This window comes from Furipterus horrens, unplaced genomic scaffold (genome assembly GCF_987537825.1).
Source record: "Furipterus horrens unplaced genomic scaffold, mFurHor1.1.pri manual_scaffold_13, whole genome shotgun sequence".
Classification (NCBI taxonomy): domain Eukaryota; kingdom Metazoa; phylum Chordata; class Mammalia; order Chiroptera; family Furipteridae; genus Furipterus; species Furipterus horrens.
The window spans coordinates 28,367,981-28,654,015 of record NW_028327183.1 but is presented as its reverse complement, the minus strand read 5'-3'; the positions used below and the strand labels follow the sequence as shown (position 1 = coordinate 28,654,015).

General features: G+C 53.8%; 1 protein-coding gene and 1 long non-coding RNA gene across 2 annotated transcripts; one reads left to right on the top strand and one right to left on the bottom strand.

Moving 5' to 3' along the window:
* Positions 1 to 87,518: 87,518 nt before the first annotated feature.
* Positions 87,519 to 276,488, bottom strand: LOC149994316 (uncharacterized). The gene is made up of 5 exons (XM_090259023.1): positions 274,200 to 276,488; positions 122,953 to 123,133; positions 94,522 to 94,673; positions 89,715 to 89,795; positions 87,519 to 87,650 (listed from the first exon to the last, which is right to left on the bottom strand). The coding sequence occupies exons 1-5, from the start codon at positions 276,486 to 276,488 to the stop codon at positions 87,519 to 87,521; spliced, it is 2,835 nt and encodes a 944-aa protein (XP_090115149.1).
* Positions 276,489 to 277,011: 523 nt separating this feature from the next.
* Positions 277,012 to 280,517, top strand: LOC149994315 (uncharacterized). The gene is made up of 3 exons (XR_016507723.1): positions 277,012 to 277,206; positions 278,671 to 278,721; positions 280,419 to 280,517. It is a non-coding gene; the product is annotated as an uncharacterized LOC149994315 (long non-coding RNA).
* The last annotated feature ends 5,518 nt before the right edge of the window (positions 280,518 to 286,035 follow it).

The following is a 286,035-nucleotide window of genomic DNA, read 5'->3' as shown; positions in this document are numbered from 1 at the left end:
CCCCCTTATGATTACAAGTCTGGCCCCAGGCTTCCCAGACTAGGAATGTGAACAGGTTGGAACCATAACAACATACCTGGCATCTTGGCCCTTGTTAGCAAACCACGTGACACAGCCCCGCCCCACCCGCCCTGCCCGGTTCTCTGCCCCAGACCATGTCCACCACCCAACTTCCAGCCCCTCCCATCCAGGACATAAGGCTGTCTCAAAGAGGTGCCCCCAAGCAGCCTCAGCACTCTCAGGGTATCCCCCTGAGCCCCACCTAACAACTCTCACAGTGCTTCTGATGTGCCAGAAGCATCTTTAAAGAAGGTCAGCACATTCTGAGTTTCACAAGCAGCCCTCATTTCTGGATGGGCACACAGGGGCCCAGCAAGGCTAAGTTGCTTTCCTGAAGCCACACAGTCAGCAAAAGGCCCAACTGCGATCGGATTCCAGGTGTATCTGGTCTCGAGGTCTGAGCGCTAATCCTGCCTCCTGCTCCTGTGTCACTCCTCTGCTGACCAAGGGGCAAAGACTTACCAGCCCCCTGACCCACAGCCAGAGAAGGTAGGCCACTTGCAGGCTGTGTTGCTGTCAAAAGGCCAAGGAGGCTTGAAAAGCGGGTGCCCCACCCCTGGGGAAATGGCCCAGAATGTGGCAGAGAACCAGGAGGGTCACGGCTTCTTGTGGGTCTCCCATTCTAAGCACTCAGGTGTGAGGGGAGCAGTGTCACCCTCAAAAACCCCCAGGGACCTTGTCACTGGGCAGAGAAACCGACTCAGTAGCCTGGCCCCCTGCCCTTGGCAAGCAGCGCCTCAGAAGCATGACTGCAGGCTCAGTTTGCGGCTGTTGACACCCAGCCTCTGGTCCCACAGGCCCACCATCCCTACCGCTGCCTGTCCCCTCCCTGGCCGGGAACCGATGAGTGGGGAGGTGGCCAGCCTCTCCCCTGGGGGTAGATGGCACTGAGCTGGGTGAACGTTTGAATTTCTCCGCTCTCCCATTGTCCAGGGAGCCTGTGGCGTGATGTCTGGAACCCATGGAAGGTCCTTGGGCACAGGCAGCCAATAGTGAGGGGCCCCATTCCCTGGAATGACATCAGCCCCAGCCCCCAAGGTTGGCAGCCGAAGAAGGAGTAAGAGACAGCTTCTGGTCCCCCCAGCCCTGCTTCCTTCTCCAGCCCCCACTCTGGCTCCTTAATCAGTCCCTGGAAACTCTCCCGACCACTCCTCCCAACCCAGAGGCTATTTCATCAGACAGTCAGTCAACAAATATTTACCCAGCACCTGCCTGAGTGTACAAAGGGTGGAGATGGGGTTTTAACAAAAGCGGAAGACAGAGCTGTGCTAGAGGTGGGAACACACACACGTGCACACGATGGTCCTCCATGGTGCAAATCCTCCCTTCCCACTTGATAGCTGTCCCTCTGGGTGTCTCAGCTCCCCATCTGCAGGGTGGGATAATCATCCACCCGTGAGCTGACACACAATGCCTGGGTGGAGAGTACTCGGGACGGTGCCTGCCCAGAGTCAGTACCCCAGGACCTCCACCTACTGCCCAAGAGACACCACACTGACACACAGTGGAGGGGCCCAGAGGGTGGCAGTGAGTCCTGTAGACTGAGGAGGCCAGGAAGTGGGAGTCATGGTGACCCAAGCAGGAAGATGGGCAGGGACTAGCCAGGCCCAGGGAGGAGGGAGGGCTGCACCCGTGGGGTGTGGGAAGAGGTGGGCCTGGGGCTGTGCTCATCTTTCACACCTGTTGACACTGAAGGGCACCCCAGGTGGGGAAGGCCAGCCCCATCATTTTCTCTTTTGCTGCTGGCTGATCTTAACGGCAGGAGAAAAGAGAGGATTAATGGATGAGCCACTTCCTGGCAAATCCCACAATTCACCCTGGGGCCTGGGGCGGGGGGTGGGGGGCGAGGAGATGCTAGTTCCTACAGCATCTACTAAGGGGGCTGCAGGTTGCCTGGTGAAATCCTTACAGCTGTCACCCTCCCAGTACCAGCTCAGTCATCCCTTCCCAAATGGGGAAACTGAGCCTCAGAGAGGTAGAGGCCCCCCAGCTGGCAATGCCCGTCTGGGTTCCAAATACCCTCTCCCCACGAGGGATCGTGGAAATTTTCAGAGGCCCTGGAGAGACTCTACGGGCAGGGCGCCAAGGGCCCACTCCTCTGCCACTTTCACTGGCTAGAAGATGCCACTCATTTCTGCGAGCTGTGCCCGGTTTCTCGTTGGCACACACAGGCACGGGAACACTTGGCATCGCCAGGGCTCTCATTAGCAGAGGATCTTAAAACAGTATGTGGAAACCCTTCAAGACCCCCTGGGCTGAGCGCCAGCACGCTCGCTCCGGATTTTATGGGGTGAGAACACTGAAACAGAGAGGGTGGCCCCTGGCCAGGTCCCTGCCCCCAACGCACATCCTTCCTTCTCCTTCGCGGGTGGGGACGGAAGCCCCTGCCTGCCTGCTGAGATGCAGAGGAACAGGGAGGCTGCAAACACACATTCTCCAATGCAATGGAAGGAAACCTGAGTAGGAAGAGGGCTGGAGGGACACAACTGCATAGAAGAAGAAACTGAGGTCCCAACCATGCTCAGAACTAGTTTGCAGCAGGACAAGCTGGACCTAGAACTCAGGCCTCTCAATGCCCAGCTCTGGGCAGGATTCTGCACCTGGCAGGAGGGTAGGTCCAGGAGTATCCAGGGAGGCTAGGCCAGAAGGACAGCTTAGGACCCAGAGGCTGGAGGCTTGGGATCCAATCCTGGCTGAGTCACTTACTTTGGGCTCTACTTCCAAGGCGAGCTCGGGGTGAAGTGTAGGAGCAGGGTTGTTCTTCAGATTTAACTAAGTCTAGACAGAAAACCAGTTTCTAGGCCTGGGCCAGTGGCCTCTGCCCTGTGCCCTGGAACCCCAGTAAGCATCACTGGGCTGCACTCAGCAGTCTGAGGGTCAGAAGCCTCCTGGTACTGGTGAAGGTAGAAGGGCAGCCCCAGATCAGTTTCTGCTGCAACGGTGGTAATACTGGAGGCCTTCCTGAAGACCCCAGACTAACTCCCCAAGCCTCCCAGCCCCTGGAGCAAATACCTTTTGGTCAGTCTCTCTGCCAGCCACTGCCCAGAGGTGCTAGGCCGCCTTAAGGGGCTAGGCTCCCCTCTGCTCTCAGGATCTGCAGCAGAAACAATGCCTTGCTCCCCTTTCCCTCCACTATCCCAGAGCGCCCACCCATCTTACCCACAGAGCCCCTCCTTCTGTCCCCTTGGGGGTCCCTATCTCCCTAGCACCAGAAAGGCCAGAGCACAAAGCATGTGGGTCTCAAGGGACACTTTCTCCAGTCCAGAGGGCACAAGGAACAGATCCTCCCCATTCCTGACCCACAACCAGGCTTCTAGAACCCCAGACCACCTGTCTCAGGGAGGATGGGGAGCACTTGGGGCACTTCAGTCATGCATGAGAGTGACAAAAGTGATAACAATGAAAAGGTCAAAGCGGCAAACATTTACAGAGGCCTGGAGCCCACCCCATCCTGGACTCTTGACATGGGTCTCATCTAGCCCTCCCAACATCCCTGTGAGGTCATTGCTTTATTATTCCAATTGCTCAGAGGGGAAACTGAGGCCCACAAAAAAGGAAACGGTCTGCAGTCACACACAGTAAGGGAGGGGCTGAGAGCTGCAACCAGGCAGGCCAGCCCTACGGCAGGGAGACCAGCCTCCGGAGCGGCACTGCTCAGCGCGGTGGCCCCCAACCATGTGCGGACGCTCCCGTTTAAATCGATTAGCAATAAATGACATCCCAAGTCCTCCGTTGCACAAGTCGTATTTTAAGTGATCAATAACCACACATGGCTGGTGGCCGCTGTACTGCATGGTGCAGGCTGAGAACAGTCCATCATCACAGAAAGGTGTAAGGGCTCTTCCAGGGAGTCAGGGAGGGAGAACAGAGCTGCATGGGGGCTCGTGCCTGAGCTTCCAGTCTCCCTCATCCTGGCTTCTGGTGGGAAGCAGGAATTATTTCCTGAGGGCCTGCGTGACCCATCCTGGTGCAGATACCACGTTGGTATCCTCACAACCACACGGTGTGCCTTTATGGATTAAGGAGTGTCGGAAATGACTGATGGACAGACAGACTGGGCAGGGAAGACCCTCCAGCAAGCTGGGAGCATCTCAGGTGGGTGGGGCAACAGGTCCTTTGTCCTTTTTATACCATGTGGGCTCTGAACACAGTCCAACCCCCAAGAGTGATTCCTGCACACCAAGCAACTGAAGACGAGATCATACACACCAGGTGCCGGCTTTGTGACGACTCTGAACCTCATCCCTCCATGGTGCATCACCTCCACGTTACAGCAGGGGAAACTGAGTCTCAGGGCCTGAGGCAGAGATGGGACTGGAACCTGAACATGGCCACCCTGGAGCTTTCCTGTGAAGCCTGGTGTTGGCTCCCAGCTGTGCGACCTCAGCCAAGCCCCTTCCCCTCTCTCTGCCTGGTGTATGTAATGAGATGATATGGACAAAGGTACACAGCACCATCCTGGCCATGCGGTCCGTGTCTCGTTGCCAGTTTTCCATGGTTCCTTCCATGACCCACTACTGTGACCAGCCCTATACCATCCATGGGGAGCATCGCCATTGCTCAGCAACCCCCGCCATGCCCTCTCCCAGACCCTCAAACCCCATGAGAACGAAACCCATCGGTCACTCCCAAAGCCCCCCTTGCACACGCCAGGGCAGCTGCCCTGGGGTCGCCCTGGACCAGGAAACACAGATGCCCAGGTGGCGAGAGTCAGCAGGGCCTAGATGTGGCCTCTGCAGAGGAGAGATAACCCGGCTGGCGTGCATGCTGTGCCTGGCTCCAGCTAATAGCACCCGACAGTGCACTGCAGGCTGGGAGCCCTGTCTCTGGCATCCCACGCAGGGGATGGTGGCGGGAAGTGACAGGGAGGCAGAGCGGAGAGACAGGCCCTCACAAAGAGTGCGTCCGCTGTAAGCGGAGATAAACCTTGGGAGGAGAAAGAAGCGCTAAATCAGTTGTTGAGCAGATGTACCACATGCTGACAGGGCAAACGGGCGGCCTTTCACGGCCACGCAGCTTTCACCCGCTTTCACCCGTCCTTATTCACGGGGGAGCCAGTCCTTTATCTCCCGCGCAGGATGTGAGGCCACGAGGCAGACACTTGCTCCTGCCTGCACGGGGCTCCCTCGGAAAATATTAATATGTAAATGTCACTCTCCAAAGACCAGAAATGAAATGGAATGACGGACTGGAAGATGCTCTGCTGGCAAGATTAAAAAAAAGAAAGCAAGCAAGCAAGCTGCTTAGGACTGGAGGGGAGAGAGCCGGCTTAGGAGAAAAGGGCTATTGAGGGAGCACATTTTTTTTGGGGGGGGCGGGTCGCATATCAGCGATTTCCTTTCTCCAGCCAAATAGCTGCAGTGAAAGGCCTGAGAGCGGGTTGGGGTGGGGGTGGGGGTCCTGGGCTGCAGCCCGATGTGAAGATGTCTTTACCTGGTTCCACAACAAATAGCAGAGATGCTGCTGTGTACTGGGGCTTCCATGCTGTGCCCAGGAATGAATCTTCTGGAAGTGTTTATGCACATGAGCTTCCAGTCACTGCCAGCCCTAGAGCCCCATTTCACAGGTGAGGAAGCCGTGGCACAGGGGGGTTAAGTGGCTGAGCCAAAGCATCAAGCCCACTACTGTCTCCAGGCCTCAGGGGGCTCTGCTTCCTCCTGCCTCCCAGGAGTAAGCATATGACGGGACCTGCGCCAGCAAGGCTCATGTGCAACTGTCTGTCTGCAGGCAGGGACCTCAGCTTTTGCTCTGAGGACGTTCTGGCAGGAGGGAGGGGCCTGAGTGAAGACAGGTGATGCCCACGGGGCAGCCACCCACAGGGCTGGCATCCTTTGCCCAAAGCCCTGTGGCCTTCCTTCCCAGCCATACCTGCCTCCAGATGCCGGGCATTTCTTCTCTGCATCCAGTCCTGATTGCCCCCACCTCCTATCCCATATGCTGAATGGTAAGAAAGCTGGGCCAGGAGTGGCGTCCTGGGAGCTGGGTGGGGGACACCCACTAGCCACGGAACCAGAAGGGTGGCAAGTTTGCTTAAGGTCTTGACGAAAGAGATGGGAGGAAATTAGCCCTCCTCCCAATGCTTTGGGGGTATCTAGAAGACCTGCCCATATATGCTGGGGGTGCCCATGGGACCCACCTGACTAGATTATCAGAGCCCAGCTCTGCACAGCCAGCCACAGGGCATCCTGGAAGAACATGGGGACATCCTTGGCCCCCTGCCTGCTCAGGTACTCCCCCCCTACACAGCAAATACCACCCTGAGCCCTGAGAAAAGGCAAGGGTGAGCTGGACGCAGCCTGGCCCTTCCTGCTGAGGCTGCTGCCCTCCTCTCTACCTCCACCCCGCCTGCCAGCTGCCAGAGCTCAGCAGCAGGCCCTAGGGTGACCCCAGGCCACAAGCTAACAGGAGCAGTTGTATTTCTACAACGCCAGCTCGCTGCTACTTAACCCTGTCAAGCAGGAGTCTACAGAAGGCCTGTAAGAGGAGCTGCAGGAGGAAGTGTGGGCTGAGACCAGGCAGCCTATGTCTCCCTGGGCACCCCCCAGGCTGGTGTGCAGGGCCCTGGGGACAAGAATAGGCACAAGGCAGAGGTGGGCAGCACCTGCAGATGGTAACTATGACTTCAGGAAGCTGGAATGCTGTTTGGGGAACATCAAGGTTCATTCTTCAATGGGAGGCGCCCTGGGAGCAGGAGGGAGAAGTGTGCACACACATAAGCACACACGTACAAGTGCTCACACACATGAATGCAGATATACACACGTGCAAATACACGTGTGTGCACACACATGTACACTCAGACACATACATACCAGACACACCCACGCTCATACACACAGATACACGTGTGCACACATACATGTACTCACACATACAGACAAATGTGCATGCATATGGGTACCCACACACAAATACGTGTATACGCATACATACACACATTCCTGCCAAAGCTCTGACTCACCAACCCTGACCTTGCTCCCAGGATCTCTGCAAGCCCCAGGGCAGACACAGGCATTGAGGGGAGGGGGACAGGAGGGCATGGGGAATGGAGCAACTGCTTGGGGTGGGTGCTGGGGACTCTGGAACCTCAGGAGGGGAGCAAATGCTCACAGCCAGACCTTGTGGTTTGGCCTTGAGAAAGCTCCATCCTGTGATGGATTCTGGCAACGGGGCCCTTCCCAGGAACAATGGACTGGAGTCTCTTGAGCTCTGCGGGCGCCTGTGTGTGAGAAATGGGGCTTGGCAACCTCTTAGGGGACTGCGCCAAACCTCCGGCGGGGCGCTGCTCCCAGCAGGGCCAGGCCGAGGGGCTGCAAAGCCAGGCCTGCCCACCTCTGTCCTGGCCTGGCTGCCCTCTTCCCTCCTCCAAAAGCTAAACTGGGGTGGGGGAAGGTTAAAGGGCAGGGGTCACCCTGGGGGCAGGATTCACAGAGCACAACGGAGGGAAGGGGGCTCCCATGAAGTGGGGAATGGGAGTAGCAGTTGGGTCTGTTCTTAAGGAAGCCATAGGGGCTCCTGGCCAGAGTGGTGGCCTGGGTGGGGGGAGGGGGGGAAGGGGTGAAGAGGAGAGGGGGATCCGGGGCGAGAGAAGGGAGGCAGAGGGAGGGGAGGAAGCAGCGAAGAGGAGGAGAGGAAGAGAACAGGGGCGGGGCCGGGTGGGCAGAGGATCCTGGGAGGAGGTGTCAGGAGCAGCGGCCCTGAGCCCCTCCTTCCTTGGGGACCACAGGTCTCCAGGGATCTTGATAGCCCTGGCCATACCCTCCCTGGAATCACCTTTGGACCTGGAGGATCTTTTGTTTTTAGGGAGCCCCCAGGGATTCCAAAGTGTGTAGGTTCTCAAAGTGGGGTTCCCACACACCAGCATCACCTGGGAGCAAAAATGCAGGTTCAGGTTCTGGGCCCTCCCCAAGCCCTGTGTTTTACCTTGCTATCTGGGGGGGGGGGGTGGCTAAGCCCAGGAGAGGCCAGGTCCACGCCCCTGCCCCCCACCCCGCCTGGGAGGTGCACCCTGGGGGCCTCCAAGAGCAAGCAGTGGACAGTCCCAGGGCAGGATCGCTGGGGGAGCATGCAGGGAAGGAAGGTCCTCTGCTTCCCGGAGGACGAGTGAGGCTGCCGTGCCCCCAAGTCCTTCCAGAAGCCAGGCAGACAAGAGGAAGAGTCGTGCCCTGAAGGGAGGCAGGGGGACACCTGGGGATAAGTTCAGGATGAGGAGCAGGAGAGGGAGGGGAAAAGAGAACAGGTTTAGAGGGATGCTGTGGCTTTGCCCTGAGAAAGCAGACAGGCCAGTGTACAGAGGTGCTGCAAAGGTTTCCAGAGGTCCCCAAGGTGACCCCCAGGCCAAATGCTGGGATTTAGGGTCAGAAGGGTGGGATGGACTTTCTGAAGGCCCAGGCCAGCAACCTGCCCAACTGTCCCCATGCTTGAAGGGGACAGGTGAGATTGGCGTCCCTCTGTCCTCCACTCTCCTGCAAGACTTGCAATTAAATTAGCATTCAGTCTCTGCCAGCATCACACAGCTAATCAGCCCCCACCCGCCCAGTCCCGGGTGATGGGAGCACTTTGATATCAGGCTGGACTCTAATGCGTGCGGTGTGAGGGACCCTAATTTATTACGCACTGGTAATTGATGTTTATATAAAGTAGCTCTTACAGCTACTCAAAGTAGGAGATGAAAAGCAATCAATCAGCCATTTGCCTCAAAAGAGAGGGAGAAAACACCACACATATCAAAAGCAATCCCCCCAAAATACTGAGAAGGGGCTGGATTAGCACATTGGCTCTTTGAAGCTTGTGGTTCCAACCACAGAGACAAATGGCGATGGTAAGGATGTGGGGAAATCGTCACCAGGCTGCCTGTGGCCCTCGGCCCCTGGAGAGGGGTGGGTCTAGATCCCTCCTGGAAGACCCAGGCTTCAGGGCTGGACAATGCCCTGTGGCCCGACAGCCTTCCCTCTGCCACCTGGCCCTATCACCTGCTCTGAATCCTTCCTAGTCACCCGTTCTGTTCCCTCTGGGCCACAGAAATGTGACTCAAGGCCCAAGCCTGGTTTTGAGAGGGCCCTGCTGAGCTCCAGGGTGACCCCAGCGCTGAATGAGACCCTCCTGCATCCTTGCTTCAGGGCTGAGTTGATCCTCACAGTGGGGCTGAGCCAGGTTTGGGGCACGAGGGACAGAGCTTCCTATGGATGCCTCGCATCCGGGTGCATTCTCTCCCCTCCTCCCCCATCCCCATACCACGTCCACCCTCTCCACCACCCCGCCCCCAGCTTCAGTCCCCACAGAGACCCCGACTCAGCCGTTGGGGAAGGGTGATGTCCACACCCCCGCCCTGCTATTGGAGCTCATCTTTACATTGGATTCAGTTGTGCCAGGCACCGCATTAGCTTCCTGTGGCCGCCACAACAAATGATCCCGGACTTGGGGGGCCAACACAATGGTTCTGGAGGCCAGACATTGGAAATCAGTGTCACCGGGGTGAAGTCAAGGTGTGGGCAGGGCCGTGCTCCCTATGGAGGCTCCAGTGGAGGGTTCTTCCCCAACTCCTCCAGCTCCCAGTGGCTGCAGGTGCTCCCTGGCTCACGAACACAGTCTGCCTCTGTCGTCACGTGGCCTCCACCTGTGTCTCAGATCTCTCTCTTGCCTCTCTCTTACGAGGACACTTGTGATTGCAGTTAGGGCCCATCTGGATAACCCAGGTGCTCCCATCCCACAATCCTTCACCCAATCACATCTGGCAAAACCCCTCTCCCACATCAGGGCGCATCCACAGGTTGCTGGCATTAGGACAGGGACATGCTCTGGGGGCCACTTTCCAGCCTACCACACATACGGAGGGGAAATCAAGCCAAGTTCCCGCCTCTTTACGTCCAGCAAAGACGGCCATGGAAGCTAGTCACTCGTCCAGCTGCTCCTTCATCTGTCTGAGCCCAGGTGCAGTTCTGGGCGCTTGGGACACAGCAGTAAAGAGATCAGAGCCCCCGTTTTCACAGAGCTCACACGTATATGTGATTAAAGAGCGATCAATACAGAGGGAAGCCACAATAAAGCCAGGAGAGGAATTCGGCATTAACCGTCCACACGCTGGACCTCATGGAGCAGCTGACTTTTGAATAAAGGCCTGAAGGAGCCAGGAGCGTGCGCAGTGGAGACCTCGGGGAGAACATTTCAGACAGGACAGCAGGAGCAGTGGCCCAGAGCCTGGGCGTGTGCCTGGAAGGTTCACAGAACAGCAGGAGGCAGCAGGGCTGCAGTGAAGCAGATGAAGGGGGTCAGAGGTGGGTGCAGGAGGGAGTAGGAGGCTTTGAGGGGGTGCTTTGACTTTTGCTTCTGTGGAAAGCTGTGGGAGAGTGCCTACACCTGGGGTTCCCTGTCCCTAAGGCTGTGTCCCCCAACCCCCGCCATCTAGCATTTTCTTCCAGCAGTGAACAACAGAGGCAGTTCCCAGCCCTTACCAAGGATCCGGCTTCAGGCACGAAGCAAGGGCCACGAACTGTGGTGCCTGTGCCCCGTCTAGGCGGGCTGTGCAAGCTATGGTCGTGCGCGCATGTGTACACACACACACACACACACACACACAACTGGGGCACTGGTTCTGGGATGGTTCTGTGCCTGCCGGAGCTGCAACTCCATTAAGAATTTATCATCCCAGAGGGAAGAAGTCTTTAGCTCTGGGTCTCCTATGGTGGGGTCCTCAGCAATAGCAAAACTTTGCTTCTGGGAATAAAATGGAAATTCAGGCCCTGGAGTATAATGAAAAGCCAGCTCACTGGCATCTCCCTCTGAGCAGGGCTGAGCAGCCCCTTAATGACAGGAGAGCTGGAGGGGGGGGGGGGCAGTGGGAGCCCCAGGGGGAACCCAGCACAAGCACACAAGATGGTGGCCACACTGGAGGCGCTCCGTGCCCCCCCTCCCCTGGGCCCCACCTGCTCAGCGCTGCCTGGCCTAATAAACCCTCTCTCTTTGGAGTCACATTCGATGCAGTTCCAACAGGGAGCCATACGTCACCAAATCCAGCAAAAATTTGTGCTAAATTGAATCAATCCATCTTGGAAATGGCTCTTGTCAGGTTCTGTCAGAGAGACCGTCTGCAGGGGACGGAGAGATCAGGAGGGCAATCTGGATGTGGGGGCTGGGGGGCTCGAATCTTAACACCTCAAAGCCTCCTGCAGTCTGTGGGTGGGGGAAGGAGGGGCGCACTCACTGGCATCCTTGTGAAGCAGGCTCACCGCACGCTGTGTGTGTGCAGGGGGCACAGACAGGTGGCAGAGGCGGCAGGCTAGCCGTGGGCCTCCACCCCCCGCAGCATGGCCAGTCTGCCATTGTTCCACCTTAGATGGAGCCCTCTTGTTTCTCAATTCAGTGGCATTCCAGTTACCAGGTGCCCGCTCAACACCAGGTAAGTTGGTGTCAGGGTACAAAACCAGCCAAGTGGGTCTCAGACCCAGCTGCAGGACTCAGAGTCTGGGAGCAGGCAGGGACTGGAGCCCAGGAAGGCGGCCCCTTCCAGGAGGTGCATGAGGCTGCAATGGCCTGGAGAGGCCCTTGGCCTCCTCCTTGGTGACCTGGGTCTCCCCCGTTCACCGTGTTTCTGAGCATCGAGCCCTACCTCTGGAGCTCTGGGCTCCTGAGATGAACACAACATGGGGTCCCCCAGCCGGCCACTGCCCTGCAGTTCTGAGTGAGGTCCAGGCGGTCTCGGGAGCTGTTTCAGAAGCATGTCTCATGGCCTTCAGAGTCCTACCAGCACCAGCTCCCCAGAACCAGAACTCCCCATGTTCCTTCCCAATGTCCAGCTTTCCAGTCTATCCACGGCACAGATCCAACCTGTTAGCTGGCTCCCACCACGTGGGCAGGCCACGTCCCCCAGCTCTTGAAAAGCCCTGCTAGTTCCAGCCTCCCCCGCCCCCTCCCTCCCGCCCTGTGAGCCTTCTCTTCTCCCTGCTCCCTGCTGTGGCCATCTTCCCCCAACTCCAATCCCTATCACCAGATCTAATGCATTCCAACCAGCTAGCACTCAGCGTGTGCCTGTCCCATCCACACTGCGAGTGCCAGCTCCCTGAGGCCACAGACCCAACACACACACAATATTCCCCAAAGGATGCGATACAAGGCAGGGCATGGAGACGTTTATGAACCATTCTGAATGTCAAGTTCAGGGTTGCCAGGATGCAGGTAAAAGACAAAAAGCACTATGAAGTGCCTGTGAATTTCATTGAGGATAAAAAGCCAAGAAATCACCTTGCCTCAGCACAACAAGTTTACAGGGTCACCTCTTTGCTTCGGGCCTGTGTTTATGGGTAACTGTTGCCATGTGTCTGGGAAACAGCTGCCGGAGGACTCAGCGGTCAATCCCACCCCAAGGCACGCCCAGGTAACGGCCAAGGGAACAGCTGGACCACGTCTCCTCCCACAGGCAGCCCACCTGCAAAGCCTCCAGGTGGCTGGTCTACCAGCTTGAGCTGTCTCTGCTTCTCCCGATCTTGCCCCTGGTGGTACTGGAATGGAGCAGCGATTAGGCAGAAGCCACCTAGAATATGTCACTTTGGAACATCACCAGTTCTAAAAAATTACCTCATGGGATGAGAAATTAAGGCAGTGACTACCCACAGGAACTTCTGGGAGCTGATCAGGCTGTTTCTTATCTCGGTGCTGGTTACACAGTGATTTCAGCTTGTAAACACACACAAGGGGTATGCTTCTATATACTTTTCTGATGGCTACCATACTTCAAAGGCAATTGAAAAAAATGGCGCCTGTCATCAGCTGAACTGTGTTCCCTAAAACCCATATGTGGAAGTCCTAACCCCCAGGACCTCCGAATGTGGCTGTATCTGGAGATTGGGCCTTTAAAGGGGTGATTAAGTTAAATGAGGCCATCAGGGGGACTCTGATTCAATCAAGGAGAGAAGCCTCAGAAGGAGCCAGCCCGGCGGAGACCTTGCTCTCAGACTTCCAGCCTCCAGAGCTGTGAGAGAATAAACCTCTGTTGGTTAAGCCGACTGCTCCGTGGAACTTTGCTATGGCAGCCCTGGCCAAGTGTACAGCAGCCATTTACCGGCAGTAGCTCTGTGGTCCCCCCTGGGGAGCCCCGCCACACCCAGCGGCCTTCACACCCCCAGCCCAGCAGCCTCAGAAGCAGGGGAAGAGAGATGGTCACGGCTTGGCTTCTGGAGTTGTTTTCCCTCAGAGTCACCACAACCCCCAACTCAATTTCCAAACCGGATACCAAGTAAGTGGAATGCGGAGGCCAGAGATCTACAGAGGGATTTATTAGCAGGCAGAGGAAGACAAAAGCAATCTCGCCTGACACAAATATAGATGAATACGTGTATAGGAAACCCACAGACTGGCAAATTAAAACGTGGTTTGGGCTGGCGAGCGTCGAGGACGCCGGCTGATGGATCTTCCCAGCCAGACAGCCAGGCCAACCAAATATGTCACCACAACACGCTCTTGCAAAACTGCAACCCCCACGCATGCACCCCCTAGGGAAGGAAGAAGAAGAGCCTCCTCCCTCATCCAGCTGGGCTGTGGATCCCAAGTTTGGGGGACAGTGTGCATGCAGATCTGGTCTGTGACACTGGAGGAAACGGGGCACTGGCCCAGGGCACGTGGGGAGGGCGGGAAACAAGAAGGTGCGGGTGCAAGGCTTCTGCTGCTCCCCTCACTGGGCTGTCAGGCTCCGGGGAGCACAGCCACGTCTGCCTGCCTCTCCCAGCAAGTAGCAGGAGTTCTCAGAACAGCTGATGAATGAATGAATGATACGCTGCCTGAAGAGCTTCGCACAGTGCCAGGCACATGGCCAATGAACATTAGCTGTCATTATCAGTATTACTGCACCACTACCACCTCCCCAGGTTCAAAACTGCATTGACATCAATCATTCCCACCTACGAGAAAACACCCAGCCCCTGAGAACAGTGCTCCAGGATTTTCCCACCTGGGCCAACCTTCTGATCCATTCTTTCCTCCCCACTCTACGCTGGCCACTCGAGGAGTCTCCCTGATGCCCGATAAGCCCTGCCCTTTGCACTCCCTCCTTTGCTGGTCTTGTCCCCTTTTCCTGGAATACCCTTCCTTCCTTCCTCTGGTGAGTCCCACCTTCTCCCTCTGGGCTGAGCGCAGACCCTAGCCACCTGCAAAGCCTTCCCTCCATGTCCACACAGAGGGGCTGCTTCCTCCCCTGTGTCCCCACAGAGCTGTGGCTAGTTAATACACAAAAAATAATAAAATGATATAAAATGAAAAATTTAGTTCCTGGGTCACACTGGCCACATCTCAAATGCTCAGGAGCCACAGGTGGTTCATGCTGAGCCCAGACACCCAAGACCCCACGCGTGGACCCCATGCGCTAACTACATCCCCTGCTGCACGTCAGAGTGGCAGTCCCATCACCAGAAGTGTGACAACGCACTTCATGGCTAGGGCTGGGCTTCACCTTGCACTCTGGGAAACCAGGCCTCCAGGGCCTCAGAAAGCCTTTCCAAATCTGGCTTCATAATTGCACAAGAAGAGGGAAAAGAAGGGCATCATGCTTGAACGCACATGGCCAAACAGGTTTTACAAACTGTCAAGTGCAGTTCTACCACCCACCCTTACAGCACCCAAGCTTTGAGGGTGGCCCCAGCAGGAAGGATCTAAGTCCCTTCCCACTGAGCTGCCCTTTGCTGAGCTGGGTGTCTGCCCTGCCCACCATCCCCTTCAGTCCAGGGGTTGGCACACAGGAGGTCTCCCAAGCCCTCCTGCCCCATTGGGAACAATGTCAACCATGGTCTGGGAGATGTGCGCAGGCAGCGTAGTGGAAGGCAGGGGGCTGCTGTGAACGAAGGAGGCAGGGCTTTCTGCGGGGTCAGCAGCCCAGGCTCCCTTTTGAGACCACCATCACACCTGACCCTGCCTCTTAATGAAGGGACGGAGAAGGTGACCATCCATCTTGCGTGCTGCGGGTCCTAATAAGTGTCATCGAATTCCCCAAACTGCCTGCTTTCTGTCCCTGGCATAATATGTTATTTACCTGCAGCTAATACGTTCGTGGGTAATGATAGTCTTGTATCAAATGACGGCCGTTTGGCTCCTGACAGTTTTAAAGACCAGTCTCGGGGACACTACAGTTTCTAATTACAGGGTCTGTCACCTGCGAGGTTCAGTTCAACACCACTCCTCCCGCGGGTGACACTTCTGTCCAGATAGGAAATTTAAGCTCAGCCGCGACAGTTAAGGTTAAAAATACTGCTCAGTATGAGGCAAGGGATCATAATTTGGGTCGCTGCCTTGTTTAATTAATTGGACTGCGGCAATCTGCACTTTGTGGGCTGTAATTACAGGCAGGGCGAGAGGCCCCGTCCCCCCTCGCCGTGTCTTACAGCTGTAATTTCACGGGGGCTCTGACCTGGCTTGGAGCAGGGGCCCGCACTAGTGCATGAGCAGCCACCACACGGGTGAGCAGGGCAGGTGAGCGGCGGGCCGGCGCAGGGGCAGCCAGAGGCCAGGCGGCCAGGCAGCAGGCACCACCGCCCTTGCCCTTTCCTGCTGAGGGCTGCCTCCCCTGGGGTCACCCTGGCAGGCAATGTGGTGACAAAAATGAGTGGCACACGGATGTCAGAGAAAGCCACAGGGAATAGAATCCTGGTTCCAGAAATGTGCGGCTCCTTGGTCAGTGGTTTCTATGCCTTGCTGTTCTGCCAGGCCAGCTCTGAACACAGGGCTCTGCTCATCCTGTCCTCCCTGCCATGATGACCTCCTCCCCGCCCCCCACCCAAGCCAATGCTGTGACTACCTTCCCCCGAGGCCAACACAGCCTCTGGCCCATCCTTGTTCAGGTGCCAGCTCAGTCCTTCCGTCCGGGGGGCACTTTCCCTGACCTTTCTACCCCATCGCCCAGCTGATCGCGCAGCCCAGCCCTGCATCCTCCCTTTTCCCTCTGATAAGCCTCATCACCACCTCAGGCCACGTCCCAGTGTGCGTCTTAGCTTGAGTTCCATCTTCCAGGAGGACTCGGGCCTGACCTGTTTGGAATGAGTGGTTCGTTATCACTCCACTTCCTGGTCTCGGTCCCCCAGAGCCACCTCCTCTCTCTGTACCAGGCTGATCTTGTTTAAGCTTCAAGGAGACCCCCATGGACAGACAGGCTGGATGTGGCCCTTCCCTGCTTCACAAACACCCCAGGTATGTGACTTTGTTGTGGGCAAGGGGCGTCCTCACCTCTGACCATTTAGCATGCCTTTCCCAACTTATTTTAGCGTCCGAGGCTTACACATGACTTTGACAACAGAGGACACACAGCACAGCGGGTAGGCTGAAAACCAGACTACAAGCTGACACCTCGGCCCTGGTTGGCCCCAGTGCCAATGGACTGCGTGGAAGGCCCGTGTCCCTCAGACCCTCTGCCTCAGCAGCTGCAGCAGTCAACAACAGGGGGTGTGGGGCCAGGCGGCTCTCTGCTTGGATGTCAAGTGACATAATCCAGTTTTCCTCATCTGTAAAATGGGAAAAATCCTACTTCCTCCTGCAGGAGGTGGCTGTAGGAGCAATGAACTGAAACATGTGAAGTGCTTGGGAAACACAGACCAGATGACGCTCCTGGTTCCCTTGCCCCAGGAAGTCAGAAAGGGTCAGGCTGACCTCTGGGGTGGCTGCCAAGGTCCAGGTTGATGATGCATACATATTCAGGTCCTTGTGACCACAGGGCATAAGACTTCAGTGTGGCTTTTTTGAATACCAGCCCTCAGCCCCCAAGCCCACATGTCTATCTGCCCCTCTGGCTGCCCCAGCCTCGGGGCAAGGGTCTCAGTTTACCCTGCTGTGGGCTGCCTTCCCTCAGGCTCAGTGTCTGCAGGGTACACATCCCCTTCCTGCTGTCCCCCACTGAGCCCTCTCCCACTTCAGTCCTTTCCCCACCTCCTGGGATCTTCCTGCCTGAGAGGACGCCCCGCTGAGCTTCCTGTGATGAGTGTGGCGCATTCCCTCGGCCCGCGGTTGATTTTTATGAACCCTGAACGGGGCCTGTGCCAGGTGGTCCCCGCACTGAACATCAGTCCCCTTCCCCCCGCCCCCACTTCCCTCTTACCCACCCCCAGCCCTCAGAGGAGAGAGCTTTGCCAGGGCCAGATAGACATTCAGAAATAAAACTACTCATCTGAAGGACCCTAATCTCCAAAGGCAGGAGGAGGGAGCACCAGGTTGGGGACAGGGTCCCATTCCCACCCACAGGCAGGGGGCACTGCTTAAGTCAGCAGGCAGCCCGCCTCAAGGCCCTCACCCAAAAGGGGAGTGGTGGGCTGAATGTGTCCCCCCAAAATATGCTGAGGCTCGCATCCCAGTACCTCTGAATGTGTCTTGTTTGGAAATAAGGCCTTTGCAGGTGTGATTAAGATGTGAGCTGAGAAGAGGTGGGCTCTTACTCCCGTGGGACTAGGGTTCTTATAAGTGGGGGAGAAGAGACAGACAGACACATACAGGGAGAAGGCCATGTGACAACAGACACAGGGACTGGAGGGACGTGGTCACAAACCAAGGAACACCAAGGATGGCAGTCCACCACCAGGAGCTGGAAGAGGCAGGAAGGATTCTCCTAGAGCAGCGGTTCTCAACCTGTAGGTCACGACCCCTTTGGGGGGTCAAACGACCCTTTCACAGGGGTTGCCTAAGACCATCGGAAAACACATATAATTACATATTGTTTATGTGATTAATCACTATGCTTTAATTATGTTCAGTTTGTAACAGTGAAAATACATCCTGCATATCAGATATTCACATTACGATTCATAACAGTAGCAAAATTACAGTTATGAAGTAGCAACGAAAATAATTTTATGGTTGGGGGTCACCACAACATGAGGAACTGTATTAAAGGGTCGCGGCATTAGGAAGGGTGAGAACCACTGTCCTAGAGGCTTCAGAGGGAGCGCGGCCCTGCTGGCCCCTTGATCTCAGACATCTGCCTCCAGGGCTGCGAGAGAGCAGATTTCTGTTGTTCAAGCCCCCAGCTCTGGCGCTGGGTTATGTAGCCCAGGACACCCATACAGGAACACAGGAGGAGGACTGGCATGCCAGACTCAGGTGACCCCTGTGGGGTGGCCAAATCCATCACTGCCACACAGCGCCCTCCTCCTGGGCCCTCGGAGACCCGGGGGGTGGGGACAAACGCGCCTGTTTATTAAGAATCGAAGGCTGGGCTGCTCGCATCTCAGAGGAGAGCTGCGTTTGAAGTGCTGAATGATTTATTTTAGCCAATTACTGGTGCACTTCCCCTTCCAAGGACCCCACGTAATTGATTGAAACCTATTGAAAACAAATTAGCCAGCACCAGGATGCAAAGATCTGTTTATCACTTCTCTGGAGGTTTTCAGGGAACCCATGTGAACTACAAAACACATTCCAGTTTGTTTTTCTCTTCTCCAGAAAGACAGAAGGAGGAAAAAGAACCCACCTTTTCTAGGCTTCAAAAAACCGCCCCTGTGCACCCGGCAGCCTGTGGTTTTCCATTCCCACGTGGAGTCCTGGAATTATTGTCTTGGTGCCCGAATACTCTGCCTTGCTAGGGTCAGCACCCACAGCTGGGTATTTTCAAGGCAGCAACACCGCATCTTCATCTACTGTTTCCTTATTTGTTTGTTTGTTTGTTTGACTTCTTTAGGATAAACCCCAGCATGGAATTTCTGGGATCCGAGTGAAAGAGAAGCTCCACGTATCTGCCTACAACCTGCCATTTGCTTTTCCAAAAGGGGCTCTTCCCATGAAGGGCCTGCGGCCAGGCTCCAGCTGCCAGTCCCTCTCAGCGCTATCGCTTTACATTTGGAGGGCTGAGTTAGCAGGTAACAAATGAGACCAGGGTAGGGGGGGAGGTGGCTTTAAAGGTATGTTTGGGTGAACTTTATTTTAATTGTGGCAAAGTACATGTAACAAAATTTACCACCATAACCATTTTTAAGGTTATAGTTCAGTGGTATTATTATAAACATACTCACATTAAACTGCACTTAAAAAAGCATTTTCCAACCTGCGTGACGATCGCTCTGTGACGGATGGCTGGCACGTTCTCACTGATGCCAGTTCTGAATGTCCTGCCTTTGGCTTACCCCACCTTCGCCTTGTCCCCCTCACCTGCCCAGGCCTACCTCTCAGGAGCTACAGCCCAACATGTCCCAGGCCCACTTGTACACGGGCTCAAATCAAAAAGGGGGCTTCCTTCCCTGCTCAAAGCCCTGTAGTGCCTCCCTCCACCTATCCCATCAGGCCTCAACTCCTTCTAGAAAAGCCTGTCCTCCCCTCTCCACCAAGTACAGGTCACTCCTGACTCCCCAGACCTGTCCACCGGCCCCCTCATGTCAAGCTTCCAGTTGCTCAAGCTCATGCCAGTGTTCTCTCTCCCTGCCCTTGTAATACCTGCCACTCCCCGCCCTGTCACCCAAGAAAGGGGCATGCACTAACCACACTGACCCTCTGCCATGCAGGTGGCTGGATCAGATGGCTGCCCCTTCAGCTGGAACTAAAATGAGGCATGACCAGGGCCCTTGTGCACCCCTGGCCAGCTGCATGGCCTCCCTCTCCTGGATTGCCCCAAACCGAAGAGGGCCACGGCTCTTGACCCTACCGGGACTTCCGCCACCACTGCCATTGCTGCAAGGCTCCCACTGCTATTTCTGTAACACCTGGCAGCTGTCAGCAGGAACAGTCAGGCTGAAAACATAAAGGGCTTGGAAGTGTCCCACAGGGCATCTTGCCCAGCTGGGTGGCCTCCCCTGCCTTGGGCGATCTCCTGATCATCACCAGGTGCAAGGGCTGGCAGGGGTGCAACCATCTGGTGAACCCACACCCCTGCCCCTCAGGCTCACACCCATGTGTGTACGTGTAATGTGTATGTGCACGTGTGTGCCTGCATGTGTGCATGTACATGTATGTGCACGTGTGCGTGTATAGGTGCATGCACACACACCTGCATGGGCATGCTGGGGTTGCAGAAGAGGAAACATGGACAACAGCCTAGCGGGTTGGTGTGGCAGAAGTGAGGTCAGTGCTGTGTGATAGCTGGTAGGGCCCCAGGAGGGGAATCACTGTGCAGGGTAAACAGGGTGAGTGGGCATTGTGACCCCCACCACGGCCAAGATATCCAACAGCTCTCCCCTCCTCCATTGCCTGGCACAGCCCCTGCCCTTGTGTCCCTTTGTTTCTGACACAAGACACCCCTGACGCCCCCGCCCCCCGCTGATGTGTGGCAATCCTGAGCTGCAGAGACACACGGCAGTCAGGAGCATGAGTGCCAGAGCATGGGTACCTGGCTCCCCCACCTCCCAGCTGTGAGGCTTTGGACAAAAGTGATATAAGCTCCCTGGGCCTTAGTTTCCCCATCTGAATAATGGGGGTAACCAGAGCACCGCCCTCACAGGGAGGACTAAAAAGGTCGCCACACTGGCGCCGAGACCATGCTGGCACCAGGCAAGCATCGCTAGAGAACGGGGCGCGCTATTCCCAGACTCCCCTGCCCTGCCACCTTGAGCTAAACCCTAGCTGTGCACCGTGTCCACGTGCCAACCCCAGAGCCTGGGACTAGGACCTTATTTAGTGACTGGGCCTTTGTGGCTGTGATTAAGATGCTAGTTAAGTGGAGGTGCCAGGCACTGGACTGAAGAATTTATGCATATGATCTTGTTTGTTCTAATCATCCACCCCCCCACTGGAGAGCTCTACAGCCCCATTTGACAGATGAGGAAACTGAGGTCCAGGGAAGAGGCCTCTGGCTCAAGTCATGCAGCTTCAGCAACAGACATTCCAGAGTCCCTGCCACAACACGTTTCTGACACGAACCACAGGAGGCAGATGAGGAAGGGGGTTTAACACCAGGACCACACTCACAACCTACACGCTTAGCAGGTCCAGGCGGGTCCCCTATGCTAGGCCCACAGGCGATGCTAAGTGACAGCTTCAGGGGAGCTAGAAAGGTCCAGACACGCGGTGGGTGGGCCGTGAAAACACTCTGCCACAAGGACAATCCTGAATCCCCAGCCAGCTGGGTGACAACCATGGTGAGGGACGTTTCCCAGCCCCTGCATCCCCAGCCGGCCTAGCGACAAACAGGGCGACAGACATTCCCAGCTGTGCGGCCAGCGGAGACGGTGCACATCAGCCTCTCTTTGCTCCTGCCCCACCCCTCCTGCAGCCAGCCACTCACACACCCTCCAGGGAGCCTGGCCTTGAATTAGAGGTTCAGAATCCTTCAAACACTCTGGCACTGCTATTTGCCCTGACAGCATGGTCCCAGCTCTCCTCCAAAATAAGTCAATTTTTCCCCAATTCCATCTCTGCCCTGGACCTGCACAAATTGCCCAGTGCGTCATCCCCCTCCCCAACCCGCAGCCGCTGCCTTGCAGAGCCCAGGGCCAGCCTGCCCAACCCAGAGTCGTCCCCCCCCCACCCCCAACTCCCCAGGGCCTGGTAATGGCTCTCTCTCTCTCTCTGGAAGCTGCCCTAGGTATTTATTGCTGTGCTCTCTGTGAAGTCTCATCCCTGGCACTGTCGGTCCCTGTGGCGCCCGGCGTCAGCGGTGCAAACACCATCACTCACGCGGCATAAACCTGTTGTAGCAAATCCTGGCCTGGGCCTTCAAGAGGCGCCCATCACTCATCCCAGCGATGGCACTCGGAGGCGGGGGTGGCGGGAGATGGATGGTTCTGGGAATTACCGCTGGCTGCAAAGTGGGGACCTTTCACCTCTGGGGAGCGGGGTCAAGTCACTGTCATTGTGGGCCCAGCCCCCAGGGAAATGAAGCAGCAGACTCCTGCTCTGGGCCATGCCCCCACTCCCCACCCCCACCCCCCCACCTATACACAAGCTTGGGGCCATAGACACACAGGGATTCAGCTCTGGCCTCCAGAAGATCAATCCATTTGCCGGGGCCACCGATGCTGTCTGCGTCAAGTGCTGTCTGTGGCTCTTGACAAATGAGGAATCTGGGACTCGGGGACCTTGGAAGAATTACTCCAGGTCTCTGGGCTCCTGGAACCTTCCCAGCAGGACAAGCTGCCCCTGTAGGGTCACAGACTCAGCCTCCCCTCCCCCAGCCTCCCAAAGGCCTTGATTAGGTCTTAACACCTTCTCACCAATTTAAAGATGTCAAAGCACAGTCTCATTTGAGTCTCAAAACCCACTGGAACAGTCATCTGAGAGCAAAGCCTCTAGAAATCCTGAGGGTCTGAGCAACTTACCACGGGTCACGTGGCCAGGACCAGGACAGTGGCCTGGACCCCAGCTCCAGTGTTCTCTTCTCACTGATGGTGCCCTCTGCCTCAGACCACATGGGGCAGAGTCTCCCTAATTAGCCTGATGATGGCTAACAGCTTTTGGGAACACAGACCACTATCATACCTGGTCTCTTCCCTCTCTCCGCCAACAGGACCACAGATCACCGGAGTGGCCACACAGTGATGCAAAGTCCAGTGTGATCATAGCCAGGAGGAAGGCTGCCGGCCTGACCTGGACACAACCACACCAGGCTGAGCTTCTCCACCACCTCCCCGTTTTCCGGCAGACAATGCAGAACGCCCGGGCGGGGTGGGGCCTGGGCACTGGGCCCTGCACCTCCTCAACCACCAGCGCTGTTTCCCTGTCGTCAAATGAAAGAGTCTTGCATGGTGAGCCCTAACGGCCTTTCAGCACTCTGAGTCTATAATGTGACCTTCCCCCAAATTCATGTCCTCCCAGAACCTCAGAACATGACCTTATTTGGAAATAGGCTCCTTTCGGATGTAATGACAGCAGTCCCTCTCTATATCGCAGTTCACTTATTGCGGCCTCACTGTAGCACGGGATTTTTTAAAATGTTATATTTAATTATTTATTGTGGATTTTTCGCCATATCGCGGGATTTTGCGGTACTGTATATGTATGTTGTTAAAGTTACGTAGGTTTAAGAGTGTAGAATATGTTTAAGAACATAAGTAGTGTTTATAAAAGTGTGGAGAAGGTTAGTAAGGGAGTGGGAAAGGTTAATAAGGGGCTGGGAACGGATTATAAGTGTGTGGGGAGGGTTTATAAAGCCTTAAATATATATATAAATACTAAAATAAATGTAAGGTTCCTACTTCGCGGGTTTTCACCTATCGTGGAGGGGTCTGGAATGTAATGCCCGTGATAAGTGTGGGAATCCTGTAGTTAGGATGAGGTCCCACTGGATGAGGGAGGGCCCTTAATCCAATATGCCGGGTGTCCTTATAAAAAGATGGCCCTGCGACAGAAGCAGAAACCACAGCGATGCAAGCCAAGGAACACCAAGGGTTGCCAACACCCATGAGAAGCTGGGAGCAGCAAAGAAGGATCCTCTTCCTAGAGCCTTCGAAGAAAGCACAGCCCTGCTGCCACCTTGCTTTCAAACTTCTGGCCTCCAGAACTGTGAGAAAATATCTGGTTTGGGGTAATTTGCTCCAACAGCCCTAGGAAACCAACAGAAACTAAAACCTCAAACCGTGTTTGCTGGGAATATGCTGAGGGAAGGGCTGCCTCAGGGCCTTTTCACGTGCTGTCCCAGCTCACTGGAGCTCTCTCCCTCGATATCACAGGGCTCATTTGCTTCAGGCCTCTGCTCAAAGTCAACTCTACACAGGCCTCCCCTGCTCACCCCATTGACAGTAGCCCCTGACTCTCTTATCCCCTGACCTGGCTGCATTTTTCTTCTTAATGCATCATATTGTCAGTGTTTCCTGTCTCTCTCTCTCTCTCCCTCTCTCTTCCTCTCTCTCTCTCTCTCACACACACAACACACACACAGACACACACCATAAGCTCCTCCAGGGTAGGTAGGCATCTACCTTTATCCTTGCTGTGTCCCCAATTCAGGTGCAGAGCCTGGCACACAGCATGTGTGCTGGCACACAGCACGTGCTCAATAAACACTTGGAGGATAAACAAATGCAATCTGGGTCCAGGACCAGGCCAGGAAACTGCAGGAAATGCATTTTGAGGTCACATGTCATAATCCTGGAGGGGCAAATTCCTCCAGGATAAAAGATGCCTGAGTGAGCTTCCCCTCTGTGGCAGCCTGGCAGGTTGTAGAGAGCATGGTATCTGGAAAGTACCAGGGCTCAAATCCAGCTCTGCCACTTCTGAGCTGTGCAACCTTAGGAAAGTTGCTCAACCTCTCTGGGCCTCAGTTCTCAGTCTGTAAAATGGAGCTATAAAAGTACTTGCCTTATGCAATTGTGCATATTACAAGAGTTAAGAGGGGTGAGGCCCTGAGAATAGGACAGCATTTCCTAAGCATCAGGCACGCATTTACTGACCCTGTCGTGTTGAGGGATTCCTGGGAAAGGCCAGTGAAGTGAGACGGAGGTGGATCGATCTGAGAGGCAGGACTTGAATGGGAGGCATCCACTATATTCAGTGGGTGGGGGCTTGCTGGGTCGGGGAAAACCCTTTGAAGTGCCGGCCAAAGACAGGGCTGAAGAGACCCCTGCACAGGCTGATCTGAGCAGCTCCCAGGGAGGAGCAAACTTGTTGAAGAGTCAGACTCAGTTTATTTATGGATTAAATATACTTGTCATCAAGATCCCAGAGTTCCCCAAGCCCATCTGACCCCAGTGGCCTCAGAGGGGAGTGTGGCACTGGGTAGCCAGTGGTAGCCAGCTCTCCAGGCCTGGCTGCCTGCCGAGGGATCAGCTCCTCAACACATCAGTGGTGCCCAGCAAACAGGAAGATGCCCCAGCCCTGTTGGGCTATGCAGAGCAGTCTCTGAGACCCACGTGGGGACAGAGGCAGGGTGATAGAAGGCACCTGTTGTCTACGTGGGCCACAGGCCACAGCCACTGCCGAGCTGGCAGACACAGCCAGGGACTTCGTCCCTCAAGTAACAGATACTGTCCAGGCTGCATGTAGCCAGGCCCTGATTGTGGCCCCCACACAGGCTCTCTGCCCCTGCTCAGCCCACGCATGGAGCGGAAGCCGGCACCACACTGCCCCAACTAGGAAACCCCATTCTGTCTTTTCCTCCCCTCCCCCCTCACTAGGTCTCCCTCCCCTCCTCCCTCGGCACAGCAGTCACACCTGTGACACAGCCCATGCCCTCGCCTGCTCCATGTTGCTGGCCTGCTCCCCTTTGTCTGGCGCCCAGCCTTCGTTCTGCCATTCCCTCTGCCTGGAGCACCTTTCCCCTGACAAGTGCTTCTTAGCTCAGTCCCCGACAGCCTGCAAATCACAGATCAAAGCTACCTTCCTGGCCCACTCTCTTCTAAAACTGCCAGGCAGCCCCCTCTCCCTCAGCACTCACATCTGCCAACACCCCCCATCTTCTGTTGGTGTGCTGGTCTAGAGTCTGGCCCGAGGGCACAGATTGCTACCTGTGTGGTTCCGAAGGCTCCTGGGTGCTCCACAAGTACCTGGTAGGGAACACATGGATCGTGGGTCCCTTCTCCTGGCCCCAGGGAGAGACCCAGAGGAGACCTTGATCAATGCCCACTGCCCAGTCTTCTAGAAGGGGAGGGCTCAGGGAAGCACCAGGAAGGGGAAGCTGCAGCAGAAGTGGCTGAAAAAGCTCTTTCCAGCTGCACAAATGCTGCTCCTGGAATGATGGGGGCACGTGGAGCCCAGTTGCTCCCCTTCCTCCTGGCACCCACAGGAGCCTCCTGGGGCAGGGCTGTGGGTATCCATGAGGATGGAGGGAGGAGGAGAGAAGCCTGCCCTGTGGTTAGGGTCTGGGGTGCAGGCCCTGCCCCCCACAAGAGTGGGCAGGCCCAGGCAGGAGCTAATGGCTGCACCCATCCAGCAGACTTGGCCGGCATTAATTTGACCATATATACACACGCTAATCAGCTGTAACCGTGGCACCCAGCTCAATTCAAATTGATTTACTGAGCCTGGAAATGGATACAAATGTGATTAAAGGCTTTTTATTTTACATAGGTTCTCTATAAAATGATTTAAATCAATTGCCCGGCAGGCCCCACGCTATTACTGCACAGAGCCTCCTCTTATATTGATGGATACAGTGCTCTGAGCTAGAGCTGGGGTGTCAGCAAAACTCTCCTGACCAGCCAGCCCTGGGATCAAAGTCGGGGCAGCCGCAGCATCTGCTGGTCGTGGACCCACCTCCACTCAGGGTGCCCCTCTGCAGCAGCCAGGTTGGCCTGGTACCCTCAAGAGGGGAGCAAGGGCTGGTGGGGGAGGTGAGTAGGCCAGGGAGCAGGCTGGTGTCTCCATGGCAATAGCCTCAGCACCATCTCCCAGCCCACCTGCCTCCTGTCCATGAAGACTAGCTCTGGACATTTCATGGGCCCAGCCCAGAACCTGGGAGGTCAAGTTCATAATCTAGGCCTCTTAAGGGGAGGGCTGGAATGGATGCTTCTGCAGACCTCATCTGCCCCACCCCATGGCCCCTTTTCACAGATGAGGGAACTGAGGCAAAGGGCTAGGAGTTAATAAACAGAGTCTCAGACAGAACGGTCACAGTTGGAGGAGATTCCAGGTCCCCTGGCTCCTAGGCTACCCACTTCTTCCATCAGAGCCTTGCCACCACGAGTGAACACCTCAAGGGTGCTGAAGGGTTTCCAGCACATGGTCTCGTACAGCTAACATGGAAGTACAAGGTGTTCCTGGAGCTCCAGCCTGTGGGAGTGCTCAGCACCGAGCCAGGGGCACAGCCCAACACCCAGCACGGGGACACCAGGAGATGTCCAGTAGGCCAAGGACTGCTCAGTGCCACCATGCCCTCTGTGTACTGCCAGGGGTCACAGACGGGGGGCTTCAAAGCACAGAAATTCATTCTTTCACATTCTGGAAGCCAGAAGTCTGAAACTGGCTGCATTCTCTCTGGACACTCTAGGGGAGGATCCTTTCGGCCTCTTTCAGCTCCTGGGGGCTCCAGGTATCTCTTGGCCTGTGGCCGCATCACCCCAATCTCTGCCTCCATCTTCACATGGCCTCTCCCCCTTGTCTGTGCCTCTCCTCTTCTTACAGGACCACAGTCGTTAGATTTAGGGCCCACCCTACTCCAACATGAAATCTTGCCTTGATTACATCTGCAAAGACCCTATTTACAAATAAGGTCATGTTCTGAGGCTCTGGGTGGATGTGAATTTTGTGGGAACACGCTTCACCCCAGGACAGATGGGTCTGAGCCACCACACTGGGGATATAGCTGAGAAGGGTTCATCCTTTTCTTTTCTTTCCTTTCTTTTTTCTTTTTCTTTTTTATTTTTAGAGGGAGGCAAGGGAGGGAGAAAGAGAGGGAGAGAAACATCAATGTGAGAGAGAAGCACTGATAGTTGCCTTTCATAGGGGCCCCCAACAGGGACCCAACCTGCACCCCAGGCATGTGCCCTGACTGGAAATTGAACCCACGACCTTTTGGTTTCTTGGGATGACGCTTAACCCACTAAGCCAACCGGCCAAAACGGGTCCATCCTTTCCTAAAGGAGGCACAGGGTCAGTCAGCAACTGAACAAGAGAAGCAAGCTGGATTCCTGCAAGGTACCTGCTCCTTGGAGAGGTGATGTGTCACCCCTGTCTCTGCCTGGGGGCTTCTGCAGCCTGTTCTGAGCACCTGCAGAGCGGGGATGGGATCTCCATCCATGAGACACCTGCAGGTAGGCTCCTTTGGCGGCTAGGATCCGCCCACTGAAAATCAAGGGGAGCAGGGGAAAAGGGCCTCCAGCTTCCTCCTGGCAGGGCCCTTATTCAGAGCAATCCCATCAGCCCTGTTCAAAAGCCCAAGACAGGTGTGGAGCGACTGGGGGCAGCAACGCGCAGCTTCGTTTCAGCTCCAGAGCTATGCTGCCGGGTGCAGTGGATGCTAGCCACAGGAAGTGATTGAAATTCAAAATTAAACTAATTAATTTAAAATTCCATTCCTCAGTCTCATGAGCCACATGTATCTAGTGGCTACCGCACAGGACAGGAAAGATATAGATAGAACACTTCCCACCATCACAGAAAATTCTACTGGATTCCCACTCTGGACTGATTTTTCATTGTGTGTTTTGTACCATGGGCAGAAAGAATTAACGCAAAAAAAGAGCAATCATTAAAAATATAAAAGTATACACAGCTGTTGATTTCCCATCACACCAAATCTGACCCTGGGGGGCTTTCGAAGTCAGGAGTCTTCTGCTGCCTCACCCTCTCCCGGTCACTGACCTAACAGTGCAAACTCTCCAGGGTCCAGCCCCTGTCCCGGCTCCACCACCTCTCCCCAATCCTGCCTAATTCTTGCCCTTGCTTAATTCTCTGGTCTGCTCAAGTTTCTCCCAGAGGTCCCACATGGCCCTCCTCCCTGGTTTCAAACAATTCATCCTCTGTCTCCACCTCCCAAACTCCCAGACATCCTTCAAAACCCCAGTCCAATTTCAAGATCTCTGGGTAACCTGCTCCTACAGCATCTTGTACTTCTCTCATGGCATTTTCCACCATGAACTTGAGTTGCTTATGCCTCTGTCCTACCCTGCCCGGATATGAGCATTTTTGGAACCAAACTAGTCTGTTTAATATCTGGCAGGGAGCAGGGAGTCTGGGCCATTGGAGGAATGAGCCAGAATTTTCTCTCTAGACCCTGAGTTTCCTAAAGCTTAACATGCTGCTAGAGCCCTGTAGATGGTGACAGGTTTCAGCTGCATGAATGAATGAAAGAGTGACCAAGACCAGGGGCTTGGTCTTTTCTTTCTCCATACTCTGAGCACACATGTAAGCACACAGTAGGAGCTTCATAACTGAAGCTGAATAAAGTGGAGAAAAGATTGCAAGAGAATGAGAATACTATTCTGAAAACAATAGCTGGAAGGACCATGAAGGCAATGAGGTAGACAGGGGCCTGTGTCTTCCAAGAGGGCAGACATCCCTAGGAAGCCCCCTCAATTTCTCCATTTTCCCCCTGCCTCCTTGCCGCTGCAGAGGCAGGGTGGCCACCTCATGGGTCACAGTGAGGCTGGGCGCTGGCTGCCTGGATGATTTAAAGTCCTTCTTCCAGGCTCCCCTTGCCTGCCCCTGCCAGACGCCTCTACGGCCCAGCTGACTCTGCTGCTTGACCCCTCATTGCTGCTGCTCCTGCTGGTCTGCAGAAAGCCCAGAGGAGTGACAGGTGACACAGAGGGACATCAGTGACGGGTCACTGAAGCCCAGGCAGCCCTTTGTGAGGCCCTCCCTCTCTCCTAACAAAACCCGTTTCTCTCCTCAGAACACTTCTGACGCCCCATCTGGGGGTTTCTATAATAACCAACTCTTGAGTTCTCCACACTGTCTGGAGCTGGCCCACGGCCCACGGGTCAAAGGCTCAGTCCCATGAGACTGCCCCCACTTCAGACACCAAGCACAAACCCCGGGTCTCCTTACTCCTGCCCGACTGGCTACAAATCAGGGGTTTCTATGACCCCTTCTCGGGTTCAACAACCTGCTAGAAAAGCTCACAGAACTCAGGAAATACTTTCCTTATGTGTATCGGTTTATTATAAAGGACACAACCCAGAAACTGTGTAGGCCAGTTACTGACTCAATCTCCAGTCCCCCTCCCCTCCCTGGAGGACAGGGCTTTGGGGCTGAAATTTCTAAGCTTCTAATCACAGATCACAGTCTTTCTGGTGACCAGTCCCCATCCTAAAGCCACCCAGAAGCCCACCCAGCAGCGTCTAATTAGGACAAGGACAACCCTAACCCTGAGGAAATTCCAAGGGTTTTAGGAGCTCAAGGTCAGGAACCAGGGGCAGACACCAAATATGCATTCCTTATTATATCACAGCAGCCTCCTCTCCCCAGGCCACGGCCCCGGCCTCCGAGAGCCCAGCTCCTGGCTTCTGTTCTATTCAAGGCTGCATGGCCAGGGATTTCCTTGTGGACTCAGGGCCAAGCTGCTTCTGTTCAAATCCTGGACTGCCATTCCCAGCTGTGTGACCTGGGCAAGTTGCCTAGCTTCTCTGTGCTTCAGTTTCCTGTCTGTCACACAGATGAGAATGGAAGGCATCACGCGATTGCCCTGAGATTTAAATGAGCTCCTGTTGCCCTGGCCCTTGGTAAGCGTTTATTAAATCAACTCACCCGGGCTACAAATACGGAGAGCACAAGGACCCGCAGGCATCTCAGGCATGGCCCGTCACAGCTGGGACAAACGCTCTAGTCCCCAGAACTCAGGTCTGCAAAGATGGCACTTAAAAAAATTTCTCTGCATCCACATGAGACTCAGTGGCGCCAGGGAACAGTAGGAAGGTAAACGTAGTAAGGCAAGGCAGACTCAGCCATTCTGGGTTGAAAACTAGGTCTGAGTTAACATGGAACTTCCCTGCAGGGCAGAGGTGGGGATGTGAATGTACTGTTAACACCCAGGTTCATGGGGGGTGTGGCAACTTGAGCTCTCCCTCCCTGCTGTCTTTCCCTTTCCTGTGGACGGTGAGCAACATCTGGAACCTTCTGGAGCCTCTGGTCCTGTCCTTTCCAGTGTTGGAATGCCCTGGGGGCAAACTACCAGGCAGACCCTTTGGGCCCCTGGGGTGCCTACCTCAAATGAAACAGATATCTCCACCTCTCTTTCAAAGTGGAATTGGCACTAGGCATGAAGCAACCACATGAGAAACTGGTAAAAAAAGAATTCTAATTTAGCCTTAACTCTGTGGCCTATGCCTAGCAACACCCAGACTTATTCCAACACATGCATACTGGGCAGCCAGGAGCAAAGGCTGTAGGGCGGGGAGCTTGAGGGCTCCCTCTCAAGTCGGGAACTGAGGAATGAGCCCCAAGTTAGAAGGGGTGGTGCCCTAGCTGGTGTGGCTCAGTGGGCCTGCAGACTGAAAGGTCACTGGTTCAATTCTCGCTCAGGGCACAGGCCTGGGTTGTGTGTCAGGTCCCCAGTTGGGGGCATGCAAGAGGCAAGAAATCAATGTTTCTCTCCCTCTCTTTCTCCCTCCTTCCCCTTCTATTTAAAAATAAATAAAATCTTAAATAAAAAAGAAAAGAAGGGGCAACAATCTGGGGGTGATGAACAGGGCACTCCTGGAGGAGGTGGTGTGGAGACAGGGCAAGAGGGCACAACCTGACTGTGACAGTGGTGGAAACAGCCCCTGAAGAGGCTCTGGAGAGGGGTCTGTGCTTGAGGGTAGGAGGGGAGAGGGGGGGACAGGAGGGCAAGAGGCTCCCTGCAAACACCCAGGGAGCACTCCACACCAAGGCCGCTGGCCACAGGGAGCCACGGAAGGTTTCACACAGAGGCAAGGCCACATAAGCTTGGAATCGTGAGATGCTAAGTTGGGAGAAATGCCATCCCCCTGAATCGAGCAGCCAATGCTCAAGGGCAACCGTGACCCCACACCACGCAGACGCGGCAAAAAAACGGGGGTTGTGCCTCCCTGGGGGGCTTCCCAGGACTCCTGGGCCCGAGTATGCATGAATGTGAGGGAGCAGACGTGTGGGAGTGAGCACGTGCGTGTTTCTGGGTGAGCACGTATGTCTGCGAGACGGAGGTGAACTGTGTGAAAATGGACATGTCGGCTGAGGGTGGGGATGTGAGAGTAGGAGTGCGAGCGAGCGTGAGTATGAACGTGCGTGCAGTGCGTGTGTAAGCACAGGTGAGTGTGTGAATGTGGGAGCGTATGTGAGAATGTACACTCTGCGTGGGTGTGTGAGGGGGTGTGCATGACCTTTGTGTACTGTAAGTACGCAGGTACACATGGTGTGTGTGAAAATGGGAGAAAGCGGGAGTGTGTGCCAGAGAAAGAGAGGGGCTGTGATGTGGGTCCGGGTGTAAGTAAACCCTGGCTGGGTGCCACGCGCTCTGAGGCAGCACCCCCCACCCCCCGCTCTGATTGTTTTCCCGTCTGTAATGCTGGGCTGCGACACCTCCCTAGCCGGCTTCACGGCAAGGACATGGGCTGTCCAAGTGAGGTGGGCCCCCCGATCCAGGCCCAGGGTAGGCACTGAGCAAAGGGGCTGTTTGTTCTCCTTTCCAGGAGTTGTTTGAGGGGCAGAAGGGGCAAGCAGCTCCTGGGACCCCCAGGCCCCTCAGACAGGCTGGGCAGGGCTCAGGTAGCTAGGAGAGGCAGGGCAGGGGTGGGGGCATGGAGGGCAGCTCCCCCTGGGCTGCTGCCCCCCTGGGGAGGCTGGCATCAGGCTCCAAATTACAGGAACAATTAGGTGCACTGATGCACAGCCAGCCGCCTAGGCGCCACCTCAAGAGTGACAAGCCGGCCCGGCGGGCTGCGCGTGGCTTTAATCCCGGGAAGGCTCTCGAGTGTTAATGGTGCAAGCAGGCTCATTAGCTGTAATCCATCTGTCCTTAATGCGGCGGCTGTGTGGGGCTGCAGTAGGAAGGATGCCCTCCCAGGGACTGCAGGCAGGCACCGCACTCAGAGGGGCCGGGCCTCACTCCCTCCTCCCCTGCTCTGAAAAGTGAAATGACGGCAGGGTCAGAGGGCAGAACTCCCGGCTTCCCAGATTTGAGGCCTGTGCCAAGGCTGAACCTGGAGCCTGGCCGCATCCTGCTGTGTGACTGTAGGCAAGTTGGTTGCCCTCTCTGGGCCTATGCTGTCAGCTGGGAAAAAGCAGGGCTAAAATGGAAGCCTCTAGGGCACAGGAAACCACAAGTGGGTGGCCCTGAGGTGGCCCTCCACTTGTCTGGGAAGATGTGATGGGGTGAATGCTGACCAGAATATTTCAGAGAGTTCTCTGACAACTATAAATCCTGCCTTTGTCTGTGGTGGCAGGAGTGGCCCTACCACAGCATCTGGGCAGCGGGTGACCTGGCCCAGGGCCGAGGACAGGTGTAAGGAATCAAGATTGAATGTGGACTGAGCAGTAGATGCCCCAGGTTCAATTCAAATGCATCTGTGCCCAGGGCAGCTGCAGGTACCCTAGACTCCAGGGGAGGGTACAGAGTGGGCAGCACTCCCCCCTCCCTGCCACACACTGTCATCAAAGGGATGCCCAGAGAGCCAAGGAGAGCAGGAGAGCTGGCTGCAGAGAAAAGGGGGGCTTGGGGATCTAGGAAGCTGTGGGTTGGAGTCCCAACTGTGCGGTGTAACGTGAGAGAATTATTTGGCCTCTCTGTGCTTCCGTTTCCCCATCTGTAAACCTGGGGAAGTAACAGCCTCCCCTGCGGGTTACTAGGGAAATACGACAAGCATCATGCAAAAAGCCACCTACCTAACAGGTCAGTATTGGGGAAGCGGCGCGGTCAACTGTCCCCATCGATATACTGTATCCCTTCCCTGGCTTCTGCCGTGTTGTGATTTCCACCACATCTATACCCCGTGTTATTTATGATACTTACCATTCCTTCCAATCAACCAGTTGTTTTTGCTTCTGGAGGGATAATTCACATAAACTAATTAAAACAACAACAACACCACCATATCCAGAAGGAAGCAGGCATCACCAGCAGAAATGGAAGTGCATCCCCTCATGCCAAGTCCTCCCGGATCCACAGCCCGGCAACCACTCTCTTGTTCAAAGGGACAAGCAAAGTCTGGAGAGGACTGCAGGCACAAGCCCCTCCTGGCCTCTCTGGCTGCAGGGCCAGAAGGATCAGAGGGACACTACAGTTCAGTATGATTCAAGGTGATGTTCCCATAGGACACAGAATGGTCTCGAGTGCCCCATGAAACCGCCCTCACGGCAATTCCACTGTAAGTGACCTCTGTAAATGACACAGCACAGCCCCACTGTGGCTTTGGAAGTGGGGCCACCTCTCCCCCTTGCAGGAAAGAAAACAGAACCAGCTTCGCCAAGCCCAGATCACTGGAATCCAGGCCCATGCTCTGCCTCTGAACCACCCCAGCCTTAGTTTCCCAATCTGGGACTTGGGGGCACTCCATCTGTCCCTGTCCTGAAGGGTGTTGAGGGATTTCAACCAGCACACAGCTCTGAAAGCTGCTTCTGTTTGTGGGAGAAGGGACTGCCAGCAGCAGAGTCTGTGCCTGAGGTGACAGCCCAGGAGCCAGCTGGCTGCGGCCGGGAGGACGCTGCGCCGAGGCCTGCTGTCTCCCCGAAGTTCTTCAATTATTCAAACAATAACCGCACCCTTATTTAAAGTCTAGTCTTGCATTCGTTGCATCCGGCGGCACGCACCAGAGCCTGCTGGTAGATTTACGCGGGAGAGGCTCCCTCTCACAAAGTCAATTAATTAAGCAAACACTTTGCCAGCAGGTTCTCAGGTGTGCAGCAGTGAGGCCCGCTGGTCTCAGCCTGCCGCCTCTGGGACACTCGATCCCACAGGGCCTGCCCAGTGGGTGGGGAGGGTGGCTGGTGGAAGAGAAAGGGCACAGGAACTACTGGTCATGGGGCACCTACTGCGTGTCAGGCCTGGGCTGGGCCCACGGGCACTGCGTGGGCTCTCCCAGCCCCCTCCCCTTGAATTTACAAATGGGGACACTGAGGCACAGAGTTAACTCACCCAAGGTTAAAGGTCACAAAGAGGGGATTTAACTCCAGACATTCCCCTCCACCCATACGCTGTTTTCACTCTCCCCTTACCCACCAAGGCAGTAACAACGGCAGCTACTATATAGCATGTGCAAGTGTCTGGCATTGAATAGATGAGGCCCATCCATGTAACACGATTTTCATATCAGCCCCACAGGTAAGAACCACTGTTATCCACATTTGATAGAGAGGAAAACAGAGGCAAAGAATAACTGAGTGACTTGCACAAGGTTGCTCAAGAGGTAAGTGTGGGGCTGGGGATTTGAACCCAGGCTGTCAGCCTTTCTGGATATCCACATGCTCATCACCTTGCCAGGCCCTTCCTCCAGGAGGCACATGCATATGCTCTCGTTCTCTCACTTGGCAGAACTGAGTACCACCCTGGGGGCCCACCAGAAAAATGCATCTGATAGGCAGAAGGTTCTGGAATATTCTGGCAGATTCTGGTGGGTTCTGGCACTGGACCACTCACATCTCATCTATCTACTGCTCTTCTCTGGATAACAGCAGCAGCCAGCACAGGAGAGCACTTAGCTTACTAAGGCCTTTTGCAACCATTTGAGTCTCTGACTGAATATGACAACTAGGAATGTTATCTGTAATAGCAGCTCCATTTTATGGGTGGGGAAGTGAAATCCAGAGGTGAGATGACAGGCCGGCTGGCCAGTCTCCAAGGGGCACAGTCGAGGACCAGGTCTACAGACACCACACCAGGGAGCCTGGAGAAGAAGGGCAAGCCTGTCTTGCAGAGATGGCTAAGGGGGCGGACAGAGGAGGAAGGCTGAGTTGGCCCCAGCTCTGTCACTTCCCAGCTGCTCACCTCAGGAAGACACAAGCGATGGCTCTAGGCCTCAGTTCCCCATCTGTAAAATGGGTGTGAAAGCAGAAGTGTCTCCTCGTTCTGGTTGTTGTGAGAGTAAGAAGTCAATGCAAAGGGATATGTGTAGCGCAGGGCCACCCTTTCTACATCTCTTCTGGACTTCTTACAACACCTCCTGAAGTACTGGCACAGAGCAGTTGTCCTATACAATGCATGACTTACTCTAGCAGCACAGTTAGTGGCATCAAGGTAAAAGGAGGTTCCTAGGCCCTGTCTGTACCAGATCATCTCAGCTTCTGGAAGCGGACCACACCAAGCACTTCCGGCAAACAGGCGTTGTTTGTTCAAGCCTTGGCAGGTGTATAGGACAGAGGAATTCAGCTCAGCTAAAACACCTTGATCTACTCGTTACTTGGAAGGAAGAGGAGTCCATATACAAAGGAATAACTTCCATTTCTCGATTGGGGTTTCTTTTACCTGGAGGGCCCTTTTAACAGCTCCTCTTCCATCTGGAAAACTCCTACACACCCTTCAAAACCCTTTTCAAACATCACACTCCTCTGTCCCTGACCGAGTTTACCACTGCCTCTTCTGTGTCATCTCTGAGCCTGATGCAGTTCTCCCAGTGCAAAAACCACTGACCATGAGCCAGACACTGTGCTAGACACTCAATGTCGTTTATCTCCGTTCATCATTCAAAAAGGGAGGTGCCATTTATCCCCATTTCATGGATAAGGAAACTAAGGCACAGAGTGCTTGAGCCATGTCCCCAGACTGCACAGCTGGCCAGTGGCAGAGCCTGGACTTGAACCTTGGAAGTCTGGCTCCAGCCTCAGGGAGGTCTGACTGTTTCAGGCAGAGCTGGTGTCAGGACTGGCTGGCATTGGTGGAACGGCAAGGGGAAACACTGACACTCAAGGCAGGAAGCCACATGGCCCAGGGAGGGAGCAAGGGCAAGCTACAGAATAAAACTGAAATCTGAGCAAAGGCAGCACACACTGCCGGGAAGGGGGGCACAGTGGGGGCATGGCAGACCTGTGGTTTCTGTGCACGCCGCTCCCTGGGGGACCCGCCTGTGCTGGCTCAGCTCGGCACCCAGCTGCTTGGGGTGATTATTATTTCAGGAGCAGAGGGAGGTGGGGAGGGCTCTGGCTCTTCAGCTGAAACATCAGGAAGGGGGTGCTAGGGTGTCAAACAGGAAAATCGCACTGAGGGGCCCTGGGACCCCTGGCAGCACCAGCCATCCAATCTGGCCCCCACCCTTTCCGGGGAGCCTTGGCTGTCCCCACCGCCTGCCACACCTGCTGGAAAGTGACACTCCTGAGTGGATGGTCCTGCTGTGTCTCCGGGGAGGGCAACTGACACCAACGTGGAGCAGGAGCAGGCAGACGGGCTCCTGAACTGCTTTAGGCGGCTGGGGATTGGGGGGTGTGTGCTGGGCCTATCAGGGGTGCCAGTCCCAAGAAGGTGGGCTCAGGAATGGGGGGCAGCAGTTGGGCTCCCCAGGGACCTGTGAGCAGGCAAGTGGGGCAAGGATGGAGGCTTATGGAGGTGCAGACCTCCCCTGGTAAGAAACTCAGATACAGAAGGCTCTGAAAGACAGTCTTGCCTCACCCAGTGGGGCCCCACATTACCCGCTCACGCCATCCAAACATCTGCCTCTTCCCCATGCAGCATTGGTGTCAGGGTTCGGGTAGTAAACTCTGCAGCCAAACTGCCCAAGCGCTACTCCCAGCCCTGACGCTTACACCCAGGGACCATGGGTATGTGACTTGGCTTCTCTGTGCCTCAGTTCCTCATCTATCATGTAGGAGTAGTACCAGTCTGCACTTCATCGGGTGTTGTGAGAGTTCAGAACTTGGAACCGAGGGGTCAGGGCTGCCCAGGAACACAGGAGACACCGGACAAGTACCACCCATCACTGCATCATTTCCACGGCACCATCCCAGGCACCCTGTGGCCCTCTGAGTTTCGGGTCCTCCAATTTAGAAACAGGGTCTGGAGAGCTGCATGGAGAAACCGAAGCCTGATGCTGCGGCCACAAGCAAGGACACCTGGGCCTCAGTTTCCCCCCTGTGCACTGGGCATGGTCATAGCTCTACCCTAGTGGCTGAGGCCACTGTGAAAGGGCTCAGGCCAGCCTCAGGCACATAGTGTCATGAGAAATATTCACTCTGCCACGACGATGGACAACCACAGCTGCCCCCCACTGTCCTCAGTCTCCCCTAGGGTCAACAGGAAGTCAACCGAGTGGGGAGGGGTAGTGAGTGAATTAAAAACCTGGAGGCCCAGAGAACCGAAAACACATGTCTATACAAAACTTATTCAAGTTCCTACAGCACTATTCACAATAACCCAAACATGTCCACTGACGGATGAATGGATAAAAAAAATACAGGATCTATCCATATACTGAAATATTACTCAGCCAAGAAAAGGAGGGAGGGAAGCTTGAATACTTGTTCAGTAAAAGAAGCCAGTCACACATGGTCACAAACTGCATGATTCCATTTACATGAAATGTCCAGAATGGGTGAATCCATAGAGACAGAAAGTAGATTAGTGGTTGCCAAAGGCTAGGAGGGGTGGGGAGTGACGGCTAATGGGTACAGGGTTCCTTTTCAGGGTGATAAAAATGTACTGGGATGAGAAAGTGGTGATGGTTGCACAATTCTGCAAATATACTAAAAACTGTTGACTTGTACATTTTAAACGGGTGAATTGCATGGTATGTGAACTACATCTCAAACTGCTTAAAAACCCTTGAAGCCTATTCTGTGCCCTGTGAATCACTCCTGGGGGCCCAGGAGGCTGGTGGCGTGCCCAAGGACAGAGGGTGAGCCTCACAGAGGTGCCCTCTTACGGACAGCCTGGCCAGGGTGGAAGACAGGCGCTGGCCAGGAGGGTACGCTCACAAGCAGGTGGTATGTGCCGGAAGGTCTCTCAGGGTTTTAGTTTTAGCTAAAGTTAGGAAACACGGAAAGCAGAAAATTTAGGTGGACTCTTCACTGAGCACCTCCTACATACATGTTCAAGGTACCAGGGACAGGCTTCTTGCCCTGGTGCAGCCCAGTTCAGCAGGAAAACGCACAGAATCAAGAAGTCACATGATTACATCTGAATAAAGCGGGACCAGAAAATGGGTCAGAAAACACTCAATTGGAAGGAAAAGCTGGGGTCAGCTAGGAACAGCATTACAGAAAGTAGGAACAGCATGTGCAAAGGTCATGAGGTAGATGGGAAGGTAAGGAACTAAAAACAGCTGGCAAGGCTGGACCCAGGAAACAAAAGGCAAAAGTAGTGGCTGTGAGGACCTATGTCTGGGATGATGGAAATCTCCTTCCTTCATTCTGTACCCCAAACACTTAAGACGTCCTCACCAGGCCATGACAATGTGGGGTTTCAAGCATAAAGTGCTGCCCCAGTTTTGTACACTGCCCACCTCATCTGGGACTGTCAGAGGCATGTGTGAGAGGGAAGGATTAGAAGGGACAAGGAGACCTCACCAACCCCTACGCATTAGCAATTCTCTGAATGTCATTCTAGTCTTCATGCGGTCCCTCCAAACTGCCAAGGCGCCTGCCATGCTCTTAGACAGGAACCTTCACAGGCCTCAAGAAGAATTATTTCCCATGGGGCTCCCACCTCCTCTTCCCTCGATGCCCCATGTCCCTCATCAGAGAGCCTCCTGCCTGGGACCACAGCCCCAAGCACCAGGCACGGGCTCCTGTGGCCACAGTGATGCGACTCGGTGCCCCAGCGGCTGTATTTACAAGCCCTAATTGCCCGGCACTGCAGACAGACGTGCTACAAAGACACCATCTTCTTCTGAAGGCTAGGCTGGTGTGATTACAGGGAATCACTCCTCGGCATAATTACGGGCTCTGAGACGGAAGTCTGTCTTCCCCTCAGTTTGGCCAAGTTGAAAGGACTGGACCCTGTGCTCCTGCCCTTGCCTGGTTCAGGACACCTTTCTGCTTCCCGAGGGGCAGCTGGGGCCCAGCCTCCAGGGTTTGGGTGTAGCCAGACACAGTCACCCCCTTGGAAGGAACAGCCCCTGAAGCAGCCCGTGGGCCTGCCGTGTATGGTCTGGTGACAGCCTCTGCCCTGGGAAAGGGCCACTTTGTGGCCCCTCCGGTGCTGGTTAAAGATTTAGAATACGCTTGTCCACACTGTTGTCTACACTCGCATTTCCCTGGGGACTGGCTTGTTGGGGAGCACCGGGGGAGAGAGACAGAAAAGTTGGAATTCTGTCCATGAGGGCGGAGAAGAGAGGGGTTAGCAGGAAGTGGGGACAAAGTGGGTCAATGAATCAATTAATCCATCAGGATGTTATTACAAGTCACAATTTATTGTCCCTGGGCCGCATTAGCTGTGGCATGGGGGATGTGGGGTCACCCGACTAAATCAAGAAATAAACTAGAGTTGACTGGAGAACAGAGCCGAGAGGGAGACACCAAGGGCTGAGCCTCGAAGCCATTGGCACAACGGGCTATGTCCAATAAATGAGAGGTGATAGGGACTGGAGGATGGAGCGTGAACAACAACATTCATTTTGGAAACTGGCACAAGGAATTCAAGGCTCCTGCTCCCCCAGCCCTCCCAGGGGCCCTGGAGGGGCTCAGCTTCCAGGCAGCAGGCAGCTGGGGTGGGGGGAGAAGTGGAAAGGTGGGAAAGAGGGGGACAAGCAGAGGGAAAGGAGGGGCCAGAGGGGTGAGGAAGAGGAAGAGGAAGAGAGAAGGGAAGGGAAAAGGAGGGGAGTGAGGAGGGAGAGGGGCCCAGTGAGGAAAGGGAATGAGGGGGGCGGAGCGGGGGGGGGGTGGTGATGAAGTGTTCTTGGGGGAGGGAAGCGCTCTCCCCGAGGCCAGGTTAAGCCATCAGCACGAGGCACTCAGGTTTAATTGTGGGAAATGCTGCAGAGAGAGAAATGAAATGTGACTCTCTGCCCGGCTGGCACAGCCCCTCAGGCACCCCAGCGCTTGGGGTCCCCCTCCCGCCTCCCCCTCTGGACCTCCAGCTGTTCTCCTTGCTCCCAGGAACAACAGCTGCCAATGTGGCGGGGTGGGGAGGAGGGCAGAGGGAGGAGCCGGGGCGGGCTGTTTGGGAAGAAGACAACTGGAAACCCATCACAGAAGAGGCTGCGCGGGGTGGGAGGGGGCGCTGCGATGCCTGCTCTTTCCCAGATGAGAGCCTCTTGTCCCCTTCTCGGCCCCCTTCACTGAGCCTGGCCCCAGCACCTCTCGCCTGGACTAGCGCAGTAGCTAACTTGCTGGTCCCCCATGCTCCATCCTCCATGAGGCACCAGAGAACCCCGTGAGAAGGGAAGTGCGCTGGTCTCTGCCCCAGACCTCCCTGAGCTCCCACCTCGCTCCCCGCGAAGGCCACATCCTCAGCACCATGGCAACATGCTGCTGTTCCTCCACCCCACTGCCCCCACCCAGGACTTTCCTCGCTGTTCCGTGAACACATCAGACACACTCCCCACTGAGACATGTTCCCCACTCAGGACTCTGCCGCAGAGGCTCTCCTGCCTGGAGCTCTCTCCCCCAGGCACCAGCTTGACCTTGTCACTTCTCAAAGAGGTCTTCAGTGTCCCCCCAGAATGGTGGGCTGAACGGTGGCCCCCAAAAGATACGTCTATGTCCTAACCCTTGGAACCTGTGAATGGGACCTTTGGAAAAACGGGCTTTGTAGACATTAAGAATGTTGAAAGAAGAGCCTCTTAGATTACCCAGGTGGGCACGAAATCCAACAAGTGTCCTGATAAGAGGAGAAGACACACAGAGAAGGCCCTGGGAAGACGGGGCAGCGAGCTGGGCCCGCAGGCCAGGGAAGGCCAGCAGCCACCAAAGCTGGAAGAGGCAAGGAAGGGATCTTCCCTGGAGCCGCCGCTGGGATCTCAGACGCCTGGTCTGCAGAACTGCGAGAACAAATGTTATTTGGGCCCCAGTTGGTGGCGCTTTGTTAATAATCCTCCAGCTTCATCGGGCAGCGTCCCCGCTATCCCGTCACCCTGCCACAACTTGGATCCCATGGCCCTGTACATTTAGACGATGCCACAGTTGAACAGCACGTTGCTTTGATAACTTCCTGCCTAGAACACAAGCTCCTGACCCAGGACTGCACCAGCCCCGCTGACCTACAGCCATGGGGGGCGGGGTTGGAGGGGGTATCCAGTTGGCCCTGTCTGGGAGCCCTTTCCCAACACACCAGGCACACTGAGTCACCACAGGGGCATAAGGTGGGCAGGGGCTCCGGAACCCAGGACAGGTAGGCAGCACTTCCTTTGCCTCGGTTCAGTCAGAAGCTCCCCAAAGTCATCTCACCAGTGTCATGAGATGGCCAACAGCTTTGGGGACCTTGTCCTTCACCTTCAGGCGATTTCAGAGGCCTGGCAAGGCTCCTGATCCAAAGAGGAGTTCAAATGTTTCTCGGGCAGGTGAATTCTCAGAAGTCTCTCTCTCCTCTTCAATCCCAGTGTGACAGCCTGGCCATTTTTGAACCAATATGTTCCTGAGCCTGCAGGAGGACGTCAGGGCTGCCCGGTCCCACCCTGGGGCCCGGTCCTCCCTGTCCAGTGTGGATGTGGCCACGTGCTCCCCGCCCCATCTCAGACATCAACAGCGAGCCTCAGCAGTGGCCCCGAGAGGATGTCCTTCCACCTCCTCTGGTTTGGTTTGACCTTCTCCAAGAATCTTGGACAAAGAACACGCTCAACCAAAGTCAGCAAGGAAAAAAAAAGTGCCAGTTCCACTGCTGGAAGGCGGTGTATTAGCGCCCTGGGGCCGCTGTAACAACTCCCGCACGCGGGGGCCCTGACCTACAGACATGCACCCTTCACAGGTCCGAAGGCTGGAAGCCTGAGATTTCAGTGGGAGAGGGCCGTGCTCCCTGCAAAGGCGCTAGGGGGCTGTGTTCCAGGCTTCTCCACCAGCTCCTGGTGTTGCCAGCAGCCCTTGGCTTGTAGATGCATCACCCCAACCTTGGCCTCCATGTTCACATAGCATTCTCTCTGAACGTCTGCCTTTCACTGTATATCTGACCCCAGTCACTGGATTAGGGCCCACTGTACCCAGTATGACCTCATCTTAACCCTGTTTCCAAATATGGTACCAGGTTTAGACCTTGAATATATGTTTTGGGGGACATAATTCAACCCACAATAGGTGGCAACCAAATACCAAGTGGCATGTGCAGCTGTGGCTGCTGTCTGGAACCCAAATCCTATAGTGGAGGCCATCCCAGGTAGAGGAAGTGGCTGCAAATGTGCCCTTGAACTTCTGGAAGCACTAGCATGGGCAGGCTCATGGAGGGTCCCAACTTCCTGACTCAGGTTCCAGGTCTGTGAAGTGGGTTTGCTGATATCCACCTCTCCAAATGGGCACCGAGGGGAGGGTTGTCAACAGCGGGGCTATGCCAGCACCTTCGCTCCAGGTCAAACAAGGTCTTAAACCTCAGCACACAGCCACTTCCTCCCACAGAACCCACCTGGCCACCCCCAGGCTGGCTGGACCACGCTACTCTGTTCTGTCTGCAGCTCATCCATCACCCTGCCCTCCACTGAAGCATCACTGTACTGGGTTCAATAGTGTCCCCCAACCTCACATCCACCCAGAACCTCAGAACATGACCTTATTTGGAAATAGGTCTTTGCAGATATGAGGCTGTCCTGGGTTAGGATGGCCCCCAATCCAATTACTGGTGTCCTCACAAGAAGAGGGGTTTGGGGCAGAGAGAGAGAGAAAATGGCATGCGGAGACAAAGCCACACAGGGAGAGGCCACGTGAAGACGGAGCAGACACTGAACTGATGCTGCCACAGCCAAGGGACACCTGGAGCCACCAGAAGCCAGAGAGGCAGGAAGGCACCTCCCCTTGGTCTTTTGGAGGGAGCAAGGCCCAGCCTAGATCTGACTTCAGACCCCTGGCCTCCAGAGCTGTGAGGTCAAATTGCTGTTGTTTTAAGCTCCCAGTTTGCGGTAATTTGTTACGGCAGCCACAGGAAACTCATGCACTTACATTAAGCCGGTGGTTCTCAGCTAGACTCATTTTGTCCCCCAGAGGACACTGGACAGTGTCCGGAGGCATTTTTGACTGTTACAACAGGGACGATTTACTGGCATTTAGTGGGTGGAAGCCAGGGATGCTACTGAATGTCCTACAATGCACAGAAGGCCCCGCCACAAAGGACCCAGCCCCGAATGTTAATAGTGTCTAGGTGGCTTAAGTTGTAATCACCCATTTGAAGCTTTCTCCCCTAATCTAAGTGACAAAGGGGACAAACTTTTCATCCTGAGCCATCAAGGCCCATCCTGGGATCCAGCCACATGGGGAAATGTAATAAATGTGGGCTGACTGAACGGCCTGAGATGCGAGCACGTGGTAGGAAGTTAACAAATGCTGCCTCCTTCGTTTTTAATCTGTGGCCTCCGGAGTGCCCACTGCTGAAAGGTGGTGGCCTTTGGTAGCCGAAGAACCACATAATCAGCAGCTGAAGGCTCCGGCCATTCCTTCACCAGATGTGCTGAGAACCCGGCTGGGGGTGGGGTGCTGTCCTGTAGGGATCTGTAAAACGAGGGGGTTGGGCTGAGAAGGCCCAGGGCGGGCAGGTGAGGACCTCGGATGAGGGTCACCGTCACCCACGGAGGGAACAGGGAGCGCCTGGCTCTGGGCTCCAGCAGGAAGCCTGCAGCTGCCCCCCCTCTACTGCCCCTCTCCCCCAAGCATCAAGCTTCAGTGGGCTTGTATGTCTGCCAGATGGCAACGTGCTATGTGTCAGGAGATAATCGCTATTAAAAATTCACTGGGTTTTATTTTATCTTTTTATTTTTTTCGGTTCCGTTTGGGCTCTCTGCTTCCTTAAAGAAGCGACCAAACTGCCATCCGTTACACTGTTTTAATTGTCTCTAATTAAAAGAAACATTGACTGGGTCACTGGGGTTTCTTCACTCTGGTGGTGGGGGTGGGCGTATCAGGGGCTCCCCCTTCACCTCCCGCAGCCTAATGGCTGCTGGCCTCCCAGGGCACCCACACAGTCATCTGTAACTGCTTTTCTGCCCAGGGGACTCAGCTTCTGTCCAATGGGGGTCACTGGTGTGATGACCTTAGCACCCCAAGAGGTACCAAAGAACATCCAGAGGTCAGCAGGGGAAGGCAGCATTTGGAGCACCCCAGGCTGGGTGCAAAAGGTCTATGCCATAGCTCAGACCCCCAGTAGCAACTGCACCTGGGAAAGAGGCTCAGATCCCAGCTCTGCCCTGTCTGCCGGGCCTCGGGCAAGCCCAGACCTGCTCCAGGCCTCAGTATGTCTTGTGGCTACTCACGAGTTAGGTAGCAGAAGGGCTCCCCACTCCAGAGGTCTGGCCTGCATGTGCAGGGGTCTCAGGTCAGCAGAGGGTGTGATTCGGTGCCCACTCATTCCAACTCGTTCTGGGTGCTGAGAATACAGCGGGAACAGACCAGCGTGCATGTGTTGCCGACCTTCTAGAGGAGGGTGGGAGGTGATAAACTGAATGTGAACAGACTCAAGCTTTGGCACTCTGTGAGCCTCACCAGGAGCGAGACCAAGGAGGGCCTCAGGGCAGAGGGAGAGGCAGATCAGACTGGGAATGAGCCGGAGTGACGCATCCCCGGGGCTCCCTCAATGTTGACAGAGGCCATGGTGAGGACAGGGTCCTGGGCACCTCACTACCAGGCCATGCTGACTCCTCTCTCTACCTCATCCCCAACCTTTGCACATCCCTATCCTGCAGATAGGTGAGAGCTCAGGTGGCTACTGAGGGCAAGGGCTGGACTTCTGCTGTGCTCATTTCAGACTGCAGGGTTCTTTCTTCCATCAGACCAGCTTACCTTTCCCACCTGAACTGGAAATCAAAGGTGTAGAGTGAAGTCCCAGCCTCCCATGGCGGTGGGACACAGGTCCCCAAAGCCACGTGTTCCTTGGCTTTCAGCCGCATCCCTCCAACTGCTGCCTCTGTCTTCATGTGGCCTCTCCCTGTGTCTGTGTGTTCTTTTCTTAAAAGGAAACCAGGCACTGTGTTCAGAGCCCATCCTACTCCATCCAGGTTGATATCATCTCAAGATCCTTAATTTCCACATAAGATCACATTCTGAGGTTTATTTAAGTGGACACGAATTTTGGGGAACACCATTCACCCCAGTACAGATGATCTACAATGTCACCAGCATTGGTAATACAAGCATTACCCCATTTTTCTTCCAGAGCTCATATGCTTAGGCATCAGTAGATGAGAAAAGACAGTCACTCTTGCCAACTCCGTTCTCAGTGACAATGTGGCAGGGAGGGAGTCAGGAGCAGAGAAGTGAGCATCGACAGGGTCCCCCCACAGGCTCAGAAGGGCCTCCAGCCTTCTAGGTGGCTTAACTCATTGGCCTCCAGGTCCGAGGGGTCGCTGAGCCTGTGACACACTGTGGACCCTGAGAGAAGCCGGCCCAGCCCCTCCTCATTGAACTAGGGAAGAGAGGCCCCAAGAAAAAGAGGTCACACATTTGCTTCTGGATCCTTCACTATCCCTCCAGGGCATTTCTCCAGGCTTGTATTCCAAGGATCCCTGAACAGGGACACATCAGAGACCCATAGGTGAGAAGTAATCTGCCAACAATCTCGTCAAGGATTTCCAGGTGACGGTGGCACTTAAAAGGCCGGGGATAGTTAGAGCAGAAAGACAGAGAAGGCTTTAAAGGCCACAGAAAACAAGGCGGCGGACAGAGAGGAACTCCTGACATGAGAGCAGGTGGGTCTATGACCCCAGGCCCTTCCACCCCCAGTCCACATGCTCTCCTCTGCGCCCCCCACCCCCACCCCGCTCAGTTGCTCTAGATGCAAAAAATTTCTCAGGGACCCAGCCCTGAGGACAGCTGTTTATTAGGTAGGATCTGTGTTCCAAGCATTGTTTACATGTATTAGGTTGGGGTTCTGAGGCATGTCCACAGATTCTTTGACCCTCTGCCCATCTGGAGATGAAGTCTTCATCCCCTGTCATTGAACCTGAGGGGATCCAGGGGTGGGGTGATCTCTGAGGAAGAGTGGAGGAGGGGACAGGAGAGGGGAGACCGAGCAGCCTCCTCTGACTGCAGCCTCACGAGACTCTGAGAAGAACTGTGAGCTGCATCCCCAGGTTCATGAGCAAACTAAGTGCTTGTTATTGTTGTAAGCCACTGTGTTGGCGGGGGTGGGGGGGTGGGGGGGTGGTGGTGGTGGTGGTGGTAGGGGGGGCGGTTATTACGCAGCAGTAGCTCCCTGGAACAAAATAGGTACTATTAGTACTTGCTCTTTTGCAGGTGAAAAACTGAGGCACAGAGAGGTTAAGTGTCTTGCTTAAGGGCACACGGCCAATAAGAGGCAGATCCAGGATGCAAACCCAGGCCATCTGGCTCCAGACCAGTGCTCCTCACTGCTGGACCAGGTAATAATGGAGCCACAGGTGCCTCATGCTAACTGGCAAGGGTCCGGGTACGCCCGCCCGGCTGTTGAGCCCGGGACCTCATGAGTAAACCACCTGCTTAGTCACACTTCTTAATGTGTCTCTTTCTCCCTGGCCTAGGATCTCTAGAGGCAGCGCCCCTGCCTCCCCATCAAATAAACCAAAACATTCGCAAACCTGGAAGTGGCCTGTCTGGCTTACTTACTGAAAGACGCAAGCACACAGTATGCCACCCTCCTTGCCTCCCGCCAGGAGTCTTCCTTGCTGGCAGAGGCGACACCACCTGACGCTCCCTGAAGGGTTTACAAACACCGTCCCCCCACCCCCACCCCAGGGCTGCTGACCTGGATTGGATGGACCAGCTCAGCTGCCAGGGTTCGACATTACGGCGCTTTGAGGCCAAGAAATCTCAGGAGAGGGGCCTAGTGTGGGCCATGGGTTCCAGACAGCGCCCTCCCCCCCCTCTGGGTGCTCCTCAGGACCCTGCTTCAGGAATCACCCAACAACCAAGGCTGTGTTCCAGCTGCCCAAGTGTCCCAGCCCCACACACAGTGACAGCACCCTGTCAAAGTGCAGAGTGGCTGGCAGCTGAGTCACCCAGACCTGGCTTCAGGGGCAATCCACCCCACATCCTTCCAACAACTAACCATGTCGTCCCCCCAGAGTGCCCTGTTCTAACATTCTCCACAGCTGGCCAGAGGTGAGCCTGGCCTCCTGGCCTCGAGGAGGGGGCTGTCAGGGCTGGAGCGTCACCACCCAGGGCACTTGGAAACAATGTGAAGGCATCCCTAAGGGTCCACAATGATTTTGGATGTTAGTCCAATATTTGTCAGAGCCTAGTGCCCACTGGATGTGGAGAAACACTGGTCTGGTTAGAAAAATGGTACCCCTCTAGCTATGCAACAAGCATTTATTGGGCACCTACTGCATACTCAATACCTTGGGAGATCCTGAGATGAGAATGAAAAGGATATTTTCTCATAGAATTTCTGTCTGATAGGAGAAACTAGGTGTGAAGGTATGGATTCCACCTAGGAAAAAAGAATACTAGCCACAAGGATAGGAGGCAGCAGAAGAGATGGCTTATGGCAGGGCAGAATCTGGAAGGCTTCTCAAAAGAGTTAGCCTTTAAGCTAGGCCTTGAGGTATAGGCAGACTGCTGATGGAAGCCAGAAGGGCTTTCCAGGTGGGAGAGAGGATAGTGGCAGTTGGCATTTATTAACCTAGCAGTGTGCAGACACAACTTTTACCCTGACTGGTGCATTCATTCTTAGGAGGGCAGAACCACAATCCTCATGCTATAGGTGAAGACTGTGGCACAGAGAGGTTAGGTCACCTACCTCAAGTCACAAAGCAATGGGGAGGTAGGAGAAGGGTAGGAGCTGTGGGTCTGGCACTCTTCCCAGTCCTTCTGTGTGCCTCCTTAGTAGCTAAGGCACTGAACAGGAATGGCCAGCCATGGCAAGGACAACACATGGGAGTCAGCTGGCTAGAGGGCTGGGGGAGGAGCCTGTACTTCTCACCAAATAGCTGCATCCTGCAGGCAGAGTGGGGCCATCCTAGATGGCCACAGAGTGGAGACCAGATCTCTCTGGAGCTGGAGGAAGGGGCACCCGGTGGCCATGGCTGGCTGGCCAGGGACATGCCCCTGGTGTGGGACTGCCCAGGCTCCCTCCCTGCCTCACTATGTGACCCTGAGTAGTGAGTTGAACCTCTCTGTGCCTCAGTTTCCTTACCTACAAAAAACAGGGGGCACAAAGCCAGCATCTTTCTCCTGAAGCTGCCATGAGACCTGAGGTGTGACCATGAGCAAAGGACGGTGCCTATGCATAGTGAGTCTTCACTTATGTCTGCAAGGGGCTCCTTGGAGACCCCAACCAGCTGATCTAGCTTTTCACACAGGTTCCTTTGGCCAGCTTCCTCCTCCTTGCCCCTTGCACTGGGCTCTGGGAACAGAGTGAGGCCCTTCCATCTCCAAGGAAGTCGCTTTCCACGGTTTGGAAAGAAGTCTCAGATTTCACTACAGAGCACTGTGGACCAATGACATGACCCCCTGGGCAGATGGTGGTGCACAACCTCAAGACTGTCCTCTGCACACACCCTGGGAAACTGAGGTTCTGAGATAACTCATGACTTGGCCAAGGGCACACAGATGGTGAAGAGCATTATGGGACAGTCAAAGTCTCACAGGGCGGGGCCTTCCACTGTCCCCCTCCCCCAGCCCCTAGAGGACAGGAGATCAGAGGAAGCCAGCAGAGGGGAGTAACAATCAAACACCTGAATAAGAGGGAGTTTTGTAGGTTCATTTAGTGGAAAGGAAAGGAGCCTCCCCTTCCTCTAAGCTGCCGCCCCCACCCCGGCCCCCCAGGAGAATGCTGGAAACCACCTAAGCTGACATCTGATGGATGGGGATTTGTTTTAAGCTCTTTCTACCCACTGGTCTATAATCATCAACTGTTCATGACCTCTCCACAAGCAACTGTTCCCCCCTTGAGTTTTCAAAAGGCAAAAAGCTTTAAAAGCTGCAGTTCAAACAGGCAGAGAGCCATACACTGAAAGATGCAGGGCTGGAAGGGAGGGGAGGCAGGGAGGAGGGGCAGGGAGACCCCAGCAGCCCGGGGGGAGGGGCGGGGACGGGAGCAAGAGCAGCTCCCTGGGGCCAGGTGGGTTCCACCAGCCACTCCCCTCCCCGCAAACTGGTCTCCCTAGAAGAGAAGGCCAACCTGGAGGTCAAGATGCCCAAGCTTCCATGGAAGGGGGGCTGTGCTGATGCCATCACCCACCCACCCCCTACATGGGTGACTAGAATCACCCTGAAAAAACCTGGGGAACCTGAGCTACTGTTCACTTTGCTCTTCCCCGCATCGTTCCCTCCACCCGCCCCCACCCCCAGCCAAGAACTCAGGGGCCCCTGCCCTGCCCAATGCCACCTTGACACCCTCAGCTTGCAGGGGTATCCCTGGGCCTCAGAGTCCTGCTAAACCCTCTCAGACAGGGACTGCCCACAGCAGGCTCTGTGACACTTCTTATCCTCTGTCACAAGGAGGTGACATCGAGGAGGTCACCACCTTGATACAGTGACAAAGTTCTTCCATGCAGAGGGCTACAGGGGCCCATGGAGAGCCAGCACAGCTTGGGAAGGGGGCAGGTGGTGGCGAGAGACAGTTTAAGCCACATATCACACCCCTGGTCCTCTCCTATGTGTGAGCAAAGAGGAAGAAGAAACCCCCTTCCCCAATTTTTGCTCCTGCATCCTGGCCCCCTGGTTTTCTGCTGACACAAAGGGGCCAGCCAGGGTTGACACTCCCAGCACAGCTTGCTAACTAACCATGATAAGGAGAGCCCCTGGACAGCAGCAAGACCGGTACAGGCTGGCCACCTCTTCTGGACAAAATCTGAAGGTGATTCTCCACACTTCTCATCTGCCAGCCCCTGGACGTGCCCCAGGCGCGGCCAGACAGGCGGGCAGATGGAGCTTTTCTACTTTAAAAAATAAATCGATTGGCTTCTTTTCTGAGTTGACAGGATGAGACGGCGGCGCGCCGGGGGACCACGTGCATGACCTGGAGGTAATCCTGGGTCTGCCTGCCAGGCGGGGTGGCGCAGTGCCCCAGAAAGTTCCATCCTGAGCCCTCCCAGTCTCCCTCTCCCCAGGCGTCGAGTCCAGCACTTACTGAGGTTCAGGAGCAGAGACGACCAGGTCTTCATGCCGAGCATGCTGTGCTGCCCCCGCTGCCCGCGGGGACCCACGGGACTCTAGGAGGGTCTTCCAGGCACAGCCAGCGGTGGGGACGTCCAAGTGCACAGTGCGCTCTTGCAGCCCACTGCTTGCCTGGGGCTGGGAATCCAGGGAGGTGCCAGGGAGGTCGCAGGGCAGCCGGGGGACCAGGGGGTGAAACCCCGCGACACCTGGTGGGGGGACGGTCAGGAGCAGCCGAGGGCGTACGCTCCGTTGTGCGCCTTGAGCCCTGCCCGCTGCGCCCCCACGCGCCTTCTGCAGGGACCTGGGGGAAGTGCTGGGAAGCCTGGAGGGCCTGAGCAGCCTCTCACACCGCCCCTAGGAGCGCCCCGCGTCCCCTGGCTCGAGGCTTCACGCACCGCCAGCCGTGGCTGCGCAGCCGCCTCGCAGCAACCATCTTATTACCTTCCCGCTCGGCGGGGCCGCGCGCCTCCTCCCCGCCGCCCTCCCGCGCGCAGTGCCCCCGCCGTTCTCCTCCCCCCACTCCTCGGCGCCCCGCCCGCGGCCCGGGCAGCCCCCGCTCCCCTGCACTTGATAACGCGCTTGTCAAGACTGCTGAGTTGTTCCTGACCTCTCCCCCGCCGCTGCTAATTAAGGCTCCGCCGTGACAGTTCAAGTGCCGAGCATCAAGTTTGCAGAACCAAAGCCTCTAATTGGGGCCGCTTTTCATTTCTCCATCCCGCGGGCTGGGGCTCCCCAGACCTGGGCACTGGCGCATTTTTCTTTTGTATTTTTCATCAAGGAGGAGGAGAAGGAGGGGGACGGGCACTAGGAGAAGAGGGCAGGCAAACAACCAAAAGGCTTGGGTGTGGGGAGCTGAGAAGCCAGGTAGGGGGGGCCGCCCCAATAGCCAGCCAGCGGCTACAGGACATCTCCCTAGGAGCCTACCTGACATGTCTCCTAACCCAGGGGTCTTTGAACTCCCTGCCTTAGGGCAGCAAGGACTTGAGCCCCACTCATAGGAGACTGCAGGGGGACTCCCTGTCCCCTCCCTTCGCCTTCCCCTCCCCCATCAGGGGGTGTGGCAGGGAGGGGCAGCCCCAATCCTGTGAGCTGGGGGTGGAGGGTGCTTGTAGCCCACAGTGCCAATAACCCTGCAGATGTCTGTGGTGATGGCAGCCTTGCTGAGCCCCATCCTGGGTGGAGGTGTCTCTCTTCTTACACCCCAGCTCCTTCTCGGGGCTGCCGGCCTCTCCTTTCCAGATAAGTGCTGGCCAGCATCGAGGCTCTTAGTGACTCTTCAAGCTGCCTTTCTCCTCCAACGCCTACTAAATCAAGCCCGCGCTGAGAACCACCGGCTGGGAGGAGAAGAGAAGGCGGGGCCGGGCTGCTGGCGGGTTCCACAGAGCTGGCGGAGGGGATGGGGGGTGCTGGGATAAAGTCACAGGGGAGGAGAAGGTGGGGGAGGTGAGCAGAGGCCCAGCCCTGGGGAGGGAAGAAGAGCTGGGTGGGGTGGGGGGGAGGAAACCCAGCAGGAGGTACTTAAGGTCCCAGCCAGCCTGGCTAGCCAGGCCTCTCAGCTCAGAATCCTGGAGCCTCAAGCTGCTAGGGGCTTATGGAAATCCGGCGGCCTTTCCCACACTTGCCAGAGTCTGAGAATTCCAGGTGATTCTAATTAAATTGGGGCACGTTGTTCTGGAGCCACCGCCCAGGTGATTCTTATGATGTCTCAAGTTTGAGAAGCAGTCCTCCGGGCGGGGGGTGGGGGTGGGGCTCAAAGGCTGCCTCTTATTAAAACCACCTGGGGCAGTTTAACCCCCCTCCCCAGGCTGTCAGGGCCAAACCCAGAGCCATGACCTCACACCTCTGGGCACCAACCCAGGCAGCATCAATATTTTCTAAAGTGCTTAGGGGATTCCTCTGTGGAGCCGGGGCACAGGGCCATTGTTCCAAGTCAGTGGTTCTCAGTGAGGAGGGGGGTGGTTCTGACCCCCAGAGCATAACTGGCAAGGTCTACAGATATTTTTGGCTGTCACAACAGGGGTGATGGCGCTACTGGCATCTAGTGGGTGGAGGCCAGGGATGACGCTCAACACCCTGCAATGCATAGGACAGCCCTCATCACAAGGAATCATCGAGTCCCTCGTCAGTAGTACCCAGGTGGAGGAACCTAGGCTAAGCCAGGCCCAGGCCCAGGCAGAGGACCTTGGAAACACTATGCTAAGGGAGCCCAGCTCACAGCTTGCCTCCAGCGTGCTCTGGGCTGGCAGTGTCTGGGTAGATTGCCTCCTCGATCTGAGCTGAAATCTTGGTACTTCCCCTCCTTGGGCCAAGCCCTGCCCCATCTGTCATTAGGCCTTAGGTACTTAGAGCCTACTTGCAAGGTCCCCTGAGTCTGCTCTGCTCCAGCAGAATCTCACCCCATCCCCACCCCACCCCTGATTTCCTCAACTCATTCCCTGTCAGTCCTGGGTTCTGGAATGTTCTTCGGGTTGTCAACATACTTATTAAAATTCAGGCCCATAGGACCACGGCTGCGCGTGTGTGTGCTCCACCTTTGCCACCTCCCTCCCATCTCTTAATGCCTCTGGAGAGCTCACTGATGGCTCCTGCCCTGCTTGAAGCAGCCAAGGTCTCGTTCACCTCCTATGAAGTCAAGTTTCCCAGCCCCTGCTTGTCAGTTTGCTTTTGAAACTAAGTGCTGGACTTTATATTACCTACACTCCATTTTATTAAGGGGTTTTCCCCCCCACTGTCCAGCAGATTAGCAAACAACTCAGTTCCACATCCAAAGAGTCAGGTGTCCCTCCCATGGACATGGGTATCGGCGTGAGGGTAGCTCTCTCATCTTTGCTGGACATGCCAATCACCTGGGAAGTTTTAAAAATACCAGGCTCAGGCCCCACTCCTAACCAGCCAAATCAGCATCTCTGGGGATGGGGCCAACACACCAGTATTTCTAGAATACAGTATTTCTAGAATATAGGTGGTCTTAATGTGTAGCTGGAGCTGAGAACAGCTGTGGTAAGGATAGGAACACATGGTCTTCCCAGGCCAGCCCCTATGACCTTGAACGCACTTGGTATTTCAGGCTAGAGTGGCCATAGGGGAATATTTTATCTGGTCCAGGGACATGGGCTGGGAGGGAGCCTGTTTGGGCAGAAGTCCCTGCAGTGCCAGCAGCACCTCTCCACCCTCACCTTGCTGATGGCAAGAGGGGTGCCTTGATTATTCCATGCAGAGCAGGCATGGGGAAAGCCAGCATGGGGAGGCCAGGAATTCAGTGAAGGTATATCCTGTGGGGTCCTGGGGGCCCCTCCTCTTTAACCCACAGGAAGCGAGCTGATCCCAGGGCCCTGTGGGGTCTGCTGCTGGGTGGGAACGCTCTGAGAAATTGTTGGGAACAGAGAAAGCTAAGCCAGAAGTGGGAGACAGAAGTGGAGACTCAAACCCAACTGGCTGTTAACTGCGTGAGCTTGGGTGACATGCCCAACTGCCCTGGGCTTCAGCACCCTCATCTGTAAAGCAGAGGCTGGACACATGCAGCTCAACATTGTCTTAACAATGGCTTGCTCAAGGTCACACTAACTTGCCGGGCCTCGGTTTTCTCACCTATACAATGTGCACACTTGGCTAAATGATCTCTTAGAGGCCTTCACACGTACACCTCCCCTTGGCATGAGTTAACAGATCCCAGTCACGCTCCACTAAGCACATGAGCAAAAGACATCAAACAGGGCAGTAGAGATGAGCACCCTGGTCTCCCCAGGGTGAAAGGACAGCTGGGTGGTGTTGGGTTTGTGCTCTGAGCCACTAGCAGCCAACTGGGCGTGGTGGCCTCAGGAGCCAACAGTCAGTCACTGCACAAGCGCACCCACATGAAATGGTCAATGGGAGCTGAAACCCAGCCCTCACTCTGCCCATCAACACACAACTGGGCTTGGGCTACATCTGTCCGGAGGAGGAAGCACCATCGGATTTGCACAGAGGACCTGCGTGGGCTGGTGGTAGCTCTGCTAAGGAAGGCCTGCTGCTTCCCAAATCCTGCCCTCCTAGGTTTAAATCCCTTCCCTAGGATAGGCTTCCCTCCCCCTCCGATAGCACAGACCGGAAATACAACCTCCCAGGAAGGATACATTCTGAAAACCATGCAAAGGGGTAAATGATTGACACGCACCTGGTCCTGGGTGCAAGCACAGACAGGACCCAGGAGGGCACCAGGGCTGGTGTCTGGAGTGGGCAGGGCTGTCACCCTGTGTATATTCTACCTGCCCCCTGACTTGGCCCTCGTGTCACACTTGCAGGGTGAGTGAGCACAGGCACCATCAGAAACCACCAAGCTAGCAGAACAGCTATGGTGTCACATAAAGCAAGGAAATGGAATTTTCTAGAGTCTCTCAGGGCCTGAGATCAAAGGACTAAAAATGACACAGACAACTCTGGATGCCACCATGCTCTGGAGACCAGAAGCGGAAAGTGCAGCCTCAGTTTCCTCGTCTATACAATGGAGTCAGCAGTACTCCCCTCCATCACGGGAGGAATGGGGCGATGTCTAGAAGAGGCTCAGACCGGGGCCCACTCACTGCATACTGACTTCTTCATAAACATTGGTTGCTATTGTTGTTGTTCCTGGGCAACCAGGGGGCAGCACCAAGCCCTGGGTCATGTTCTCAGTGCTCAGGTGTTTCTGCCAGCTCCCGCAGCCCCCGTGCCTGTCCCCCTGCCCAGCCATGCTGACACTGAGGAATCAGCCTCATTCCTGGGGCTTGAGGACCTCTCTGGACTGCTCACTCCTGATGGTAGGGAAGCCCACATGCAGGCAGCTGGGGGCCATAGGAGGGAGCCCACCCCTCATCCTGTTCCCCACTTGCCAAAAGCTATCAGCTGCCAGCTCCTGGGACAATGACACGTTTCATTGCAGGGAAGGAGACAGCAAGGTCTGCTGTGCTGACCCTTTAAAGGACAGGAGAGAAACCCAAGATGACCTATATCCTCATCCAGGTCAGAGGCAGACTCCCTGCAATAGCCACCAAATTCCTGAGATTTGGGGCCAGGCCAGCAGTGGCAGTCCAGGCCCCTCAGGGGAGGCCACCCCCGCCCCCAGCTTCCTGACTCCCAATGGAGATTACACTCTCCTGTCTCCTCCTCCCACCCCTTGTCCTGCCTGCTCTGGGGTCCTGAACTTTTTCAGATAAGCCTGACAGGGCATCTCTCCTTCTCTTCCCATCCCTATCCCAGGCGCTCCTGGGCAAAGGCAGCTGCCCTTTCTTTTGGGGTCAGAGACAAGCAGGGGAGGAAGGAGCCCTTAGGCTCACCGACTAAGCCATCCTGGGCTGGCTGCCAGCCGGGGACATGGATTTCTGAGGCTCATTCATTAGAAGATGTCTTGGAGCCCAACCGGTGAAGTTTTCTGGAGAGGAGGCTGCAGACACACCTGGCCAATCAGCTCCTTTGGGCACCACCTTGCAGGAAGTGGTTCACTGTGACTGAGCAGGGAAAGGCCTGTTTCTGTCCTCACGTGGTGAACGGTGGAATGGCGTCTTTAGGAAACACAGCTTGCTCTGTGGTCTCCCCTGGGGAAGGGCCAGATCTCCTCCTACAGGGCCTGGGTTCCCACCACAGCCTCCTAGCAGGTGCTCACCTGCTCAATGTTCCCTGCCTGAAATGCTAGATTCATCCTTTAAATGCCACTTAGCTGCCTTGAGTCTTTTCACACCACACACACACAAGGCAGAAAAGCAACCCTCTCCTCCCTGTCCTCAGGGTCCTTGGGGATTTGCAGTGGGTCCTGGTCCCCACCACACTGGCTTTGTGCCCTGCAGGAGGTACGGGAAGTTTGGAAATTCTAGAGCATCAACTGGGAGGGCCTGCTCCGGAACCAGCTCTATGGGTTGGTCCTACGTCTGAGCCTTTCCTCTCGCTGAGCCCGCCTCCTGGAATGCCCTCACTCCACGACTCCACCTCACCCAGTCCCCATGCCTCCAGTTCCATCGCTCCCCAAAACCAGACTAAGAGCATGCTGACGGCAGACTCCCTTTGCAGCACACACCCAACACACCATGGGTCTGGCACACGAGTCTCCTACAATACTGTCCTGCTTCGGTGACCCTCTCAGTTCACTCAGTCAGGCTCCGGCCTCCTCTGAACCAGGCCTGGGCGAGCTGAGGCTCAAATGCCAGCTCAGTGACTTAACAACGGTGACTCCCCAGGCAAGTCCTAAGCCTCTCTGAGCCTCAGGTTCCTCATCTGGACAATGGGGACACTTCAAGCACCTCCTCGCAGAGTTACAGTGAGGATGACACGCGTTCCTACGTGCTCGTAAGGCGCATAGAGCAGGCGTGTGTGCACCAGGCCCTGGCAGGGGATGGGGAGCAGGCACCAGCTGATGTGAGGGTTTCCAGGCTCAGTCCGAGGGGCCTGAGGCAGCTGTGGAGAGGCTCTGAGGGGCAGGAGGGCTTTGGAGAGGAGTACCAAGTAGGTGGGGTCAGCCAGACTGGCAGTCAGGGGGTGCCTTCCCAGATTGGGGTGGTGTGCAACCTCATCTGTAGATGAGGAAATGAGGCATGGGGAGGGAAGAGGACTGAGCAGCGTCACTCACACAAAAAGCTCAGGACCCCCTGCCAGGCACAGCTCCCTCTGAGCCCAGCCTTGGGGGCTGGCTCCTGGGGTGAGAAACATAAGCCAACCCCAGACTTCAGCAGCTGGGGCTCCTGGAGCCATCCTCTGCCCCAAGGTCGCCACCTGATGGGACCTGCCCCACCTCCACTCATGACTTCACCCTAATTAAAGGGGCCACCCTCTCGCCTGAGCTTGGGGCCCAGCTCTCACCAAGCAACCCCCATGGCCCCTGTCGCTCCAGAGCTGGCTCACGGCCCACTTGCAGCCTCTCCTTTCCCAATTAATCATCATTATCAAACACCTGGCGCTTATGTGCTGTGTGCTGTGTGCTCAGGGCTGAGCCTTCATGTGTGCGTGTTTGCTCACAGAGTGATCTGCACTGCCTCTGGGGGAGGGGGTGTGGAAAAGGAAGGGGCACAGAGGGATGCACAAGCTGCCCAAGGTCCCCAGGGTCCTGGGTAGTTTTACTGCAGAGCTCCCCAAAACAGCTTCCCTTCACTCCCCCATCAACTGTGCTGATGCCAAGACCCAAAACCTTCACCCAGTGCAAGAACCAGAAGCGCTATATTGTTGTTGGTAACCCACTGCCCCCACTGAACAGAGGGGGACCCAGGCCCCAGAGGTCTGTGCCTCACCTGAGGGCCTGGGTCTTTGTCTCTGCTGGTCTGCCCAGCCATGAGTCCACAGTGTCGGACCACCTCTTGGGGGGTGGGGGTATGAAGCCCAAAACACACAGACAAGAGAGATAATTGTTGCCAAAATCCACTCCCAGAGAAGGCCACGTTCTCCAGCCAAGACCCCTAGTACCCACAGGGTGGGGGTGGAGGCACCCAGCAGCCCCCAGCCCCCATGCAGGAGTCTGCACCCGCTCAGCACCGACAGAATGCCCGGCGGAAAGGAGGCACTCAATAAATGTTTGTTAAAATAAATGGGGGAGAGAAACCGCCAACATGCTGCCCCGAAAAGATACCTGGAGTCCTGCCTACCAGATGTTTCTCTCTGGCAATGTCTATACTGAGGGTCCCCATGCTCAGCGCCTTCTCCAAGATTCCATGAGCTGTGAGGAGGAGGAACCCCCAGGAGCCCGGGTGAATCCAGGGAAGAAGGCAGCACCCAATCTGGGCTTTCACCTGGAAGAGCTTTGAAAAATCCCAATGGCCTGGCCATTGTCCCAAATCAACCACATCAGAACCCGGGGTGGGGGGGGGTCGGTAGTGGGAAAGGGGGTGCTGGCACCAGCATTTGTAAAGTCTCCCTGTGGCTCGCTGAGCTCTGGGTGGGAGAGTTGGAGGCTGGAGTGGGCTCACCACCCCACGGTAATTACCCCGGCCCCAGCGTGTCCCAGCTCGTGATAGTTGGGTAAATAAATAAACAACCACCCCAGCAGGGCCCGCAAGCACCACCAAATTAGGGATGCAGAGTCAGACAGCTTGCCTCTCAAGACATAATCGGTTTAATTGCAGGGCCATGGCGCAGGCCAGGGTGGCAGACTGCTTCTGCACTCCCATCCGTTTTATTAAAATCCAATTATTTGCACTGGCCACGGGTCTCCTGTAGGGACAAAGAGGCATTTCCAACCAAGGTCAGACCTGACACTGGGAGATGAGTCCCTGGGGCGGGGACACTTCTTGCTTCCAGCACAGGGGACCTGTCTTTCTGGGAACCAGAAAGGGGAGGAGGGGCCTCTCAGGTATCGGGGCCTGTAGGGTGGGGGCTGGCAGCATGGCCCTGGGCTTCCGTGACGCCCTTGGTCAGGAAGGATAATAATGCCATGGACTACATGACAGCTTTGTGTTGCTGCTGTGGACGGAACATTTGTGCCCCCTCAAATTCAAGTGTTAAAGCCCTAACCGCCAGTGCAATGGTATTTGGAGGTGGGGCCTTTGGGAGGTAATTTGGCTTAGATGAGGTCATGAGGGTGAGGCCCTATGATGGGATCAGTGCTCTTATGGGAGGGGAGACACGAGAATGGTCCCTTTGCAAGTGCATGAAGTCCCATGAGGACAAAACGAGAGGGCAGCTGTCTGTAAGTCAGGAAGCCGGCCCTCTCCAGACACGGAACCTGCCAGCACCCTGATCTCGTACAGCCTCCAAAATTGGGAGAAATAAACATCTGTTGTTTTAAGCCCTCCAGTCTGTGCTATTGTGTTACAGCAGCCTGAGACAGCTGTGGAAGAATTAAAACACACAAAGTAAATGCCCGATGTCCACTGATGGGCAAATGGACAAACCAACTGTGGCGGATCCACATGACGGACCATCACAGGCACCCAAGATAGGAACACCAAGTGGATGGGTTGCAACGGCGTACTAAGAGAAGGAAGCCAGGCACGAGAGTCTTCGTACTGAATGCTTCCACCTCTGTGACATTCTAGCAAAGACAAAGCTACAGGGGCAGAGAACAGATCTGTGGTTCCAGGGGCCAGGGAATGCCTGTAAGGGAATATGTACCACAAAATTTTCCAGGTTAGGGGAAAAGTTTTGTATCTTGATTGTGGTGGTGGTCTTATCACGGTACACATTGGTGAAAACTCACCAAACAGTATACTTAAAAAGGGTGAAGTCCCCACCCACAACTGCTACTCTCTGCCACCTCCTTAAAGTCACTCAGCAGTCACTGAGTGAATCTGCTGGACAGAAAACAAGGCAATTGGGTTTCATAAGTCTTGTTCCCCGAAGACAGAGGAAGCGTCACCACTGGGCCACCAATGTGGCTCAGTTGGTGGCAGCATTGGCCCATAAACAGAAAGGTCGCAGGTTCGATTCCCAGTCAGGGCACATGCCTGGGCTGTGGGTTCAGTCCCCAGTTAGGGTGCATAAGAGAGGCAACTGACCGATGTTTCTCTCCCCCCACCACCACTTCCCTCTCTCTAAAATCAACAAGCATGTCCTCGGGTGAGGATAAAAATAAAGAGGGTGAATATTATTGCATAAGTTATATCTTGATAAACCTGATTTAAAAAAAAACAAAACAAAACTAAGAAGCCTAAGATAGAGCTGGCCACAAAGAGAGGGGTGGCTGGGTGCAGCTGTGCAGTTCAGATGCTATACTCAGGGGCTGGAGGGAGAAGGCCACTGGGGCTGAGATCCTGCCCTCCCTCAGTGGATCAAGCTGGGAGCCCTGGTGAGCAGGGTGGCAGGAAGGGGACTACCGGTAATTGGTCTGCCAGAGGTAGCACACCTTTTTGTATTTCCACAATCTTATCATTGTTATTGTTGTCATAATCAAATTTTTCTAAGTGGCTCTTCAAATCCAACCCTACATTTTACAGGAGGCAGGATCAGAGAAGTCAAACCATCTCTCCAAGGTCACACTGCAGCAATGCAAAGCCAGGCATACTGGGCCCAGAGTCCCCACCCACAACTGCTACTCTCTGCCACCTCCTTAAAGTCACTCAGCAGTCACTGAGTGAATCTGCTGGACAGAAAACAAGGCAATTGGGTTTCATAAGTCTTGTTCCCCGAAGACAGAGGAAGCGTCACCACTGGGCTCACATTTCCAATCAATCTTACTTGGCAAACATTCCTCCTGTCATCTGGGCCTTATGGAAACTGGCTTCTCAGGTGACCCTGAAGCCAAAGGTGACTTGATGGGGCCTGATCTGGAACCCTGGCTCCCCACCCACCCAACCTCATGCTGCCACCCTGCAGCAGGCTGCTGGCCCAGCGGGGGCCCTGAGGTCTCCCCGCCACCGCTGGCTTTGTTGTTCCAGGCTCTTCCAGGCCAGCACCATCCAGAAACGGCGGTTGGGCTGGGAACAGCTGCCTGGCGCCTTCTGAATGCCTCAGATGCTGAGCGCGGGCAGGAGCCCCGAGCCAAACGGCTGCCACTAGGTGAATGAGGCCTGCCATTGGAGTCACAAAGACCAATTAAAACGAGGGGAAAAACAGCCTTCCCCTCTCCCAGAGCACCCCGGCCAGCTGCTCCCCGCTCCCACCTCGCCAGCCCCACGGGGCCGGGGGCTTGGTTTCCAGCTTGCTCCCTCCTGCCCGGGCCACCTGCCTCTGACAGCAGCAATATTGCTGCCCGCCTCCTAAGCCTCTGCTCTGGCGGGCGAGGGCTGAGGGGCGGAGGCACCAGGGAGGCAAACAGCTCCTGGATTTTCAACTCAATTGCTGGGAGGAGAGATGAGAAATTGTCTTTCTGACCCAAAACCGGAGTTCACAGCTGCACTTCATTACGGATTTCTCCAGGAGGCCCTGGGAGAGGCACAGCTAGGCAAGGGCTCACCTGTTAACAGCAGCTGCGCCTCCTCTTTCATAAGCACGTTGGTGGTTTCCTGCCCAGGGTAGCTGGGGCAGGGGGTGTGGGCGACCCAGGGCAGGCTGCCAGCAGTGCCCCCAAACCCTCCCCCCTCCCCATGTTCCCCCTGCCAGTGTGCATTACCCTGGGGGTTAGAGGGAGGAAGAAGTGCCAGATAAGTGAGCAGGAAGGAGAGGAAATGGGCCAGAGGTCCGGACCTCGCTCTTTTAGAAGGTACTAGAAGGCAAGGGGCACATCTTCCCCTTGGGGTCCCACCTCCTTTTCCTGGGTCCCATGTCCACTTCACTGGGATAACATGCACATGTGTCAGGTGCCTGGAGCATCGCCAAGTACACAGTAGATGTTCAATAAGTGCTCTCTCCCTTCCTCCCTTGCAGTTGGCCTCTCCATACTTCTGAAATGCCGCTGTTCAATAGCTGACAGTTATTTAAAGAGCACAGGCTCCTGAGGACCAGGGGTTCTCCCCCCTGCCTGGCTGTACATTAGCGTCATCTGGAGAGCTATGGAAAGATCCAGAAGCCTGCTGCAGCAACCCTGAGGCTGGGCCCAGGTGTACTGCGTGGTGATGCTGAGACACTCAGCCTTGGATCTTTCTTCTGTGGCCCCTGATGTCTGCACACCCTTGTCCAAAGCAGGTAATGGGCAAGGGACCACTGAAGGAGCCCAGAGCCAGCTACGGAAGGCAGAGGAGAGCCAGGCTTGAGTCAGCCCTCGCCGGCCACCAGGATGCTCAGCCCTTCCCTGCGGGCTGGGCTTCTCTCTCTCTCTCAATAAGATTTGCACTCACGTCTCCAACGCTGAGCCAGAGCAGGCCCCAAGGAATTGGAAGCTGCTCGAGTTCCCCCACCAGGAGAGAGCACGTTGTCCCGGCAGTGAGAGCTGTGTGATGCCAGGCCACTCACTTAACTTCTCTGGAACTTTGCCGACAAGGCTGGGTACTGGCTGGGCACAGATGGCCTCAAAGCTGTGCCCGGGAAGGCACTCACACCTCAAATCCTGTCTCATTTCTTATCCCATGCATTTCCTGAGCTCTTCATGGACTGAGGGGAAATGGGGTTTCAATTCAGTCTCTGCCCCTTGATACCTACATGATGTGAGCCCTGCAAAGCCTCCGTCACCTCACAGATAAGGAAACTAAGGCTCAAAGAGGTTGGCTAACCTATACCACAGTGCACAGGAAGCCGAATGGAACAGAGCTGGGCCACCACCGGCTGTGCCTTTGCTCCTTCCTTGTTCACACATTTCTCAGGCTGAGCACAGGAGGTTCCTCTACTATACAGGCTGAGAACAAACCAGGGGCTGTCTAGAGAGGCCCCTGCCATGCCCCAGCTGTCCCTTTTGCTCTTTGAACTCCTGCCTGACTCCCTTCTTCAGGACTTGTCATCTCAGGGTCCAAAGGAGGAGCGACAACCCCCACCACGAGCCAACATTGACTTGTGCCTACTAGGCACCAGGCATGGGTCCGGGAGCTCGGAGTGCATCATCTCATTTAAGCCTCTCAACAAGGCTATGAGGTAGTTCTGTTATTACCCCTCCCTGACTGAGTGGGAAACCGAAGCACAGAACACTGCAGCTGCTGCCCGTGGTGCCGGTGAAGAGCCCGGCCGGCTGGCTCCTGCGCGCCCACCTTTACCCAATGAGAGAAGGGATAAACAGGGGCCTTGGCGTCCCAGGAGAGCCCACATCCTCCCAGGAATGGGGCCCCTCTCACCCCACACAGCTCCCTGCTCAGCGGGATGCCCGGGCCAGGCCAGGCCAGGCTCTCCGGAAGCAATAATGCTAGCAATGATGATGATGGTGGTGGCTTGGATACCAGCAGCTAATATTTACATAACGCTCACCGTATGCAAGCCAGGCACAGTTCCAAAGGCTGCGTACACAGCCATTACTCATGGAACCTCCCCAGCTTGTGCAGTAAAAGCCATCATTTGCCCATTTCACAGATGGGGTGCCCGCAGCAGAGGCTAGGTAGCCTGCCCAAGACACACGGCCATTGGGTGTCAGCCTGGATGTGCAGCCATCGACCTGACCCCAGGGGGCTGAAAGCCCCACGGGGGCGGAGTGGTGGGAGCAGGCCAGTGCCCCCAGCAGGGGGAGGGAGAACTCGCCCACCGGCCAGGAGAGGGCTGCTGCTGGCGCTCTCCCCGAGAGGCCAGGCCTTGCAAGGGAAGCAGAAATCTGTCGTTAACACAGTGCCAAACCCAAAGTGGCTGCTCCCGAACTGCAATCCAATAAAAGTGCGACTTGTCTATTTATCATCCTTGGGGCTTTTTATCACAGTGCAGATGGCTGCTACCTTTGGAAGGCTCAGCAGCTCGCTGCCAGCCGCCCGCCACGCAAAGCTTAGCTCAACAGAATCTGGGCTTGCACCTGTGAGGGGACATGTGAGGCAGCAACCAGCACGCAGGGTCCTCTGTCTCCCCCCGCCGTGCTCACGTCCTCCCCCCTGTGTGCGGCTGATGGAGCAGGTAGCACATTCCCACCTCCGCAGTGCCAGCAGCAGGGCCAGCTGCACCTGGTGTCGAGCTCCTAATTACCCCAGTGGCAGGTGCTCCTGGGAAGGAAGAGGCAGCAGCAAGAAGCCCCTCTGGGGAGTCGAGGGGGCATTGGGGGCTGTCTGCATACATGGTACCCCATGCCCAGTGCCAGGCAGCTTGAAACAAGGGGCCCCATGGGGCACCGCTGGAGATCCAGGCTGAAAGATAAAGGCTGAGAAGATCAAAGGCAAGAAGTGAAGAAAAGTCAGTAACCATGCAGCCGGCCTCCCAGAGAGCGTGTGGTGGGGGAAGCCCGAGGAATTAAAGCTGACTCAAGATCTCTGGAGGCCAAGATGTGCTGCTGGGAAGCAGGAGGCACAGCTGGGCCCCTGAGACAAGGTCCCAGAGAGAAAGCACAGAAGAGGGGTGTGGTAGGATCCCAGGCGGCAGTGAACCCCTCTGAGCCTCCATTCCACACCTAAAACCTAGGCCTCAGCATCCATGTGGAGGCTGGGTTAGTGGAAGAGTAAGGGAGTGTCCAGCTCAACGCTGAACAAGAGGTCAGGCCTGAGGCCAGGCGCTGCTTCCAGTCCCTCCCAGCTGCTACAGGTTTGCATCCAGAGGAGGCAGCTTTTCTATTAACACAGAGCCCTAGCTATAGTGTGACATGTGGGTGTGTGTGGGTGTGTGTGTGTGCGTGCACTGAAGGATTCTCTCCACCCAGCAGAGGGCCTGGGGATGTGGGGAACCAGAGCACAGCAAGCCACAACCTTTGCCCTCTCAGCCATAGTGTTTTCAGGAAATAGAACACCCCCGCCCCCGCCCAGGTTTCCTGGCTGTTCTGGTCCACTCCTCAAATAAACCAGACTGGGCAACTGTGAAAACAAATGGCCTTCTGTATCACATACCTTGGGGATACAGCTGGAGGAGGGGCTGATCTGGAAAAGGCATCAAGCATCTTTCTTGCCACCTCTTCAGTCTCCCATACAGGACTTGAGGCTCCAGTCATCCCAGAGGAAGCTTTCCAGCTCCTGAGATGTGCCCTTCAGGTCAGCTGGAATGCCCCTCCCTGGCCTCGGAACCCTCTTGCCACCTTTCAAGGCCTTACTTCATTGTAGGAGTTCTGGGCCTGCTGCCAAAGTTATTTCTGGTCGCTACAAAGTGCTACAAGTGAGCACCATCACCTCTTAAGCAGAGGGGGAAGCTGCAGCTCAGAGAGGTCAAGGAACTTGGGCAAGGTCACCCAACCTGACACTTTCCCGCTGTCTTCCAAATGCTAGGGTTCCTATTATCTTGGCCACTCCTATGAGGAGAAAAGTGACGGTGATCTATGTTCGGTGCCTCACCTTCCCAGTGAGATTATAAACAAGTGCCATGCCTCTCCTGGAGATTTGCCTCTAGATTTGTACTTTTTGTAATAATGCTTAAGATTTTGCCCACAATAATAATAGCTAACACTTATAAATGCTCCCATGGCTAGAGCCAGATCTAAGCACATTACATACATTTCCTCACTTGATTCCCCCCAACAACACTAAAAAGAAGGTATTATTGCTATTTTTATTTCACAGATGGAAGAACAGCATAGAGAGGTGAAGCAACTGACCCCAGGTCACGCAGCTAGAACCAGCACTGGAACCTGTGGTCAAGGGCCCCAGGCCACACTCTTGACCATGTGCAGCACTGCGAGGCTCTCACGGGCCTGTTTTCAGTATAGTCTGGTCACGGTTGCAAGTCGGGGACAACAGGATCTGAGATTTCCAGCCTCCATCTTCAGCTTTCTCATGGTGGAGGGGGGGATGGGTAATATCAAGCTATTTGTCACCTGAGGGTTCATTCAAGCAGGGGACCACCCCAGGAGACCTGTCCTTGGCCCCCAGAGACTGAAGCTCCGCTTCCCTCACCCTAAACAGGAAACTGCCTGTGGTGGCATCAGATTTTCTCAGTGGGCAGAGTGGAGATGGCCAGGGGCCACATGTGGCAGGCAGCAGCATGCTGAGAAGGGAATGGAGGCTAAATGGGGTTGGATGGTGTACCCCCAAATTCACACCCCCCTGGAACCTCAGAATGGGACCTTATTTGGAAATAGGGTCTTGCTAGCCAGCACTATTCGGTCCTTACAAGAAGAGGAAAGGACACAGAGACACAGACACAGGGAAAAGGCCATGTGAGGACAGAGGCAGAGACTGGAGTGGTGCAGCCTTGGAGCCGGCTGGGAGCTGAAAGAGGCAGGAAGGCTCCTCCCCTAGAGCTCTGAGAAGGAGCCAGTGCTGCCCACACCTTGACCTTTGGACTTCTGGCCTCCAGAACTGAGAGAGAAGACATTTCCGTTGTTTTAAGCCACCAAGTTTGTAATATTTTAGGTCAGGGCAGACACCACCCAGGCAAGGGGTAGAGTGCTAGGACTCCTCGTGGGTACCGTCTGGGTTCAAGGCAGGTATGACATCTAGAACAGACATGTCACAACCCTCTCCTGACCAGAAACTCCTGGATGACCCCTTGACACCAGACACTGCACACTGCCTCCCTCAGTTTACCTCTGCTATTGGGTTCAACCTCCTGCTTCCCAAGCTATTAGCAGCTCCTCTCTGGCCTAGGAGCCCCTCATACTGCCCTTCGTGCATTCATTCAACAAACGTTTATCAACCATCTACTGAGCACCTCATGCTCTTCCAGATGCTGGGGAAACCGCAGGGAATTTGATAAAGTGCCTGCCTGTGTGGAGCTGACGCTGAGACAGAGAGCTATGTGGTAAACAGGCAGAAGAGTAATACCGTTTCAGTGACCAAAGACTGCCATGGGGAAACGAAGCCAGTTGGGGAGGGGGCTGGGGAGCACAGAATGGCTGTTTTAAGGAGGGCTAGTCAGCAGAGGCCTCCCTGGGGAGATGATATTTGAGCTGAGGCCTGAGACACAGGAGGGACTGAATCCTCCACAGAGCTTGTAGAAGAGAGCACCAGGCCACTGGAACAGCATGTGCAAAGGCCCGAGAAAGAATGAGTTCTGTGTTGGAGGTCCAGCAAGGCAGTGGTTCTGCAGCAGGGGCTCCACACGTGCGGTGGGGATGCAGCTGGATAGAGCTACCAGGGGCCAGAGCACACAAGGCCTTTAAGCATCATCAGGAGCTGGGATTTTATTCCAGACCAAAACCCAGCAGAGGTTTAACTAAACCCTAATGGCCTAGGGTAACTATGTAGCCCAGACTTGTCCCCAGTCATCCAATCATTTATTCATTCATTCATTCATTCACTTATTCAACAAACATTTCCTGTGTCAGGCACTACGCCAGGTGTTGGGGACATGCTGGTCAACAATATGTGGGAAGTCCACTTGCTGGGGGCTTACATTCTAAGGAGCAAGAGAGATAATGAGGGATTAACTGATAAATATGGCAAAGCGAGGGGGCAGGATGGGGAGAGAGGCCGGTTTTCTGGGGATGGATTTTGCTGGGGGAGAGTGTGGGGCGCGAGCCAATTGTCCAGAAGGAGAAAGAATCAGCTCTGAAGCCTAAAGGGAGGGATCTACCTCCAGTGGGCTGGTGACCCTTGAAGGGCAGAGCCATCTGTGGGTGAGCAAGTGTGTGTGTGTGTGTGTATGTATCTGTGTGTGTGTATGTATCTGTGCATGTGCATGAGCTTGCGTATACATACCTGTGTGTATGGGTCTCTGTTCATGTGTCTGTGTAAACTGTGTGTACAAGTGTCTTGGGGATGCATGCATGTCTGTGTGTATGTGTGTGCATGTGTATGCATGTCTGTGGATCTCTGCACATGCATATGTGTATGCACATGAGTCTGTGCTTGTAGTTAGACACTTTTCACCAGGCAAGTCTGGACCTGAAGGCTCTTTGGAGGCCCATCCCCCAATGACACAGGTCCAGAATTACAAAGTGCTTCAGGGTCGCACCTGGTGTATGTGCATGTGTATGTGCACACGCGTGCATGTGAGAGAGCGTGCCTGCAAGTGCCTCTGAACAAAGCCCACCCTCTACCTCTCAGGCCCACCACCATCTGTCTGCAGACCTCCCTCTGCTCAGCCATTTGAACCAGTGGGGGGCACCCCCACCTTCCAGGCTGGGAGAGCCAGATGGCAGGAATCAAGGCCCCATCTTGCCCAAGGGAGGCCATGCCGGGGCTGTTACCCCTCCCCCGAGCCCCCAGCCACCTGGGTCACAGGGCAGGCGACCACCCTCATCCTTGGCGCCTCCTGGCTGTCCTGACCCCTGTCCATGGGCCCCACAGCCACTGGCCTTTGGCTGCAACCCCATAAATCACAGCCCAGGTCAGGGCCAGTGAGGGAGCAGGACTGGGGAGGGCATGGCCCTGCGGCCCACAGACAGAGTGGCTGCCAATGACCCCTGACAGCCCTGGCCAAGGGCTTCCAGAGGCCAGCAGAGAGGTCGAAAGGGTCCAGTGTTGCCTTGGGCCTCTGGGTGATTCCCCACCTTGTAGGGAGGGCCCCTCTAATCATGGGGCCTTGGATGACAGGCTCAAGCCAACACCTGCCCGGGTGGCCCATGGGGACAGAGAGCAGAGGCCGCCCTGGGTGGCCCTCGGCAGCTGCCTGCACTGGCCGGCTGATTCCCAGGTCTGCATCTCTGCACACCGGGGAGCGTGGGCACAGCTCAGTGACCTCAGCCCTCTGTGTCTCCACAGTGGTGTTATACGAGAGGCTCTGAGAATCCTGGTGGCAGTTATCATGTCCTTTAGAAGCCGTGGCTGGACACAAAGGCTGTGGAACCCACGGCTTGGTGTGAATTCTTCCTAGCTGTGAGAGGTTGGGCAAATGACTCAATGGCTCCAGGTCTTGGTTTCCCCATCTGTAAAAGGAGATAATAGCACCTCCCTCCTGGGTTCCTGTGAGAAGTAAATGGGGCAGTGTCACTCAGTTGGGCCTCAGTGGACAGCAGCTGTTATTTCCTAACTGTTCAGAACCTGGAGTGGGCCCTGAGGGTGCCCATAGAACAGGTAAAGGCACACCCCCTTCTTCTGCCACCCTGGAGACCATTGCCCCCCACTCCCTCACTTTATTGGTGAGGAGGAGGGAGGATCCTGAAAAAATATGAACAGGTGATCCTTCAGGGGCCCTCAGGCTGGGCTTGGAGCCCCTCATGTCAGGTGTGTTGATTCATTTACTCACTAATTCATTCATTCACTCACATACTTATTCCACTAACTTTACAAAGTGCCCACTATGTGTGAGGTGCCCTGTGGAGAATGCAGAAATTAAGGGCGTGTCAAATAGGAGGCAGAGCCAAAACCATAGGCTCCTACTCAGGCAGACACTCAGAAAGAGAGGTGAGCAGCCCTGAGAATGCTGAGAACAGATACCCCTCCCCTCCCAGGCCTGGGACTATTTCCTGGGAGCAATCATTGTGATAAGTCTTAAGTAATACTAAAAGTACTAAGAGTAGGTATTATTTATTGCATCCAGCGTTTTACACCCATAACTTAACATCACAAAATCCTATGATGTGAGGCAGGTGCTATTATGATCTAGGAAACTGAAGGCTCAGAGAGGTTCATCCACTTGCCCAAGACCACACAGCTAAGGGGTCAGAGGAGGATTTGAATCCACTGAAGGCCAGTCGCTAAACAAAACCATGCTGGACACCTCCCTACCCCCACCCCCACTGCCAATTCCTTGACACCTGACATTTGGAAGGGAAATCAAGAGCATTTACTTCACAGGCAGGAAAACTGAGACCAGGCAAGAGGAAGGGACAGACTGAAGTGACAGGCAGTTAATAGCAGCGCTGGCACTGAGACTCAGATCCCTTCCAGGGCTCTGATCCTGGACACCTTGGGGCTCCCCTCCCGCTCCCCTTCCGGACCCCTTCCTGGGGAGAGCCTAACGGGCTGTGCAGTCATGTAGCTTCGCCTCCCCTGGGCGTGTGGGTGCCCACTCTCTAGATGACATGATTTCATATTTCTCCTCCCTGGCCCGTCACGGCAGCCTCGCGGTCCCGCAGGAGGCCTGCTCTAGGCCACATCAGGCTTTCTAGAAACCAAAACGAGGCGGGTAAAAAAGCCTTTCCAGGAGGCCAGTTCTCGTATTTACATGTAAAAAGTCTCCTCCCCGCCCCTCCTCCACTTCCTCTGGGGGCGGGGGATTATTTGGAGGGCCCGCTGGGGGCTTGGGTGACCCGGGGCGCCTCCTCAGGGAGTGGGGCGGAGGTGTCCGCGGGAGAGATCAGATGGCCGCGAAGGGGTGGGGGTGGGGGGCTGCGGGGGACGGCGAGCCTGCCTCGCGCCCCCGCCTTGGGAAATTTCATGGGTGTGGTAATATGTGGGACCGGCCGGCTGCGCCCGTCCCACCCCCGCCCCCACCATCTGCTCCAGGGCCAAAAGTCGCCGGGGAAGGTTGTGGGGGGCAGTGCTGCAAGCTCCTCTGCGCCGACCTCGGCGTTAACCTCCCCTCCCACCCCCACTTTTTAAAAGCAGATGTCTCCTATTGATGAGCTCAAGGTTTGCTCCATCCCGCCCCCACCGACCCGGGCCGCCCGCTGCAGCGGGGGAGAGGGAGGGGGATCAGGGAGGGAAAGGAGGCGGGGAGGGAGGGCTGGGGGAGCAGGGCGGAGAACCTAGCCCCGCTCACTCTCAGGCCTGTGAGTTCTCTCTCCAACCCCAGGAAGAGCGCAGCGTGGGGTCCCAGCCCGGGAACCAGGCCCCTGGCCAGCGGGGCCCCTGCCAGGCAGCCGTCACGCCCCCTTGGGCGGGCGGACCGGGAGGCCGGCGCCCACGGGCCCTCTGGGGTTTGGGCCCTGTCCAGCTGGCCGGGCTTGGGGCTGGAACTGGCTCCTGGGGACTCCCCGGGAGGGAGGTCAGATCCTTCCCGCTCCGGGCTGCTAAGACCCATGCCTTAACCCCCTCGGCCCAGACTTTCATTTCTTACCCGAATGTAAGAAGGGAGGCCACCTCTAATGGGGACCGTGGCTTTGGCCCAGTGGCTCCCCATTCTAGACCAGGAACTGCCCCGTAAACATGAGAGGTTAACCCCCACCCCCACCCCACCCCAGCTGCTGGCTTTGATGCCACCATTTCAAAGCAAGCTGGAGCTGTAAGTACTACTTAAGGGAGAGGGCAGGCTGACAAAATCGCTCTCAAGTGTCAATGACTTAGCTGGTGCCTAATCCAAAACTCAGGTCTACTACGTTTGGACTGGGCCAACTATCAGCTGTGTGGCCTGAGGCCAGTGTCTTGAGGTCTCTGGTCAGTTTCCCTATCTGCAAGACCAGGATAAGGAAACTCTTGCAGAACTGATGTATGCTGACCCCCTCATGGAATGCTTTCAGAAGCACCAGGAGGAAGGGGAGAGGAGTTAAAGAGCAGAGAAGGCACAGAAGTTCAAACAACCCCTATTAACTCAGGGACCTGTGAGGGGTCCAGCAGCCCCTGACCTAGGCCCCCTGCCCCTCGCTGGAAGGCTGCATGGGTTGGGGGAACCAACAGAGCTTAAATCAATTTCCAAAGCACTTCCCTGGGATCAGGACTCAGGAACACCAGACCCTTCCTGTCTATGGGGCAGCGGGGGGGGGGAAACCAAGGGCTTGGGCATTGGAGCCCACATCTGGTGATGGAATATGGGTGGCCCTGTCCCACTGGCTGACCTTTGAGTGTGTACACACGTGTACACACACACGCACACACACAGCTGATCCACCCCTGCCCTGGGTCTCAGCTTCCTGTGTGGGGGAAGTGGGGCCCAGAGCACCCACTTGCAGTGAGAGTCCTTACAGGGTGCATGGCCCCTGATGAAACCTCAGTCAGGCCTCAGTGCACAGATGAGGAAACTGAGGCATCTACAGAAGGAGACAGAGCTGAGTGGCACATTCAGGAGAGGAAATTTCACGGCTGCCCTCATTATCAGACTACCCTATAGTATCTCCCCCCCCCCCCCATATATGCCAACACCCTCAGATTACTCCTCAAGACTTCCTGAAGGGGAAGGGTTTGGGATTGGGGCAATGGGAAAGCACCTCATTCCTTCCCCTTCCACAAAACTCATCCCAGAAGTTAGGTGCTAAGCACCTATTGTGGGGGCTTTGACAGATCTAGGGCACCAACCTGGTACACGCAGGACTCCTGGGATTTCAACTGCAGTGGTGGGGATCGGGGGTGGTTGCGGCGGTGATGGGGAAAGGTCTGCACTCTAGGGCAGAGGACCCGGACCAGGCCCACCCTGGGAGACTGATGGGTAGGGTATGCCTCCTACCACTGAGCATACCCACCCTGCTGCCAGCCTGACCAGAACAGGGGATAGGGACCAGAAGGTGGGACTGGCCACAAAATTTGCAAACTGAAAATGCAGGGTCCCTTGTTCAAAAAGTATTGAGTGTTCAGATGACACCAGAGTGTGAAACCAAGCGTGGGGCCCTGGGTGACTGCACAGATCACAGGACTGTGAAGCCCCTCTGCTGTGGGGTCAGGGAGGAGGGAGTGAGGCACAAGCCACCTGGCAGTACAGGCAGAAATGGGTCAGCATAGCTCCTAGCCATTCTTACATTCTGGCTTTGATGCTCCTGTGTTGCTTTGGGCAAACAACTCAACCTCTCTGTGCCTCCGTTTCCTCATCTATAAAATGCAGATAATAGCCCCTTCCTCACTGGATTATTGGGGAAATTAAAGGAGTTGCATAGACATATAAAGAGCTGGAACACAGTAAACATGAGAAGGATGTTATTAATTTTTATCATTATAATCTTGTTATTATTATCGGCCCCACATTGGTGACCTGGATCACACCCTGGATGATGCTCGTGTACTAGAGGGGGTCACTGGTGTTCTTTGGAAGCCATATTATGTTATAGGAATGAGGCCAGGGCTCCCAACTCTGCTGCTAATAAACCCCATGACTGTGGCAAGTCCCTTCCCATCTCTGAATCTCAGTTTGTTCCTTGGTACGTGAGGGGTTGGGCCACAGTCCTTCAAACTGCCATTGTAGAGCTTCTTCTCAGGCTCATCCTTTTACCAGGGATATGAGGAATCATGGCTGTCCTTCCCCTGACAGTGGCAAAGACTTCTTTCCTTCCATTTACTCATCTAACCATACTCCATCCATCCATCCATCCATCCATCCATCCATCCACCTATCCATCCAAAATATATTCATCCAACAACCACTGATCCACCCAATCATTCATCCATCCACTGTCCAACTCCACTACCTACGTACATGTAACCAACCATCCCAGTTCATTCACCCAATTCCATGCAAGTATCCATCCATCCAACATGTACCCAATCATCTACTCATCCATTTATTTGACATCCACCCACCCAGCCTTCATCTGGTCATAGATATCAGTGCCAAGCAAATGGGCCCCAGAACCTGTCAGGAATCTACAGCGGTTGGACAGTGAAAACCGTGGGGGTGGCCAGCGATCATGGTCAATAGTGTACACTGGCTTCTCTTTCTGAGGCTGGCAGAGGGCAGGGCAGGTGTCTTGGGGGTCAGAATAAAAAAGGGATCCAAGGACTAAGCTCTGTTGTGCTTTTATGTCCGGTGAGCTGACTCAAGTGATCTCACTTCCCTCCTGAGCCTCACTGTCTTTGCCTTTAAAATGGCCATAAAAGCTGCCTCATTAGGGTTTCATGCAGACAAAAAGAAAATGGCATAAACCAAGCCAGAGAATGGATCTAACCAAAGGCAGGCTGGGTTATTTGCTCACATCTCATAGTTCACTGTTGATAACAATACCAACCTAGAGTTCCCCAGGACCTTCGGGTACCCTTCCAGTTTCTCCAGAAGAGCCTCTGGGGATTTATCAGCATTCCAGGGTAAACCTGGAGAAAGGCATGATTAAAAACAGAGACCCTCCACCCATACAGTGTGACTGCTCTAGACCTCGAGACACCAGGCTCAATTTGCACTAGCCGGACAGACCTGGGTGCAAATCCCTGCTCCCTCACCAACTATGTGCCTGGGACACACTGCTTACAGGGTCCCAGCCTCGGTTTCCTCACATATCACTTAGAGGCGTTTCAGGCTTGTTGGAAGCATTGCAGAGACAGCCTCTAAGACACCTGACACATGACTGTCCGTCAACAAATGTCTGTTCTCATTAGAAATGAGGGCAGAGTATAGATGCTGGTAACCATGGAAATGCATGAAGGTGCGCTTACAATAGCAAAGGTGGTGTGCAATATAGCCCCACAAATGATACCTGCCACAATATACCACAATGTCCATGACATATAACGTACGTGCACAATGTGTACACAGGTACGGCATACGTACATGTGGGCAAGGCCTGGAAGGGAACACGCAAACATGAAAACAACCATGTGGAGCGGCTGTGTTCTGAAACATGCAGCTCAGGTGCTCAGGCACCTGGAAGGCAGAGAAAAGCAGTGAGGAAGCCAAGACTGCCTAAATTTCAAGTTGCTCCTCACCTTTCTCCCACCCAGTCTCCACCTGCCTGGGGTGCGGACGCCACCAAGAATTCCTACCTCAACTGGGCAGGCCTCACTTCAATACAGACCCGAATTGTGATTTCAGGTGTGTCCTCAGTTCCCTAAAACCACCTGCTGGAAGGGGGCGGCCATGGACAGGCAGCTGCCCCCTGCCCACCCCCACCCGGGTGTGCCGGTGTCGGCCAAGGGCAGAGCGCTCTGGAAGCACAGCAATCTATCCTGCATGCTCACAACCTGATCTTGTGACACTCTGAGGGCTTTATTAATAGCCCATTAGGGGATAATTCGTGCATGTTGATGAGAAATCATCTAGTGGTAGTTTATGGGGGAGGAAGGTTGTAGGGCGAGTTGGGGGGCGTGGAGAAGGGGGGTGTCACCTCCAATTCACTTCCCAGCACCTGCCCAGGTGACAACAGTGGCAGAGCCCACTGAGCTGGCGTGTGCAGCGTGTCTGCGATGCGCCCTCCTGACAACCCCGCCATCATTAATCTTGATGAATTTTCTGCTGAGTATACTTCCAGGGCTTTCAAACCGCTCGCTAATTGCAATTAATCACTTACCGAAACAGATGTCAGGAACAATGGGATTGGGAAAGCTGGAGGCTTGATAAAGCTGTCAGGAGAGGGTGCGTGGGTAGCTGGGGGGCTTCGGGGGCCTCAGGCACCCTCTGGGCTCTTGTGCTTAGGGTGCCAGGTGACCCACTCCTGCCAGCTGGACTCAGAGTAGAGCAGGGACGGGATAGCAGGACCATTCTAAGATGGCCCAAGGCAGGTTCCACAGTCACGGCCCGGTGTCAGAGGAGAGCCAGGATGACTGCACCACACCCAGAGGCCAGTTTGCAGCCCTGATCCCCAAAGAGTCAGACCTGGGAGTAGCAGGCACTTGGACCACAGAAGTAAGCTCTGCCAACGTGGCCTGCAAACGCCGCTGGGGTTTTGTGTGTTTTTCGCCCTGCGGTAACGTAAGAATGGTATATTCACATTAGTTGCCAACATTTAAAAATCAGATTTGACAGAGAAATCTGGACTTTTGGCTTCTCTTGAAAAACAAGGATTTTGCCATACGCCACCATGCAGCAAAGACTGGCTGGGTCTGAGCAAGCCGCCCCATTCCCTCAAGGACAATACCGAATGCTGGAATCCGCTAAAGATCCTTCCATGAAAACATAGGTGGCTCCCATCCTTCTTTGGTTTCTGTGCCTTCTTCACAAGGTGACCCTTGTCGGGCTAGACGGAGAGGCTGTGCACAGTCACACCCCTGCAGCCTTCGGCATTCGGATACTGGACACCAGAAACCTGCTGGATGCAGCAGGGATTTGCAACCGTAGCTGCCTAGGACTATTGCCTGAGAGGAGCTTTTAAAAATCCTCACGCCCCAGTGCCCTCTGAGGGGCTGGGATGTTTTGTCAGTAGTTCTTAAAGTGGATCTCCAAGCACCAGCATTTCTGGGGAGCTTGTTGGAAACGCAGGTTCTCAGGCTCTGTTGCCAGAGACCAGGGCTGGGGAGGCAGTCTGTGTCTGGGGGATTCCTTAGGGCATGCTGATGCTGGTCAGGCTTGAGACCTTGACCTAGGTGGGGGTCACACAGATGTTCCCTTAAGATGCACGCCCCTGACTACTGCACCTCCATGAGGTCACTGCTCATAGGCAGGGAGGAGATGCTGTAGCCTCACTGCTCTGTTTCCCAGGTGAGCAAACTGGAGCTCCAAGGTCACTCAACAATAAGGAGTGTCAGGATTCAAACCAAGGTCTGGGGGGCACACCACAGCCCATGTTCTGCCTCGCCCTCCTCAGCCTCTTCTTAAAGTATGTGAGAGTGCTGGTGGATCTCTGAGTCACGAGAAGTGGGCGAAAGCAGGGTTAATCGCACACTTCCAGTGACTGCAAATGCCTGCAGCCAAGAGGGTATTTCCTGTGGTTTATTTCTCCATCCATCCACCCTCCCTCCATCTATCCTTCCATTCATCATCGTCTATCCACTCATCCAGCCAGCCATTCATTTCCCACAGTCCTTAGAGACTGTTGGGGAAGAGTGTAGATTTTGGAGCAGGAATGTCTAAAGTTCGAATCCGGCCATCCACTGACTGACGGAGCGATTGTGGGTAGGCAGGCAACATCCCCTTTCTGTGCATCGGTTTCCTTATCTATACAAACGGACAAATCTGTAAGGTACCAGCTCCGGGGCATGGCAGTACAGGAAGTGCAGATTCCTACTTGCCTCTCACTTGCTGTGGGTTCTTGCCCAAGATAAGAGTTACTTTACTTCTCAGCCTCAACCTCCCCATCTATAATCTGGGAACAAAAGTGTTCCTTCCTAGTGTTAAGGGGTTAGGTAGAGAAGATTGTGCAGCACAGTTGGATAAATGGGGGCTGAGTGAGTTTAGGAAGGTGGGAAGGGCAGGCTGGCCAGGCTAGCCTTGTAAGGTGGGGTGGGGGTAGCAGTGTAGGGGTGACAGGTGGTATCTGCAGTTCAGTATCTCTTGGGGTGTGCTGTGCCCCTCCACCCTCTCCCCTCCACCGTCCCCCCCACCCTCCCCGCAGTTCCATGGCCCTTCACCCCCAAGAGGTTTGCTTTGGCTCATGAGCATTATCCTAGTGGTTCCTCCATGCCCGCACCCCACCCCCACCCTGACCTTCCTGCCCCATAGGGGTCATTGTTTCTAGTTCTGTTTTTTTCCCACACTCCCAGCTCCAGCCGGGAAACACCCCCGCCTCCCAGGCCTGGCTCCCAGCTCCTTGGGTCCCTCCTCTGCTAAGCACGTGGCTTCTAGCAATGCCCCTCCCCCCTGGTCCTGGGTGCTGCTGCTCTCCTCAGGTCCTACCTGTTAACCTGTATGTCCCTCTGCTGCCTCCTGGTCTTCTAACACCTGTTTCACCGACACCCTGTATTAAATCCTCTCTGTTGAAATACCTCATGTGGTTTCTCGTTTTTGGCTGGCCCCTAACTGAGACAGCACGGAACAGGCAGCTGTTCAACAGCTGTGACAACGCAGGAGCAGCCAGGGACACAGGGCACTGCCAAGTCACCTCCCCAAAATGCTGAGGAAGGGCCAATTGGAGCCCTGGGCACAGCCAGGGTTCCCTGGCCCAGGCCAGCCCCTGGGTGTTCTGCCCGCCGGACCCGCTACTGCCCCGCTGTCCTCTGGGACGCAAGCCCTGCTCTAGCTGCCCGTACGTGAGGCAAAAGCTCTGCCTGCACCCTGAGGAGGCCCTGAAACGTGTTAAAATAAATATTCTGCAAATATGATGTTCCATATGTATGACTTCGTGGGGTGATGATTTTCCTACTGATCGCTGTAAGTGACAGCTGTGCGGGGAGCGCTGGAAACACGGGCTTGGGCAGCCCTTGCTGTGCCACAAGGCGGGGTGGCAAGGGGGGCGCCAAGGCACGGGAGCATCTGGCGACTCCGCACGCTCAAGGAGCCCAACGCCTGTCAGTGCTCAGTGCAGGCACATTAGCGATTCCGAGGGACGGTTGGAGCAGGTGTTCCCAAGCAGTCTGTTCGTGATAATTACTTTTAGATTGTTATAAAGTATTTAAGCAAGATCCTGGAGGGCTGGGAGAGAAGGGAGATGGGTAGAGGCTGGGCGGTGGGCTGCTCCCACCCCCACGCTGAGGCCAGCCTCCAGGGTTTGCAGAGGTGGGCACGGGCCGGACACGTGACACAGGCGAGTCCTACTGCTGGTGGGCCAATGAGAGGCTTGTACCAACTAGTCCAGTCAGACCAGTTGTTAGAACATGAACATTTTTCCCTCCTGCAGCCCCAGACCCCAGCAGGCTGCTTCCAGAAGGCCTGGGCTCTCTAGGAAACCCTCAGCCTCCCCATGACCATAAGGAAAGGAAGGGGCATGGCAGAAGAGGTGAAATATCCTGACAATCAACCCTGGTGTTGCATCTCAGCCCTCAATGTCTGAGCAAGAACAGAGCAGTGGAGCTGGCATGATGAGGGTGGGGCTGAGGTCCCCTGCCCCAGCCCCATGCTGAGAACACACAGAGATGCTCCAGTCCTCCCTGAATGAATGCGTGAGTGAATGAATGGGTAAATGGGGCACAAGAGCTGTCTTTCGGGCTCGTTCTAGAAACCTCAGAATTTTCATTGGAACAAACAGCAGCTCTAAACAGTATGCTAGTGCCCGGGCTGCAGGGTGCTGGGTGCTGGCGAGAGGAAGCTCTGATCTCACCAGATGATCCTCAGGTCAACCCGCGAAGGTGGGGAGCAAGTACCAGGACTAACAGCCCCACCAGGGGCTCAGGGGACCCCCCCCCTCCAGAAACCTGACAACACTGAGGTTGTAGGGGCCTTTGCCCTGTGAGCTGGGGAAGAGCTGTGCAGGCAGAAGGAACGCTGGGCAATGGTGGGTGGAGGTTGGACCGACAGATTGACAGACGCACACAGCACAGTTCCATCAGCTTGGCAGAGGGAGGATGTTGCCCCCCACCTCCACCGCCCCTTCCGGCACCCTGACCCCTGGCCTAATCTACTTTCTCTTTTGCTCACAGCCTCACAACCCTGGCGTGTCACAGAATTCACAGTTCTGGGCATGGACTGTGTGCAGAGCATAGCACTTCACCCCAGGAGTGTGCCAAAGCCCCAGACCAACTGGATGAGCTTGGATGAGAACCCCTGCAGGTCGGGCTTTGTCTGGAGAGATTTCAGAAGTGCTCCTGGGTGTAAGGCACAGCGGCAGGTGACCACACTGCAGCAGCAGTAGCCCAAGCCAGAAGCCTCTGGGAAGGGGTGGAGGCCCACAGGGTGTCCCCAGAGGGGCCTTACCCCAGCGCCTGGCCTATGGGATTGGGGTTGGAGAGTGGGCAAGGAAGAAAGCCTGCTGCTCAGAAAGGATGTCCATACAGGGTTGGAAACAGCTTCCCAGCTTGGTTGGGCCATTTACCCCCTCCCTGCACAGAAGGGTCCCTTTTGACCATTTCCAGTCCAAAGAGTGAGCAGAGGGGACATCACTTCTCAGGGATGGGTCAAGTGATTCAGATTCTTGCTCCTGAGTAACTGACTCTGCCCGCTTGCCCGCTGTGGTGTTTGCCCAGGAGGCACCTTGGGCCAGCCACACCTGAATGCCCTCTCGGGAGGGGATCAGAGGACTGGGGGCTGGGAGCAGGGGTGCTTGCAGCTGCTATTTAAAATCCAGGCAAGTTCAATATTGGCTCGGTGGTTTGTGCCATCTGCTGCCAAGATAAAGCGGCGGGGCAGTGAGCAGGGTGCCCTGCCCCACCCGACCCACTGGAGCCCAGAGTGGCCGGGCCTGGTTAATGAGTAGCCAGCAGCCTCCAGCAGCCCCTCCTCCAAAGCCTGCTTGACAGAGTCCAGCAAGGCCAATTCAGGGCAGCGGTGCTGTGCTGTGCTCCAGCTATGGGGAACCTGATAGGCACCTTCCCACCCGCTCAGCAAAGAAAGCCGGAGCCCTGAATGCCTCAAGGCCCTGCAAGACCTGCCCACTCCTCCTGGCCTCACCTGCCTCCCCTCCATCCCGGCTCCAGCCCCAGGGTCTTTGCATCTGCAGTGCCTCTACCCAATGTCACCTGCGAGCACAGCTCCCACTTGTGCCATCCGTCCCCTCCCTCAGAGTCACTGTTTCCATAGACCTCCTCACACCCCACCTGGCATCGCCTATTAATTTGTACACATGTTTATTTTCTATCCATGCTCCTCCCTGAGGACAGGGTCCTTGTCTGCCTTTTCTTTTCTTTTTTTGGCCAGATCAGTGCCAGGCGCAGAATGGCTGCTCAGTAAACACTTGTGCCACAGGCCCGGACTCCCAGACCAGTGCTCCCCCTGCCCCCTCCTTCCTCAGCGCCCCCTCCCACCTCCACCTCCCAAGCCTCCCCCAACCACCAGGCCTCCTGGGGAGGAAGCTGATATCCCTCATTTAGTGGCTCAGTGGGGGCACCCCCAGCTCCTTCCCCCGCAGAGCCTCTTACTGTCAGTCTTGCCAGGAGGGGAGCCTCCGTGGTGGTGCGTGCAGTGTAGGAGGATCCTGACAGCCACCCCAGCAGAATTCATCTTTTATTCATGCCGATAATGTAAACGGTATTGTGTCTGGAGCAAAGTCACTTAACCCATTAGAAGAAGCCGGTGCTGCATCACAGCCCCGGATGGGGGAGGTAGGGGCCGAGGCGGGGCGACCTGGCCCTCAGATGCACCCTGGGGGACAGCTGGGCTCAGGGGTCCACAGATGGGCTCCCTGAGTTCCAGGCCCAGCTTCCCCAGGCCGGGTTAACCCCATAGATAGGAAGGGTCTGTTCTGAGCTTTTCCCAAGACCACACTGGAAGGGCTCCCCGCCGGAGGTATTCAGCAAGGAAGCCTTGGGATGATGATGAAATGCCTGCCTGGTGGGTGCCCTGGGGACTCTGAGTCATGTGAGGAAAGAAAGAGAGCAGGGCCTGGACCAGAGAAAGCCTTCCGCGAATGTTACCCGTTATTGGTTCTTTTAGAAAAAAAAAACCCTTGGGTCACGTCCCCAGGAGGCCATTCTCCAAGGAAATAGTGAAGATGGAAATACAGCTAACTCCTCTCCCTCCACCTCTGGGGAAGCAGGGAGGATAAAAAGTGATGCTTGGTAACATAAACGGAAACCATCCACAAGGGGAGGTCTCCAGAAAGAACAGCAGATGGTTCAGGACACCTGCCTTCTCTCTGCCCAGTCAGAAAGCAGATGGCCAACTGTTTGTTGAATGAATAAATGACCTCTCTGGGGGCCCCGTTTGAGACCCGGCTCTATACCCTACTATCTCTGTGACCTGGGCCTGTGAGCCTCCTTGGGCTCAGGGTTGCCAGCCATGCATTGAGAAGATGCACACCCTGATCCCAGGCTTTGCCGGGTGAGGATTAAATGAGATACTACAGAGAGGGCATCACAGGGGACTCAGAACCTCAGCTGGCAATGCATCCTTGATCCGGGTCCTGCTCCTCTCTGTGCCTGAGAATGCTTCTTATTGAACAAGTGGTGTGGGGCTGGTATCCTACTTGTTAAGCTTTTTTGTGTGGTGCAGCTCCTAGGTCTGGATGAGACAGGGAATTGGGGTGACCCCGCACAAAGCGGACACGTGGCAAGATGCCCTGGGGCTTCTATCCCCCCACAATCTGGGGCCAGTGCCAGAGGGACTCCCAGGCACATCCATGCTTCTGCCTGCACCCCCAACTTTCCAGCTTCCCTTCCAGGTTTTCTCTGTTTCACAAACACTATTATAGGGCTCAGTGTTTGTCAGGTGCTGTTGTACTCTACATATGTCTACCCTAATCTTCCCAAGGACCCCTGAAGTAGATACTGTTATTATTCCTACTCTACAGAGGAGGAAACTGAGGCCCCGAGAATCAGGGGACACAACCACGGCCCAGGCAGGAGATCACAGGTGCCAGTCTGGGACAGGGGCAACGGGCTTCCAAAACTGCCCCCTGCAGGGTAGGCTGTATAGCAGTGGCACCCCCCTGTGGAGGCCCATGACATTGCAGCCCTGAGCCTCTGGCCTGGATTCTCTCACGCTTTCTGGGAAGCCTGATAGAAGGCCCTAATCCCCCGCTCAGGGTGACAAGAAGCCACCTGCCTCTTGCTCCCCTTATCCTCTGGTCAGCGCTGACTGATCACAGGAGAGCAGACATGGCTGAGACCTGGGGGACAGGCGGGTGTCCCTGGTCAGTGGGGACTCATTTGCTTCCATCACCGGGGACTCCTATGTGTCAGCGGTAGAGGCATAGCTGGGTAGGACAGGCAGAGCGCACGGGCCCAGGTGGAGCCAGAGCACCAGGGGCAGCCTCAGCCTAGGAACCACCTGGGGCTCTCGGCAGCAGTGGAACACGTCCCCGCCCTGATGTCTGCTCAGGTAAACTGAGGGGGAGGATGACACTGGGTGCGACTCAAAACCTGCCTGGCCTTGAATGAGTTTCCTGTGACTGTTGTAACAAAGTCCCATAAACTGGGTGACTTACAAAACCAGGAATTTATTCTCTCACAGCCTGCAGGCGAGAAGTCCAAGGTCAAGGCTGGGCAAGGCCACTCTTGCTGGAGGCTCAGGGGCAAAACCCCTCCTGCCTCTTGCAGCTCCTGGGAGCTGTCAGCAACCCTGGTCCCTTCACCTGGCCTTCCTACAGGCACGCCAATCCTGGATTTAAGGCCCACCCTAACCCAGTATCACCTCATCTTAACTACGTACATCAACAAAGACCCTATTTCCAATTGAAGTTGCATTCTGAGGTTCCAGGCGGACATGCATCCTGGGGGTACACTGTCTAGCCAAGCACAACCCATGTTCAGCAACGACTCAGGCCCCAGTCTGGCCTCCGGCTCAGCACCAAGGACCTTGCCTGAGCTGGCCCCTGTGGAGTTGTCTGCATCCTGCCACTGGCACCTCATCTTCTGCCCCAGCTGCACCCCCACATTCACGCTGTTTCAGTCTCTAAGACTTTACCTACCCGCATTGTTCCTGCTGTCTGGAATGCCTTTCTCTAGTTTCCCATGGAGAGAACTCCCTGGGCCTTCAAAACCCAGCTCAAGCGTCACCATTCTTAGGAAGTCCTCTCTGAATTCAGGTTGGATTTGCTACCCCCAGGCTCCCTGCTAATTTCAGCCACTGTGACGCGTGGTGCTAATTTCAGCCACTGTGACGAGCATGCTGTTTAGTGTCTGCCGAGGTGACTGTCAGACTCCTCCGGATACTGGGACCGCAGGGGACTCATCTTGTTTAGGTCAACATTCCAGCCCCTCACACGGGCCTGGGCATGTCACCAGCTCGTGAGAACTGCTGGCAGAAGGAATGACTGAACAGTCCTCACTGGGTCTCAGAGGGCCCTTCCCAGGGAAGACCTGTCCCTGACTGTCCTCTGTCCTGCTCAGTGCTCCACGACTCTGGCCTTTGAAGAGCCCTGGCCTCACATCACAGCACCTAGGAGCCCTCAGCAGCCTGCAGGGGCCCCACCCAGATCAGTTCCATCTGGATCTCTGGGGGCGGGGCCTGGGCATCAGAGTTGTTTTAGATTCCCAGGGTGGCCTCAACAAGCATTCAAGGCTGAGAAGCCCTGCTCCACAGCCAAGGGAAAGCCTGGGGGATTCTTAAACTCTGACCCCCACTTGAGATGGGGTTTCCTAATGTGTCCACAGCACGCACCCTCTATGTTTAGTGTGAATCCTCCATCAGGGCAGGGCTGCACACCCTTGCTGCTGTCCCTGCAGTGACCACACCTGTACCCCCGATTTCCAGCACACTCCAGGACTCAGTGCTCCCCAACCACCGCTTACATCCAAGGTGTCTCCCCCAGGCCCCCAGCTTCACATACCATCTGTGCGTCGAGGACACCTGCATTTATAGCTCCAGACTCAAATACCAACTGCCAATTGGATCTCCACTTGGGTGTCTAACAGCATCTCTTATCTTGGCCAGAATGGAGCTCTCCCTCCTCCATTACCTTTCCTTCTGGCAACACTATCCTTCCAGTTGCTCAAGTCAAACAACTTGGAGATTTCTTAAGCCTTCTTTCTCTCATATTCCACCTCCAATCTGCCAGCAAATCCTGACAACTCTACATTCCAAATGTACCCTGAATCCAGTCCCTCCAAAGCTACTACTCTGGCCCAGAAACTATCATGGTCTTGCCTTGATTGTTCCAACAGTCTCCTAAAATGGTCCCCTGCTCTATCCTTGCCACTTTAGTCTGTTCCCCACACAGCGGCCAGGGGCGGAGAGTCAGTGGCCTGGAAGGAATGATGCTGGGGCTCTCTATCCTCTCAGTTCTGGAACCATGTCCTCTTGGTGATACCTGTCCCCAACATCTCACAGATAATGGTGACTCCTTTGTGTTGGGAGGCTGGAACAGTCAGAGAGGGCTTCCTGGAGGAACTGCCAAGTACTGATCTGGATGGGGAGCCAGGAGGGTCAGTCCACCACAGACAAAGAACCAGACCTGAGAGGAGCAAGCAGCATGCTGAGAAGGGCAGAGGGCGAGTGACATAATCTGCTTCTGAGGCAGCAGTTCATCAAAAGCACAGCTGGGAGAGCCCTGGGGCCCCTAGCTTGCAACTCTGAATTTCTCAGCCCCAGCTCTATAACTTGACTCTTAACCTGCTTCATAGCAGTCCAAAGACTCCTGTTCAGCACATTTCTAGCAGCCCTTCCCCACCCTGGCTTCCTGTGGCCTGGTGACTCTTAGTGGTCACCTGGAAACTTGTTAAAAATGCAGACTCTCTAACTCCACCCAGACTCACTGAGTCAGAAAGACTGTGGTGGGTACAGCAATCAGGATGTTAATCCATCCCCCAGCAGGTGCTGAAGATGGTGGCATTTGAGAATCCCTGATGTAGCCTGTGGGAACATTGCAAATATCAGGGGCGCAGAGCCCCATTCATTCCCACTGGACTTGAGATTCAGCCTTCTAGGAGTGTCACCTGAGTGTACAAAAATGAGAGCAGCCTGGGCCACCCAAGGGGGGACAGAGCTGACAAACCCACACAGGGAGCCGCTCCAAGGCTGGATTCCTGCAGCTGTTCAGACACACCCGTGCCAGCCCTTCTAGAACCAGAGAAGGTTCGCACTGAAGAAGTCAGAAAACCTGTCCTTTTGTAGATGAGAACATGGGGGTCAAGAGAGTCAAAATCACAGCAGTGGCAAGCGACGGAGCTGGAGCATGCACTCGGGCCACCTGACGCTTAGTTGAGTGGTCCACTGGGGCCATATACCCACGGGGGAAAGTTAACAATGTCTGAAGACCTTTTTGGTTGTCACAGCTGGGGAGGTAGCCAGGGATGCGGCTCGACATCCAACAGTGCACAGGACCCCAACCCCCAAGGAAAGATCCGGCCCCAAATGTCCCAACACTGGGTTGCAAAGCCCGGGGCTACTATAGGTTCTTGGGCCTCCAAGCCAGCTCAGGACCGGAAATCAGTGACCCCATAGAAGTGTCTATGCCAGGAGCCCTCAACTGCCTGCCTAGCTCCTAGCAAGAAGACCCACATGGCTGCTAAACCATACAGTAAGCCTGGTGGCACCCTGCAGGTCAGGGGGGCGCTTCACATCACCACCATCAACCTGGGACCTCTGCAGAGCAAGTGGGCACATGCGTCCTCCTGACATGGCAGCTGACCGAGCCCTCTTCATGGAAGGTGCTGGACCCAAAGTCTAGCCCTAACTTCCCACCTGCTCAGAGGTAGGCGAGCCTGAACCCACTGCTCCCACGCCATCACACCATTTGCTCCCTCTCAGGGCTCCAAACAGAGAACCCACAGAGAAGAATCACACATTCAACCTTGAGAAATTAGGCGGCCCCTCCCAGCTCCAGGCTCCAAGCCCCCTCCCTCTTTTCTGCTGGCGAACACTGGTTCCAAGAGCGGTTCATATTTAATAACGCAATTTATATTCCACTCTCAACATAAACTATTGTAAAGGCGCTCTAATGTAAAAATACATCTGGCTTGTCAATAGTTTATCTTCTAGATCTGCATCTAAATCCCTGGGTCTTTTTGACTTATGGCTGCACCACTGTCTAATGAATAAAAAGGTGCAAATTATAGGCCCGGCTTTAATGCTCATCATAAAATTAGACGATAGTTGCAAAAGCTGCATTCTCCTGCCCACAGTGCAGCGATGGCGAGCCATAAATAAAGTGTATTTAATGTATCCCAGAGCTGTGCAAACCCAGGAAACAGTGTGTTATTGCTTGGCCTTCGATGGGTCCGCCACAAGTTCAATGAAGTGATAACGGATCCATCATGTGAATTTATGTTAACTGTCTCCTCGCAAAGCCATGGCCTCAACACTGTAAATAGCCTACAATCCTTCTAGCAGGCCTGCCTGCCAATAAAACTGTCACTGCCAGGCTGGCAGCAGGCACCTTCAGGACAGGGGAACGAGCCGCCGAGCTCTGGAGGCCGGCAGGGCGCTCCTCCCATCTTCCCCAGCTCTTCTGCTGGTCCTTCAACTGCAAAGGAAATGAATCTTCTTCCAGACAGCAGACCCCAATGGTGGGGTCAACAGCAGTGGGGCAGCATCTCTGCGGTGTTTGTTACTATGCAGATCCCCAGGCCTGGCCCTGCGTGCTGGGTCAGCACCTCTGGGGCTAGGGCCAGGGTCCCAGCTCCTCACTGAAGTGTGACAGCTGCTAAGTGTCACAGTGGGTTGGCAGGGCACATGGAAACACAGGGCTTTGAAATGAGAACCAGCACTGTGACCCCACGGTCAGCCATGAGACAAACAGAGCAGCAGGAGCTGGGAGGCGTGTACCTTGTGGGTTTCCGGTGGCAGCAGCAGCATGGAACCTTCCAGAAGCCAGGCCTTTCATGAGCAGAATTCTGACATCATACGTGTATGTCAAAGGTTCAGCTTTGTAACCTGCACCTGCACAAAAGGCAGGGCTGCCTTCATGGGTGTGTGGCACAGGGTCTGGGGCAGGCTGAATAATGGCCCCCAAAGACATCCCTGTCCTAACCCCGGAACTGGTGAATATGTTACCTTATATGTTGAAAAGTTAAAAATAAAAAAAAGGAGCATTCGCAGGTGTGATGAAGCTAAAAATCTGAGTTAGGAGGATTAGCCTGGATTATCCAGGTGTAATCACATGTATCTTTATAAGAGGGAGGCATTTTCCCCCAGCAATGGGTTTTATTTGACGTACTCAAGCTTAAATTTCTCAATTAAAAAAAAAAAAAAAAGGTGGCAGAGGGGACTTGGACACACACAGGGGAGAGGCCATGTGAAGATGAAGGCGGAAGACATGTGAAGATGCTGCCCTTAAAGACAGGCGTGATGTAGCCACAAGCCAAGGAACAGTGGCAGCCCCAGATGCTGGAGAGACCAGAACAGATCTCCTCAGACCCTTGAAGGAAGCTGGAGGGCCCTGATTTCAGCCCAGTGATACTAACTCTGGATCTGGCCTCCAGAATTGTGAGAAAATAGATGTCTGTTGTTTTAAGCCACCGAGTTTGTGGTCATTTGTTATGGCAGCCCCAGGACACTCTTTTGAGACCTCATGTTCCAAAGGGTCTAATGCTTGAAATTTAATGCTCTGTGCTCACCGCCTTAAAAGTCTTAACAACGTTACCTTTGGATTTGTGTCTTGTAAGTGAGGTCCACTGGGACAACAGTATGCACTGGGCTTGAAGCCTCAGCTCAGCGGTGGTCCTGTCTCCCACTCCCTCTCTGCTCTCCCAAACCCAGCCCTCCTCTTAGAGCAGCAAAAAGGTTGATGGTGGGCATGGGGAGGCTCACATTCTGTCATAACCTCCACCGCTGGTTCCCTCCACCACTCCACGCAGGGACCCAGCACATCCTGGGGCAGAGGCTGTGATCCCCTGGGAGTGACCGCTCCTCCGTGGCCTGGGGCGGCAGGCCCGTGGGAAGGCAACATTGATTTTCATCCTGCACTGGGATCAGCAAGTGAGGGAACCGAGCCTGACAATCAGAGTTCCAGCCAACGGAGTGGTGTTCCGGATACCCTGGGCAGCTTTCTTAGGAGTGTCCCTGGACTGCTCCCGGGGCCAGCCCCCAGAGAGCTCCTGGGCCTGTGGAGGCAGAAAGGGGCTGCCCAGCACACAGAGCCGGGCCTGGGGCCATGCTTTCAAAAATGAGGATGAATCCCTTCCCCTGCTCTGCCCTGTACCCAGTGCAGCCGGCTCCTGAATACCCCTCCCTATGGAAGGCAAGGGGAAGCACCCCAACCTTAAATGTGCTCAGACAGTCACTGTTCCTTAGGTAACAGCCCCTCCCATCTCTGTTGATTCCCTGTGTGGACTTTCTGTGGAAACACTGATAATCTTACCCTTCCCTTGACCACAAGATATATGCATGAGCACTACAAACCGAACACTTCGTCCTTGTCACGCCCAGTGGTGGGGCAGCTTTGACAGAGTCCCCATGCCCCCGCCTCCTGGTGTTCGTGCCCCTTCAGCATAGAGTGGGCCTAGGGACTGGCCTCTCATGAACAGAAAGTGGCAAAATGATGGAATGTCACTACTGAGGTTAGGTTACAAAGACCACGACTTCTGTCTTGCACGCCCTCTCTTGCTAGCGCATGTTCTCCTGCCTTCTTGGCCTGCTCACTTGAATAAAGCTGCCACGTGGGAGAGGGCCACGTGGCAAGAAAGCAAGGGTGGCCTCTAGCCAACATCCAGCAGGGGACTGAGGCCCTGGTTCCAACTGAATACTGCCAATAACTGTTGAGTGAGCTGGGAAGTGGTCCTTCCCTGGTGAGCCTTCAGAGGAGACCGCTGCCCTGCCAATCCCCGGACCACAGCGTGTAAGGGCTCCTGAAGTAGGAGACCCCATAGAGCTCTATACAGATTCCTAACTTGCAGAAACTGTGAGGTAATAAATGCTGTTTGGAGCCATTAACTTTGGTGTCATTTGTTACGTAGCAATTTACAGCTAGTACACCCAGCCAGATGTTCCCAGGGACACCTCCTTTGGGAAGCACTGTCCTGTGGTTTCAGAGCTCACCCTCAGCTTAGCTTACAGGGCCTCTGTCTCCTCGCCCACATGCCCATCTCCTGCCTCAGCTCTTGCAGGCTCAGCCTGGCACCCGCTCTCAGTCAACCATGACTGTCCCAGGCAGCGTTCTCACCTGGGAGGCTGGCCTCTCACCTCTGGGACCAGGCCCACTCCTTCTAGGCCCACTCCTGTCTCCCCTTCATAACCTACTTCTCTACTTGATACCCACCCTGGACCACTCAGCATCTCTGGGTTCAGCTGGGAAAACACCACGGCCCTGATGACAGGCCACTTCCCGGCCTCAGTGCCCACTGGCTTGCTTCACTTCCCTACCAGGCAGCAATGAAAGAGTTCTTCTTAACCAAACCAAGGCCAGACCCTGGAGGGCACCACCTATGTGCTAGAAGCTGGGCTTACAGATAAATGGCACAGGATTCTTGTCTTCTCTGGGCTCATAGTCTCAGATTTGGGGACTAGGGACTGTGAGAAGATGGCCACACACTCAACATGTCTGGGCTCCAGTTTTGAGAAACGCAGCACGGAGCACTCACTGTTGTCCCCAGAGGGGACATCTGTGCCGATGTGACTGCACGCAGACACAGGCTCTGAGTGCCCGGAAATGCTTGTTGACAGGGTGGTTGTTTGGTAACCGGAATATGCTCATGTAATTTATACTTAGACGGTCATAAATGTGGAGAGCACCAAGTTTAAAAGTTCAGGTAGAGAAGTGGAAGTTAGATTGAGAAACACGGCTTTAACAATAGGTATAAGCCGTTTAGATCCAGCAGTACGTGCTACATGCTAAAGCCCAGAATGTTAAGGATGCTCCAGGGGAAAGCACTCGGTTGGGACTTAGTGTCTACAAACGGGACTGGGGAGTGTGAGACACCCAGACCAGGGCCTGCTCACGGGGCCTGAACCATCTGCAGCTGCCACTTCCAGGCCCTTGACAATTTAAAGATAAAAGGACAGGCCAAGCGCAATAAATGCGTGGGAGGCATGCCCTGCCCCTCGACCATGCGTGCAGTGCCCTGTGTATACAGTAGGTGTGTGGTAAACACTCGTCAGTAATCAGAGCCTCTCGCATGCTCTCCAGCACCCGCCTCCGGGTGCTCCCATTGCCCTTTCTCTCATCCTACCTTGGTGGTCCCGTCCCATCGAACTGTGGCCATAGCTATGACCACTGAGCGAAAGGCCTGGGCAAGCAGCACCTTGGCCACCTGCCCGTGGAAGGGGCACCACTTTCAGGACTGGTTATAGCCTCCCAACCGAGAGCCCATGCCAGCCAGGTAGGGCTCCTGCTTCTGGGCCAGCTCCTTCACCTGCGCCTGACTCCCGGGGCGGGGGGGTGGCACACAAAGGAACGCAACCGTGTACCCCCTTGGAGTCAATAAAGCAAATGGACCCCTTTCCGACTGGGGCAGCAGCATCTTTCATTCTCCCCGCCCAGTGCCCCACCTACTCCACCCCAATCCAATGGTCCTAGGGACGCCCTAATAATAGCAATACTAAATCCTCAAGGCCAATTCTGCTCCATTTCTATAAATAATGCAGAATCTTTTTATTTACTGACAGGTTGTAAAAGTATCAGGCAGAATAATGTGAAATCAGGAGCTGCTGAATAATGCATGACACCCGTTTTGCTCCCTCTCCTGCTTGGGTGGGGCCCCACTGGGTCCCCCAGCGGCTGTGCCCACCTGGCTGGAGCTCAGAAAACTGAAGCTCCTGAGCCCTGGGTTCTCCTCCTCCCCATTCAGATGGTCACTGTTTGGACTCCACATGGAGATCTTGGGGTCAGTCTCTGGTGCCACCTGGGGCACAGGGTCTCTAGATTTGCACCCTCACTGATTTGGTTACTCACACCAGGCCTCAGGCCCTCCCTCCTCACACACAGAGGTCTGCATGGTCCAAGCTAGGTCTCTGCTACACCCCCTTCCAAGCACACGGACAGACACACAATCACACACAGACACACATACAGACACACAGAGACATATACCATCACACACAAATACACAACCACACACATAATCGCATAAGATATACGGCCATATAACAGACACACATAAATATACACAGTACACACACAACTATACACAAAGACATGTGCTCACCCACGGATATACCCATCACACACAGTCACACACAGACACAATCACAAAAGATACACAACCACACAGGCACACAGAGACATACACAGCCACATACAGACATATAACTAGGCACACAATCATACAAGGTACATAACCACATAAACAAAGGCACATATGTACACAATCACATATACACAGCTACACAGAGACAAATGCATACACACATAGACACACACAATCACAGACATACAACCATCACAGACACAATCCACAGACACAAGATACATAACCACAGACACACACACACACACACCCCTTATTTTTCCATATCTTTTAAAAAAATCCTCATCCAAGGACACGCTTACTGATTTTAGAAAGAGGGGAAGTGAGGGAGGGAGAGAGGGGAAGAACCACTGATGTGAGACAGAAACATCGATGGTTGTTTCTCATACGTGCCCCGACCAGGGACTGAACCCAAAACCTAGGCATGTGCCCTGACCAGGAATTGAACTCAGTTTGTGAGACAGCATTCCAACCAACTGAGCCACACTGGCCAGGGCTTATTTTCCCATGTCTTTGATGATCTCGAAACCTCAGCAGAGTGGAGAGGGCTGGTGGAAACTTTGGTGGATCATTCTGTATTTTTTCTTAACTTTTGAAGAACTAGTATTAATTATTCAAGGTGCTGGCTTGGTTACAAGAGCACGGTTGTTAACAGTCAGTGGCTCAATGTGGCCATAACAGGGTTTGCCCTGGGCCTGCTCAGAGGCTGCCACCTGCAACAGTATGACTTAGCACGGTCTGTGTTTGCTGCTCCTGGGCAAAGCCCTCCAGAGCTGGACCAGGGGTGGGCCTGTGGGCCAGATTCCAGTGAGCAGGGGTGAGGGGAGAGCTTCCCGCCTGCAGGGGCTAATCTAGGAGTTTTGCACATAGTCCTTATTTGTTTCTTTTCCAAACACATTAGAATGTGCGCCCCATAAGGGTGGGGGTTTTGTTTCATTGACTGATGTGTCCCCTGTGTCCAGAGCAGCACCGGGCACATAGTAGGTGCTCAGTAAACATGCCCTGACCCAGCCTGGCTGCCTCCAAGTCTCCACGTCCTGACTTGGGAGGGACAGAGCTCCCATGTCTCTGCCTGCGTCCCTCCACTTACTCAGCAGCAGGAGCCTGTTCTTCATGCGTAGTAACTCATTTAATCCTCACGACCGCCCCCATTTTGCAGATGAGGACACTAAGGCACAGAGAGGCGACACCAGTTCTGAAACACTGGCTCCAGGGTGCTCTCGAGTGCCGAGTGTGGGTGGGGGCTTTTGCCAGGGTGCACATGGAATCACCCTAAAGCTTGAAAATGCACCAATGCCTGGGACCTGCCACCCTGAGACTCTGAAAAACTGGTCTGAGGGGTGGGGCCTTGGGAATTTGTAAAGGTTATTCTAAGGGGTGGCCCAGCTCCTGGAAACCTCATGTCTCCTTCTGTGAGAACTTCAGGGGAGGAACCCAGGGGAAATGCCTGAATTAAAATCAGATCAGGTGTGACAATGACCAAGGAGTGAAGCTGACGGTGTCCTTGAGCGGACAGGTCGGCTGCTTGGCCAGCAGGTGGTGCCGCCCACGCTGCCAGGAGCTCTGGGGAGCCCTGGGGGCTGAGTCAGAAGCTAGGCTCCCTGCCTGGAAGGTGACTTTGGAACCTCGTGAGTTCAGATGTGACAGTTTCAGAATCTCAGAGGAGCCCTCTGTCTCCAAAATTAGACCCTCCACAAACCCGGCCACCAGAGGCTCCCAGCAGGGTGGTGCAAGGAGACACCCGCACCATGCGCCCTCCTGTGGGGCAGACGCGCACTCTCGTGAGACTTGCTGTGCGGCTCTGGGTCCAGCCCGCTGCCTTTCTGAGCCACTATTTACTTCCCTGCATGAGAAAAGAGAGAAAAACCTTCACTTTGCTACAGGGCTGAGAAGGCATTTGAACCCCTGAACCAGTGTGTGAGAAACCAAGCCTTACCCCTCCTCCTCCTCCTAGCAGGACTTCACAGGGACACAGGGAGCTGTGAGGCCTTGGGGTGTTGGCTTCTCCCCTTTATATCCAGCCCACACCTTCCCTGCATCCCCTCCCCCACTGCTCAGCCAGCTGGAGAGGGAGCCTCGTCTCTCCACGTTCTTGTCCCTTTCTCTACTCTCTCTCATCTGATATTCTCAAGCCTTGTGGGGTCACAAGCTCCCTGGAGAGGGCACCCCATCTCCAGCACAGACAGGAAATGAGCACCCTCCAAGGCAGCAGTCCAGTGCTAAAGCGTTCCAGATGTGGCCTCCTCGGAAGCTTCCCGTGATTCCAGGCCCCAGTGACCTCCAAGGGGTCCCCGCTCCATGTGGGCAGTCCTCTGGAGAACCAGGAAATGGCCTGGACGCCCTGAATTGCTCACAGCCCCTGCTTTCCAAACTGGGGAGAGGAGGAAGCTGCCCGGGCCCTGGGCCAACTGATTTCCTCAGCCGGTGCCCAGCAGTGGGCAGCCGCCCCAGGCAGCAGCCTGGCATCGGGAGGCACTGGCAGACCGCAGGGCTGCAGAGACACAGTGGGGTGGCTCCTCCCATACCAGGCTGGACGGAGGTGGTGGAGAGGGAGGAAAACTGATCGGAAGTGTTTTGGCATCACAGTTACAGCAAATCTGCCCCGTTCTGGCGTTCAGGCCAGGGCCTGTCTACGTGAGGGCCTTCCTGTCCCTTCAACACAAGCTACATCCGCCCACTCCCAGACAACCCCCCACCCCCACTCCGCTGCCTGCACCTGAGCTGGCCCAGAAGAGGCTGTGCTTTCCCCGCAGGCTTGGGGGTGCCGGGGGGCATGAGGGGTGGATGTACTTCTAACTCATCTTCTCACAGGATCAAAGTGGGTTTTCCACCATGGAACGTGGACTATGGGTGAGCACAGACCATGGCTGGGAACAGTTCCCCAGATCAGAGAGGATGTGAGAGAACATTCTAGAGGGAGGAAGCCCAGGGGCGAAAGGAGGGAAAGCCCCAGAGTACATCCGCGCTCAGTGGACACAGGGAGCCAGAGGGCAGCGCCGCCTTGGGCAGGGGTTCTCGCCATTCTGGGGCGACCCCAGGTCCTGCAGGACGCTCCCAAGCACCCCTTCTGCAGGGCCTGGGCGTCTGTGGTTTTCCTTTCTCTGCTGGTCTATTCTGGGCTTGCTCTGCTCCCGGCCAGGCTGGGAAGGGGGATGAGGCCTGGGGAGGGCGGTGAGTGGCCAGGAGGGAGCCGGAGGAGGCAGGCGGCAGATGATTTAGGAGCTGTTCTGGGCGGTCCCTGGGGAGTGTGGGCGGGGGAGGGCAGAGGTGACAGATGGAAGGAACATTTATTAAGGGGGGGTCGAAAGATGTGAAGGGTTTTCTGAGAAGCCCTGGTGAGAAGGGAGGCTTGGAGCTGCTGTGGTGAGGGCTGGGCATGGTGCCAGGCCCAAAGCAAGGGCTGCAGAGCTGGGCTCTGGTCACCGGGAGGATGTCTCCAGCCAGTGAACACGCCAGCCTGGGTCCAGCCCAGACAGCCTGCAGGCTCTGAAATGCTCTTTCGCGATTGTGCTCCACCCTTGGGCCGACAGACTCACTCTCTGACCTTGGCTTGCCCACCTGTAAAATGGGAAGACTCATGCCACCTTTCTCGTGTGGAAGAACCTGGTGCACAGTAGGGATGTGATAATCTCAGTTTCTTCCTTTCCTTTCTGAGCCTGGCATTCAGGGCATGCTCCAACTTGCCCCACACCCTTCCTTCCTGCTCATTGCCCTCCTTGCCGTGGCCAGAACCTCCAGCCTCGCTTTTTCATGGTATCCAAGCTCACATTCCCCAACTGAGAATGCCCACCTGCTTTCCTCCGCTGGCTAATTCACACATGTATCCTTTAAGTCCCAACTTGAGCACCACCTCCTCTAGGGAGCCTTCCAGCCTGCCTCTATTTGAGCCTCCAGAGTGCTCAGGCCAGAGCCCACACTGAACCAGGCGCTGGTGCCCATAACCTGGGGCCAGCACAAAGGGTGTTTTAGGAGCCTAGGGAAGGCTGGATTTCTGGAGGTGGTGGGAAACAGGATGAGAAAGGTTTAGTTTGCTGCAGGAAAAGAGATGCAGGGGGTGGGGGAGGGAGGGGAGGAAAGTAGCTAAGACAAACCCAGCAAACCACAAAGGGAGCACAGAAGAAGGTCCCAAGGGCAGACCCCTCTCAACGGCTATCCCAAGGACCCCCCAAATCATCGGATTAAAGGTGAAGCTCAAAGCCCGATCGTCCTCTTCATGTTAACATGAAGAAGGCAAGTCTGCACCCTCCGCGGGTACTTGAGAATCCTCTCTCTACACCCACCAAATTAGAGCCGTGTCCAGCGGGTGCAGGAACCCCAGCAGGAATTAAACTTTAATGAGCGCCAATGGCTTTGCCCTACTTTGTGAGCACCAGGCCCACATTTATGAACATTTAATTCCTCAGGCCTTGACCTCTTTCCTTTCCTCTCCTGCCGCCTCCCCTCACTGGCTCCCATACTCACAGATGTTCGTGGGCATCAGGTAGGGTGGGAACCTTCCTGGCCCACCTGACAACTGCCCCCGCTTGGCAGTGACTAAATATTCATTCTCCCAGGAGGAAAGCAAAACTCAACCATTAACCCAGAGCCAGCAGCCAGCAAATAGGACTGTCAGCCTGATGCAAGGGACAGGGGCATTTCATTAATCCCTTTACTCCCAGGAAGAGTAGCAGAAGCATGGGGAGGGCCACTGGTGGGGAGGGGTGGGAGGCACATTTCACTGCTTTTTACAGATGAGTGGCCCCTATTTACCACCAGGACTCACCAAGCCCAGCATACACCCTCCCATGTGGCCTGAGTCAGGACTACAGGGCCCAGGGTGGGCAGCCAAGCCCCTGCTGCCCCCTGTCGGCAATGAGGGCCACCTGCAAGGGTGGAGGGATGGGTGTGGGGGGGAGGCAACTACGAACTTCTTGGCTCAGGCACAGTCACGGGGTGGAGGGACGGCCTGGTTCTGGACCGGAAGCCCTAAAAAGATCAGAGCCCTGGAGTCGATTGCTATCTCATGGGTATGGTCCCGAGGTCTCTGTGGGACTGCAAATCACACTGCAGCCTGAAGAAAACTGTTCCGGAAGATTCCAGACCTGTCTCAGCCAGTGACAGATGGCCCTTTAGGCCTCAGGAGTCATCTCTGCAAGACGATGTTAACAAAACTCACTCCCAGCTGCTTCAGCAGTTCTTCAGCTCCAAGATGGAGCGAGTCGATTCTGTCAGCGCTTAATTAAGCACCTACTGTGTGCCAGGGACTGTGACACCAACATAACTGCTGGTGGGGTTCCAGAGGGTGATGTGTCAATCACAGACATCCAGCCACTGGTGCAGGCCAGTGCCTGCCCTCTGCACCTGAGCAGCCGGGGGCCCTCGGACACGGCTGGAGCTTACATGTTCATCCTTCAGTTGGAGGCAGCTGCAGCGTGTCAGCCGGGCCGGTTAGAGACAATGACCACAGGCTCTGTGCCGGCAGCAGCGGCAGCAAGGTCTGACTAGACCATCTAGCTGACCCTCTCCCCTCTGACCAGGCAGGAAGCCAAGCCCAAGGAGGCAGGAGGGGAGGAGAGAAGCCCAGGCTCTGCCAGTCCCACCAGGATTCAGCTGTTCAGAGAGACACGTGGTCCCCTCTGAGTGCATAAGGGGTTCCCAGCCCAGCCAGCATCAGCCAGATGGGACACAGTCACCCCTTCTGGCCTCAGGCTCTGTCCCCAGGATGTTTGCAGTCTTCCCAGAGGCAGTGCTCCCCAGTGGCTAAGGAGGCTTGGGCTCTAGTTCCTTCCACCACTTTTTGGCTATCTTGCTGGGCCTTAGTTTTCTCATCTGTGAACTGGAGACAGTGGAAGGACCTAAATCTTAATAAGATTGCTAGATAAAATACAGGCTGCCCAGTGAAATTTAAATTTCAGACAAACAATGAATACATTTTAAAATATAATAGCTATAGGAAGATTTAACTCATATAACAAATAATTCACCTAAAGTATACAAGTCAATATTTTGTAGTATATTCATAGACTATACTGTCACCACAATCAATTTTAGAAAATATTCATCATTCCAAAAAGAAACCCCATCCCCATTAGCAGTCACTTTCATACCCCTCCCCCCACCACCCAGCCCCTGGCAATAAATTCATTTTTAGGATAAGTATACCCCATGTATTTATATGGGCCATTCTCGTACAAGAATGTATTTGCTGTTGATCTGAAGCTGAAATTTAACTGTACCTTTTGTTTTTGTTTTCTAAATCTGGCAGCCCCCCCCCCCCCCAGGACGCTGTAAGCCTTAAATGAGTTAACTGCCTCACACAGGGTCAATGCTATGAGTGTTGTTTCATTATTATTTGTATTGTCTTAATTTGGGTACCCCCAGAAGCAGAGCCTGAGACCAGGATTCAAATACAAGAAGTTTATTTGGAACTTCCAGGAAGTGAGGGAGTGGAGCAGTGGGACTGGGCAAAGAGGAAAGTCAGCAAGGGGGCCATGTTGAGTGGCCCTGCTGGGGACCCTCGAAGAGAAGTGTCCTTGAGAAGGACAAGGATGGGGTCTTTGTCCAGCAACACCTCTCCTTCTTGGGCAGAAGTTGCTCCTGGGATATCAGTCTCCTGTCCTGAGTAGGGGCACAGTCAGTTAACACTGAAGCACTGAGACCCAGAAGCTGGGGGGCGGGGTATGGAACTCTCTAAACTTTGGGTTAGATGGAGGAGATGCTGGCAGCACCCCAACATCTACTCTACTGACCTGGGGCAAGTGTACTTGGAGGAATAGTGTCCCTTCCAAATTCATGTCTACCTGGAACCTGTGAATGTGACCTCACAGAGACACAGGGCCTCTGCAGATATAATCAAGTTAAAATGAATCATGCTGGATTAGGGTGTATTCTAATGCCTGGTATCCTTATAAGAAGGGGAAATTTGGGCCCTGGCTGGTGTGGCTCAGTGGAATGAGTCTGGCCTGAGAACTTGAAAGGTTGCCGGTTCGACTCCCAGTCAGGGCACACACCTGGGTTGTGGGCCAGGTCCCTAATTGGGGGTGTGCAAGAGGCAACCAATTGATGTTTCTCTCCTTCTTTTTCTCCCTCCCTCCCCCTGTCTCTAAAAAATAAATAAAATCTTTTTAAAAAGGGAGAGGAAATTTGGATACAGACACACACAGGAAAGATGGTCAGATGAAAGCAGAGGCAGGGACTGGAGAGATGTGGCCACAAGCCAAGGACCGCCAAGCAGTGCCGGAAACCACCAGGAGCTGGAAGAGGCAGGAAGGATACTCCCCTAGAGCCTTCAGAGGCAGCGTGGCCCTGCTGACACTTTGATCTTGGGCCTCTGACCTCTAGGACTGGGAGAGGATAAATGTCTGTTGTTCTAAGCTGCCCAGTTTGTGGCCCTTTGTCACGGCAACCCCAGGACACTCCTACCACAAGTCACTTTATCTCCCTGTCTTGGTTTCTTCAACTGACAAAAGGGTTAAAAATGCCTATTACAGAGGGTGGCTGTGGGTAAAAAGCCTTTATAAAGCCTAAAGTGTTCAGCGCGGTGCCCAGAACGTACTCAGCCCTGTGCAGGGTCGGTTACGACGACTGCGGCTGTGTGGGTTTGCTTGTTCTGTCCCTGCCCCTCTGGAGTGTGCTAGGCTGACAGCCGGGGGGGCCTGGAGAGCTGACAGCATCAAACCAGTTAAGCAGCCCCAGCCGGGGAGGCTGGCGCCCTTGTTCTGTCAACTCCAGGGGCGCCAGCGGCGGGCTGTGAAGGCTCTGTAATAAAGTGGACCGCTATCAATTCCCTGTGGGGCCCGACTCTCCGCCTGGCCCAGCCCAGAGCTTAGCATTCTGCCAGCATCTAGCATCTCGAGAGTGCAGACACAAAATGTAATGTCATAACATTCGCAGTCCAATAACCTTTGCTTCAGGAGACAGCTCTGGCTGTCATAGGAGCCTGGAGGTAAATATTTCAACAGGCAGAGGCCCGCGCGGGGGCTCCAGGCCAGGCTCCCTGAGGCGGCCGGGAGGGGACAGGCACCGCAGGGGAACACTGGTGTCAAACTTCAACCCGTTAAAAATACACGCACAGTAAATCCAAGGCAAGTAAGCAGGAGAGGCTGAAGCCAGGATAAAATATGAGCAGATATAAAGCCAGACACCTTTATTGTTCTGAAATGTCTTCCAACAAGTTATGGGACCACAGCTTGACCCTAACCTATCATATTGTTATATGATGGGACACAAAGCTCGCTCTTGGAATTAGGACTCAAAGAGGGCTCACTGCCCTCACCAGGCTGTGACCTGGCCTGCCTGCCTGGGTGCAGGTCTCCCTCACTCTGCAGGAATCTGATCCTGACTTTGCTGCCTGAAAGCAAAGGATCCTCTGTCCCCACACTTTGCTGGGCCTTCCCCATGGTCACTTGAATGGTGTGTCTGTGACCTCACAAAGTTACAGTCACTCAGTGTTTATTGAGCATCTACTATGCACCAGCAATGGTCACAGATTCTGTGGACACAGAAGTACCTGTAAGAGCACAGACTTCCCAGCTTGATCTAAGGGTGGATCTCAGTGCACCCCAAGCACAGCCGCTGGCATTTTATTCCCTCCGTCCCTTTGCAGGCTCCTGCAGTGCCTCTGTTTCCTTGTAGGTAAAACAGACAAAGAGCCTGACTCTTTGGGGTTTTTATGAGACTTCAGCCCCCCAATCCACACAAAGTGCTCAGCTTGGGCCTACCCACCCCATAGTTGCTTGCGAGTGATGCCCCTGTCTGGGCCTCAGTTTGCTCCTCTGTAAAATGGGGCAATAGAAGCACATATCCTACAGCGTTGTGAGGATTCCATGGTTAATACAAGCGGAGGCATCAGCAGGAAGGGTTCGATGACTGGTCAGGATCATTCTCACTTACACAGAAGAGGGAAACTTGGAGGCTCGGCCAGCAGAGTAGGCCATCCTCCTCCCTGTTTTAGGGTCTCGAGGACAGTGACAGATGGTGGGTGGGGTGGAGGAAGAAAAGCAGACATGATCACGGGAAGGAGCTCTGAGCAGATCTGACACCACCTGCATGCAAATCTGATGCAAATGCGAATGACACCCCATCCCCCACCTTACAGCCTGGTATGACCCCCACGGCTTCCTACGGAAGTTCTGCTCAACCAGACAGCTTTGAGGAGGCAAGACAAGCCCTGACTGGTGCCGGGTGGCTGGGAGGCCTCCAGGACTGAGTTCCCTTTCTTGATCAGTAGCGGCCATTTGAAGGTTCAGAGAGACCTTGATGTTGCAGAGCTTTCCTCCCCCTTGTAGGATTCATGACACCCCTGTGACCTTGCCTGGAGGTGCTTCATCTGACCCATCTTCTCACCACCCTGTCATAACCCGACCTCCCACAGGGAGCCACCAGCTGCCCCCACTGACCCTCATCAACGGGCAGAGCTGGCTCCTGGAAGGCGAAGAAGCCCAGATGCTGCCCGCCTGCCTTTCACCTTGTCTTCCTTCTTCCACCCACCCACCCAGCATCCAAATATCCTTCTTTCATCCAAATATCCATTCAAATACCAACCCTTCCCGTATCTTTCTATCCACCCATCCATCCTTCCATTCCCCCACCTGTGCAGCCAATAAGAATTTATTCATCACCAGAGCCTGTCCCATGTTTTGGGGACACAACACACTAGCGAACTAAAGATATATACAAGCTCTCACAATGCGTATGTTCTCACTCAGGGAGATTAAAACAACACACAAATGGAAATCAATGAACAAGACAATTTTGGATAATTAGTGTCAAGTATGAGGAAGAAAGCAAATCACGGAGATATGAGCGTGAGTGATTCGGTCGGGGAGGCAGGCAGATCAGGTGACCCAGAAAGGCCTCACAGAGGAGGCGATGTTTGAGCTGAGGCCTGAGGGTGGAGGAGCCAATTACGCAAAGTTCCAGGAAAAGGGCATTCCAGGTAAAGGGAACAGCAAGTGCAAAGGCCCCCAGGCAGAACCAGGAGAGATGGGGCCACAGGAGGTCATGAGGGTGGGGCTGGGGAGGAGAAAGGGAGAATTCTGGGAAACTGGCAGGTGTGGGACTCAGCAAGGGTCTGGAGCTGACATGAGAGGACCCTGCGTGGGATGCTGAGTGCGGCCCTGGTGGACCCAGAACCTCTGTGCCTCAATTTCCCCACATGACGGTCTGTCATTGCAGGGCCAAGAGGAATATTTGGCTCATGGTAACTGGCCCAGAGCCCCAACAGCCCAGTCTTCTGACCAGGAGGCCCACTTTTCTCCCTCTGGCTCCACACAAGTGCTAACTGGTCCTGGCTGAAGCCAAGAGCACCATCCATCCACTGTAGGGCCAGAAGGAAGCCCTCAGGCTCACCCAGCAGGCGGCTGGCTCCTCAGGCCCCCACAGTGAGGGAAGGAGGCAGGGTGACCTGTCAGCCAGGCTTGGAAAGATGGGACAGGCCAGTCATTCCACTCTTGGGTATCCATTTCTGGACACCTAACAGGCAGGAGCGACCATGATGGGAGCTGTGGCCCTTCCCAAAGCCCACTGGCTGAAGCTGGCAGGTGGGCTGCCTGAAGGGATTCTAGAAATATTGCTCTGGTCCCCAAAATCCCATGGGGATGATGTCTGTTAACAAGAACCCCAGCAGAAGGTTCTGGAAGAAGCTTCCCAGGAGGATGGTATGGGGTGGGTGGGGGAGCTATTTCCAGCCCCAGTCACACAGAGCACTGACTCCGTGAAGCCAATAATCCTCTCATTGCCATTTTATGAATGGAGAAACAGGCTCAGAGAGGGTAAGCATCTCCCAGAGGGTCACATAGCTGGGATCAGAGCTGATGCCATAAACCTGAGATGCTGCTGCTGATGGCAATAACAGGTCTCACTTCCACAGTGCTAGTTACTCGATGTGGTTTTTAAGCATGTCATGTTTACAACTTGTTTCACCTTCACAGAACTCCATTCGTTATTATCCCATTTTACATATGAAAAACTGAGGCAAGAGAGCCTAAGGGGCATGTCCACTTATGTAGCAGGTAAGATGGTGGGGCTGGGTTTTGAATCAGGCAGGGTGAGGCTTCTGCCCCCCTTTAGAATCAGCTGCCCTACCGCTGAGGGGCAGGAGGGCTGTAAATGCGGGGTTGTCTGCTGCAATTTCAGGTCTCCACTGCTGAGCTGAACAGGGACAAGGGGGCATGTGGAGAATTCTACCTAAACAGGGTGGGAGGTGGGGGTGGTCTCTGAGCTGGTGTCCCGTCAACCCTGACTTACCACAGAAAGACCTTGACCAAAGGGCCAGCTGTCATGTGGTCACTGGGAGCCCCAGACAGGCCTGCACAGTGACATCTGCTCTGTGTGCCCTCAGGGCACGGGCATTTGCCCCCCTCGGTTAGGAAGAACTCTCCTCCCCCACGGAGGGTGAGCCAACCCTGAAAATCTCCCATGGCCCTCTGCTACCCTCACCCAAGTTCAGGGCCGTGGCAGGCCCTAGCTGGAACTGGAGCCATCCTGGCCCGGGGGTCACCAGCAGTCATTTTTAATGGCTGCACTCGTCTGTCCAGCTCTGTCTCCACAAGGGAGTGATCTATGACCCCATTACCACCGAGGCCTCTGAAGGCTCCACGATGGATGACCAGCTGCCTTGGGAGAGCGGGGAGGCGAAAACACACGCAGGTGACAAATGAACTTCATCAGACTCCCCGGGTCTCATTATCATCCATCAGCAGCCAGCCCAAGCCAGGGAGGAGGGTGGCCACTTGCCAGGCGAAGGGGCTGTGGACAACCCCCTCCTCTGCTGGGTCTACCTGAGCCATAGCTCTCTGCTCTGCCTCCTTCCTTGCTCCACAGGGACCTGGAGAAGGAGCCAAGGACCAGGGGTGGGGGCAGGAAGCAAGCGTCTCCCCTGGGCCCTGGCTGAGCTGCGGTGAGTCTCTGGCCAGGCACCCGGGCGGTGGACTCAGACACAGGGAGATGCTCTCCCCTCCGCCCGGCTCCTGGCCTCAGACAAGCAGTTACTGGCCGGCAGCAACCCACCTCAAAACACCTGCCGAGGTTGCTCTGCCCTGCTGGGCCCAGCACATGACAAAGGACCTCTTCGGCAAGAACGGGCTTGTCTCTCATCTGGCAGAGCAACCTAGGGCCTGGGGCAGGTGACAGGGAGTCAGCAAGACCTTTAGACGAGGAAGCAGTTCTGCAGGCTGGGCAGGGTGGGTGGGGTGGGGTGGGGTGGGGACAGGTGCCCAGCAGGTCCCCTCCAAAAGCCAACCTCCCACCCTCCACTGGTCACTTGCCAAAGAGCCCCCAGGGTACAGCAAAGGCACAGGAGCCTAGGACAGGCCTGCTCTGTGTTCCCTGCAGGCCCCACCCCTGTGGGACCAGTTTCAAGTCACTGCACTCCTCCATGAATGCGCGTGTCCCCTCGGGAGGGCTTGGCCTTCATTAGCCGGAGCTTGTCAAGGTCCCGGTAGATGACAGCTGCAGGGCATCCAGACTGTTCCACCCACATGCCCGACCTCTGCGGGCTAAGCTGCTGCCGGCACAGGCCCCAACTCACGCAAGAAGCAAAAGCGAGACCCCGGGGGCAGGGGGACAGGGAAGCAAAATCTTTTCTCATGATAATATTCCAGACCACTTGATCAGTGGCCACCCTCTGCAGGCCCCATGCTGAGCTACCAGCAGGAGCGTGTGAGCCTCCTGCTGAGGCTGTGGGATGGGTGCTAATGTTAGTTCTGGTTTATAGGTGTGGAAATGAAAGATCAGAGAGGTTGAGAGGATGGTCTGGAGCCACACACAGAAAGTAGACAACAAAGCTGGCAGGGTAGCCAGCATCCCCACACTTGTCCACTACATTTTGGGGCCACAGCGAGGGTCTCCAAACTGAGTGCAGCCCTTCAAAGAACAAAGACTGGCACCTCACTTTGTCCTCGCAGAGGGGGTCTCGGCCAGTGTGAGGCACATTCCTCCTCTCAAAGGGGGTCTCTGGGCCCCCAAATCAGCGTGCCTAGACTATTGGTCCCCATGGTCACACCCTACCCTTCCTGGAGCTGGTCCCCATTTAGGAAGGGAGGTGACGTTGACTGCTCCTTAGCAGAGTGCAGAGTTCAGGGAACGGTGCTTTGTGAAGCTGCTTTGGAAAAGAAAGGCTCCCAAAGTGGAGGGACTGTTGGCGTTAAATGGATTCTAAGGGGACAACCAACCGGGATCTGAACCAAAGCCGAGGGTGGCAGCCAAGCTCTGCGGGGAACAGCCAAGGATTGAAGAAAACAGCCTCTGGGCCAAGGACACAGTTCTGTGGGCCCCATGCCGTGAGCCTAGGGACCAGCGGTCCACTCCTACGGCAGCCTCTGCTGGTAAGAGGTAGGTGGGGTCCTTCCACCCCGGTTAGATGACTTTGCCCTCGTGGGGGTTCCCTTTAATGGCAGACACCTACGACCTCAGCCCCACCCTTAAGACCCTGCTGCTGTAGCCTCCCAGGCTCCGCTCCCTTCCCCAAGCAGACAGACTCCTACAAAGCAATTAGAAGGAAGTATGAATAGTCAACTGTGGGCAGCTACTAAGGAAACTCACTGTCACCCAGGCTAGTCGAGGGAAGAGTATGTGTCAGAGAGGGATACCACATGAGTGTGTGTGCCCACACCAGGCCCCGGAGGTAATGGTGAAGGGCCCCATGACAACCCCAGGCTGGATGGTGGGAGATCTGTCCCGGCTCCCAGATGGGTCTATGTGGAGAAGGGCGTCTAAGATTTCTGCTCTCATTCGGAAGCACTTTGAAACTGCTCTGCATCTGTGCTCAAAGACAGGACAGCCCCGGGCCCTGACCTTCCCACTTACCCAGAGTCCAGGGGTTGGCTCTCCAGCCCATGGGGTCTGACCATTGGGAGATTTAGGGGTCACTGCATGTCCTCTCAGACACTAGTGCACATGGCGGGGGCCTCAGGGCTGATCAGCCTTGGAAGGGGAGTAAACCCTGTCCCTGAGAGTTCAAGACTATAAAGGGGCTGGCCCCCACTCCACCCAGGGCTGCGGAGAAAGGAAGGGCCCGGATTGCCAAGATAAGGCCGGACTCGCAGTGACCGGGGACAGAGCAACAGGCAGCAGAGATAAGCCATGGGAGCCGCCTGTGGCCCCCGGGCCCTGCGGCTGTGTGTGGCCGGGAGATAACATTTCAGGGGTGGCCTCAGCTGGGGCCCAGGGCCGCGCGATTGATGCACAGTGGACAAGCCACCCACCCGCCCCCAAGAGAGAGGGTCAGCAGAAAGCAGGGGCCCTACGGAAGTCCAGGAGACCTGGAGAGGGGAGCTGGCCTAGCGCTCACACACTGTCATGTATTCCTGGGCCGTGGGCGACCTCCCTCGGGCACCCTGGGGAGGTGTACGTTTGGCCTGCCCACAGGTCAGAGAGATGCTCCCAGGCTGCTGTCAGGCCACTGGACCTGACAATAAGAGGTACCCACCTCCAGCTTCCTCTGAGATAACAAGACTCTCTAAAAACAGACACAGCGGCCTCAGGTTTACCCAGCAGCCTCTCGAGGGGTGGTTAGCACAAGCAAGTCCTCCTGGGCCTGGCGAGTGTTCTGGGCCTTGTGGCCCTGATAAGTGGTCACAGAGCTGCCAGCCTCAGTTCAGCGTTAGCAAGAGCTGCCAGGTTCAAATCCTGGTCCTCTAACTGCCAAACCTCAATTTCCTCATCTATAAAATGGGCTACTGCCATCTACCTCTTAGGGATGTCCTGAACACTAAATTGCACCTAGTAAGAGCTTTATATATCCTTATTAAATTAAATTAATTGTATGACCTAGCAGATTCCACTCCTAAACATATGCGCAAAAGAACTGGAAACAGGTGTTCAAAGTCAAACTTGTACATGAATATTCACAGTAGCATTATTCACAAGAGCCAAAAGGTGGAAATGGCCCAAATGTCCATTATGGAAGAAAGTTATGAAATGCAGTCCATCTATTCAATGGAATATTATTCAGTCATGAAAAAGAATGAAGCACTGATTCACATGAATGAACCTTAAAAACATGATATCAAGTGAAAGGAGACAGGTACAAAAGACTACATAGTATAAGTTCCATTTACGTGAAGTGTCCAGAAAAGGCAAATCCGTGCAGACAGAGTAGATTAGGGCCTGGGGGAGGGTAAGCGTGAAATGACTGTTAATGGTTACGGGGGTCTCCTTCTGGAGTGCTAAACATGTTTGTTTGTTTGTTTTCCTGGGAATCGAACCCCCAACATTTTGGTGTATGGGACAAAGCTCCAACCAGCTAAACCCCATGGGCCAGGGCATGATGAAAATGTTTTTGAACTAGATAGTCGCTATGGCTGCACAACATTCTGAATGTACTTAATGCCACTGAATTGTTTATTTCAAAAAGGGGCAGTTTTCTGTCATGTGAATTTTACCTCCATTAAACATATTAAGTAAACATGTCTTACAAGGACTTTACCAGACAACCAACATGTTCCCACACTCATCTGAAAAGTTACAGGTCCCCAAATAAAAGGCAAAGAATGGGAGGAGTGTCTCCCACCCGGAAGCAGGACAGTGTCCCCGCTGGAGGGGCAGGGGAGGGCAGGTTTTCAAGCTGGAGGGATGGCTCAGGGGCTGATGACGCAGACAACCCCTGCCCCCCAGTGAGTATTTCTTGGGTCTAATTAGATCTGGGACCACACCAAATGAAGCCAATTTGTTAACTGTGTTTATGTCAGGATTTCGAATTGCTACCATCTAATGCAGAGCATAGACCAAATGTTTAAGATCTGATACCTAACCTGATCATGATGAGGAGCTGTGGAGATGGGGAGCATCCCCCAGATTGGAGTGGCCAAGAGAGATAGGGGCACCTGGGCCGTGGGGAAGAGAATCGGTCACCTCACCCCCCCCCACTTCCCCCCACCTCTATTTTGCTAGTGACCTTGACCAAGCTCCTTGGATTTAGAGCCATGGGGGCTGACCCAGGGGCTCAGGAAAGAGATGGGGGTGTTTTAGTGTCTCCACTGTCAGATGAAGCCCTGGCCTTCCCCACCCCGTAACCATCTCCCTCTGTTTCTAAAAAGACCTTCACCAGCTTCCTTTGCATCTTGAAACCCTTCAAGTCACAGCACCATCTTTTCTCCTCCAGGATGCCCTCCTGAGCTGCCTCAGTGGTGTGTCCTTACCCCTCAGGGTGCTCAGCTGGACTTTAAGATGCCTGAGGACGAGACCCCTACTGTGGTTCAGGGATATGGTAACCTTCCATGTTAGAACTGCCTGGCCAGTTCTGTGGTCCTTACGATCCATCTGGATGTTTGGGCAATGACAGTGCTCCGACTTCCCAAGGCCACACACCCGCTGTTCTTCTGTCTTGGGTTTGGAAAACAAGCCCCTTGCCCACCATGCCTGGTGGGGTTGGGGCACCCAATAGGTGTGGATAGGGCAGGAAGGCCAACGGGCCAGCCCAGTCTCGAGTGCCATTCCCTGGACCCTGCAAAGGTCTTAGCTCTAGGGAGGAGCAGCAGGAAGACAACCAAAGCAGCCCACTTCCCTTGCTTCCTGGGTCACGGCCACGGGACTCTGGCCAGGCAAGGGTCAGTAAGCAGAGGGCACATGTGCCTGGGTGGAGGGACTCCAGGCCCCCTCATGGCCCTGCTGGTGGTCTGGCAGCCCTCCAGGAAGCAGGGCTAGACCCAGTAGCCTGAGGGGAGGGAGAAACATGAAATGCCCCCTAGAAAGGGGGCTGCTCATTTCAGCAAGACCTGGGCTGATCCATAAGAACCAGAAGGCCTGAAACTGACCATCCCTGGAAGCACCTACTATGTTCTGGGAGCAGCATACTCAATCTCTTCAGGAGTAAGGTGTGGGTAACGATCAATAATCGGTAAGAGAAAAGGGGAGAAGAAGCTCTTAGTTTTCTTATTCTCTGATCCATCTGTGCATTCATTCCTATTGGAAGAGCTTCCTCTGTGCTGGGCACTGTCCTAGGTGCTGGGAGCAGGAACAGGCAGACACACTCACCATCTTGGAGCTGCCCAGCCAGTGGGGACAGCAGATGAGAAGCAAGGAAAATCTGTGAAATATGCTACTAGATGGTGACCTGTGTCCACGACATCCCAAAGGAAGGATTGGGATGTGGCATGGAGGAGTTGAATGTTTTAGAAAAGGTAGTCAGGGAAGCTTGCAGAGAGTATGACTTCACCTACAGATCTGAGGTGGGCCTGTGGCTCTCTGGGGAGCAGCCAGCCACAGGTCCAGGGCCTGGGGGACATGCCTGAGCACGGAGGGGCACGTGGTCTCCTGCGAGGCCCGGATGGATAGGGGGCTTGTCCAGGGCTGCCAGCCAATACATATGAGAGCTGGGGCTGGAGTCCAGATGTTTTATTCTCTAGTCGTCTTTGACTGCTTGCACTGGTTGGGGATGGTCTAATTCTGCTACCCCCGCCATGGGTTTAGCAGAAGGTCTCCCTGAGGGGAGACGATGGCAGAGGCACGAAGGTAGCCATCCCAGAACACCCAGAGACCCAGGGTGTGCTTAAGGTCACAGGGCACAAAGATTGTCCAGACCTTCGTCCCCTGGCCTCTAAGGTGGGTTAATAAGTCGGCCTGCCTCATTGGGAGCAGGGGGAGGATTCAACAAGTAAATCTGTGCAAAGCATGGAGGGGAAGGCCTCTGTTCAGTAAGCGCTCAGTACACGTGAGTTGTTCTTACAACTGGGGAGAGCTGGGGACCCCCTGGCCCTCAGGGGGCTGTCAGGGAGGCTTGGAAGCCGTCCCATGACTCACGGCTCATGGCCCTGAAATGGGCTTCTCGACTTTGAGCCCCACCCGCCACCCACCCTGCCGCCACACACACGCCCATCCTCCAGACACAGATGAGGGCCTTGGCTGCTCCCAAAAAGGCCAGCCCAAAGGTGGTTGGAGTGGATGTGCAGCCAGGTAGAAGGCACAAAGTTCCCCGAGGCAGGGAATGTGACAGAGTCTGAGATGAGAGCCTGGAAATTTGACCCTTCCTGGCCACCCCCAGACCCCACTACAGAGGAAGAGGCCACATCAGGGCCAGGAGGATGTGTCCAAGCCCCCACTGGCCTCCTTTCCATCCAAGCTCCCTCCCCTGGCCTCCAGGAGATGGGCTGACGTTCCTAGGGAAATCTACCAAACCACATGTGTTCCCAGGCCTGCTGGGGCACAGATGACCAGGCTGATAAGGCCTCTCCTGGGGACAGGGCTGTCTGCAGAAGGCCCAAGATAAGGCTGAGGAGCCCCCACAGAGGCTGTGGTTTCCTCGCACAGAAGCTTCAGCACAATCTCCACGGGGTGGGGGCATGGGGGGGCACATCTCTCCCTCAGTTCCCAGGAAATGAGAGAGGGAGTCCCCTCCCTGCAACCCTGCAGGTGTTTTATGAATCAGAACCGTGTGGGTACCAGGCCTCCCTACCCCCACCCACAGGGGACAAAGGAAGTGAGCCCCAACCCTGTGCCTGCCAGGACCTCCAAGTGTTAGAGGAAGGGAAGCCAGCAGTTTCTACCCAGGAACTGCAGAAAACTGGCATCTTCCCCGCTCCAAGTGTTCTCCATCATTACCTCACTTAATCCATCTACAACCCTCAACTTCTCAGAGGAGGAAACGAAGGCACAGAGAGATTAGGTAATTGGCCCAGTGTCACACAGTGAGGAGAGGTTTCGATTGGTGTTAATTCCCAGGCTCTGTTTGGCCCACAGCCCACAGGTGAGCTCTTGAGTTAAGACTTTATATCTTGGCAAGGGGGGGGGGGGCAGGAGGCAAAGGGAGGGATGGGGTGGGGGGCAGGGAGGCATGGTACCCACACAGTTCTGATGCTACCTAGATGCCCGTGGTAAATGGGGTGCACAAGATGTTCTGAGATGCACAGATGTCCACCTGACCTCTGAGGGACAGACATGGCTTCCTGCAACCCCACCAACCCCACACCACGTGCGGCCCACCATGGGCACCCCATCTTCCGCAGTCATCCACACACATCACCCCACCAACATTCCAGGCCTATGATCAAAGGTAACCAGAATTCCAGATCCAAAATCAAAACATGGTTGGTGGCAGAGATGGGACGGAGGCCCTGGGCCACTGCACAGTTCCACCCAAATGGGCCCCTGCGACTGTGCCATGCACGGCCTGTGATGGCAGGGCAGTCCGGAAACCCAGTGGGACCCCCAGCGCTGGTGATGGCGGCCATGTAGGAGGTGTGCTGATGACCTGCATCACCTTGGACACAACCTCTTTCCCCAGAACAGAGAGGGGCAGCTCCCCCTCCAAAAGACTCCTCCTTGCTATCCTGCTCTGCCCTTCACAGTGCACCCCTCACCCAGCCTCAGCTCTCCACCCAGCAGGACCCCCACTCACATCTTGTGCTGTGGGGGCACCTGTGGCTTGGCAGAACCTGGTGCCGAGGGAGGAAGGCTCAGACATCTGCTGCCCCTCCCCCAGTCCTGGGCACACCTCCAGTTCCTGGCTCCCGTGGTGACAGCCTGCCTCCCACAGCTCCAAGAACAGAGCCGGGCTGTGTTCACGTGTCCCTGCCGAGACCACAGGGTGGGCGGGTGGGAGCAGAGCCACCACCCCACATCGCCAGGCCACAGGCTCTGTCTGTGCCCAAACCTGCCATTAGGGAGAGGCAAGGCGTCCAGACCAGCCCACCCAGCCACTGAAATCAGCCCAGACCAGCCCCAGGGGGCCAGGATGGCCTCCAAGGTGGAGGGAAAGGGCTGGTGGCTGAAGGGCAGGACTACAGCAGCGGCACTCATAACTGCTCAGCGTTCCCAACACTAGTGAGGACGGAAATCCTTGGGCATCCCCATTCTACAGATGGGGAAACTGAGGCTCGGAGAGGGTGCACAGAGCTGCCTGAACGGCCTGGTTCCTGAGACTGTGCTATCAGCCATCTCTCCATGTTCTGCCTCCTGGGGGCGGAAGGAGAGAAGCCAGAGAGAATATACGAGCTCTGTGGTGGGAGAAGGGCACCCGGGGGCGCAGGGGCTGGAGGGCAGCTGCTCAGGTGGAAGGATGCGGCGGGGAGGCTGGCCCCGAGTGTAGAGGTTGGTGCCTGGTGGTCCTAGGTCCCCAGGTGTATACCTGGAAAAAGCCCCCCACTTTCCTGAGCCTCAGTGTGCTTATCTATAAAACAGACTAATGGCTTGAGAGCTGGCTTGCACTAGGTGCTTAATAAATGCTTCTTCCCTTCCTGTACCCCACTGGGTGAGGAGGAGAAAAGGTCAGAAGGTCAGAGGTGGTAGAGCGTGGCATTTTCTGGTGGTTTCTGAGCATAGTGGTTCTGGATAATGGGGTTCTGTCTCAACTTGGTGGCCTGCCTCCTGCTCTGGGCCTGGCAAGGGCCAAATATCGTCCCCCCTGGTCCAGTCAAGGTCCTGAGATTCCTGTGTTTCTTCTCACCTGGGCTATGGGTGATCCAGTCAGTGACATTGGTACCCAAATGCTCCCAGACAAAGACAGCAATGATGGGGACAGTGAGAGCCAGGGTACTGACAGTTCACACGGCTGAGCTGGGCTTCCTGAGGCACTCACGCCCCCGACCCACTTCATCCTCATAGCCCGGGCCAGCGAAGCTATGGCAGGAAGTGGTCCAGACAGGTTAGGCGGCTTGTCCAGGTCACACAGCTCCAAATGCCAGGGCCAGGGCTCCAACCCAGGTCAGTCAGGTCCACAGCCCCACTTTTCATGCCATACCTGGGCAGTAGGTGGTGTCTAGGATGGCCTCTCAGCCCCCATGAGAGAGTGTGGAGCCACTGTCATTGAGGGGAAGGAGCAGAGTCTGGCCCTTGTCCACTGAACTGTCTCGGCCCCACAGAAGACAGGAGCCTTCTTTCTGCCTCTGGTGAGGGGGGATTGGGGTTCTGAAAGCTGCTCTCAGGGGCCTCTTCCTCCACAACCCCCACGGAACCAGCAGGTCACATGTGTCATGTCTGTGCCCCTCCCACCATACAGGGATGGTGGGCCTGGCAGGCTGCCAAAGCCACTGTCTGCTTACTAATTCCCTCGGCTCAAAGCCACAGGGGCCACCTCACCTGCTGCGCCGGCGAGAGGTGCACACCGACACGCACAGAACCACACACAGAGACACGAGGAATCACTCACGCACACCGACACATGGAGAGACACAAACAGGCAGTCCCCAGGGAGACAGGGTAAGGAGCCGCTGACTCAGAAACCCACTTGACCTGTCTGTCCTGAGATGCCGGAAGGGAAGGTGAGAGGGAGGCCTGGCAGGCAGTACCCGGTCCTGCAGAGAGTCTGGCCCTGTCATGACAGTGGGTGACCATGGGGGGCCATGGAGAAAAAAGCATAGTCACACCTGTCCTGGTGCCAGTGGGCCAGTCTCCAGGCCTGCGTGGGAAGAAAGGAGACACAGCATTCATTCATTCTTCATTCACGCCTGCACCCACCCACCCTGCATCCATCCTCCATTATCCATCCACCCACCTATCCTAGAAGTGTTTGATGAGCACCCTCTGTGCACAGACCCTCTTCTAGGCAGAAGTCAGCACTTCAGAGACCCATTTGACACCACTCTGGTCCTGAAAGGATGGAGCCAACGCCAGGACACTTACCAGCGACAAGGATGCTGTGGTTGAACATTTGCTTTGCACACGGCCTCACTTAACCCTCACAGTGACCCTATCGGCAGCTGCTCCCAGCAGCCCCACTTTACAGATGAGGAAACTAAGGCTCTACTAGAAAGGAGCAGATGCGAGCTTTTAATTTTTCTGTTCCCTGCTTTCCCCTTCCTACTTTTGCCTGTTTTGTTTGACAAGAAAGGGATATAACCAGAGAAGCAACATCCAAATAGCTAATGATTGTGTTATAAGCTGGGCAACTGTATGTCCTGATTTGCCAGAGACAGACCCAGTGTTCACCTAACATTCCCATATAATAAATAATAGCACATCTTATGCTCTCAAACATGCCCCAGTTTAGAGCTAGTTGAAGTCAAGGAAGAGCTATGGAAAAGACATCATATTGAAGTAGAGGAAGAAAAGGGAGGTCCTGGGCAATCACAGAAGGCTTCCTGGAGGAGGCAGGGCTGAGCTACACTTGGAGTAAGGGAGACACCACCCACCAAGGCCCTGTGCCGATAACCCAGGCCAGTGCTCAGCTTTAAGATGGTCTGGATATTAGAAAGTGGAGGCATGGGTATCAGGCAGTTTGGGAAGTGGGGCCTTGGGCTACCAGCGATGTAGGCAAGCAGGTGGGGCCAGGCTGGCCAGCCAAGAGAGCGATGAAGATGCTGGATGTGGGTCTGTGCCTGAGTGATGGGAACAGAGAGCCCCTGATGGTCCCTGGCTGCTCTCTCGGCACCCATGAGGCAGGTGAGACCCGGTGGTGCTGCCCCAGCACCCTCTGGTGGACAAGGTGCCCCACCTCCAGACACCATGGGTGCCTCATTGCCTGGTACCTGCTTGTCCTGGCAGGTCTGGGATTGTCCTCATTACTGGCAGAGGACCAGGGGCCTGGAAAGTCACACTCCACTGTCCTTCCAGCTAAAGTCATGCTATGGTTCTGGAACCTTCTGAGCTTCTCAAAGTTTAGGAAACATTTTCCTAAATGGGGCTGGACTTCTGCAATTGAGGATACATTTTATCCTGCATGGTGGTTCAGGATGCCAGCTCTGTGCCACACTTTGCATCCCAGGTCTGCCACTCAACCGACCAGCCCCATGACCATTGGCACGCACGTCGCCTGACCTCTCTGGGCCTCAGTCTTCTCATCTGGGACATGGTGGAAGGAAAGAACAGCATCTACCTCACTGGCTATTGTGAGGATACAGGGAACCGGCGCCTGCTGAGTGCGGCAGGGCCTTGGTATACAGGAGGTGCTTGCTGAACGCCAGCTGCTACAGCCCTTCTTGCTGCGCAGATGAGGTGCACGGAGGAGGAGAGACTTGGGTCTGAGACACAGAAGGGAGATTTCCCTACCCAACCTCTGCCCCTGCTTGACTGCTACTGGGGACCTCACAGTTGGCCTGCTAGTGACAATGGGCAGGGCAGAGTGCTCCTACTCCCAGCATGTCCCTCCTTAATCAGATTAAACTCATGCCCAGGAGTGGAGGATCAGACCAGAGCCTAGGCCTCCCCGCTCCCAGCCCAGGTGCCTGCATGTCACCTGTGTTGACCAAGAAGCTGCTTGTGACGGAAGGAAGGGGAATGTAGAGAAGCCCCTGCACCCTACCTGGTATAGAAACGAGAAGCTCCATGGCTTTGGTGTCACTCGTGCCACCCACGCCTGCGCCCTCCAAGACTGAGTCCCACCACACATGTCCTCGGCCTTCACCTGCTCCTGACCTCCTGATCTATCTACCTGGCTCCTCTCCAGGCCCCTCCTGCTATTTTCTTCCACTTCCAGAAGCAGGAGAGGGCTTGGGAGATGGGTCATCCAGGTTCTAGACCCTGCTCTGTCCCTGGTGTCTGGGCAGCCCCTGGTAGGAGAACTCCCTCCCCTGTGCCTCAGTTTCCCTTTATGTAGGAAAGGAGTATGGATTCAGTGACCTCTGTAGGCTACCTGGCTCCCAGGGAGCTACCTCTGCCCTATGCCCCTGGCGACAGGGATGATGGCAGGTGCCCAGTGCCAGGCCCCATGCCACCCTGTGTTCTGTAACAGCGCAGCAGGAAGAAGAAGCTGCCCATGCCAGGGGCATGGGAAATATGGCCAGAGAGGGTCCCCGAGGGCTGTGAGGCTTGCTGCCAGGCCTCGATAGGTTGCTATGCTCCTTAGGGTCCCCCTGGGCTCAAACTGGGGCACATGGGGACATTATATCTGTCCCCTGGGCCATGTTCATGTTCCACACACACACTGCGGTGCCCTTGCAGCCAGGACATGCACCCCTCACCAAGTCACAGCTCAGTACTCTAATCCCCCATCTCTGCTTCTGGAGGTCTGGGCCTTGTCCCAGAACCCATAACCCCCTCCACTGCCGGGTGACATGGGGCCATCCCGGGGAACTCACCCGGCAGGAGCATTTTCCACGAGGGACTCTTCTGGTCCATAAGACCCAACCGTCCTGGCCCCTGGCCCCCTGGTCTGGCCTGGCTGCCTTGGAGCAGCTCCCTTCAGCCTGGGGAGGGATGAGGGGGTGGCACAGCAGCTGGAGGAGCCAAGAAAGACTCTCTCAGGTCTGCCGTTCAGGTTCAAGAGCAAACTCCTGAGAAGTCAGTTGAGAGAGAGAGAGAGAGAGCCTGCAGGGGAGAGCAAGCCGCAGCACAACCACGCGGGCGGACAGCAGGCCCTCCTCCTGCCCCCCAGCCTCCACCCGCTGGCACACACCCCTGAGCTGCAGACGGGAGCCCAAGGGCTGCGGAGGGTGGCGGGAGCTGGGAGCTGCACGGCCACTTCCTGCTTTCCCTGCAAACCCTGGCCTGTACTTCTCCTAGCAGGACCTAGTGGCTCAAGGTGCTTACTGCATGTGGGAGAACTGCTGTGCCCTGGGGAGCAGAAAGGACCCCAGATCCCAAGGGGGTTCTCACAGTGTGAGCTCCCCAAAGGGCACCCTTGTTCATCCATATAATCATTCAACAGTCTATTCTGAGCACCTGCTCTACACTGGGCACCATCCCATAGGTGCTACCATGCACCCCAAGCAGTAGGAGCAGCAGGAGAGGGTGCGGGCTTCATGCTCCGGGTGCCCTGTGGGAGGGGCGGCTGTAACAGCAAAGAGAAGGCAGGGACAATGCTGGGCCTGAGGAGGGGTCAGGCACTGTTGGAAAGAAGGGGCTGAGGAGCAGGCAGAGGCAGGGAGGGATCACAGGCTGAGGGAGATTCCAGGGAAACCTGGCTGGGACCTGTGGTGCCTGGTGCCCTCCATGGGAGGAGATCCCGTGGGCAACTGGGAGAGGGGAGGAAGGAAAGTAGAGGAGGGAAGAAGCCTACTATCATTGGGGCCTCCCTGAGAGGCCTCCTCTCTGCCTACAGGGGTCCAGAGACCCAATTCAAGTGCTGCCTCCTCCCCAGAGCCCTCCCAGCCACACTGCACTTTCTCTGCCACTCTGTCCCTTGTGAGAGCCCATCTTGGCATATTTGAGGGCAAAGGAGCTGGGCATGCCCTGGGGGTGGGGAGCACGGGAACACGGCTCAGCAGCATTATGGTGCAGGCTGGGTGTGCAGTGTGCCTGCAGGGAGGACCACAGGCTGCTTCTCTGGGGTGAGTATCCCTTCCCCTAGAGCCAGGGTGGGTGAGGGCATTGGGGTAGGGGCTGAGGCTTTGGCCCTGTTCCCAGTGCTTTGTTTCACCACCTGCTGGACAAACGCCGAACTGCACCTGGGACTTCCTGGGGTCGGGGAGCATCCAGCTCCTCCTAGGACAACCCCAGCCAGGGCGGCATAGGGAACCTCATCCCTGTTCTAAATGCATTGGTTAGTAACTGAGGTCATCCTCACAGCCACAACCTGTGAGAAAAGTTCCATGATCCTCCCCACATGCAGAGGAGTAAACTGACTCAGAGTGGCCCAGAGTGCACCTTTGGGGGCTGAACCGGGTTAAATCAGGCCTTTTCCGGCGGCATGGCCATGAGGCTTGAGGGTCAACCCTGGCAAAGAGCCTACAGCTGTACCTGGCTCAGTGCCAGCACTCAATGAATTCCTACTTCCCAGTGCGGTCCTCCCCACCTTGCCTGTTCCTCTGTCATGAGCATCAGGCTGCACAGGGCCAGCTCAGCCCCGCAGAATGACTAATAACAGCCTCCCAAGACATCCACATCCAAACTTCTGTAACCTGTGAATGTGTCATTTTACATGGCAAAGGGAACTTTGCAGCTGTGATAAAGTTATGGACACTGAGATGGGAAGTTATTCTGGATTAGCTGGGTGGACCCAATGCAGTCCCAAGGGTCCTTATAAGCAGGAGGCAGGAGGGGGCTGTAGGAAGCGTGATGATCAAAGTAAGAGGTTGGAGTGATGCGGGGCCGTGAGCCAAGGAATGCAGGTGGCCTCTAGAAGATGGAAAAGGAAGGAAATGGATTCTCCTCTTGAGCCTCCAGAAGGAACACAGCCCTGGCCACACCTTAATTTTAGTTCGGCGAGACCCATGTTAGACCTCTGACTTCCAGACTATAAGGTAATAAACTTGTATTGCTTTAAGCCACCAAGTTCATGATGGTTTGTTAGAACAGCCATAGGAAACTAATACAACTAAGAAAAAATTGTTGCCAGACTCATAGGACCTGACATATAGCAGTTGCTCAATAAATGCTCTTCTCTAAGTATGTGATTCAGGAATCTCAAAGATTCTCCTCAGAGTCATTGAAGTCCGGGGTGGTGGGAAGCAGGGAGGACCAACCATTCACGGCAGACCTTGAAGTGTCCTTGACCCCAGTATGGTCACACTGAAACTTTGGGACCTTGGGGAAAGGCAGGCAGCCCGTAGTCACTAGAATTTTGTATTTTAAAGCAGGGCCCTGGAAAGAAAAGGAAAGGAAGGTTCTGAAATAAAGTAAGGACCTGCTTGGAACATCAGCCCTCATGGCCCAGGGAATTGAGGAAGACAAACGCCTTCTTTGCTTATAAGAATCTTATTTCCATTTTCCCTCCCCATGCCATCCTGTCCCCCAGTAACAGCTGACTGGAAAACTTATGTTCACTCAACAAGCATCTACCGAGCAGCTATTATGTGCACCGTGCCAGGCAATGGAGAGATAAAGAGGCCAGTAAGATACAGTCCCTATCTTCATGGAGATGGCAAGTGTGCTGAGCACAGGCTGCTTCAGGACCTTTGCACTTGCTTGTCCCTCGGCCTGGGACTCTCTGCACAGCAGCATCTCCTCAGCAAGGCCTTCTGTGACCACCTTGTCTAAAGTCATAGCCATCATGTCTCCATGTCTCCTATCCTACTTTCCTCCATGGCACTTGTCACCACCTGATATCACACATTAACTCGCTTATTCGTGAGTTATTTGCCTTTCTCTTAAATGAAAGTTCTTGAGTGCAGGATTTTGTGTCTGACTTGTGCACCGCTGTGCCTCCCCCCGATCCTCCGCAATGTCTAACATAGTCTTTGGCACACTGTAGGTGCTCAGTAGATATCTGTGAGCAAATGCACACATGAACGGCAGTGTGGAGGTGAAGACAGACGTGTGAATGGGCAATCATAACTTCGCTGGCTTGGAATCACGGTGAAGATCCAAGCAAAAGGCACTGGGAGAGATGCCCGATTTTCAAGTGGTTTCTGCTCTCAATTAGAAGGTCATGGGTGAAAGTTGGTGAGTATTACAAATGATGCTCCGCAAGCCAGTGAAACCCATATGGTGCCAAACTGTGACAGCCCAGGCCTCCAAGGGCCAGCTGATCAGCTTGAACCCCATCAAGGGGAAAGCAGGTCGGCGGGTAGGTACAGACCACAGCCAGGTGGTACACAGGTGGGCCACAAGTGCAGTTACTCTTGGAGGGTGGTCTGTGCCTGGGTACAGGCCTGCGGCACCCAACGCTGAGCCCCAGAACAGTCATGCCTACAGCTCAGTTGACCACTTCTTTTCCACTGAAAATCTTGACCACAAACTTATTGGGAAAGAAATTGTAAACTCCAGGGCAAATGGACCCTTTTAACAGCAATTTTGCCAGGGATAAAGAGCTGCTTTTATCTTGGTGCCATTGGGAACTGCGTTTAAGTCAGTGCTCAGGTTATCGGTTTATGAAGTTGCCCAAGTTAAATTCTTTCTTAATTCATGGAACTCTGAGCCCTTCAGACAGACACACTAAGTCACACACTCACCAAGGGGACCAGCTGAAAGCAGCCAGACCTGGGTAAGCAGGAGCAGTAATAAACAGCAAGCGGCGGGAAGGGTCTTCAAGGCCCCGCACCAGAGAGGAGCCCAGCCCTGTAAGTCCCCACTAAAGATTCAAAGAGGCTTCTGGGGAAAGATCTACTTGCAAGTAAAGAGCCTCCTAGGCTGCCCAGGCTCCTAAACCTCCTGCCCCGACTTGCAAGCTCTGAGCTCCCCAATGTCACAAGAAGTTCCCAGGAAGATAAACACAGCGCCAGGCCAGCTGGAGAGGACACTGACTTTGGATCCCAGCTCAGCTGGAGATGCACAAGGGGAGAGAGAGGGGTAAAAGGAGAAGGGAGGCACTCATGCTGCATAAGGCGCCTCCCCATTCAAGCTGGGAAGAGGGGGGGCTTACCCACAGGGCTGGAGAAGCTGCAGCCAAACCTGGCCGCCTGTGCCCTCTGAGCAGCTGCCGCCTGGCAGCGGGGGCAGAAATCCTCCAGCGCCTTCACCCAAGCACTCAGCACCAGCACCCGCTCCAAGTGAGGCCTGCCAAGGACTTCTCAGGGCCTGAGCCAAGAACTCAAGTGGAGGCCCTGCCTTCCTGGCCAATGAGGCCCAACCCTGGCCCGCTGGAAGCCTATTTGCCCAACAAAGAGACAAAAGCCTTTGTGAGTCCAGGACTTCCGGTGGTCACCAGCTCTCGGCTGTTCACATGTGCCAGGCACTGTGCTAAGCACTGCACATGGATCAACTCTTGGATCCTCTCAACTGGGGGGAACCAAGACACGCAAAGGTTGTCTAATAATAAAAACTTGGGAGGAGCAGAGGCAGGATTTGAACTCAGGGAGTAAGAGTCTGTATCTGCACGCTTGAAGACACCCACACCCTAATTATACACCCAACAAACACACATTTAAACACATGACTAGAGAGGAAAGGAGGAGGAAAATGAAGGAGGCCCAGGGCAGATGTCGGCTGCTATAAACATTCCACATCCAGGCCCCAGGAACATGGCTGTAACTGGAGACTCGCTTTAAGCCTGCTTTTCTGTGAACCAACCCCAACCTCATCAGGCGGTGTGCGACTTCCACTATCTCAGTTAATAAAGATATTATAAGTCACTTTGGAATCTGTTCCGTAGCTCAGAAAGGACATCAAGGGCCCACGTGGCACAACTATGGGACCACCACTCAGCTAAGCAGCATGGTAGCCCCTGATGGCCTCGTAGGGAGCAAGTTTACAGAGACCACAACAAAGAGTGGCCCCCCCCGGAGTGGTGCCACGTGCAACCTGCACAGCTTTGTACGGCAGCCCTGAGTGCCTCCGTGGTGTTTGTCCGCAGTCACCAAGGCGATGCTACAAGGGAGATTTCACTTATAACATGCCTACTCGGAACAGCTAAGTTTGGGACTTTCCTGAACCTTGCAGAAGTTCCATGGCTTGGAATCAGCAGTGCTGAGACTTGAAAACTTGAACCTAGGTCTCTGACAGCAAGCCACGTCCTTGCTCACCCCCACATGCTGCTGCTTCTCCCCCAAGGAGGTGGTGACAGCACGAAGACAATTGTTCAGGAAAGCCTGTTCCCATCGGCTGGTGATGAATTAGGGGTGTCCTCTCGCTGGATTTTATACCGCATGCAAGTGACACATGAGAAATGGATCTTCCTTTGACTAAAGGCTTAAGAATATTGCGAAGAGCTGAGCTGGGGGCTTGCTGTCAACCTCAAGAGAAGGATGCCTCATGGCACGATTTCGGTTGCACCCTTTTCCCACCGGCTGGAGACCTGTGGTCAGTCCAAGGCTCGTGCCTTGCCTGCCAGTCCCCCGCAGCCCTGAAGCTACACTCCTGCAGCCAGCAAGTGACCACACCCCAGGGGGGCAACTCTGAAAGGTTCGCCCAGAACCACACAGCCTCTGCTTTGCAAGTTGGAATGTGTGTGTCACCGGGGTTCCTGGTGTGACCCCTTCCTTTCCATGACAAACACTGCTGTACCCACATATCAGACAGTTATGGGGGTCTGGGGGGTCAGAAATGGACTACAATGCGTAGTTATGTCCCAAGGCAATAGATGCATACCCCCGACCTCTCCCTACCCGTCTCGAAAAGGCCCAGCCCCAGCCTGCAGTGGGGTGGAAGCCATCAGTGTGGGTCGTAGGAGGAACAGTGGGGACAGTAGAGAGGGGTTAAGAGCTCTGGAGAGAGAGGGCGACAGGGCTGCGTGTGTGTGTGTATATAAGAGAGTTGTGGTGCCTGTGTACGCATGTGTGTCTGTGTGTATCTGCGTGTTTGTGCAGCTATTCTTGTGTGTGGTGCATTTGCTGGGTCCGTCCCTGGTGTCCCTGAGCTAGTGTGTGCCCACGTGTCTGAATGTGCTTGCCCCCTACACCCACCCCACCGCCCAGCTGGCAGAGCAGAGCTGGCCCGGGGGCTGCGCCTGTCCACCGGATGAGAGGTGGCAGGTGTGTAATAAACCATTAGTCACTGTCATGTTTCTGAGCAGCAGCGGCCTCCCCAAGAGGGGCCTGACAGCAGGATGGAGCTCCTGGCGGGTCTCTGGCTGTGAAGCTGCACCACCCCCCTCCAGGCAGGGCTGCAGCCTGATGGGGAGCAGCTGGCAGACGTGGGCCTTGGGCCCTGGCCCTGCCCCAGGCAGCCCCAGGGCAGGGGGCTGGGCCTTATGTGTGCCAGCCCAGGGAGGGGTAGGTAGAGTCCCAGGGGGTCATGGTTTTGCAAGATATTACCCAGAGCTGAGGGGCAGCTGGGATGGAGAAGGCAGCTCAGGGTAACCACCTTGGGTATGCTCTATGCTGCCTGGAGGAGGTGCCAGCTGGGTAACTAGGAATTATAAATAACAACAGTGCCGACACCAGCTAGCACTTAGGGGCATTCAGGGTGCTTGGACCTGCACTGAATGCTCTTCATGTCCTGATCAATTTAATTCTCTCACCTGCCCTGTCACCCAGGCACTTGTGCTAGCCTTTATTCCCACTTCTCAGATAAGGAAACTGAAGCATGGAATGGGAGAAGACACTTGTCCAAGGCTCTGAGTGTTCTGGGGAGCTGAGGGGAATGGCTCCTTCAAAAGCATCCATGCCCACCACCTGCAGCGCCCCTTGCTGCCTGACCACCCCATCCCCTTCTGCCCATAAGCCCCTGGTCAGTAGGGTCTGTCCCCAGCGAGGCCCAGCCCCTTCCCTGGCCGGGTCCACATCACAGAGAGAAAGAGGTGCGTACTGGGGTAGCCCTGGAGATGGATGTCCCAGATGTAAGTCCAGACACGAGGGCAGGGCCGGCCAGCTGCCTCAGTGCCCCCCTCCTCCCACCTGCTGGCCTGTCACCTCCCAATTCTGGCCCATCTCTCGAATAAGCAGAGCTTTCAGGCAGCTGCCCCCAGTGGGCCACCATAGAGATAGGCAGGCTGGGGAGCTGGGGACTCAGTCCTCCCAGGGGGCAGTGACAAGGTAGGACACACACACAGGAACCCGCTCTGAGGGGTCTTGTTGACAGAAATATGGCCCAAGGGACCCTCCCAGGTAAGAACACAGGTGTCCACCACATGCCAAAGTCCAGCTAAAGGGCCCGACCTGGGACCCACTCACGGCGCCCAGCCCAGGGTCCACAGGCCCCACAATCAATGCCTCAGATCCACACTCACAGGCCCAGCAGCCAAGCTGGGAGCCGGCCTCTGTCACTAGGGAACTGAGGGTGGCTGGTGGTGCTGAGGTGGGCTGCTGGGGGGGGGGGTGAAATGCCCACCCCAGAAACCAGTGGACCTTATTTTCCTTAAGCCAAACGTCCTTATGCCCTCCGGCCCAGCTGAGGTTAATGCCCATGAGAGATGTGGGCCAGGACACGGCACGTGCACAACAGGAAAACTCAGATATGGTCTCTGTGCCACCGGCGAGAGTGGGCACGGATGGCGGCAAGCAGTACAACAGAGGAACAGTACATGGCAGTGAAAAAGGACGTGCTGTGGCAGCCATGGCAATAGCCCAAATGCCCCTTGCAATGCCGAGTGAGGGGAGCCTGCCCCTGTGACACAGAGCCCAAGCCACCAGGACAGAGAGGATGTTTAGGCAAACACGGGCACTACGGAAAAACCAAACGTGAGGTGCTGCTTCCGTCTGGGGGGCGGGGCAGGATGCGGGAGCATCGGGGTCAGTGGACTGCCTAGTGTCTGGGCTGGGTTTAGGATTCATGGGCATCCATTACATTAATTCTTAAAATAAATGAGTGCACACAATAGAACATAGAGATAAATAAATACGATACAACAAACAAAGGTAGTCTGAGAATCAAGGATGAGAGGGTCCAGAAGCAGGGATTCTGATTAAACCACTACTTGGTTTTATCCCTGAGAAGCATTAAAAAAAAAAAAAAAATCCAAACTCAAGTATGGGAGACTCCGCCTCCAGGCTCTCAGCCAGAATGTGGTGCTCACAGGGTGGAACTCTGAGCCCCAACTGGCTTTGGGACCCCCCTTCTTGCCAGGGCTGGCATGATCCACTCTGGGTCCTAGAGATACAAAAGAGCTGGTGTCTACCTGTGCCTGTGAGGTCTGGTCCGGCCCCGTCCTGGCTGCTCTGCTGACACCGGGCTGGCCCTAGCTCCTGGGCAGTCTTGGGGCCTCTGAGCAGGCTCTCTGCTGGGGTACCCAGCCAGGGCTCAGGCTCCCAGGCAGGAGGGTGGGTGGCTGTCGGTGCCTCGAGAGATGCAGAGGTGACCTGGAATGACAGGAGGGTAGACATGGTTAGTCTTGGCCACGCCTGCCTGGAGGTGCCCACTGGGCCTCTGGACACCTTCCTCTCCCACGATGGCATGGCCTTTGTGGTCAGGGACTCAGCTTGGCTGGCGGGGGGCAGTGGAGAATTGGTGCCCAGCTAAGCCAATGCAAGTATCTTCCTCTCCCAGCAAACCCTGCCCAGGAACACCAGGCTGGTCTCTGGACACTGGGGTTCCATCCACAGGCCCCATCACTAGCCGAGCCCACTCAGCTCTCATGGAAGCTGGTAATTACTATCTATTAGTTGGTTATAACTATAAACGTAAACCTAGCTACTACTCAGTTCACCCAGCAGGGTAGTCATCCTGTCACCCCCCCCCCCCTTTTTTGTATTTCTTAAATTGTGGTGAAATATACATAACCTGAAATATACCATCTTGACCATTTTTAAGTGTGCAGTTCAGTGGCATCAAGTCCACTCCCTATGTGCAGCCATTACCCTCATCCGTCTCCAGAACGTCCTCTTTATTCCAATTGGAAACTCTGTTCCTGTTGAACACTAACTCCCTGTTTCCCTCCCTCAGCCCCTGGCAACCACTGTTCCACTTTCTGTCTTATTGACTTTGACTATCTTGATCGCTCCATCCTGTTTTTACATCTGGGGAAACTGAGGTTCAGAGAGGGGTGGCAGAAGCCTGAGGACACCAAGATCGGGTGAGCCCAGGTCAATAGGGCTTCAGATTCTGGGCTCTCCCCTCCATCTTCAGACCCTGGGCAGGAGGAGGTGAGCTGCACCTCTGTGTGGGCTTCAGGGCCTGCATAACCAACTGTGGCTACCTGGGGACGGGTCCCGAGGACTGGCACCCCCCACTTCCTGATTAGGAGCTCCAGGGCCAGCATGGCTGTAGAAAAGCAACTTCATGTTGGTCCAGTTTTGTTTTGTTTTTCCCCAGAGATTAGTGCTATAAAACCAAAGTGTCTAAGAGAGATGGATGGCTCAGAATTCCTAGGGTGAGCACAGGCTCCACCAGCCCTATGTGTGAGAGACGGATAAATTTACCGTTTGTTTCCGGGAATGCTTTAAATTATGGGATCCATATGGTGACACAGCCCAGACCACAGCCCCCGCAAATCCCACAGGCGTGCTGGTGGCTTAGGCTGGAGCCAGGAGAAGGCGGCACCTTGGCCCGGCCCATGTCATTCATTCAGTCACTGGCTTGCTCGGGACTGGGGTGGGGGACATCAGCAAGGCAGGGACCCTGGAACCCCACACAGATCTCCCCTTGGAAGGTTTCAGCTGCTCTTGCAACTGTGCCCTAATTGTCTCGGAAAACTGCCAGGCGCAGGGCCGCTATGTTCGCCATTAGTCATCAGACAACCCAGTCAGCCAGCTCCAGGGGCTCCTGGGATTCGAACCCAAGCAGTTGGGAGAAAACTTGGCTGTTAAAAAGCAATTGGGGGCAGGAGGTTCACAGCTTTTAATTAGAGAACAGCAGATGGAAAGAGAATACTATTGGGCAAGAAGGGGTGCAGATGACGAGCTTTAGAGTGAAAGAACTCCACAAGAGCCAGGGGAATCCAGGCAGGCTTCCTGGAGAAGGCTGAATTTGAACTAGGTCTTCAAGGGGAGCAGCATTTGAAAGGGAGAGGGGATAGGAAGGACAAGAAATTCAAACACACATTCCTGTGGGGGCCAGGAAGGTAAACCATAAGCCAGGCACTGGGTGGAAGAAAATGCCAGGGCGGCCCTGCTCAGCACCAGTGGGGGTTGTATAGAGGGACTCAAGCCCTATCTTGCCAGATCTGATTTTTCAAAAGGAAACTGGGAATCCATTTTTAAAAGCTGTACTCTCATGATTATTAAGTGTTGGCAACTAATCAAAAACATGTTAAGAGTACTGTGTGACCCCTCCTATACTGTTGGCATGATCATAAAACGGTGTGGAATGGCCTGGAAATTCTTCAAAAGGTCAAAGATAGAGTTATCATATGAACTCCACAATTCCACTTCCAGGTAGATATACAAGAGAACCAAAAATGTATGTCCATGTAAAAACTTGAATGTTCATAGCAGCCCTCAGTCACACAGGCAAATGAAGTCTACCAATAACCAGAATGAATTTGCAGGTCGGTCCTTCCCCAGTCTAGCAGTTGTGAGTCAGCCCAGCTGACACCTTGACTTGCAGCCTCTGAGGCCCTGAGCAGAGGACCCAGCTGATTCGTGTGATGATAAATGCATCGTAAGCTGTTGAATTTGTAGTCGTTTGTTACACAGCAGTAGATAACTGATACAACCAGAAAAGCTCTAGAATAGTACGCACCCAGCTACAAATGATCCTAGCACATTGTGTGCCAAGAGATGTATGTCAGAAACACAGGGGGCTGACGCCAGTCCCTCCTCTGATCTAGCTCTTCCCACCAGTCAGTATTAATGGATGGGTGAGGCTTCCAGACACACGTGGTGCCATGAATATGGGTTATCTCACACTAGCCTCATCTTAGATGGAGGCAAAGGTTCTCTGACCATCAGAGGAGGCAGAGAGCTGCCTCTCTGCACCCTTCAAAGCTGTATTTACAAGTCCTCACTAATAAAAAGCAGGCCCTTGAACCAACACATTCATTGTACCTTCTTTCTACCAGAGCCACGAGTTCCAGGCTCGGGGTCGGCCTTAATTTAAAGTCCTATTAGGACCAGGCTTGGGATATCCCGATGCCCGAAAGCGGCAGCATCTCAGGGCTCATGGACCCCACAGAATGAGCGGGGTAAACACTATTGTTTCCTTTATACCTGTCTCTGGACTGGGGCCACTATATTTAAAGCATTAGTCCGTTAATGAGGAAAAGCCAAAGCGGGGGGTGAGGGATTCCAGCAGCCCACCACTGGATAGCCTAAAGAGCTCTCAGAGTGTTAGGCTTTTTCCAGGAAATAAGTGGTCTCTGAGACCAACTCCGGGGTGGGGGTGGAGTGGGAGAGAAGGCAGACACCACACCCTGCTCCGAAGGGGACAACCATGTTGGTTTCAGCGCACGGTTTGGTTTTATTAACTGCATTAGTCCATGAGATCCCAACATCTGAGAACCTCTGCTCTATTGTTTTTTTAACAGTTTCACTGAGATATAATTCACATACCATACAATTCATTCATTTAAAGTGTACGATTCAATGGCTTTTCCTATATTCGTGGAGTTGTGTAACCATGACCAGAATCCGTGTTTGAACACTTCCATCCCCCAAGAAGAAACCGTGCACCCAACAGCAGTCCCTGTCCACAGTCCCTGTCCACCGCCCCTCCCCAGCCCTGGCGCCCGCGATCTCCTCTCTGTCTCTGCCAGTCCTAGATGTTTCATATCAGTGGAATCCTACAGTATGTGGTCCTTTGTGTCTGGCTTCTTTCATTCAGCATCATGTCTCCCAGGCTCATCTGTGTTGTAATGTGTAAGCCATACATTTTTAAAGCCAAGGGAAGTTTCAGTTTGAGGGGCCATAGCAGCCCAGAGGCTGCTGGATGGAAGGCTCAGGGCTTCCCTCTCTAGCAGCCTCTGCGGCAGGGGCTGGTGGCTATTATCAGAGCCTGTTTCCTGCTCCCTCCTGGGTACCCAGCAGCAGGTCCCTTTCTCCAGCTGGGGGATCTTAGCAAACTGACTTAATGTCGCTCAGCCTCAGTGTCCCCTTCTGCAAAATAGGAGTGCTAGATAACACAGTGACTGCCTACCTTCCAAAGGGATGATGGAAGGAACTAGGTGAGTTATTTCTGTTCAAGCACTTGGCTCAAGAAACAGCAGCTGGTGTCGTGATCTGGCAGCATAAGCATTAGGAACAAGAGGCAAAGTGGCACAGTGGCTGGGGGCCCCAAAAGGCCTGAAGGGGTACATGTTGGGGAAGTCTTGACAGCTTTGGCCTTGTGCAGTTTCAGCCCCAGCTGGCAGGGCCGCCTTCTAGGCCTTCTTGCCAGCTGCTGGCCTGAAGCTCCAAGGCAGCCCAGGGGTCTCCTGAAGTCAGGGTGATAGGATCTGTGGTATGTGCTCCCCTATTTTTCCCAATGACCCTGAATCGTCTCTTTTTTTCCAAGTAAGCTCAAGATGTACTCCAGGAAGCTGGCCATACCCATCTTGAGCAGAGGAGACCTGGGACTGAGACCCGACCAGGAATAATAGGCAAGTCCTGACTGCTCTGACCTCAGTCAGAGGTCAGAGCTTACCTCTGGGAAATGGGCTAGTAATGCCTACCCTGGATATATTGAGCACCTACCCTGTGCCAGTTGCTCACTGAGTACCGGACATCAGCAGTCCATTTTATCCTCCCAACAACCCTACCTTAACTGCCACTTTGTAGAGGAGGAAACTGAGGCACAGAGAATTCAAGTCAGCTGCCCAAGCTCACCCAGCTGGTCAAAGCCAGAGCCGAAGATCCAGGCCAGTGTTTTGTCCTCTCTCAAATGCCTAGACCCCACAGTGTGGATATGACAGGGAACAGACTATAGGAGACAGAAAAAGAGATGCCAGCACCCCAAATGCACAAAAGAACACAGCATCACCTTCCTTTTGCCCCGAAGAAAAATCACGCACTGGCAGGAAGTCAAGTTCAGGGAGAAAAGCCACCTCCCTCCCAAATATCAATGGCCAGGTGCGTGCCTTGGCTGGAAGGCAGGGTAGGCACGGCGAGGAGTCCCTCCTGGGCTGGCTGAAGACCTCTGCCACCTGCCAGGGACATACAGATCACAGGTCTGCTGCCATCTGCCTGGAAAGGAAATAGGGGACATAGGCCAGCCCTGCCATGGGGGTCCCTCCTCCCCCTTCCCTGGCTCCCACTGGAGCCCACCCACAAAGACAGAGTGCTCAACAAGCTCTGGTGGGATTTCCTATTCTGCGCTATAAGCTAGTGCGTCAGAGGCCAAAAAACAGTATTTTACGCCCCTTAATTCCTTGTAACAGCTCGGTAATGGCAAGCAAAGAACTCCAAATAACTGCAATAAAGGGACTTATAAGGCTCTGGGTCAGGGGAAGATGGAGCTGCCGAATGCAGAGTCCCTGATAAGCAGACAACTAAGGGTTATTAAATGTTTGGCGCAGACCAGGCATAATTGGGAAGTTATTAGATATGGAATACACACAGCACCCAGTAAATGAGTAATCAGGGACTAATTAAGCTTGTGCGACACAGCAGATCATGCTAGAGAGGCTGGTGGCTGCCACATCTGTGACAGCAATTAGGGGCACTCCGGCTGCAGCGCTTGGTGGGGGGCGGGGGGGCGATCATAGGCTTGAGTCGATGGGACTCATCCCCACCCAAGCTCCCCCAGGTGTTCCCACCTCTTATGGGCCAGGCTCATCGAGCCTGGGGGACAACAGGAGCTTAAGTGGACACAGGAGCCAGGACTTGGAAAAATAAATGAAGGCTTTGTCTCTGGCTTCAAGACTGGGCAGGTGATGACTCATTGTAGCCACCCCAGGGGCAGAAACAGTCATTACTGTCCACCTGGATGATCTGAACAGTGTGCACACAGAACCAGTTCCTGGAGCTTTGCAATGGTTCTCTCAGATAGGCCAGGTGGGGAGTATGAGCAACCCACTTTATAGATGGAGAAACAGAGGTTAAGAGGACAGAAAGTGGACAGAGGTCACCCAGCCCGGTTCCCCTTCCAGCAGGCACAGGGTACCTCCCCTGGGCTGTCCAAGCAAGAGGATGACACTGGTGTCTCTCAGGAGGGTGGCAGCCAAGCCCAGTCGAGAAAAAGGGGACAGGGGCAGTTATGTGGCCAATGGAAGAGCGCACAGATGACTGCCTGGGCTCCAAGTGGGGTGGTCTTTGGCAAGCTTTTTGGTGTCTCTGAGCCTCAGCTTCCTCGTCTGTAAAAGAGTCATGCCCACAGTGCCGGGTGGTCAGGAGAATGCCTGGTTTAGAACTCGCGCAGCCCAGCACAGGCCTGGCACCTAGGAAGCCCGTGAATGTATCTGTTAAAGAAAGAGAGGGGAAGCCCAGCCCCACCTGCCACAGAGAGAACCAAGAAGTCCTGATTCAAGACATTGTGGCTGACAAGGCAGAAGAGCCTCTGGGTTTGGCTGATTCTGGGGGGTCCTTTCCAAGCCAGAGTGGAAGGGTCATGATCCTAAAACAGGAGGAGGCTGGGGGGCAAAAATGATTGGGGCTTTCAATAGTCACAGCTATACATGGATAGCACCTACTAAGTGCCAAGCCCGAGGCCAATCTTTGCAGGCATCAGCCCATGAAGCATCAGACAGCCCTGGAGTCTGTCTGTTAGGCCCCATTATACAGATGAGGTCTGTCTGTTAGGCTCCATTATATAGATGAGGCACCTGAAGCACAGAAAGGATAAGCCATGGCAATGTTCGGCCCACTCTGTGGGATGGGCAGGTGGGGCACGATGTGTCCGAGATTCATTGCAATGGGTTTGTGGCTACTAGCATTCGGAGCCTCGGGAGAGCCACCTGGGCAGGTCTGGCGGGGAAGCTCGGGGCCACAGGGAGGCTGGCAGGATATCTGGCAGCAGGCAGACCAGTAGAAGCTGGTGAGAGGCAGGCATGCCCAGCTTCTGCTGCTTTTGTGGCTGAAGGACACATTCGAGAAGGCATGACCCCTGGTCCCCTCTCTCAAGGGAAGCCTTTATGGCGGCCAATTGTTCCCCAAAAGTCCCGGGACAGTGCAGGGGGCTGTGACGGAGTTCACTGTTTTAAGGGGTAAGAGTACATCATCACGGCTGTCAAGCAACAGAGCACGTGGGTGCCGCTGGGAAATCAGCTCAGGCCCCGGGTGGAGGGAGACGGAGGCCGCAGAGTCCTTGGCATCAGCCTCCAGGGCCACCTTCTGGAGGCCAGCAGGGGGAGCTAGACTGGTCTCAGGCCAATCACTTGCCAGACTCTACTGGGGTTCCTCTCTCCCATCCCGGCTGCTGCCTGCTGTACCTACTGATCTCCCCACCCCACTTCCCAGGGAGAGAGCCTCCCACCAGTCTCTGGGCACACAGCCTGCCCGCTCCACCCCCAACCATGCCGGGGCCTGGTGATTTTCTAAAACACCACACTTAACCTACCGACTCTGAGTAAAATCCTTTACCAAAGTTCTGACCCCTCAGTGTGGCATCCAAGAGCCACTTAATTTGGCCCAGCCTAGTTTTTCACACATCTGTCAAACCTCCTACCCATCTACCCCACCAACCACACATCCACCCACCCAGCCATCTGTCTGCCTGTCCAACTGTTCATATGTCCATCCATCCATCCAATCATCTATCCACCCACCCACCCACCCAACTCTCTGTCCATCCGTCCATCCATCCACCCATCCATTCATCCGTCCATCCGTCCAACCAATAAACATTTACCAAACACCTATTACGTGCCAAGCACTGCTCCTGGGATACAGCAGCAAATAAAAGTTAAAAATTCCTGCCCTTAAGGAGCTGATGTTCAAGTTGGGGGAGACAGACAATAAAGAAATACATATTCACATGTCAAATGGTAGGAAGTACCAAAACGACAAACAGAAGGGGTAAGGAGGAGGGTGGGTGGGTGCAGTTAGAACTTTCCACAGGCTGGCCACATTGAGAAGGGGACATTTCTGCAGAGACTTGAGGGGAACAAGGCAGCTAGCCGTGGAGACAGGACTCTGGGGGCGGGTGTTCCAGCAGGCACGATGGCTCTGAGGCAGGAGCTTGTTTGCAAACTTGTTCTGAAAAGGCCAAGTAGTATTTTCAGCTTTGTGCACCAAACAGTCTCTGTTGACCCAACTTTGCCACTGTCGCACCAAAGCAGTCTTAAACAACATGAAAATGAAAAATGTGTGGCTGTTCTAATAAAACTTATGGACACAGCAATTACAGTTTCACATAATTTTCACATGTTGGGAAATATTGTTCCTCCTTTCTTTTTTTTTTTTTTTTTGCCACCATTTAAAAATGTGAAAACCTTTCTTAGTTCATGGGCAGTTACGAACACAGGCTTCAGTTTGCTGATCCCTGTTCCAGAAGCAACCTGGAGGTCTGTGCAGCTGCAGGGCTGTCTGCGGAAGGAGGGGAGCAGGGCCTGACTCAGAACAGAGGCAAGGCTGGGAGAAAGGGAGGGTGGAGGAGCTGCTGCACAGACACCCACTGCTTTACCTGAATCCGATGATGCACCTGGAGAGACTGCAGAAGGTGCCCACGTGTGTCTGTACCACAGAGTTCATTACCTTCAGTTCTCTCCTCCGGGCATCCTGTAGGGGCAGGGGCCAAAGGCGGACAGTGGCTGGCCTGGATTAAATCCCAGCCCCATGTCTATGAGCTGGGTGCTGAAGGCAACTGAGCCTACCTTTCTGGGCCTTGACTTCCCCATCTGTAAAATGGTGAGGACGCCCTGGGCAGGCTGAGGCTTGGTTCAGGGTTCTGCATGCAAGCCACATGGGGGTCTGTTCACAAGCTACTGTCAATGCACCCAAGCCCCCTGCCCACTCCACAATGCCCTGCGCCTCTCTTCTGCCTGAAATGTCACCTCTAATTCTCTCCCCTGTACTCCACCTCCAGCTCCCCTCCTAAGCAGAGCTGGACTCTTTCCCAGACCACCTTCACTAGAGCCCTCATCCTAGTGCCACCGATTTAGGAACTAGAAGTCTGCCTCCCCAGACTGTTACCCCCCCCCCACCCCTGATGGCACCTGTAACCCCAGACATGGTACAGTGTTCCCAACAGAGCAGATGGGGGAGATATCTGAGTTACAGAAGGAATTGTGTGAAGGGCTGGGGTAACAGTGTTTTTGGCATAGGGAACGGTCGGTCTATGCAAAGGCCCTGAGGCAAGACTGTGCCTGGTATATTTGAGAAAAAGCAAAGAGGCCTGTGTGGCTGGATAAGAGCAAGGGAAGCAACGGGGTCACATTTCAGAGGGGTCTGTGGACCCCTGTAAGGACTCTGGCTCTCATTTTAAGTGAGACAGGAGCCTGGAGGGTCTCAGCCAGGAGAAACGTGATCTGATCTTTGTTTTTGTTTTAATTTTAACTTTTTATCGTAAGATGCTTACAGAGTCACATGCAGTTGTAAGAAATAATATAGAAAGGTCCCAAGTACCCTTCACTCAGTTTCCTCCAGTGCTAACATCTTACAAAACTATAGCACAATGTCACCAGCAGATATCGTCACTGATGGCTCACAGATTATCTTACGCAGATTTCCCCAGTTTGACCTTCCTGGTCCGTGTGCATATTTAATCCTCTGCAGTGTTATAACTGCTGTAGGTTCCCACATCCATCACGACAGCCGCGGTATAGGAAGTTCCATCACCAGCATCCCTCTGACACTCTTTGGTAAGCATAACTACCTCCCTCCTGCCCCCGACCCCAAGCCTGGCAACCACGCATCTGTTTTCCATTTCTCTAACTTTCTCACTTCAAGCATGTTATATAAATGCAATCACACAGCATGTAACCCTCTGGGACTGCCTGTGTCCACTCAGCATGGTTCCCAGGAGCTTTGCTCAGGTTCTAGGGCATAGCAGTAGTTCATAGTAGTCCACAGCGTGGCTGTACTACAGCCTGGTGGCCCATTCGCCTGACCAGGTAGAGGGAAGCCATCCCACAAGTTCATCTTCTTCCTTTGCCCCCAGCCCAGCCCTGTCCCTGTCCCTCCTTGTGTCTTCAGAGTCTGCACCTAGCTTTACCTGCTAGCTACCCATTCAGGGCCTGCACCCTCCATTTGTGAATTGATGCCCTGTTCATCAGTCACAATGCTTCCCCTACCCACCTGCCCTCTGGTATGACCTCCTTTGATGTCTCTAGCTGGGGAGGTCAGGCAGCTTATTAACAGTAACCATCATGACATGCTTCACATCCAAATGTGGATCAGAGAGGTTTAGCAACCTGCCAAACACCACACAGCTGAGAGATGGGCAGAAGCCTGTCCTGGTGGGCTTAAATTATCGCAAAGACAGATTCCAAGAAGAGAGCAAGAGCCAGGGATGGGGTGGGCGGGGGGCTCTGCCCTGGGCTCAGTGGGGGCTCAGCTTGACCCTGTGCCTCCACCAAAGGGGCCTTGCCCGCTGCAGGTGAACATGACATAATTACTGTGGAAAGAACTGCGCCATCTCACCCAGGGCAGTCAGTTTATCAAGCGCTGACAGTGCATTAGCTAAGTGATCACTAGACTATTAATTTTTTCCCCAGCCCTTGCCAGGGGTATTACAGTGAAAAATGGCAGCTTAACCGCAGGGAAATTTTTCAGGGTGACAAAAATAAAAATAGCTCTAATTGAAGTTGATAGAAATTATACCCTTTAAAAACACACGTCGGGGTGCACTGGCTATAATGTAAATTAACGCTGGGGCACGGTTTCTGTCACAGGATCGTGAAAACATGGTGACAGCCATAGCAAACAGCCTCATGGGGCGTCACATCTGCCTGGTTGCCACTTGTCTGGGCCTGGCAGTGTCAGAGAGGCGGCAGGGGCAGGTGGAGGCCATTGCCCACCAGCCTGCAGACACAACCTTGCCTGCTCACCCACCGCCCTGCAAAGGGACAGTGGGCCCTTCTTGAGCCCACCCTGGGGAGTGTGGGTGTGTCCTGGCTGTCCTCCAGGCCCAGGGGGCAGAGGTCCTTGGACCCTTAACGAGCCAAGTTACTTACTGTCCCAGCCACCAGCTGCCATCGCCAGGCCCTGTGTCCTAAAGCCAGGTGCTGACTTGAAACTTACACATCAGAACATGTGAAATATTTTCAGGTCCCAGAAAACTTAGACAGATTCTGACATTCTGGCACACAGTGGTGAATCATCTTTCTGTAACCAAAGAGGCTTCCATTCAGCATACGAAAAAGTAATAAATATAATGGCAATAACACGAATAAACACAGGATCGCATCTGCGCTGTGCTCTGCACTGTTGTAAGTACTCTCGCATATTTTAATTCACTTAGTCCTCACAACAGCCCGTGAGGCAGACACTGTCATTATCATCCTCATCCTGTGGACCAGGAAAATCATATGGAGGCCCAGAGAGGTGTATAACCTGCCTGGGGGACCACTGGGAACAGTCTCCGAGCCACCCTGCCTGAGAGCCTGTGAGCCTCGTGTAAGGACGAGCCCCTAACCTGACGACTCACAGTTGAGGACCCTGCTCAAACGCACCATGTACTGCTATCTCAGGGGCTGATTCTGCACACTTACATTTATTTCTTTAAAGATTTTATTTATTTATTTTTAGAGAGGGGGAGGGAGGGAGGGAATAAAAGAGGGAGAAAAACACGGATGTGAAAAAGAAACATCGATCAGTTGCCTCTTGCACGCCCTTAGCCGGGGACCTGGGCTGCAACCCAGGCATGTGACCTTACCAGGAATCCAACCAGTGACCTCTTGGTTTGCAGGAGGACACCCAACCCACTGAGCCACACCGGTCGGGGCTTACATTTATTTTTGAATGATCTGTACAGTTCATTTCCATTTGGACTACATCCTTACCTATTGAGATTGACAAATCACCTAAATTCCCTAAAGCTCCCCAGTCTGAGCACAAAGATGTGCTGGGGTGTGTGTCAAAGAACAAAACAGGCCTAGGAATTAACTTTAGAATATTTATCAGGCCTCTGCCCTGTGCAAGGCACTGTTCTGGGTGCTGGGGATTCAGCAGTGAGCAAGATGGGGAAAGTTCCAGGCTGCTGCCCCTGACATTTCAGTTGGAGGAAGACAGACAGTAGCACATCCCGCTCATTCCGGGTCCACAAGAAACACGACAGTCATCAAAAATGAAAATCCGAACACAAGCTCACAGTGTAAAGACACAATTCCAAAATCTAAGAATCTGACTGGCAAAGAATAAAGGGAAAGATCAGAAAGAATCTCTCCTTCTTTCCTCTCTCTCTCCCTCTCTCCCCACTCCACCCACCCAGCACACATCCAGGGAAAGAAATCTAATCATGGAAGAAACAGCAATTTTTGTGGCTTTTCACTGCTGTCTTCCCTGAAAAGATCTGAAAGGGATAATTAACTGGAGTGAGCCCGACTGAGGTAGAAGGAGAGAAGTAAGAGCAGGATCTTCTAGAAAGGCCAAGTCTTGCCAGGGCCTGGTCAGCTCTGCTGGGCATTTGTTCATAAAAATCACGAGCAAGCAGATCCGTGGCTGGGCAAAGACATGTGTGCCTCTCACAAGAGGAAAAAGACACCTCAGGATGGAAATGACGGGCCAGCCAGCTTGGCATTGGTACCCAGGGAGACTCTAGAACAAATTGTTGGGGAGAAAATCGATTGCAATCACATAAAATAGCACAAGATTTACTAAATGGCTACTGGCCTGGCTCCGGGAGGGGGAAACCACACCAGAGCCAGCTAAGTCCCTCCGGTGAGAGAGCAGTGCTCCAGGAGCACGCACCCAAGGTCACCTACATGATCCCGCACGGCACTAGCTCTGCCTGTCATGACAGCCACCGGGTTCAGGCCTGGGCCATCGGGGGGCACAGATGCCAGCTGTGACCTCATGTAAACACCTGCCCGACTGCTACACCTGAGGACGCTAACAGGATGCGCTGCCATGTGCTAGGCCAAGTTCTGCACATCACCTCATTTCATTCTCAAGCAACAAGGTCAGTGATCAAAAGGACATTGAGAACAGCCCCCTCTCTAAGCTTGCCTGGCATCAGACACTGACTCCTTCACTATGAGCTGTGTGGCCACAGCAAGTTACTAAACCTCTCTGAGCCCCAGCTTCCTCAGCTGTAAAATGACCATAATGACACAGGAAAAAACAAAAACGACACATGCGCCTAGAACACCGCCTGACCCTAGGGGCAGCTCATTTTTATTTCTCCTTATAGCAACCCCTTACAACAGCAATTCTCAACCTTTTTCATCTCATGGCACACATGAATTAATTACTAAAATTCTGTAGCACACCAAAATATATATATTTTTGTCAATCTGAGAAAAAAATAGGTATGGTTTTGATTCACTCACACCAGACGGCCATTGTTGTGTTGGCTGTTGTCATGTTTCAGTTGGACAATCTAAGGCAAAAGAGATCAGTGCCCCTGGCTACATGGTCAGGCACTGCATGTTTTAAAAAGCCCTGCAGCACACCAATGTGTCGCGCGGGACACTGGGTGAAAATTGCTGCCTTAAGATAATTACTTAATGTCACTTGATGTATGTGCTGAGCATCGTTGAAACGCTTTACAAATATTAACTTGGTTGATTCTCCTAACATGTCTTGGAGGTAAATTCTCCTACTCAACACCCATTTTATGGATGAGAAGACTGAGGCCCAGAGGCTCCAGGTCACACAGCCTGCTCTGCACCCAGATGCAGTCATGCTGTCATCCTCAGCATGTACTGTTAACCTCCACGCAAAACTGTCCGCCGGAACAGCCCAGGAAGTTGTGAGGGTGCAGAGGGCACCCCCACCGTACAAAGGAGGCTAAGCAACTTAATACAAAGAGCTGGTTAGAGGTAATGCAGATCTAGACCGAGGTATGTCTGCAGACTGGGAGGGGCAAAGATCGAATAGTACAATGATCAGAAAGCAAAATAAGGTGAGCATAAAGTGGAGAGGGGGAGATAGGAGTGGGTGAGTCCACCTTTTCCCAAAAAGAGAGGCAGAGAGAGAGAAGGAGAGAAGGAGAGGGGAGCGAGGGGGGAGAGCAAGCATGTGAGAGCCTGGAAGTAGGTGCTTCCAGGAGCAGAAAGGGACCCTCCCTCTGTCCTGCGTCCATTTTCCAGATCTGTAGTCTAACACTGAGTTTCTTTTGATCACTATGAAAAAGAACCACCACTTGCACCTGAAGAGGGGCAAACCGGGTCTGGCGTGCCACGGACGGCAGAGACAGGCTGGGTGGGATGGAGGAGGAGCCGCGTTGTTTGTGGGTCCTCCATCTCATTGCAAAGATGAATGAGAGCTTGGGGAGGGTTCCATCACCACCAAACCTCAGAGGTGGGAAGAATCTGAAATGTCATCTGCCTCATGTTTCTCAAACTCTGGGATGTGTCCCACACGAGAGCAATTTTTTTAAAAAATTGATGACAGCGGAAGGGCGGGAGGGAAGGGGAGAGAGAGTGAAAGAGAGAGGGAGAGAGAGAGGGAGGGAGAGGGAGGGAGAGAGAGAGACAGAGAGACATCGATTTGTTGTTCCAATTATTTGTGAATTCATTGGTTGCTTCTTGTATGTGCCCTGACCAGGGATTGAACCCAAAACCTTGTCAGGATGATGCTCTAACCAACTGAGCTACCTGGACAGGGCTGAGAACAATTTTTAAAAAGGGAAGTGGAACAGAGTAAAAAATACTGAAGTGCATCACATGTAGTGAAAATATCACTTTGTGAAATTGCTGTTTCGGTTACTGAATGTATGTCATTACTGCCTCAGACCTAAGCACCCAGGACCCCTTCCCCAGGGCCTGTATTTAGAAGCCCTCCCCAATGTGTTCCCAAAGGCAAAGAGTCTGTGGGGCTAAAGGCCACCCCCGACACCCTGCCTCTGCTCTCAGCCTATGGCCGCTGTTCCAGGACCCAGGGCTCCCTGCTAGCATGCCCAAGTCTATGTCCAGAGCCATGCAAACCTCCCTCCAGTCCGTCCTTCTGAGAGATTGATGTCTGCTAGAAAGCCCATGCAGAACGTGGCCAAGGACACTATATCCGAAGCGTGGGCTGGGTGTCCACATCAGTGAAGCCCTGTGTGATGGCCGTGCAAGAAGAGAAGAAACGGGCACAAGTCTCCATTTATGCCATATCCCCAACCCCTCAGATGCTCAGGCAGACCTGGGTGTGTGTACATATGTGAGAACACATGCAAGTGTGTGTGCATGCCTGTGCCCGTGTGCATGTTTGTGTGCACACACACACATGGGTGGCACGTGTGCTTCCATGTGTGACCATGAGCATGTACCTTGTGCAGATGTGTGTGGCTGCGTGTGTGCACATGTATGCAATCCTGTGTGCACATGTGATGTGTGGTTTATGCGTATGTTTAAGCATATGGGTGTGCATGTGTGAATGCATGCTGTCGTGCGCGTGTGTGTACATGCATGTGCATGCTGAGTTGTGAGGCTCTGCCCTTGTTCAGTAGCTCACAGTTGGAGAGGAAAGTCCAGTCCATGCCATTCACCAAGACAGTGGGTGGTCTGATTCCACGGTATCTCTAATCTCCCCAGAGGAGCTTCCTTAATGTCAGTACCTGAGAAACTCTGTCTTCCAAGTCTGATGCTCAGACCGGGAGCTCCCTGAGCAAACCCTTGCCAACCCTCTGGCTCAGAGCCAGGCTTCATGAACATTTATTGAATGAATAATCAAGGGAAGGAGCAAAGGCTCAAAAATCCAGCAGCAAAGTCCCAAACACCACAGAGTTACACACAGCAGGGGAAGAGTTAATGGGTTTTGTCAAAGAACCTGGTGGTCACCAAGGCCTGAGGCACAGCCCAGATACTCCCAGAAGGATCCCAGCCCACATTCCAGCCAGGGCCAGACCCCATGCCCAATTCTGTCACAGCCCCGGGACACTGGGGTCCCAGGAACGCCTGGATCTCACCAGGGCTCTTTCCTAGTGCAGCTCAGGACAAGGGGCACAAGGCAGCCCAGGCCGCCACTGCTGGAACTCACCTCCCCCACCGCCCGCACCATCCAGCCGGGGCGCATCCTGGGGGCTCCCAAGGGAGCCCTGAGGTGAGCAGGAAAGTTCACACAGATGTTCACCAGGCGTGAGGGTGAAGGCAGGCCATACCTGTCCCTGGCAGCCACCTTCCCCAAGGCCCCGTGCAAGGCCTGTGCTTTCCTTGCGCCTCAGTGCGCCCACTCGACAATGGGCATGTCTTTCCTTTCTTCCCCTCTCTCTCTCATCTGTTGTTATTACTGTTGCTGTTGTTGCCACAGAGCACAGGACCACCACCCCACATCAGTGATGGGGGCTCCGTGAATCCAAATCCGCGAAGGGGGAAACCTGCAGAGGGATGCTGCTGCCTAGAGGGCAGCTCAGCCTAACACACACATTTTAAATTTAGATACCTGATGCGGCTGGAAGATCCAGGGGCCCTAAAGCACCCACAGCCTCCCCTTGGCACCGAAGTGCACTAAGAGGGGCGCTAGAGGATGAACACGCTGCTCACAGAAATAATATGGGGGCACTAAGGGGACGCATATGCCACCCACAGAATGAGGCCCAGCCACCACAAGGAGGCTTGCAGGTGGCTGTGGAGGGAGGAACGTGACGAGCTTTGAGCAACACAGAGCCAGGTTTCCAGGTGGCAGTTGTGTTTGCCCAAAGGGGCGCCTCCTCCTATGACTGCAGAGCCACTCCACAAACTAGTGGTGGCCCTGGGTGAGTGTCCCGAGAGAGAGGACCAGGGGGACCTTGTGTCCCTGTTGATCTGCTTACAGCACGATGGCATCTCATGCCAGCCCTGTGAGCAAAGGGCTAATGGCTCCAGTTTACAGATGGGGATGCTGAGCTGGAGAGGAAGGCGGTCACCAAGGTCCCCTGGCTGGGGAAGCGGGGAGAGGAGCCAGGCACCCAGCCTGAACCGTGTGGCCTCCTGTCCCTGGTGATGCTCCCCCGCCCCCCACAGCCACCCAGCCCCTTCAGGAGTCTGACAGGGCCTTCCCTGAGCAGTGCAACCAGCCTCTACCGCCCCCGCCTGCGGCTGAGAGGCCCAGGAGGGCGTAGGCTCAGCCAGGCTGTGAGCCTGCCAAGGTGCCACCGGCTGGCTCCTGGCTAATGACTCATTTTTGCACGATCAAAGGCCTCGTTTATTACAAAGTAGATTGGACTTGCCTACTTGGCTCCCTCGGAAGCAATGCTAAGACAGTCCGGCCCTCCGCCTCTAAGGCCGGCCCTCCAACAGCCCCGGCCATACAGAGCCAGGTTCTAGCAGCAAGCCAGAACTGGACCAGCTCAGGGGATGGGGTCATGTTTACCCGGTGCCCCGCTACTGGGCTCAGGCAGGGCTGGCTCTCCCGTGAGGGGTTCTACGGCCCCAATTAAGGCTTCCCATTGAGTAGCCCACCCCATGCTGAGGGTCCCCGGGGGCCGACACCCTGCCCCTGTACCTCAGAGCTCAGCCTGCAGTCAACATGCCAGGTGAGGCTGGTGCTATGGCTCAGCCTCCAAGGATGAGCAGGACTCTGAGGGACAGAGACAGGACGAAGAGAAGCTGAAATGGCGAAGGCTCGCCAGGTGTGGAAAAACAAGGACGGTGGACGAAGCCTCCCAAGGGGCTATGGGCAACAGGCAGTGACCAGCGGCCCCAGTGCGGCTCTTGCCACCATCTAAGCCCTGCTCCAAAATGTGGATAAATGTGGCTCCCATTTTCCAGATGGTAAAACTGAGGCCATGAGGCCCAGGGCCACCTCAATGGTGAACAGCTGCTCCAGCTCAGAAACCCTGCTCTTGACTCCCTGCTAGATTCCTGTTAAGCCTCTGAGCCTGCCAGCAGTGAGGAGCCAAGGAGGGGCACGGAGGACTGCCAGTATTGCCTCTGGGGAGGGAGAGACCTGGAGGTCAGGGAGCAGCCTCATCAGTGATGGGGAAGGCCCAGCGAAAGGGATGAGGGGACTGAACAGAAGGAACTGGACCCTGGGCGACTCAGAGGCCTGGTGCCCGCACCCTGGAGGAGAGAAGATGCAGTCCAACACCCAAAGCTGACCCCCTTAGATGGGTGTTCTGCAAGGGTTGTCGACAGGGGTGACATCTGGTCTCATCTGGAGACATTTTTGGTTGCCTCAACTGGGTGTGCTATTGGCATCCAGAGGGCGATGCACAGGACAGCAACACCCCCGAAAATAATCCGAACCCAAATGTCAATAGTGCAGACCACTGGGAAGGGCAGGGGAGACGACAGGGGAGGGACGTTTCTGAGGCTGGGAGCACCCAGAAAGGCACAGGCAGGAGGAGGCAGAATCAGGGGTTTCCATGTAGGAAAACACACCTAAATACAGTGTGTGGGGGTGAAAATCACACCTCCCCGCCCTACTGTTCAAATTCAGAACGGCAGGGGGAGGAAATGTGTGCAACAGCCAGAACACACCTTGGCCCTGTTTTTTTTTACCGAGGACCGTGAAGGGGTGGGGGGAGGAGGGGAGGACCGGAGAGGAGAGAAGGTACAAACGGGGGAGGAAGAGGCTTTGATCATAATAATCAAGGGCTCTGGCTCTGGAACCCCGCAGAGCCGGCTGCGAATCCCTCTGTGTGACCTTGGGCAAGTTACCTCCCCTCTCTGAGCCTGTGCTGTTGCCTTCTGGACAGTGGGGCCAACAATGATCCTTATTTTGTAAGGTTACTGGAAAGCTGTATGAGCCAAGAAGTATCAGGTGCCCAGAGTGTGTTCTACATCTGATCTCATGGGTTGTATCATTATTTGGAAAGGGGAAAGGGAACAGTTACACACAGGGGTCGATAAACCCTGAATCAAGGCACAGGGGCTGAGATTTGATGCAGCAGCCCCACCTCGTGGCCAGTAGGGACAAGGCCCTAGAAGACAGCGTGCAGCGGCGTTGTCTTCCCACCTCCGGCTATATAAGCCCTGTGTGGTGCCTGCCCCACTGGCCTGATGTGACTGAGAGTCAGGGCCCCTCACCCTGTGCCCAAGGCTGCCCCTCAGGATGCTTGTCCAGAAGAGGGGCCCTGTGGTCCTCGTCAGACTCCCAGAGCCCGGATCAGAGCAGCTAAGAGATGCTCAGGTGTAGCCAAACAGTCCTGCCCCTTGAGGCTCCATGTCAAGGCAGTAAGCACCAGACGGGTATAGAATTGCCATAAAGGTGACTCAGGTGTACACAGTCCTTTCATCCAGATGTCCCAGGGCATGACACACACGCTCATTAACTGTCTCAGGCATCCACTTAAGAGGAGGAGGAGGTCCCAGCCCCACACTTTCTGTGCTACACCTTGGTCTGGGCCTTACATCCTCAAGCAAGCTGCAAAGGTCAGAGGGCTTCCCTGTTATCCACATGAGAAAGTTGAGCTCAGAAAGGTTAGGTTTCTTGCCCAAAGTCACACAGCAGGGTATGATCTTGGTCTCTCTAATTCACAATCTGGTTGGTTGGATTAACTCTTGCCCCATTAACAGCTCCTTTGTGCCTCAGGCTATCTATGCAGCCAGACAGGAATGATTCCTACACGCACTGCAACTCCCTGGACTGGTCTCAGCATGGGGAAGGTCTGGCCTCCCACTTGGCCACTCATATTTGTCGAAGGGAGGCTGGAGGAGTCAGAGAGAGGGTGCAGAATTTGGGATCAAGCAGGTGTCATTTAAAAGCATTTTCAATTAGGAAAGATTTCAAGTGTACAGAAGAAAATATAGCAACCACACTGGTACCCACCTCCTGCTGTGTCCCTCGCACCCTGCCCCATCCCAGATCTAGTAGAGATGAACACTATTTTGCAGGCAGCGTACCCCACGAGAGCTCTGAGAGCCCAGCAGGCACTTGAGAAGTGACCTGTGCAAAGCACCTCCCATCTGACCAGGGCAAATCCGGTGGCTGCTATAACAAATGACCATAAACTTAGTGCCTTTGAACACCAATTCATTCTCTTACAGTTCTAGAGAACAGAAGTCTAACACAGGGCTCACTGGGCTAAAATCAAGGTGTGGGCAGGTTCCTTCTGCATCTCTAGGGGAATCCATTTCCTTATCTTTTCTAGCTCCCAAAGGTGCCTGCATTCCCTGGCTCACGGCCCCTTCCTCGAACCATTCCAGCCTCTTACTTCTGTCATCACAGGTCCTACTTCCTTTACTGTAGTTCCCCCCATTCCCCTCTACTCTCTCTTACAAAAATCCTGTGATGATATTGGTCCCACCCTGATAATCCAGGATCATCTCCTCATCTCTAGGTCCTTAACTTAATTACACCTGCCAAGCTCCTTTTGCCACATAAGGTCACATAGGCACAGGCTCTGTGGACTAGAACATGGACCTCTTGGGGACCAGTATTCAGCCGGGCACAGCAGGCATTTAATAAACATGGTTTTGTTCCTGGTCTTTCCTCCTCCTCCCCATCATAGGAAGAACACGTGGACCATGAGGAGCCCACCAAAGAGACACAGAGCACTGGCAGGTGCAGGTGAATTTAAAGGAGTAACAGCTCAGGGGCCGGAGGTCCAGGCTCAGGGTTCGAGTTAAGCTTGTTGGAGAAAAGGATATTGCACCTGCTTTTCATGCCCATGGGATGTGCCCACAATGGGGTGGGGGTGTCTGTCTGCTCTGCCCATGAGGGATGCTCTGCCCTGGTTCTCCCTGCACCCCGGCCTCCCCGCCCCCAGCTCTCCTTCCCAGGCAGCCTGGAGTTACTGTTTTAATGAGTTCCTTGCCCTCTAATTAGCAGGTGCGGCTTTGAAAGGAAGCGCCTGGTGTTTACCTTGAGCGGAGCCTTTAATAACCAAACCCAAGGAATGGCGGGCTGGCTCCCTCCTAATCCCCATCTGAACGGCAGTGCTTAATGAGCCTTGGCACCAGCGAACCTTCTCCTGCCCTCTCCCAGGCGCCCCGCAGCGCCCCAGGGGCTCCTTACTGAGCAGCTTCATCCCTGCCAGGAGACACCCCAGCAGCCCAGCAGAGACTGGGGGGAGGCCAGCTTGTGTCCTGGTTGGGTGACATCCCCCATGTCAGTGGGGCACTCTGGCTCTGGGTAACATTTACCAGCACCCACTGGGAGCCCAGGTTCTTTTGAGGAGGCTTCACCTGTCCAAGGGGCTGACACCTCACTCCAACCCCATGTCATCCTCACGTCACCCCCAGAGGGGGCTCAGGGGAGCTGAGCCCTGTATATACAGGGACCTGGGTGCTTTGTAGGTACCTTCTGCATTAATTTCACACACAACAGCCCTAAGAGGCAGGCAGTGTTAATCCCCATTTTATAGATGTGAAAACCAAGGTTGCTGGAGAGTAAAAGGTGGTACTGGCACTCCAATTAGGACTGTGGCTCTTTCTGCAGAACCCAGGGAGCTGGGGGAGGAGCGGGGGCAGAGAGCAGAGTTTAAATGTTAAAAACAGTGATGTCACCTGAGCCTCTGGCCCCACTGGGGGTTAAGGCAATGACCCCCCGTTAGCCCACCACTGAATGCCCGCCCCACTGGAGGGGTCCCGCTTTGGAGGGCCATCAGCCACCCTCCTGTGGATCCAGCAGTCTCCTGCTGCAAGGCTGGGGGCAGGAGGTCTGCACGGTATCCTCTGTCCCTATGCACACAATTAGCTGTGGGAGGCCTGGGGTGAAGCTGGGGCTCCAGAAGGAGCAGCCAGCTGCGGGGCTGGGTGGCAGGCCTTCTAAATCACAGGAGAGGAAGAGCCCACAAGAACAGAGGAGAGGGGAAGATGGGGGACGGACACAGGGACCCAGGCCCATCATCTCTCTCCAAGTCCCTCCCCAGTGCACACTCTGTAGGGATCAGAAAGGGGCCTGTGCTCTGAGAAAGAAAATTCTAAAACATGAGGTTTTTTGTTTGTTTCCTTTTAAAATAAATGGATCTGCCTCTGGGTTGCTGGAGGAAGGCAGAGACGCCTCCTACCCCATTTCGTGCTGTAGTTACCTCCCCCTCTGGCCTCATGAATAGCCCGCCAGTCTGCCAGGGGAGCATGAAAGGCGTTCGGAGTGTTTAGGCGGGAGAGAAGAGGCCTCCGCTGGCTTCCTTTGTTGGGAAAGGCCCCCGCCAGGCCTTCATCCGGCTCAGGCACTCTTCCTGCAGCCACAGACGCACATCCCAAAGGGACGCAGGAAGCCAGGCCCACGTCCCTCCTGGGACTGGGGGTCCATCCAGGCCAGTCCCGCGGCGTCTCTGTTTGGAAGAGCATGGGGTCTACCAAGCCCCCTGAGCTCTACTGCCCGATGTCCCTTGGTCTGGCAGAACCCTCGCTACCCGGCATGGGTCAGGCAAGGGCAGAGGCTGAGCACTGATTAAGCATTTACTGCATGCAGCACTGTGAGGTCAACATGGGAGGGAGATGCTGGAGATCTGAGTGGCCTTCTGGGACATGGCTGAGATGCCAGCTGGATTCAGGAGTGGCCAGGGATCTGTGCCAGGCATTTGGGGGACCGAGTGGGGCACAAGGAGAAAGCTGGCTCAGCCCCTCCTCTTTAGGAATCTGCGATTAAGCAGGAAAGATGGTATCCTTCTGATTAACCTTATATGTAGCAGAGAGAGAACCTGTGACCTGGAGAATTCACATTCTCCTCAGGGCCTCAGTTTTCCCCATCTGTAAAATGGGGTGCTTGTGGCGGGGCGTGGGGGGCGCACAGGAGTGTAGGAACCCATCCAGCCCTGGTCCTTTATGTTGCAAGAATAGCTTCTATTCTCCAAAATGGCCACAACAGTATTTCCCATCCTACATGCTCTTCCAGAACCTTTTCATTTTCTTCCCTTCCCTTAAACATGGGACCCAGGGGTGGTCTTTGTGACAACCCCATGATGGAGTATAGGGGACGGGGCAGGTGTGAGGGGACTAAAGGAGGCTTAGTCGTGAAGGCGATACACTTCTGCCTGGCTCTTTCTCTTGGGACATTTGGTTTTGAGGGCCAGCCACTGTGCTGTGACAGACCCCAGGCTACGCGGGGCGCGGGGGACGGGGAGCCTCATGGCTGAGCTTCCTGCTGCTAGCCTGCCCCAACCTGCCAGCCTGCCCGTGTGTCATCTTGGAGGTGGGCCCTCAGCTCTAGTTAAGAGTGGAGCAGAGAGGAGCCCTCCCTGCCCAGCCTCACCCAGACTGTATATTTGTGAGCAAAAGCCATGCTTGTTGCTGTTCTTTGCTCACTGCTGAGTTTGGGGTGCCTGGTCACATAGCACTAGCACATACCAGGTACCCACAAATACTGGCCAAAGATTGGTTCTCAAGCACTAGTTGAAGTTCACACAGTAAGTAGTTTCTAAGTGCCAGGCACTGTTCTAAGCACTGAAAACTCAGTTTCATCCTAATAGTATTCATGCTTATTTTATAGATGAGAAAACTGAGGCACAGAGAGGTTAAATAACGAGCCTGGGGTTACACAGCCAGGAAGTGGTAGAGCTGGTACTCAAATTCTCTCAGGGGCTCCAGAGTCTTCCTCACCCTTAGCCTTTTGGCTTTACTGCCCCTTCCCTGGTGGTTGTGATGGTCCCAAGTCCTGAAAAAGCCAGAAGGGCCCTACTTCCAGAAAACTGTGTTCTTTCCCTTGAAAGCTGTTGTCAAATTCAACCTTTCAGGCCTTTTTTCTGTCTCCATGTAAATGTATTTTTAAATCACTTTTTTAAGTTGTCCTTTATCAGACCACAGAACCCAGTTCTGGGGTAGAAAAGCATGATCATGATAGAGAACTCTGAGGGACAATCATGAGACCCAGAGTCAAAGAGGCGTGGGACACAAAGATAGAAAGCCTGCAGTCCAGGCCCCAAGCAATGCCCTCGCCACGAAGCCTTTCTAAAAACCTGAGATATAATTCACACATCATAAAACGCACCACTTGGAAGTGTACAACTCAGAGCCCGGTACAACTTGACCACCTCCTTGGAGTCTAACTTGCACAAGTTCTGGCCCGCCAGTGCCCGCCCCGCCCTGCCCCCACCCCACCTTTCACCCTAAGGGCAGTCAAGTACACAGCAGACCCAATCCCTTATCCCATGGTCTGCAGCAACCATTAGAAGGTTCCAGAAATGCCATGCCTTTGGCACTGAACACCGTCTCCCACTCACTTTGTGTTCTGGCAGAAAAAAGCCTGCCAGACAGACCACCTGACTTCGTTTGGGGTTCAGAGACGGTGGTCCTTAGTGTTCCAGGCCTACCTGACTCTGGCTCCCAAGCTCTGTGAGGTTCCATCTGCGCCATGAACCACAAATGCTTACAGCCAACAGGCAGCGGCGCCCTGTTCTGTTTTCTCTTTCAACAGCTTTGTTGGGAGGCAGGAGATGCTGGGGCCGCAAGTGTAAGCTTTCACCTTGGAGCAACCTGTGCTCTGAGGGGTCCCTCGCCAGCAGTGTCCCCAGCATCATCTGAACCCCCTCGCCAGCAGTGACCCCAGCATCATCTGAACCCCCTCGCCAGCAGTGACCCCAGCATCATCTGAACCCCCTCGCCAGCAGTGACCCCAGCATCATCTGAACCTTGGTTTCCTCAAATGTGAAACGGAGCCACAGCACTTCCCGTGCAGAGCCATCTGCGGGCTGAGAGCAACGTCCCAAGAGCACCATAGCTCGGTGCCGGGACCCAGCAGACCCCCATAAATGCTAGCTGTTGGCACAGCAGCAATATAAACAGTCCACTGGTCACTGCATGGGGCAAGTTCATGTCTGATTAGGTTTATGTATTTATTTTTCTTTGCAGTAGGGTTTGGAAGTGCAAACAGTGTGGCCACCGGTTACAATGTTTCCAGAAGTCTCAGGGAGTTCCTCCACCACTCTGGGTGGGCTGCTCCCCTGCCCCTGCTCCCCCAGCTTTGCGGTGCTGACCCATCCAGTGCTCTGAGACCAGGGATGGCAGAGGACGCTCTGTTTCCTGGAACGTGTGTCACATGAGACTGAGCTGGCCTCTGGCGGACAGTGATGTTGAACTTGGAAACTGACGCTGTGCTCTGGGAGGCTGGGAGGGTCCACCCAACCTGCCCTTCTGACCTATAAGTTGCTGGGTGCAGAGCCCCGGGCGCCTTCCCACGCAAGCCTACTGCCAGCCCTGAGCAACGGTCACCTGAGGCTGCTCGAGGAGGGAGGAGCTGCGGTCAGGCTTGGTGTGGGGACCCCGCCCTGGTGCCAGAGAGCCGGATTCCAGGTCTGGCTCTACCCATCTGGTTCAGGGACCTTAGGTGTGTCCCTGACCCCTCCCAGAGCCGCACTGTCATCATCTGTAAAATGGGGTTGTTATCCTAGACTGAAGATTCAATTGGCTGCAGGCAGTAGAATTTTTCCCCCCACTTTCCTTTCAAATAAGAAATACATAAAAAAAGAATAAGCTCAGGCATAAGGGTAAGGAGCATGGAGTTGATCTCTTTGCTTCCCACTTCCTCTCCTCCCTGTCCTGTGGCCCCCAAGACCCCTCTGTTCAAAAACTCATTATGTTAGGGACACCATGGTACTCTGTAAAGCCTGAACCCTTGAACTATATGCGCATTCCTTGAGGCTACAGGTTATCTGAGCACCTACCATGTGCCAGGAACTGTTCTAAGAGCTAGGATACAGCTGTGAACAAGACAGACACGGTCCCTAGGCTTCCAGACTCCTAAAGGCAGTAAGATTTCTATGATATATGATATAAGTAATGTGATATGTATGAAACATACGACATGCAGGGGTAAGTAGCATGAAGGAAGCTAAAGTCACATACAGAGGTTCAAGAGTGATGGAATGCGTTATTTTGGGCGGGACCATTGGGAGAGACTCCTGAGGGAAGTGAGGACAGGAGTTCTGAGTGCCTTCCAGGCGGGGGAACCGGCAGGTGCAAAGGCCTGAGGTGCTTTGGAGGCGTGGCAAGAAGGCATGTGCGGCTGCGGCAGCCAGGAAGAGTGGGAAGAAAGGAGGCAGGAGAGTGAGCTAAGGGGTCCAATCACACTTCGACAGGCTAAATGTACTGGGTTGAATAGCGTCCTCCCCAATTCCTGATCCCCCTGGAACCTCAAGATGTCACCTTATTTGGAAATAGGGTCTTCGCAGACATAATTCGTTAACATAAGGTCACACTGGATTAGGGTAGTCCCTAAATCCTGTAAAAATGTCTTTATAAGAAGAGGACACAGAGACACCAAGGAGAGGCCAGGTAGAGGCAGAGGCAGAGGCTGGAGGAACGTGGCCACAGGCCAAGGATCACCACAACCCCCAGGAGCAGGAAGAGGCAGGAGGGACCCTCCCCTAGAGCCTCCAGAGGGAGCTCGGCCCTCCTGGCACCTTGACTTTGGACTTCTGGCCTCCAAGACTGTGAGAGGAGAGGTTTCTGTTGTTTAAGCCCCCCACCCCCACCCCATTTGTGCAGCCTCAGGACACTCAGACACCCAGGGGAGGACTTGGGTTTCATTCAGCATGAGACAGGGGCCCACATGGACTTTGAGTGGGAACATGGCATGACCGGACTGGCATTTTAAAGGGTCGTGTTGTGTTACAGTGCCCACTACACCAGCCTCATAGCCTCAGAGGAAGCTAATAGGTACAACATTCTGGGGGAGAAAAAGAAAAACTGCTCACAGTCTGTGGTCACCTAAGAGGCACATGTCTGCTAAGCCAACCACGTCCCAAGGGCCTGCTCCCTCTGTGGGAGGGTGACGGGGTCATGCCCAGGTGGGGCCACAGCCTCCCACCGACCCTCTACCTCGGCCCCTCCGGAGGCCCCCAGCCCCAGCAACAGCAGCAGAATGGATTCTCTGGCCCTGAATGGTTCTCCCTGCTGCCTTATTTAAAGTCTCCCAGACAAAATTTCTCCTCTGAAAATTTGGAGCCTGTCATTACCCATCTGAGAACCTGTAATCTTTTTTATAAAGGAACATAGCCCCGAAGGAGAAATGAGTCAGCTGGGTAGCGTCAGCTACACACTTTGAAAGGAGACAGGGATGGAGGGAAGGTCAGCCAGTGACCCAACAAGCATTTATTAAGCACCTTCTGTTTGCCAGGCACTTTGCTAGGTGTTCCCACAAATGCAGCTGTAATTCGGTTTGATACTATTTTACTAAATGTATACAGTTTGTGAAAAGCCCTTCAAGGAAGGTGAAAAAAAAAAGAATACCATCAAAAGCCCGCCCGGAATAACTGGGTGCAAGGCAGAATGTGCAAATACCTCAAGACAGGGCTCTAAGAGGGCACAGGGAAGGTTAGGAAAAAATGGAGTGAAATAGCATTGGGTCTGGAATTCACGGCCCCTGTGAACTTTGTGTTTTGGGTGGCGCCTCAGCTTGCTCATCTGTGACATGGTGGTGATAATGGCTGCCTGAGACCTTGCAGGGTAATCACCAAACTCTAATGGGACGTGGCTGGGGGGTTCATCCTAGAGTGACCTCATCAGCCCAAAGTGCAACACCCCAGCTGGATTGAGGGAGGGGGGAGAACACACAACGAGGTCATCTGAGAGCCTGCCCTCCCCCTCCATCCCACCTTGGCCCTGCCGGCTCCTTAAGAACACTGCCGACTTACGAGAGGCTCATGGCTGTTGCTTAGGGACGCTTGAGATTGCTGAGCCATTGCACAGGTGACAATATTAAGGCTTGAGGTCAACATCACGGCTGAGCCAATAGCTAAGGCGGCCCAAGAACTGACAGTCCTCCTCCTCCCTGCCCCGTTTCCTGGCACCAGCTCTAGGTGGTTATGGGGGAGGGAGGAACTGAAAAGCCACATCCTCATTGACGGTTTGCCGGACGGGCTTGGTGTGGTTGTGCCAACAGCACCACCGCTACTGACCCTGATGACAGCCTCCACTCTGCGTGTGCCCGCCACTGCCCTGAGCGCTTCCACGTACCACGCACTCAGTCCCATTAGAGAGTACTGTCATCCCCACCCGACAGGTGAGAAAACTCAGGCCCAGGGCGGCTCAATGATTCCTCTTCCAGGGGCAGCCAAGCCCCAAAGAGAGATGCCTTAGTCTAAAAAGAGCCCCCTTCTTCCTTCTTGCAAAGGGCTGGCCCTCCTAAGGGGACTGGTGGTGAGGGAGGTGAGTGCCCTGCCCCGAAGGGCCCTGCATGCAGGTCCCTGCCCCCCACCACTGGAAGGCCTCTGTGCAGCCCCTCGCCTGCCCTGTTCAAACCTCACCCTGTCCCACTGCCAGACCTTTGCAGCTGCTGTTCTCCTTGTTTGGCATGTCAACCTTTCTCTTTCCCAGCTTTCTAGAACATTCTCAGTTCTTTTGAGGCCTGGCTCAGGCATTATCTTCCTCAGAAATCCCAGTCCTAAGCTGATATTCAAACCCTTCATAACTGGTGAGACAGGGCTTTTGTCTTAGTGTGGGCTCCCCAGAGGCCGGCCCTGAGATAAGGATTGGAGTGGAAGCCATTAATCTGGGAGGGACCAGATACTGGGGTGGGAAGTGAGACAGGAAGCAAAGGACCCAGGGTGGGGTGCTCTGCTGCTCATCAGGCAGATTGTGGGCGACTGCGGCTCAGTCTCACTGCAGGGGGGTGAGGGGTCTGTGTAGATCAGGCTGTTTCACCTGAGTGGGAGGAGGTAGGAGGGTTTGCCCTGCACCTCCTGCAGGCTGCTGGCTGAGGGGCTGCTCCTGGGACACTGGTCCCCAGCACCGTTGGTCAGAGAAGGCACAGAAAGCCCTCAGGGTGGGAAACATCAGGTGGGAAATGGGGGCAGGCCCAGGGGAGACCAAGGGATGTCTACCACCTACAGGTGCTAACCAACCAGAAACAAGGCCTGCTGTGAGGTGTGTGAGCTCGGCTTCACAGGTGGTCCCACTAGACCAAGGGCCAGTCCTGCTCCCATGCTATCCTTGGAGCACAATACCTGTGCGGCACACAGTAGGCGCTCAGTAAATGCTCATGGGTAAGTCAACATAGCAGATGGTGCCAGAGACCTTGCTGCATGGTAAGAATAAATGTAGCCTCTGTCTTAGGCCCCAGGAAAGAGTGGAAGCCTGCGACGGGCAGGGCGCCTCAGCGTGCCCCACAGGGCCTGCCCTGCGCCCTGTGAAAGCAGGGTCCCCACATCAGCACCAGGATGCCACTTAGGGGACTCCTGCTGTGATTACCGTTGACTCAAGTGGCAGCTCATTCAATATTTAGACTCCGTGAAGCCTTCCCATGCCTCGCTGGGCTGCAGCCAAGTCAGATTGGGTTACCTGAGTACAACAGGCGTTCACACCTGCCCAGGTTCAGCTCTGCATACCCCACATTCCTGATGAGAGAACAGACCATCCTGCCAAGAGGATGCCACCTCCCGCCTCCCAAGACACGCAGGGAAACAAGCCATGGCGCCATTATGGCTGGTCACACCCCCAAAGTCCCTCAAGGTCAGGATGGGGAATGGCACATCGGGGATTCCCAACCATCTCAATCTGTTGCAAAGACCACTAGTTAATTCCGTGGTCCCTCTACTGAGGACACTTGCTGTCCTTGCAGGTGACCTGGTCTATGGAAAGACCCTGGGCACAGACCTACCACTGCCCCTTGGCCAGTGGTCATGAGCACATCCCTTCACCTCTAAGCAGCTCCCTCCAAGGTAGGGGATGAGATCCGATCAACACTGAGATTGTGCTTTTCAGGTGCTCATTGCCTGGGAAGAGAGAAAGTGCCCAGGCCAGGAGTCAGGAGGTGTGGGTCCAAGAGCTGCTCATCCAAAACAGTGGTCAAAGGCCACACGTGGTTATGGAGCCCTCAAAATATACCCTGTGTTAAATGAGTTGTGTAAGTGGAGACACCAGGTTTTAAAGATTTGCTAGGAAAAAAAAGAGCATCTCACTAAGAACTTAGTATACTGATTAAAAAATGAAATGCAGTATTTTGGATATGTTGGGTTAAAGAAAATATATTAAAATTAACTTCACCTGTTTTTACTTGTTTCTTCCAGTTTTACTGAGATATAATTGACATACAACATTGTATTAAAGTGTACAACATAATGATTTGGCATATGTATACATTGTGAAATAATTACCACACTAAGTTCAGTTAACATCCATCACCTCACATAGTTACAAATGTTTTTTCCTTGCGATGAGACTGTTTTTACTTAAAAAAAAAAAAAGATTCTATTTATTTATTTTTAGAGAGAGAGGAAGGGAGAGAGAAAGAGAGGGAGAGAAACATCAATGTGTGGTTGCCTCTCGTGCGCCCCCAACCGGGGACCTGGCCAGAAACCCAGGCATGTGCCCTGACTGGGAATCAAACTGGAAGCCAGTGCCCAATCCACTGAGCCACAGCAGCCAGGGCAGTTTTTACTTTTTCTTAATGTGGCTACTAGGAAGTGTAAGATTGCATATGGGACTGGCATTGTACTTTTACTGCACAGTGGCCCTGCTCCAGAAGCTAACTGGCTGCTATGGAGTTTCCGGGAAGTCACATGGCCCTTTGGAAGCCAGCAGAGAGATCGGATGCTCCCCTCTGGCCTTAATGCCAACATTTTTTAGTATAAGTTTGTGCCATGTGCTATTTCAGTTCCATCCAGCACTGAAATAGTCTGGGCTCTGTGACTGACTAGCTGTCAAGTAAATGAGGAAACCAGTATCTCCTGTAAGAAAATAGCAACTAACCTAAGACCCCCTCCAACCCCTGCACATTCCCTGCTGTGCTTCAGGGTGGGCTGCACTCTCCAAGTAAGCCTGACTCTGCAAACAGCCTCCAACCACGACACACACACAGGAGAGGTCTCAGCAGAACTGAGGCTGCGAGATGCCCAGAGAGCAGGGCCTGACTGCTGCTGTCATCCCGACGCTCCTGCTCTGGGTCTCGGTTTAAAGACGGGCCTGGGCTGTGACCCTCGGAACCGAGCAGTGATACATGTGTCCACCAGCCTCCTTTCCCTCTGTCTTGTCCTCAGTTGTCAAAAGGGAACTCTGCAGAGGTGCCCTTGGAAGGTCTTGGGGGAAGAAGCTGAAGACCGTGGGCAGGCCTGAGCACCCAGATATTAGCTGGGCCTCTGCTTTGTCCCGGGCACGCATGGCAGGCTTTCTGAGCCGGCCCTGATCTGAAACACTGTGACCAGTGGTTCCACTAAACTGACTGTCCTGGGTGTTCCGCGAGGTCAGCATATGGCAAATGCAGGGACTAGGGCCAGTTTGCATCTTGATCAATATGAGGGCCCAGAATTCTTAGCCGGGAAGCATGAGCCTGGGAACTGCTCTGCCTCTCCTGCCAGATGCCCTGGAAGATACTCAAGAAACAGAGACCACAATGGGGCCTGCCCTTGGGGAATCTTGCCTTGAGGGATAAGACTCCCAAAACAGCAGGATGAAAATGCAATCTGGAGAAAGCTAAGGGCCAAGTGAAGGGGTAGAGACAGCTCAATGCTGTGGGATTTCTTAAAGAGAGACAGCCTAGGCTGGCTGAGCCACCTGGGAGCATGCGGGAGGAGGTGTGCATATGTGTGCATGTGAGCGTGTGCATGCGCATGTGTAGGGGACCGTGGGGGAGCCAGCCTGGCTGCCTCCAAGGCCTGCAGTCTCCCCAGGCCCACTGTGCTTGCTATCCTCCATCTGGCCCCCAGCTGTCCTTGGTCCGATGCTGGGCCAGGTCACAGCATGCTATGTGCACTTCAGCTCCACCCACGAGTTGTGAGCTTGAAAATGAACACCCAGAGCAGTGTAAAGAACTTTCCAAGAAGTATTCTAAGTGATGAAAAGCAAGGACCTACAACCTAGATTACTCTATCCAGCAAAGCTATCATGTAGAATGGAAGGGCAGATAAAGTGCTTCCCGGACAAAGTAAAGCTGAAGGAGTTCACCATCACCAGGACCTTATTATATGAAATGTTAAAGGGACTTATTTAAGAAAAAGAAGATCAAAACTGTGAATATTAAAATGGCAATAAATACAGAACCATCAACAATTGAACCTAAAAAACAAACTAAGCAAACACGCAACACCAACAGAACCACAGATATGGAGAACATTGGGATGGTGGCCAGCAGGGAGGGGGGTGTGAGAGAACTGGGGGAAGGTGCAGGGATTAAGAAGTACAAATAGGTGGTTACAGAATAGGCAGCAGGATGTTAAGACCAGGAATAGGAAATGGAGAAGCCAAAGAACTTATACACATGACCCATGGATATGAACGATGGTGTGGGGATTGCCTGAGGGACTGTTGGGTGCTGGGTGGAGGTGGGCAAAGGGGGAAAAATTGGGACAACTGTAATAGCACCAACAATTTTAAAAATACAGTACTTTTTTTTCAAAGGGTCCCGGGGAGGTGGCAGCATCTGTGTCCCCTATTTTGGTGAGGTGTGGACAATGAGCCTCAGGGTCTATGCTGTTTTTGTGGCACTAGTTGACAGAATAACTTCTTTTCCTTTTCTCTTTCTTCCCTCAGGTCCCCAAGGCACTGCCAGGGTGGAGGTGGGAGGAGAAGAGGGGCCCCCTCTCTGGGCCAGGCTGTATTTCTCCCCCTCCCTCACATAGCTGTGACCTGCTCACATCTCTTGGCCACCCAATACCCCAATGAGCAGGCGTTGGGTCCCACGGTGGACACTGCCAGCTCAGCTCTGCTTGGAGGGTGGCAGAGGCTAGGCCTCGGCCATGAGGGCAGCCCAGCGGCCCCCGCACCCATTCACCAAGGCTGTCCAATGGCACAGGCTGTGGGGCCCACCCACCTTCAGCCCCACAGTCCTGCTTCAGGTCGCAGCCTCGCTCCCCTGGCCTGATGCCCCTCCAGCTGTCCCGGGGTGACCGACAGGGCAGGAAACCCTCTCACAGCAAAGGCTGGGGGGAGGGACAGGAAGGAGAACTGGGGGCGAGGGGGACATTATTCTGCTTGGCTTCCTCAGAGCTGACAGAAAGGGGCCGTTGTCCACGAGGGAGAGAAGGCCAAGACGGACTGGCCCTAGCCCAACCAGGCAGGCTGACCCGGGACATCCACCAGGGTGGTCTTCAGGTGGGGCAGCTCCCCCAAACATGGGACCACATGGGAGAAGGTTGAGCAAGGTATCTCTGGGGCCTTGAAGAGGAGATACATGGCAATGGGGGGCCTGCCTGTGAAGGAGGGCAGGGGGAAGGCGCTGCTAGAAAAGCATCAAGGATTAACAGCCTCTGTGTCCTGCCACATCTGGGGCACGCCCTGGGTGGGGAGACGGGCACAGCCCAGAAGGTGCAGAGCAGGGACTTGAACCCAGAGCCCACCTGCCAGCATAAACTCCCAGCTGTGGTCTCAGAGATGGAGGCCCCTGCAGGGCCGGCCCCTCCCCTCTGGGAATGTCCCTAGCATGCCCCATGGACTTCCCTCTAGTAAGAATGGTAGGAGCAGACCTGCCCCCCACCCCCACCCGTGGCTGGTAGGGGTTGGTCGCATACCTGGGTATCAGTCTTCAGGGTCTCTGTGAGCATCATTGGACTATGGTCCCGATATCCCTTCATCTCCTGCTCACTGGCCCAGCACCTTGGGAATCGTTCCAGCCCATCCAGGCCTGGGCCACCAAGGGAGAGGGGGCCGCAGCTGTCCCTTCTCAGTGGCCAGCTTTGATCTGCATAGACAAGACCTTCCCTTCCTCCTGCTTGCACTGGGGTGAACAGTGCCCCCTCCCCCACCTAACGCATGTCCTCCTGGAACCTGTGACTGTGACCTGGTTCGGAAATAAGGTCTTTGTAGATGGAATCAAGTTAAGATGAAGTCAGACTGTATTAAGGTGGGCTTTGAATCCAATGACAGATGTCCTTATAAAAGAAAGGCAGAGGGAGATTTGGGGACACAGAGAGTCATAGAAGAGAGGCCATATGATGATGCAGGCAGAGACTGGTGGGATGCGGCCATGGCCAAGGAACACCTGGAGCCCCCAGATGCCTTGGTGGGGAGCCCACCGCCTCTGTGCTAGTGTCTGTGGGATTTTTGTCTCAGCCATCTGCTGCAGGGAGAGCCCAAGAAACGGGGCGTCTGTTGGGCCTTGGGATTTGGGGCTGGCACCAAGAGGAAGGCCGTTCCTCCCCTCCCAGCTGTGCTCCCTCTGTCAGACAGCTGACAGCCAGAAGACCAGCTAAGCCTCCCTGACACTCACGCCCTTTCTGAAGGTCATGGGGAGAGGAAGGCCAACTGCTCCTGCCTGGAGGTTCTGAAGTGCAGGGGCACTGAAGGAAATGGGGCCCCTCTGGTGCGCCCCAGGCGATGCTCCAACCCCCGAGCAGGCGGTGAGCAGTGTGGAGGCTCTTACAGTGCAGGGTCCACCTGGCCCCCCATCTGGAGCTCTGTCTCGGGTGCTAAGCAGAATGGGTGGGTGAGGGAGGCGAGCAGCTCACAGGCAGGGATGGGAGAGTGGCACGGGCCGGGGTTGGCCCAAGCACCCTCCCTGGGTGCCCTGACTGGCACAAGGCCCTTTCCAGATGGCGCCGGAACCCACTCCCCAGCCGGGCATACCCCAGCTGTCACCATCCCACCCCCCCGAGGCTTGCCAGTGCCCCCGGCCACCGGACAGCCTGAGCCTGGGATGGCTGACAAATGACACCCAGGTGTTTGAGAGCAGGGAGAGGAACTGGGTATGGGGTGCAGGTGAGAGGGCCTGAGAGAGGGATGGGGGGATGATTAGGAGGGAGGAAGGGGAAGGAGAGGGAGAGCAGGGGAAGGTGACAGGAAGGAAGTCTGATCCAGTCATGAAACAAAGGATGGACGCCAATAATGTTTAATGAGAATGATGGTTTTATTGAAGTAGTGAGTATTTCTTGGGCACTGCCAGCAGGCTTACACATATTAACACATTAAGCGTCAGAGCCATCCAATGGGGTAGCCATGGCTCTTATTCCCATTTCCCTGATTGGCAAACTGAGGCCCACAGCAGTTACAGGCTCCAAAACTGAGAGTGCCACTTGGGCCCCATGGGGCGCCCGCATCTAACACCCTCCCCAAGTCCTTTCCCACCACTGTCAGCAGCTCTATGTGGGCCACCCTGCAGGAGGCAGCTGCTGGGAGGTTGGCAGGAGGCGCAGGCCAAGGCCGCAAGGCCCCCTGGCCCAGCCCAGCTGAGCACCCGATGGCGATGGCGGGTCAGGGGTGAGGTGGCGCTAAGTGGCTTATGCCTCCGTGCAGAGGCCGACTGACAGACGGCTGGATTAACAAAGACGCACTCTGTTCCCAGGCAGGTCATGTGGAAAGCGCAGCCGCGACCCCTGTCACTTCTCCTTTTCTCTTTTTTTGTAAGAAGAGATGCTTGTTCCTGAGCCCAGGCGAAGGAGGGGGGCGCCTGAAGGAAAGGGGGGTGCCCCCCTCCTCGCCCGCTGTAACCACATTAGCTGCTGTGAGCACAATGGACTCTTCTCGGCCGCATCCACCCCTCACCCCGAAGCCCCAGCTGCAGGCCGCCAGCCGGCCAGGCAAACAGGACTCAGCCCGCTGCCCAGCTTCGCAGCCGAGTGACGCTCCAGAGTGCCAGCTCGCAGAGCAGCAGCTGACAATGGGTCATTAGCCCTGAATGGAGCCTGCAGAGAAGGGGCAGCGGGCGGGCAGGACCCGGCAGCTTCAGGCGCTATTTCCTGCCTGTTCCCCGGAGGTCCAAAGAAGGGCAGACTGCTATTTCAGATATTCCAAATGAAATAAAATATACGCTAAAGATGAATCTCACTCACTTCTTCTTATGTTAAAAATGTGTCTACTCGACAATGTGACATTATAAATGTAGCTGTTGTCCTGTTTCTATTGGGCAGCCCGAGTCTAGTGCCTCACTAATCAGAGTGGTCCAGACCCACAGCATCAGCATCCCCCGGGAGCTTGTTAGAAATGCTGATTCCTTGGCTCCTCCCAGGCTTGCAGAGTCAAATCCTAACTCCCAGGCCAGCCCTGGAGCCCCACGATCGCCGTACTTAGGACCTGTCACCTAACTGAATTGATTCTCCCATGTTGTCATGTGCCCATCAGAACACTTCCAAAGCTCCAAGTCAGCGAAAATGCCTCCATCCAAGGCAGCCTAGTTCCCAGCTGGGGGAAACTTCTTTTGTGGGTCATGGTAACAGAAAATATGGTCTCCGCTGAACTTGCCCTGGTCTCTCCAAAGGGCTTCTGGTCAAAACCTTGCTGATTTAGACTAAATGGAGGGAGACAGTCGGGCTTGCAGAATTCAAGAACTGTGTTACTAAGAGCCTTCCACAGAAAAAGCACTTAAAAATGTATGTATTTCATTCTTTTTGGATAGATACAGCCACATCAAGCAGGCTTGCCTCTTGAAGATCTTTTGGGGGGCTAGTTTTAATAGATAAAAAAAAGGTAGATAAGAAATCGATAACAAAGATTTCCCATTAAGGACCCATTGCAGCAGGTATGTTGCCAGTTTTGTTTCCTCTAGCAAGTTAAACTGAAACCCCTATATTCTTGTCTATCATCAGCACTGCGCTTTGTGGCTTAAAATGGGTGCTGATATTTGAGGACAGCATTATAGGCCTGGGAAGCTGAGAGGCTGTCTGTTTTGACACTTGCCCTAGTGTCTTAAGAAGATGTGTCCTCTCTCCTGTCTGCTCCAAAAGGTTCCTTCACGGTCCTCCTGGAAGCTGGGCTCAGGGTCCATGGAACAGTGGGGATGGTCAGCCCTTCCCACCCCTGACTCTCGCTGCTGGGACATAAGTTACTTGCAGTAAGGTCTTCAGAGCCAAGAGCTCCTTTAGATGTCTCCTCTGAATTTAGAGAGGAAGCAGGTCTGAACCCTAGTGAATGGCTTGGCTGGATGGGAGTCATCCCAGAAGGCGAAATGTCACCTGTTCCATTCCCAGTCAGCGGTTCGATTCCAAGTCGCCAGTTCGATTCCTGCCAGGGCACCTGCCTAGGCTGTGGGTTCAGTCACGGCCAGGGTGTATACGAGAGGCAACCAATCAATGTTTCTCTCTCACATGGATGTTTTTCTCCTCTTTCTTCCTCCCTTCCCCTCTCTCTAAAAATAAAGTTTTAAAAATAAATCCTAGTTCAAAAATGAGGAAGCCGAAACACTCCCCAAAGTTGGCTAAATCCCTCCTGCACCCTCCCTCCTGCCCTGGAGGAAGCCGTTTACATTGTTGGCACTGCACTTGTGAGGAAATAACCACATCCTTCCCTGCATATCAAGAACCTGCTACCTGCTTCAGCAGAGCTGAGTCCCAAGTTCACAGACTCCACGTACCTGTAAGCAGTGAAGAACCAACCGTGTCCAGAGAGGTCTAGCTCTGCCCTTGGCTCCAGGGGGTAACCTCCAGGCCCTTGGAATGGCCTGCTGAATACCAGTGTCTGTTGTGTCTGCTTACCTGGGGCCTTGGTCTGTGCTTCAGTACGACTTATGGTGGGGGTCTTAGACACCTCCAGAGGGGCTGGAGGCTAAGGTCCCTCCCATGTGGGCGGTCAGCCAAGTCTTCGTGACCGAGTCTCTATAAAAAAACTCTGGATGCCGAGGGCCAGGTGAACGTCCCTGGCTGTGACAGTCCGTGCATGTGTCACCTTTATTGCCATGAGGCGCTACCACTGTCCTGAGTCCACGGGGAGGGGACACCTGGGAGCCGTGTGCCTGGACCCCTCCTGGACCTGCACCACGTGCGTCTGCCCTTGGCTGCTTTTAGTCTGAATCCTTTCACTGTCCTCAACCGTTCACTCGGGACTAGCACAGCTCTCAGCTGTGAGGTGAGTCCTAGCAAAATTATCAGACCTGAGGGTGGTCTTGGGGAGCCCCTAGATCTGCACTGGTGGAAGAGGTGAGGGCAGTCTTTTGGATGGCTCTGAACCTTGCAGACGGCTAAACCAGAGGGAGAATAGAAAAAAAAAAAAAAAAACAAGAGAAAGGCGTGGCCATAGGCAAGAAGCTGCCGGATTTGATGAGGAGGTTCCCCACCTCCCTCTGTGCACAGCACCTGAAGTCCCTTAGAAGCCACCTGTCGGCAGGAGAGCCATGCATGAGCCTCCCCGGCCCCGGGAAAAGTAGGTCTGTCTGTGTGGCCTCAGCACAAACCCCGCCCAAACCCCAATGCTGGGTCCATCTTGCAGATCCCCCTCACCCGTCCCGAACTTCCAGGGGCTGGGACCCCCACCCCGACATGCAGGGCTAAAATCACAGATGGTGTGAGCTGGGTTTGGACACCAAGCCACCTTCTCTCCCAAAGCAGAGCTTTCGGGAAGCAGCGCCGAGGGCCGGAACACCCAGATTCCCGCGCCATCCCTCTCCCTTTGTGAACTGGCTGTGTGTGGGGCTGCCCCCTCTGTGGAAAATGCTTGGCCTAGAAGCCACTCCGTCAGCTCCACCACTCCCTCAAATTTGCCGCTATGTGGCCTTGCCCAAGGCCAGAGGCAGCCCAGTCTCTGGTTGGCCTAAAATTGCTAGAAATTTCCTTCCCTACTGAGTCAAAGTCTTTCTCCTGGAACTCCACCCCCAGTCTGAGGGGAGCCCTGGGTTCCATCCAGAATAGATCTACTTATTCTCCACACATGTATCTGATGTGCAGGAAGAGACGCCACACCTCGAAACATCTCCAGTCCCCTTACCCTGTTCTCCAGGGGTGTGGTTCCCGGTACCCCGCTTCCCTCCCCCAGGCCTGCTCTGCCGGTCAGCCACTCGAAGCCTGACACCTGCCCTCCCAAGCCTGCCCTGAGACGGGAGGATTAGGAAATGCAGCTGGGCAGGAGAACAGCCAGAGCTGGAGGGGGCTTTAGGGACACTGGCGGCCAATAAACTCTACGAGGAAGGGTCTCACTTTTTCTATCATAGCAATTCCTAACTCTGGCTGCACAGCAGAACCACAGGGGAGCTTTACATAACACTGATGCCTGGGGTCCACGGTCAAAGATTCCAGTTTAGTTGGCCTGGCAGGACCAGGGCATCAGTATTTTGTTAAAGGCTCCCCAGGTGGCCAGCAAGTGCAGCTGGCGTCCAGGACCACTGCTCCTCAGTCCCCAGTAGGTGGGGAGAACTGGAGACCCCCCAGGGAGCAGCCTGGCCTGGGCAGGGCCCACCAGCAAGTCCACTGGGACTGCAGGTTAGGTTTATCTTGCAGCCTGCAGCAAAGGGTACAAGTCCGGGGAATGCAGCATGTCCCATACGGGGAGCAGGGCTAGACCATTGGCAGAAGGGACGGCTCCAACAGGACTGGGCTGGGCAGCATGGCCCTACACAGGCTTTAAGGAAGTGGGCCCTGCAATGTGCTGGATGCTGTTCGAAAGCAGAGGTTGTTTGGTGATGGGGGATCTTAATCTTTTCGAGGAGGCTAGAGTTGTACTGGCTAAGGAGCAGCCATAAGTGATGCTAGCGGAAGAGGCGACATTCAGTCATCTTATGGCTGCCTTGTTCCCAGTGAGGTCACGAGTGCCCAGGCCTGTCCTGTCTGTCTCCTGCCGGCGTTACTTATGTCCAGCAGGAACGTAAGTCATGGCCCAGTTGCCAGCAGGCAGTTTTTCACTTTCTCAGCTGACACCAGGTCTGGTTGGTTCAAGACAATGGGACCCCCCACTCGGCAGCTGCCCATGGGAGTTTCAATCCCAAAAGTCCCTCTTTCCCTTTCCTTTCTAAAGCCACAGTCTGATGCTTCTCCTGCATTGGAATGGAGCTGCCCTGAGGCTACCCTGCCTCATCTGCGATGCCCAAGGAGGTGAGACAGGAGCCCAAGTCACTGGGCACAGTGGATGCCCAGGAACCTCTGAAAGGACGGCCCTCCACTCCACCTGAGTGCCCATCCTCTCCAGGTTGTCACAACAGACAACCAGCCCAGGCATCAGCTGCAGCTGCTCTGGGCTCCACACAAAACAGCAGATGATGGGTCCCTTCCTGCCTCTGGCACTCAGTTTCCCCACCATGAAACAAGAAGCCCATCTCTGAGGCCCCTTTGTGCTCTGACAGCCCATGACTTTGGGCGTCTGGTGCAGAAAGGACACACAGCAATCACCCCGTCCTCTAAGCTTGGACAGCCACCCCAAGGGCCTCTGAAGGCACTTCCTGATGTCTCTCTTGTCAAGCTCTCGCTTCTGGAATCTTCTCCTGCCCCCAAGACCACTGCTAGTCCTGCTCTCCCAGTCTGGAGCCCAGAGGCGAACTCTCCCCCATCGGTGAGGATGTCCTGGCCAGTGCCAAGGAGCGCACAGAAAAGTGGAGGGCACAGCTCTGGTGCTCATCGCTCACGAGGGACTCTTGATGAAAGATCCTGCACGTGCAAGCAAGAGATGTGACCAGCCCAGCAGCTTCGTTTACTGGGCACTCACCCTGGGCCTGGCACTTGACACACATTCTCTTATTTAATCCTCACAACTACCCCAAGGGCGCATCTCATTTTCACCCTTGTTTTTGCCCACGGGGAAACTGAGGAAGGGCCAGGTCCAAGTCACCTTCCCCAGATTTCCAGAAGCGCAAGAGACCTGCTCCAAATCATTGTATTTGTAACCTAGTCTGCAGTTTGTGAGCTGTGTGGCCTTGGGTGAGCTGCTTCACCTCTCTGAGCCTTAGTTTCTTTGTCTTTATAGTAACAGTAGAACCTGCCACCCAGGGTAGTTGTGAGGGTCCACGCAAAACTCTTTGCACAGCGATTTCTCACTAAGTGCCAGCTACTAGGATTACCACAGATGCTAGTTCAAATTCAGAGGGCATCTACGCGCCCTCTGGTGAGAGGGAGGCCTCCCTGCAGAAGGAGGAGTCATGTAGCATCATCAGATGGATAGGTAGGGAATGACAAGAGGCACCATACCATCTGCTGGCCAAAGGTGAATAGTAGCATCATCAGGATTGGCTTCTATACTGATAACATCTGGGTAGTGATTTGACATTGAAATGTGTATTTGAAACTCAAAGCACCTCACTTCCTAGGGTGCTCCCCAACCTTACTTAGCATTACCATAGCTGGAGCACATCCTAAAGCCCCACACATGAGCCAAATCAGAATAACCACCACATGGCAAGCCTCCAGCCCCTTGGCCACCTTGCCTGTATGCCACGCATGTGTTGGACACCCTGCTAGGCTTTGGATGAGTCAGAGACAGGCTGATGATCACCAGATCCACTTCCTCTCCCTGGAAACATAGATAAGCAAAGTTTTCCACCCCATTGCCTCTACGTGGGGCCACAGTGGGATGGAGGTGGAAATGATGTCATCACCATACCATATCCCACATAGCAGTAGCAGACTCTGAGACCCCAAGAGATGGCAGCCCCTGAACCACCTTATATAGGTTCTATTGAACATCCTGTTGGACTATTATTCTGCATTAACCATGGACAATCTGGGGCTATTTGTTACAGCAGCTAGCATCCCTGCCTAATACACCAAATGGCAACAATGAGTAAGGCCTGGAACTTACCTCAAGGAGCTCACAGTGCTCTCAGGTTGAGACATACGGGCCCTCATATCAGAATTACCAGGAGTGCTTGTGAAAAATGCAGCTTCCTGGGTCTAGGCCCATGCCTTCTAAATCAGCAGCTCTGGGAGTGAGGCCCTGTAATCCGCACTGTCAACCAGCAAACCTGGTGATTCTGATGCACAAATGCATTTGAAAATGGCTGGCAGCAGAGCAGAAAATTATGCTTTCTCATTTTATGCTGGAGAAGGGAACAGGCTGGTCCTCTTGCCTGAGTTAGCCCCCGCCCTGTGCTGGCCACAAAACCCCTGACAGCATCACCGTGGGGGTGGGGAGGCCATGAGTCATTTGCGGCTGATGGTCATTCAGTAAACTGCGCAGACAAGAAAGTCATTAGGGTCCTCGCTTAATGCAATGACGAATTCATTGAATTCTGATAAGGTCGTCCCTGAGCAGGTGGGATAAATCGTGGCTGATCTCTTGTCAGGACGACTCTGAGTCATCCCAGATTAAATTAATAATGATTAATTGGGGCTCCTGGAAGCAGAGCCACCGAGCGAAGATTAGAGTGTGCGTTGGAGCTCGCTCTCTCTCCCTTTTATTTCCTCTCTCTCTTCCTGGGCTGTGTATCCTCCCCCAGGTGACATTCTAAGGCGAGAAATTGGAGGCGGAAGATTCGGAGATCTGGGGCAGCCATTAACAGCTGTTCAGAGGGCTGCTTCCAGCTGAGCCCAGTGGGGACGCCTGGAGAGTTCTGCTGGTTCTCGTGTTCTGATCCACCGAGGTGGACAGAGTCGCCTGCCCGGGTCATGGAACCCAGATCATCTCATCCATTCCTCCCTCTGTTATGGCCTGTTCAGGCTGGGCTCTACCTAAATTGATTACTGGGTCCTGGAGGTAGACAGGCAGGCAAGGTTGTGGGCTCCTGGCTGTGCTCATTTTGTGAGACAAATAGTAGGGTCTGAGATCCAGGGCCTCTGCGGCATCTGGAAGGAGGGTGCACCCAGGCTGGGGCTGCTGCCTGAGGGAGACCTCCCTGCCCTGCCCTGGGAGGAAACCTAGGGAGACAGGGCCTTCCTTCAAGGGCACAGAGAGATGAGACACAGACAGCCACAGGGTTGGAGAGACAGATGATGATCAAAGCACTGTCCCTACCCAAACATCACAGCTCAGAAAAAAGCCCTGGCTCAGCCCTGACAATGCTGCTTTGGTGGAGTTCTTTTCCATCGCTCATTTAGGGCAGCCTGGAATAAACCTAATCTCTCCCACCGCCAGGGCCCTGCTCGTCCCATTTTATCTGAAGTGAGGGCAGAAAGAGCCTGTGTTCTATGGCAGACTTTTAGGAGGAGATTGCATCTTCTGGAAGCCACTCATTACCCCCAGAACCCACTTCCCAGGGACCCCCCATTCCAGCAGCCTTCAGTGGCCCCGAGGAATTCTATGCACTCCCCCCCCTGCCCCCCCCCCCCCCCCCCCGCACAGGCTGCTTCTGCCAGCTGCCTGGGTTATTAGCAAATACTCGTGGAGGGCACCACTCGGCTGGGCTCGTAAAATGCAGCACGGTCTTGGTCTCAACTTGGGAGGTTTAACCATAAACATTCCTGCAGCGGGCTTGGCAACCTCCCTGGTGCCGACGCCAAGGCGCCATGTGAGGTGAGAGGGAAGGGGTGCCCGCCGAGCCCTATGGGGTCTGGGAAGGTTTTGTGCCACTTCAGAGAGCCAGCAGCTGGAACTGTGGGAAGTCTGTGCAGGAGGGAGGATGTCAAGAAGGAGGTAAAGGTCGCCCCTAGGGAGGAGCCACCCCTGGACCCTCTGGCCTAATGCTCCCATCCCACCCAAGGGGCCAGAGAGGCGAGTGAGTCCTGCAGCCCCAGCTCATGGGGACCAGCCACCCACCTGCACCTCCACAGCCCCTGTCTCCCCTTCCTCCAGCCCCACCACACCCCCAAATAAACAAGAGGCAGGCCAGCTGAGGGCTTAAGGTATGGAGTGTGGAGTTCAACCATCTGGGTGTGACACAGCTCGGCATGTGCTGGATGGGTGGGCGGGGCCAAGGTTCTTAACTTTGTAAATTCTTAGTCTTCTTATCCACAGCATGGGGTAAGGCTGCATCTAAATCAGAGCTCTGATGTGAGAACTGTGGTAGCTGCAGAGTGACTACGCAAAAAAAGTAATCCTTAGTGGATGACTAGAAAAACACAGTGTAGTCCATTCAGACAATGGAATATTATTCAGCCATGAAAAGGATGGACGCACTGACACATGGCACAACACGGATAAACCCGGAAAACAGCATGCTGAGGGAAAGATGCCATACACAAATAAACAACTATTATATGATTCTCTTTATGTAACATATCCAGAGAGGCAAACTCATAGAGACAGAAAGTCAATTAAAGATTACCAGGAGCTGGCTGGAGGGAAACGGGGGGTTATTACTGAATGGGGACAGAGTCTCTGTCTGGAAAGATGAGAAAGTGCTGTAGATAAACGGTGGTGATGGCTGTATAACATTGTGAATGTAACTAATGCCACTGAACTGCACACTTAATGGCCAAAATGGCAAATTATATGATAAATATTTTAACATAATAAAAAATGTAATTAAGTCAATAGTTAAAAGCCACTTTAATTTCTGCAGAGCAAGGGGTATGGCAGAGGCCTCAGAGAGGACATGCTGCGCTTGAATCCTAAAAGTAGGAGCAAGCTCACTGGATGACCAGAGGCAGGCCCACTCTAGGACGCTCCCTGCCACCTTGGTCCAGTCACTCGCCCTCACCTGTCTGTGAGCTGGAAGTGAGTGTGGAGGCTGCCCGGGCTTTCCCTGAGGCCAGGTGAGGGCTGGCTGGCTGGTGGTACACAGGAAGGCCAGATGGGACAGAAAAGGCAGCCCAGTACCCCCAGCTCTGCCACCCACCAACCTGCTGCCCTGAAGATGCAAAAATTCTGTCATGTCAGACTCAGTGTCCCGGACTTTCAGGACCAAACCCATGAATGACCAAGGTATTGTTCCGCCACCATATTTCCTAGACTTTCCAGGTCAACCCCAAATGCATTTTTCTCCCCAAAGACAAGACAGTGCACACATAGCTACATGAAGTTTGATTGCTTTCCAGTGTGGTACATGTTCACTGAACAAATTTGCTGACCAGAAGGCCATGCCCCACAGATGGGAAATATGGCCACAGAACATCAGGAAGACAGACAGACAGACAGGTCGGGGGAGGATGTCCACAACTACAGGTGACTGGGAAGGACTGGCTTTGCTGGCCAAGAAGAAAAGCTGTCCGACACCACTTACATAAACACTGAGACCCTCTTTGAGCCCATTCCCAAAAGGTCTGCCCCTTTCACAGCCAAGTGTCCACACTCATGATGTCACCAGGGCATGAATCTACCTAATTATTTTAAAATATATGAGGTCTCTTTTGTCAGGGCCAAAGAAATGCTCTTTCCAGAGGCCCCTTCTCACGGAGCAAGGGCGTCCGTCAGCTGCACAGCATGTTCCCGATTCCAAGGGCAACACCAAAAAGAAGTCCCTTAACAAAGCACCTTCCTAGAACTTTGGGGTCCTTCATCCACAGGGGTCCCACTGCCCAGGCTGGCTGTGAAGGGCTGAGAAGGGCTGCAAACAGAGACTCTCTTTGGGGCAAATCAACCTTGAGAAATGGAAACATGCTCACCCAAGGTCAGGCCTCTGCCTCATGCTCTCCCCTCCCTCTTCACACCAGACCATCCCTGGCCTGTGCTCCCTGCCTCTTGGTGGCAAGTTTACAGTTGGCTCGATCCCTTCTCTTGCAGCGGGGAGGGTCCCCCACATCCCTGGCCTTTGGGTTTCTCTCCTGTCCCTCCTTATGGGCCTCTAACCTGTGCAGCCAACTGGTCACTTGGACACAATAATGGCCCCCAAAATGTCTGCCCTAGTCCTTGGAACCTGTAGGTATGTGACCTTAGATGGCAAAAGAGACTTGACAGATGTGATTAAGTCAAGGACCAAGAGATGGGGATGGTCCTGGATTACTGGATGGTTTCCTGGCTGTGGTGACTGGGAGGCGTGACTGTGGAAGCCGGGTCACAGAGACGCCACACTGCTGGCTCTGAAGCTGAAGGGTCCCCAAGCCAAGGATTGTGGGCAGAAGCTGGAAAAGGCAAGGAACCAGCTGTACCAACCCCTTGATTTGAACCTGGTGAGACCGCTGTTGGACGTGTGACCTCCAGAACTCCAGGAGAATCCATTTGTGCCATTTTAGCACCGAGCTTACAGTAATTTGTTAAGCAACCACAGAAAGCCAGTGCCCAGCCTGTGGACCCGCCTTGAGCTTCAGAGATAGTATAGGGTTGCTAGTTGGCTGAGCTCAAGGCGAATCCCCTGAAGAAACTGCTCTTCTCCAAATGGCTTCCCGGGGGGCAGTCCTGGGCCAGCCTCTGCCCCTCCCCAGCCTCTCAGCCAGGGTGCGCTCAGCTCCTTCCCCTGCATCTCCTTGAGGTCTGCAGGTAAAGGCTGCTTGTTAAATGCCCAGTGCTGGTGTCCCAACAGGCCACTCACAGATGTCTGTGGGAAGAATTCCCATGGTGTCACTTGCCTGACTGTCAAAAACCCCAGATGGTGCCCTGCCTCCCACAGAATCAACTCCACCAGGATGTTTCCAGTGGGGCCTCGACCTACCTTTTCCCCTGCTCCTCCAGAACTGTCCTCGTCCCTGTGTTCTGGGCCCACTGTGAGGCCACTCACCCAAATCCCACCCAAACCAAACCTTGTGGTTCAACCAAAGCCCCTTCCCCCATAGCATTGCCTCCTAGGACCACCAAGGCCATGTCCCGCCCCTGACTCCTCCTAGGGTTGGCCTTCCATCCCAACGCTGGAGTCCAGCCTCTGGGCACCTAGCAGGCCAGCCTTTCAGTGCACTGAGAGCTTCCAGCCTGCCTCCAAGGTCCCCGCAGATGCACGAGTGTGTGGATCCGCACGACAGATGCTGGACAAAGAGCTGAGGACTGACTTAGTGACAACGTGAGGACACCACGTGTTTGTGTCCCAGCTTCCCCATCAGATCATAAAACTCCTCCAGGGCAGGGAGCCTGGTCCAAATCCTGAAATCACCTTCCCTCTGGGCCGCTGGTTCAAGTAGCTCTGCTCCCCGATTTGCGCTCCCACCACCCTGACGCAGACCTGCAGCTCCGTATTTCCCACAGTGGCCTCCCTGACCTCAGACGACAAGGTCTGGGGCCTGGCCTGGCTCACAGGTGAGCTCTGGTGTCTGCTCCCTGCATCTGTGCTCTGAAAGGCTGGGTGGGGGCTGGGTCTGAGGGCAGCAAGGAGGGTTACCTTCACATTTTACAAATAAGAGGCCGGGGGCACAATGGTCCTAAATTGAGTCTTCAAATCCTGTGTCACCACTTCCATTGAGAGGCAGAATCTCATTCTCCTCCAAATGATGCAGGCTGGCCTCAGTGACTCACTTCTAACAGAGTGCAGCAGAGGTGACACTGCGCGACTTCTGAGCTAAGTCATAAAAGGTTCTGTGGCTTCATACAAACACTTGTACAAAAAAGTCCACAGTAGCCAAAGGTGGCAACAACCCAAATGTCCATCAGCAGATGAACAAACAACATGTGGTATGTCCATACAATGGAATATTATTCAACCATGTAAAGGAATGAAGCTCCGGCACGCTATCCAATGGGTGAACTTTGAAAACACTGTGCTGAGTCAAAGAAACTAGTCATGAAAGACCACACAGTGTATGAATCCATCTACATGAAATGAGCAGAAGAGATAAATCCTTAGAGACAGAAAGCAGATTGGTGGTTGGCAGGGGCTGTGCAGGCTCACTGAATACAGGGTTTCCTTGGAGGGTGGTGAGGAAATGTTTTGGAGCCCTGGCTGGTGTGGCTCTGTGGATGGCACACCTGCCTGTGAACTGAAAGGCTGCCAGTTCGATTCCCAATCAGGGGACCTGGCCCACAACCCAGGCATGTGCCCTGACTAGGAATCAAACAGGCGATTCTTTGGTTCTCAGGCCGGTGCTCAATCCACTGAGCCACACCAGCCAGGGCAAAACGGTGGTTATTGGTTTTAGTCCTTAACTTTGGGGGTGTTTGTCATGCCTTGCAGACAATCAGAGCTGTCCTTAAGGAAATTTCTTATTTCCCCTCACCCTCAAGGTGCGGTCAACATAGGCAGTATATCAGTTCACACCAGTGTTTCTGTTGAGGCCCAGCAGGCATCTTGGTGAGAAGACAGCAGCAGGCAGGGTGGTAAAGAGACGACGCAGGAGATCCTCGACTTCTTGAGGGGGCCAACAGAGGCTGACCGGGGTTTGCAGAGCCGACCAACCACCGCTCAAATTCTGGCTCTGCTGCTGGCCAGGCATTGGACCAGTTACTCACCCTCTCTGTGCCTTAGTTTGCCTGTCTGAAAAATGGGGATGACAGTGAAACCTGCCTGGGAGGCTTGTGGTTAGAATTAAATGACTTAGAATAGAGTAGATGCTCCCCATGTGCTGAAGACCAGGCAGGCAGGCCACACCCTTGCCTCTGTCTATATAGGTACAAGTGTGGCTTGCTGCTGTCCCACCCTCCACCCTCATGTCTTGCAATCCACCCTGCCAGTTTTCCATCAATTCCCACTTTCGAAGGTGAACATAGGCAAGGGCATGGGGCCCCAATGGTCTCCTATCCTGCCAGGGGAGGGGAAGCTGATACAACTGGTTTGGGACAAGCATGCTGGCAAGATCCAGAAAGGCAGATGACTCCAGCATGTCACCCTGAAATTCAGCCACAAACCCTTGAGAAACTTTCATGCATGAGCACCAGGTAGAAGAATAGGCACAGACAGCATCTGTGATAGCAAAACACCAGAAACAACCCCTCTCCATCAATGAAACACAAGTTAATAAACAGCGTACATGGAATACAACGCAGCCAGGAAAAGGGGTGGGCCAGACCTACATGATCACTGAAAGTAAACCTCAAGCCCTAAAGGGAGGTGCCAGAGGGCATGTGCTCCAGGAGACCATCCATCCAGAGTTCACAAGCAAACCAAACAAAACTAGAGGTAGTCTCTGGCCAGAGCCATATGTGCAGAGTCTGAAAGAGCAAACTTCGGACAGTGGTTGCTTGGGGTGAAGGCAAGGAAGGCAGACCGTGGAGGGGACTCAGGGGGTTGCTGCCACTGCTGGAATGATGCCGGCAAGAATAGGCCATGTGACCTGGCTGGTTCAGGGAGCTGGGTTGTGCTCTGGGGTCTCTGCCATGTTATCTCATTTAATCAACAGCCTTGTTACCCCACTGCACAGATGGGCAGACTGAAGCACAAAGAGGTGCTGCACTGGATTGGATAGTGCCCCCAAAATCCATGTCCACCAGGAAACTCAGAATGTGATCTTACTCAGAAATAGGATCCTTGCATGTGTAATTGAGCTAGGATGCGGTCATACCGGATTAGAGGCCCTGAACCCACTGTTAGTGTCCTCACAAGAAGAAAGGGATCCGGACACTCAGCAGAGAGAGCAGAATGCGCAGCCAGTCACACACAGAGAGAGGCCACGTGAAGACAGAGGCAGAGAGGGGAGGGATGCAGCCGCAAGCCCAGGAACGCCAAGGATGCTGGCAGCTACCAGCATCTAGGACAGAGGCAAGAACACACCCTCCCTCTGAACTTCCAGAAGGAACCCAGCCTGCCAAAAGCTGGATTTCAGACTTCTGGCCTCTGGAACTAGAGAGAATTAATTTCTGCCACCAAGTCTGTGGTCATTTAGAAACTAATTGGAAACTACAATAGCCACAGGAAACTAATAAAGGCCTATAACCTGCTCTACAGCTAACAGAAAAGACAGACGTAGTGATGGAAAACAGATCTGTGGCTGCCGGGGTTAGGGTTGAGAGAAGGGACTGGCTACAGAGGGGCCCAGTGGAACTTTCTGGAGTGATGGAGACATTCTGTGTGATGATTGTGGTGGTTACACAACTGTATATATTTGTCAAAACTCAATGAATCAATCACTTACAACTCCTGGGTTTTATTGTATGTAAACGATACTTCAATAAAGCTGATCAAAAATAAAACTATGTAATCTGTCCACAAACACACAAGTAATTACTCTTCACAAGAGAGGTAACCACTATTACTATCTCTGTCTTACAGATGAGAAATTGAAGCCCAGACAGGTTAAGTACTGTATTTTTCGCTCCATAAGATGCATTTTTCCCCCCAAAAAGTGGGGGGGGGGTGATGTCCGTGCGTCTTATGGAGCGAATATCCCGTCACAGACCATGATGTGTACTAACTGACCTGTCAGCAGTGGCGACAGCTGTTAGAAGAGGAAGCAGTGGACCCATGCGAAACCGCTGGGGATGCTTAGATGTCCCACTTTACTGCTGAATCTCAGGGTGTCCGGTCACCTCCATTCAGCACACGGGGCTGGGCAGGAGGGAGGGAAGACAGCGAAGAAGGTGGTATCAGTGATTGTGAGCAACTGAGCTTCATAAATGCTGACACCAGCAATGATGAGTTCTTGGGGATCCCAGGAAACTAGAAGAGTACTTGACCCTTAAAGTCTCTCCTCATTTGTTAATGACAGTGATGATGGTTCTTAATACTGCTGTTGACTGCTGTTCACTTTACATGGTTGAAATATTATTCTGTTATATTTTATTAAATATTTTAGTACACCATTTGGTTCAGAATTGTTTTTTTCTTGTTTCCGCCTCTAAACCTAGGTGCATCTTATGGTCAGGTGCATCTTATAGTGTGAAAAATACGGTAATGTACCCAAAGATGCACAGAAAGCAGCTGCGAATGTGGGATGATGGCACCTCCCAGGCGGAGGGTGGTTATTTTGTTTACCTTTCTGCCTCCTTACCAAGCTCTGAGGGTCAGAAGCAGGGCTGTCGTATTTTTGTCTATGTCCACAGAGTCTGACCCAGTCAACCCCAAACCAGCTCTAATAAAAGATGAAGGGAAATAAGGGCCCTTTGTGGTAAGAATGACAAGGGCAGTGTTCTGTACTAGGCAGGGAGGAGGGCCGAGCGAGGAGGTTAAGGACCCCACAAAGAGGCCTATGAGGTGGCCTCCCCTTGCTGAATGGCTGTGCTGGCCCTGACTTCCACCCCAGCCTCCTACAGGGTGAGGACAATGTGGATGGAGAGCGTCTCCTGGGGTCCCGGAGCCCGGTCGGCAGCTGGGGTTGGCAGGGAGAAGAGGGGCTGGGACAAGGTCCAGCCTGCCTGCTAGGCCGAGGCCACACACTGCGTCCAGGCAGTGGCCCTGAGCCCTGTGGGCACGTCCGCCCTGCGAGGGCAGACAGCCCTCCATTCAGCACACGGGGCTGGGCAGGAGGGAGGGAGGCACAGCGTTCTGTCCAAGGTGGGGGGGGGTGGGCAGTCTCTTAGAAAGGGAGACTCCAGATAATGCTGCTTGACTGCTTTGGGAAGGAAGGAAAACTTAACTAAAGCCAGACAGACACAGAGGTGCTCGTCCACAAAGTGGCTGCTGTGCAGGGGAGGGGAGGGATGGGAGGAACAGTGGCCTCCCGTCTCTTAACTTCAGGGCCAGACCAGGCTCAGGGGCTCAAGAGGCCCCACCAGCATGGATTCTGCAGGCAGCCGGTCTAGTCCTGGCTCTTCTGGGTGCCCTTGGGTGAGTGACACACTCACTCGGTGGTTCAGTTTTCCTATCTGTAAAGGGGGGATAATGACAGTAGCTACCCCTTAGGGTTGCTGTGAGGACTCGATATTAGATGGCATGTGTGTGGACAGCAAATGCCATATAAGGGTTTGCTGTTATTATTACGATGACCCTTCAGGGCTGTAGTCCCTGCTCTGAGTCTGGCTGCTTAGGCTCTGATAATGAAGAAATGCCCCTTCCCGCCCCTGCAGCACTGAGCACACCCTGCTGAGCTGCCTGCCCTGGGGCAGGCTGGGCAGGGGCTCCCACACTGGCCCACTCACATATCAGAGGACCATGCAAGATGGTGGTGGCTGCAGGGGGGACAAGAAGTACAGGGCGTGATCCTTGCCAGTCATCTGGTCATCACGAAACAAACAAAAAAATAACTCAGAAACTAAAGGGCAGCATGTGAAGGAGCCGCATCTGATCCTCTCTGTGTCTGTCTCAGCCACCACAAAGGCTTTATGCAGAGGTGGTTAATATTACAGATTTTAACAAAAGAAGAGCAAGATGTAAGTTAGAAAAAGGTGCTCCTCCTTTGTCCATTTGTCCAGGACACATGGCCTGGTGTGTGCCGTCCAGGCTGGATTTCAGTTAGTGCCCTTGTGCAGTGTGGAGCCTGCACAAGAATTATGAACAGAATGCTAAATGAGTGACAGAGTTTAAGGCATGTTTAAGCCCCCAGCATTTGAGAGGAGGCAGATGGGGTCAAAATGAACTCATGAGCAGCCTCTGGGACTGCGTGGGAAGGGCTCTGGGCCCCACCTGGGCCAGGGGTCTGGACCTGATCGCGTGAGCTTGAGCCTACATCTGCCTGGGAATCAGGAGGGTCAGGCGATGCCTTGTTGGACACCCAGGGCTTTCCTGAAGTTGTTCAAAAATTAAAAATCCACCTTGAGTACAGGGTCTGATTGTTCAGAGATGCTGCACTGCCCCTCCACCCCACAACCAGAGAGAGGTAAGAAGGGTAGCCAGACCCCACTGCTCCCCCATCAACTTCCTCTAACTGCAGGATCCTTAGGGTCACTCACACCAAGCCTCGCCAAGCCAGGTCTCATGGCTCATCGGTAGAGGGGATCTGGATTTCAGCCCCCACCCACCCCCTCCCCAGAGAGAGTGCCTTGTGTAGATGCTGACACACCAGCCTCTTGCTTCCCAGCTTTGTTGGGGCTCAAATGCCTCCCCTCACAGATTCCGCTGATACACGTACAAATACCATCTCCTCCCGGAAGCTGACCGAAACCGCAACCCGCATGAGCTCTGGTCCCTCCTCTTCAGAGCAGACTGTATTCCTGACTTTTGCTATTCTAAGCAGCACCAGGCTGTTGCCCCCAGGCAGAGGGTTCCTTAAGACCAAATCCTCTTTGAACTGTCTCAGGTCCCCAGCTGGTGCTTGACATGTTGCACATTCCCAGGCCGCCCAAATCCTCAGCACAGTCGGCTCAGGCTGCAGGGTGAGTGAGGTGGGTGCAGAGGTGCTTGGTGTCACCTCGGGCAGGTGGCTTCCTGCTCTGGGTCTTTGCCCCTTTGCCTGGTCGCTTTATTGTCTGTGAGGCTTCCCTGCCCTCTGTGGCTCTGACATTTTCCAGGATATTCAGAGTCAGTGCCTCTTTCATTATTTTTTAAAATGTCAAAATGGGGGAGGGGTGTTGGCAGTGCTTATTTCTCACTGGTCTTCATTTCTTCCTTCTACAAATATTTATTAAGCACCTACTATGCGCCAGGCGCTGGCCAGGACCTGTGGGTGCAGCCATGAACAAATCAGGCCACCCACAGAGCTAATGGAGCTGACTTAGGTTTTGGTGGGACTGGGGGAGACAGTAAACAAGAAAAACAGCACATTCCCAACACATGTGGAAGAGGGAAACAATGCTTGGAAGGTGGGAGAGGAATTGTCGGGTTGAAGCCTGGGATTTTGGATAGGGTGGTTAGGAAAGGCCCCACGGAGAAGATAACAATGGGGGAAAGACCCGAAAGGAAGTGAGAAAGCCAGCCATATAGATAGCAAGAGGAAGAGCATGTCAGACAGAGGGAGCAACAGGTGCAAAGGCCCTGGGGTAGCCACATGGCTGGTGTGCTCAAGGAACATCAAGGGCAGCTGGGCTAGAGTGGAGAAAGATGAGACCAGAGGTGGGGTGTAGGCAGATCATGAAAGGCCTCACGGGTCATTATAAGCATGGGATGGTTGTTAAGCTGCAAGGTCTTCCAAGAAGTCCTTCCATAAAACCATGGAGTGGGTGGCATAGGAGGTGGAGAGACAGTGAGCTGCCCCCGCCACCCCCCACTCTCCTGTTCTCTCTGGGTCCCACTGAGCCGGCCCCGAGGCCACCCTGGGAGCCCAGGCCTCTGCAATGCCGCCAAGTGTCGCATGTCTTGCACAATTTCTGGGAGCCAAATCTGACAGAGCCATCTGTCTTGAACAGACCCCAGCGCTTGCCTCCAGCTGGTCCCTCACACGAGCCAGACTTCTCAGTGACACCGCAGAACACTCATCTGCTGTCCCAGTCCCTGGAGACACACTGGGAGACCAGAGGCGCTGAGAGCCAAGCCGAGGCGGTCACATCTCCAGACAGGTGGCGTGACCCTGGAACCCGCAGCCCCAGGCCCTCTTGGGACAGGGAGCCTATTTCACAACAGCTTCTCTTTAAGCGAAGCTGCTTGCTGAGGTGCCCCAGACCCCAGCCTCACACCACAGGATGAGGCAAAAACTCACATCTTATTTTCACTCTCTTCTTTTTTAACTCCCTGCGCGGGGACGAAAACATCCCACTCTGGCTGGTAATCCAGCCTTGCCTGACTTGAAACTTTCCACATGGTACTGGAACAGATGTTCAACTAGCCCCCCAATCTTTCATCTTCCCAGAAAAATCCAAACCCATCTGAAGCTGTTGGGCACTTGGACTAATAGAAGCGTAAACCACAGCACCAAGCAGGTGCTGGCGAGCACCTCATGGCAGTGACTGTGGCTCCTGCGTGCCTGCTCCTTATTAGCCCGGGCCCAGCCTCCAGGCCAGGCTCCTGCTGGGAGGACAGACATTTACACTTGTCCTCCCCACCTTGTGAATGGACACCCCGGTACACCAAGTCCCTCGTTCAGTGAGGTGGATGACAGCAGCAATTTTAGGGGAGACAGGGATACTGACACCCTATTTTCTTTTCCAGAGCTGCATTGTCACACATTCCCTCAAATAAATGTTCCCACTTTGAATGAGTCACTTGGCGAGGACACCGGGTGCTCATGCCAGCCTGGGTGACCCGCCTGAACCCTTCCTTGGAAAATATCAAGTAGCCATTGTGTTCCCTGCTAACAAGCTTGGGGGGGGGGGGCAGACCCTCTGCTTGCGCTGTTTTTCCCGGCAGGGTCTGCTGATCCCCTCCTGGGTGAATGGGACACACACATGTGCCCCGGGTTGTAAATTCAGCAGCTCAGGATAAGGGGGTGAAGAGAGGAAGAGACGTTCAGTGATTTGCCAGAACACTATCTGTTCTGTGCTAACAGCCCACCAAATCACGCCACCTTCCTGGTAACTGGCCTCCCTCCAACAGCCCCTCATTTCTCAATTGCTTCCTCCCGCCTGGCAGGGTCATGCCACAAAGTTCTGTTTTCCTGCACGGATCCTTGTGCCACTGAGACTAATTGGATCAAAACCATACACCCTTGGAGCTGGAAAGCCCTGTAGAACTCTCTCGAGAGAGCTGTCTGCAGTCTTGGCTGTGTGTGTATGAAGCGCCACGGTTTCGTCAAAGTGCAGGTTCTGTTCCAGGTCGGGGGCAGGACCCGAGACTCTGCATTTCTTACGAGCTCTGGGCAGGGGCAGTGCTGAGTAGTGAGGGGACGGCCCAAACCCCATCTGGTGCAGAATCAGCTAGGTCTAGAAGCACACACTCTCCTACGTTTAACCAAACAAGCCATTTTGGGCAGGAATACCCCAGAAATGACACTGTGTCCTTGTCTGTGTATGATGTCAGGGGGCCAATGATGTCATCTGTCCCTCCTTTGTGATTATAACATTGATGACTTGATGCAGGTGGCATCTGCCTAGTTGAAAGTGACCACTTTCTCCTTCAAAATCACTACCAATCTCGGGGAGAGACGCTTCGAGACGATGCAGATGTTCTGTTTCCGTCATACTGTTGGTCACCCACTGATTGCAGCACCCACTGATGAGTCCCACCTGAAACCATGGTTACTGCAGTGTTTGCAAATGGCGATTTTGTATTTCCATCATTCCCTCTACGTTCATTGATTTTTTAAAATTCAAGTTGGGGTCTGTTATTATAAATGTAATACAAAAAAGAGCCCACACATCCTTGAGCTGAAATCTTAGCAATGCCTGTTTCCTGGCTGCTGGTGAAAGACTGCGTACAGCAGCCAAGTGGGCAGCCTCAGCGGCACGGTGGCCCATGTGTGCCAGTGCTCACTGGGCATCAGCGACCTTCCTTTATTGTTCCCCGGCCAGCATTTTCCTAGCATTCCCTCCAGCCCGAACGGTCCCAGCAGACGGTGGACCACGACTCTCCCAGCGGCAGGAGTTTAATATCCAGTTAGCGAATTCTTTCCTCCCCTTGCTGGCTTGAACGCAACATCTGCACAGAGCTTCCGAGAACCGTCAACCCAGCAAATCCCTTAATTGGTGGACATGAAAAGCCGAGGCTGTGTGTTGTCATCACAGAGTCCTGGGGGCCTGGGGACGGTGTGCTGCTACGAGATCAGGCGTCTGGGGCAGGAGCAGAGAAGAGGGCAGGGGGGCAGGCTCCCAGCCACCTCCCCTGGCTCTTGTCTAGCAGATATAAGTCGAGGCTCCAGGACCCAGCCCCGCCCACTCTGCCCTCTCCCGCCTTCTCTCTGTCTGATCCTTCTCTGCTGTCATGTTCTCTGTCCCCATGCCACACGCTGTGATTACACGCCAAGAGTCATCCTGCAGCGACAGCTAAAGCACAGCCCATCAGGCAGATTCTCAATCCTCCTGGTTTTCTGACCTGCAGGGCCATCTCCTGGGCCGGGGGCATCTTGAAAGCAGAACAGTGTGCTTCAAGGGGGCTGGCAGGCAGCTGTCACAGAGAGAGCCTCAGCAGTGAGCATACACACACTGAGTGGCGAGGAAGGAAAACAGACCGTGCAGCCCTACCTCCCTTCTTTCCCCTCCATGGTAGGCACGTGAGGAAACTGAGGCCCGGAGCTGGGAAAGAGATGGGCCCAAGGGCATCAGGCAGTAGAGATATATGGGAGAATGGATAAGAATAGGAACTCTGGAGGTACACTACCTGGGTTCAAGTCCCAGTCCCACCATTTCCTAATTGTGTGGCCTTAGGCAAGAGGCTTAACTTCTCTAGGCCTCAGTTTCCCCATCTATAAAATGGGGATAATAGTTTCTACTCCTTAGGAGTTGTCTGAGGATTCAATGAGCTAATGCTCATTGAACAGGACCCAGCTGCATAAACAACTGAGGGTATTGTTTATACTCTCAGTTAGTGCCCTTCCTGTGGTCCATGGGCCTGACAAGGCTGCACAGTACAATGAAACTGTTTTCTGGAACTCTGCAGTTCACCCCCAGAGAGGGTGTCCAAGGATTTAGCAATGGCCCAACCCTGTTCACTGGTAGCAGAGAGCAAAAACCAGGGTCCCTCTTGAGCTCTCAGCTGCCCACGCTGCCTAAGTCAGAGCATGCGTGAGGGCTGGGGGGTGTCTCGTGAGCCACATGCCCTCTGTGCTCCGGAACAAGAGGGCGTATGGCTCATCTTTGGCTGCAGCTTCAGGAGACCAAGAGAGAGACCCAGCTGGAAGCCAAAGGGAACCAAGAAGCTTGGAGCACAGCAGGGCTGGCACTGGCTTATCTCCAGCATCTCAGGGTTCCCCGCAGGGTATTTTCAGCTTTTGCCAATTCGGCACTTGGTTAGGACTGAGCAAGGACGGGGCTGTTGGAGGCCAGTGAACAAGAGTGGAAGAGAAGGACAGCACAGAGATGTGTGTTTCCGGTGAGCTACGGAGAAGGGACAGTTTGTGACTTCTGAGGCTTGATCATCCAGGTGTTACTCCTCCCACCGCGCTTTCCTGGCTGCCAGCTCTTGGAATCCAGCTGCTGTGTTGCGAGGTCTCTCAAGCAGTGCTCTGTAGAGACCCTCCATCCAGGTAGTACCCAACTTATCCGGCATATGAAGGTACCACCTTGGAAGCAAACCCTGCCACCCCCTGGGCCAGAACTGCCCAGTCGAGCCACTCCCAAAGTCCTGACGCACAGGAACTGAGAGAGGGAGTCAATGATCACTGGTTTCAAGCCAGTAAGTTTGGGGGGACATTGGTCATGCAGCATTAGGTATTAATACAGCATTGAGTTATACAAATTAACTAGGAGACAAAGCTTTATAATAGGTGATAAAGGCAAATCTGGACTTACAAAACATACAAAACATATATGACATAGAAAACATATAAAATTATGGATAGGAAGAGGGAAGTCATAACTCATAATAATAATTCTCCTAGGAAACAACAAGAGCCTTTGGGGTTCCCCTTGCCACAAGCCATGGCAGCGAGCGCTCTGCGTGTGGGGCGGCTGAACCCAGGGAACTTGCAATTTCCAGCTAAATAATACTGCACATGTTACGGTGACCATGCCCTGCTCAGAGGAGGCGAATTTATCCAGCGCTGTTTGTAGATCTGAGTGCAAAACAGTGGTGATGAGGCTCGGAGGAACCCTAATCATTTGCACCCCACTTCTCCATGCTCCTACCCCATAACGACGCCACCCATAACCTGGGAGGTGGGCTGGTTCAAAAAAGACAGCGGAGCCTTGGGATGTACCCTCCCCCATCCCGCCCCACCCCAAACCATGCCCCTGGCCTCGGTTCTGTCCACGGGAAACCAGGTTGTATGCCTTATATTATTCCAGGGTTTTATTTTTCTGGAGTGCTGCATATGGTTTTTAGAAATAAAAAAAAAACAAAAAAACAAAAACAAAAATGGAGTCTTTGAAAGTACTTGGAGACTAATAGCCCCGACTAATTAAGAGGCGGGTTAGATTAAGCTCGATGCAGAGAAACTTCTCCATTTGGCATTTAATACACTCACGCAACCCCTGTGGGCCTTGGCTTAACCACCTATGGAGGGGATATGAGTAATAATTATCTCCTTTGGAGAGGTGCTGGGAGGGTTAATTAACTTGTGGCTGGGGCTGCTTTGAGCTGCTCCTGGCTGGTTCGGGGGTGTGAACATCACCACTAAGTGCTCTTCCAGGAAGAAGCCATCACTTGCCTGCTGTCAGGAATTCATGACCTCAGATAAGTCGCCTGGCTTTTCCAGGCCTTGGATGGCAGGCCCCCTGCTCCACCCCCGCAAGGTTCAGGACTGACAACCTGTATGATTCCTTGCAGCTCTGAAGGTCAATGGCGCTTAGGCTGAAAGAGAGGCTGCTTGCATTGTGGGTTTATTTTCTGGTCTTTCCTTAAGTGACTTTAGAGCAGAGAGAGAGCCAGTCTTCCCAAACTACCCCCCACCATCCAACCAGAAACATGTGCACACCAAGGGCACCCAGCCTAGCCCTTCCCAGGTGAGCTTGCACCTGGCCCTGGTGCTGGAGCAAACTCAGCCTTGTCCAGGCAGGCAACCAGGGCCTGGTGATGGCTCATCCTGAGGAGCCAACTCTGACCACACCAGCTTAGCCCAAAGGACCCTCTCCTTGTTCCCACTCCCTCTGCTTCTCTCTGCATTGGTTTTCTAAGGAGCCAGACACAGTTACAGAAGACAATGTCCTTAGAGGATTTTGAAAGTGGAAAGACATTTATACAAATACAAGAGAGCAGGGATGACCTTTTGTAAACTGATGATAACAGTTTGCAGTAACAATGAAGGGGGGAAGGGAAATCCCCGAATAAAAGAGATCACAGGCCCCAGCAGCCTCAGCCCAGGAGATGACCCCTCACTGATAGAATAGGAGAGCTTCGGTGCTGGAAGCAGGCTTGGGCAGAGAAGCCTCAGCCTGGATGGGCGAAGGGACTTGCCCAAGGTCACGGGACAGGCAGAAGCAGGACCTGGATGCACATTCCCCAAATCCTCCCAACGCCTAGCCCAGTGCTACTCCCAGGCTCCACCTGCAGGGCAGCGCACAGTCTCCAAGGGCCAGTTCTGTCTGCTCCAGAATGACATGGGCTTTGCAACAGAGCCACAGGCCTTCCAGCTCCAGGAAAACTGCCAAGGGAAGTGCAACTCCGGCAACCTCGGGTGAAGGGAGTGCTCTCTGGGGCCTGGGCAGGGCTCAGTCTCCCCACTAACTCTGCGGGTGCAAAGAATGAAGTAATTCCATTGATAACTCCTGGAGTTATCCACTTTAACTCAATGAACAGTGTCTCCCTGGAGAATGGTCTGGCCAGATTAAAGCCCTCGTTACTCCGAAATGCTGTTCCTTCCAGCAGGAAAGGCAACTTTTCTCAAGATTCTGATCCTAGCTTGGGCAGGGGAGGGACAGAGAGCCTCAGGGATTTGAGTGAAGACTAAAGAAATCGGGGTTCAGAAAACCACTCCCAGAGCTGGCACAGCTCCTGGCAGACTCCCAGGCATTCAGACACAGGGCTCAGCGGCTCCCCAACAACCCGGAGAAGCAGGCGGGGACAGCCCAGCCCCGTGTTACAGAAGAGGAAACTGAGGATCCAGGCCACGCAGCTGCTTTAAGTGGGAGGAATGGCGGGCGGGCTGGCTGGGGAGAAGGAATTGCAGGACCGGGAACAGGAAAACATGGGTCCCCTCCCCACGCACTCAGACTACAAACTTCCTATTGCCCTGCCCACAATTGCCCTCCGCTGGTGAGATGCAGTGTGCATCGCCTGAGCTGGAGGAACGTGCCAGGCCCCAGAGCCTCTCCTTCAATTCCACAGACTATCACACCATTTGCATTTTTAAAAATTTGGGGTAAAAACATACCCCCCAAATATTTGAGCTAGAAAAAATAAAACACAATAACCAAAAACTTATGGAATTCGTACTCATAGAGGAAGCACAAGTTAGTTCAGGATCAAGTGATTTTTTTAAAAAAATCTGCATTATTAAGTACAATGTCACCTTTCTCAAAAAAGCTAATGGAAAACAAGCAAATAAAAACAAAACCAGAAAAGCAAAGCACCGCTGAGTAATGGGGTGCAGGGCTCCCTGCCTCAAGGAGCAGACAAGGACCACCACTGCCCCCACCCCCTTGGGCCCACGGCCCCACAGCGAGAAGACCAAGACCTGCAGGGCCTGGGTCAGTGAGGAGTTCCTCTCTGCCCATGGAGAGTGAGTCCAGGGGAGTCCCTTGCCCACTTGGGATCAAATCCTGCACTTTGGCCCAGAGAACTGGGCACCTCTGTCCTCCGCTTTGACATCTGTAAATTAGGAGTGATGACAATGACCTTTCTTATGTGGCAGCTGTGAGGTTTAAATGGCATGACATAATCAGAGTAAGTGTGGCCACCATTGTGCCTCCTCTGAACTGAGCTGGGAAAGCCTCAGAGGCCACCGGTCTCACTGCCCACGTCCCCTCTGTGTGCAGAAATGGCACTGAGGCTCCTAGGCCATCTCTTCTAGGCTCTCCTGCCTCAGTTTTCCCCTTCGAATTAAGTGAGAAGATTTGTGCAAGATGCTCAAATAGTGCGTACAGCAAGTGCGCAGCAAAAATTAGCAGCCACCAGAAAGGTCTTCCAGTTGCCCTATAAAGTGGGGACAACTGACCTGGTCCAGTCCTCCAAGCTGTGTGACTTTGGGCAAGTAACTCAACCTCTCTGGGCCTCAGTTCCTCATCTGAACAGTGGGGATGGGAACCCTGCCAACACAATCTAATAGTTAGAACTAGTTTCCCTGAGGCTCTGGCTAACCACCATGTGCGATGCTAGCACATGGCTCAATTACCTATCACCTCCCCACTCTCCAAGGCCCAGGGACTTAGGAAGCACCCGCTCTGGCTTTGCCCACAGCCCTGTTGAAGCTGAGCAAGGGCCTATGTAAAGCCTTGCACCCACTTGTGCAGAAATAAACAGGGGCAGCATGCAGGCAGGGCTGCTCAGTGATCTGCCTCTTCCCAGGTAAGCCCCTTCCCTTTCTGGGCCAAGGTTGCCATCTGCTGGGAGCATGGGGCTCAGCACTCCGGTGCCCCTTTGCCCAGCTCCCACTTGGGTCTGGGGTCTGGGATTAGAGGGCCATGACCTTAATGTTCCCACGTGGGGTTCCTGTTCCCTGACTTGCTCCCCAATTCTAGTTCAGACCCCCAGGATTCAACGTTGACCCCATGGATCCATGGATGGTCATCCTGGATGCCGGCTTCAGAATCTTCTCTCCTTTCCTTGGTGTGGCTGGCATTCAGCGGATATTTATGATGAGTCCAGGAAGGCAGATCACGCCAAGGCTCTTCCCTGTGTGAGATCCACGCCCTTCCCTCAAGATGCTCCTGCCACTGCCAGGGGACAGCCCCTCAGAGTTCTGAGCTCACGCTATCGCACCTCTGGGCCTCAGCCCTCCCAGGGCCCTCGGCCTGGGCTTCCATCTTTCTCCCCCTTCCCCCACCTGTCTCCTATGTGCCTTTCATGTCTGACTTTTCCTTCAGTGTTCAGGAGCTCTGCTGGCTGTCCTAGCATGGAACCACCCCCCGCTCCTCCCAAGTCCTGAGGCTTTGCATTCTGGAATCTTCCTCTGCTTGTAGGCAGGGTACAACACAGGCCCAGGTCAGCGCCTGCGGCCAGCTGACCATTCCATGCCACGCTCAGTGGCCAGCCACAGCAGAACGGCATGTGGCCTCCCGTTGCTGAGCACCTCCCAGCACCGGACCCAGGCTGCCAATGAGCTATAATTAGGAACACTTTGATTCTCAGGGCTGCTGAAGGAGACAGTGCACAGAATGCAGCGTCTCCCTATGACCTGCAGAAGGTGCAGGGCCAGGGCCCTGGAGATCCTGAAGGGTACAGGTGCCAGTGACTAGACTAGCTTGCACCAGAGCTGTGGGTTCAGTTCCTTCCACTGGCGAGAGGGAAAGGGGCATCTGGCCTGCAGCGCGCGGGAGTGCTCTCCATAGTCCTGGTACAGTTCCTAAATGCCACAGCGGGCAAAGTACACAGCTGCTGGAACGCCGTGCCCCGAGCCTGGGCGGCCAGGCCTAAGGAGAGCCGTGATAGCAATCACTGTCAAGGTGTTGCTAAACACACGGCCACCCCACTTCCTCTCCTGCAACTCTCCGCAGTGGAGATGGCAAAGTACACGTTAAGATAAACCTGCACATTCAGCCACTTTAAAGGATACCACTCAGTGGCATTTAGTGCATTCACTGTGTTGTACAACCACCACCTCGATTGAACCCCAGAACACTTTCATCCCCCCAGAGAGAAAACCCATATCCATCAGCTGTCACTCCCCATCCGTCCCCTCAGGCCCTGGCCACCACTAAACTGCTTTGTCTCCATGGGTTTTTCTATTCTGGACATTTCATATAAATGGAATCATACATATGTGTGTGGCCTTCTATGACTGGCTTCCTTCACTTAGTATGATGTTTCCAAGTTCTATCCATGTTGTAGCGGGTGTTAGTGCTTCATGCCTTCTCATGGCCGAGTCATATTCCGTTGGGTGAACTGAGCACATCTGTTTGTCATCTGTTGATGGACATTGGGGCTGCTTCTACCTTTTGACTATTGTGAACAGTGCTGCTGTGAGCATTCAGGCACAAGTTCCTTTAAAATGCTTCAAAGGCAGGTGTGTTGAGGTATAATTACACATAGCCTTCCGCCCTCCCCAAGTGTGCCCTTCGCTTAGCTTTGATGCTCCCGTGTCTCCCTTTCAACCCTTGTAACCCCCGCTGCAGCGGGTGACGGTCACCCTGTGTTAGAGATGAGGACACTGGGACCTGGAGAGGCTGAGCAGTTGTTTGACGTCCTCTAGCTCTGAGGAAGCAGCTTGGGTCAAGCAGGCCTGTGTGGCCTCGAAGCCCTCCCCTTTCACCTGCAGGCTGTCACTGTGTCGACTCCCAGCCAGTCCTGGCTTCCCTTCTTGCCTGAGAAGAACAGGGACCCCTTGGCACAGAGAGAGCTACAGGGTTCTCTTCTGCTCCTTCTCATGCTCCTTAACAAAGACCTCAGCACTGCCAGGAGGTCTGGCTGCAGGGGGAGGCCAACCAGCAGCTTCCCAAGGAAGGTGCCAGGTGCCTGGGCCAGGGGAGGTTGGGTGGGAAGGGGGTGGTGGGTGCTGACCTGGCAGGTGCTCAGCGGCTTTACGGAACACCACGTGCAGCCTGAACACGGCACACACAGCACGTAGGAAAATCTCACAAAAACCAGTTTTCCAGAAAGTAAAAGGTGCCAAAATTCATCCAAGAAGTAGAAACATGAACAGATCTCAAACCTGGGAAGAAACCAGGAAGATTTCAAAGGATTAATTGAAAAAATGGGGAAGACCAGACATGGTTCCTTCGAACCTGTAGCTGTTCCAAAGCACGGGTGAGGCTGGGGTGACAGGACCCCCAAAATTGAGAACCACATAGGAAAAGAGAGCATGGGGCTTCCTGTCCCTCAGCTAATGGTGGGCCTGGGGCCACACCTGCATCTTGTGCCCAGGCTGTCAGTGGCCCGCGTCGGGCAGGGTCATGCACACCATGGCCTGTCCATCTGCAGTGCTCAGGGAGTCACCTCCATAGAGGGAAGGGGGAGGCAGAAGGGTGTTTGCAAGAAGCGTCCTTTCGAGAAAGTGTCCTGCAGACACTGGCCACGAGGGCCCCACAGATACTCTGGCTGCTTCCCTAAAATGAACCCGTCTTTACCAGCATGTGACCCAGAAACTGCCACCCCTCCCCCAGGCCCATCCCTCCAGACTATGCTACCTTCCCCACTGGGACTCTGTCCTAGGTGCCCAAGAGAGTGGAGGTTACAAGGTCAGAAGACCTTTGCTGGCCTGTGACCCGCAAGGTCCCTTGGCTTCTCTGAGCCTCTCGTAGCCCTGACTGGGGACAGGGTAAGTGACAGGTAAGCACTTTGTAACCTTTATCTCCCTTGCCCTGGTGGAGTTTTCAGGCTATGGGGACACCTCTCCAATTGCCCCCAAAAGACTGCTGATGCGATAACCACAATGACACTTTACCACCAGCTCCCAAGATCTTTTGTCTCTAAGCCAGATTCTGTAACCCACTGAACCACGCAGAGGGAGATGAAGACCCAAGTGCAAGTGGAGATGTCAGGAGACCAGGCGGGGGGGCGGGGAGCAGAGGATGCAGGCACCGAGAGCCAGACTGAGCAGGTCACCCCGGCCTCCATCGTGCTCCATCCTCCCTCCGCCTGCTGGGGAGCTCTGGGAAGCTCTGGGGAGCACTGCAAACATACGACCAACGGTCCTCCTGATAGCAGAGAGCTGCGGTACCTATACCCCAACTCCCCATGGTCAAGGGCGAAGGGCACTAACTTGCAGCACTTCTGGCCTGCCCTGCAACAGGTTGGGTGTGCTCCTGGGGCCCCGGAAAGCACCTGAACAGAGATCCACTCAGGGGCAGGCGGTTGGAGGCCAGACTTCAGGAATGAAGAGGTAAGGTGGGTCTGAGAGCATCCGCCATGACTCCAAACCAGCCACTGTACAGTGGGTACTGGCTCCAGTTAAGAAATAAACCAGAGCTGGTGGAACCACTATCAGATGAGGTAGACATCTGAAGCCCTCACGGTGCGCTTGCTTTCCTTTCCTTTCTTCCCCCGTCTAGCCCGGGATGGATGGGCTGTCGGAAGCAGCAGACAGGACCATTTAGAAACTGCTCTTTCCCGAGCGGATGGCAAGACCTCATCCAGAACCTCTCCCACCCCGGAAACACCCTGGGCGACGTTCTCCGCAGCTAACGGGAGCCGGCCTTCCGAGGATTATTAAATGGATCTTTCCTCCCTCTGGCGTGTATTTCCTTCAAGGCCGCACGCAGGACAGAGCAGTAACAAAGCAGGCAGCCCAGGGCAGCATCAATCCAGCAAACACAACAGCCTGCACGCTTTGATTTAATAAAATCAGCCCCCACTGGGCTACTTTAATTGTTTCCAGATTCTGAAAATATTTGAAAAGAGGATGCAAATGGAAAAATCCACCTCTGGCTACCTCAGCATCAGGAGCTCGCTGGGCTGAATGCCCACGTGGGCTGCATCCTCAGAGTCACCTGGGCAGAGGGAGTGAAACCCTGATGTCACCAAGACAAATGGCCCTGGAGGAGGACAGCAGATGGGGCTCCTGAACGATGCCAGCAGAGAGCAGCTGGTCACCACGGTCATTGAGCTGGCTGAGATGGCTTGTAGGGCCCGGAGGGACGAGTGCCGGAGCCGTGCTCTGTCACCCCCGAGAAGACAGAGCGGTGCGGTGACAGGCAGGGTGAAGGGCTGGAGTACCAGGAGTCTGTTTAGGGGGCAGGTGGCCCAGCGAGGTCACTATGAAGAACACATCCAGTCCCTTTTGGCCAGAGTGACTCTAGATGAGTGAAGCCACCCCAAGCCCCTAGTAGAAGGCAACGTGGCAGCACTGGAGAATGAGCATGGGGGTGGAGCCCAGTGGACTTGAGTTTGGATCCCAGATCTGCCAGCTGTGCAGCCTCAGGCAAGTCACTCAGCTTCTCTGGGCCTCAGTTTTCACACTTACAAAACGGGCTGGCTATGCAAACTCCAAAGCATTCAACAATGTCCATGAAATGTAGCTACATGGCGCATTGTCCCGGATCCTGGTTGGTCCGCAGTGTGTGCGCAAAGCACAGGCACCCTACCTACAGGGCCACCTCTCACCCCAAGACCCGGAGACCCAGAAAATCTGCTGCCAAGTGTAAGGCACCAAAGTACTTTGGCTGCTCCCCAGGGGCACTGGAGCCCTTTCCCCATGGCTTGGGTTTACAGGGGAGCATGGAGGCTGGAGAGAGGGGTTTCGGGGTGGGGCTGGGGCAGGGGCAGGGCTGGACGGGCAAAGCATGGGAGGAAGCTCCAGGGGATCAACAGTTCCTTGTTCTGTCCTGGTTCCCAGCCCTATCTGCCTCCTGCATTGTTTGTAAGGCTTTCCCTACTCAGGAAAGGTTGGTTGTAATCTTCTTAAAACCTGAGGGAGGGAGCGCTCACACATGCACACATAGCATGCACATACACATAGCACACACACGCACCAACCAGTGCACTCCCACCTGAGCCTGACACAGATGACAGCCTGTCATGGTCTGTGTGTTACAAGTCAATTATGCCCACCTCCCCGTCAGCCTCTGATGCCGCTGCGGCAGCCTCCTCACCGTATTGGGACACTGAGGAAGGACGTGGGACGAGCCCCCAGGAGGAGCCCATCAGCCCTCAGGAGGCTGCCAACTGTCAATCAGGAGGAAACTGGATGTGGGGTCGGCTCATTTATTTTCATCCCTCAACCTTCGTATTAAACAGCATGACAATAAAGAAGAAAAAAATGGTGTGGCTCCAGTGTGGCCTTGGGCAGTTTTCTGAACAGCTGTGCCCTCATTTTCTCCACCTGTAAAATGGAGCTCCTGCCCACCCGGGGCAGCCACGTGAGAAATCCTTGGCTTGGAGGATCCATGGCCAGCCTGCCCTCCCTCGCCCTCCCTGGACCTTGGCTGAAATCAGAGCCTGCCCAAAGGTGGTGAGAGCTGGCCCACAACCCAGAGTAGAAACGGGTCTCCTCCTTTAGACCCTGTGTCTGGGCAGCTTTGAGTGGAGAGAGGAGACCCCCTCAAAGTCCACCTCAAGGGGTGGTGGCCTTGAAACCCTCACCTTTCACCTGCAGGCTGTCACTGTGTCACCTTTCAACCAGTCCTGGTTTCTGTTCGTGCCTGAGAAGAACAAGGACACCTTGGCACAGAGAGCGCTAAAGGGTTCTCTTCTGCTCCTCATCTCACTCTTTAATAAAGTGCCCAGCCCTGCCAGGGGCTGTCACCCAGGAGTGCGGCCATGGGCAAAATCAATGCCCCTCTGGAAGGGGAACTCTAGTTGTTCCCCCTGAAGAATGCAGAGTGGGATGGCTGGGACCCCTCCTGCTGAGTCTGTGCTGACAGGTGAATTGTCCAGGCCCCGGGGGCTCCAGGGACAGCTGCACCCTGAGATTGTAACAGCAGCAGGGCCTCAGGCCAGCCCCTCAGGCTCCACTCCCATCCTTGGTAGCCGGACATGGCTCAGTCAGACACCTAGATGCCCATAAAGGCTGCCTTTTGTCCTAAGCAGTTTGCAGCCCAAAGATGGCTCCCCTGACTTACAACACCCTCCCCCCACAATGATGACACCCACTGCCCACCCCACACTGCTCTCCACTGAGGACCTGCACATGGGACACAGGCCAATGGGAAAGAGAAGGTGAAGTGCGGACCATGCATAAAGGGCAGAATAGGAAAGAAGGGGCTTGCTATGTAGCCCCTTTTTGTGTGGTGGTGACTGGTAATTTTATCATCATCATCATCATCATCATCACTATTAGGAGGAGGACCTGGGAGTGCAGCATCAGAGCCGAGAGATGCTCTGCATTTAATGCCGCTTCTGCATCAATGTTCTCTGGAGCCCTTGCCTGCCCAAGCCAGAGGCCTGAGAGCAGATAAGCAACGACCCCTCCCCGGGTCCAGGCCCACATGACCCACTACACATGACAGGCAGTGCTGTACAGACACAGAGAACAGAAGGCACCTGGGGGCTGTACCAGCTGAGAAAACTACCCCCCCTCACCTACTGTGACAAACCCTGACAACGCCCCTGGGCCGTGACAGGAAGTAAACCGAGTTCTTTACCCGCAGTACTTATTTAATCTTGACACACAGACACCTCTGTTATCTGCATTTCACAGAGGACAAACTGAAGCTCAGAGAGGCAATGGTGAGGCCAAGGTCACTGGTTAGTCTGTGGCAGGGTCAGCCAGCACACCCTGCAGCCTCTTATACAACATAATGTATCAGCGTGCTGGCTGCCTGAGGAGGGGCCCCTGGCTGAAATGTCCTGAAGGGTGAGTAGGAGTTTGCCAGCAGAGGAAACAACTCTGGGGTCAGGGAAAGTGTGTATGCGTTCAAGAGAAGGGAAATAAGTAATTGTAGCTAGAGAGAAAGTATATCCTGGCACATAGTAGGTGTTCAATAAATATTTGTTGAATGAGGTGCTGGAGGCAGTGAGAGCAGTGAGGTGCAGACGTCTACTAAGGGTTTGGCTTTATTCTGCAAGCACATGTACCTGCACCCAAGCCCCTCCCCCCGACAGTCACTGCCCTCTCTTCCAGGCCCCAGCAGTGCCCCTGAATGGCCCACGACAAGCCCTCTACTGCCCAGCACCTCTTTTCTTGCCCAGGATCCTTGGGGACCCTCCAAGGATGTGACTGAGAAGAGACGGGACTCAGATGGATAGGGGGTGGGAAAGTTGGTCCATTGACTTCTAGATTTTTATGGATAGGGCAACACACTGGGGGAGAGTCAGGTCAGCGGTCCGCTGCTTGCCCTGCTTCCCGACCCTGGGCGGGGGAGGGGGCCTCAGATGCGGCTCTGCCTCCTGGGAGGGGCCCGGAGTCTCAAGGGGCCGGCTGGCAGCCACTGCTGCTGCTCTGATAACCTTCAGCCCTGACCTCGTTTCCCACAGAGGCTTGTGCAATTTCTTCCAATTTTCCACATAATTAGCTGAGCGGGAGACACATCCCCTGCTCTGAGGCAGGAAGGAGCTGCTGCTCCAGAGACTAAGGCCTGTGGCCGAGGGCAGAACTGCCCCTGCAGGCTCCCTCCACCCCTATCCCCAAGCTCAGTGGGCACAGGATGTCCCACAGTGGGGGGATAAGGTGGGAAGGGGCAGGATGCGTTGGGCGAGTTCAAGTCTCTGCACCCCCACCTGCAGGCCATGTGACATCAAGTCAGATCTGTCAGTGCTTTGGGCCAGTGTAAGATGTGGGTCACACCGGGTTACACTGAGGATGAAATCGCAGGGGACTCAAAGTGACCAGTACCCACAAGTGTCCACTAGATCTTGTCTCTGCCCCTACACCTCCCCCAAGATGTCCCCCCCCTTCCTCCTGCTCTCAATCTTTCTTTGAGACACCAACCACCCCCTTTGCTTCCTGGAGAGGCAGGGGCACGGCAGTTAGGAGGGTGGGTCTAGGAGCACCCAGCTCTGTCCTGTCTCCTGTGTGACAGTCAGCAACGTAGACCTGCCAGCCTCGGTCTTGCCATCTGAGAAGAGGACAAGACAACAGAAGCTCCCTCAAGGCTAGGAAGAAACAGGTCCCCAGGGTACAGGCCACGGGGCTCCTCAGGGAGGGCCAGAGTGGCTGCAGGGGCCCTTGTGGGAAACATGTGCTCAGCGCCACCCCTGTGTCCCTCTCCTGATGGACGCTGTCACCCTGCCCAGTTAAAGGGAAGCCCCGGGCTGCTCTGAAGAGTTTGCCGGCAGCAATCTCCAATTTGGCTGAGCAAAAGCAGGAGGAGACGGTAAAGGCCTATGGGCCTATGGGACCTGACAAGCACTAACTCACTTTGGGCCTCAGTTTTCCTAACTGAGCAATGAGCAAGGTCATCATCCCTGTCCCACCTCTCAAATCACTCCTTCATGTCTGCAGAAGGTGCCCTAGAGAGAGTAGACACATTCCCACAGCCTTGCCCCTCCAGAGCAGAAACAGGTCACCCCAGCCCCCAAGGTGTCCACAGCCTGGGGAGGGGACCACTCCACCCCCCACCCCCGCCGCAGCCCTGGGGAGCCTCGGGATCCTTGGAACAGCCTTCCCCTGACAGCATGAGCGATGCCCTTCCTCCCTCCTGAGCCAGCGCCAAGGCCTGGAATCCATCATTTTGCGTCGCCTGTCTCAGGCTCTGCCGGCCGCCAGGCCGCTCTCATGGGGAGTGCTGCAACCGTCCTCGGCAGCGTGGGGCCCAGGACACCCAGAGCTCGGCAAGGCTGAGTGCAGACACCCGGGCCCACAGCTGCTGCCGACCGTGGACATGGGCCCGCCCCTCCCGACCCTGGGATGCCCACTGGAAAAACGTGCCATTAGGTTGCATGAGCTTCATAGGGTGTGGGTGGGGTCTCATGTCCCCTCTTCCTGTTCAGGATACTCCTCCCTCAGGACCATCAGAACCTGCCCTGAACATGTGTCCTTTCAGTGTCTGTCCCCAGCAGCAGAGACCCTCAGTGCAGAGCGCTCATCTGTATCACGGGGTGGCTGCCCATGCTCTGGGGGTACGGGCCCTCAAGGATGGGGGCTAAGGACAAAGGAGGGGTGGGGGATTCCAGTTACAAGAGACAGGCTGGGCGTACTCAGGAGGAGGCCAGCAGGGGTCCCAGGGGCAGAGATTGGGTCCTAGGAAGCCAGACTCAGCGGGAGGGGGACAGTGCTTCTGAGCAGCCACTCCCATCAGCAGCAGTCAGGACCCCCCACCCCACCCCACCCCCACACACAGGGTGGCCGCAAGCTCCTTTCGGCTTTGTTTATGAAACGAGCACACCAGGCAGCTGAGGCTGGTGACAGGCTTTTCCTGCTGCAAATAAGCTAATTTCAGCCCCCACCACCCACCACACCCCGTCTATACTCCCTGCATCTAACTGCAGACCCATGTTCGTCCACTCCCATTGCCTGCTTGCTCTGAAGAACAAAATGGTAGTTATTCTGCTCCCATCATTCCCAATGTGGCCACCCAGGGCAGCAGCTCTCCCACCCCCACTCATGACTGGTAACAGTGGATGCTTATTGTGTGTTTACAACACGCCAGACACCCTCCCAGGACTCCAGTAGTCCCAGCCTGTTTACTCTTTACCGCAGCCCTATACACAGCCATCGAGCTGTTCCTGTCCCATTTCTCAAGAGGCAAAAGCTGAGGCACAGAGAGGCCAAGTCGCCAGACTTGCATCACACAGCAACCCAGTCTGATCTCAAAATGCAAGGACTTAATCCCCTTTGCCCCGCTGCTTATGCGCTCTAGACAGACCCTGCACCAGGGGTTCTCAACAGAGGAAGGGTCCACTTTCACAGCCTTCTGTGACTCTGCACATGTTGGAATGACAGCTGCTGGGAGGCCAGCATGCCCCCAGCCATCATGTGGTAGACTGCTCCATGATCACTCACTCCTAACCTCCTAGTGAGATGTCCCTTCCATTTGGAACACCCATTCCACCTTTCCCACCTAGTGGCACTGAGAGTCTGTGGAAATCTCATTCAGGGGTCTCCACCTGGAAGCCCTCCCTGATGCCCAGGCTTGCTAGGGACCCACCCTGGGCTGAGCTCTATTCTGTACATCTTTGTCCTCCCTGCTCCATCCTTTTCTAGGACAGAGGCAGAGAGAAATAAAGTAGAATAACCTGGGGTAGGTACATGTGCTCTGGGTCTCCAAGGGCCTGACTGACTCCTCCGGAGTCTGAGGGCCTAAAAACAGCCCTGCAGGGATGTCAGACAGAGAGAGTGCAGGCACAGCTGTCAGGGGAGGTTGGAGACCCTCTTGGAGGCACAGAAAGCATAAGCAACCAGCACAGAGCTGCATAGGGTTGGGATGAGGGGGTTGCTCAGGTTGCAGCTAGACCACCCTCTGAGGGATTGTTCTCACTATGGACACCATCAGTATTAGAGACTGGGTGGGGGAACTACAGAGAAGGAAGAACTGTTGGGAGAAATATAGAAGCAGAAAAGGGTCCAGTCCAGAGTGGAGGACTCTGCTGGCAGGAGCTCCTGATCTGGCTTCCTAGAGGCAGTGACCCTCCACAGGGCATTAGTCTAGCTGGACCTGAAGGGACAGAAATGAGGGCGCAGAAGGCAGCTGGAGGAGGTGGAGCAGGGCTACACCCCTCCCAGTACAAGCTCCTGAAAGTACCATGGATGTTGGTACCAGGCTAGGACAGCCCACCAGCGGGGCCCCATGTCAGACCACCTGCCCCGCCGACAGCACTGAGGGGCTAGCTCCATCCCTTCCCCCTCCAGCAAGCCTTCCCAGCTACCTAACAATGTCATCACCTTTGGTCTCTGAGGTCACACCGTGACTTTACTTTCAGTGACCTTGATACTGGTCAGGTCAAATATTTCAGCTCAGTGGATTCATCCAGCAGGAGTGTGTTTCCACGGCAACAGGGCTGACTCATGGCACTGCCCTCCCCCCACCTCCCCTTAGCTCTCTCCCCTCCAGGAAGCCACTCTGCTCCTGCCTGTATGCCCACCATCATAGCGCTTCCCACGATGCAATGTGTTGTGACTGCTCTGTGCCTGCCCATCACCCCTGGAATGCACTGCAAAGGCCAGGATTGTGGAGACCCCACCACCACTGGCCCAGTGTCCTGTAATATGAGCACGAGGCTATTGTCCATGAGGACACGGAATCCATGTGCAGCCTCAGTCATCAGCATCAGCATCCAGATGGGCTCTTGTTTGTTCCTGGGGACATCTGCTGACCCGCCCAGCCCGGCTGCAGAGAGAAAGGGAGGCATGTGGAAAAGATGTGAGGCCTACCTCTGCATTTTGGGGGGGATTCAACCAAGATAGCCTGTGACAGCCAGTTTCACAGACGCTGGGTCCTAAAGGGCCCCGTCCTCTCCCAGGAGTTCAGATCACCTGGGGAAGGGCCTGGCACCTGAAAATTGGGTGCTCAGCCAGTGTCTTAAGCTACCAGCCATCATGATGCGACCTCATGTCCCCTCTCACCCTACAGGGCCTGGAGGGCTAAGGCCACTCCCATGATCCAGCTGTTGTCCTTCTGCCCCAGTATGCCCTGTCTCTACTTGTATTCCTGCGGCCCAGGCACAGAGCCGGTACTTTCCTGCAGATAACATCTCCGCTGTGCCCCAGCGTCAGCTAGCACTTACTGGGCACTTGCTGTGTGCCTGGTGCATGTGGAGCCCTTCATGTGCCACCACACACTAGGTGTGTGACTTTGGGGAAATAATTTGGCCTCCTGGGGCCTCAGTGTTCCCATTTGTACAACAGACAGTCGCCAGAACTCAATAAGTGAATTCATGTCGAGTTTAGAACTGTGCCTGACTTCTAGTTAGGGCTCAGTGAGAGTCAGTAGTTGGTGTGCTTCTCTCTGCCCTGCAGACAAGGCCGGCACTCACATGTCCTGGTGGCCCAGCTGGTTCTGACCACCAGGCAGCACTCCTAGCAGGTTCCATGGGGGCCGCATAGGAGAGATAAGAGCAAGCTCAGGGTGAGGAATTGGCCAAGCCCAGTGTGCCAGAACCCCAGCAGCAAGCAGCAGAGGGCTCAGCATTTATTAGTCTCCTTATCTGGAGGCCATCCACCCTCTACTGTGTCCAGAGGGCGCAGCAAATGCCCTTGAACAGATCATCAAAACAGCAAACATCTACCCAGGTGTGTTCCGAGCACTTCCTGCTTCATCCATTCATTGAGTTTTCCCGATAACTCAAGCCCGAGCTATCATCATCCCCACTCCAGAGATGGGGAAACTGAGACATTAAGAATGTGACCGTGTGCCCACAGCAGTCGCATGGGCCCAGAAGCACCTATGATTTATCATATGTTATGATGTCTTCATGATGCTAAGCACTTCAATGCATTCATCTCACAGGATCTCCCCCAAACCTCGTGACGTAGGGACTTTTATCACCCCCACTCTACATGTGGGCAAACCGAGGCACAGGAGTGAGGGGCCCCAGCTTACACAGAGAGCTAGAGGTGAAGCCTGTTTTGAGCCCAGAGCCAAGGCACTCCACCCCTTTGCTGGCACCCCCAGCCGATGCTCAGAACGCCCTGCTCTTCAAGAATAACTCCTTTCTGAAACCTGACGATGACAAATTATTTTTTTAATAGTTTTAATTTATCCCCCTTTCCTCGGAGAGTGTCAGAGGCAATCTGCTTCTCACTGTGTCTGTGAAACTCCCCATCTCTTGTTAGTGGCTCAGCTTTGAACATATTTCCTTTTATCATGTGGTGACACCCGGTGGCAGAGGGCGATTCCGGGAGAGATTGTTGGGGAGGGGCCAGGCTGGAGTTTGCCTTGCTCCTGACAGCTAATTAGCGGCGAGGCTTTGCACCAGGGGCCTCTCATGTGGCAGGCATCATCCTCATGGCCCTGAGGCTGCGTGCTGAGGCCTCCTCCTCCAACCCTGGTCGAGATTTCCAGGGTAACTGCTTCCATTTTGGTGGTGCCCTTAACTCTTGGGCCTGCCTATGGCAGGGGGAGGAGGGCCATGCCAGAATGGCTGATGTTTGGGGACCTAATCTGCCAACAATTATTGGGGCTCTGAATTGGGAGCTGGTGTCTGAGGTATGAGTGGCCTTGGGCAAGTCAATCCCACCCCAAGGCTCAGTTTCCTCATCTGTGTATTGGGTATAAGAACAGCATATGTCTGGCTCCCTCAGCTTGTTGCAGGCGCCCAGTAGGAGGATGAGAGGCAGGCTGAGCTGAAAGAAGTACGTGTCTGGGTTCCTCCATTCATCAATTCAACATGTGTTAAGCACCTATTATGTGCTGGCCTGCTCTAGGCGCAGGGGTGAGGGGGTGGGGGAGGGAAGGAGACAGTAAGAACCATAACTAGCTTGCCATGTAGATGTCATGTTGGGGAGGGGCTGGGCTAGCCTTCGAGCTCCTGACAGCTCATTAGAGGTGATTAGAGGCATGGGGGAAGATGAAGCATGGGGGATGGAGGGGAGTACGGGGAGGGGAGAAGGTTGCACTTTAAATAACATGTTCAGAAAAGGCCTCTGACAATATCGGCATGATTATTATTGCCATCATATTGTTTTTCAAGGATGAATAACAAAGATCATCAAACTTTTTTTTTTTTTTTGGCATGTTAGAAAAGCACAGTCTATTGCTTTATTTTTTATTTTTTAAGGCAGGGGTTCTCACCCTTGAGCAGCATCAGGGCCCCTGGAGAGCTTGTTAAACAGATAGCCTGGGCGTCCCCAGAATTTCTCATCCAGAATCTGCATTCCTGACCAGTTCCCAGGTGACCCGAATGTGGCTGGCTCAGGGATATAGTTTGAGAATCCCCAGTCTGGTCTTGGAAATGGATTTGATTCACGCATTAACAGGTGAATTTCTTCTGCCTACTGGATGTGGCCCGTGAGAGCCACTGATTCTGATTCCTGTGACAAATACTTTGGAGGCACCTAAGATCAGATCAAACAGACTGTGAAATCACCACTTTTTCCTTTTCATATGGTTTGGTTTAATATGCGCTGGGTCTAAACAGCCATCCTGGCCTCACGCAGTTGCTTCCCTCCATTTCTCTGGCTACCCTATGAAACCCTCCTTCTCTGCCTGGAGGCCCCCCACCCCCCACCCCTCAGCAGGGGTCAAGGCCTGGCCTGGGCCCAGGACCCCTGGGGCCTCTGGGAACCTCCCCTCTGCCTGGCAGGCCCCAGGGCCTCCCCAAAGTGGCTCTGGCCCCAGAGAGGGATGAAGGGGGAGCAGCAGGCCCACTGACATGCTGAAGGATTGCCATGGCAACAGTGCAGGGCCGGGCCAGCTGGCAGGATCGAAGTCTGGCAGAGCCACAGGCCTGGCTTCCCACCAGGGCAGGATTGGCCTTGGGAGCAGAGGCTATGTGGAGCGGGGTGGGGGCCCCCAAGACGCCCCTCCATCATGGGGCTTTGTCCTTTCTGAGGACAGCACAGGGACCCAACTGGGCTGGGGGATAGGGTGGGGGGCTTTCGCTGGAATTCTCTGATCTGTCTGAGTCACAGGGTGCCCCCCCTCACCTCACCTGGATCCCAGCTGGGAAGGGCCCCTGGCGAGGATCTCCAGGAGGCTGTGCTCCATGTTTCTATAGCAGGTAGTAGGTATTCAGAGAAAATGTGCCAAACAGAACAATAAACAAATGGGCATGTTCATGACCGCCTGGGTCTGAGGCTCGGGGGAGGCTGCTGCGTGCGGGGACGGGACAAAAGATCCCTGGGATTAAACTGTCACCTCCTTCCTCCCCTGCCCTGCGCGCACAGGAGGCAGCACCCACGGCCTTCTGGACCTTTCTTACTCCGATTTGCATCTTGGAGAAACTCAGAGCCTGCTCCCGGGACAGGATGCCAGGAAAATGTGCATTCCCAGGGAGCTCCCAGGGTTCCTTTGCCCTGCCTCCGTCCCATGGCAGGAAAAGGCCAGGCGGCCCCTCCCAGCGAACTGGTCTATTCAGACTGCGTGAGGGGTCTGTGGTAAAATGGCCCAATTCAGGCCAGGCCTGTGTGGCATTTGCAGTGAGCAGGGAGGTGGAGTGGGGTCTTGGTCCAGCTCTGTCCCTTCTCAAAGCAGGAGAGGAGGCCCCTGCTCCCACGAGGCCTCCCCCAGGTGCTGTACAAGGGGTATTCTGCCCATGCTATAGATGAAGAAACCAAGGTCCTGAAGGTGAGCCAAGGTGCCCAGGGTCACCGGGCAAAGAGAGGAACGGAGTCCAGGCCCTGCACTCCACACTGTCACACCAGCCCCCCGGAATCTCCCTGCTGAGAGACTGAAAGAGGACATTCAATGTTAGTTTCTTTTCTCTTTTCCAATGAAGGTAATCTGTACAACGCTTAAACAAATGTGACTTCATTTCTCATATCTCCTAAGACTTCTTCTATAAATCAGTTTACAAGTATGTGAGAACTACCCCAGGATGAAATGGCCCTGGCAGGACATTTGAGGCCCTTGGAGAGAGACCCCACTCCCCAGCCTTGTAACGGTCCCCAGCCTTCTCCCAGAAGGCTGTGCCCCACAAGACTGCTCACTCCTAACCCCCTGGCAAGATGTCCCTTCCATTTGGAACAGCCATCCCACCTTTCCCTTGAGCTATGTTAAGACCTTTACTGTTTAGGGCAAGCATGTCCTGGGGCCAGAGGCAAGGTGAAGGAGGGGTGAGACCTCGGGCTGACAGTGCAGCTGGGTCAGGTCAGCGCCTGGGACTGGGACTTGGGATGGACAGGCAATCTGAGCTGGTGGACCTGGGCCAGTGCGAGGAGGAGGGGAAACAGTATCCGGAATCCCAGATAGAAGCGCACTGAGGCTCAGACAGAGGCTGGACCAGGTGATGGAGTCAGGCTGGGTGATAGCAGGGGTTTGTGGAGGGATGCAGAGCAGTACTCAAAGCAAGACCCTCCATCGCCCCGCACCCCGTTTCCCCATCTGTAAAACTGCAACGATAATGGTACCAAACCTAAGGGTGCTGTAAGGTTAAATGAGTTCATACATGCAAAGCAATAGGTCATACCTGATCACAGACCACACGCCACAAATGACATGTTGGACTGAGGTTGTCCTCCCTACCTGAAGCTTCCCCCTCAGTGACATCTGAGTCTCCCTGTCAAGGACAGAGCCTACAGCTCATGCGTCCTGACATCCCCTCCCTCTACATGCTTTTACCACAATAAACTCCTTTCAGCCCCCACCCAATACTATAGAGAAATCAAGGCACAGAGAGGGTCAGGAACATACCCAAGGTCACACAGTTCCATACGGTAGAGTCAAGATTCAAAAGCAGACACTGACATCACCCATTTTACAGATGGAGAAACTGAGGCTGGGAGGGGCACCCTTAGTAGTTCTGGGCCACATAGCCAAGATGTTGCTGAGCTGGGCTGGCAGCTGAGCTGGCAGCTAGGCCTTTGGGTCTCCTGAGCCCAGGCCCTGACCACAGGGCTCTCAGGCCTCCCAGGCAGGCTCCAGGTGGAGGGTTTGAGGGAGAAGCCTCCGGAAGGGCCGAGAGGCAGGCTGAGAGGCACCAACAGCAGGCCGGGCTCTGCCACTCACTCCTACCCCTGCTTCTCACACCCGCCACCTCAGGGGAGCCAGAAGCTGGCAGCACCAACTGTTGCTGCCGCCTCCCCTCTCCCTGCCCATCTGCTCCCTCGTGGGATCAAGGTGGGTGGCAGGTCCCTGCCTAGACCACGGCTGCTGCCGCAGTGGGGGCTCTCTCCCACCCCTCCCTTCTTCTGGGCCTGAAGGTTTGCAGGGGGCGTGGTATGGTGGACACAGTGGGCCCCAAAGCCCCTCCCTACCCTGGGCCTCGCTGTCCCATGTAAATGAGCACAGCACACACCATCGATGTGGCTGTGGGCTCTGAATCAGCTCCCACCCACAGCCAGGACCCCCTTCCTGAGTCCTTCCCTTTGTAGGTTTTCTGACTGCAGAGCCTGGGGTCCACAACCCTCCTGCCGCAAATGTTCCCTGCTGTCCCAGAAACCCACTTATCCTTGTCACCTGGTGTGTGACCTGATTTAGACTCGGAGCAAGCAAGGTGAAGAGCCATGTGTGGACAGGTGACCTCTGAGGCTTCCCTGTTGGTGGCAAAGGCCCCTGGAGGCTGAGAGCCCGGAGCCATCTGTTTCAATTTGTGATACCCATCGCCAGACCTCCTGGGTGCTCGAGGGACCCTCTCCCCATGGTGGAGCCACGCAGATAAGCCACCTAACAGCAAAGCATGTAACAGACGCCTGCAGTGCGAGAGGCTCGGAGGGAAAAGCGAAGAGACAATCTCTAAGGGTCAACTTAGGTGCCAGCCCAGGCAGTCAAGAGAACAGGATTGTGGAGCACCTGGGTGGAGGGGACAAAGAGAGGGCAGGGTAGTAGGCAGGGGAATAGGGAGAAGAGCTGAGTCCTAAGGGTGAAAAGGGCTCAATGGGCACCCCAAGACTTCTCTCTGCTCTCCCACTTCTGACACTACTCCTTGAGAGGGCTCCATACCAGCTCTATTTGCTGTGTCACCTCAGGCCAGTTACTTGGCCTCTCTGAGCACCAAGTACAACAGCACCCCCTTCTTGGCTGATTGGGAGGATGGAATGAGGAAATGCCTAGCACCACAACACAGGCGAGGCAGTAGGGCAATGATGAGGTCCAGCTCCAGCTCCATCCCACACCCTCCCATGCTCATGCATGCTCCAGACACCCAGAACCTCCTTCTCTGCCCCCAAGCCCACAGTACCCAGCCCAGTCCCATCTCCTGGCCTTGGCACATACAGGTCCCTCCACTGGGAACACCCTTGCCTGCCCTCCTTTGCCACTTGGCTAACTCTTGGTCTTCCTACAGGTGGAAGGGAAGGAGGACCCACCTGTTCCAGGAAGTAGGCTGGATGGAGTGTCCCAGGTTGAGACAAGAAGGGAAGAGAACCCATTGCACACCCAGGGGCTGACTCTGCCAGATCTTGCAGGGGACAGCGACATCTAGTGGGCAGCATGCACATCGCCCACCACCCCAGGAGGTCCTCCTAGTGCACCCCTAAGTCCCTAAGCCAGCAGAGGCTCACCGTCCAGGGTAGGGCCTGGGGAAGAGGGGTGCCAGGTGCAGCGCACTGCCATTGGGGACGCAGGGCTTAGCTCCCTCTCTAGAACTGCTGCCTCCTCCCGTGGGTAGCCATGTTCCCGCATGGCATATGCCCGCCATATGTTCTCCCTGTCACAGCATCCTCAGCGGGCCTGCGAGCAGCCTGCTGGTGGGGGCAGGGTGCCTGGGAGCTGGAGCACACCCCAACTGCTACATTGAGCAAGCTGCTCGGAGTTGCTCTGAAGAGTGCCAGAACCCTTATGAGCCAGACAGCATAGGATCCCATATCACAGACAACCAAACGGAGACTCAGAGAGGCTGAGCATCTTGCTCAAGGTCACACAGCTTGCAAGGGCAGACCAGTCCTGTCACCCAGAGCCTCTGAATGTGTATCTAGAACCTCAGCGGGGCTGGTGGGCAACGCCTGCAGAATTCTTTGATGGCTGGAGGCTTGGTGTATTCAAAGCTCATACAAGTGCCCCCGCCAGGATACCCTCCATTTCCTCCTGCGCAGTCACAGCTTCAGGCCCCCCTGGAGATCATGGCCTTGCTGCGCTCTCTCCTCCTGTTTCCACAACCCCAACAGTGGAGTCTATAGGGCACTTTGAGTCTGAAGCCTGAAACTGACTCAAACTTCCCAAACTGGGTCCCCCGGGGCTCTGACATTCTGCCAACAAGCTTGGGTTCTGCCCAGGGAGCTGAGGAGAAAATTGAGGAAGGCAGGGCTTGTCCCCTTAAACCACAAAGTGTCTAGAGCTGATTTCTATAGTAGTCACAACACCACAAGGCCTAAGTGATGGGGGAGGGGAGGAAAATTCTGGAGCTTTGCACTGCACAGGAGGGAATACCGAGTGTTCAGTAACAGGCCTAGCCTCCTAATGCAGCCAAATTCCCCTCAGGAGCCAGACTGAGGCTACTCTAGGGAGTGGTTTCCTAGGCAACAGATATTTACGGAGCATCTGCTAAGTACTAGGCCTAGTCTCTGAGTCCTATGGCATAGGGGTTAACTCTGAGCTCAGGAATCAGAATCCCTGGGTTCAAATCCTGCCTCTGCCGTTTGTTTGTGTGGCTATGGGACTCCATCTCGGTGCCTCAGTTTCCTCATTTCTAAAATGAACCCAATAACAGTTTCTAGTTATAGACAACAGTAAGAACTGAATGAGTTAATAGACTGCATTACTTTTCCAGGGCATATAACAAATGACCACAAACTGGGGAGCTTAAATCAACAGAAACGTACTCTTTCACAGTTGCCAAGGCCATTAGTATGGAGTCATGATGGTGGCAGGGCTGTGCTCCCTGCAAAGGCTCCAGGGGAGGATCCTCTCTGCCTCCTTCTGCTTCTGGGGGTGGCCGGCAATCAGGCTTATGGAAGCCTGATTCCAATTTCTGCCTCCGCCTTCACATGGCCTTCTCCCTGTGTCCGAATTCCCCTCTTCTTATGAGGACACTTATCATTGGCTTTAGGGCCACCATAATCCAGTGTGACCTCATTTTAACTAATTACATCTGCAAAGGCCCTCCTTCCTCATAAGGTTCCAGATGGGCATGCACCCGGGGGAACTCTATCCAACCCCCACTACGTGCATCTCCAGGGCTGAGACCAGTGCTAGGCACACAGAAGTGCTCCATGTGAGTGTAGCGATCTTCACCAAACGCCTGAGATGGGTGACTTAGGTCCATTCTTACAAGTGAGGACACCAAGGTTCGGAACAGTGAACCGTCTGCCTGGAATCAGCCTCACAACGTCGGTCTCAGATCCAATCCAGGTTTGTTGTCTTCACCACCCGTGTATGTTCCGGGCCTGAGCTCCCTGGGCCATCTGAGGGGGCAATGCAGGCATTTTCCCCTGTGCGCACCACACAATGGCCCAGAGGAGAGTCCATCCACGGAAGCTTCCATCCCAGCCGGCCACCACACCAGCCCCTCAGGGCTTTTGGGTTCCCTTCTATAAAATGGAAGACGACCCCCAACCTCAGAGCAGGAGAGCATGGGCAGAAGGGTGTGGCTCAGCAGGAGGATACAGGCCAGGGGAGCCTAGCATTGCTGTTACTTCCAGTTGCTGCAATTAACCTGTCAGTCTCATGCTGGTATAGAACAAAGTCTGGATTAATGTTCCCGCTGGTGCAGGAAGGGGCAGGAAGCTCCACCTGATGGCTCTGTTCCCATCTAGCAAACAAGCACTGAGCCCTTCTGTGCCGGGCATGTGACCATGCCCATTTCACAAATGAGGGGATGCCCCCAACCAGGCCAATTCTGTCCCACTCCTGGCTGGGCTGGCCAAGAGGGCGCGAGTGTGGAGTGCAGAGCATCTCAGAGTCTGGGCACATGGAGGGGTGGAGGTAGGACCCAGAGGATCAGCAGTGTGACAGCAAGATCTAAATGCAGACAGGTGACAGGGAATCAACTGCCTCTGATGGGGAGGGGACAGCGTGGGGGTGAGGAGAGAGCCAGGTGCCAGGCTGCTGGGCAGCCCCTGTATTACTTGAGTCTCCGGACCCAGAATTGTGCAGAGAAGAGGAAAGGCCCTCTTTGAGTTTAGAAAGAGTCTGGTCTGCACCCCAGGAAGCTGGGGCCCCGCCTGTAAGCAGGCAGGCTCAGGTGGCCCAGCCAGACCCAGTGGGCATCATGGCAGGCAGACCCCAGGCCTCCCACGGGGTTTCCCCGATCCTCTACTCTAGCCCTTCCTGGCTTCTGAGTCAAGCAGACCTGGGACCAATGGTTTTGGGCGCCATCACCTGCTGAGTCCAGTGAAACAGGAAGAAAGGCAGTATCTGCTTCTACTTGAGCTGGCTGACAAGTGCCAGTTCCCGAGCAAGGCACCAGAGGGAAGCTGATCTCCCTTTGTGCAGAGGGCCAACCAGGCTGGCTGACAGACCAGGCCACATGGCTCAGTCACCTACCCAGTGTTTACTGAACACCTACTCTGTGCTGCCCCTTGCTCAGGACTGGGGCACAGTGGCAAACAACACCCACGTCCTTCCCCTTAGGGACAGGTCACATGTCCCTGAAGTGTCCATGAGAGGATGAGACAGAGTAATGTCCTCAGGAGCTGGAAGAGGTTCTGCTGTGAAAGTGCACTGAAGCCTGGGGTCATGTCATGCAGCACGTCCACTCTGTGGTGAGTACCAAGAGGAACGCAAGCCTCTGTCAATGCAGAACTGGCACACACACGTTGAGGGCAGGGCAGTTCATGATGGCCTCACCGCATGCAGCCCAAACGTCCACTGATGGTGAATAAATAGACAAACCAAATGTGGCATATCCTTCCACGAAATATTACTCAGCCATAGAAGGAATGAAGCACTGATACTCACTATGGCACGGATGAACCTTGAAAACATTCTTCTGAGTGAAAGAAGTTAGATACGAAAGGACACGTATTATATGATTCCATTTACATGAAATATCCAGGGAAAGCAAATCTGTAGAGACAGAAAGTGGATCAGTGGTTGGCAGGGGCTGGGGCAGAGAGGAACAGAGGATGACTGTTAAGGGTGATGGTTTCTTTCTGGGATGACGAAATGTTCTAGCATCAGACAGTGGTGATGGCCGCACAACTCTGTACTATCCTAAAACCCACTGAACGCTCCACTTTGGCGACTTGTTACAGAGTTGTTATAAAAAACTGCACTTAAAATAGCACTCGCAATGCCATTTTTCATACATTGGGGTGTTTTTCAAATTATAAAAATTAAAAGGAATGAACACATATTGTTTTATGACCAGAGAAATAAGAGATGCTTGCAGGCACCCTGCTTCTGCGGCAGGGTTGTATTTTGGAGGTTCAGGAGGCAGAGGCCTTGCTTGGGTTCCCCAGGAGGCAGCATCGGCCGCAGCCCAGCTCACCGGAAGTCCTGGAGGTAGCCGGCTGATGCAGGGGTGACTGAGAGCAGACACTCCTGAGGCCACTCTGTTTGTAAACTGTCAGTGGGTCCTGTGGGAGTTGGGCCTTGAGGGGGCACACATCTGGCACTGGGCAAGGGCTCCCCAGGGGTGTATGGGTGGCCACCATGCCGCTCTGGACAGGGACCTCTGTAAAAGGGTCTAAACTCCTTCTGAGAAAAAGCCCACCCATCTTTTCTTGCTGCAGTGGGCAAGAAGGGGGATGTCTCTTGAGGGTACAGCCAAGGGCTCAGCCTGGCCGCAGGATGGCAGACAAAACTGGAAGAGGACGGGCAAGAAGGTGCCCGAGGCTATAACCAATATAGTAACAGTCACCACATGTGGGAGAAAGCAGTGTGTGCCTGGTGGGTACTGTCCTATAAAACTGACATCACCCCGTGAACACTGCAACAGCCAGAGAGCAGGAACTGGTACCATCCCTGTTGCACAGATGAGAAAACTGAGGCATGGAGGGGCACCCAGTTATACTGCTCTCAGCCCGACGTCATTGGCAGCTGGTGCACCCATGACATCAACCACCTTCACAGAGGGTGTCAGGTGCTGGGCCGTGGGGGGCCACCTGCCACTTGGTTCTTTGGCCCAGAGCTGTGAGAAGTAGGCCTCAAGCAAAGCCAGACCCGCAGGCCAGCAGGGTGACACCCTGCCCACAACTACAATCCGTTTCTGTCCACGGGACACTTCTGACACCAACCGTGTGGCTTTTCCATACAAACAATCAAATCTCCAACTCTCCAGACCCCAACACGGCAAGGTACCCTACAGTTTGATTCAGTTCTGACACTATTACCAGGGCCAGCACAGAACCCACAGGCCAGGGTTCAGCCCCAGGAGACTGCCCCCCACTTCAGACACCAACCACAAGTCCCAGGTCTCCATACTCCTGACCAACTGACTAGAGATCAGAGGTTCCCATGACCCCCTCCTCAGGTTCGATCATTTGCTAGAAGGGCTCACAGAACTCAGGGGAACACACCCTCCTGGTACCAGTTTATTGTAAAGGCTACAACTCAAGGACAGCCACATGGAAGACCCACCACATCCTGCTGAGCAGACAGCTGGGCAGTGGGGCCCTGGATCAGCTCCCGGCCCGAAGCCCACCCGGACACCCACCTGACCCGTGCCATGGCAGAAAGCCCAGAGCACTGCTCTGAAGAGCTATGGTGACCACTGAGTGCCTCCCACTGTGGGAGGTCCCCCCGAGCTGGGGGCCGGCAGAACCCTTTGAGTTCCTACCCTGGAACTGGGAGGCCTGTCTTGCACCTAGCTGTGCCTCTCAGTTTCCCAGCCTCTGAACCGAGCTAACATTGTCCTTCTGGGGGCGGGGGGCTGTTACCTACATGAGGCCTATACAATGCTGGATCCCAGGCTGGCCACGGCAAGTGCTCCATCAGCAGGAGCTGCGGCGGTCTTCCTGTGGCCACTCCTCGCTGCACCCAGGATCCCCGCTGCCCCATGGGACCTATAGAAGGAGCCCAATGGGGGTGGGCTCTGGCCCGGCATCCTCCCTCCGGAGCTGCTCTCCTTCTCTTGACTGGGTATACTGGGCTGCTGGGAATGATGAAGTCTGAGCAAATGCTGCCGTTGCTTAAATATCTTTCATGCATGGGTAAGGCAGCACACTCACGTTGTGCCTCAACCTGGATGAGCAGAGGATGGATTTTGTTGACTCAGTATGTGAAGAGTCTAATGCAGGAGGACTTCAGGGACTCTCACTATGCAGTTCCCTCTGGATGGGGCGCTGAGTGCCCAGTGCCCACCCAGACCAGTCCCATCAAATGAGCCCCAGCATTGAGCCCACCAGCCCTGGCCCACACACTTTCTGAGCAGGTGTTGCTGTGGAGAGATGGTGCCACGCAGCGTCGCCTCTCCCTGCTCGGTTCCAACCAAGATAAGGTTCCCAAAAGACTAATGCACTGTGTAAATATTAGATACTTCTGTCTCCTTCGAGACCAATTACACAGATCATGGCGACTCTCCCAGGACCATGCCTTCCACTTACTGTATCATCATTAACAGCCTATTTAGGTAACAGCTGCTGGGGAGAGAGAGAGAGAGAGAGAGAGAGAGAGAGAGAGAGAGAGACAGAAAAGGATGGAGAGAGGGAGAGGCAATGAAGAGGTGAGAGAGAAAGAAAGAAAAGTGAAGACAGAAAAAGGCAAAGGGAGAGAGGCCTGGCCAGGCAGCTCAGTTGGTTAGTGTCGTCTCGATACACTAAGGTTGCAAGTTTGATCCCTGATCAGGGCACATATAAGAATCAACCAATGAATGCATAAATAAATGGAACAACAAATCCACGTTTCTCCCCCCACCCCAATCAATAATTTTTAAAAATGTTAAAGGGAGACAAAGGAGAGGAAGAGGGAGATAGTAAGGTTGTCAGAGACAGATAGGGAGAGAGACAGTCAAGAGATCTGGGAGACAGGCAGACAGAACAGAGGCAGAGACAAAACATTTTGGAGAGAGACTGGGAGGGAGGCGCAGAAAGGAAGCCAAGGAAGAGGCGAGAAGCCAGGAAGAAGGCAGCTGTGAGCTCTCCGCGGGGCCTCAGGCCCACCTGCCCGCAGGGTCCCCTGTGGATGCCCAGTCTGCCCCTGTCTGTCTGTCGCTACAGCTGGGCTCACCCCATGGCACTCTCAGCCTGTAGCAGGCGGGGGCAGGCCTGGGGGACACCAGGCAAACCCCAAAGAAGTCCCTCTAAGATCAGGGTTGCCTTTACCCTACATGAAAGCAGGGTCCCAGATCTTTCTGCAAAAAGACCCTCAGGTGCATGTCTAGCCCCTGGGACCATAATGATGGGCCCCCTGCAGAGATAAGAAGGGGGACACAGAAGCTGAGTGATGGGCCTCTCTGAGGCCACCCAACTGGGGAGCCCCACACTGGTGGTCAAGGCCAATGACCCAAGGTCAGGGCCATGGTTCCTGAGCCCTGCTGCACTGTCTCTGAGAGCAGCGAGTCCTCTGCTGGAGGTTTAGGGACAAGATGCAGCCACCCGCCCACCCACCTCCATGAGGGCTTGAGCCAGGCTCCCCCGAGGAGGAAGCACAGAGGAGACGCCCCTGAGGGTGCACATCATCCCCTGCAGGATGCCCCTCCTGGGCCTGGGCAGTCTTTAGAGCCACCTCCTCCCCTCCTCAGGGACACCACTGCCCCAGAGGTCTTGAAGTCCTGTCTGCCTGGACTCTCAACACTGCTGCTGGCTTACATCCCTTGTCCATCTGTCTGTTCATGCATCTAAACCACAAACATCTACTGAGCCCTCCCTACCCACCAGGCGCGCTTCTAGGCACTGGGGACAGCATGAGCAAGCAGACACAGACTCCACCTGCATGAAGCAGAGGATACCCGTGGTCAGAGACGAGTGCCAAAGGACGCACAGTCAAGGAAGGCCTTGGTGACAGTGTGAAGGAAGAGCAGGAGCCCTGAGAAGACAGGGAACAGCATTCCAGGCAGAGGAAACAGAGGCGCAAAAGCCAAGGTGGGAACCAACTTAGCCTTGTCTGAGACGTGGGAGGAAGCCAGGGGTGCTTGGGGCATGTGGGGGAGGGGACCTACAAATTGAAGTCCCACACCCCTTGAGCCCTCAGGCGAGGATTTGGAATTCCCTTCAAAAAGCACTGGGGAAGCCAGCTCAGGAACCTAAGCAGAGGGTGACCTAATCTGGCCCCTCTACAAAGCTGCCTTGGGCTAAGTGTGGGGGATGTGCCGGCCATAAATCCTCAAGGGAGAGGGCCGACCACATGGCCTTTCACCCCCACCCCCCGCCCCACCCCTTCAATGCTCATAGGAAATGACAGGCCTGCTTCCCAGAGAGCGCCCCCCCTTTCATCACTTCCAGGTGCAGTACCCTTGGCTGCCCCAGCCCCCTCTCCAGGCCTTGGAGACCTGGGGCCTTTGAGGGTGGGGGCGGGAAGCCTGGCGCCCTGGAGCCCCTGCCCGAATTTCAGGCTCCTGGCTCCGTAAAGCATTTGATTTCTCCTCCTCTAGGTCTGGGAATAATTAGGCGACAGGGAACATAAATCACGGCCTGGCCCTTTACATCTGCTAATCACATCTCCTGGGGATGAGCGAGGCAGAGCGGAGCGGGTGCGGGGGGGCCCTGCAGCTGGGAACGCCCTGCAGGGGGTCCAGAGCACCCAATGTCAGCCATGCTTCCAGTGAGGGTGTGGGGTGCCGGTGAAGAGTGTGGGGTCCCAGGTTCCCTCAAGCTCACACGCACAGACACACACTCATCCACTACTGACAACACATCCAGGGTACAGGTTCCCCACAACTGACACACACAGACAGTCCCACACTTACACCCCACAGACACACACACAGTCACACAGAGATGCCGCCTATACACACGTGCACACATGCACACATGCACACAGTACCCCTCTAGTGAGGAATGGGAAACCGCACGTTTGGGGTTTGAGCGCCACCTAGGGTCCGTCCCTCAGAACAGCCAGACTGGACAAGGCTGACTCCAAGGCTGCGCCCCTCACCCCGCACCTCCTCCCTCCAGCCAGAAGAGGAAACTGCTTTCTGTTCAAGGCCCCTAATCTGTATCAGTCCTGATACATACTCCTATGAAAAGCACTAAGTTAACTGGCAGTAGGGGGGAGTGCTGAGGACTATTTTAAGAATTAAATATTTTTAAAAATTAACATAATTGCTTTAAAATCAAGATTAAGGCACGTACCTTTATTTCAATAAATCCAACCAATTTGTTTTGTTTTTGATTGCCATCAGTTAAGATGCTTCTTCGCCAATGATGACAACCGTAACGAGGGGGGTGCAGAGCCACTATTGGCCCCTGCTGCTCTGATGCGAAGCTTCCTCTACAAACAAGTTTACTTAAGATAAAGGGGATCTTAATTGTGAAATGAATACTGGTGTATCATGTGAGTGTGGATGTGCCAAGCGGAAGACGGTGCTGGAGAATTCCTCACAACTGCATTTTGTGTCCATCTTTCAAGAGGAAACTGTGGCCCCAGAAGGCTCACTGAGGGCCCACGGTGCTCCGCCCAGGGGCAGGCGGACAGTGAACCAGGACTGAGTTCTCCATGTGTTTATCACACACAACAGCCCCCACCCTCAACTTGTTTCGCCTCCTATTCCAGACAGTGCCAATGGGGTCTGGGAGGAGCACCCCCAAAGCTGGCTGTCACCAGGTGTACGCACTTCCCTCAAGACTCCCCACCCAGGGGTTTACCCCCTTCGTTCACACTGCCTTCCCGTACACACCTGACCCTTTAGCTTTTCTCCTTCCAGGCTGGACACCCTGCAACTCCTTCTTCCAAGCTCCTTCTAGCAGAAGCCTGGCCAGTGGGTGACCCTGCAGCAACAGGGCCCAGCCCAGAGGGCAGCCCAGTCACCTCCATGCATCTCGAGGGCACAGTAATGTGCCTGACGTCCACCCAGATTTCCTGGAGCCCTCCCTCCTCCTCCAGCAAGTGACAAACGAATGGGCCACCCTCAGGAGAAATCTAACCAGAGAAAGCCGCCCCACCTCACTGGCCTCTGCGCCAGTAATAGATAGTCCTCTGGCCCCTGGTAACATTTCTTTTTACACCAAAGGCTTTTTAAAATGTTAGTGAGATAAAAGATTGTAAAAAACACAAAAAACAAAAAAACATTATATAACGCTACACAATTAAAAATGAGGGTCCCTCCGACTTCCAGGCATGGCCACTGTCCACACTTTTATGCGCATCTGTCCAAATCTATAATTCACGCGCATGTGTGTGTGTGTGTGAACACATATTCTTATTTGTCAAAACACAAACCAGAGGACAGCAGACACATGGATCTGCTCCTTGCTTTCCCTGCCAGCTGCAGAGGTCAGTGCCTGGCTCCCTTGGTTAATTTCAGTCTTGCTTCCAGGCAGGACAGGGAGTGGCTAGGAGCGCTTCTGTGTGCACAGTGCCTCACAGGCATCTGCGTACCCCACCTTCCTCAGCACATGTCAGGCCGCCCGCCCCCCAAGGATTCCTCTGGGGTGAAGGTGACAGCAGGGGACACATTCCTGGCAGCAGCAAAACTGTTAGGTCAAAAGAATGTGCATCTGCCCTGACTGGTATGGTTCAGTGGGTTGGGCATCATCCTGCAAACTGAAAGGTCACCCATCCGACTCCCAGTCAGGGCACATGCCTGGGTTGCAGGCCAGGTTCCCAGTTGGGGGTGTGTGAGAGGCAACCGATCAATGTCTCTCTCTCACATTGGTGTTTCTCTCCCTCTCTTTCTCCCTCCCTTCCCCCATCTCTAAAAATAAATAAATAAAATCTTTAAAAAAAAATAATGTGCATCCTAATTGCTAAAATCCCTATATCCTCCATGTCTCTCCCCTGGGTGGCTGCTACAAGCTGGAAAAAGAAACGAACAGACCCTCCCCCGGAGCCTCCAGAAGAAACCGGCCCTGGACACCCTGACCTGAGACCAGTGAGGTTGTTTTTGGACTTCTGGCCTCCAGACATTACTCTTCAAATATTATCCAGGAACAATCAATATTAATATAATCAACGTGCGCTGTCTGCAGCCACTATGTTTGCCTTCATTTGCGACAGCAGCCACAGGAAACACACTTCTGTGTCCTCTCACTGGGTATGCGTTAGATTAATCTGGGGAACTTGACAAAAATGCCCAGGTCTCACTCCAGGCCAGTCAAAACGCAATCTCCAGGTAGTGCTGGCGTCTGGAGTTTTCTAAGGAGCAGCCAGGTGAGGGCCACTGCCCTAGGCCTCCAGCCCGCTGATCTCCACTCCCTCCAGCTGCTCAGCTGTGGGCACAGGTCTCCTCCCGGACTGGACATCCCGCTTCTGCGGGCCCCACTCACCCCTCGCGCCTGGCAGACTGCTTCTGTCCTCCCTGAGTCTCAGTTTTCTGTTTTTCCATCTGTAAATGCCCGTGACAGTACCCTCCTCACTAGGCTGCTATGGGTTTAAAAAAAGATGTGTGCGAAGAGGCTGGCACAGGGCCCCGTGACTGGGCACCTGACGTGTGCTTAGAAGTCGTGTTCACCGCTCAGGGGGTGGTGCTGAGTTTGGCCTGCTGTCACCCTCCCCACAGAGAGGATGAGATGGGCTGGTGGTTACCAAGTTCCAGAGCAGACCTGCACCAGGGCCACGCCCAGCCCTGGTCCCTGCTCATCTTGGGGTTCTGGGGCAGCTCAGGGCTCACCCTCGGGCCCCATCCAATCCCAGACTTTGAATCCTCACAGCCCCCCAGGGGCCACTGGTGCCCACATGTGCAACGTGCACAGGGCACCACTGTGGAAGACCTTAACGCCCAGCCCCTTAGTGCAGCTCCACCCTGTTCCTTGTGAATGCATCTATGAGACCCCCCAGTGGGACCGACATGTGGCCAAGGCCTGTGTGCGAAACTGCATCCAGCAGGGGGACTCACTGAAGGCTGTAGGGTCCTGGTGGGATGGCAGGGCAGGAATGGCTCTGGGGTGGGAGTAGGAGGATATCAGGGCAGGTGAAGAAGAAAGCACTGAGCTCTTCCTCAGTGCCCAGAAGCCACCTGGATGCTTTGACCCAGCGTCTCTGAGAATGGGGGCTGCGGGTGGGCACAGGAGCACTGGGACAGTGGCAGACCAAGTTGGCTAGGGTGGGGGCAGTGCTGGGAGTGGTGGGGAGTGAAGAGGACCTGGTTGACCAGGAGTGCAGACAGCAACTGGGAGAGATTAGATGCCTTCCAGCGGTTGAGTCCCTCCCAGGCAGCCACCGTGAAGGATGGGCAGGCTGTCTGTTCAGTTCCAGGCTAGGTGAAGCTTGGGGAGGATATACTAAGGGGTGTCTGGCTCCACCTCAGTCCTCAACAAGGGTTGGGCATAGAGATGGGGGAGAGATCCCTTCAAAGCCTGGCAGGGAGCACCACCACCTCCAGGAAGCCCTGCTGACCATCTCTGCAGGGCTGAGAACTTAAAGCAAAGAGTTCTGAATTTTTGCAGATGGGAGCCTAAATCTTACTAGCTGTGTGACATATTCCTAAATCAAGGCACTGGAAGGGTGCGCTGGGTCAAAGACACAGTTTTTTTAAAATATTTTATTTATTTATTTTTAGAGAGAGAGGAAGGGAGGGAGAAAGAGAAAGAAACATCAATGTGTGATTCTCTCTCGCATACCCTTAACTGGGGACCTGGCCCGCAACCCAGGCATGTGCCCCGACCAGGAATCAAACTGGCACCAGCAACCCTTTGGTTCGCAGGCCAGCACTCAGTCCACTGAGTCACACCAGCCAGGGCAAAGACACAATTCTTTCAGACTCACTGACATCCCCTCCCCAGGGGTATGTGGTAAATGTTTCACAAGCAGCTTTCCGGGGAAAAACAAAAAACAAAAAACAAAAAACCCCAACTGATTTGTAGTATCTGTCAATTTCCATGGTGTAAATACTCCTACCACAGCTGATTTTGAGCTACCAATGTGACATGATTCAAGGGACAGTTGGGAAGAGGTGTGCACAGGTCAGCTCCAGCATGGACAGGGAGTGCCCAAGAGGTAGCACAAGGGAACACAGTCCAAGTGGGTATCTGCTTAGTGCCAGGTGCTCAGCTAGGGGCTCCTCACCATATCCCTTTAGAACAGAAATCACCAGCCCCGTTTTACTGATGCAAAGACCAAGGCTCAGAGAAGGGAGGCAATGAGCCCAAGGTACATGGCCAGGAAAGTGTCAGAGGTTCAAATCCAGGTCTGGCGGTCTCCAAAACGGAGAGGAAGGCTTAGGAAAAGAGAACCTGCTTCCTCACACATGCCAGGCTGGAACTCGGGACCTCAGGGGTCAGCTTTTTAGTAATAAGGCATTTTTCAAAAGTGAGCCAGGACAGTCAAAAGTAAGGTCAGAGCATCGCATCTGCCTTTTGTGGGGATGGGGGAAGGGTCCAGCCTGGCTCCAACAGGAAGGGTGTGAAATCCCTGATGGGGAAGCCACTGGCTGGGCCAGCTGCTGGGAGGCAGCACAGAAAACATGTATGTTTGATCAGAACAGTGACAACAGCTGACCACTGCACTTGTGTTGACTTGTTTCACCTTCACAAGAACCCATGGAAGGCAGCACAAAGGTCCCCACTCCACAGATGAGGACGCTGAGCACCAGAGGTTCAGTGGCTTCCACAAAGCCACCTAGCCAACTGGTGGTCCTGCAGAGCTCATTTTCCAGGCCCTCAGAAAAGTGTTTCCCACTAGGCCACAGACTTTTACAAACAGTGGAGTGCACACTGTAACCAGCGGATCTAGATATAAAGCATTTCCATCCTTCCAGGGCTCCTGGTGTCCCTTCCCAAATGACAGGTCCTATCACTGTCCAGATTGGTTGGGATGCCATGGAACAGATTCTGGTGCAGATTCTTGATCCTACTGACTGCCAGCCTGAAAGCTCCTCAGTCTGGGATCTGGGATCTTCAGGGTCCCGGTAGGCTTTCACGATCCAAAACCTGCGGGGCCCATGCTAGAGACAGATTTCTGTCGAACCACAAAAAATGGCAAAAATCACAGGCATTGGGTATCTCCCCAACCCTCCAGAAGGAGCCCTCCCAGCTCTGCCCCTCCCACCTCTCTTGGCCTCAGCTCCCTCTCCTGCACATTGGTCTTGGGCTCCCTGGACAGCCATAGCCAGGGTTCAATGGCCCTGAGGCATGGTGGCCACTGGGAGGCTCGGAGCCTGAGTCCTGGCTCCAGGGAAAGGCTCAAGGGGAAGGGGCAGTTCTTGGAGCAGCCAGTCTAGGGCTACATCCATCTCCCTTCTCATGGTTCTTCCAGCATCCCCTTCTCTCCACTCAAGGTGCCTGGGGAAGCATTTCTGCCTGCCTTGTTCACGCCCCTGGCCCTGCTCAATAAAAGTCTGTCCCCGGGGAAGGAGCCACCTCAATTCCTTCCTCCATACTAGTCACGTGGTCTGTTACGAGCCTGGTTCTGGTCATGGCACCTTTTTTGCCACCCTCCAATGGCTTCCCTCTACATTGACACAAGCCACTACCTTACCCAGCATGGGGCCTTACAGGGCAGGTCTCACCAGCCAGGTACACAGTAGGTGTTCATTAGGTGTCTGTTAGATGAATTGACTAAATGGAAGTAGAAAATGGGAAGGGGACAGCTAGGGTGGAGGGTGGAGGGGAGAGAGGAACAGCTTCAATACCCTGCAAATGCCCCTGCCCTGGCCAGGCCTGAGTGGAGGCAGTTCCAATGAGGCCCAGGGTCCCGGGGCACCAGAGAGACCCCTGAAGCTGGGTCCGGAGCCCTCCCCTGCTGAAGCTCTAACCCAGATCCTGCCTGACTCTGACTCTTCAGAGGGGGCAGACAGGGAGCAGGGAGAGGGTCCAAGACAAACAGAAAGCCTTCCAGAGCCCCTTCCCAGGACGCTGAGGCGAGGGCTACTCTCACGCCTGCTTCGGATTCCACCAGCAGAACCAGGAGCCAACGGCTGACGAAATCCTGGCCGCCCTAGGATGCCGCCTGCCCGCCGGGGCCCCAGCCTCCCACACCGTCCCCTCCAGGGCTGTGAGGCACGACGGGGCTGCAGAGGGCAGAGGGGTGTCTCCAGAACACCACCTCTCTTGGATGACTGCCTCCGTGGGAGGCGATGGTTCTGGAAGAAAAACAAACACGCGCTAGGGGAGGGAGGAAGCAGGCAGCAGATGCTGGCAGGCGAGACGCAGTGTCTGGGGGAGGTCAGGGCAGGCTGGTGGATGGCTGGGCTGGAGGGAGGGTGGCCCCCCTTCTGGTGCCCTATGGCGCATAGCCAGGGTCAGGTCCCTAGGCTCTTCCGGCTGGATCTGGCAAGGAATCTGGGCAGTGAAGTGTCCTTGGCAGAACGCCACCACCCAGAGGTCCTCCTACACCCATGGCCAACACTCCCCCCTGTCTTGGATCTGACAGCATCGTTGGCTGGATGGCCCAAACCAGGACCCCAGGCCTCAGCTCTCTATTGTCCACCCTTCCCCACTGGCCCCATCTGCAGTCAAGCCCTTGGCCTTCCTTCCTTAGCACCCTTTATTCATTCATTCAACTCCTGATTAGGGAGCTCTTAGAACATCCAAAGGCCCCACTCAAGGCACTGGGGTTGGACCAGCAGACAGACCTGCCTTGCCCCGTGGAGCTTTCCCTCACTCACCTTCCACGGCTCCACAGCACCTTCAGAAAGAGGCAAATCCCCAAGCAGGCAAGGGAAGCTGTCAGCTCCGAGACTGAGTTCCCTCTCTGGATTCTGGCCCCACCCCCGCCCTCCCGTCATCTGCACAGGCCACCCAAGTGTGTGCCAAGCTCATGCTCACACCCTCCTCCAAGCCTTTACCCATGCCGTTCCCTCCACCAGGCATACCGTTCTGCCCCCTCCGCCTGTGGCCCACTTCCACTCTTCTTTCAGGAAGTCTGTCTCATCCCCTGCTTGGGGCACCAGCTGTAAACTGAAGCCCTATAGTGTCAGGTTGAGGCAGCAAGCACACTTCGGGGTATATGGGATTCACAGGAGATCTCTCAGGCAGGACGGAGGCCTAGGGCTTGAGGAAGGAGTGGCAAGGGCAACAGTGCAGAGGTCGCAGGGCGGTCTGGTGGGAGCTGGAAGGCCACAGTTTTGAGGCCTTATAGGCAGCAGTGGTCCCTCATAGTCCCCGGGATGCTCCTTTCAGAGCTGGAAAGACAACTGCTGCCTGGGGGTCCAGAGGCCACTCTCCTGCTCATGAAACTTCAAGGGCTTCCCATGGGCTACGAAGTCCAAGAGAAGATGACTGTTAGCATCCAAGAGAAAGCATTCACAATGGCTCCAACCTACCCTCCCACCGCTACTGCAGACCCAGCAACCCCAGGCCCACACACCTGCTATGCTCTCTCTCCAAAACAGCCTTCCCCCTTTTCTATTTCTGACTCATGCTTAATCAGCCCTCCTTCATCCTCTCAGGGAAGCCCCACCCCCCTTCAGCCAAGCATATCAAACCCCATTCCTCCCTGTTCTCAGGTATCATCTATGGTGTCACACTCCTCCTTGAAGTAGGTACTCCAACCAGCCCATTTTAGAGATGAGGCTGAGGCACAGAGAGGTTAAGTCACATGGCCAGGTCACACAGCTTGGAAGTGATGAAGCTAGGCTGGGAACCAGCCAGACTCCAGAGCGCCTTATACAGCTTGGACTGTCTACAGCACTAACCACATGGTATTACTTTGCTTTTCATTCCTTCCTGTGTCCCCCAGGCTGGGCCCCAGGCCTTCAGCTTCTAGCCCAGACTGCCAGAGGTGCATGCCACAGCGGTGTGGGATCAACCTCTGTGGCTTTATCAGCCTCAGAACTTTGTGATTTTAACACTGAAATCAGCATCATCTGCTGCTCAACTGCATACACCACAGGGGAAGCCGCAAGACCTTGGACTAGGTGCTAGATTCCTCCAGGCCTCAGTTTCCCCTTCGCTACAACGCAGGCCAAGCAGCTGGTCCCTGAGGTCCCCCAGCTCCACGGGGAGAAAGCCAAGTCTTGTTGCCCTTTCCTGTCCGCGGTCCAGCCGCAGGCCTGCCCGGGAGTCTCCGCCGGCAGCCAGAGGAGGGAGGAGCCAGGAAATCCGGGTGGGGCGCCCCCCTAGCCCGGGACAGGCGCCGGAGGGGGCGCCGGCTGCCCCCAGAAACACGCTCCAGATGCGGGAGGCGCTGCCAGCATTCCTGGAAGGTAACGCAGGCCGGGAGGGGGGAGGGGGCACGGCTGCAGCCCGCTGCCAGATGTGCACCGTGAACAGCTGCCCCCGGCTAATAAGGTCAGCTCCTGGCTCCGGCGAGCCGCGCACTCACTGCCGCCTCCGCCTGCCCGGCACCGCTTGCGCTTCCCGGGGCGGCCTGGGGGAGGGGCCAACACACCTCCCCACCCAGAGTGGTCTAGGGGAAGAGATGAGAACCCCCTCAAAGGCGAATTGAGAGCCAGAAACACCCACCCCACCCCCAGCCAACACCTCCCTGCAGTGGGGGGAGGCCAGAACCTCACCGCCCGCCTTGCAAATGGAGGAGGGGAGGGGGTGTAGGGCTTGATCTGATTCTGTTTTATTGGCTGTTTCCCTTCAGTGATTGAGAGGGGAGACCTAATGCTACATTTGGGGCCGTGGCCTGAGGGGGAAGGGCACGCAGTCCGATGCCTGGTGCCCTCGGGTTGGGGTTCCCCACTGTGGGCTGGGCCAGCTGCTTGGGAAGGGTAGGTGTAGGGAGCCTGGGGCTCCTAGGATTTCTAGTTCCCTCCACCGCTACGAGGAACCTCACCTCCCACCCCTCACCCCACCCCAGGAACATGCTGTCCCCCATCCAGAGATGTGAGGTCACCTCCTTGGGGTGGGGGAGTAAGTTGGGGGATCAGAGCCCAGATCCGGCTCCTCCCTTTCATCCAGGTCCTGCACAGGCCAGAGTAGAGTCCCTCCACCTCCTGCCCCCTCTCCCCCAGATAAAGGCGCCGGCAGCCGCCTTTGTTTCTCTGGTGTAAACCGAGCCAGATGCGGTCTAATTCCCCAGCTGGGCTGGATTTGCTGGCTGCTGCGGTTCTAGCGCCTCCCAACCCCTCCAGCCCCGCCCTCCCTGCAGCCCGGTTCCCAAGGCTGTTGGGGAGGCGGGGCGGGGGAGTGGCCTGGCAGCCTCAACTTCTGTATCTCCCCCCCCCAGGGCCAAGGGCAGAGTGAAAGCTTTGGAATCCTGTCCTCCTGTGCCCAGTGACCTTGGGAGAGGCATGTGACTTTTTTTGTCTGTAAATTGGGAGTGATAAGGACACAACCCACAAGTTGTAGTAGACTCAGTAAGTGCAAATACTATTAGGATCTGGACTGATGCTCACCTCCCTGACCACCCACCGTGAGCCACGCTGCCCCATCAAACCACGCATCCCATCTGCAGGGCATAGAACAGCAGTGACGGTGACTTGGGTGCCCATGGAACTCCTCAGACACAGCTCATTCACTGCCTCCAAGAACTAAAGAAGGCTGGTGTTAGTATTAACCTCGTGGCACAGCTGAAGAAGCTGACGCCCAGAAAGATCCTAAAGCTTGTAAGAGACAGGGTTATTATAAAAAATGAGGAAGTGGCCCAGAGTGGTAAAGGTCACACAGCAAATGGGAGGCAGAGAGAATGGATGTCCAAGAGGCAAATCCAGGAATGGGAAAGGGAGGGTACCTTCCCAACCTTTGCCAAGTTTCCTTGTGTGGGTTCTTCTAAGTGTGGTCTGAAGCCCTTCAGAATCAGATCCTTGTGATACTTTAAAAATGCAGACTCCTGGGCCCTGGTCTGGGCCTACCAAAGTAGAGCCCCTAACGGGAGGCTATGGATTCTGCATTAATTACAAGTTATGTGTTAGGGAGGAGGTTGAGGACCTGTGTTCTGGGCTGCTGCCTGGGTCAGTCTACACCATGACTATAGGTGGGGCAAGGCAGCTCTAAAGGGGGCTCTCTGTCCCCTCTGGGACCCTGCCTTCTAGCCCTGGGCCAACCGGGTTAAAAACACAGCATCACCTGGGCTGGCCCAACCAGAAGGTGGGCGGGGTGCCAAGCTCAGAATCTGCCAGAAGTGTCTGATGGATGCGGCACCTCCTTCCAAAGACCATTAATCATCCAGAGAAACTCCCTGTCAGTCCGCCTATTCCCACTGCCCCCACTCATGCACACCCCCCAACATGCACCACATGCACATACACACGGCATGCACACATAAACACAAATGCATATGTACCACACACACTCAGACGCATACCACACCTCCCCATGCACAAACCACACATGCAAGAACACGCACTATGAATACAGGCTCTGCATGGACACACCACATACCCACACATACCACACATGCACCACATAGGCACACAGATTCCACACACACCCCACATAACATACCGCAGTCGTGTCATATGTGTGCACATGTTCACGTGTGTGTGGGAACACAGATGTAAACAAATGTGTGTGCTGCCAGAGCATTTTCCACCCAATGAGGGGAGACAAACAGGGCCCCTAGAGCTGTTCCAAATGTCCCAAAGGTTGTACTGCCCTGTATCCCCCCCTGAGGGCCCCAGCCAGGTTCCAGCTCCTGTGCCTTTGCTTGGGGTGCCAACTCTGTTAACCTGGTACCTCCTGGGGGCTCTTCATCCCCATCTGAGACTCTGGCTGGTGAGCAAAGTGATTAATAAAAAATGAGGAAACAAATGAATGATTGGTTGATAAACATGGTTTGGCAGATGCCTCTCTTTGCAAGCAGGGAGGGAGGGAACCACACGGATTCTTGAGGCGAGCAGGCTGAGACCATACTTCTGACATTTCACTGATGAGAACAAGGCCTGGGTGGGGGACCTGTCTGGAGCCAGCAGTCCCAAGAGGTTCTAAGTGCCTGCCCACCCACTGCCCTCTCTGACTCATGGCCTCACACCTGCCCCACCGTGAGTTTCATGACCTAGAGCAGCAAGTGATGCTCAACCATTTCCACCTCTTGGCACACATAAACTAATTACTAAAATTCTGCGGCACATACACAAAGAAAAATAGGTCTAATTTTGATTCATTTACACTGGATGGCTATTGTTGTGTTGGTTGTTGTCACTTTTTATTTGACAATCTAAGGAAAAGAGGCCCCTGACTAAACAGTCAGTTATTGCACGTTTTAAAAATTCTTGCAGCACACTGGTTGAAAATTGCTGCTCTAGAGCCATTCGTTCACTCATTCATTCATTCGTTCATCTAGTCACATCAGAAAGGACAAAAACATAGGGTTGAGATCCTAAAGATGCAACCAGGGTGGAGAGAAGCTTTCTTCAGCTGGAGTAGTCAGGGAGGCTTCCAGGAGGAAGTGATCTGTTCAATGAAAAGGAGCTGCTGTTCTGAGCAGAAGGGCACATATGGTGTCACATCAGAGGGCAGGGGGCTGTTGTTTTGGCAAAACCCTCCCCACCCCTGAGCCTTGGAAGGAATACCAAGTGAGGGTGCGGGAAGAGGACCACCTTCTCTGTCACCAGACCCCTCACACAGGAACTCGGCGGGCCTTCCGCAGGGCCCTCATGGCAGCAGACCCAGTCTGAGATCTGTCCATTTTGCTCCTGTACCCTGAGTGAAACAAGTCACCCCTTTGCTCCAGATACTCAGAGTCCATCCACACCCTGCAGCCCCATCCACCCACCCAGCTGAGAGTCTCTGATGGGGCAGTCTGAGTCCCCATCCTTTCCAAGTGGAACCTGAGGCCTGAGGGGAGCAGAGTGGTACTCAAATGGACAGACCATTTACATTCAGATGGGTGAGCTGGCTTTTTCTCACTGTGCCCCCCAGGGAGCACCTGTGGCCAGCACTCCACTTTGGGGTTTGCATGTTCTTTCAGGCTCAGAGGGCAGCTCCCAAGGAAGAAGTCGTAAAAGCACTTGGCTTGGTGCAGCCATGTGTCAACAAGCATGGACCTCCTAAGGGATGCAGCAAAGCCAGCGCCTTGGTTCTTGTCTGCCTGCCAAAAAGGCTTGCAGCTTTCTGTCTCCCACCCCGCAACTGTGAGGCAGTGAGTCTGGCTGGGCCCCGGTCACATGAGCCTGGCACCCCCTACACTGGGGGCAGAGGGACAGCCAAGCACCGGTATGTGCAGCTCGCTGTCAGAAAAGGGCCATAGAGCAACACCCACCAGCGGTCAGAATCGGGGGTCTCTGGAGGCTGGCACCATGATGACACTCCATGTGTTTTTGCAAGTTTTTCTGTGTCTTCTAAGTTTCCTAAGATGACCAGGCATTATTTTGTGTTGGGCAAACAGTAAGTGTTAAAAGAGACACTCACAGGAAGATGGAGCAGAAATTTCCGTGACACAGAGTGAAAATGAAGGTTTAGATGGCCTTTGGGGACTAGGCAGGTAGCTGCCTGAGAGGAAGACCCAGTGTAGCCCCACCCACAGAGCCCCTAATGAAGGCAAGAAGATGGGCTACATCTAACCAGCCGCCCCTCTGTTCCAATCTTACATCCAACTATTTGTCCATCTATCCATTCATCCAAGTATCCATCTATCTAACCATTCACACACTCAACCATCCATTCATTAACCTGTCCATCTTTCCATCTATCCAACTGTCTATCATCCATCCATCTATCCATTCATCCATCCAAACATCCATTCATCCATCCAAGCATCCATCTACCCACTACCATTATATTCTTCCATCCTTCCACCAATCCACTCATTCATCATTTACCTTTCCATCATTCTGTCCTTCTACCCACTCATCTGTAGTAAGCAACTTTTTCATTTTATCTAACCAGTATATTTGTCCATCGCCCCCCACACACACACATACTTGGTAGGGCCATTGATCAACACCTTCTTTTTCCCTTTAGAGGGGTGGGCAATGTGCCTGAGGCCGGGCCAATCAGAAACTTCCCTGGGACATTTGCTAGGAATCATTCTTCTCCTCTGGGGTCACTAGATGTCAACCTAGAACTGCTGATGGTCATCTTTGACAGGATGTGAGGAGAACACTGAAGAATGACTCCTACACAGGAGAAAGAAGAGCTGAGGAGGGAGAAAGAGGCCTGGAGACGTTCGAGAAGCCCTGTATCCAAGAGTTCCTGAAGCCACCATCAGCCTCATCCATTCAATAACTGCCGCCCCGCTTCTGTTACAGTGAGTTGAAGTTGGGTTTGTATCACTTGCAAATAGAAAGGTCATGGGTAACACAGTGCTTCTCGGACAAGTTGACTTAGAACCTTCTAGATGCTGGTCCCTGAGTCAGACGAGGACACCTAAAAGACAAATAAGCCCTGCCCTTGCCTGCCAGAGGCGGACCCTCCAGTTGGAGAGGCAGTTCTGAAACACAAACAGCAAGGAAAGCCACACAGCTCAGAACTCAATGCCAGCATGGGATCAAGAGGCCAGACAAGGGCCCTATCGCTCTCAGCTTCCCCATCTGTAAGATGGAGGCAGCGCCACCTACAGTGCAAGGCTGCTTGAAGGTCAGCGAGGGAGCAGGTGGTCTGGGCTGCCTATCCACAGGCCTTTCCTAACCTCTGTTTTTTGATGGCACAGCTTGTCCCCATAAAGTCTGAGAAGGTCAGAGACTCAAGTTCTCAGCACCCCTGCAGTTACAGATGGACATGTGACCCAGCCCTGGACAAGTGTACCCGAGTTTGCTAAAATCTTCTGGCAAAACCTCTCCCCAAAGAGAAAAACGCAAGAGAGCCCCCTAACCCTCCCTGTCCTGCTTTCTGATACTGTCATGTAAGAATGTGATGCCTGGAGCTGTGGCGGCCAGTTGGCAACCATGAAGAATGAGCCAAGAGACTCATACTTGGGTTTACTTTGATTTAAGGAAAAGGTCACCTCCTGCACACTTGGGGGTGCAGCTTACGCTCACTCTGGATTGTGGGAGGTGGTTTCATGAGCTGTTAAGAGCATGGATTTTGGAGCCAGCCTTCCTAGGTTCAAATCCTAGCTCTGCTACTTGCTAGGTGTGTGACCTTAGGCAAGTTACTTACCCTCTCTGTGCCTCTGTTTCCTTCTTAATAAAAAAGGAATGAGATTTGTGAGTGTTAAACAATTTAGTACAGATAAAAACATTTAGCACAGTGCTTTGCACACAGAAAGTACCCAATAGACATTAGTTTTAATCAGCCATCACAGTCAGAGAATGTTGGGGGTAGGGTGGGCCAGGCTGGGGCTGGGGAAGCTGGGCAGACACAGAGGCCTAGGCCCGCAGGAGCTGAACAGGAGCTGTGAGGCTGCTCTTGGCCTTGGCACTGCAGAGGCTGCGCTGACTTGCTCTGTGCTCACCCTGCCAAGGCTGGAGCAGCTGGCTCCAGCCTGCCGATGACTGCAAGGAGAGGCGCCCCATGACGCAGCCCACCCACCTCCCCTCTGCCACCCCTGCAGCCTGGGAGCCAGGCTGGCAGTCCACAAGGTGGGCGTCCTGTCAGCCTGGGGGGACCTCAGCCCCCAGCCCAAAGATGCCCCTTACCACTCTGCAAGCCGCCTTCCTTGACTCCCAGCCAGTTCATTTCACCTTCAGTGGAGAAAGTGGTGTCTCTGCACCCCTCCCACTGGAGCTGAGTGTGTGGAAGCAATTCCACTTGGCAACCTTGCAACAGTGAGTCAAAAACAGTTGTTCGGCATGCCCGATGCCTGGGCCCTGCACAGCTTGGAACAGGCTGCTGAGTGGGGGGCCACGTAACTCTTTCGGGTATGTTCTCTCCGGTGAGGGCCAAAGGCACCAGGCTCAGGGAGCCCTAGGGTCCTCTGCAGCGGGGTAAACTGAGGCAAAAGGCGGCTCGCATCTTTCTGCAGCATCTCCTCTTCTAAGCAGATCCTTTCCGCTGACTGGTCTTCTGGACTCAAGAACATGTTCCCGCTGACCCCCTTCCTCTGCCAAAACCTAATCAGATATGACTGATCTGCCCTCCCGCCTGTCTGTGCCTGCTACCAATAATTCATGTGGTTCTCACAGGGCCTAGGAAGCAGCTAGGATCAACTAGTCACATACTGTAGGTATGTACTATAAGCAGGGTCTTTTTACATGCAAACCTAGTGTCTCCATGACAACTCCAGAAATAGGCACTATTATTCCCATTTTAGAGGTGAGGACACTGAGACTCAGGGAGTGAGTCTCTTGCCCAGGTCACATAGCTAGTGCATAGAAGGGCAGGGATTCAAACCCAGGCTTGGCTGACCGGAAAGCCAGGGCACTGACTCAGCATTCCCAGAAGCTTCTGGCCTGGGAGCTTTGCCCTCCCACTTCTGGGCATCCTGTACATTGCTGCCCAAAAACAGTGTTTGCAACTCTCCCTGATCAACAACCTTCAATGGCTCCCCAGCACTCACAGGAAAAAGAAAAAAACTGACTAAGTCTTTTGCAAAGCCCTCCCTGTTCCTGACTCCCGGGATCACCCCTGTAATCCACTTATTCTTCACCATGAGCTCAGTGACTCCAGACTACATGCTACCTCTTCCAGCAAGCCAGGCCTGCACCTGCCTACCCACCTCAGGGCTTCTGTACATGCCGTTCTCTCCCTCTGGAAGCCGCTCTCTCCCCTTTGCTCCTCTGCTTAACTGACACCTCCTTGGAGAAGCTGGCTTGGCCCTCTCTGAGAGAGCGCTCCCCTCACACCTCTCTCCTGCAATATTTTCTCCATCTCTCTTCTCATTCCTCAGCATGACATTCTCTTGGCATTGACTCGTCTGTGTAATGTTTGTGCCCCCAACCATACCGTGAGCCCATGAGGGCAGGGCCTTGCCTGTCTTGTTTACTGCTGCACGCCCCATGCCAGCATGTGGCCAGCGTTCAGGAAATGTTGAGTGAATAAGTGAGTGAGTGAATGAATGAATCTCCGTCTCCAGGGGCTCAGCAGAGAGCCAAGATATACCCGGAGTTCTGGCTGGCCTGAAATGAACCTCCCTTCCCATTTCCTCTCTGCCTACTCTAACCATCCACACACTCAACCATCCATCCCCAACTCTCAAGGTTTTGATCAAATAGTCCAACCACCCACCACTCTGGCCCCAACCTCCAAGACACCCCTCCATTACTCTTCCAGACACTTCTAAACTGCCTATGCAATTACTGGTACCTGAATCACTCTTTCTCCTTCACCCATCCAGCCCACTCCTAGGTATCCCTCAAGAGCCCCTTCAAGTACTGCCTCCCTTGCAAGACAGGGCTGGTCACATTCCCCTTTTGACACCCTCTGTCCTGTGGACATACCCACAGTGAGGTTCATGAGGAGAGGTTCACATGCACTTGCCTCCACTGAACACAGCAGGCGCTCACTACATCATTACAGGGTGACTGACCATCTCCTCTCAGCTCCTTCACAACATGCAGGCCTCCCTGAATAGACTGGAGCTCTCTGATGCTGGGGGCTGTTTTGTTCATTACCTCCTCAGTGCAAAATGCAATGCCTGTTGGGTGAATGGATGAACAGACAGATGAATGGGCAGGTGCATGAATGAATGAAAAGAAGGAAAAATGGCTGGATGGCTGGATGCCTGGATGGGTAGATGGATGCCTAGAGGGGAAAAAGAGATGAATTGGTGGATGAATGAAAAGAAGGAATCAGGTAAAACATATTTCTATGAAGAATGAAGAAAAGGCGGCTGGATGGATGAATGGATGATGGCTGTGTGAATGGATATGGAAGGATAGAAGGAAGGATGGATGGCTGGGTGGGTGAGTGGATAGATACATGAATTCAACTAGGTGGGGAGAGTGACCACGGCTAGACTTATCCCTTCATGGGTAACCTCAGTTTTCTAACAAGATGAAGAACCAACAAAGATGTCTTCCACACCTTCACTAACGACTGCTACCACTGCTCAGTGTGAACAGAAGAAAAGAGGCCTATCTCCCTATCCCTCCTTCATACACTCACACACATATGCCACCCACCGGGGTCATCAGGAGCAGCTGGGGCTGAAAGCACCGTGTCGTCCCTAACAGGAAACACTCATCAAGCCCTGAAGATGTCCTGGGCCCTGTGCCAAGCCCTTCCACAACAGCACCGGGCAGCAGGTTGCTCCTTCATTTAATCAAGGGGAAACTGACGTCCAGAGAGGTTAGGTGTTTACCCACGGTCACACAGCGGTAGATGGCAGAGCCAGGATTTGAACCCAGGCAGTCTGACTCCCCAGCCCACCCTCCCAGCAGGCCCCAGACTTGGCCATCATGCTCCACTTCCCTACTTTCTGGCATTTTCACTTCCCTTGTCCTTCATCTTAATTCTACTTAGTATTTCTTCATAATTTTCCTTAAATCAACTCATTTTTTAAGTTTAAATAAATGTAAAATGTATATGGCCACTCTAACATGAAAATCAGTACTAAGCAACATAAATAGAAGGTAACCCTAATAAAACATAAAACAAAGCAATGTTATTCAATTTTAGCCATACACTAAGCCTGTGGGCCCAAGGCCTGTTTCTTTCTCCATTAAACAGGGATCAGCAAGGGTGGTGGTTTAAAAATATGTCCACAGGTGCTCTGACATGACTCCTTTGAACAGGCCAAGTCCTTGAGTGTGGGTCAAACTCAGAATTTGCTTCTAATAAACAGAACATGAGGAAGGGACAGTGTGTGGCTTCTGAGATGAGGCCTTTAGAGGCACAACAGCTTCCTCCTGGTTCTCTTGGCTCACTCACTCTGGGCAAAGCCAGATGCTCTATGGAAAGACCCACACAGCAAGGAACTGAGGCCTTCAGCCAACAGCCGTACGAGGTGCCATCTTGGAAGCTGCTCCTCCAGCCCCAGTCAAAATTTCAGATGAGACAGCAGCCCTGGCCAACGTCCTGATCACAGCCTCATTGGAGACCTGGAGCCAGAACCACTGAGCTGAGCCACTTCCGAATTTCTGCCCCCACAGAACTGTGAGATAATAAATATTTGTTGTTTTAAGCAGCAAGATTTGGGGGTGTTTTCTTATACAGTAATAGATAACTCATACAGCAAGTGCTAGAGGCATTAAAGACTGCAGTTCCAAACCGAGACTCTCTGTGAAGGAGTCAGAATGGTCAAAGGGCAACTGAAAGGGGAACACATGGGCCCTGATGGGGATCAGTGTATTCTTTGATTCCATGTCCACGCCTGCCCAGCAGCCAGAGGGGTGGGGGTTACAGGAGTCGGGTCGCATGTCCCTGGAGAACACCCCCAGTGGACTCCCTTCCCACTTAGAGTAAACCCCAGACACCCCATTTCCCCCAGCCCTTACAGACCCCTTGAATGCCCTGCTGCTCTGCCTCCTCTCTGCTCACCCACACCAGCCATGGCGGCCTCCTGCTTTTCTTACAAACCCCCAAACTCATCCGTACCACATCCCTCACTGTTTTTTCTGTTCCCTCTGCCAGGACCACTCGTCACCTGGCCTGTGTCTGGCTCCACTCAGGGCTTTGCTCAGAGGCCCCCTAACCACAGCATCTACTCATCAATCCCCACAGAGCGCCTGCTCCCGACCCCCTCCAACCCTCGCCAGCTTCGCTTTTATCTGTAACACTGATCTCCATGTGATAACCATATTGCCTATTTATTCCCTTCGTTCTTCACTGTCCTAAACCGGAAAGGGGCAAAGGCAGATCTGTCTTGTGCAGAGCTGCATCTCTCTCACTCGGAACAGAGCTCTGCGCGTAGTAGGCACTCGGCAAACCTCTATGCAATCAGTGGTAGGGCCCCTGGACCCTGCCGAGGGCTCAGCCTCCAGGAAGCCAGGGAGTCAAACTCGAACTGAACTGAGCTATAAACTCCAACTGGAACAGACCACGCTAATTTGTAGAGCCTCGAGCAAAACCCAAATATAAAAACGGTTCTCGGCTGCCAACCAGACCGAGGATTTTTTTTTTTTTAATGAGTTTGGCTCCAGAAATCTCTCCTCTGTGTTCCCAACCCTCCTCTTCCCTCGCTTTTCCCCTTCCCGCTCTCCCTCCGCAGTCACTCCTGTCATCGAGCACAGAGTTTTCTACCACAGTTCTCCGCTCCTTTGTTCTCTCCGCCAGTGTCACGGGATGTCACCCCTCACCCAGGAATCCTCTGTATAATTCCTCCTCTGTGGGCCTTTGACCCATGCCGTGTGCTGCCCCGAGAAGCCAAGGAAAGAAGCACCTCTGCCTCTAGAACATCTTAAAAATAGTGCTGGTGATGAACATGGGTTTCCATTTGTGGTGATGAGAAAGTTCTGGAACTGGATGGGGGTGATGGTTGCACAACAGTGTGAATGCACTTAATGCCACTGAGTACAATGGCTACAATGATAAATTTCCCTTTGTGTTTTATTTTTGGCATAATAAAAAAAATGTAAAACACATGGGGCTGGCCCATTTGGCATTATCAAGTTCAGGAGCTTGAAGAATTTATACTTTATAATAAGGGTAGGTTTGAAGGCATTTTTCAATGTTTTCCTGAGAAAGGACAAATGTTGTGATAGCTTTGATTCATGCCTGCCTAATAAATCAAATCATCAGAAAAATAATAAGAAACTTATCATACAACAGGAAAAAAAAAAGAGTCAATTCTGGTAAACCATTTAAAATAAAGAATTTCGAAAAACTTCACAAACACACCTTTAGGGTGTATAGTACACAGCTTTACTTTTTTTTTTTTTTTTACTTTCCTCTTTTGCACGCAGAGTTAGCCCAGGGGGAAAGAGGAGAGTCAGCGTCTGAATAAGCCCTGCGTGGACCCAGGTTTCAGGCCGGCAAGGCCGGCACCAGGCGGGAGACCAACGAGACAGAAAACAAATAAGCCACAGCTCCCCAACCTCAGAGAGTGAGCTTTCAGGGAGAACTCTCCCCGCTCTCTGTCAGATGCATTTTTAATTGGGCCATGCTTTCAGTTTCCTGGGCTTCATTTGTGTTCAAGGAAGCACTCACATTTATTACGATTTCCAAACTGGCTGATATGACAGAGATGCTGGGGCACAGCTATGGGGGATGAGAGTGGAGTGGGCTGTTTTGAAAAACAGATATAACCTCCGCCCCACTCCCCAGTGTTTTTTCAAGATCTAAAGCTGCTAGCGGGTGGGTTTCAACCATCAACCACATCCTGGAGAAATAACACAACTGTGCTGTAACCAAGGGCTCTGCCTCCTGGACGCTGGTGCGTGAGGGATGCTGAAGGTGAGGAGCCCTGCTCTGGCCGCCACACAGGGACTGGGCTCCCATGCTGCTTATTCTGGAGAAATCTTTTCCCAGGTCTTGGAGAGCCCTGCGAAGGGCAGACTCCGAAGGAGGAAGAGGCCGGGGCCTCCACCCTAAAGCAACGAGGACCCTAGCGAGGGTAGAGGGGCAGTGGAGGCTTGGGCAGGTCTCCTGCCAGCATGGACTCAGCCAAAAAGAAGGGAGATGTGGAATCAGCATCCTGACCTCTCCCTTGGGAGCTCCCACCCAGCAGACCTTGGCTGTCATGTGGCCAAGAGTGATGTGGGCCTCTTCCGCCATCCTTGAGGTGGGCCAGCTGGTCATGGGGGACCCTGGGGGACAGGGATGGGTGGCTGAGTCAGTTCCTAGCAGATCAGCCAGACAGCAGGCCTCTCCACCCAGAGGCAGAAAAGCACCCTGGAACTGGGGCCTGCTGGGGAGCCTGGCCCAAGCCAGGCAAGGGGCTATGCCCCACCCAGCTGGATAGTGTCCTCTCTGGACCCCCGGGTTAGTTACAGAGCTAGCCGCTATTGCAAAGCCTCTCTTATTTAGGAAGCCAGGGCTGGGCCCCTTAGGCCATAAAGGGAGGGGTAGCCCTGGCTAAGGGCCTGGGGCCAGTGGGCAGTCCCTGGACTGGAGAGCCTGCTGCTTTTCAACAGGGGACCAATTAATCCCTTTGGTGGCTGAGGGAATGCCACTTACCCTGTTCACAAGCAGAGAGAGAAAGAATGTGTGTGTGCGCACATGTGTCAGCAGACCACGAACCAGACCAGCGGCCAGCCATGGCATTCCCAGCCAACCACCCACACAGTGGGCTCCTTATGGGTGACCAGGCCACTTGTCCCCCCAGCAGGGACAGCTGCAAGCTGTCCCAGGCCTCCCAGCCTCAGGGCATTAGGGCTGAGCCACTTGACCTGAAGGGCTGGTCTTCTCCAGGATTTTACGGTCTGGGCCTGGTTTTCCCAGCCACGGTGTCTCAGAAGGGGGACGGCCCAGGGGACGCTGAGTGGCCACAAAGGCTTGGCTGTTCTCCCATGTGCCTTGCTGGGGCAGGGACAGGGAAAGGGGGGCTGCTGTGGGGTGAGAGGCGGGTGGGGGTGGGGCAGCAGGGAGCTGGAGGAAGCCAGGGAGCAGGGAGAACATTTGGGAAGGTTTCCTGAGAATGGGAGTGGTGGAGAGAGAAAGAGAAGGAGAGAGACAGAGAGGGACAGACGTGCACTGAGGGAGAGACAGGGAGAGAATCTGTCCTTCTCTGTCACGTACTGAGAGACAGAGAGAGAGAGAGAGACAGACAGGGACAGACGTGTACTGAGGCAGAGACAGACTGAAAGACGGAGACAGAGATTCGGGCAGGGAGACAGAGAGACAAAGAGAACTGGAGGCGGCGCAGACACGGGCAGGCACGGGGAGAAGGCGCGAGAAGGCCGCCGTGTGTGGTGGGGCTGAAGTTCAAAAGGGAGGGGAAGAGGTGGTTTGACGACCAAAGTCATTGAAAAATTTTTGGCACAGCTGCCCCGAGGCTCCTGGCCGCGGGCCCGGCTCTGAGCTGAACTTAAACAAACCCCTGCAGCAGCCATCTGCTTGATTTTAAAATAAATCAAACAGTCTGCTGAGCCGGGGGTGATCGAGTTTCCATCTGCGCCGCCGCCCGCTCGCCAGCTTGGAGCCGCGCTTGCCTCTCCCAGCCAAGGCTCCTGGCAACATGTGGGCCGGTAATTCCTCCAGGAGCAGGGAAACCGGACCCCCACCACCCCCGGCTCCTAACTCAAACCAAGTGCTATTTTTACAGCCACCCACTGGAAAGGAGGGACCAAACAGTGCTCTGAAGACCCAGGCACGGGGTTATGCTGAGTTTCTCTGGGCCCAGAGGGTGGAGGACACGCCTTGGGATTCCCCTCACCCCACCCCCAACCCCTGGCCTCCTGAGAAAGGGGTAAGGGGCTGAGCGTGGGGTGCAGTCCCCTCCACCCCCCACCCTCCTCCTTCCCAGGCCAGGAGGATGCTTGACATCATGTAAGATCCCACAGGCCACCAATTCTGGGCAGCTGTGGCCTGCTGGGGGGGCCCACCTGGAAGAGCCAAAAATAGCAGCAAGGATGCCCCTCCCTCAGTCTGGGGTCACCCAGGGAAGTGCTGTCTACCTGTCCCAAGGAAACTCCTGTCACCCGCAGGGCCAGGTGATCAGGGGAGCCTGCCTTCCCTGACACAGGCCAGAAGCAGAAAGAGAAACACCAGCCTGGCAGGCCTAGGTGGCCCATCTTTACGATGGGCATCCAGCAGCCCTTTCTGCAGTCCTGGGGAAGCAAGGATGGGTCCCATGACCTTGGGGCTGCAGCTGGTATATGGGGGCTTCATATGCAATTCTGGAGTATACAGGAAGGGAAAATATGACCACAGGAAAAGATGCCTCTTGGGGAGTCACCTACCCCAACTCTGAGGGTCCATGATGATGTAACAGGCCTGGTTACCAGCTATGCAGATTGGGGTATCCATCCCAAGCCTGATGTCTTGGTTCCATGGTGCAGATTGCCCTCTGACCCCTGCCAGAGGTTTCCTAAAGCTTGGACCAGGTCCCAGCAGGGACAGGCACGATGCAGAGGGACTTCAGTCTGATGCAGAGCCCTCAAGGCACAAACCAGGGCAGGCCAAGAGGCAGAGCACATGGCTCAGGACCAGCGCTACCCCTCACATGCTGTGTGGCTTTGAGTATGTCACGTTCCCTCTGAGCCTGGGATCCTCAGGTCAAAGGTGGGGATGGAGAAACAGATGGCTCAGGGACCTTCCAGTTCCTATGCCGTCACATTTGCAGGACATTTTCAAGGGATGACTGACCTTCAAATGCAAAGGCTTTCACACCTAGATGCTTCCTCTGGTTTGCCCTGCCAGCCCTTTGCTCCTAGCCCCAAATGCAGCCCCGCAGTGAAGACAAGCCCATTCCAAAGGGCTCAGCACATCCTGCCCTTGTCAGGCTCCCTTTACCCCACGACCTTGAGGCACAGGCTTCGCTGAGAGCCTGTCCCACATTCGGTTCTACTCCACACTCTCCTAGCCACCTGTGAGGTGGAAAGTTTCATCACCCTCATTTACCATATGGGGAAACTGAGGCAGAAATGGACAGTCTGTTGCCCAAGGTAATCCCAGGATAGATATAGGGCGGCCAATGCCCCAAATCATCTGCCCCCCTCCACTGCCACTCAGGCAACCACTGAGCCCTCCTCCCTTCTCCAAGAGCCATTAACCAAATCAGCCTTTGCTGAGACCCACACAAAGATCAGGCAAACTGCTTTCTGTGGGCCACCTCACTCATTCTCAACCCAAAGAAGGGATGCTGCAGGCCCATTCTACAGCTGGGGAAACGGACGCCCTGACAGCTAGCAACGGCAGGAGAGGGAAATGCATAGTGAGCACTCTGGCCTGGGTCTGGCCCAGTGTCCCTGCCCCAGAAGCAGAGACTCGATGAGGAAGGGAGGGCAGATTCGGGGAAGGAAGGGCCACCCCCTCTGTGGCCGCAGGGCCTGCTCAGAGCGGCACCCTTTCCCCTCTCCTCCTGCCCCATCCCTGCCCCGCTTGTCTTCCTGCCATGTCCCCAAAGCCCCTCTCATCCGCTCAGCAAATATTGACTGTGAACCTACTGTGTGCCGGCCCACTGCCAACCCCGCTTAGGATACAAGGATGCAAAAGATGCTCTAATCTTCTGGACACACATAGCTTGGAGGAGGGACTGTGGGGGGGTGCTGGAGGGAGAGAAAAGGTAATAAGGCCACCAGCTGTGCGCACTGGTACCCCAGGGCTGCAGTAACCAGGTACCACACACTCTGGACGGCTGCACCTGACAGAGGTGTGTGTTCTTGCAGCTTGGAGGAGACGGAAATCAAAGCATCAGCAGGGCTCTCAGGGAGGATCCCTCCTACCTGCTCCAGCTGCGGGCACCTGCCAGCCGTCCTTGGCGCTCCTGGGTTTGTAGCTGCATCCCTCCCCCGCCCCCTCTGCTTCCACGTGGCCTCTGTGCGTGTGTGTGTGTGTGTGTGTCTGTCTGTCTCCACATTCCATTCCCTCTGCTGGTGTCCAAATTCCCCTCCTATCATAAGGACACCAGGCCGTGGACTGGGAGCCACCCTAATCCAGTCTGACCTCATCTTAAGTTGATTACATCTGCAAAGCCCTTATTCCCAAATACGGTCACATTCACAGGTTCCAGTGGATGTGAATCTGTGGGAGACTGCTCACCCCGGCACAGCCAGCTTTCCCGAGGTGCTGCCGCCGGGGCAGCAATGCCAGGTGAACAGAAGCCGCTAATGTGGAGAAGGGGCCAGCACACATTCCACTGCCTGAACCCAATCCTCGCATGATGTCAATCTTTTTCTGTCTCTGGACTCTAAACACGCAGACCCTATTATGGGATAATATGCACCCAGAGGAAGGGCGCCAGGGCCAGCTCCCAGCCTGGCAAGAGACGCCCTGGGATGGCCTCTGCCTCACTTAACTGCTTCCCCCCACCCTCAAGGAACTAACCACAGAAATCTTTGTGGGGATGACTGAGGCCTCCGTTCCCACACGAGTCACTCATTGCAACTGCCAACAGCCCACTGACCTTTGACCTCGGAGCCTGCAGGCCTGGGCCACCTGCAGATGCCTGCCCTCCCACCACAGGCTCAGGGGTTCCTCCATGGTGTCTGCTCTTATGAAAATCCCAGCTCAGAGTCTGAGCCTAGAACATAACCTTCAAGGTCATGTAGCCCTCTCAAGGGCATGCCTGATGGTGCAGCCCAGGCTCTGGACTCCCCAGGGCTGGGGGCATCTTTCCCACACAGCAGGACCAGCCTGGCTGAGTAATGCACTCAAGGTGGCTGTAGAGATACGCGCAGCCCCCATGGTCCTCCTGGAAATGTATCTTGCAAGAATGAAAACATTAAGGAGCAAAAAGATGTCCTTTGCACTATTATTTATAGTAACGGGGGAAGCATATTAAATATAACAATAAGGTATGGCTAATAAAACCCAGATGTCCAGTCATCACACTGCTGAGCACCCTCAGTGGTCACCTTGTAAGTGGATGGACACCCTGTCATGGGTGCCTGCGGGGCAGTGTATTAGGCTGCCATAGTCAGGCACTGCAGGCTAGAGGATCAAACAACAGAGATATTTTTCTCTTGGGTTTGGAGGCTGGAGGTTGGAGAGCAAGGTTCCTCTTGAGGCCCCTTCTCCTTGGCTTACAGACGGCCATCTCTTCCCTGTGCCTTCACATGGTCTCCCCCTCCCCCTCACCGTGTGTCTGATTCTCTTCTCTTCTTATAAGGACACCAGTCATAATGGGTCAAGGCCCACCCTAGTGACTTCATTTTAACTCAGTCACCTTTTTAAGTCCGTCTCCAAATACAGTCACATTCTGAGGTGCTGGGGGTTAGAACTTCAACATTGGGCTTTTGGGGGCACAATTCAGTCCATGGCAGGTGTCTTCCACCAAACAAAAGTCATTCGATGGGCTATGTTTTAAGTGATACTGACTCCGAGGTGACACAGAAGCTTTCAGCCACCAGTTGTCATGACACCTGAGAGTTCAAAGGTCTCGTGGCTTCCGGGAAGAAAGCCCTGCGGAAATGCTCTACCCCACATGGAGACATCAAAGGTGGTGAAAGAGCCTGAATCAGTCCCATTCCAAGTCTCAGGAACTATGTGGCCTTGGACAAGCCACTCCATACCTGCCTCCAAGGTCCTCGGGCCCCTGGCAGGGTGGCAGCCTGGTCTACATCCCTCTATCCTCGTGACCCTACTCTACCTTGGTCTCACCAGGCTCCAGGCAAGATTAACAAGCTGTCACCCATAAAGGGCCTCAAAACAGGCCCCGGCCGATCCTGCAGTCCCAAGAGAAGCTGTGAAGGTGCCAGTGCATTTCACAGATGACGGGATTGAGGCGGAAACACAGCCAATGGCTTGTCCCAGGTCACACAGCACCGAAGTGGCCAAAGTGCCTCCCTTACAGTTAGCACTAAGATAAGATGGTGACAGCATTAAAATGTGTTTCAGTGGGAGAGGCGGACCCCCACCACCTTCTGAGCAGCCACATCAATTTTCCAAGTTTTCCTGGAGCCTCGATGTACGTGCACATATTCCTTTAAGGCTATACTTCAGACACATGTACAGTTTTGGGTTCTGCTTATTGTTGCTTACGATTAGGTCATCAGCATCTCTCTGTGCTGAAATGGGCTCTATGGCTATCATTTTAATGCCACACAATATTCCACCCAAGGGACATACAGCAGTTTTCCTAACCGTACCTTATTGCTGGACATTAGGATTTTCCCCACTACTATAAATAAGAGTGCAAAGGACCTCTTTGTGCGCCTGACTGTTTTCACCCGTGCAGGTTACTTCTTTAGGATGCATTTCCAGAAGTGGGATTACTGGGTCAAAGTATCAAGTGTTTTTAAAGCCCTTGATATATACTGACTAATGGTTTGGGGAAAAGATAATTCGATACAGTTGTGTGCTGCCCACAGCAATATGAATAAGTCACATTCTTGCAACTTCACCAGCACTGAGTCTTAATCATTTTTCTGGTATATTAATAGTTTTCATGTAAAATATTTCCCACAAACAGTATTTCTCATGTGTGTTTTCTTTCATGTGAACTACATGACCAAACTCCCTATCTTTTTTATAGCAACTCTGGGGGCCGGACAGTTAGGAACAAGCCTCTGGGGGTAATCGCTTCAGGACACCAATGGGTCCCTTGAGATGCCTGGTGCCTGATCAATGGTGGGGACAGCCTCTCCCAGTGGCCTTCTCAGCCTCAGCTGGCACTGCTGCCAGGGCAGGCCCAGCAGACAATGTCAGGCTGACCGCTTGGGGCTCCCACTCCCTGCCTTGGTCACATGCTGAGGCCGAGCCCACGTGGCTCAGATATAGGGTTTCAGGATGTAGGCCAAGCAGCTGAAGGGACACAGCTTTGCCTTGCGTGACCCGTGGGCTGGCCATGGAGAACCAGGTGCTGCTGAAGCCACTGCTGGAACTCTGAGTTGCTCCAGAGGGTGTCTCCCTAACTTGGGGCAGGTCAAGGTGGGGGGAGGATGGGAAGGAGGATACACACCACTTGGGGGCTAAAAGAGGCACAGAAAAAGCCAGAAATAGGTCTGGGCTTTCCTGACATTCAAAATAATCAGGGTAGGGGCAGGAGGCAGAGAAGTGAAGCTCCAACGGTCATGAAGCAAGTGACCATGGTTAAGAAGGAGGACCCCCATGGTCTGGGTTCAAATCCTCGTGCTGGCCTGACCAGCGATGACCCAGTGGGCAGGTTTCCTAATCACCACATGCCTCAGTTTCCTCATCTGTAAAAGGAGACCACAGCTGCTATCACAGTGTTGTCAGAGTTAAAGGAGCCAAGATGTGCACAGCATGGCAGGCCCAGGGCACAGAACTCAGAAAACCCTATTTCTCACACTGGTTGACATAGAGAGCAAGCCCACACCCCACCTTGCTGGTCCAGAGAGGCTGGTTTTTACATTTTCAAAATATTGTAAAAAAATAAATAAATAACAGAGAAGAATATGGGACAGAGGCCCAGAGACCAGCCCACAAAGCCTGAAATGTACACTGCCTAATCGTTTAAGGAAAAGTTTGCAGATCCCTGGTTTATAAGCCCCAGAGTTTCCTGTGGCCTCGTTTGCAAGGGGCAGGTGGTGCAGGGGCAAGGACCTGCAGGAGTTAGGAGAGAAGCACAAGAAGTCTGCGTCCCAGACCAGGGCTGCATTCTAAGCACCTGCGTGGTCAGAGAAAGTGCTGGGTCTGGAAGCAAGCACTTGTCCACATCTCAATGGGGGAAAGACGGTCTGAGGATGGTACCTGCCCCCCAGCGTCAAGAGGAGCACCCACTGAGACCGAGAGACCAGGCCCACCCACGTCCCATGGTCCCTCTCTGATGGAGCTCAAGAGCCAGACCTGGAGGGAACATTGAGATGGTGCAGGGCTGGACTCCAGGGAAACTGAGGCCAGGCAAGAAAACATGACTTGTTCAAAGTCACCAGCCAGTCAAGAACGAGAGCCCAGGTGTCTTGACTCCCCAACTGACACTCCACACAGCGCATGGGCTCTGGGGTGGGTCGCCGTGGGCCTGGGCACCTGGAACCCTCCTGAACCGCCTTGTTTCCAGAGAGCCTTGTGAACCCCCTCCCGTGGGGATGCTCCTTGAGTGAAGCCCTGGGATGGGGACCCAGGGATACCAACTCATCCCCAGTGACACCCCACAGAATCATGTCAGTCCTTGCCCAGCCTGGTCCCCCTGGAAAGTCACCTCTAGTCCATGCGTCACCCTCCTTCAGGTGCTGCTGCTGAAAGCCACCCCTGTGTCTGCATGCCAACGCTTGCGCAGCACGAGCAGGGCATGCGGTGACCCTGAGTAGGTATCTGAATAAGTGATTGGTCCCATGAGATCAGCTGTAAAGTGGCACCACTCCTTCATCCATTTTACAGACAAGAAAGCAGGGGCTAGAAGAGGTGCAGGGACTCACCCACAGCCACCCTGCTGCTCAGCGGCAAGCCTAGAGCTCAACCCAGCATTGTCCAGCTCCAAAGCTCAGCGCCTCACTCCAGACAGCTGTGGGACTAACCGTGGACCCACAGACCTGTGAATGGAAGGGGGCTCTGTGGTAGGTCGGGGAGAAGGGCCTCCCAAAGATCCTCAGTTACCTCCAACAGCGAACGACCAGCCCCTCCCCACTGGTCTGCCAGCCCCGGAGAAAGGGGCCTCATCTGCTTTGCTCACTGCTGTCACCAGGGCTGGCACGAGCAAGGTGCTCGGCAGGAACCTGCTGAGTGACTCAGTGCCTGAGGCTGGCAGGCAGGCAGAAGGGACCCCCAAAATGTCACAAAGCAGACTGCTGGGCCCTGAAGACCTTCCTGGTGGGATTCTGGAACGCTGGCCCACAGGTGTCTTCTGGCCAAAGGGGCAAGGGAAGTGTTGTGGTGGCAGCGGTGCCCTCAGGAGGGCAGTGGGCCTCCGGCCTCGGATCCACACTTTGCTTCCTTAAATGTGGAAATAGGAGGGAGGGAGCGAGCAGGCGAGCACGGACACAAATAGCCCCCCAGCCACCAGCCTGTCCCCATCACCAAGAGCCCTCAGCCTGCCCTGCCAAGAGCGGGGGCCAGCTTGGGCTTGGAGAATAAACATGTCACTGCGAGGCCAGCCCGACGGACCACTGGAGCCAAGAACCGCCGGAGGCTGTAAACAGTCTCTCCTCTCTTGGCCGCAGACTCTGGCCCACCTCTCTGCGCTGGGAATTAGCACTTTGCCTGCCATAAAGAAGGAGCAGGCCAGGGTGGGGACGTTTGGGGAGGGGGCGGTGAGCAAGGAAGCTGGGCTGGCCCAGGGCCAACACCTCCATCCTTGTGGCCTGGAAGTCTCCCCCTTCTTCAAGGAAGCAGAGGGAGATTGTGAATGAATGGGCCATGGTAAAGAAGCTAGGAGGCCCAGCTAAGACAGAGGTACTGGCCTCAGGCAGAAGAGGCATGGGAAGGGTGAGGCCCTCCTCTGGGGCCCCTGGCCTTGGCCAAGGGAGACAGAGACTTTTTACAGCACTCTCAAAATTCCACCTGGGGCTTCCAGCTGGATCTTGGGATGGAGGTCCCTGGGCAGTGGGTGCCCAGGCCCTGTTAAGTCCCCATTCAGCCATCCTGAGAAGCCTCTCATACCAGTCTGGGGAAGTAGTCAACTTCACTCTGCCCCTGGACAGTCCCTGTTGCTGGTTTAAATCGGGTTCAAAACCTGCTGCCATCTTTTTGGTTCTTCCCTCCAGAACCACGAGACTTCTCAAAAGACAAATCCAGCAGTGCCACCCACAGATGAAACCCTTCACATCACAGTTAGTCTCCCAAAGGCCTCCTGCCCCAGCTTCCAGCCCTGTCTGCCTCCTCGGCTCCCTCTCCAGATGCAGCCTCCCCACCACGCACCTCCCTCCTTTGCACATGCTGCCTCCTCTACCGCGAGTGCTCCTCTTTCTCCTACGCCTAGTCCACTTCCCCCTTATCTCCTTGGCTCCCCCTTGGATTAACAGTCACTTCCTCCAGGAAGCTTCCCACGCACTGTCTCCTCCCACCCCCATGGAGTTGAAGGCCCTATTTCTCCCCTTCTGAGCTCTTATCCTGGCTGCAGGCTTACATCTGTTTGTGTGATTCAGCATCTGTCTCTCTCTCCCACCAGACTGGCAGCTTCGTGCGGGAGAGGTTGTGTCTGGTTTTGCACATTACTGTTGCTTAATTGCCAGGCACATAATCACACTTAATAAATAGCTGTTGAATGAGTCAGTGAGTGAAGGAATGATCTGAATGGCTGTATCACCTAGAAAGGTTCCCAGGGCTCAGTTCGACCCCCCTCCCAGTCTGTGAGCCTGTCACAGGTGGGCCCCTGTCCTCACAGTACCTGGCTGAGAAGGATGCCAACCTACTGCTGACAAGCGGCCACTGAGAGCCAGGAAGCAAAGGAAGAAAGGAAGAGTAAGGCTATGAAAGCCATGGCCTGAGCATGAACTGGTTCAAGTCTCAGCTCTGCTGTGCAGCCTTGGGCCAGGGCTCTGACCTCTCTGGGCTTCAGTTTGCTCATCCACACAAAGGAGATGATGACCACAGCATTCACCTCTTCAAGGGCTGTGGGGAGGATCAGGTGAGTGAAGATATGTGCATGTGTCCAAAAAATGAGAGATTTTATGATTCACAATTCAGGCAAGAGCTATCTGTCTGGAACATTCTGGGATTCTCAGGGGCCTTTCTCTAGAATACTCCACACAGGAGCTTTACCTGCCTGGCCTCCAGAACTCTGGGCCTGAGGTCCACCCCCAACCTATGGCCTTGCCCAAGGGCCCTATAAGGATCCATGAGCGCACAGTGCCCCTGGCTGGCCAGGTGTGACATCGCAGGGGATTTGGGGCTGCACGATCTGTCCTCCAGGAGCTGGGTCTGCTGCTGGGGACACTGTGGTCCCAGAGAGGACAGCCCCATCCAGGGTTAGCTCCTGTTGAGGGGAGGGCACAGCCTCTGGAGGCTGAAAGACCACTGTTCAAATCCACTCCTTAACTACAATGAGATACCACCTCACATGCCCTAGAAGAGCCAAAAGAAAAAAGATGAATGCTACCAAGTGTTGGTGAACCCGTGGAGAAACTGGAACCCTCAAACCCTGCAGGCAGGAATTTAAATGGTGCAGCACCATTAAAAAAGTCTGGAAGTTATCATAGGACCCAGCAATTCACTCCTTGGTATCCACCCAAGAGAATGAAAACTTATGTCCACGTAAGAACTTGTACACAAATGTTCACAGCAACATTACTCACAATAACCCAACAGTGTAGGCAGCCCAAATGTCCATCAGCCGATGCATGGATACACTAAATGTCGTATGTCCATACTGGAATATTACTCACTCATAAAAAGGAATAAAGTCCTAACACTTGCTACAACATAGATAAAACTTGAAAACATCATGATAAGTGAAAGAAGCCAGTCCCAAAATACCACACTAAGTGGGATTCCAGGTATACGAGACTCCAGAATAGGCACAGCTATAGAGACAGAAAGGAGATTAGTGGTTGCTGGGTGGTGGGGGGCGGGAGAGGGCAAAGGGGGTGGTTTCCTTGTGAGGTGATGGAAATATTCTAAAATAGCTAGTGGTGATGACGGCCCACTCTGTGGATGTGCTAACCACCACCGAAGTGTGCAAACCAGGTGGCTGAATTGTATGGTGTGGAAAACAGAGCTCAACAAAGCTGTTATGAGAAGGAAACCTCACTCCCCAGCCCCGGTCCCTCGTCTGTAATCCGGGGCCTAGCTCCACTCCCGCTCATCCTTCCCCCTCTCTCTTGTCCTGCATCACTGACCTGTGTGACACACGTCTGTGGGAATCTGGCCCACCGGCATCTGGTGGGGAGGAGAGAAGAGCGGGATAGTGACTGCCTCTATCGCCTGGAGGGCTGGTGGGCCAGCTGTGTCCCGTGTCCTGCCCACGGCCCTGCACACTGACCTCGCAGGCTTGCTGTCGGCTCCCTTCTCCTGCCCTCAAGTCTCAGGGCTCCTCACACGCAGCCCTCCCCACACTCTGCCTGTACCTGCCCACACCTGGGCACAGGGGCCCTTCACTAGACTCTCCTTGGTTGTGCACAAGACTGTGTCCTGCTGCAGACAGGAGCCCATCTGAGCAGCCAGTCCTGCTGCGGAATTGCTACAGGCCTAGAACACCCACCGTCAAGGCCAGATCTGCCGAGAGGCTCTGGCTGGGTGGTCAGTGTGAACAGCTGGAGAAAGGATGGCAAGGGGCAGGCGCCCTGGGGGAGAGGGGGCACTGGGGAGAGGCCCCTGAGCCAGGTGGGTCCTTAGAGCTCAGGTGCCCTTGAGGACCCAGTCCCAGAGGAAAGGACCAGGGACCAAAGGAGTGAGCATTTAGGGAGAGAGCCTCTCAGGGACGGGCTGGGAGCCACATCCCTGAGCACACAGATGTTCTGGCTGAGGTGGGGGCGGGGGGAGAGGGGGAGCTGGCGGGAGCGGGAGAGGCCAAGGCTGGCCGGCCTCCCTGAGGAGCTGGGGCGCAGCCAGGAGGCCTGCAGCCTGTCGCCAGGGTGGCGGCGGGACGAGGCCTGACCCCTGGCCTCCCACCCCCCACACACCAGGCCTGGCTCCGCTGTGGGCCCACAGAGGGTGAACCACATCTGGGCTCCAAAGAGGGAGCCTGGACAAGAACAGACAAAGGGAACTGGGTGTGATTTCCGTCAGGCTCCAAAATGGAGGTTCCCATGCTATCAGTCCTCTTCCCAAAGCCAGGCCTCCAGGGAGGGCACTCCAGGGGGCTTCTCTGAGGGGCTCACGGCTTCTCCAGGGAGGGCATTGCTGGCACTCGGGGGACAAGTCCTTCTATGGGTCTGTCCTGAGGATCGCAGGGCACCATGAATGCTCTGGCCACAGCATGTGACAGCTGAAAACACATATTTACAAATGCTCCCGGGGCAGGGGAATCTGCCCTGTGAGAACCCGAGGCCTGATCTGGGCAGCCTGCCATGTCTGCAGGACCCACTGGAGAATGTCGGCCGTCTTTCCCCATCAGTACCTCCCACCCTGGGCTCTGCTCTGTGGCCCTGAGCTCCCTAACAGCCAACAGCTGTTTCTGGGCCCCCAGAAGCCAGGCTGAGCCGTCAGCAGGCCCCTAGTGCCCACACCCCAGTCACGTGACGGGAGAGAGGCCTAACAGCGGGGAGTCACCTGAGACCCTGGCACTCAGGTCCCTTTCTCAGAAGGTACTGGAGCCGAGAAGGAGAGATGCTGGGAGGAGGACAGCCTGCCTGGCCCCTCACTGCCTGGGTGTGGACAACAGGCCCATGGAGCCCACAGTTACCCAAGGGGCCATCCTGGGCCTACCTGGGAGGCCTGGAGGGTGTCACCCTATGCCACCTTCCCTTCCACACCACCCCCCAGGATGGCCATTTACCTGCAGTTTCTTCTTCATCAACTTACTTTTTAAAAACCTCTTAAAAATATATTTTTTAAAACCAATATTGTTCAACACCCATAGATTGTAACTAAATCAAGAGGTTTTGTTTTAAAGCTCTACCTTCTTCATCTGTAATTCCTAAATCTAAAACGTTCTAAAAACTAAAAAAATAATATAAAATTTCCTAGGTTTGTGGGAAATTTTGTTATGTCCATTTTATCACAATAAAAAAAAAATAAAAAAAATAAAAACGTTTGAATGAGACACTAGTTCTGAGGTGTCTCCCTGCAATAGGATCAGAAGTGGAGTCAAAAAGTACAACTTTCTCTCTGCGGTTCACCATCAATGAAGGTCACATTTCTGCAAAAAGAAGTCATCCTGTGTGAGAGGGCCAGCCCACCCCTGGGAAACGCTGGCACCAGTGAGAGAGCTTGGGATCCGGAAACCAGAACCCTTAGTTCAAGTCCACCCTCCACCATGTACAGCTGTGGGACTTGGGGAAGTTGAAGGACCCCTCTGAGCAGTTTTCTCCCTTCCCTGCTCCTGAAATGGAGAGTATGGGCCACTGAGAAATGAGACCAAGGCCTCGGGAAAATAGTCCACAAACATTAATTATCACTATTACTATGTGATGAAAGGAGATAGCAGAGATAGTGACCTCGCTGCCTGAGACTAGAGATATGGAAAATGTCCAATAATTCTTTTTTTAAGAGGTCCCTGTGCCAAGGGAACTCAGAGCCCTGGTGGAAAGATAAAATTGGCCCACAAGGACTGTGAGTGACAAAAATGAGACCCAAGTATATTTGAAGGTGGAAGGAAAGGGGTGGAAGAGAATGACAAGGTGTCAGGGAGCAGGCGAGGGAGAAGGTGGCATTGTCCTCAGACAGCAGATGCAAGGGTGACAGTCCCACCTATTTTTATTGAGTGCAAAACAGAGCAGGGAAAAGTCAGGTAGAGCTGCAGGTCACGTCTTCTGGCCTGGCTGCCTGTCCCCAGCCCTGGCTTGTCCCATCCCACAGTGGCTGTCCATGCTGTCCCCACAGCCGTGCTCAGGCCACTGCAGCAGCTTCCTCCCTGCCCCGGCCCCCACCAGGCTCCGGGTGTCCAGTGGGCCCCCACACAGGGCCAGCTTCCTCCCTGGTCCTGTCACATCCCTGCTCTAAAACCATTCCCCGCAGCCCGTGAGCCCGCTGGGTGGAACGTCCCCGTTTAATCCTTTTTGGATCTGAACTTCCAAACTTAGATCTCAGAAAGAGGAAAAAGAAAGGGGGGCGGGCAGAGGTGCAAACTCCTAGTTCCCACCCAAAGTACTTTTTGACAGACAAGAAAAAACTGCATATTGACAAGGAAATAAAGGAGAGGATCTTGGTGAACAAAACTTGTCTCTTTTCACAGTTAAGCCAACATGCCTCTGATAAAATAAACACAGCAGGCCCCTCTGTTTTGTATTCTCAGAGAGGGTGTTTACAGTTCAGAATAAATACATCTCCCTCCCTTGGGGCTTTTGGTCAAAAGGACCGGTGTCCGATCTCCACAGGCCACGGCAGCGGACAGAAGGAACTCCATGCCCCAGTTCATACTCTGCCAAAAGGGAGGATGCTAGCCAGGAAGGCAGAGCCAGGACCCAAGCCTGGGGAGCGAGGAGGTGGGGGAGGGGGGCAGAGAGAGAGAGCGCGTGCGAGGGAGAGGTGGTCTGTGTCAGAACCGTACGGTGGAGTCCAGGGTTGTCTAGGGAAAATCTGAAGTGTCACTGAAGCCGCTGAAGCCACTGGGGCGCAGTCAGTGCCCCTCCCTGAGCCAAGCCTCTGGCCAGCAGGACGCTGGGCCACCTCCTTCCCACCTCTCCCAACTGCCATCACCTCTTCCCCCACGCCATCATGGGACCTGAGTGTGCTCTGCTCGGTCACTTCTTTATTGCCTGTCTCCTTGGCTACGAGGTCAGCTCCTGGCAGGCAGGGACTCCTGTCGGTGTTGCTCATGGCCCCACCCCGCCCCATCCTTGGATGGCGCCTGGTCCTCAGCTGGCACTTGGGAAGCGTCTGCTGAGTGAACTGCACTGCGCTGGGCCAGCCCCTTGTTCATCCATTCATCCCGCAGAGAAAGAGCCTTCTTCCCCCTTACAGCTTGGGACAGGCAGCTCCTTGCTCTGGGAGCCCATTCCCCAATGCCTGGGGTGAACCTGTCCTATGACCCTGAGGGGCCCCCACAGAGTTACAGGATGGCTGGAAGCTGGAAGTGGAGGGCCAGGAAGCGGCCAAGGTTTCTGATTGTCCACCCCGCCACCCCACCCCAAAACAGGCCCACAGTCTGGGGAGCGAAGACCCTGAGGCCCCAGCTGAACATTTCATCCTCCGCAGAGGAGGATTCCGGTTCACAAAAGTCCTCTTCACGGGAAGGAGGCATTGCTGCCTCCTTGGAGAAAAAACTTCAGTTCGTCATTGATTGCATCTAGAAACTGCCCTGTACACTCTCCGCACATTGAGCAGAGCAAAAGCATGCTTTAAACAATCATGCTGACGTTCGCTGTAACGGGGCTGACTCAGCTACAGTGCTGGATGCGCCCTTTTCCTCTGGGACTCAGTTCCCCGCTGTAATGTGAGGGCCAGGGACTCATTTTGTCAACCAGGAGGCAGAGGCCCTCGATTAAGGGGCTTGGTCCAAGGTGACACAGAAGAAAAACTTCCTTTGGTTTACAGGCCTGAGTGACACACAGCCTTGATCTCGGGAGAGAACAGCCAAGTGACCCTGAGTCCAGAGGTGTTTGCCAAGGGGCTGTCGCCTGCCTGACCCTCCACAGTTGGAGAAATACAGTTCCCACTCTCCATCTCCTAGAATTGCAATTTGATAAGTTTAAAAAAAAAAACCTAATCCTTCCGTGTTTTAGGCCCTAAACTGAGATACAGATTCAAGATTTTAGATCTGGAAGTACCCAGGGGTCATAAGCCTTCCCTGCCCCTCCCCAGGTGAATGGGGGGGCTCGCTGTGTTCCCACAACCCCTCCCCCCGCTCCAATACTGACCCCAACCCAGCTCTTGCTCCAATGTCCTGGAACCACCTGCCCAGCCCCCGCCGGCCCCGCCGGCCCCGCTGGCCCCAGGCTCTGAGCTCCTTTGGACCAGGTCTTGCTCTGTCCTGTGCCTGGCACGTAGTAGATGCTCAATAAATGGTTGATTGAGGAATGAATCCCATCTGACACTTCATCTGACCCTGCAGGCAACACAGAAGTCAAGGTGCTGGCCTGAGCTTCCGTAAAAGATTTTGTGACTCTTGGTACAGGGCTCAGGCCCTGAAGCAGCGCAGCCATCTCTCAGATGTGTGGCCAGTCCGCAAATGCTGTGGACACACAGTCACTCCCAGCATCCTTGGGAGAAACCTAAGCACAAGGTTACCTTCAAAATCAGTTTAAAAATGGATTTTGCTGATCTTATTAAAAGACCCATTTAGCTTCTGAATGAGGGAACGCAAATGCCAGCCAGTCCCACCCCGTCTAAACATGCGGCCTCCGGGAGGGCCCAGGCTGCTGGAGCATCTGTGCAGAATGATAACATGTCATTGGATGAATTTAACAAGCTGCTCAAGGTCCAGGCAGGCCTGGCTGCCCGCAAAGGGGGAAGAGCAGTCTGTGTTCTACTCGTGGAGAAAACACACCTACCAAAAGCCTTGGATCTCATCAAGAAAAATCTCCAAAGCTCCTTGGTATAAGGGAAATACCAGGCACACTGGGGATCTTTTCCTTTTCTCCCTAAAATTTAAAAGTAACACAGGCTCATTGTAACAAGTCAAACAATGAATAAAGAGTCGATCATTTTCCAACCCCCTGCAGGAGCCGATGTTTACAGCCAGGACGCAGCTCCATCCTCACTTACCTCTATCTTCCAATAAACACAAAAATCCAGAGGACAGGAGCCTTCTCTCCCCAACACGTAAACCAAGATTCTTCTATATGTGACTCACGGGCATCACAGAAGTTGAGGCAATCACCATGTTGATCCCCAAACCCCCAAATCCAAAAGTTCTAGAAACCAGAAGTGGCTCTTAACCCATCTGTCAGCAAAACCTGCCCTGCCCAGAGCCTACTGATAGTCTCTCAGTATTTTCCCCACCAGTGAATATTCACATTCTGTGCAGAAATATGATGGCTCTGATGACAGGGCGCAGCCCCAGGCCCCTGGGTGTGATGTAAGATACAGCATCAGGCACTGAAGAATCTGCCTGAGGGGCTGAACAATTCTGAACGTTTCTGGTCCCAAAGGCATCCAACAAGGGGCTGGGGACCAGAAGTGACCAAAATAGCAGCTGCTAACTTTTACAACAGGGCTAGTTCTTAAAATAACATTTCTGTTATAGTTGTGGTATTGCAGTGCCTGAGGACATCTTGAACCTTCCAGGTAGATTAGCAGTAGGTACCCAAATGGCAGTGAAAATATAATGCAGATGAAGACACCACGTGCCCTGTGGCAATGTTCTATGGCTCTGAAATCAGAGAGCTGAATCCAAGTCCTATGTCTGCAGGTCAGCAGCTGTGTGACTTGGGGCAAGTGACTTAACCTCTCTGGGCCTCAGGAAAATGGGGAGCTACTAGGCTATTTGTAGCTCATCCTTCTCAGCTATCACCCCTTCCCAGGTCAGGGGTAGGGCAGCCTCCTCCCAAGTGGTTTCTGCCTGTTTCGCTCTCCCCTTCCACTCGCTCGCCTGACGCCACACAGAAAACTCCTTCTAAAACCACTGTTGTTATATCGCCCCCAACCCTTCCTGGCTCCAAGCACACAATGGCTTTTTATTGCCTCAGTGAATGGAACCCAACCTCCTCTGTTGGTTTAAAACAAATCTTATATTAAAAATAATAAATCACCTGAAATTCTGTCAATCGAAGACAGTTGACTTCCTCCATGAGTGTTTCTCCCCTTGTCCGCACACAGCCACAGACAAAGGCACATGGCTGTGACTGTGGCGGCTGACAGATCCACCCCGCTTTCCGCACTTCACCTTATCTCCTAAGTGTTTCCTGTGCTGGGAAGGAGCCTTCATGTTTTTCTGAGAGCCGCTGGCCCCACGACCGGCCCCTCCAGAGCTACAGACACCCTGAAAGCTCATTTGTGGCCATACCAGCCTCCTCTGAAAAAAATACAGACTAGGCCCCTTGTATCCTGCTCCCTGGGTACTTCTGCCCATGCCAGCCCTGGGAGCAGAACCTCAGAATCTCACACTGGGGGGTCGTGTTAAACATTTTCCTGAAAAACACTGTGCAGAACAGAAGTCAGTCCCCTACCTACACAATCAAAAGACACTTAAGTCCTGCAGCACACAACCCTATGTAGCTCTCTTTAATCTACTGCTTCTCTAAGCGAAGAAAAAAATCATCCTACCACCCAAGTCATTAGTACTCCTTGGCATACACTCGGGGGCATGCTAAGTGTCTGAGGTCACCTTGCACACTTCCAGAGTCATCTCCTGTTAGAAACCTTCCTGACGCCCCACAGCCTCCCTGACAACCAAACCAAATCCTGAGCCTGGTGTTTGTGATCAACAGTGTCCTCTGTCCTTCTACCTCTTGGAAAAAGAAGCTCATTGTGGTCACTGCCGGATGCAGACCTGGAAGAAACAGCCCTGACCAGTTAGGTGATATTAGGCAAACCCGTTAACTTTTCTGAGCCTCAGTTTTCTCCTCTGTGAAATGGAGGAGCCAGCAGCTCAGCACCAACGGCGTAGGATTCTGTTGTTTCTAAGGGTCTCAGCTAACAGCTGAGTGCAAGAACAGCAGCAGAGACTAAACAGGACTGTCTTCCTGGAGTAATTCAGGGACGTGGAGTCAGAAGGCCCGAACTGAAGCCCAGCTCTGCTGCACGCTGGGCGCCTGGTCCCGGGTAAGAGCTTGACCCTGAGCTTCACCTCCTCCCTGTCAAATGAAACAGGCTACACAGACAACAAACATACACAAACAGACACACACACACACAGGGACATACATGCATATAGAGATATATGCACACAGAGATACACACAGAAAGAGACACAAACACACAGACACAGAGCAACACACACACAGATACAAGTGCAGATAAAAATGGGTAAGTAAAAATAAATCAATGGATTGTGTCAGTGTCGATATCCTGGCTGTGACATTGTACTATAGTTATGCAAGATGTTATCCCTGGGGAAAACTGGGTGATGGGTACATGGGATCTTGGTGTTATTTCTCACATGATTATCTCAAAATATTAGGTGGGCCAAAAAGTTAGTGTAGTTTTTTTCCATAAAATAAAAGACATTTTTCATTTTCACCAATAACTTTATTGATTTGGCCATTTTCAGTATGTCGGCAATCTCCCGTAAGATATAGCGTTGATTGTTCTCAATTAATGTCTCAATTTGATCACTATCAACTTTAATTGGTCTACCTGACCATGAAGCATTGTCCAGCGAGAAATCTCCAGCACAAAACTTCACAAACCTCTTTGATACGTTCGATCAGTCACTGCACAAATCTTTTTCTGTGTTTTTAATTTTCTTGAAATAATAAAGCATAATGTGCTGAAAATGTTGCTTATTTTCTTCCATCTTCAGTATTAAAATGGCTTACACAAAAATTCACCAATTATGGTAAGTTTTTTTTAAATGCATGCTGATATGACAGCTGTCACATTACAATCTAACAAAATTGTTTCGAATGAAGTCAAAGACAACTAAGCGCTACTAGAGCCATCTTATGGAAAAAACAAACGAACTTTTTGGCCAACCCAATAAAAAGTTCTTAAAAATGAAGCAGGCTAACACCCCTATCATGAGGACATTGCGAGTATTCAACAAGATAATATAGTCTTCATTCCCTCCCTGATCCCTCACCACACCACACAGTGGGTGTTCAATACACAGACACTGAAGAATTGAATGACTAGAGCAATATAAGCAGCACATAGTAGGTGTTCAATGTGTTCCCTTTCTTTTGGTATCGCCTTAATAGCCCAGGAAAACAAACCTATTTGAAGCCCATTTGCTGGGTACACCTAACCAGGTGCTGGCAGGCTCCCCATGGCCTGCCGGCATCAGACGCTTTGTTGCGATTTGCCAGTCCCCTGCTGAGCAAAGGCCAAGCTAGCATTCTAGCAGACTCTGGTCCTCTCCTACAGCTTTTCTGTTCCAGTAAGCCAGAGCCAGGTGGGGAGCAGGCATGCTGCTGGCAGAACCAAGAATAAGGTTCACTCTTTATTTATAAAGGCATTTGTTCAAACCCCACCTCTTTCCCAAAAGGGCTGAGGTAGCTTCCAGCAAAGGCCCAGCTGTGAGACGGGCCGCCCCACCACTGTGCCTGCTCCTTCCTGCCCAAGTCCCTTCCTACAGCCAGTCCAGGGGAGCCACTCAGAGGCTGCCAAAGAAAATTTCCCCCTCCTGGTCTCACACCCCTTTGGCCACTTGCTACACATCTGGCGAGGAGGCCGGGAGACCCCCAGGTTCCCCACTGCCTGACAAGGCAAGGCCAGGGAAGCCCATGAGGTGACCCAGTAAGAACCAAAGTTGGCGGACAGGCCCAGAGTGGAGGCAGCTGAAGGGCAGATGAGATTCAAGGCCATCCCCATCCGTGAAAACCCATCTACAGATGACCAGGGGTTACCACGTAGCCAATAAAACGCTTTTTCTGAAGGATGCTGAGCAATAGGAGAACTATAAGATAACAGCTGGCACTCTGCTCCAGCACATTCCAATTCATCTAATCTGAAAACAACCTTATGCTATAAATACTCCTATCACCCCCAGTTTACAGATGGGAAATTATAGCACAGAGAGATGAAGTAACTGGCACAAGACTACACAGCTAGTAAGAGGTGGAGCCCAGATTTGAACCCAAGTGTCTTGCTCCACAGTCCCCAGGCTTAGCCCTCTAAAAGACAATCATGATATCCTAGATGCAAAAGACTAGTTCAAACAACATACAGTGTGCTCCTTCCTATGATAGTGTGTGTATGCTCAAACACACACAGAAAAAAAGCTGGATGCTCTGCGTTGCGGAATTATGGGTAATCTTTATTCTTTTTTATCCCTATTGTCTAAATTTTTGACATGGGACATATTAAGACTTCAGGAAAAGATTCAAAATTGGTAAGTGAGCTGCCCTGGATCCCTTTCCCCTTCCAGGCAGCCTCTGCAGGTTCTCACCCTCGCCCACAAGCTCTACAGTCTTCGCTGGGGGCCTGCATCCATCCACACTCCAAGCGCCTGTCCGCACGAGGTCAGGGCAAGCTTCTCAAGCCAAGAAGCTTACACAGAATTGCCTGAAATACATTAACAGTGGCGGAAACAGCTCTGGTCTACCTAAGTGGTCACTCGGGGTGGATGGATACGTTAAGGCCTATCCATCACACACATTAAGATTATGTTTACAACAACACTGGGAAATGTTTATGCTGGAACATGAAATGAATAGAGCAAGATGCACAACTGAACAGAGTTCCATCACAACTTGGTAAGAAGAATGCATTGAAAATGCCCCAGAGGAAACATGACAATGTTAACAGTAGCTGCCTCTGAGCTGCGAGGTTGGGCTGTGGGGAGGGGAGATATTGCACTTTTATAACTTTGTGTATGTCTCAAAATTCCCAACAATATTAATACAATCATGATAAAAATAATAGCTAGTATTTATCTGGAGCTTTCTAACTTCCAGGGACCATGTATGCTAGGAGCTGTACAGGCACTAACTCACTGTATTTGCCCCCTTTTCAGGCAAATACAATATGATCACAAATGTTTTACAGATGAAGAAACCAAAAAACAGAGAGGTTAAGTCACTTGCCCATGACCACACAGTATGCATTAAAGCTTGGATTTGTCACTTTTAAAATGAAAAAAAAAAAAAAAGTATTAAAATTATCTTTTGATGTAAAGGCTCAAGGATAGGAAAGAACTTTAATATTTATTGAATGTATACTGTCATAGTTATATAAATAAACATAACCTGCCCACTTGGTTTGTTCCTCATTTAAAAGCAAATCACATTAGTTTTTGGTTGGGGGTGGGGTGGGGAGAATGGGTGAACGAGGTATAAATTTATTTAAAAAATTTTTTAAACCTCTGTGCTAAGGATGCATGACATGACTTCATTGAAGGAATTGCAGGAGGGTGGGGAATATCCTAAGCAACTCAGAAAATAAATAAAGACTATAAGGTCAAAAGCAAAACAAACAATAAAAAGCAATGGATACTCACAGCAATAATGTTTTAAACATTTTATTTATTTATTTATATATAGAGAGAAAAGCAGGGAGAAAGAAAGAAAAGAAACACTGGTGTGCGAGAGAAACATTGATTGGCTGCCTCTCACATGCCCCCAATCAGGGACCTGGCCTGAAACCCAGGCATGTGCCCTGACTGGGAATCGAACCAGCAACCTTTTGGTCCACAGGCAGGTGCTCAATCTACTGAGCCACACCAGCCAGGGCTCATAGCAATACTTTAAAGTTTACATATGACTTTAGGATACCATAAAACAACAACAACAAGAACAATAATAATAAAAAGCTATAAATATGAACTTCCGGCCAAGATGGAGGCCTAGGCTGACACGCTCCGTCTCCCTCCACAACTAAGAAGAAATACAGCTACCTCAAAACTAGAGACAACCAGAAGTTCCAGAAAATCAAGCTGCATGGAAGTCCAACAAAGATATAAAGAAGAAATACTCATCCAGACAGGTAGGAGGGGAAGAGCCAGGGCGGAGAGGATGCAGTGTGGTGGCAGCAGCGGTGGTGGCAGCAGCGGTGGTGGTAGCAGCAGCAGCAGACCAGCGGAAAGCACAGTTACATGTTTTAAAAAGTCAGGAGGGACACCTGGGGAGCACTCCCAGCACCAGACCAGACCACACAGCTCACGGTCCCAGTGCCAGGGAAAATAAAGCCTCATTGCTTCTGACTATGCAAACCAGTGGTGGTTGGGGCAGAGCAAGAAACTGCAGGTCTCTCAGCAGAATCTGCTTGTTTAAAGGGCCCCCATGGTCCTAGAACATTCACAGACCCACCCACCCTGGGAACAATGGCCAGGGCAACAGCTAGAGGCATCAGTCCCATACAAAAGTGGAAGAAGTGCCTGGAAAAGGGACGAGTGTTGAGCAAGCAGTATTGTTCCCTCTCAGACCCCTCTCCCACATACAGCACCACAACTTGGTGAAATGGGTCACCCATACTGACGAATACCTAAGGCTCCGCCCCTTACAACGTAACAGGTGTGACAGCTCTACCTAAGAGAAAGAGGCAAAAAAACACAGGAGCCTGTCAATTTGAGGAGATAGAGAAGTATGGCCCAAAAGGGAGAATGGATCAAGGTTCCAGTGGGAGAACTAAGTGACAAGGAGATAGCCAACCTAACAGAGTTCAAAACACTGGTGATAAAGATGCTCACAGACTTAACAGATATCCTTAAGTATGGCAAATGCATAAGGGAAGAAGTGAAAGCTATGCTGAATGAGAAAAAGAAAAATCCACCCAAAACCAGTGGTGAAAGGAAGAAAACTGGGGTTCAAATCAATGATTTGGAACATAAGGAAGAAAAAAACAGTCAAGCGGCACAGAATGAGGAAACAAGAATTGAAAAAAATAAGGAAAGGCTTAGGAACCTCTGGGACAACTTTAAATGTGCAAACATCTGAACCATAGGGGTGCCAGAAGAAGAAGAGGAAGAGCAAGAAACTGAAAACTTATGTGAGAAAATAATGAAGGAAAACTCCCCAAATTTGGCAACGGAAATACACATACAAGTCCAGGAAGCACAGAGAGTCCCAAACAGGCTAGACGCAAAAAGAACCACACCAAGACACCGCATCATTAAAACACCAAAGATTCAAAATAAAGAGTCTTAAAAGCAGCAAGAGAAAAGCAGAGAGTTACCTACAAAGGGGTGTGCCTATAAGACTATCAGCTGATTTCTCAAAAGAAACATTGCAGACAAGAAGGGACTGGCAAGAAGTATTCAATGTGATGAAAAGCAAGGCCTACAACCAAGATTACTTTATCTAGCAAAGCTATCATTTAAAATGGAAGAGCAGGTAAAGTGCTTCCCAGACAAGGTAAAGCTAAAAGAGTTCATCATCACCAAGCCATTATTATATGAAGTGTTAAAGGGACTTACTTAGAAAAAGAAGATCAAAATTATGAACATTAAAATGACAACAAACTCACAACTGTCAACAACTGAATCTAAAAAATAAAAACAAAATCCAACTAGGCAAACCAGAATAGGAACAGAATCATAGGTATGGGAATCATCTGGAGGGTTATCAGCTGGGAAGGGGAAGGGGGAGAAATGGGGAAATGGTGCAGGGATTAAGCAGCATAATTGGTTGGTACAAAATAGACAGGGGGAAGTTAAGAATAATATAGGAAAGGGTGAAGCCAAAGAACTTATATGCACCACCCATGGACATGAACTAAGGGGGGTGGGATTGCTGAAGGGAAGGGGGGTATTGGGCAGAGGGGAGAAAAAAGGGAAAAATTGCGATACTCTAACAATATAATCAATAAAATATACTTTTTAAAAAGGCTACAAATAAAAGCAAATCACACATAGGAATCCCCATATATTGCTGCTGGGAATATAAACTTGTGCAGCCTTTTTGAAAACAATCTGACAGTTTCTTAAACCTAAAGTCATGATATGACCTAGCAATTCCATTCCTCGTATCTACCCAAAAGTAAGAAAAAAATATAATCAAACAAAAACCTGTACCTGAATTTCACAGCAGCATTATTCTCAATAACCAAAAGGTGGAAACAGCCAACATACCCATCAGTGGATGACTGGATAAACAGAACACAGCAAACACAAACAATGGAATATTACTCAGTCATGAAAATGAAGCACTGACACTCTAACATCATGAACCTTGACAATGAAGAAGCTAGACACAGAAGATTGCATATGGCCTGATTCCATTTATATCAAATGTCCAGAATAGGTAAATCCATACAGAAAGCATACTAGTGGTTGCCAGAGACTAGGGGGAGGGAAGAATGGGGTTTCTTTTAGAGGTGATAAAAACATTTATACTTAAATAGTGGTGATGACTGAACAATTTTATGAATATACTAAAAACCATTAAACTGTATACTTTAAAAGGCTAAATATTATGGTATGCAAATTATATTTCAATAAAGCTATTAAAATTTTTTTTAGAAAAGAACGCAACTCACACAGAAGAAACATCCCATGGCTCTGAGAGGACACAGGGTGGCCCAGGAGATGGAGGGGGCAGTGGATTCACAGAAGAATACTGATCATCACTCAGCCTCACCCTCATGAGCCTCCACTTTGTGCCTGGAGCTGGGGTTCCTACATGGACTTAGCAGCTAGGGTTGGCCTTCCACAGCTCTTCAAATTACTAATGCAAAAATATCAAGATATCTGTCACTAAAGGGATAGCCTTAGCTGATGAAGTGGAAATGTCCCAGGGCACTGGCATTCTGCCTCAGCCTCTAACGTGCTCAATGTTCATGGGCAAGTCCCTTCACCTCTCTGGGCCTTGGAGTCTTCTTTGATGAAGTGAAGGGGGTTGGACTCAAGGATCACTAAGTGTTCTCCCAGTTCTATGATTCTTAAAGAGACATTCTGAGCCCTGGCTGGTGTGGCTCAGTGGATTGAGTGCCAGCCTGCAAACCAAAGCATTGCCAGTTCGATTCCCAGTCAGGGCACATGCCTCGGTTGCAGGCCAGGTCCCCAGTTAGGGGTGCACAAGAAGCACCCACACATTGATATTTCTCTCCCTCTCTTTCTCCCTTCCTCCCTCTTCTCTCTAAAAATAAATAAATATAATTTTTTTTTAAAAGAGACACTCTGAGATTGTAATAAATGCAAAGAGAAACAGAAGTTTTAAACAAGGTTATAGATCAAATATACTTTGTAGCAAAAGCATGGGAGGACACAAATATTTTAAACAGTGAATACTTTGTATAATAAGTGAAACATAACATTACTGAATACATATGTTCCAAATAACAGAGCCAAGAATCCTATACAATCTGTGGTTCAGAGATAATAGTTCTCTCTTCTGCGTTAAAAAATATTTAACTCTAGTCCTGACCGGGGTGGCTCAGTTGGCTAGCATCATCCTGCAAAGCAAAAGGTTGCCAGTTTGATTCCCAGTCAGGGCATTGCGGGCCTGGTCCCCAGCTGGGGCATATATAAGAGGCAACCAATCGATATTTCTCTCACATGTCAATGCCTCCCTCCTTCTCTTTCTCCCTCCCTTCCCCTCTCTCTAAAAATAAAGAAATAAAATCTTAAAAAATATTTAACTCTAGTATCTTTCTTACTTATTCAAGGTTTAATAAGGTCTCCTCAAGCAAAAGGACACTTCATCTTGACTTCATCCATGGATGTCACAGGGCAGGTAGATAGAGAGAAATCACTTTAACCTCCACTGGCTCAACAGAGAGAAGTGATCAGATGTAGAAAACATGCCTATAAGCATGAATAACTTTGAAAAGGTCTAGTGGTTTCACAAACATTTCATCCACACTTGCAAAAATTGAGCCAGAGAGTCTACAAGAGCAAAAGACATTACATTTCAAGGCCAAGAGGACTGGTTAGAAAACTTTAAAGAGGCAGAGTCTCTCAAATAGAAACCTTTCATGAGATGGATAAAACCGATAAACTTCTACCTAGACTGATCAAGAAAAGAAAGAAAAGAAAAGAGAGCGAGGGCACCAATTACCAATATCACGAATGAAACAGGGAACATCACCACAGAACCTACAGACATTAGAAGGATAATCAGGGAATACTACAAAGAAGTTACACCAATTAACTTGACTATCTACATGAAATGGGTAAGTTCCTTGAAAAACATAAATTACCAAAATGAACTCACGAGGAAATAATCCTCATTATATCAAGATGAAGGCCAAGTTTCCCATCCACTGAAGAAATTAATTCAGGGAGAGGTCACTGACTGGAGAAGGTTTTAAAATGCGGATGAAGCTGGTTTGTTTTGGCAGTGATGTCTCTCCTAGAAGTTTTACTTACAGTGGTTTTATTTTTTTAAGTATATTTTATTGATTATGCTGTTGCAGCTGTCCCAATTTTTCCGTTTACCCCCCTCCACCGGGTACCCCCTTCCCTCCAGCACTCCCCCTCTTAGTTCACATCCATGGATCATGCATATAAGTTCTTTGGCTTCACCCTTTCTTATACTATTCTTAACATCCCCCTGTCTATTTTGTTCCTACCAACTATGCTTCTTAATCCCTGCACCATTTCCCCATTTCTTCCCCTTCCTCCTCGCAGCTGATAACCCTCCAAATGATCCCCATACCTATGATTCTGTTCCTATTCTGGTTGTTTTCTTAGTTTTTGTTTTTTAGATTCAGTTGTTGATAGTTGTGTTTGTTGTCATTTTAATGCTCTTAATTTTGATCTTCTTTTTCTTAAATAAGTCCCTTTAACATTTCATGTAATAATGGCTTAGTAATGATAAATTCCTTTAGCTTTACCTTGCATGGGAAGCACTTTATCTGCCCTTCCATTCTAAATGATAGCTTTGCTGGATAGAGTAATATTGGTTGTAGGCCTTGCTTTTCATCACTTTGAATACTTCTTGCCAGTTCCTTCTTGCCTGCTGAGAAATCAGCTGATAGTCTTATAGGCACTCCTTTGTAGGTAACTCTCTGCTTTTTTCTTGCTTTTAAGATTCTCTCTTTATCTTGAACCTTGGCATTTTAATGATGCTGTGTCTTGGTGTGGTCCTCTTTGGGTCCAACTTGTTAGGAACTCTCTGTGCTTCCTGGACTTATAGTCTATTTCCTTCACCAACTTATGGAAGTTTCTTTCATTATTTTTTTCAAATAAGTTTTCAATTTTTTTGTTCTTCTACTTTTCCTTCTGGCATCCCTATGATTCGGATCTTGGCACTTTTAGAAATGTACCAGAGTGTTCTTATACTCTCCACATTTTTTTTTTGAATTCTTTTTTCTTCATTTTGTTCTGGTTGAATATTTATTCCTTATGTTCCAAATCGTTGGTTTGAATCCTGGCTTCCTTCCCTTCACTGTTGGTTCCCTGTATATTTTTCTTTATTTCACTTAAGAGGAGCTGTCATTTCTTCCCTTAAGTTTTTGACATACTCAGTGAGTTCTCTAAGCATCCTTACTACAAGTGTTTTGAACTCTGCATCTGATAAGTTGTCTATCTCTGTTTTGTTTAGTTCTTTTTCTGGGGTTTTGCTCTGTTCTTTCATTTGGGTTACATATCTTTGTCTTCTCAATTTGGCAGCCTCCCTGTGTCTATTTCTGTGTATTAGGTAGAGCTGCTTTGACTCCTTGTCTTAGCACACCTGCTAAGTTTTATAGGGTGAAGCCTTAAGTGTTCACGAGAATAGGGAAAACCCGCTTCACCGCTTTGTGGCTGGGGCAAGGGGGTTCTCAAAGAGGGGACAATGCCACTGTCTTGCTTCTGGAAGTTTGCCCAGCACTTGCCCCATTTCCAGTCACTTCACTCATTTCCTGTATGCTACTGGTGCTCTTCTAGCTGTTGCCCTGGTGGTGATTCCCAGAGTGAGTAGGTTTGCATATGTTCTAAGCCCACGCAGACTCTTTAAACAGACTCTCCTGAGAAACCAATAGTTTCTTCTGCTGTCCCTAACCCACTGGTTTTTAAAGCCAGAAGTTGTGAGGCTTTATCTTCCCATCACTGGAACCTTGGGTTGCTCGGTCTGGCCTGTGGCTGGGATCGCTCACTCCCAAGGTATGCCTCCTGATTTTTATCCACCGCACTTGAATGTGGAATGGCCCATTCAGCCACCACCCCTTCGTGATGCACCACATCCTCTCCACCCTGACTCCCTGTCTCTGCCCCTCCTACCCATCTGTACGAATTTGGCTTCTTGAAATCCTTGGTTGTTGGGCTTCCATACAGTTCAGTGTTCTGGAATTTTGGGGTGATTTTTGTTTTGAGGTTAGTTGTGATTTTTCTTGTGGTTGTGCAAGGAGGCGAAGAGTGCTACCTATGCCTCCATCTTGACTGGAAGTCTACTTATGGTGGTTTTAAAAGAAAGATACTTAATGCCATCTTTATTCTTTTCTTTTCCCTAACCTATTTTGTCTGAGACTTTGATCATGCCAAATGTGGTGTTGCCAACTTGGTTTTGCCAACCATGGTGCTCTTGAGGAATGCCACTCCCACAGCTGGCAAGACACCACTGTACAACGCACAAAAGAAAAACCGGCAGAGGGTCAAAGGATAAAAATCCCCATTGTAGCTATTTTTCTATTTTTTTGGAGACACATGGCTTACTCATGTGAAACAATCCGAAGACAACATGAGACCGAATACGATAGTGATAAGTTATTATCAAGTGTGAAAAAGTTGCATACAGACAAGTGCCTAGGATAGCCAGGAAAGGGGAGAGACTTCAGCTGGTGGGAATTAGCAAAGAGGGCTTCCTGGAGCAAGAAAATAGGCAGAAATGTGGAACAATGAGTATACATGTGTCAAGACGTGATGGCAGGAGCAAGTCTGGTGGTTCCAGGGAACGGCGAGGCGTCGGCTCAGGGGCATAGCACTGAGTATGTGTGCAGATAAGTGCATCTGTGCTTTTGGGGAGATGCACAACCTCGTTGAGAATCCAATAAAAGCTACAGGTCCTCTCCCCTGAAAAAATGTACATATGCACCAAATTTTGCATTGAGTTTTGAGGTTAGGAAAGGTATTTGTGAGAATGGAGGTACCACATTGAAAAAGGTAGGTCTTTGTAAGCTCCCCTAACTCCTGATTCTAGAATGTCTCTCTTCCCCAGGGCCTGACCTCAAAGGTGGCCCTTCCTGGTTCATCTTATCCAACTAATGGGGTCTAGATTCCTGTGTTTTTAAGGTCTACAGGTCAGTTATCCAGAATGATGTGGACAGGAAAAGAAACTAAATGACAAATTACGAAAGTAATGAGTCAATGTTTCGTGAGCACGCACGGCACTATGTACCAAGCCCTGTGACAGACACGCTACAGTCATTCCCACATACAGATGAGGCCCCACAGGCAGACAAACAGATAAGCAGTCAGGGGGCATGTTCCCGCTGACTGCCACCAAATGCTAACTTGATTTTTCACAGGGCCAGAAGTCATGTGAGGGACCATTCACCTGAATGCCCGCTTCATCTCTCAGATGAGCGTGGGAGCTCAGATCCCAGGTGTCTCAGGCTACGTCCAGGTTCCCATCCCCCACACTGCCTCCTCTTGGATAAGCCAAGGCTCATGGGAGATTAACCAGGAGCTCCTGCTGTGTGACACAGATGGCCCTGATGGGGGGCCCCTCAGTCGGGCTTTCTGATGTTGAGGGGCAAAGGGTATGTTAATTCCATGCCCTGTGAGGCCAGACCATGAGTGAGGCCTCAGATTCCTCATTCTTCTTCCTCCTCCGCCGCCAGCAACCAGAGCCATCACTTCTGCAGTCTTGACTGCTTGCCAGGCTTTCCACTTCAGCCACTTTATGTCCGTCGGAGGGAGGTCTTAGGATTGTCCCTGGGTGTGGGCAAAGAGCCTGAAGCTCAGAGAGATGAAGTAACGTGTGAGGACCACACGGGTGGCAGGGGTTGGTGACAAGGCCTGACTTCAGAATGCTGTTTGCCAAACCACACCATCTGCCCATCGACGGCACACAGCATGACCTCCCCTGGACCCTTGGTTTCCTGTTGGTACCAAAGGGGTGACACAGGGCTTCCGTCACCCCTTTCGTGCAGATGGCCAGGAGAGTCCAATGAAACTCAGCAGAGAGCACTCATAATGGGGAAAACCTGGGAGGCGAGGTTCCCACTTCCCTGTTTCTCTCCCTAGAGCAGGAAAGCTCCCATGGTTGCAGGGCTCTTGGCCCTGTGGCAGGCGCCCTGACTGTCCCAGGACCACGGTCCAGCCTGAAGTGGCCCTCAGCAGGGTGCCGGGGAAGTGCAGGGAACTGTCTGGCCCTGTTCCTGCCTCTGCGACTAGCCAGGGCCCCAGAGCCATGCAGCTGCGGGCTTCTGCTGATGCCTTGCTCCATCCTATTAAGGCCCCAGGGCCACTGCAGCCAGAATCTCAAAGGATCTGTCACGCCCCTTGGGGCTCACAGTCCTCAGCGTTGGGATGCCACAGAGCCAGCCTGTCAGCTGGGTTGCTCCCTACTGTCCTGCCCTGGCCTGGAGGTGACAGAGGCAAGAAACATCTCCAGGGTAACTGCTTCCCAACATCACTGAGTGTGGCTGTGCGACTATCAACCCCGATCACAGCTTGACCCAGGCTCAGGGGGACCGACCTTGTTGAGTTACTGCAAAGTCACCCCAAGGGGCCCAACGGAGTCCTGTTCACCTGTCAGAGTCCTATTCACAGAGTCGGTAAAATAAGGTCCTGCAAGCATGTCACTGCCATTTCTTCATCACCGTCATCACCGTCATCATTGGCACTGCTGTGTTTCATACGTTTCATTGCCTTGAAGACCCAAGCTCTCTGTACTACAGTCGAACCTCTCTGAAACCAGGATGAATCTTAAAATGGGTGGAGTGTTGGTTTCACCAGCAGCATTTTTCTTGCCTAGTGGTACGTAAAACAATGATATGCTTTACAATGGGTGGCGTCTAGAGATACATAACCGCACTGACACCCACTCCCTGGCACGATTGTGGCCCTTGACTCTGCATCACGCTTCTCTCTCGTTCTGTATTATCTAGCCCATAGCAGGGGCTCAGCGAGACTCCTCAATGAACCAGCCCATCATACTTGCTTATGGCCCCTACAGCTCATGGAAAAGAGGCCCCCTCTGAGTCAATTCCCCCAGCAAACATCTCCTAGGCAACGCCCCCACCCAGGCTCCCTGCAGAGCCCCGGATTTCCCAGAATGCTCCATGGAGACAGAAGCAGCTCTCCTCTGGGACCTGGGAGTCTGCCGAGATGACTGGAACCACTGGCAGGCTGCCTGCGCCAGTGTGGAGCCCCCAGGAGCTCCAGGCCATGGCCCAGTTGGGGTGAAGCCACCAGGAAGTGGATTTGGCACAAGCTCCAAAAAGCCAACACAAGGATGCTCGCAAATGTGGACAGTCTCCTGCCACCTGGAGAAATTCTTTCTACATGTGAGACCTGGGAAGATCTGCTCATCGTGGTCGGAACAATCTAACCAAATGGGTGGGGAGGGCCAGAAGCTCCAGGGCCAAGTTTGGTGAGAAATTTCCAGAGTGTGTTCCAAGCACACTAAGCTGGGCTCCCGCAGGCTGCAGGCCAGATGCTAGGCTCCTGGAGGCTGGGGGGTGGGGGGAATCCTCTCTGCTGAGGGTGGGCTGGGACACAGCTCTGGCCGCCTGACAATCATGACATCAAAATGTAAGTGCCCAGAAACTTACCAGGAAGGGACTTTTCCTAGAACCACTGCCCCAAAGCAGTGGGAAGGGTGGAGCTGCAGAACAAACGTGACTCCTGCTTCTGACACCAACAGCGGTGTGGCCTTGGGCCAGTCACATTCCCTCTCTGAACCTCAGAGGCCTTGATTTTCAAATGGGGAGAGTTCAGTTAAAACAGGCTTCAAGATATTGCCAGAGACAGGACGCATCATTGTGATGACAGGGCCAATCCATGAGAAAGACAACGAATCATAAAGGGGCAGGAGCTTCCAAATTCATGAAGAATTGAGAAAATTAAAGGGAGAAAAGGACAAATCCAATTGTAGTAGATTGTAACACCCCCCCCCCCCAGAGAACGTGGTGCAGGTGTGTGTGTGTGTGAGTGTGAGTGTGTGTGTGTGTGTGTGTGTGTGTATGAGGGGCAAGATGGAAAGGTGAGTGTGCACATGTGCAATGAGAGGGAATGGATATAGGAGTGAAGGCGTGTGCATGTGTTTGAGAGAGACGGTGAGCGTATCTGAGGGGGGATGTCTGTGCACAAGCTGGAGCGGGGGGAAGTGAGAGAAGGGCCCCAATAACCCGCTGTCCCTCCAATTCTGACAGCTTCCAGCAACTCCCTGTCTCCTCTGCCCACTTTCCTTGGGATCTACCCGGAAGCCAGTCCTTAAGCCCCAGAGAAAGGCCCTCTTCATCCCTGTCACCTGGTGACTGACAGGTAATAGATAAGGTTTTGGCCATTAATGGGAGGAAGTCGGCAATCACACCTCGTGAGAGCTCTTAAAACCAGGCTCCCACCCCCTACACATTTTGAAAAGGAAAGAAAATGCAGAGTTTCAGAAAGACGGAGAGTGTGAGGGGGATCAGGCCACCAACCGAGCCTCCTGCTCACACACAGAGCTTGAGAAGGTGGGAGCAGAGACCACTGGGGGATGGTCAACACTTCACCACCCCAGCCCAGGGCAGGGCTGAGGGCAGTGAGTCCAGAGCCCATTTTTCGTGCTTTGTTGGGGGTGTGCAGGTCCACTGGCTACCCTCAGCTCCTGCACCAGATGGAAAATGTGGGCTTTTGTTTCTGGAATGCATTGCCCACCACCTCCAACCCCAGCAAGACCCAGGCCTGGACCTCTGCAGGGGCCCCGTGCGCCTGTCCGCACTAGCCTGGCCCCTGGGCCCAGGTGGCTCATGATGTCCCAGTCACTCAGCCCTCAGTGCAGACAGCCCTGCCCAAGAGCCCACAGCCCTAAGGAAACAGCACAAAGCAATGATCTGCATATTCTGGGCCTCCCTTGTCCAGCAGCCCCCTGGACATCACATAACCACACGAAAGAAAGACCCTCTGGAAGGGAAAAGGAAATCCGGCCCCTTGAAGGAATCAGGACTAAAGAGCTGGTGCCACAGCCAAGCGAAGGCCACATTCTCGGGCTCCTCCGGCCTCCCTGTACGCAGACCGGATGCTGTGCTGGTGACACCAGGACCCTTCAGAGCCCCCCTGGGCTTAGTCCCACTGTGTCTGGGAATCTGAAAGACCACGCCTGCCTCCCACCTGCCTCCATCCCTCCATGGCGGGTGTCGGAACCCACACAAGCCTTAATCCCCGTCTGCGAAGCCGCTCGTCTGGAAGCCAGGAGACGGAGTTTACGGGTCTGAGAAGACTTGTAAAACAGGGCCACAGTGTGTCTGTGCTCAGCACCCCCTCCTCGGGCCCCTTCTGGGAGCTGGTGCAGGAGGCCAAGGCAGCCTCCTTGTGTGGCCATACCAGGTGGGGCTGGATGAAGCCAGGCCCTTGCCACCCACCCCTTAATCTCCCGTAAGTGCCACTTAACCCCGGGCAGGGGGACAGCCAAGGCGCTGGCATTAGACCACCCTGTTCTCATACATCCCAGCTCTACCATTTACTGTCAGAAACCTGATCCAAAACTCTCAGGTTCATAAACCTTGGCCTCCTCACCTGAAAAATGGGACCGATGCCACCTACCTACAGGGCTGCTCAGGTGCCGCCCTCTGTGGTTGAAGGAGGAATGCACAGCAGGGGAGCTGGCATCTTACTCATGGTTACCTAGTTAGCTGGTGGCAGAGTGGCACCAGGAACTAGACCCACAGGGGTCCTGGGGCTGGTAGCTAATCAGTGGGCAGCTGTGGAAAGGTCAAGAGGGCCGGGAAGGACCCACAGGGCAGAGGTGAGCTGAACTTGACACATGGCTTGCTCATGTCTCACCTGCTCTGAGTTTTCTATCATGAAGCACATATCATTTAAAGGTAAAATATAATATAATCTGAAAATACCTTTAACACATTGAATGGTTCCTACAGTATAATCAGTTGATAGGCTACATTCAAGCAGAACATTTACGAGCAAAGTAAGGGCATCTTTAACATGGCATTCCTGGCATCTAAGTTCTTCAAGGGGACGACTTTTTCGTAGTCACCACTTATTTAAATCCTACCCATTTGTAGCAAGCCCATCAGTGGTTCCTCCTCCAGGCAGCCTTTCCTGATCCCCAACCCCCTTTGGGCCACCAAACATTGGCTGCCAGCCACCCCAGGCTGGGCCCTCAGCCTCTCCCCCAGTGCGCCACACATGCCACAATCTGCTGTTCCCTGAACCCACCTTTACCTCCCACACGGCTACACCCTAGCACCTGGGAGGAGTGTGGATGCTGGAGCCAAACAGCCTGATTTGAATCCCAGCTCCAGTACTTCCCAGCTGTGTGACTTTGGGCAAGTGACTTTTCCTCTCTGTTCCTCAATTTCCATATCTATGAAACAGGAAAACTTACCTTATAGGACAGGTGAAAGATTACATGAGGTGACACAGGCAAAGCCCCCAGGACAGTGACTGGCAGGCACAGAGCGAGCACTTTCGATGTTGTCTGCTATTGCCGTCTTCATCGTCATTATCACCCCCTGAGAGCTCACCATGTCTTCATCAGGACCAGGTGGCAGCTAGAACCCAAATGCCCTTCCTTGTCACCAGCTCTGACCCACAAACAACGCTGACTGGTGGGCAGGACAATGTTTCTGTGGAGGGCCCTGATCTTTGAGGGGGCCTCCCTGAGACCCTTGATGGTTCCTCTCCTGCCTCCCTCTGGCCCCACAGCCCACCAGAAGGAAACAACAGCCCCGACAGGTGGCTGCCCCTGCCCAGAGCCCCGGCTGTGCTGAGCTAAATACCAACTGGGACCTTTGTGTCACTTATTCAAGGTTGCTGGCACCTCTGGAAGGAAATCCAATCTAGTAATTGATTTCATACAGGATTCCAAACCAAACAGGCTGGGCAGCAGAAAACAAAAGCAAGTGGCTGGGGTGGCCGGTGCCGAGTCAGGGAACCTGAGAGCTGCTCTCTCATAAAGCCAAGCCAGCCCCTGACCTCAGTCAGGGGTCTTTCCCGATGCCAGCCCACTCCTGCCAACAGGTGCAAAAAGATGAGATGGTTAGTGCTTGACAGCCACGCGGGAACCAAGGGACTCAGCTACTAGTCTGTCACCTGCTCCCATTTTACAGAGGGGAACATGAGACCCAGCCAGGTGGAGAGCCTTGCCCAAGGCTTCTGATTCCCAGGGCCACGGCTAGAGCAAGTCGAAGCCGCTAGAGCAAGTGCAACCTGTTCTCAGTTCATCCCGGGGAGGAGCCGACCAACTCCCATCTTCAGGCACCAACCGAATGCCTGGGGACCTGCAATGGGAGGCGCAGCTGTGGTCAATGAGGTGACAGAACAAGGCTTCAAGGAGTCACAAATGGGGCTTTCTTAAACCTATGTCGTGTGTTTTGCATGGGAAAGCAGAACTCAAGAGGGTTAAACTGGGAGTTACCCCATGACCCAGCAATTCCACTCCGGGTGTCTACCCAAAAGAAATAAAAGCACATGTCTGCACAGAAACCTGCACACACGTGTTCACAGCAACTTATTCACAACAGCCAAAAGGTGGAAACAACTTGACGTCCATGGACAGAGGAACGGATAAACAACATGTAGTCTGCCCATACCGTGGAATATTATTCAGCCATAAGGAGGAGTAAGATGCTGACTCATGTCACAACATGGTTGAACCCCAAAAACACTAAGTGAAAGCAGGCAGACACAGAAGACTCACATTGTATGGTTGCATTTATATGAGACATACAGAATAGGCACATCCCTAGGGACAGAAAGGAGATCCTTCGTTGCCAGGGGCAGAGGGACAGGGGATGGGTAGTGGCTGGCTACTCATGGGTACAGGGCTGCTTTTGGGGATAACAGACATGTTCTAGAATTAGACAGTGACGATGGTTGCACAACTCTGTGAATGTTCTAAAACCCACCAAATTATACATTTTAAAGGGATGAATTTTATGCTGTGTGAATGTTCTTTCAATTTAAAAACAGAAACTTTCTTCTCAGGGTCAGCCCACAGTTCTCCTGCCAATGAGACCCCACCTGACTAGCGCCCATTGTTCCGAGGTCCCCCCCTGAGGCCCCCACCCCACCCATGTCTCCCAGCCACTCCATGGCCACTGTTACAGTCCCTACCTGCATCCAGTCCAATTTGCTCACTGTTGTACCCTGAGGCCCAGGATAGTACCTGGGACTCAGCAGGGACCTAATAAAGACAGACTGAACACATGAACAGTATCCTTTTAGTGACTGGCATGACTTTAAGATAAAAAGTCCCACACTCCTGGGCTGTGTTTATCTCTACCAGCAGTTCTCACCCCAGTGTCCGAATCTTCTGGAAGCTTTAAAATCCAGTGCCACTAGGGCCACCTCTCACAGGTTCTGATTTAACAGGTTGGGGTGGTGTCCAGTCATTGGTATTTTTTCCAATCATCACAGCCTAGTCATTGATATTTTTAAGTTCAGATTGATTCAAGTTGAATCACATGAGCATCCAGGAATTCCAAACACTGCCAACCCCTCCTGCCCCATCCCTTTTTCCCATTGTGAGCAGAACTATTTAAGGTTCTTCAACAATTACATTCCTCATATCCGGGCCTTTGCACATGCTCCTCTGGCAGAAGCACATGACTCCCATGTGGACCTGGCTGAGTCTTTTTCAATCTTCCAGACTCATCTTAGATGTCACCTCCTCCAGGAAGCCTTCCCTGAACACACCCATTTCCCAATCTCCTGTGAGCTCCCAGCAGACCGCAGCAGAGAACACATTGCATGGCTACAGCCAGGTCCCTTCACCCCAATCCCCTGCCAGCACCCAAAGGCAGAGGCTGCCTGATTCCACACTATGTCCTTGGAGTGCCAGGTGTTCACACAGCACCTGGTGGACAGTAGGCACACACACAAACATGTGTTGAGCTAATAGGCAGAATGTGTGCTTATATTTCCTCAGGGCATCCCAGGGCTACCAGAATTTCTTACAAAACTTATATATATAATTAACTGGTGTTACTGAAAAAATAAACCAGCAAAAGTAGCATTAGGTTGTGAGCCTGTTGGTCCTCCTAGTGCAGCATTGTCTGAAAAAATATGACCTGTGAGGTTTTTCTGACCCTAAGAGTTATCATCCTCCACAGAACAGAACAGTATGGTGGTTCAGGGCCCCAGTATCACATATGGAATTTAAAACCTAGACCTCATGAAATAGGGAGATATTGGACAAAGAGTACAAACTTCCTGTTATAAGATTAACAAGTTTGGTGATCTAAATTACAGCATGGTGATTATAGCTAACAATACTATATCATCTCCTTGAATGCTGCCAAGACAGTAGATCTTACATGTTCTCACCACAAAAGAAAGAGTAGCTATGTGAGCTAATGCTATGGTGGTAATCATCTTGCAACATATAAATGTATCAAATCAACACATTATATAACCTTAAACTTAAAATAAAATGTTACGTGTCAATTATATTTCAATAAAGCTAGGAGAAAATGAAAATAAAATAAAGCCAACACAGACCACGAGCAGTCATTCTCCTATTCCTAACTTCATAGAAGAGACCGCCAATAAATCATTAGATGTTTTCCCAGCAAGTCCAGGCACAGCCTCAGCATCCTTCCCAACAGTGCCACCAGCCAGTCAGGCTTCCCGTGGGTAATGCAAACTGCCTGTGACCTCTGGAGACCAGACCTTTCATTCTGACAGATGGGGAAACTGAGTGAAGGCCACCCAGTAAGTAGAAGCTCCTTCCACAACTATCCCCATAAGCTCCCACTTGGGGCTACATGGAGAACAGAAGCCAAGTTCTGAAATGTGCTTTCTGGAGGGCAAAAGTACCATCTCTTTCCACCATCCCCACTGAAATACGGACCTAGGGCAGAAGATGAACCTAAATTCCAAACGTGGGCACTTACCCAGTTGAGAAAATGTGCAAACAAAACACACTTATCTGGAACCTCCAAACCCTCAAAAAATACTCAAGGATGAGATCCAGGGAGATCTACCCAAAGAGGCCAGAAAGCTTTGCAGACTCTGGTCCTGGCCAAAGACAGCACCCTTCCTCCAGCCCTGCCCCTTCCCTGCTTCCAAAGAAGGCTGAGTTTTGAAGACCTTTGGTCTCCACTTACTCTTTCCCAGTTGTCTCCAATAGCCTCCAGGTTTCGGACAAGGCAAGTCTGGAAAGTTTATTCCTCCGAGCAGATGGCTCCCAAACCATCAAGCAAAGCACAGACATCCCCTGGAGGAGGTGGCTGGAGTTTGAGAAAGGCCAAAAGCCCAGTTCCTTCCCAGCTGCTGCCAGGGACAGGATGCCAGTGTCAGCCCAGGAGAGCAGCCCAGAAAGTTCCCCCATCAGATCAGTCACCTTACCTAGCTGCCCCACAAGCCTGGACCTGGGCAGGAGGGGCTGCCAGGCCCTCCCTCAAGAGCAGGGAGCCGTGTGGGCGCAGATAGCCAGGAAACACGGGAAACAGATGTGCGTGCCGGGCCTGACAGGCGAGTGATGACAGACGCTCTCTGCAGGCCTCAGATGTCAGCGCTGAGAAAAGAAAGGCACCGCAGCAGCAACACCTGTTCTGGGCTCGGAGGCCGCACTTGGGGGCTCGGCTAGGCGTCCCCACGGTGAGGGGCCAGGGTGCGGTTAGGTAAACAGCTGCACGCTCCATTACCCAGAACGCTCTCCAGACGGAGCTGGAAGAGAGAAGGGCGGCCTGCCCGCCAACTGGCTTGCAAGGAAAGCAAATCGATCATGCAGCCGACCCATCTTGGAAGAAGCAGGCCTCTCCCAGCAGCAGCAGGAGGTCCCGGCTGAAATCTGAACACCTGAGCAATGCAAAGGAGTGCAAAGACAAAGGGCATGACAAGTCTACAGGCTGGACAAACGGGACAGAGAGCCAGCCAGAGGGGGCTTCTTGTGGCCTCTAGTCCATGCAAATAACTCCTGCCTCTCAGCTGCTCTGGGGTGGAAGGAAGCACATGCAGAGAAAATGACCCATCCCCCCTCCAGACACTGCCACCTTCACAACTGGAGCCCCAGAGAGGACAGAAAGGCTGGACCCAGTAGAGGTTGGGGCACAGACTACAGCTCCAATGCTGGCCCTGTTGTTACTAGCTGAGTGACCTTGGGCAAATTACTTGACCTCTCTGGACTTGCTTTTTCCTCTATGAAATGGGCATGGTGGCACCTGCCTAAACAAGCTTGTGGTGAGGATTCAGTAAGTGTGAATACAGGCGAAGCATGAGGCACAGCCTGGAACATGGGAAGCATCTTACACAGGCATGATCATCACTATTATGTCCCTGGTGCCATCTCTGGCAGCCTGGCCAGCAATGCTCCCAACTTTGAAGAGAGGGACAACCATTCTCCACCCTCAGTAGGAAGGTGGGGGCCAGGGTCTGTGACATCAGAGCCCAAGGGTGACAGTAAGAGACCCAACACAGTATCCAGTACCTCCAGGAGGGAAAAAGGAATGGATGTATCCCACACCCTTGTTGCACACCAGCTGCTCGGAGGTTACCAACCTTCCGGAGAATGATCATTTCCACTGCAACTGAGGTTCAGAGAGGGTATGAGTCTTACCCAAGGTCACACAGCCAGCTCCCAGGAGAATGAAGATTAAAGCCAGGTCCTCCTGCGGCTTTGCAGAGCTTTGTGTGTGACGGGACCCTGAAGTGGTGGGGGAGCCTCCACAGCCCAGCCTTGACACGGCCCTACCTGGGCAGTCAGCTCAGAGACCTGGTGACTACAGAGCAGGGTGCTCTCCAGGGGGCAAGGAGTCCAGCTGGAGAGAAAAGCCACAAACACATCCAGAGGACATGTTGGCACTCTCCTTTCTATTTCTTCCTTCCCTTCCTTCCTTCCCTGTCCTTCCTTCTTCCCTTCCTTCCTTCTTTCCTTCTCTCTTTCACATTTTTTCTTTCATACTATTTAAAGCGGAGTCACTAATGAATAAATGAGTCACAGGAAATAGCTGAGGCATTATAGAAGGTGGTATAGATGAGGTTCTGGAACATGCCGTCCCAGCTAAGTGGTTTCCCTGTGGCCACCCTCCACAGCCTCAGCCACTCCCACCCAGATTCTCAAACCACACACCAACGAGAAACACAGATTATGTACATGAGAACCAAGGACTCAGGAGCTGGCACAGGAAACGAGTGTGGAGGCCTCTGCACCTTCCCAGGTGGCTCGCAGCTTCTCTGCCCCCGGCAGTGCCTTTGTATTGCTCCCAGCTGCTACAAACGTGTGCCCTCGCTCACTGCTCTCGTTCCCTGAGCCCAGCCTGGCACTGGGCTGGTCCTCCTTCTGCTTGTTTACAGCTCTGCAGGAAGTTGCATTCTTTGTTGACTCTTTGTCCCCCTGACGCTGAAGGCTCTGATCTTGCCACCAAATTCTCAGTGTCTGGAACAGCACCTGGCTCAGAGCACGCACTCCATAAATATTTGCTGAATGAATGGGAGAGAGGGATGGGGAGGGAGGAGAGGCAGAGGCTGCATTTCTGGCGTCTCCGGATCAGCTGTCAGGAGCCCTTACAGGTCGGGCGATGCTTCTCTTTCCCTCTGTCTAATCAAGCCTGGGGCCTATCCTGCTGCCCCCAGTACAAACAGGACCGATGGCCTCACCAGCCACCCAGATTGCTGCCATTGCCAGGCCCTGGGTGGATCTCTTCCTGGCTTGTACCCAGCCTTCTTGTAAGAACTTTTTATTGCTCCCCTTAAACCCAACTTCCTTTTCATGATTTCAAGGCTTCTGCTTCCTCAAACCTTACTTCCCCATCACTCCGCCCACTATATCCATATGTACACCTGCCCACCCAGAGCTGCACGGCTCCTCCTTCCCTCCATATCTTTTCTCCTGCTTTACCCCACTCTGCCCAATGAGTAGGACTTAGCGGTCAGAAGACCTGGGTTCGAGAGGCCCCTCAGACATCTACTGGCTATGTGACAGTTACCAAGGTCATTTGACTTTTCTGAGTCTTGACTTACTCTTCTGTAAAATGGGAATCATGTGCAAAAGCAAACAATAAAAATAAAAAAACACTTGCTTTATAAATGGTGCAAAAGTTAGTCTGACGTTCAGCCTTTCCAAACTCATGCTGACCCCTTCTGGACAGACACCAGTTTGCGTGTTCATCCACACCAGGCTACCCTCAACGCCCATCTCCCAGCTGGACTGAGAACTGTGGCTTCTTTTGTTTTCTGGTGCTTCTATCAGTTGAGACCCACAGCTGGCATCTCATCAATCCTGATGAGTGAGCAAATCAACATGAGAAAACTCAGCACGGTGTGGATATTCTGCAAAAAACACGTAGTCTGAGAGGCCCCATAGATGTCACTTTGATTACCCCATGACACACTGTTGTGGAACCTAAAATCCGCATCCAGCCTGCAAACCCGAAGCCTTGCATTAGATCAACCTGCATCCTAGAAAAAACTGCCCCAACACGCTGGGTGGACATGAGGGTCCCACTATGATCCAAGCACTTGACTTTCTGGGAGCATTCAAATTTCCTGATTCATTTAATTCTCACAGTGACCCTACAAGGTGGGTGATATAGATTTCCTGTCCTTGACCAAGGAAATGAGCTCAGCAAGGAGAGTGAACGGACTTGCAGACCCTTGGTTTCCAAAAGAAAGGACATTATTGGAACCCAGGCCTGTCCTGCTCCAAAACTGGGCTCTTCTCCCAGTGCCTGCCCTTCTGGAAACTGCAATTCTTCAGATTTCCAGCAGCAGGCGCCGCACAGATTTGCCACCCGCCACAAATGAGAGGTGATATGCTCCTCCGTTTAAAATGAGAGGACATCTCATCACAGTCCCCAAAGGCAGCTCTATAGTACAAAACAACATCAGTGGAGAAGGAACCCTGGATAGAGCATGAGACAGGGGACCATCCACATGAGGGGAGGTGGGCAAATTCGGGCAGGATCCACTTTATATGTGCCACAACCACAACAGGACACATAGGAGGTGGGACCAGGAACCTTCCAAACAGATGGAACAACCATTCCTAACAGGCCAGAGACAGCCTTTCCCATTCCCACGTCCCTCTGCCGGCCCCTTGCCAGCAGCTACCGCTACAGGCATCTGATTAAAACGAGCCAGTCTGTCTGTGGTAGAAATCAGGATTCAAGGATTCATGGCTTTGGAGGCCATGACGGTGATCAGAGCTCACAGATGCCCACTTCAGACCCACCAGGGACAGTTTCTGCCTCAGCCTCTGCAAAGCCGGATCCGACATGAACTGAGCCCTGTCTGGCTCCTCCTGGGCAGGCGGCGTGAAGGCAGGCGCCTTATAAACAGGGCCAGCGCCAGGCCGCCTGCCTCCTCCTGCACAGCTGACTTGCACAGAAGAAAGACTCATTTCCCACAGGGGTCCCAAATCCCCACGTCTGGAGAGCTTTCTCTCTGCTGGTAAGCGACCAGAGTCACAAAGGAAAAGTGTGAACTTGGGTGGAAAACTCTGGAAAAGCTAAGCCACCAGGGAGCTAGAGTGAAGAGGAACTTCCACCTCTGATGTGTTTGAAACCTGGTAAGTGCGGAGACCTCGCGGTGACCTGCGTGGCTGGACTAATTACCAATGTTATCAGGCGGATGACAGACATGCCCCGAACTTCCTCTGTTTGATAGATTCTGCTGCAAACACACTCAAGTTCAGGCCCATGCCTGCTGATTTCAGCAGTGCCCTATTCTTCCACAAGTCCACTCCTGGCCCCCAACTCCTCTGACCTGCTACATGCCTCTGAGTCCAGCCGCACCAGTACACCCACCAAGCGCCAGCCTGGTCACTCAGGGAGGCACCTCCTGCTGGAACACACCACACAGAGTCAGTGCAAACTCCTCCTGGCAGAGGAACAGAAAACATCTCTTCTTTCCCTGCACGAATTTCGGAGGATAAGATGAGAACCACTGCTTACCTTTATCGCCGATGCCACTGGGGAACTCCAGCCCATGGGTCCCTGGCGGGTAAGCCCTTGGCCAGCACACACCAGGGTCCCGCACTCCACACAGGCACCAATGATCAGCTGCCGCCCGTCGTCCACCAAAAGACTGTGGCTCGCTCGAAGGGTATAGAGAAACAAGGGCAGCCGGGCCACCCGCACAGCCTTCAGCCCCAGACACCGCTTCCTCTCCTGCTGGCAGAAGAAGCACACAAACGTGTCCACTTGGTACTGCCGAGACCAGGCACTGACAGCGTGGTGGGCATTGCGTGCCTCATGCTGCAGCCACTGGCCTAGCAAGTCGTGGTAGCAGAGCACACAGGTGGCCACCAGGCCGGTGGAGTCAGCAGGCCTGGCGCGCGGGGCAGGTGGGTAAACTGTGAGGAAGGGGAAGAAGGGTTCCTTCTCGCCCAAGCGACTGGAGGGGTTCACATTGAGCTGGAACTCCTTCCCAGGGCCCAGCTCAGCCCCACAGATGTAGCAGATGGACATGGCACTGCCCTGGGTCGATATGGGTGGCTCGGAGAGAGCAGGGTCTGAGGCAGGGAAGGCCTGGTGGTACCTTCCCAGGAAGCCCTGCACAGAAGTGATGAGCTCCTCATTCTGGCAGGCCCGGTACAGGGCCCAGATGTCCTCCAGGACACTGAAGCACTTGGGGCAGCTACGGACCTCACAGCGTTTGTTGGGGCCTCGGGCATTGGGAGGGCAGGGCAGGAGGCTGAGGAAGGGGAAATGCATGGTGCTCCTGGCATTGCCGTTGAGGATCCTGGAGGCCACTGCCCGGGCATCCGGGGTGCAATCCTCCCCGCAGAGATAGCAGGCCTCTGGCAGAGTCCCGGGGGGTGGGCCCTCTTCCCTGGGGAGCCTCCTGCCTTTGGAGGCCATGCCGGGGGCGTGGCTGTTCAGAGGCACCACATACAGTCGCTGCAGGACAGGCACGCTGGCCAGCTCGAAGCTCTGCCACTGCTGCATGAGAGAGGAGAAGCAGCAGGGGCACACCAGGGTGCTGCCGCCCTCGCTGATGGGCTGAGCCCCCGGAGGTGGACTATGCAGCCACAGGAAGGGGAAGAAGGGGGCCTGGGCCAGCTTCTCCTGCTTCTGCACGTGGATCTGGTGCTGCGAGGCCAGTGACAGCGCCGACCCACAGATGTAGCAGCAAAGGCCCTCTGGTGGTGCAGCCTGGCTTTCCAGAGGAACCCTGGGGACACGGCCACCGTTTTCCTTCTCTTTGGGGCCGCAGGGGCGCGGGAGAGGCTGCGCCTTTCGGTCCTCCTCCTCGCTGGTGATGTTGATGTCACTGTCCTCAGATAGGCAGTAACCTCCACGGGACTCCCCCAGCGGCCGGCTCTCCGGAGTCTTGGTGGCCCTGCCTGAAGGGGCTCCTTTCATGCCATCTGCAGGGGCCCCTTGGGCTGGAGGGCCTTGCCAAGGGTCCTGAATGCCTCTCAGGACACTGGCCCGAGCCTCAGGGACCCAGTGCCTCCCAACACCCTTTCGCCTGCGCCTAATGCCAGTCTTGGGCTCCCCGTCCACGTGGAGCTTCAAAGGGTCCCCCTCCTCCTCCTCCACGTCACCCTGCGTGGGGATCTCAGCGCTCTGTCCCGGAGGGGGTCCCGGCACCAGCCTCCACTCCTGGCAGCGGCCCCCACGAGGCCCAGGCCCCAGAGTAGCCCGCGCCGCTGGCGCCCCGTCCTGGCGGGGACTTACAGCGTCGCGCGTGACAGGGTCGGGCTCTGAAAGGGGGTCGGTGTCTGACAGCTCCGACAGCTCCGAGTCTCGAGGCTCTTCCACAGCGGCTCGGGAACCGGGGCCGCCGCCGTCGTCGTCGTGGTCGTCGTCGCCGGCCGCGCCGCCCAGCGCATAGGCGACGTTCCACTCGCGGGGGGCCCCAGCGCCCCCGCGGCGCCCGCCCGCGCCCGCGTCGCACTGGTGGGGCCGCTTAAGCCAGTACATGCGCTTATCCACGGGCGTGCGGGCGCGCTCGAAGGCGGCCCACTGTTCGCCCAGGAAGCAGCGGCACACGGCACACACCAGCACGCAGCCGTCGGCCGGGGACAGCTCGCGCGCCCCGGGAGCCGGCTCCTGCTGTTGCAAGAACGGGAAGAAGGGCTGCGCTGGGGTCCCCGCGCCCGCCGCCGCCGCCGCCGGCTGCTTCACCTGCAGCTTCAGCTCCTTGCCGCGCCCGATGCCGCCGCCGCAGATGAAGCAGGAGAGCGGCGCGCCGCCGCCGCCGCCGCCCGCCGCCCGCTCGCCCACGGCGGCCATGAGCCGCTGCTTGCGGGAGACCGGCCGCCCGCTCATGGCCGCCCCGCGCCGCCCTCAGCGCCCGCCCGCGCCGCCACCGCCGCGCCCAACTTGGAGCATGTGTGCGCGCCGCAAAGTTTGGCGGCGGGCGGCCGGTTTGGACGCAGGAGCTCGGCCGCTCGCAGGGGCGCTCCCCCGCCCCCGGCCCGCCCAGCCCCCGGCGGCGCCGCGCCCAGCGCGCCCGGAACGCAGCGGCGGCGGCGGCGGCGGCGGCGGGCCCCGGGCGGCTGGAGCGGCAGCCGCATGTGCGAGCGCGGCGCCTGCCAAAGCGTTGGGTCATTTAATTGGGGAGGAGGGAGGCGGGGCGGCGGGCGGCGCGGAGGGAGGAGGAGGGAGGAGGGCGGGCGGGAGCCGGCGGGCGGGGAATCCCTCCCTCGCGCGTCCTCCCCTCCTCCTCCTCCCCCCTCCCCTCCCTCCCTCCAGTACCCCCCCTTCCCTGCTGTCCGCCCCTCCCCCTGCTGCCCCCTCTTCCGCGTCCCAAACTGCGCACAATAGCGCGCCGGCTCCTCTATCTATTTTGTGTCCAGCCGCGAACGATGATTCATTGCCCCAATTAGGGGCTCTCTCCAGCGCGCCAGCCTCGAGCCGTCTGAAGGGTCTCCTCAGGGGACCGCGGAAACCCATCAGCGGCTACAGCTGGTCTTTAAGTAAAGGTCAAGCGGGACGCAGGAGGAGCCAGGTAAGGATGTGGCTGGTGTCCCCTGAGACTAAGGAGCCAGTAGAGGAGCCCTCGGGAGGGGGCCGCCTCAGCCCAGGAGCCAATTTCATTCAGGGTGCTACGGCCCCCTCCTCATTCTAAATAGGGGATCCAATAAGGGTCACTTACAGCCCCCAGCAGCCCAGAGTTGGGGGCAACTTCCAGGGCCCAGTGTTCTAATTTTGGAGACAGAGGGAAGAGGAGCTGTCCCTGCCTCCAGGAACACATGAGTAAAGGCACCATCCTGATGACAGCGTCCTCAGCCTGCCACACTCCTCCATACCACTGGCCAGGGGCAGAAAGCGTCCTGTGTGTCCAGGGCTGTGTGTTCCAGGGCAAATGACTCAACAACTCTGGGGCTTTTCTTCCGCTTGTTAACCAGAAGCTCTGACAGGAGATTTGCTGTTTTCATATATTTATTGTATATGTGAATAGATGCATTGTATTTCTTTAACACCCAGAGAGAAACCTTAGCATGTGCCAGCGTGCTTTTCTAAGCACTTTCATATACATCAGCACAGTTACTCCTCCCAGTAACTTTGGGTTAAGTGTGATGAAAAGCCCATTTTATGGATGAGAAAGAGGAGGCACTGAAAGTTAAGTTACTTTTCAGGAGCGCTGGAGCTGGGATTCAGACCGTGTATGCTGCAACATCTGGTCCCCATCACCCTTCTGCTGATGGAGACTGTCTATGGCAGGGAACATGGCAAGGGCCCCTCAGTATTTCCCGCTGTTCTGACTCAGGTGGGGAGGCCTTTGCACATTCAGGCCTTTCTTGGCCTAGCATTTCCCATCTGTGAAATGCCACCCCTTCCAGCCTCAAAATTCTATGAGTCTCTGATTTCCAAGCAGGTGACAGCTGTCCCAACCTGCCAGCTGGAGCCCAGAGTGAGCCTGGGGACAAAGGTGCTATGTGGGCCCCTCTGCCCTCTGGGGCACTGACATGTAAATAAAGCTAGGCTTTCTCTGGTGCAGAGGAGGGCCATGCATTATAAATAAATGGAACAAGAGGAAAGGGCCACCTCTTTGAAAACCCTGGTGGATATTCCAGGGGTCACAGTCCAGGGGTGAACAGGAAAATCATCATCCTCGCCAGAAATGCAAAACTCAGGCTCAGACCCAGGCCCATAAAAAAGCTGTGTCAGCCAAACTGTCCCAAAGGAATGTTGGAGGCAGGGCAAGGGGCTTCCCTCCTTCTGGCACTTTTAATACCTGGTGAGAAGAGGTATGGTTAGAAAAAACTTTGAAGACAATTGTGCCCTAGCACAAGTAGCAAGCCCCACACAGGCCAAGAGGTTGTTGGTAAAACAATGCCAGCTTAGGCAATGCAGGTTTACTGTGGGGTTACTAATGGGTTCCTTAAGGCTTGGCGCATGCTATTCCTTCAACTTCAAATGCCTTTCCAGACTCTCTTTTCCAAACCAACTCCTCCTCTTATCTTTACAGTCTTGGCTGCAGTATCTTCCCGGAGAGACTTCCCTGCCTTCTCCATTTCAAGTAGGTCCCTCCTGTTCTTCTCTGACTCAGCTCATTGGCATAGGAATTTGCTGTTGATTTTATTTATTTTTCTATCGACTTTTCCCTGTCTGGCTCCCCAGGAGCCTGGGCGCTCCCTCCCCCTGGCAGGAATCAGGTCTGTCTTATTCACTGTGTATATCCTGTCTCATCTCTCTCTAGCTGAGTGAGCCTTGGGCAAACCTCTTAGCTCCCTAAACCTCAGTTTTCTGCTCTGTACAATGAGATTTTGATCCTCACCATTTTTTTTTTTTTTTTTTTTTTTTTTTTTGTGGATCAAATTAAGCAGAGAGCATGATGCTCTGGGCACGGGGCCTGGCACGTTGTAGGTAACAGTGTGTGTGTGTTGAATCTCCCTGGCTCTATCCAGTGGTTGAGGTGGTTCTGCTACTGCCTGTATGCAGCCTGAGGTGAAGGGGACACTGTGATGAGGTCACACGCAGAGTCTGAAGGAGGAGGGCCACAGGAGTCAATAAGATAAAAAGATGGAGGCGGCATTTTCTTGGCTAAACTGAAATCATCAAGGAGAAATTCCTGAGTATGTGCCACATGTCTGGAAGTGTGTATATATGTGTTGATATGAGCATGCATTTGTGTTTGTGTGTGCATGTGTGTATGTATGCACATGCTAGTGTGTATGTGTGTGCATGCATTCAAGTGTCTATGTGTGTTCGTGTTTGTGTGCACTGGTATGTACATGTGGGCCAGGAGCCAGAGGAAATGGATGTTTTTATTTCCCTCAATGACCCAGTGACTCAGGAAAGTCTTCCTCTATACATCTCAGCATCTCAAGAGCCAGGAGCGGGCAGGCACAGATCAGGGGAGGAAGAAGGCGGGTGATAATGGTTGGTCATCTGTGGGAGAATGGCATCTGGGTGGGGCCACTGGCACAGACATAACAGTTCTATCATTTACTAGCTGTGAGGCCTTCACCTGCTACTTAACCTCTCCAAGCCTCAGTTTCCCCATGTGTAAAGTAGAGATAACAAACAGTGTACCCAATAGAGCTGGGAGGAAGATGAGTTGAGACCATCCAGGTGAAACACGCTTTCTGAACATGGCAGTGACAGTAGAGTTTGGCACATCAGTGGAATGTTAACCACACACAGGGTCCTATACCTTACACGTGCAAACTCATCAGATCTTTACAAGGAGCCCATGAGGTAGGTTCTGTTATGTCCCCAGTTTACAGGTGAGGAGACAGAGGCACAGTCACACAGCTTGGTGGCTGCCCCCGGGCAGCATGTCTCCTAACTCCTTGGCTTTGTTAGCCATTAAAATCAGCTTTCCCCTGAGTCTGAGGTTCCAGCTTGTTAGGGCAGAAAGGGCCAAAGAGTCTCTTTCTCCCTCTCTTCACATGTGTCCCCGGTTTCGCAGGTAAGGAAATGAGGCCCTGACAGATTTGTGCCTAGACACAAAACAGGCCAAATGCGTCAGAAGATGAGAAATGTCAAGGCTCATTTATATTAATGTCACAAAGGTAGACTCAGAGTACCAATTTCTAAGGGGAAAGTGAGAAAGGCTCAGTCAGGAACGAGCCACCAAACTACCCCAGAGCCGCAGCACCCTGACCTCAGCAGAACCATCTCACTGCTTCCCTCTGAGTCTCACCAACCTCCCTGCAGCTCCCTCCAGATCACGAAATGTGCCGCCCCGGCTCTCTCCACCTCTGTTCCTAGGGTGCAAGCATAGTGCACTTGCAAAACCACGACAGATGCTCACAGGCAGACTCAGCGCTGGGATCCGGGAGGAAACACCCACCACCTTGGTTCAGCAGGAGACCATCAGCGTGGCACATCTGGGCACATCTCAGACTTGCGGCTTCCATCAAGCTTGGCTCAGAAGCTTCAGGAATCTGCCCTCACCCTGCTGGGAGAGTTAGTTTCCAGGACCCGAGCATGTAGCACAGGTGATTTTATATATTTGTCTCTGGGCCTGCCTCTCCCACCAGCATAGAGCCTGGTGGCTTCCCTGGTTCCATCCCACAGAGTCTCAAAGCAAGGGACACAGTTGGAGCCCAGTCCATGCTTGATCCTGGGGTGCCAGGCTGTATTCCAGACCTCACCATGCCTTCCAAATTCCAGAATAGCCCAGCCACCCCGGCCGCCTTCCACTGCTCTGCCTTCTAGTCTCTTGTTCTTCCTCAGTACCAGCCATCCAGATCTATGTCTCCCACGTGCCCCGGCTTCTCCGGTACCCCAAAACCCCACTTCCCTTCTCACTGGGGCCTTTGCCTATTTCCTCCTCCCCCTACACCACGCGTGCACCTCTGGCATCCCTCCCAGGACCCATTTACCTTCCTAGGCTGGCCCATCCTTCCTCTTTTAGAGGCTACATGTGCTGTGTGTTTGGCCTCTAGCTCACTGGGGACCAGAAAAACAAAATTTATCATCTGCCTGCCCTATTTTTTTCTTTCTTTCCTTTTTTTTTTTTCTCCCTAAGAATGAAGCAAGCATTTCTCTACTCTCCTCAGAAAGAGCTTCAAATATAGCAGGCCACTGGCAAACATTTATTCTCCTCAGAGGAAGGAAGGCAATTTTAACAATAAAAACAAAACCTGGGTTTTATGGAGGCCCTGGGTTAATGAACCATTTCACACCTATTAGGTAATTTGACAGTAAAGCAGGAATCAAATCGCTACCTCCATATGAGAGATGAGGAAACTGAGGCTGAAGGGCACAGTTCCTGGGACCAAGGTAAGCTCCCTGCTGCCGGGGCTGGTGAAATTTCCTTGTCTTTTATATGTGTAAACTGTGTTAACTTGTTCAATGTAAACATTAAAAAAGATGTGTGTTGGCCCTGGCTGGTGTGGCTCAGTGGACTGAGTGCTGGCCTGCGAACCAAAAGATCGCTGATTCAATTCCCAGCCAGGGCACATGCCTGGGTGTGGGTCATGTCCCTGGTTGGGGATGTACAAGAGGCAACCAAAATATGTTTCTCTTGCACATCGATATTTTGCTCCCTCTCTTTCTCCCTTCCTTTCTCTTTCTCTAAATATAAATAAATAAAATCTTAAAAAAAAAAGATGTGTGTTGGGTGACCCTATCTTAGCATCCTTTCTTTTTTCAAATACCATAGCCTCTGAGAGTGGAAGTGGTGAACCACTTTCCATATCTGGGTCCTGAGATGACCTAGGCAGAAGCATTTTGTAAGCTGCAAAGTGCTTTCTTTAAAAAAAAAAAAAAAAATCACTGCTTGCATTGCACAATTAAGGATCAGAAAGCATGGGATACACATTTGAAGAGCAGAATCGGGTGCCCCTAAAACTTTGCCTGGCTTCTGTTAACCTGGAAAAAGAATCTAGAGGCAAACAGCCCAGTCTCCCCTTCTGAGAGAGACCGTTCCCCCAACCTCCTCCATCTCAAAATCCCAGGCTATTGCCGTTAACTTCAGGGCCTCGTAAAACCCCTTTGATAAATGATCGCCAGGGTGGACCTGCCACTGGGGATGACGGGACAAACACTCCACATAAATCTTGAGTGTGCTCAAAGGCTCCCTTGCGGCTAGCTTCTCAACGGACCCCTGATTTGCAGCACAAAATCCACAGCAATCATTTCCGTGGTTAGCTCCCAGGCTTCCAAGCCAGGGAGGTTTCTGGAGAAGGTAGGGCATAGGTGGTTGGGGGAGGGGTGGAACAAAAGTAGAAGGTAATGACTTGGAATGGCCTTAAGGGTGCCTGGCATGCAGTAGGCACGAGAAACAAACCAGTTTGTGTCCTCCAGCGTGTACAGATAGCAGCTAATGAATGTTTCCTGCCTACTGACTACATGCGAGGTGCTACGTTCAGAGTTTACATCATCATGTAGTTTAGATCTCAAGACAGCCAGAAAAATAGGCATGTTACCCAGTGTTACTGATGACACTGAGACTTGGCACGTTGAACGCACGTTCCAAGATCACAGAGATGGGAAGTGGCAGAGCTGAATTCAAACAGAGGCAGTCCTCTAATGTGCACTGACATATGCCCAGCTCCTGGCCTGCCAGACCAACCTCCCCTGATCCTTTGCAATAAAGGCATCCTTGTCCCAGGCTGGGTCCTTCTAGGGAGGCTATTGGTCAGGGCTTGCTGGAGGACTTTGAGTCCAGCCCAGGGCTTCACCAGCAGCCCTGCTCCAGCCCAGGCTCCCCTAACCCTCAGCAGCTAAGCTTTCGGGCCCTGGAATACACTCGGTGGACTGCAGCAGGTCCTCTGTGCTAGCTAACGGGGGCTGGGAAGTCAGCAGTGACGAGTCTTTCTAGCTGTAACTCTGAGTCACTACAGGATCTTCTGAAGCCTGACCACTAGCCTGTGTGTCCTGGTCTTTTATTTCTGCCATTCATTGGGGCTCAACTCATTGATGGGGATGGAAACCGGGCCTGAAGCATGTGTCCAATACTAAACTGGGGTGTTGTTTCTTAAACACCCTTTGTTGAAGTGTGACCTCCATACAGAAAAGTGCACATCATCATATGGATGCAGCTTGTGGAATTTTCACAAGTTAAGCACATCTGTGTAACCACCCAGAAAGAAGGCCATCCAGTCTCTCAGCAGTGCCCATGGCTCCACCTCCCATGCATCACCCCCCACAAAGGCTAATGACTTAACAGACAGCGCTCCAGGCATCCTGACTTCTAACACCAGATTGTTTTTTTGTTTTTTTTTATTCTTAGCTTTATTGGGATATAATTCATATGCCACACAACCCACCAATTCAATGGTGTACGATTCCATCCATGGCTTCTAGTATATTCAGAGTTGTGCAACCATCACCACAATTTGAAAACATTGTCATCACCTCAAAAAGAAACCCCATTCCTTTTAGCTGTCACTCCTCAATCCCTCAGCCCCTGGCAACCACTAATCTACTGTCTGTCTCTATGGATATGCCCACTCTGGATGTTTTATGTAAATGGAATCATGGATATGTGGCCTTTTGTGTCTGGTTTCTCTCAGCATGATGTTCTCCAGGTTCATCCACCTTGTAGTGTGTGTCGGCATAGACCGTCTTTGTACCTTATATAAATAGAAATATATGTATTCTCTAAGCCTGGCTTTTGACTCTATGTTATGTCTGTGAAATTCTGCCCTGTTTTTGCATGTAAGAGTACTCAATGCTTTTTTATTGCTGTATAGTATTCCACTGATGAATATACCACAACTTATTCAACCATTCCACTGTTGATGGGTTTGGGGTAGTTCCCATTTTAGGTTGACGTGAATACTGTCTCTCTGATGATTCTCATCCATGTCTTTTCTTGAAAAAACACGAGGCATCTGTGCTGGGTAGACACCGCGGAGTGGAATTGCTGGTCATGGGGTAGGTGTACGTTTGAGCTCAGTGCAGACTAAGATGTTTCACACCACATTTGTGGTAGCTTCCTGACCCCTCCTTTCAGTGGCCCACTCACCAGCCCAAGCCCATGGACCATCTTGCTGCAGAGCAACCACCCCTGCTGCCTGAGCAGCCCCCAGGAAGCCCTCATGGGCTGCAAAGGGAAAGGGCATGGTGGCTGGTGTTTTCATTGGGTTGTGTGAGCACGCATGGTTTCTCCGCCCTGGCTCTGAAACTATGTTCCTTTCACAGGCCAGAAATACTTCGGCATGGCTCACTCTAAAAGGGGAAACACATTTTAAAATTCTAATCTGCCCAGCTGTCGAGAGGACAGTGCTCAGCAGGAACAGTGACTACAGTTCCTGATTCCCACTTTGGGTCCTGACTCCACTCCCTCCTGGGTTCAAAGTGTGTTTCCTGTGTGCCTGCCCATCTCAGGGACTTGGTCAGATACTGCACAGGGTCCATGAGAATGGCCAGCAAGATGGCACAGTGGGATGTGGCTTAGCATGAGGAAATCCCGGACCCTTAGTTAACCAAGCTCTATTCTAAATCTCTATTCAGTGTCCATTTAATCCTACCAGATGAGATGGGGGTATAAGTATGTTTTCCCACTTTATAGATGAAGAGACTAAAGTCCAGAGAGGCTGAGCTACTTGCCCAAGATCACACAGCTTCTAAGTTACAGAACTGGAATTTGAACCCAGAGCTTCCACTTTTAACTACTGCACCACATTGCCTCCAGATTCGGAAAGAAATCTCAGCCCTGCCAGTTCTCCGTGTGGCACTGGGCAAGTGGCTGAACTTCTGAGCCATATTTCCTTAGTTCATGTGAGTGTGGAGAAAAACCATGCCTACCTCCCCAACTGCGTGGAGAGATCAAACGCCAGAATGCAGAAGTGCTGTGAACAGAGCAGACGCTGCACGATGGTCCATTTCGCCCCCTGCCGCTTTCTAAAGTGGTGCCTCCTTCAAGAAGTGCACATCTTCTAAAGCATATATTTTTGTAGAGTTGAGACTTTGGATCTTCTCCAGCCCACCCCTTTATTTAACAGGTGGAGGGTTCAAGGCCCAGGGCAGCCCTGACTCTTCCAAGGTCACACACAGTCTCAAGAACTCTCAGCCTGAAGCTCTTCTACACTTTTGGAAAATGGAGTTCATGGTTTGAGGCCAAGGTGCCCTCACCAGGCATTCAAGAACTTCTTCCTGACTCCAGCTCTTTCTTGGGGCCCGAACCTTAGCTCACGTGATGGTAGCTCTGGTTTTAAGAAAGAACCAGAGGAAGTTTGATGCTTTGGTGGTCTCCTGGGACTCCCAGCTCACCCCTTAGTAGGGTGGGGTGGGGGCAGGCAAGGAGGCTGGGAGTCAGACCTGGTGTCTCGTTGCGACTCTGGCTGGGCACCCTGACGCACCTTCCAGAAAGACTATCTCCCAGCGGGGCCACCCACGACCCTGCTCAGCCATTAATATTTATCAGACCTGAAAGTTGAGCCACTGGAGAAGTGAAAAACAGCCGTGAACAGGTGCCGCAGTGGCTGGCACCCCAGCCCAGGCTGTGGGCAGCTGGGGGGGCTTAGTTAAGGTTAAGGAGGGCTGAGCAGGGGGCCTCTTCTAGGAGCAAAAATCTCATAGGAGGGAAGCAAGTGATCAAGGAAGTGGACACCTCATTTTAAGAAGCTGGAGGTCTCTTTCTGCTATGAGTGTGCAGGGCCAGAGAGTGGGGAGGACTTCAAGGGCCCTGGCCTGGGTGGGAACCAGGATCTAGGGGATGGATTTGGCAGGGTGGCAATGGCTGCTTCCCCTATGAGGGCACCTCACATCTGCTCCCTACCCAGGAGACAGCATGGTCTTTTCCAAAGTGCAAATCTGTTTGTGGCTTCCTTGCTGCTTAAAATCCTTCTCAGTTTTCACAGCTCTCAGGTTAGAGAACAGACTCCTTGTTTGCTTGCCCCTGCCCATGTCTCCAGGAGACCTCAGGACTCTG

Bases quoted from the DNA above. Each gene is read 5' to 3' on its own strand.
- LOC149994316 (XM_090259023.1), bottom strand. From the start codon at position 276,488: ATGGCCGCCGTGGGCGAGCGGGCGGCGGGCGGCGGCGGCGGCGGCGCG. The intron at 89,796-94,521 runs GTGGGCATTCTC...TTCCACGGGCAG, and splicing joins TAGCCAGCGGAGGAAAGCAG to GTGGCCAAGGTGCTGCTTGC. The intron at 87,651-89,714 runs GTAGGATGAGAG...CTGCCTCCACAG, and splicing joins GATGGGACGGGACCACCAAG to GCCCAGGAGCTCTCTGGGGG.